The sequence below is a fragment of the Podarcis erhardii genome, assembly GCF_964252035.2.
Source record: "Podarcis erhardii genome assembly, chromosome: 16".
Lineage (NCBI taxonomy): Eukaryota > Metazoa > Chordata > Lepidosauria > Squamata > Lacertidae > Podarcis > Podarcis erhardii.
The window spans coordinates 25411236-25692143 of NC_138514.1; the positions used below are offsets into that span (position 1 = coordinate 25411236).

The 280908-nt window shown below is 45.9% G+C and overlaps 14 protein-coding genes and 1 long non-coding RNA gene across 22 annotated transcripts in view; 8 read left to right on the forward strand and 7 right to left on the reverse strand.

The window, feature by feature from the left end:
* The first annotated feature begins 26297 nt into the window (after positions 1 to 26297).
* Positions 26298 to 33153, forward strand: CHCHD2 (coiled-coil-helix-coiled-coil-helix domain containing 2). Its single transcript, XM_081843987.1, has 4 exons — positions 26298 to 26461; positions 29491 to 29731; positions 31240 to 31393; positions 32845 to 33153. Exons 1-4 carry the CDS (start codon positions 26412 to 26414, stop codon positions 32853 to 32855), a joined length of 456 nt encoding a protein of 151 aa, XP_081700113.1. The 5' UTR covers positions 26298 to 26411; the 3' UTR covers positions 32856 to 33153.
* Positions 33154 to 34982: 1829 nt separating this feature from the next.
* PHKG1 (phosphorylase kinase catalytic subunit gamma 1) lies at positions 34983 to 50622 on the forward strand. 2 transcript variants are annotated; one of them, XM_081843793.1, is made up of 10 exons: positions 34983 to 35282; positions 37920 to 38055; positions 38491 to 38666; positions 41895 to 41949; positions 42895 to 42960; positions 44312 to 44475; positions 45702 to 45792; positions 46180 to 46333; positions 47604 to 47729; positions 48965 to 50622. In XM_081843793.1, the coding sequence occupies exons 2-10, from the start codon at positions 37973 to 37975 to the stop codon at positions 49214 to 49216; spliced, it is 1167 nt and encodes a 388-aa protein (XP_081699919.1). In that variant the 5' UTR covers positions 34983 to 35282; positions 37920 to 37972; the 3' UTR covers positions 49217 to 50622. The 2 variants fall into 2 exon arrangements, with proteins under 2 accessions (XP_081699919.1, XP_081699920.1); XM_081843794.1 differs by having other exon boundaries at positions 34983 to 35276.
* On the reverse strand, positions 50502 to 59691 carry SUMF2 (sulfatase modifying factor 2). Of its 3 annotated transcripts, none has more exons than XM_081843799.1 (9): positions 59504 to 59691; positions 58593 to 58731; positions 57323 to 57437; positions 56914 to 56958; positions 55537 to 55687; positions 54662 to 54717; positions 53010 to 53094; positions 52337 to 52505; positions 50502 to 51660 (listed from the first exon to the last, which is right to left on the reverse strand). In XM_081843799.1, exons 1-9 carry the CDS (start codon positions 59601 to 59603, stop codon positions 51552 to 51554), a joined length of 969 nt encoding a protein of 322 aa, XP_081699925.1. In that variant the 5' UTR covers positions 59604 to 59691; the 3' UTR covers positions 50502 to 51551. The 3 variants fall into 3 exon arrangements, with proteins under 3 accessions (XP_081699925.1, XP_081699924.1, XP_081699926.1); XM_081843798.1 differs by having other exon boundaries at positions 58593 to 58734; XM_081843800.1 differs by lacking the exon at positions 59504 to 59691 and adding an exon at positions 59266 to 59305.
* LOC309331561 lies at positions 59595 to 67180 on the forward strand. The gene is made up of 2 exons (XR_014151896.1): positions 59595 to 59732; positions 66690 to 67180. It is a non-coding gene; the product is annotated as an uncharacterized lncRNA (long non-coding RNA).
* CCT6A (chaperonin containing TCP1 subunit 6A) lies at positions 62698 to 73566 on the reverse strand. Its single transcript, XM_081843791.1, has 14 exons — positions 73393 to 73566; positions 71298 to 71361; positions 70459 to 70593; positions 69345 to 69518; positions 68887 to 68990; positions 67884 to 67994; positions 67574 to 67733; positions 67359 to 67441; positions 66269 to 66365; positions 65781 to 65928; positions 65286 to 65419; positions 64874 to 64976; positions 63441 to 63513; positions 62698 to 63035 (listed from the first exon to the last, which is right to left on the reverse strand). Exons 1-14 carry the CDS (start codon positions 73524 to 73526, stop codon positions 62963 to 62965), a joined length of 1593 nt encoding a protein of 530 aa, XP_081699917.1. The 5' UTR covers positions 73527 to 73566; the 3' UTR covers positions 62698 to 62962.
* Positions 73567 to 89295: 15729 nt separating this feature from the next.
* PSPH (phosphoserine phosphatase) lies at positions 89296 to 95767 on the forward strand. The gene is made up of 5 exons (XM_081843808.1): positions 89296 to 89561; positions 91092 to 91226; positions 92011 to 92156; positions 93671 to 93819; positions 95570 to 95767. The coding sequence occupies exons 1-5, from the start codon at positions 89341 to 89343 to the stop codon at positions 95678 to 95680; spliced, it is 762 nt and encodes a 253-aa protein (XP_081699934.1). The 5' UTR covers positions 89296 to 89340; the 3' UTR covers positions 95681 to 95767.
* Positions 95768 to 102892: 7125 nt separating this feature from the next.
* On the reverse strand, positions 102893 to 115208 carry NIPSNAP2 (nipsnap homolog 2). The gene is made up of 10 exons (XM_081843801.1): positions 115054 to 115208; positions 111593 to 111732; positions 111460 to 111505; positions 110015 to 110109; positions 108269 to 108339; positions 107863 to 108003; positions 107212 to 107243; positions 105497 to 105591; positions 104923 to 105006; positions 102893 to 104049 (listed from the first exon to the last, which is right to left on the reverse strand). Exons 1-10 carry the CDS (start codon positions 115155 to 115157, stop codon positions 103985 to 103987), a joined length of 873 nt encoding a protein of 290 aa, XP_081699927.1. The 5' UTR covers positions 115158 to 115208; the 3' UTR covers positions 102893 to 103984.
* A 2482-nt stretch (positions 115209 to 117690) lies between these two features.
* On the reverse strand, positions 117691 to 119940 carry MRPS17 (mitochondrial ribosomal protein S17). Its single transcript, XM_081843810.1, has 3 exons — positions 119845 to 119940; positions 118294 to 118434; positions 117691 to 118132 (listed from the first exon to the last, which is right to left on the reverse strand). The coding sequence occupies exons 2-3, from the start codon at positions 118414 to 118416 to the stop codon at positions 117842 to 117844; spliced, it is 414 nt and encodes a 137-aa protein (XP_081699936.1). The 5' UTR covers positions 118417 to 118434; positions 119845 to 119940; the 3' UTR covers positions 117691 to 117841.
* Positions 119941 to 126410: 6470 nt separating this feature from the next.
* On the forward strand, positions 126411 to 155244 carry LOC309331535 (merlin-like). Of its 4 annotated transcripts, XM_081843781.1 has the most exons (19): positions 126411 to 126717; positions 130164 to 130314; positions 130948 to 131073; positions 132454 to 132576; positions 134852 to 134935; positions 137977 to 138045; positions 138848 to 138930; positions 139333 to 139408; positions 141546 to 141683; positions 144009 to 144083; positions 145736 to 145849; positions 146353 to 146475; positions 146796 to 147013; positions 147682 to 147787; positions 149082 to 149209; positions 150603 to 150762; positions 152054 to 152230; positions 152991 to 153204; positions 153510 to 155244. In XM_081843781.1, the coding sequence occupies exons 2-18, from the start codon at positions 130225 to 130227 to the stop codon at positions 153024 to 153026; spliced, it is 1926 nt and encodes a 641-aa protein (XP_081699907.1). In that variant the 5' UTR covers positions 126411 to 126717; positions 130164 to 130224; the 3' UTR covers positions 153027 to 153204; positions 153510 to 155244. The 4 variants fall into 4 exon arrangements, with proteins under 4 accessions (XP_081699907.1, XP_081699906.1, XP_081699905.1 ...); XM_081843780.1 differs by having other exon boundaries at positions 126412 to 126717; positions 138848 to 138903; positions 152054 to 153204; XM_081843779.1 differs by having other exon boundaries at positions 126413 to 126717; positions 152054 to 153204.
* SBDS (SBDS ribosome maturation factor) lies at positions 154329 to 160346 on the reverse strand. Its single transcript, XM_081843809.1, has 5 exons — positions 160132 to 160346; positions 159007 to 159136; positions 158270 to 158470; positions 156900 to 157064; positions 154329 to 156080 (listed from the first exon to the last, which is right to left on the reverse strand). Exons 1-5 carry the CDS (start codon positions 160257 to 160259, stop codon positions 155952 to 155954), a joined length of 753 nt encoding a protein of 250 aa, XP_081699935.1. The 5' UTR covers positions 160260 to 160346; the 3' UTR covers positions 154329 to 155951.
* A 1711-nt stretch (positions 160347 to 162057) lies between these two features.
* On the forward strand, positions 162058 to 183980 carry LOC309331641 (S-adenosyl-L-methionine-dependent tRNA 4-demethylwyosine synthase TYW1-like). The gene is made up of 16 exons (XM_081843983.1): positions 162058 to 162210; positions 163639 to 163778; positions 164450 to 164590; positions 165298 to 165399; positions 167378 to 167572; positions 168952 to 169212; positions 169955 to 170089; positions 171639 to 171753; positions 172916 to 172968; positions 173255 to 173373; positions 174799 to 174908; positions 175577 to 175754; positions 176929 to 177064; positions 178224 to 178334; positions 180349 to 180516; positions 181193 to 183980. Exons 1-16 carry the CDS (start codon positions 162207 to 162209, stop codon positions 181412 to 181414), a joined length of 2190 nt encoding a protein of 729 aa, XP_081700109.1. The 5' UTR covers positions 162058 to 162206; the 3' UTR covers positions 181415 to 183980.
* A 3045-nt stretch (positions 183981 to 187025) lies between these two features.
* Positions 187026 to 194979, forward strand: PIMREG (PICALM interacting mitotic regulator). Of its 2 annotated transcripts, XM_081843796.1 has the most exons (6): positions 187026 to 187320; positions 188889 to 189199; positions 190032 to 190348; positions 191756 to 191851; positions 192858 to 192912; positions 194526 to 194618. In XM_081843796.1, the coding sequence occupies exons 1-5, from the start codon at positions 187143 to 187145 to the stop codon at positions 192886 to 192888; spliced, it is 933 nt and encodes a 310-aa protein (XP_081699922.1). In that variant the 5' UTR covers positions 187026 to 187142; the 3' UTR covers positions 192889 to 192912; positions 194526 to 194618. The 2 variants fall into 2 exon arrangements, with proteins under 2 accessions (XP_081699922.1, XP_081699921.1); XM_081843795.1 differs by lacking the exon at positions 192858 to 192912 and having other exon boundaries at positions 187029 to 187320; positions 194526 to 194979.
* A 10289-nt stretch (positions 194980 to 205268) lies between these two features.
* Positions 205269 to 221028, forward strand: LOC309331538 (myeloperoxidase-like). Its single transcript, XM_081843785.1, has 13 exons — positions 205269 to 205382; positions 205785 to 205862; positions 206837 to 206933; positions 207670 to 207845; positions 208726 to 208849; positions 209616 to 209745; positions 211012 to 211215; positions 212327 to 212642; positions 213103 to 213263; positions 214606 to 214858; positions 215392 to 215562; positions 217482 to 217719; positions 219840 to 221028. The coding sequence occupies exons 2-13, from the start codon at positions 205787 to 205789 to the stop codon at positions 220036 to 220038; spliced, it is 2145 nt and encodes a 714-aa protein (XP_081699911.1). The 5' UTR covers positions 205269 to 205382; positions 205785 to 205786; the 3' UTR covers positions 220039 to 221028.
* Positions 221029 to 223273: 2245 nt separating this feature from the next.
* Positions 223274 to 242957, reverse strand: LOC309331536 (eosinophil peroxidase-like). Its single transcript, XM_081843783.1, has 14 exons — positions 242820 to 242957; positions 242456 to 242533; positions 239253 to 239346; positions 238130 to 238305; positions 235849 to 235975; positions 235313 to 235442; positions 234019 to 234225; positions 231903 to 232221; positions 229634 to 229794; positions 228356 to 228599; positions 226539 to 226712; positions 225558 to 225795; positions 224349 to 224554; positions 223274 to 223491 (listed from the first exon to the last, which is right to left on the reverse strand). The coding sequence occupies exons 1-14, from the start codon at positions 242824 to 242826 to the stop codon at positions 223472 to 223474; spliced, it is 2181 nt and encodes a 726-aa protein (XP_081699909.1). The 5' UTR covers positions 242827 to 242957; the 3' UTR covers positions 223274 to 223471.
* Positions 242958 to 254193: 11236 nt separating this feature from the next.
* TSPOAP1 (TSPO associated protein 1) overlaps positions 254194 to 280908 on the reverse strand; it is a gene marked incomplete at its 5' end in the record, with an annotated part of 32527 nt that continues 5812 nt past the window's right edge. The window contains 22 exons of the mRNA XM_081844349.1: positions 254194 to 254769; positions 255317 to 255390; positions 256817 to 256915; positions 257765 to 257836; positions 258186 to 258292; positions 258717 to 258755; positions 261259 to 261330; positions 261682 to 261850; positions 264206 to 264357; positions 265135 to 265255; positions 265959 to 267047; positions 269310 to 269498; positions 270247 to 270543; positions 271753 to 272289; positions 273168 to 273319; positions 274623 to 275211; positions 276055 to 276296; positions 276852 to 276961; positions 278270 to 278379; positions 278675 to 278904; positions 279563 to 279755; positions 280809 to 280829. Of these exons, the coding sequence (XP_081700475.1) occupies positions 255364 to 255390; positions 256817 to 256915; positions 257765 to 257836; positions 258186 to 258292; positions 258717 to 258755; positions 261259 to 261330; positions 261682 to 261850; positions 264206 to 264357; positions 265135 to 265255; positions 265959 to 267047; positions 269310 to 269498; positions 270247 to 270543; positions 271753 to 272289; positions 273168 to 273319; positions 274623 to 275211; positions 276055 to 276296; positions 276852 to 276961; positions 278270 to 278379; positions 278675 to 278904; positions 279563 to 279755; positions 280809 to 280829 (4617 nt within the window). The 3' untranslated portion in view covers positions 254194 to 254769; positions 255317 to 255363. The remainder of the gene's footprint in view (positions 254770 to 255316; positions 255391 to 256816; positions 256916 to 257764; positions 257837 to 258185; positions 258293 to 258716; positions 258756 to 261258; positions 261331 to 261681; positions 261851 to 264205; positions 264358 to 265134; positions 265256 to 265958; positions 267048 to 269309; positions 269499 to 270246; positions 270544 to 271752; positions 272290 to 273167; positions 273320 to 274622; positions 275212 to 276054; positions 276297 to 276851; positions 276962 to 278269; positions 278380 to 278674; positions 278905 to 279562; positions 279756 to 280808; positions 280830 to 280908) is intronic.

Consider the following 280908-nt stretch of genomic DNA (forward strand, 5'->3'; position numbering starts at 1 on the left):
AATAACTTGGTTTAACTGTATACAACTGCAACAATGGACAAAGAAGTGGTTAAGGGAAAACAAGAACTGCAAAGAATATACAAAATTTAAAACAATGATTTTAAAAGGGGGAGTTTAAGAAAATACAGTTATAAAAGGGCAATACCAGTGAAATTTATAAAATATTAGTAGAAATGGAGGATCAGGAAGATCAATTCAAAGAGGTGTGGGAATAGGAGACACCAGGGCAAATAGACAGTCAAAGCTGGGAGAAGGAAATATGGGAGAATTGTGCATTGAAAATGTTGTCTGTAAGAATAAAAGAAAATTATTATGAATTAGCTTGGAGATGGTATTTAACACCAGTAAGATGAAATCAAAAAAATAAGGAATATTCGGTGTTATGTTGAAGGGGATGCCAGGAAACCAATAACTATGTTCACATGTGGTGGGGGGTGTAAATATGTAGTTTTTCTGGCAACGTAACATAAACATAACATAAAACACTGGGTTAAAGCTAAGCCCAGAGGTAGTATTTGTGGGATGTAAAAACGTATTGCAGTCAAATACAACATTCCTACAATGCACATGCTGGGGAATGCTTTGTATCACGCAGGAGAAAACTTGCTAGTTCCTCCTGAGCTGGGACAGACTTCCTTTCCATGTGACTTAATGTGGGTGTGGCCTCCTTCTTGGACAGAGGAGCACATGGCCTCCATGTTCTGCTCTTCTTGTTCTCTATTTTGGTTTCCTAAGAGTTGGGAGACTTAACTGCTGAGTCGCAGTCACTTGAGACTATTTCCCTTATGGGGTAGTTCACATTAGTTATATGTTGTTCTGTAAATTAAGCCTGCCTTCAGGGATCTTATTGTGAACTGGATGATTATAAGTAAACTAGTTTTATGTTAACTTTAATCAGATGGTCGTGTCTGTTCTTTCAGGAATGATATAAAAAGGGAAACCAAGAATCCTAAATAGTGAGGATCAGACGAGCCTGCAACTAGCTAACCACTGGGTAATTTAAAGGGGGGGGGGGGTTAACAACTCTGCTAAGTTATAGAACTTGCTGGTGCAAGTTAGGAAGGATATCATAAAATAATATATCCTCTCCTGGAATAATGTACCGCTCCATATAAGGAAAAACATGCCTAAGGAAACTTCACCAGGCTTCTGGTCCAAAATGAGCTATTTAGATGAAGCGGAATTAGGCTATAACCAGGTAGAGTACCCCCAGGAGGAAGCCTTGCACAGCAAAGGCCCAATGTCTACCAATGTGAGCACTCTACATTTACCATCTGACACCATAGAACACCTGGACAGCTCTCCATGTAAGGATGATAGTCGGCTGCCACGTAGAATGGTAAATTCCAACAGTACCTTGGAAGATAATTGACAAGGAGTGGATCTTGGTAGAGCCAACCTTAGCTTTTTATCATGGAACATCGCAGGATGAAAAAAAAAAAAGGCAGCTGATCCATACTTTGCTAAATTTATCCAAGGCTACGACAAAGTATTTTTACAGGAGACATGGCTCACAGGGGACCTAGAAGTTAACGGCTTTTCCTCAATGTCCCTCACAGGATCTCCAAGCACTAAAGGGGGGCGAGTCAAGGGCGGCCTAGGCATTTTAATATCTACAAGGTTGAGGGCGTCCTTAGCAAAGTTAGAGACACTGAAACACCTGGCTATGGCCTTATTAGTGAAAAGTAGTTTCTTCACCCTGCTACTGATTAATGTATATCTCCCCCCCCCAAAAGAGGCAAGCAGCTGATTAAAAACACCTGGCATGGCTGGAAACATACATTGATGGTTTGATGACTCAAACCCCTGCAACTTCAGTGCTAGTGGCTGGCGATCTTAATGCCAGAATTGGCCAGTCTGACGAAGCACTATATGCACACTTCCACGACTCGCCACCCATCGCGGAAGAAAACCATCTTATACCCACCAGATTCTCAAAAGACAAGGGATGTAATTATGCAGGTCTGTGCCTATTGCGTCTTTCCAACAAGCTGGACCTGGTCATACTAAATGGGCGCAAGAATGGGGAGACTTGTGGGGAATTTACTTTTATATCAAATGCAGGAGCTTCTACTATCGACTATGTTATGGTATCATTTAATCTCCTAAATAGAGCCCTTGAGTGCAAAGTGGAGGAGAGGGTTGATAGTGATCACTTACCACTCTGCCTACTCCTGGATGTAAGAAAAGACTTATTTTCTAACGATAAACTTGAAGCCCCCAGGTCCCCCAACATGGAGATGAGATACTCACGTATTAGATGGACCGAAAAGCTATATCCTCTCCTGCCTCCCTAAACATCCCCACAATATGACCCCTCAAAAATTATCCAAAATGTATAAAAACATATCAAATAAATGTTGGAGATGTGGAGAAGCAGTGGGATCTATGCTGCATATGTGGTGGACATGCAAAAAGATTAAGAAATTATGGGATGAAATATATAGGGAACTTTAAAAAATGCTCAAGGTTCCATTCATAAAAAAACTCCAGATGGTTTCCTTCTTGGAATATTAGGTCCTGACTTACCAAAGAATGTAAGCAAATTTTAGTAAGCGACAGTGGCCACAGTAATGTTAATAGCATCAAACTGGAAAGGAGGAAAAATACTATCAAAATTGGAGTGGCAACAGAAATTCATGGAATACACAGACCCCGCTAAGCTAACAGGAAAGGTAGAACAAGCAGACCAAACATTTTTGATAAATGGGGTTTCTTTAAAAATTACACCCAAGATTCTAATAGCATGATCTCTGTGGCAGCCTTTGAATAGCTTCTGTAGTCCACTGAACAAGTTTAAGAAAATACAGTATTTCTGATAAGCAATTATGAGAAACAGATATGAATAGTGCGATAAATATACAGTATAATCAAAGTTATATGGAATTGACGGGAAGTCAATGGAACTAAAAGAAGACTGTGAAAGAGTAACAGATATTGATACTTTTGTTTTTGTTCTTTTTTTATGGATAACTAAATTGTGTTATGTTTTTCTAAGTTTAATAAAGCAATTTAAAAAAAGCTAGCAATGTCATTGGAGGGAGGAGGAGCTTCCGCTTTTAGGGGGGAATTGCCATAAGCTGTTGAGCTTTTGGGGGGAGAAGGCTGAACAAAGTTATTGAACCAATTTTTTTCCCCATCAATGCAATTGCACCCAGTGCAAAATAGTAAGAGAAATGAAAGTGGTAAACAGCAATAGAAAAACCCCAAATTCAATAACTGTGGAGACAATAAACACTTGTTTTCTTCTCCTGTAGGTAAGCACTAATTGTGCTAACATGCAGAAAGCCAAACATTCAAAGACGATGGAATCTGGAACCAAGCGTTATAGTAATATCACCGCATGGGTCTATCTGCTTCAGGTCAATAGTTTGCAGATTTGCTAGCTCCAACAATCAGTAGAATTTTCCTGCTATTTCCTTGCGGCTTACATTTTTTGTTATTTTGAAAAAGCTGATGGATTCCTTTCCAGTTGTGGCAACAGCATCCTGAAGACCATGGAGCATTTGCTTGGGGCTCTGGTTCCATTCTCCTTCTTCTTCATCCTAGTGGCCACTTGAGGAAGAGGAGGAAAGTCAACCAAGAGCTGTAGCTCTGGATTTTTCTGCAATGACGGAGAGGGCAGCAAAGATTACGGCATCGCTTCTGCAGCCGCTTGCTGACGTTAGAATGGTGCCGTGACCTATCCAGCCAAGCTAGTGCCTTCAGAACGGGCTTCCTGATAGCTACATGAGTGCTGTTCCGCATTGGGCACTTCTGGCCAGAACTCCATGGTCCATGTTAGGTAGATCGAGTAGGAAGCATTCTTGCACTCTCAGTCTCTCCCAGCTTCCCTTTCGCCTTCCTTTTCAGTTCAGTCTCACTTAGCTCCGGCAACGGCTCCTCAAATTCGGAGATTTCTTGTAAGGTGATAATGCTGTGACTGACTTCTCCAACTCCAGGCAAATCAACTCCCCTCGTTTCCCAAACGGTCAGAGTTCCTCAACGCTTTTTGAGCCTCTTCAATAAAGTATGTCGTCTTTTTATTGCAAACCCGAGTAGCTCCTAGTAACAGGCGCACTGAAGTCTGAAGACGCCCCGCCAAACCAGAACAGGAATTTGTTCCACGCAGATCTCCAGTTTGCAGGACCAGAGGCTGCGTAAGAGTGTAAAGTTGGAGCCATGGACCCGCAGTTTCTTATCTCCAACAAGGGGCCACTAGCCACAATCCAGCTGGCTGCACACTTAGAGAAGCGGCTGAGCAAACAGCAGGTGCTTGACTGCCAACTTTTGTGGAAACCACGCTCTCTCAGACTTCGCTCCATTTTTTAAAGCCCCAGTTTCAATGCCCTCCCGAGCTGGCCACGCCCCCTGCCTTTGCCCGCCTCCACGGCAGGTGGCGCTACAGGGAGGGAAAAGGAAGCGGGCTTTCTTCTTTCTTTCCTCCACCCCCCAATTTTCCTAGGCAGGCTAACTTTACTTTCGCTTTGTGCATTACATAATGTTCACTACTGCTGCAGCGCCAACAAAGGGACCGAGCACCGGGGGAGGAGTAAGGGGACATTACTTGCCCGCGATCAACCACGATCTACCAGGATAACCCACATGACTGTTGCCCAAGCCGCTGTATGTATTCAGACTGGCTGCAGTTCTCACTCTGGGCCACCTGTATGCAAATGAAGGATTGAGAGTTGCTTTCACCGATTGGGTAGTTAGTTGGAATTTGTTACTGTTACAAGTTATTGAGCATTATATAAGGCAGCCAGCTTCACTGTTGTTCAGAGAGACTTAGAGCAGTGCTGACTGCTGTAATAAAGAGCTGTTGCTTAAAAGAGCTGTGTCTGTCACCCATCTTTCCCACTATACAACACCTACCCCCCACCCAGAATCCTGGAATACCCATTACTCTCCTAGTTTTTTCCATTCTGCAGTCCCAAAAGCTGAAAAGCTCTTTCCCTGAAGTGACAGCCTGACATTTGCCCATTTCAGCAACTGTTCTGGGGTGAGGCATATCTCCAGTGTCCTGGGCACCTGCTATGAGGGCAAGGAAAGCCTTTCCTATTCAAAAGGTCTCGCTGCCCAGGAGATTCTGGCAAGCGAGAAGATTGGATAGAATTTGGGGAAAGAAAGAATTTAAGGAAAGGAAGTGACTTAAGAACAGATGTAAAAGTTAACTAGATAACCAAGAGATGTGTGGTGAATGCAGTGGAAGTCTTTTATAATATTTTAACTAGGATTTAAATATTGTAATGTTTGAAGTATGAATTTGGAATAATTGATTATGAAAAGTATTTTTTCTTTTCATTTTTTTTCTTGTTTCTTTTGTCTTCTTTTCTAGTTTGCATTCTGGAAAATTGTAGATAAAATGTTTTTATGTATGGTTATGTATTGTTTCTACTTCTTTTTTTCTATTCATTTTTTTTAAAGGCCTGTTGTGTCCTGATGTCCAAGGAGAACTAACTTTTAAATTCTGTTCCTTGGTTCTCTCTGAACATAATGGAAAGAAGACACATTTCAGAGAACCCACGATGATCTCGCAGAAGGCCTTGTGCCTTTGACATAAATAAGGACAACAGAGCTCTATGACACATCTTCACCAAGGGGATTTGCCACAAGCTGTGCTCTGCCTCCTTGGTCCAGACCAGCCCCGTGATTCTGATATGCCGCTTCCTCCCACAGAAGCCGAGATGTTACACTGCCACTGAAAACATGAGACACAGAAATCAGCTGACCAGCAGCATCCCTTTGCAGCTAGTCTATGCAATGAAGATTCCCAAACCTGAATATAATTAACGATTTGGCATGCCAATATTCCACTTTAGAGACTGTAGAGGCATGAAGATCCTTAAAATATTCAACAAGTATGGCTGCCATACTTAATTGTGGAGAGTGAGAAGCTACATGAGATATCCAGTTGTGAGGTGGGCAGAAGGTCTAGGGATATGATTTTGGGTGGAAGGAAAGCTTGCATGGGTATTTGACATGGAATTGCCAATTCCTGTTGCGATCCAACCCTGTGCCAACTGTTTGGGAGCATTCCTCCTGATGTCCACAGGTTGACTGTTCTCCTCTGTCCTCTGCTGTCTTTCATGTTATCCTTGAAAAGCTGGACTCTTATCGAGCCCACAAAGGTCCTTGACACCCAAGGCCTGTGACAGAAAAGTTTGTTTGCTGGGCAGTTTGGGTCACCAAGTGGTTTTTTTTCCTGCCAGCAAATGAATGACTGGCAATAGGGTCTGATTGGCCAGAGTTCCAGGGGAGGGATATGATTGGTTTGGAGAGATTAAGTCAGGTTTCTGGTTGGGAGAGTAGGTGAAGGGGTTCTGAGAGGGAAAGGAGATACACACTCAGGAGACTATCCATAGGAAGAGGACAGAGCCTCACAGCTGGGATAGGGAGACCAGACTGAGAGTCTGGGGAAGAGAGCCAGACAGGAGTGTGCTGGGAGGGCTGAGTCTGAACCAGGAGAGAGCCTGAGGGAATTCTGCCTCCCTGGGTTTCAGTCTAGCCAGGGAGAATTCTTCTAGGTACTGAAGACTCCCAACCCAGTAACAAGGGGAGAGGGGATCCCCTGGGTCTGTAATACCATTTATAATACCTCAGTTATGGGATTGTTAAGAGAGGGAGTAACTTAAGAAAAATGCCCCTTACTCATGAACCAAAGCATCAAGCTGCGATAGACACCGATTTGAACATTTTTTCTGGAAACCTGAATATTTATCTACCTGGTGTGCTAACCAATGTTTAGTAACTGAAGTTTAAGAAGAGTTGTACCTATAAATTCTACCTGAAAGAACTTGTTTCCTGACCCACTTTGTGTCATAAACTGCTGCTTACTCCATTGCCTTCTTTGGCGCTTTGCGCATTGGTGAGGTGGTTTGCGAGGGCCAGCCGGATTCTGCAGCCCGGGAATCCTGACCTTATCCTGCTCGATTTAGTTCTGCATGTCAGTCACTCAAAACCAATCAACAGGGGAAGGGGGCCCTTATCCGGCTTCAGGCAATGCATAATAAATAGGGGGCCATCCCCAGTAAAGGACACTAGGCGTCATCTCCTTAGCCTGAGATGCTCTCTTGGCTTCAAGAGGACAAAGGAACTATCTCCTTATGGGATAGATTCCAGGTGTATATATTTTGCAACTGAAGTCTGCCTTCTGGAATCCTTATGTGAACAGAATTTGAGTAAACTATTTTATATACTTTTATACAAGACTGTTGTGTCTATTCTTTTAAGAGGGAATAAAAGGAAATTACCAGGAAACTTATTTTAGAGGCTTATGCAAGCCTGGCAATGACATTATCTGCTGTGCAAATTTAAAAGGGGAATGCTACTCCGCTAAATCATAGAACTTGTTAACACAAGTTGGGAAGGATATAATTAAACAATATATCCTCTCCTGCCCCCCGAACATTCCAAGAGAAGAAGCCCTTCATATTCTAACTCATCCTAATTATCAGAAGATTGTAAATGATCCGCCATGCAAGCCTCTTGGTGGTGATGTCTTCCTGTATTCATTCAAAGGTTCTCCTCAGGAAAAAAACAACAACCAATTGGCACTGTGATCAATATTCTTGGATCAACTGTGGTGCCCGACTATGGCAAAGAAATGACCCAGAGTTGAGAAAATGTTACCATAAAATCAAAACTGGTTCAAGTACAGGCAACTTCATAAGGCACAGTTATTACACTGCTACAACCTTCTTGTGAAATGGTTGTTACACTATATTGGAAATGAGAAGGAATTCCATGCAGTTCCTCATGGTAACAGAAAGAGAAATTTGATAGGACCACATGTACGGACAATGCCTTCAGTAATAGGAAAGATTTCAGATACAAGTGCTAACCCTTCAAAAATTTGCGGACAGAATAATAATTTTTTTAAAAAAAAATGGAACGCTGGAAATCAGAGGCTAATAAAGGATGCATGAGATCGCGGCGTTAAGTTTTCCTGTGCCTGATTTTTGCTGTTCATCTTAGTTTAAACATTAAACATCTGGGTTTAAACATTTGGATCATTGGCCACAGCATCATTCACAGGGCCGTTTTGAGGGCCATGGAAGACGTGGGATGTGCTGGGATGCCTTCCTGCCATTGGTCAAGGCTAAGGAGGACAATGGCGGTGTGCTAGTGTCGTCCGCGACACAGAGCCGGCAGAGGCTTGGAGGGCAGCGCTAGAGCTCAGCGCACCCCCTAACCCCCCCCCACACACAGGAGAGTGGGGACCTGAGGGCTCCAGCGGAGCGGAAAATCTCACCCGCCCCCCCAGAACGTCTCCCGGCTGCTGCTGTGCGCACGGGAGGGAAGGGGAAGAGGCTCAAGTTCGCTCTCGGCACCAACGCAGCCTCCTGCCGAAGCTACGATCCGTCACCAGAAGCAGTAGATCTTCCAATTACAGGTAAGTCAAATAGAACATTTTGAACTTTGAATTAAGAGTCTAAAAATTTAATTTGGCGAAACGGAAGCAAAACAGTAAGTCAGCTTCCGATTTCTGTGGACGAGCTCTGCAAAGGGAATTTTTTTTGTGAATGGGACTCAGACATTGCCTACAGCAAAGGAGAGTTGCAACATTTAACTCTTGACTTGGTGGATGGTTGCATTCTAACGCATTTATACATTAACTGTATTCAGTTACCTATTGGAATACAAAGTTAAAAAGCTACTGACAGCTGGAGGAATCTGAACAGTTTTTTTAAAATTGGTGGAGCGGAAGAGGAAAAGGGTAAAGGAAGGAAGCTTGCAGGGGACTCTTCTGGGGGGTAACCCCAGAAAGTGAAAAGAGCCTGGAACAGTTTCTAAAGCATCTTTGATACCCCAAAGACTGAAAGAGCTCACCAAGAAAGATTTGTTAACTGAAACCCCAGCACTTCTGTGAACTGAACTAAAACATAAATGCCATGGGATTACAAATAAGAAATAAAATGGAAATATAACTTTTGGAACTACTGCAAGTCACCACTGAGACATTTATAAGGAAACAAGTACAATTCAATGAACAATTTCATTTTTCTTCCTTTAAAGACAAACTTGAAAATGACTTGGCCTAACATTTTTATCTTTTCTCTTCCCTCTGCTTTTTGGATTTTTAAATTACTTCATTACTTTCCTTTTTTATTTTTCATTCTTTAAATTGCACATTTCATACTTTCTGATTTATTGAATGGTTTTTTTCTGCCTTTTTTCTTCTTTTGCTATATAATTGTATTATGTATTGTGGTGGGGAGGAAAAAGGCAGACAAAAGAGAAAGGAAAATCTGGGAGGGGGGACAGCCAACAGACTCAGAACCTGCAGGTGTGACCTTGAACAACTCATACAACACTGGGAACCAACTGATAAGAGATGTCAGGCAAGGAGGGAGCAACAACTAGGAAAGCGGCAGTGGCCTATTTTTTTGTTAAATAATGATTACAAATTGTTTGCAAACATACTAGCTAACAGATTTAAAAGTATACTAAACGAATATGTACATCAAGATCAGGCAGGGTTCCTACCAGGTAGACAAATGAAGGAGAATATAAGGAATATTCTAAATATAATAGAATACCTGGAGTCCAAAAACAAAAAAAAAGCGCCAATGTTGTTTATAGATGCTGAAAAAGCCTTCGACAATGTGTCTTGGAAATTCATGACAAAGTTATTAGAACAAATTAAATGTGGTTCTAAATTTTTAAAAGGAATAGCAGCTATCTATTCAGAACAAAAGCAAAATTAATTATAAATCAGGTGATAACAGACAATCGTAAGATTCAAAGAGGAACTAGACAAGGATGTCCACCACCATTATTGTTCATCCTGGTACTGGATGGTACTGGAAGTACTGGTACTGGAAGTACTTGCCAGAAACGTACTTGCCAGAAGAGCAGATAAAGAGATCAGGTGTTAAAACTGGGGAAAGTGAGTTTAAATTAAAAGCATAAAAGAAATGTGGAGTAAAATGAAACTCTCATTGTTAGGAAAAATAGCGGCGATTAAGATGACTGTGTTACCAAAAATGTTATTCCTTTTGCAATCAATCCCAGTCTTTCTGAAAGATGTTTTAAAAAACGGCAGAGAGAGATTTCAAAATTATCGGGGGGGGGGGCAAAAGGCCAAGGATAAAATATAAAACACTTATAGATGTAAAAGAAAGAGGCAGGTTTGCCCTCCCAGACCTTAAATTGTATTATGAATCTGCTTGCCTGATATGGATCAGGGACTCGACGAGGTTGGAAAAAACAAGCTTTAGAATTAGAAGGATATGATAACAGATTTGGCTGGCATGCATATTTATGGTATGGGAAAGGGAAGGTTCGTAGAAGTTTCTACAACCATATAATTAGGAAGTCATTAATGAGAGTATGGGAGAGATACAAAGACTTGTTAGAACAACAAACTCCTTGGTGGCTCTCACCACATGAAGCGTTACTGCTCAAACCACTTGGAAAGAAAGGAAAATGGCTTACATATACGTATCTGTTAAAGGATCACGATGGAAAATGGAAATTAAGAGACTATGACGAGATAAAAGATCACTTTCAGAATTGGTTGCACTATCAACAATTATACGAAATATATAAATAAGACAGTACAGTATATTGGAATTTACAGAACTTCTTGAAGGCTTCATCCAATCTGTGTCCTACAGTGATTGTTGTTATGGGCCTACAGGCTATTTCATCTGAAATTGGGAAAGTAGTATCACAGAAGACAGATTTACCTATGCTTTTTTCATGAGACACTGTGGCTATGTGCTCAGGGAAGCCATTTTGAGAGTTAAAATGTTAAGCAAGGAAGCCATTGTGTTGATCAACGCCAAGCCCCCATATCCATGGGACATGGAAGGGTAGTGTCCTCATGCCTTATCTCTAGGCAGAACCTAATGTATCTATCTGGAACACAATCTCCAGGCAAAGCAGTTCTTGTCTCTAGGCAGAATCTATTGTATCTATCCGAGTATGTGCAATGCTGTAACTTTTGATTGGACAAAGACCTGATTAAAGAATGTATAAAGGGAAGCCTTCCCTGTTGGGAAGGGTCGGACTTTGGAACTTAGTCCTCTGTGCCATTGCTTGCTGCCGGCAAACAATTAAAAAGTTATTGCTTTATTTCTCTGATTGCTGTGTGGTCATTTGACTAGCCTAACCAATTGCTACAACACAACTTGGGAAACTTCTACCTATCTACTTTATTATTTCAAAATGTGGTTTTCACTGAATCACCACTGGTTCCTGTAATGTTCATGATACATGACAGCAGGCAAGAGAACAATCACAGGATATTTTTGGAAACCCTTTCAAATCACGTGTCCTTTGCTCAATTCAGATAAAGTTGTCTCAGGGTCTGACAGAGAAAAAGGAATTGAAAAGGCTTTGGATAATGTTTTGCTCAAGAGCCACAGAGTGGTAATGCTGGAATCACATCCGCAGAGAGATTGCGTTTTGGTTGAAAAAACATGGGGCCAGTTCAGAAGATACCAAGGTATACCTTGCTGACTTTTATCTTCTGAGGTCAAATTCTGAGCAAAGGCTACACATTCAAATTAAATAAACTCAGAAGGTGGAGCAAAGTGTTCTTGGACTACTTTAATGAAGACCTGCACCAAGCTGGGGCCTGAATTTCAAAGAGACTGAACATATATACTGTAATGAAATCTGAGTTTTCATGCAGCTCTAAAAAAGACTTTCACAATGGAAAGAAATGATGATTGAAGCAATGGTGTTATCCGTATATGCAATGCAAAAACTTTACTCGAGTAATTTTTCATGGACTATGTAACACAGGAAACCTTCATTTGCAGCCTCAATTTATCCGGCACTCAAGATCACAAGAACACACAGTCTTTCCTCATATAGCTTGTGATCAGTCACAAATCATGGATCTTGTACAAAGGGGAGAACTTCTGCAGCCTAAGAAAGATGAAAGCTATGACGTTTTTAGCAATGGAAAAAGGATTTAACAAAATTTATTTGACAATACGAAACACCATGAATTAAAGCTAAATTATTAAGAGATAGTAAAAGTAGGCTGATTGTCGTTACCCAATTTAAATTTATATTTTGATGAAGCTTGCTTCATGTGGTTGAGAGAATGGCTAACACTAAACAATGAAAGATTTATTGGACCTAGAAGGTTTCAATAATCGTTTTGGCTGGCACACACACCTAGGGTATGAAAAAGTGAAGGTAAACAGGGGTTTTCTTAACCATATTATAAGAAAATCATTATATAAACTATGGGGGAAATACAAAGAACTTTTAGAACTCACAAGTACCTTGGTGGCTGTCTCCCAAGAAGCAGTAACGATTAAAAAGAAAAATATGGAAACAAACTGGGCTACATAGTTTGCTAGAGTAAAGGGTTAATAAATTAAAATTAAAGGATTACAAAGAAATAAAGGATCACCTGGCAGGGTGGATTCAATACCACTAGTTATATGGTAAATTTAATGAAGACAAAAAAAAAAAAGATGTGACAGAACTCTCACTAGATAAAAAGTAATAACAAGTAATGTTAAGGTAATTTCCAAAATGTATGGATTATTATTAGAATGGGAAATTAAGGACGAACAAATCAAGGAAGTAATGATTAAATGGGCTATGGATCTGGGTAAAAACATTCAAGTAACACAGTGGGAGAAGCTTTGGAGGGAAAATTGGAAATTCACAGCATGCGAAGCAATAAAAGAAAATATGACATAGTAGCCCCATATTCAACACAAAGTGAGAAGCGTTTCGGCAAATCACTGATTTGTACATCAGTTCCCCCATGGCACAACTGTGCCTTCACCACACTCATGTCTACAAACCATGGGACTTGTGGGTTCAGTTGCCAACATCTCTGTATGATTATGACACAGACACACTGAGAGGATGAAACTGGATAAATGACCGAACAATAGATGCATTTCTTGCCTCCAGGGTAATCATGGCCAAAGAGTTAGGTCACAATGGAACAATTTTCCCACTTAGTTGCCACTTCATACAGACCCAGATGTGTTGAAGATTGTCAGTGCAAACCTTGAAGTACTGTTTGAGATTTGGAGTGCTAAAGAAATGTTGATTATTCCAGTAAATGAGAAAGTCCACTTGATACTGACAGTTATCATTTTTAAAAGGAAGATTGCACAAGCCAAGTGATGCAGGGAGTATTGAGAGCCCTTGTACCCTCCAGCCTGAGGGCTTACACAAAAGCATCGTCTTATTTCAAAAGGGTCAGAGCCAGGTTTTGCTCCAACCATGGGCATTACGCTAAGTAATTTAAATGTCTTGAAATACAGTATTTGGTTTATCTGAAACAAAAAGGCCTGGCCCTTAAGACCAGGAGCCTTCATAAGTCTGCACTCTTATTTCAGTAATTGTTTGTGGCAGCCCGACTCCTGTGACACTTTCCATGTTAGGAAGCTATTTGCTGGCTGGCGTTGCGCATACCCCGAAATCCGACTAGAATTATGATGGCTGATACAGAGTATTTTGCCCAGCATTTGCTGGTCCAGCTTTGAGGTAAAACTTTTCCAAGCTGTTTTCTCGTTGCACTCCCATTACCTGATCCCAATCGGCACAGGCAGACAAGGGTGCTTCACTGGTGGGGCAGGCAGTGGGGCAGTTAGGTACAACTTTGGCGGGTGTGGCCAAGAATCCACAGGCATTACCAAGTTTTTTAAAATGAATTTGATACAATGATGCAGTTTAGGCCAAGGCCTTGCAAGTCTGACCCTCAATCTACACCCGACTGTATTCCCGACACTGGAGCCAGTTGTTCTAGTATGTATTTGGCCAGTGATGACAGGGATGAGGTGCCTTCTACCTCTCAGGCCCTATTCAGCAACTCATACCTATTCAACTCTGCATCCCGGTCCCTCAATAAAAAGCTCACTGTGACATCGCGCTTGCACCACAGGGGTAGTAATGAGAATCCGCCACAAGTTGGGGTGACGCAGGCTCGGCGCACGAGCCGAAGGCTTACTAGAGGCGCAGAAAGGCCAGTTTCTCCCTCTCCTATCAACGCTACTGTTGGGCAGCATCTGGCGGTATTGATTCCATTTCCAGATGCTGCAATACCACTCAGGAAGCGCCATCATAAGACTCCAGCAAGAAGAGCAAAAAGTCCAGGAATTCAGATTCAGGTTTGATTCAGATAGTGATGAGTCTATGGATTGTTACTGGGGCCAGGGGGAAGGGGTTCCTAGTCTTCCTTTATGGGCTTGGAATAGGAGGGCTAATACCCATAGGACGAGGTTGTGAGGGACCTTGGAGTGTAAAGATGGGGAGGATGTTAAAATCTAATAGACTCAAGGACATGATCCTGGGTAACTTGTCTTCAAAAATTTCAAGCTGTTCCTGCTAGATGAGTCCCATGAAAAACCTGAAAGGAAGCATGGTTTTGGTAAACGCAAATCTAAGTCCCCCAGGGTTGAGAAAACTTGAAAATTGGTTAAACGGCTTCCAAGTTTTTTCCTGTGCAGTTGTGCTGCTTATCCGAAGAGTCATGCATTTAATTGTCTAACAATCTCTTCTGCAGAACACGCTGATCTCCCAACAGGCAAAGTGGTTACTCAGGACCTAATGCCTTACGTTCTCCATGGATCCCTCGCCCAGACAAGAGATCCCTGAGCCCCATCTGGGAAGTTCGTGAAGAATGGACAACCAGCGGACCGCCACCCCGGAATCTGAAGCCAGGAGCACAAGCCTCAAATCCTTGCCTTGCTCCTGGGCATCCCTGGACACTGTGTTCAACTTCTCCAGCCCAGACCCTGCATAGGAAATCCATCCAGAAGACAAACGCATCACTTTCCCCTCCCTCCTTGCTGTGGTTATCATCTGACACAATGACACCCCCCCAACCTTGCGGAAGTGACTTGCTGCGCTGATTATCTCCTGCAGGCTAGGGACAGAGGTGAAAGCTGTTTCCTCTCTTCAGCAGACCAGGATGGTGATGCTACACAGAAGAGGCTGCCCTTGCGGCAGATAATGGAAGATATCCAAGGACTCTTGCCAACTTTCTTCCTCAATTTCCAATAATGATTACCAGGGCTGAAGTGTTGCAGATGCCAGCCCAACCCAGTCTGCTGTGAAAAGCCTGCATCCACTTGGAGCTCAAAGAACTCTTAAAACCTCACTTGCAAGGAGAGCTACTGTTGGTGGAAGAGGACCTGATCCATACAGAGGCACTAAAACTGCAAAACACAATGATCTCCCAACAGGCAAAGTGGCCACCCAGGACCTAATGCCTTACGTTCTCCATGGCTCCCCTCGCCCATCACCTGCAGACCTCTCCCAGACAAGAGATCCCTGAGCCCCATCTGGGAAGCACGTGAAGAATGGACAACCAGCGGACCTCCACCCCGGAATCTGAAGCCAGGAGCACAAGCCTCAAATCCTTGCCTTGCAGGGCAGCAGCTGAAGGAGGAGCAAAAATGGTTTTCTTGTGTGTTTCTTGTGGCCGATTAGCTGCTCTCCCTGTGCAAAGGTCAGAAGGGGCAGGGTTTCTGTTGAGGTAGGTGATTAGCTGTGGGAAGAGCTTATCAGAGCTTGCAGGGCAGCGGATGCATCTTTTAGATTTAGGGGAGCTAGTCTCAAACGTTTGTTGGGGGAGACCTAGGTTTTTTGGGGGGGATTTCTTTGTCCTGTCTTCACGCTTTTTATGGAGGACCGCTGTAGTCACCCCCAACGACACGTTCTCAAGATGGAGGGTGAGGGAACAGCTGCAGTCGCCTGCGGTTCCTGCGCAATGTTTCCCATCTTGCCAAAGGTTGCAGGCAGCTTTACCTGCAGCAATTGCATGTTGATTGCCCTCTTAAAAGACAAAGTCCAGCAACTGGAGGAACATGTAGCTACGCTCCAAAGAATTAGAGAGCTGGAGCTCTTCTTGGAAGCAACAGAGCACACAGTCTCCACCAAGCAGGAGACAGGGGACTCCCCTGAGAAGGAGGCTAGTTCACCAACACAGGAGCCAGATATATGGAGAAACGTGATTCAAAGAAGTAGGAGGCCCAGGGTTCGCTCTGATTGTTTAGAAATACACAATCGCTTTGAGGTCCTCTCCCCTAGCATGGAAGACGAAGAGCAGACTCCATTTGAGGATCTCTCCCTCATTACAGTCGATCAGGTATATGAAGACGAGCAGCAAAGTCAGTCCTCAGGGAATGTGCAGGCGACCTTGGAACGGACAGCTCATGGAAGAACCCCAACGTGGGGGGGGGGGGATCGATCCAGATAACCCTGACAATCGGGTCATTGTGATATCAACAGTAGTAGTCTGTTTTCCACTGTCAGGAGAAAGGGATACACAAAGCCTTACACTGTCCAAAACTACAGAAAGGCAATCCCCCAAAATACAGATTCAACCAAAAGAAATAAATTTATTTCAAGAAGTGGAACCTGTCACAAGTCAGTAGGCAGAACCTGAGCAAACTCAATAGTCAGCCTGAGAGACCAGCCGAAGTGGAACTACATGCAGACTTGTGGCATTGAATGAGGTGGTAGTTGAATTAAGGGGTATTGGATCAGAGGTCACTCTAATCCAACCTCAGCTGCTAGACACCCCAGAATTTGCCAGGCCAGTCCTAGAAAATCAAGGGAATTTGTCAGAGTGGTGCATCCAAAATGCTATGCAAAGAATTAATGTAGTATAGAATTCATGCTGCCACCACAGTAGGCAGTTTTCAGTTAGGCATGCCTCAAAACCAGTCTGCAAATATTCGTCTCCGACATAAATTCATGAAAATATTCTTCAGTAACTTAAGTATTGCCTACCTCCCTTGTACATTCAAATTGGACAAGAGCAAGTAAAATTCCCATGTCGTTTTTAAAACTTGAGTGTTGCGTGCGTTTTTTCAAGAGGGAAAATAACTCTTAAAAAGGGTCAAACAACTTGGGGCAAATAGCACACAACTCTATAAAGTGCAATTACCACATTTCCTGCCTTCTTTCTTGGTGTTGTCTTTTAGTCTCTGCCTACTAGGCCACAGGACCCATTGAGATTCTCTAGTGCAAAGAATTGGGGCCAAGCAGATGGAACTCACACAGACCCATGATGGAGGAAAGTCTTCCCTGCCTTGGATCTGCATCAGTGTTCTTCAATACCCATTATTTGTGGGTGCTTCCAAAAGGCATCTGATCCAGTAGAGGCAGACTGGCCAGGATGTCAGTTTCCTGATGGCAATTGCTTTTTGGGGCTCACTTTTGTAAGTGTGTCACAAACAACTTCCAGACACGGGTACAAGAGCATGTGCAGAGCGAGATTACATCATTTTGCAAGTTAGCAGAATACAAAAAGAACAGTTTTCCCTCCTGCAGACATTACCCAAACAGATTCTAAATCTGTCTACTTCCTCATTTCTTCCCGAATATATTCAAGATGCAATCAGATTGCAGTAAAAATAAAAATTAAGGTATGGAAATAGTTTTCGAAAATATATTGTACAAAATCATTCTATTAGAAATCTCTGGATAAGTATAGACTGAACCCATTAAGTTGTTTTCCTCTCCCCCCCCCCCCCGATTTTAATAGATGAAGGACTATCGTAAGGATTAAAAATGAACACGTTAGAGGGTTTTTAGTAAGTTGGGTATCACGCATGAGGGTGAAGGAAGTCACACGGGCATTTGGGTATAAGGGGAGGTTGGTTGCAGGGTTCGATGTAGGGAATTTGCAGAATATATTCATGTTATGTACAATAATGAAGGTGTATGGCAATTAACATGTAATGTGAATTAGTTGAAAATAATAAAAATTAAAAAGTCAAGTCACATTTTACAAAGGGGTTGCAATTGAATCTAGTTGTTAAGAGAGCTGAACCAAATATAGGTCACACAAGCACTTAACAGAATATCTTGATTTTCCATACTGATCCAGACTGACCACACCACCTTTGGAACAATGGTAAAGAACCTAAAACAGGAGGCACCGATTTATCTGCAGATTTGGCATTGCCAGATACCAAATTCCTTATATTCTTTGTGCCTATGTGGGTCATTCCCCACCCAACCACGTATGAAGTTATTGAGAAGTTTCCACAGGCGTAACCAGGTTTTTTGCTAAGGGGGCAGGCAGGCTTGTTAGGGGAAACAGATTTAGGCGGGTGCGTGGCTATCACACAAAGCTTTTACGATATCTGTAATTTATTTGGGGGGGGGTTGCTACTGGAATGGTTTGGTTTAAGATTCAGCATTTTTGAAAAAAAAAACACATCAAGGTATTTAAAACGTTTAGTTTTTCTCATTGTTACTTTTTTAGCTTTATTTATTAAAGCTTAGTTTATATTTAGGCGAGCCTAGAAAGAAATTGCTACGAAAAAGTGTGGAATATCCTAAACTGCAAGAGTGAGGAGATTTTCCCAGTTTGCCAGGAGGACCGATTTTGTTTTGTTAATCATCCCTCCACCTCCACAACAGCATATTGATTCTGACTTCCAGGTTATTGCAGAACAGCATCGAATGGCAAGCCCAATTCTGTGAACGGCTTGCTCATTGTGAGGCAATTGGGGGAAGCCCAAGGGCGCCGTGCACCCCCAAGAAAGCACAAAGGTCTTTTGGGGTTCTGAAGGGTCCAGAAGTGCAAATCTCCATCTTTTGTGCCCCCGTGTAGCTCTGAAAATAACAGGGTGGGGCAAGTTCGAGCCGGAAGTGTCAGCATCCAACACAGCTCCACAACGAGAAGCCTCAAGCTCCATGCATCACAGTGGCAACTTTTCCAAAATGTAAAAATCTAAATTAATTTTTTAAAGAATGATTAACTGTATTTTAAAACGGGAATAAATTCAGTAAATGTTTGGGTAGTGGTAAAGAGCAGGTCAACCCCAGACATTTGGGGGGGGGGGATCTGCATGGGAACGTTAATAGAAGATCAAGGAGATACCCCTTAACAATAATTCCTGCCCCGGTCTGGGAATCCTTTTTAAGGAAATATTTTGCGTCACCAGAATCCAATACCAACGCTCTTGATGATGTATTTGATTATCTCCCCATCTGGTCTCCTACTGACCCCGATGAAATCTTGAATTTAATCTCTAAAAATCGGCAAAGCCCCTGGGCCAGATTTGGTTCCGGCGGAAGCCATAAAACTACATTCTGACTGGTGGGCAAAAATCCTGGCTGTTACTTTCGATGCTATTAATGCAACTGGAAGGGTGCCCAAAATATGGAAGGACGCTATTATAATTCCAATATATAAAAAAGGCTCCCCAGACGATCCGGAGAATTATAGGAATATTAAGTCTACTGTCAATAGTTGGAAAGATATACGCACTTTTTCTGCTGAATAGACTTACCCAATGGGCTGAAGAAAAGAAACTGATAGGCCCCAAGCAAGCAGGATTCAGACCGAACCAGTCAACTACGGACCATGTTTTAGTCTTGCACCATCTAGCCCGAAAATATTCCTCTTCAAACCAAGGCCAACTTTGTGTGGCTTTTATCGACCTTAAGGCTGCATTTGACAGCATCCCCAGGTTACTCTGGGAAAAGCTGGCCCGATGGGGAATTGATAGAAGACTTTTATGGTTAATAATCCAGCTGCATGAGGGCTCGGCTGCTAGGGTGAGAATAACCCCAGCCAGCGATCTCACAAACTCTGTGCCCATCAACAGAGGAGTCCGGCAAGGATGTATCCTAGCTCCTTTTCTTTTCAATTTATTCATTAGTGACATGAGGATACCATTGGCTGAATCTCAGGAAATCATCCATGCCCCCCGTCTCGCAAACTATCGTTGCCCATTATTACTCTATGCTGATGATGCTGTGATTTTATTCTTCTCAAGAATTGGCCTCAGGAGAGCATTAAAAAATTTTGTTTCATACTGTAAAACCAATTCCCTTACTATAAATCAATCTAAATCAAAAGTACCAATTTTCTCAAAAAGTCGGAAATCCTGTAAGTGGCAATTAGATGGAAAACCTATTGAACAGATCTATAAATTTCAATACCTGGGAGTTTTTCTTCAATATAATCTGGGTTGGAAGGCGCATATTGCACGTATTTTAAACAAGGCCAAGGCCCTATCCTTTGCGCTTTTGCGCCTTTTCTTTTTGGACGGGGCTCTTCATGTTCCATCTGCCCTGAAAGTAATCAAAGCTAAAGTAATTGCAACATTGGCATATGCTGTTCCTTTATGGGGGACCGCAGTAAACTTGATGCCCTTGGAGGTAATCCAAAATCAATTTCTAAGACGACTGCTAAAACTTCCTCAGTGCGTTAGTAACGCAGCTATTCGCTTAGAATTAAAAACTACATCTTTAGAAAATACTCTTTGGAGGCGCAGCCTTTGTCCTTAAGGCATAGGCTCCCGAATCTGTATCTGATCCAATGCCTTTGGAGAGATGATTTTCCCGTTCTATGGGCGAGATCCATTCTAAAGCAGTGACCTATGGATTGTCTCCATCAGAATTATTGGAACTGGACCTAGCCACAGCAAAAAAAAAACCCTCACTCAAAAACTTGAGATTGACCTACAACAAAACACCATTTTGGATAGTGGCACTTGCTCACCATTAAATCTTGGCATAGTGCCCTCTCAGCAGATACCATCTTATTTGACTTCTTTGTCTGTAGCGGCCCACAGATATGCCTTTATTAAGGCAAGATTTAACGCCTTTCTTTCCAATGTCTTGAATAATAATTTTCCAATGGTCAGATCTCAGCGGTGTGTATGTGATAATACATCTATAGAATCCTTACAACATATACTATTCTGTTGTTCACTACATTCAGTTTCTCAGATGAGATTTTTGTCCCCTTTATTATTGGAAATCTCGGGTGACTCCTTGGAAACACAGCTAATACATTTACTGCAAGATTCTGATGAGAGTAGGTCCCTTATTGTTGCCAGATTTCTGGTAACAGTATTAGCTTACTCTATGATTATTGATTTTGCCTAAATAATATTGATTTATACTGATAAATTGATATCTTAAGCGCTATATTGTTCTTATTTTAATGGAATTTAGAAACATGGTTTGAGATGTACTTGATTTAAACGTATTTTAATTTATTAATTTTATTTTGTTATACCTGTTTTGCTGTATGATGTATTGAATATGGGCCTATGGCCATAATAAACTATATCTATCTATCTGCATGGGAACTAGTAGATAAGTAACTAACGGGGCTATCCCTTTGGGAGGACTTCACCGGTGGATTCAGGAGAAACCACCTTGGCCACACTGATCATCTGTGGGCTACAGAAAGAGGTGAAAGCTGTTTCCTCTCTTCAGCAGACCAGGATGGTGACGCTACACAGAAGAGGCTGCCCTTGCGGCAGATAATGGAAGATATCCAAGGACTCTTGCCAACTTTCTTCCTCAATTTCCAATAATGACTACCAGGGCTGAAGTGTTGCAGATGCCAGCCCAACCCAGTCTGCTGTGAAAAGCCTGCATCCACTTGGAGCTCAAAGAACTCTTAAAACCTCACTTGCAAGGAGAGCTACTGTTGGTGGAAGAGGACCTGATCCATACAGAGGCACTAAAACTGCAAAACACAATGATCTCCCAACAGGCAAAGTGGCCACCCAGGACCTAATGCCTTACGTTCTCCATGGCTCCCCTCGCCCATCACCTGCAGACCTCTCCCAGACAAGAGATCCCTGAGCCCCATCTGGGAAGCACGTGAAGAATGGACAACCAGCGGACCTCCACCCCGGAATCTGAAGCCAGGAGCACAAGCCTCAAATCCTTGCCTTGCTCCTGGGCATCCCTGGACACGGTCTTCAAAACGTGGGGGGGGGGATCGATCCAGATAACCCTGACAATTGGGTCATTGTGATATCAACAGTAGGAGTCCGTTTTCCACTGTCAGGAGAAAGGGATACACAAAGCCTTACACTGTCCAAAACTACAGAAAGGCAATCCCCAAAAATACAGATTCAACCAAAAGAAATAAATTTATTTTAAGAAGTGGAACCTGTCACAAGTCAGTCCACAGAACCTGAGCAAACTGAATAGTCAGCCTGAGAGACCAGCCGAAGTGGAACTACATGCAGACTTGTGGCATTGAATGAGGTGGTAGTTGAATTAAGGGGTATTGGATCAGAGGTCACTCTAATCCAACCTCAGCTGCTAGAGACACCAGAATTTGCCAGGCCAGTCCTAGAAAATCAAGGGAATTTGTCAGAGTGGTGCATCCAAAATGCTATGCAAAGAGTTAATGTAGTAGAGTTACATCTAAGCCTGTCTGCAAATATTCGTCTCCAACATTAATTCATGAAAATATTCTTCAGTAACTTAAGTATTCCCTACCTCCCTTGTACATTCAAATTGGACAAGAGCAAGTAAAATTCCCATGTCGTTTTTAAAACGAGTTTTACAACTACAGAAAGAGGTGAAAGCTGTTTCCTCTCTTCAGCAGACCAGGATGGTGACGCTACACAGAAGAGGCTGCCCTTGCGGCAGATAATGGAAGATATCCAAGGACTCTTGCCAATTTTCTTCCTCAATTTCCAATAATGACTACCAGGGCTGAAGTGTTGCAGATGCCTCCTCAACCCAGTCTGCTGTGAAAAGCCTGCATCCACTTGGAGCTCAAAGAACTCTTAAAACCTCACTAGCAAAGAGCGCTACTGATGGTGGAAGAGGACCTGATCCATACAGAGGCACTAAACCTCCAAAACACAATGATCTCCCAACAGGCAAAGTGGCCACCCAGGACCTAACGCCTTACGTTCTCCATGGCTCCCCTCGCCCATCCCCTCCAGAACCTCTCCCAGACACGAGATCCCCGAGCCCCATCTAGGAAGCTCGTGAAGAATGGACAACCTCGTCACTTCACAAATTGTTAACGCTCCTGCTCCAGCTTGGCTGGCCCCTCAAGAATTTCAGACCCAACGCCCTTCATGGTTCCTTGTTCATATAACCCATCACACCCTCAAACCATCTGCCTGTCCTGTAATGTTATGGAGGTTCCTCTGGCAGGCCCTTTACACTTCTAGGGGCTGTTGTCTTCACACTCAACAGCCTGACCTGTTACTCGTGTTGCCCCCCATCTTAGCCCCCCCCCCAAGTCTGCTTACTGGGACCCTACCGCAACTGTCAACATCATGGAACTGGAGATCAAAGTAGGTTCAGAGCAGCCAGAGCCCTTTAAGGGTTGCATCATACTGGGGTGGCTGGCTACTTCACAATATTCTTTAGTCACAGCCATTGAAGAACCCAACGCTTCACCCAGCAAGAGCTGTTATCAATAGAAAATTACTAAATTGAAACTGACCCCTACTTTTATGTGCCTTTAAATTTTGAGATTTACAACTATATTTCCTAAGAACGTGAAGATTGGTGACAAAAGGAACCCTTGGCTTTAACCTGTTAAACGTTGTGTGGTTAAACTACCATATTTTAAATACTACAGACCAGACTGTTTCTATAGAACACTTGAGTAGCTATAATTTGAGAACCTCAAGTAACCCCAGTAAGTTGCCAAAGGCCTTGACGACATCATTGACTTGCTTTCTTTGGTGAATAGTGCTCACAAAACTATCACCTTAATTGGAGGCTTTCAACCACAATGCTTGCCAAGCTTTTACCTACTATTGCCAACCACTACCCTTTTCCCAAACACTGTATTCAAACTTATATTAGAACCTATAGCACATTTTAAAGGTCTCTTGTAAGTAAGAGACACCACTATTAAGCATTTACTGTCCAGGTCCAATTGGCCTTGTGCTGACCTAATTAGTAAAGCCCAGGTGCTGTTGGTTAGGTTCTTTGTGACAGGGTCTAGACAACACAACCCTATTAGTTCAGCATGCTTGGTTGTTATACTCCTGAATTTTTTAATCCAGTTGTGATATTTCTTTATAATAGAACACTCAACACCTTCCCTTCCCCAGTTCCTTTTGAGTTTCCCACCACTCCTGCATTCTTGCACATCCATTTAGTATATTATACTGTTGAATTTATTTTAATCCTGGTTAGCGTTTTCACTTGTTTAAAATTATTTTCCAAATACTTGACAGACTTTTTCCACTCCTTATATACTTCATTATAATCTTGTTCTTATTTTACTTGTTAGACCTAAGAACTCTGCATATTCAATAGTTTTCAATTCCCAAACCTTATTGGGGACCTCACACAGCAGCATCTTAGCACCATACATAATTTTTCTGACTCCTGGGTATTTCCACCATTTCACAAAAGGGATGCCTGTTGGGGGGGGGAGTGCTTTTTAAAATCTTCATCCCAATTATTGTTTATCATTATCATTTCCTCAAGTTTCAAAAACTTCTGCTCTCCCTTGCAACCCTGCTTCTATATGCATTAACAGTTAACTAGAAGTTTGTGATTGAAAAGCTTGGTTTATTCAAATATACTTTTTATACTGCTCTGGGGTGTCAATTCAAAGTTGCTCCATTCTCTTGTACTTTATTTGCCTTCTACTGCAAGTTAAATTTTCCTATTTCCTGGTCTGGAGAGGGCTTCTGTGTCCCTAATCCTTGACAACCACCTACTTTCTACTCTGGCAGTAGCCTTCCGGGATTTGAGGCGTGCCTTCTCCCACCCCCACTAAGGCGTGTCAGGGATTGGGCCTTGAACCTTCTGCATGCAGAGGATTTGCTCTACTACTGAGCTACAGCCCTTAACAGTTTGAGCTGGATTTTTGTTCACATACCCAATTAAGTTGATTTCCCCCGCTCCCGGACTGAAAACCCTTCCCTTTCAATTCTCTATTATGATAGAAAGCATTTCCCCCACCACATTCCTTTTATTGGAATTGATATCCATTACGTTTATTAACTGTTAGGTACAAGAAACTTAAAAATTCAAGTAAATGAAACCCAGAGTTGTATTAATGGGCATAAATAATTTCAGCTGGTCTACTCGAGAATTTGGGTACAACTCAATGTCTGTAATTTCACACAATTGGGATTTTTTGAGGAGCCGATAGTAATTTCTTTTTATACGCGCACTAGGACATGTCTTACTTTGAAAAGCTGTGGAACCACCTTAATGTAACTAATTGTACTATCTGAAATTAAATGCTAATATGGTAGCTGGAGCAGCTAGTAACAGTTCTTTAAACTGAGTGGTAGAGAACAATGTTGTTTTATTACACATTTCATTACACCCCCATGTTAATATTGACGGCATCTTGCTTCTCTTTCCTGGCCCAATGTGGCCAACAACAAAAAAAAGCTCAGTCAAATCTAAAACTTAGTTAACCAAATATTAAACACTGATTTTTGGCTTTTTTATATTTTACAAGAGAAAAAGGTGAGTCAAAGCTCAAGTCTTTTGAATCAATTTCCTTCATATTTATTGCCCAGGCTTTCCCATATGTTTTTCCTGCTTTAAAGTGCGCTTCCATGCCATTTTATTAGCTTTAGGTTGCGGCTTTTAAAAAAACTGTATGACTAGACTTCTGAAACGTGAAGCAGCTTTCTAAGCACTTTAAAATAATTCATGCTGATATATTAGCTCATATTTCTCTTGGACCAATTATTCCATTCCCTCATTTTCACCAAACTTGTCTTATTTCTACATTCACATTCTACTCATCTTAAATCCTCATTTCTGTTTATCAAGTTACCCAACAAATCACTTAACTTTTTTTTTTTTAAGTACTAGGCACCTTTATCTCCCTATTTATCCACAGTATTAAGTCCCATTATAATCTTGTTTCACCCATTTTATAAATCCTACTGCTTTTCTCCCGTTACTTTTTTAATCTTCTCAGTTTACAACCTGGCTGTTCATAACCCAAGTTTTTGTTTCTGGTTCGGACTCCCTGGTATTTAACTAGACTAAAGACAAAACAAAAAGGTTTCCCGAGAAAAAAATAATCACAAGGGGGGAAAAGACAAAAAACAGCGCTACCTCCTCCCCTCTGTCGATAACCGCCATACAGAAGAAAACTAAATATAGGTAAGCTTTTTCTATGAGAGGCAGGGAGAGACAAGAAGCACTTCTAAATCCGCTTGCCAAGCTGCCTATTTTGAGTTCACTATAAAGAAAATGTACAAGCAGCCCTGACCCACCCAGCCCCCAAATGGCGACCACGCTTCCCCGGCGCCTATTTCTAGCTCTAGAGCAGCAAAGCCCACCCCGCACCCATTCCAAAGCCTTAAGAATTAGCGTACCCTTACGCTAAGGTTCGCCTATTTATACAGCTCGCATATTTTTGGCTCCGCCCCCCCCTCGTTCATTGGTTTAGCCGCGGCCACACCTATTAAGCACAACCACCTTGCGCTTCCCTCTCCGACGTAACGGTCTGGCTCCGCCCTATTTAGATAAGGGGGCGGGGACAGCTGCAACAGCCGCGTTCTTGGCCATCGGCACCCCGTCATGAGTACGAATGATTTGCGCATGCGTAGTGGGGGAGACAGGCGACCTCTAGCGGTGACCTTGAAAGAGAACGCGAGAGAGAGCCGGAAGCGGAAGTAGAAAAAGGCCGGACTGCGGAGCCCTTGAGAGAGAGCAGCAGCAGCAGCAACAGCAACTCGAGAGCCGCTCTTATTATTGTCGCCACCATGCCGAGGGGAAGCAGGAGCAGAACGTCCCGGATGGCGCCCCCTGCCAGGTAAGGGGGCGGGACCAGGAGAGGCGATTTCTGAGGGTGATCTGGGAAGGGTCGGGAGGGGGAGGTGTGGTTGGAGATACTCATGGCAGGAGGGCTGGGAGGGAGCCACGTGACGCCTCCATGGCCTCCTAATTTCGCCCCCAGCACTGCCAACTCAGTGGAGATGAGGGGGAAAGAGATATTAGGGAAGTGCCATAAAAGTTGGGGTGATGAAGGAAGGGGGGAGAGATAAAAGTCCGGGATCAAAACAAAGACGATGTTGGAGATTGCAGGGGGCAGCAGTATTAAGGGGGGGCTATATTATCTCCCTGCCACATGTAGTAGTAATAAGGGGGGGTCTCTACCCTTTATTAATAAATAGTGGGAGACAGTTGTAATCTCATGTTAGGAGCAGATGCTGGAGGATAGGGATGGGATGGGGGAATCCAAAGTCTCCATGCGGATGTGGCAAGTTCGGTTGAGGATTACAGCAACACACTTGGAGGTGATGAAAGATGAAGAGAGGGATCGGTGGGTTGCCAAGTATAATAAGGCCTTGTATTTCACTTGTGGAATGGAAGTGGTGTTATGCATCTGTAAATCAGAGCTTATTTCTGGTGTTACGCTTGCATCCTGCTTTGTAAATAGGCTGAATGTGACTTAAGGGTCTAAATGAGAGTCCTGTTTATCAAATGCTTAACTTCAGTAACCTCACAGCGTACAGTGCTCCCAGCACAACTGAAGGATGCCAAATGATTTGGATGGACTGGACTGTGACCTTCTAGAATATTCCACAGGAGGAATCTTCTAGAAGACCATGTGCTGCAAAAGTCAGCGCTGCTTTGGTGCTTCTGGGATTAAGAGTTTCTATTCAGACAGCAAGTTGATGCTAAAGCTGGAAAAGTACTAATTGGCTTACCTTAGGCAAGGGCTGACCTCGCTGGGCCTGGTTCTTGCCTAGGGGTAAGGCAGAGATCTCTGAGGTGTGGCCAGAGAACGTGAGAGCTGAGGAGGGGCAGATCACAAGCAGAAATGGAAGAGGTGGGTAAGGGTGCAGGAGGAAAGGGCAGGTTAAGTTTGGGGAAGGAGTAACAGTTGAAGTTCGTGGAGTGAAATTGGTGGGTCAAGGAGCAGGCAGTTGAGCGAGTAAAAACCTTGGCGTTCTATTGAACAAAAGTTCTGACTAAGAGAGGGATCCACATTGCATTGGTAAAGCACTGCAAATCTGGGACTTCCACAACAGACACATAAAGCACTTTTAGACCGCTTTTAGCAGTCGTTGAGAATTCTGAGAACTGTAGCTTGTTCAGGGTGCTAAGAGTACCAGAGTGCTTAAAATGCATAGGGTGGCTGTGACCAGACTTTGGAACTGCAAAAGCAGTGACGGTTGGTTTTGCCTTTCTTATTATTATGTACATCAAGTCTGTAAATCTGAGTTTACAAGTTGGCCTTTACTTACCATCAAGAGAGGCTAGAATGTGGTTGCTGCTTCCTTCCAAGCAGCTTAGACAGAATTGTAAAGGTGGAAGGCACCACGAGGGTCATCTAGTCCAACCACAACGTGAATTTCAAACCCATGACCCTGAGATTAAGAGTCTTATGCCGTACTACCCCAGTCCATTATCCCAGCTTTACTGCTATGTTAGGTTTATTAAATGTATACATCGCTTACCACAGAAGTACAAAAAACCACATTGTTCCATCAGACAGGTCACTAGACTGGCAGGCAGTCGCCAAAGAGACTACGTTTCAGTTGCAAAATCCAAATGTTGCAAAAACCAGCATCCCATCCCACCTTCAGATTTGGGACATGTAGAGATGGATGCTGGATTCCCAACTCAGTCCTAGCCAGTGTGGTCAGGGATACAGAGAAATGTAGTCCAGCAACATCTGAAGGGCCGCAGGTCCCCCACTTCTGCTCCAGACTGGCTCTCTACCAGCTCTGACCAAAGATCAGCAGTACTGTATCATGTTTCACTCCCTCTGTGTACAAGGCAGGTTTGATAAGAGGCTGTGTCTTCTTCTGTGAATGTTTAGCCAGCTTAAGGACCAATTCAGTTTTGTAGCGCTTTGTGTTGACGCCCCGCTTCCAATTTAGCTCTTAGTACGTAATATGTTTAATGCTGCATTCTTTGGTGGAAAGTGAGGGCTATATTCTTTGGGGATAGAGGTGGGCAAGAAGGTTGTGCATGCAAAGATTTAGAAACTTTGGATTCTTGCATCAGGGGCATTTTAGCAACTCTTCTCTGAACAGGAGCACTATCGACCAGGAACTAGCCTGTTGCCGATACAAGTGTGTGGGCTGGAAAGCTAGTTGCCCATGAAAGCTTATGTATCAGGTGTGTGTGAACACACCCTCATCAGCCTTGAACCATTCCCCTCCTCCCCCAGATGTTGCTGAGCTACAACTTCTGTTATGGCCAGTCATTGTCCATACTTGCTGGGGCTGATGGGAGTTGTAGTTCAGCAACATCTGGGGGAGGAGGGGAAAGGTTCAAGGCTGATGTAGATGGTGTTCACATGAACATAGGTGGTGGGGAAGCATAGCCCCATGTGTTGGGGCTCACCTTTCTTCAAGGAGAGTATAGGAGGGTATTTTTCTTACCCTGGAAGCATTCACAGGATCAGCGTTCAGGAGAAAGGTACATATGTACTGCTTTCCAAGTCATTGTTCCTGAGCTTTTTCCACATAACAGCTCTGATTTCAGCAAAATGGCTGCATCGGGTGGCTTCAGACCATGCTGTAGGGAGATGTGTTAAAGTTAAACTGAGGCAGCAAATCCCTAGAATCAACCTCCCACACCCCCTCTGGAGGGGGGACCAGGTTGGAGGAAAGACTGGACTTTGCTTTGGAATTGCTATACTTGTTTATTTTTATTTGTATGATTGTATTTTTGTAATGTATCATGGGACCTTATGCTGAAGGACTGGTAAGAAGTCAAATAAATAAAAACAGTTAGAATTTTAAAAAAAATCCCACACTGGGCCGCTGTAACAAATGTTTGCATCCAGGATTGCTTTTCAATGTGTTTCTTCTCCTGCCTTTGCAGCCGTGCGCCTCCTATGAGGTCTGCTCCACCACCAGCTTCTCATGCCCCTGTTCCAGCCCCTGCCCCTGCCTCTGCAGTGGCTTCTCCTGCCCCCAGGCAGCCTGGCCTAATGGCCCAGATGGCCACCACTGCTGCTGGCGTGGCCGTGGGCTCTGCTGTGGGGCACACTCTCGGGCATGCCATGACCGGAGGGTTTGGAGGTGGAAGCTCTGAAGCAGCAAGGCCCGACATCACTTACCAGGTGAGAGAGAAAATGATATATTTTTGTTTAACTGAGCTTTTTATGTGCTCGGAGCAAGACCTTGAGCCATGGCTGATGAAACCCGTGTCAAATTTTCTGGGCTGATAAGTGACGAGGGCAGAGCTGTGCCTCCTCCCCTCAAGTCAAAGAAGTGGGCTCAGACATGGCTTATGAGTGAGCCTTGTTGGAAGGATGCAACTTAACAAAAGCTTTTCAAGAACAAAAGAATACAAGCAACGTGTGTTCCATTTGAGCACCTGCCAATCCAGGAGTAAAGCATATATTTGTATCTGGTATAGTTATGGATTTGCATCAGTTCTGAAAGTCAAGAGACTAGATAATGTGCAGTTGTGTATTGATGAATCACACCCATTTGATGATGTCAGTATGAGTGTACAAAGCCTTAAACCTCTTGGGACCCAAGTAATTGAAAGGGTGCCTTCACCAGTAAGAACATTGTTACCTGGGAAGAAGACGCTGCTTATGGTCTCCTACCAGTTGGAATTGCACAAAGAATGCAAAACGGCATTCTTGGTGGTAGCATCCTAACTACAGAACTGCCTCCCAGTGAAGATCGGGCAGGGCCCTGCATTCAAGAAGAAAAACGTAAAGGCTTTCTTATTTATCCAATATTTGGGACAATAGTTTTTATGAACCTTTTCACACTACTGGTTTTAACTGCTTTCAGCAGTATTTTATAGTGCTATTCTAATTTTTTGTGGGTCGTGTTAGTACTGTGAGACACCCTGGATTTCCTTTGGGGAGAAAGGATTGGTTATAAATTTGAAATAATATGTAAAATAACCTTGACACCTGACAGAACTGAATGCAGAAATCCAACTAACAAGCCAGCTGGGCATCATGAGAAGGTATCATTTTATAGCACTCCCCTCTCCCTTGGACCTCAGTTGTATTAGCAGCATATAAGTGCCAGTGTGGTGTTTCTGGACTACAACTCACACCATCCCTGATCACTGGCTATGCTATCCAGAAACATCTGAAGGGCCACAGGTTGTGCACCCCTGGATCAGAGTGTTGGGCTGTCACCTGTGAGACCACAGTTCAAATCCCCACTTGGCCATGGAACCTCGATGATCTTGGGCCAGGCCTACTTCACAGGGTTGTTTGTAAGGGTAAAATTGGGGGGATAACCATGTACAGCAGCTTGAGATTGTTGGACAAGGTGAAAATATAAATGTAATCAACAAACATTGAAAGCTAATTCTGAATGCATAAGGTATAAAAAGTGTTGGCGGTCCTTAGTAACTGGAGGATTTAGCCAACTGACTAGGAAGGAAAATTGTTGGCACGCCTGAAATTTGGAAATTTTGTCCTCCAGCAGTTTGGAATGAGGATGCTGCTGTGCCTGTTGATGCCTCCCCTTTCTGCTGGGGAGCCACCATACTCTGGCACCCTGAAAACATTTTTGAAGGTGGGTGGGGTTCTTAGCAAATAAAATCTTTTAAAAAACATTTCCGCATCTTAATTGTGCTGCTGTTCCTCCTCAGGAGCCTCAGACAGCCCAGCCTGCGATGCAGCAGTCGCAGTTCACGCCTTGCCAGTACGAGATGAAGCAGTTCCTGGAGTGCGCCCAGAACCAGGCCGACTTGAAGCTGTGCGAGGGGTTTAGCGAGGTGCTGAAGCAATGCCGGTTTGCAAATGGTGCGTAGCTCCTTTGGCCTCCCCGGAGGTCTGAGCAAACTTAGGGTGCTGCAATTGATCAGGGCTGAGGGGTCTCAAGCCAGGTCTCAAGAGCCAGTGTAACACTGTTGATGAGGTGCTTCTGGTTCTGCCAGACCCTGCCAGGTAAACCCTAAGCCGGTTGAGGGAGAGAGAACAAGGAGCTGCACCAGACAGTATAGAGCAAATGAGAGAGTAATACACAACTGACTTGCATAATTGTGTGCTATTTTAGTCCTTGTCCTTTGTACATGTTTTAGTTAGCTGCTAATATACTTTGCAGTAAAAGTATATACTGCAATTCCTGGCAGAATATATAGCCTCTAAATAGGCGCTGTGATTTCTTTGAACCAAAGTGGGATCCCAGACAGGCTTCATTCTCTCTGTTAATCACATTGAGGCTGTTTTGACATGGGGTTGTATTCAGTGCCCCTCCTCTCCTGTCCTAAGAGTCTGCTAGGGAGGGTTTGGGGGAGCCTCACACAGATTATGGGGGAGGGTTGTTGCTCCACAGTCTTGGATTAGGTCCTCTTTATTGGGTGCATTGTACCCAGGTGAAATATTGGTGCATAGACTCAACTTTATTTATACCGTGTATCAGCCACAAAGGCAAACAAGATGGTTCCTGCACACTTGCTTAATGGTCTAAAAATCACAGCACAAAAGGAAAAATGGATGAGGAGGAAAGAAGGAGGGGGAGTCCAGCTCAGCCACCGATTTTTGAAGTTAAAAGGCGGTGCTTATCATGAACTAGCTGTTGTCAAAGCGGTTCAGGGACAGGAAGAGTTCAGTGGAACCAGTTTTTCCAGCTGGGCTGATGGAATGAGACCTGCCTCCCACCTCTCCCGCTGTGGCAGTCTCTCATTAATGGCTGATGCCTGATCAGTTGAAGGAGCTGGTCTTCCAGTTTGTTTGCTTTCAGAGCGCCAGACTCTGAGGTGTGGGGAACAGACACTTCCTATAATCTGAAATGCGTGCCCTCCTGATATTTTAGGACCTAGCTTCCATTAGCAGTGCATCTGGAAGGTGCTGGGTTAGTGAAGGCTGATCTACAAATAAGGCCACACCAGTATATTTGCGTTAGATGGGTTCCATCCTGGGCCCCTTTTCTGATATGCAGGTTCTGTACTAAAATCCATGAATTCTCCTACCTACTTCACCACCACCACCACCCTGCCGCATAATAGAATAATACTTCTCTGAAGCTCAGTTTCAGCAAGGTGGATTGTGTTTAGGTTCTTGTGGAAAAATCAGAAATGTTATTAGGGGCTTGGGGTGGCTGGGGAGGGGGCAGAAGCAGTCTTTGGAGAACACATTGGGAAGCCAGGGGTCTGCTGGACACAGCAAGACCTCTTCTGAATATTTGGCTTTTATGTGTGTCTTGATAGTAATCAGTTTCCTTTCCTCTCTCTTTTTCTCTTTCAAATAAACAGGTTTAGCCTAACAAGCTCTGCGAGATGAATCTCATCCCCCTCGTTGAATGGCATGTCGCTAGTGAAACTCTTTCTTCTTTTAACATCTTAAAAGCTGCCTGGCATTCCTTCATGTGTGGCCACTTGTCCGTCTCCTGAGGAAAGAAACCTGGAGTGCTTTTTACAGCAGGAAGGATGCTTCTGGCAAGAGTGTGGGACATCTGTTGCGTGGGGAGAGATAAGACACACAGAATGCTAGGATTGTGATCGTCCCCTGCTTGCATTTATCAGTATGCGCCTCTGAATAAAAGTCAATTTCTCTCTAGAAAACATGTTTTGAAGTGCCTGTTCTGTAGGTCACATCATGGATCTCTGATGAGTACGGCTGAGCTGGGAAACAGAAGATGGTGGGATCGCTGACAGTCTCCATTTTCCCTCTTTATGATGAATGGCATCCTTTCCCCAGTGCTGTTCAGTGTCATGGTAGAATATAAGCATAGCATTGTAGAGTTGGAAGGGATCATCCAGCCCAGCCCTCTGCAATACAGGAAGCAGAGTATTCCTGGGTGGGAATCCAAATTCTGCAGCTCAAAACAAATTGATAAAAGAAAGTCATGCCAATCCACTGCAGCTGAGTGTCTTGATGCCAGCACTGTGCCAAGTGGTGGAGAACATGTCTCAGAGGAGTGGTGAAAAGGGGCTTGACCAAAAGCTGCTCTGCATGGAGTGTAAGAACTGCAACAGGGTGTCTTCTCCACTAGGGGGAGCTTCCTGCCTGGTTTATATACAGCCCAGATCTCTGTCATGCTTGGAGGAGGAGTTCTACTCCAGAATCTGTAGAGATGAGAGAGGAGTTAAACATTGGTGTGGGGGAGCCAAATATGTAGCCCCTTTCTGCACACTCGCCCTCTATGTGTGCAGAAGCCTTATTTGAAGATGGAAGCAAGTGCAAATTAAAGTGGGCATCCTTCCAAAAAGGAACAGCAGGCTGTGAAAATGAAATAAATCTCTGCCTGTGAGCCAAGGTAGGGCCTGTTCTCTGGGCTGCAGCCAGGGTTATGTAACTGCCATGAATGGCTGTTTGCAGGCTGCAATGGTTGGCTGAGCACAGTGCAGTTTTAAAGGGGTTGGAGAAGCAGGTGGGGCAACGGGCCATTCTGCCCAGCAGTGCCCAGGACTAGCCATGAGCTACCTTACAACGCGATACCAGCTGCCCGGGCACAACCCCTCTGTACATGCTTGTCATGCATGAGCCTCCTTAATAGGCAAATTCCACATGGCTATTTCTGCTCATTGTTTATGGGAGTGAGCACTACAGAAATCGATACAGCCATATTGTTCCTGCAAGGCTGCCTTGACGCCAGTGGCTACACTGTGTAGAATATGATGCAACTAAAAGACTTGTGGTTCCCAAACTTTCAAGCCACCGCCCCCTTGCGTTCCATAAACTCACCCCAAGTGTCCCCTACCCTATAAAAAGCATGATTTAGAATAGCTGTTTGCATAACCCGCCAAAGCAGATAACGATAAAATTCAAAACAGCATTGATTGCACCTTTATTCAAAATCCAATTAAAACTTAAGTTCTAAGTTGATAACATGGATGAACTGGATCCAGTGATGCTAACCTTTTGAAGTCTGATAGTCGCTTACACCTCTATTGCCGCCACACACACCCCTGCCCCACACTTGCCTCTTAGCACCCCCAGGTAATTCCACTGCCCCCTTTGGAAGCTACATAGCTAGGCACTCAATAATTGCTAGTAAAGACTGAAAGGAGACATTCTGCATCTCTCACTCAGAAGTGTGGAGGACCATGAAATAACAAAATGTAGCTCTGCGCCACCTTGGGTTATTTTACTGCTACATGTAGCTTGGAGTCTGGTCAGTGCCTGGATGATGACCTGGATGCCACCTGGCAGAAGAAAGGCAATATCTAAATGTGCAAAAAGAAAAACTAGACGAGTCAATAAGATGTGTGTATTGGTTGAATGTGATTTGGGTCCAGTTTTGTTTTCTTCAGAAGTCATTCTGAATGTGAGTCCCTATGGCCCCAGATTTGATCATTGGCTATCTCAGTGTGCATCGCCCAGCTTATTTTTGTGTGCCAACTGTACAGTATCCCTTTAGAGGTGAGGATTTGACCACCCTGTTCAGTGTCACTCCAGCAACTCAGAGAGAGCGTTGTTGCCTCTGCTGAGCTGCTCCTTCACCTCAAAGCAGGGTCACTCCTAAATAAACACTCCAGCAGTTCAGCATGCTCAAACCGTAGGGCTGGACCAGCTCCCAGGTTGCATGACCGTTTTTATTTTGGGCATTGGTGTTCCCGCAGCGGCGGAACAGTGCCCCCAGCAAATTAACAGAAGGCTGGTTTGTTGTAGCCTCAACATAATCAAGGCAATTTGTTTCTGGAGTTGCCTGCCGGATTAAGTGAACAGTTTGAGAGAAAGGAAGGTAATGGTGAGTACCAATTTACTTCGTCCAGAAATTGCTCCTATTCAGCAAAGAGATGGGGGGGGCAAGGCATTTCTTATACTCAGGACAGCCTCCCTGAAAATGATGAGCATGATATACACAGGCCCATTAATTCCAGTGGGCCTACTCTGAGTAGGGCTTAGTTGGAGACCATCCTACGTTTATGCAGGTGTAATGATTACTTTCTAAGACAATGTGTTTGTTGGGGTGGGGCTGAGTATGCCTGGAAACAGAGCTGAATTTGCACTTGGGTTCAGCTTGAACTAAAGCAGAGCACAGCTTGTCCAGAGTGTGGCTTTTTCCTCGCTGCTAGGAAATCACAGTTAGTCCCCAAGACATCTGGAACCGAGGTCACACTTTTAACCCTGAAGCTCTCAAAGCTGCTTGCTTTAAAACCCAAATGCATATGAGCTGCCTGTGTGTGTATCAGAGGAATGAGAGGCTTGTACTCTGCACATGCCTCCAAGGATTATGTCCTGAGGTGGACTGGGCTGTCAGAGCCAATGGCAGGCTATTTTGAAGCCTCATGCCACAATTGCGGGTGGGAGTGTGATTTTGTGTCACAGCACAAAATGAGGGGAAGGTTAGCCCTCCCCTTCTGTGCCGTTCGGTTGTGACCATAGGCTTTTTTAAAGCTTCAATTGTCACTAATGGCTTGTTTGTTTTTAAGCAAGCCTAATTGTATGGGATGCGGGTGGCACTGTGGGTTAAACCACAGAGCCTAGGACTTGCCGATTGGAAGGTCAGCAGTTCGAATCCCCATGACGGGGTGAGCTCCCATTGCTCGGTCCCTGCTCCCGCCAACCTAGCAGTTCGAAAGCACGTCAAAGTGCAAGTAGATAAATAGGTACCACTCCGGTGGGAAGGTAAACGGCTTTTTCGAGCGCTGCTCTGGTTCGCCAGAAGCGGCTTAGTCATGCTGGCCACATGACCCAGAAGCTGTACACCGGCTCCCTCGGCCAATAAAGCGAGATGAGCGCCGCAACTCCAGAGTCGGCCACGACTGGACCTAACGGTCAGGGGTCCCTTTACCTTTACCTAATTGTATGGGGGATCAGGGCATGAGAAGGGTGAGGAACCCTGGGTCCCGGAATGAAGATTCCCTCCTTCCCCATAGAAGGCTGAGCCCATTGAAACCAATGAGATTTCAGATGTATGTTTTTTGGTTATTGCAATTATATCCCATCTTTTTCTTTCAAGGAGCTCAAGGTGGTGTACATGGTCCTCTCTCACATCAATTAATCCCTACAACAACCCTGTGAGGAAGGTTAGGCTAAGGGGCAGCAACTGACCCCCCAAGGGTCACCCAGGGAGTTTCATGGCTAACTGGGGATTTGCACCCGATTTCTCCCAGGTCTTGGTCCAACACGACACTACTACTGCACTACTCTGGCTCTCACTAGACTTCACTGGCTTCATTCGTCCCATAGACTTCAAGGGGAACTACAAGCCAATTTGACACAATCCTATTACTGCAAGATAAGTTGCTATAAAACTCAAAGCAGTTTAAAAAAAAACCACAATAAAATTATCAGCTATTGAAGCTATTGAAAACATTTTAATAAACAAACAAATAATCCAATTAAAACATACACCAATATTCTGCATGTCTGGGTAGACTTGCCTAAACGAAAACATTTTAGCAAGTGCCAAAAAGGGTGCAGTGAAGTCACCTGCCTGGTGTCAATTGGCAGGGAGTTCCAAAGTGTGGGTCCCACCACACCAGAAGATTGATTTATTGCAAAAACGTAATGAATATAATCACCTAGCATGTGTAATAGTGCCAATTCCACAGGTGGAAGCAGTCTAGTGGGCTTGTATATAGGATAAGGCAATGTTGCATGCTGCAAAGGGCTTTGTATACTAATCGTAATACCTTTATCTTGGCTCGGGAACAAATCGGCAACCAGTGCAGATCTTAGAGCACAGGCGTTAAATGCTGACAAGACCCCACTCCTGTCAGCAATTGTGCTGTAGCATTTTGCACTAACTGCACTTCAGGATACTGTGGATTTGACTAACGTTGGGCAACACCCCATGTCAGGAATGGGGGGCCTTTTTTGGAAATTGTATCTAGCAACAAAATCAGACTATACACACAATGGAAAAAACAAGCAGTGACAACAAAATAATACAAGATCAACACAAGGAATTCTTCTTCTTCTTTGATAATAAAGTTGAAATAAAAACCTATTTTCAGTCCAAAGGCCACTTTCCCTTCTGAGCAACTTTTTGAGGGCCACGTCCCTGTGGCGCGCTCGGCCAGTGGCAAAAGTGGGCAGAGCAAGGAATGTGAATTTTAACTTTTTAAGCAGGCAATTTTTCACACATACCCTTCTCTGTTCATTGTCCAGGTAAGGCAAGTGCTGTGATCACAGTTCAAGGGCACATCCCAGTCGGGCATAAACACTTGAGGAGGATACAGAGTACTGCTGTTGAGGGGCATGGCCTGTGAAGGGTGTGTGTGGAATGGGAAGAGTCCTGAGGGCCAGTTAGAGAAGTGTAGAGGGCCGCAATTGACTCCCAGGCCTTCTGGATCCCCTCCCTGCAATAAGATTTGGTATATGTTGGAGAAGACAGCTAATTTCCTGTGGGTGTTTTTGCTTGTTTGTTTCTTTACAGCTTTTTGTCATCTTGAAGTAAACCTCTAGCAGGTTGCTGGAAATCAGGCCAAGATGACCAAGACTGAAGAAGTACCGGACAGCCATACATCTGGGGAATTTTATGAGAAATATGAGCCAAAGGAAATCCTGGGAAGGTAATGAAATGAAATGAAATATATGGGACTAATCTTGCTGGTTAATAGGCTGCATGTCCCTCAGAACCAGAATATGGATGTCAAATCAACCAGTTTAACAACTACACCACACTGGCCCTAGTACCTATATATTTGTAGATAGGGTGTAGATATATGGTTTAAAGGTAAAAGTAAAGGTACCCCTGCCCGTACGGGCCAGTCGTGACCGACTCTGGGGTTGCGCACCCATCTCGCTTAAGAGGCCAGGGGCCAGCGCTGTCCGGAGACACTTCCAGGTCACGTGGCTAGCGTGACAAAGCTGCTCTGGCGAGCCAGCACCAGCGCAGCACCGGCAAGTCCTAGGCGCTGAGGTTTTACCCACAGCGCCACCTGCGTCCCAGAGATATATGGTTTAATTCTTGCCTAAAACCTCTTTTCTCTGCTCTGCCCTACCAGGGGAGTGAGCAGCGTCGTCCGGCGCTGCATTCATAAAGTTACAAGAGAAGAATATGCAGTGAAAATCATAGATATCACGGCTGGGAATCTCTCTCCAGAAGAAGTCAAGGAGTTGAGGGACGCCACTCTGAAAGAAATTGACATACTCCAGAAGGTGTCTGGACACCCAAACGTTAGTAAGTCACGCTTTGGTTCCAGAAAGTTCTAACGGAACAACAGCTATGAATTGGGGGGTGGCGGCAAAAAATGGAGTCTGCTGGCTGTTATTTTCACTGAAGTGAAGGACCTAGACCTTGAGATCATGCCTGTGGATTTGCTTTGTCTTTATGATTCTGAACCCTGTGTCCCGCCATTTCTCAGGATAAATGTGCTGCTGTTTCAAATGCTCTGGGTAAGAACAGTGGCGTAGCGTGGGTTGTCAGCACCGGGGGCAAGGCAAGTAATTTGCTCCCCTAACCCGTGGATTTGCGCCCCCTAACCCATGGATTTGCGCCCCCTAACCCTAACCCCCAGATGTTGCGCCCAGTGCGGCCGGCCCTCCCTGCACCCCCACACTACGCCACTGGGTAAGAACATAAGGAGAGCCTGGCTGCTGGATCAGGCCAAGAGCGACCCATTTGGCCCAGCGTTCTGTTCTCACAGTGGCCAGCAAGATGCCCATTTTAAGAAGCCAAAAAGCTGGGTAGGCAACACAGCAGAGACCCCTGGGGAGATGATTTGAGGCATGGAAGAAAGAACCCTCACATAAATCCTTCTCCATCTCCTCAAACATAAATGCGACAAAAGCTCCAGGACCCCACCCATTTCCCTGAAATGTCATCTTCTTCCCTTTTTCCAATGTTACAAAGAACCCACACCTCATTGACATGCAAGAATAACAAATAAAATAAAAACAATGCAACTTAAGTAAAATCAAACATATGTGCAAAATGTTTCAATGAGAATAGAAATTGCATTTGGAAAATTATGAATTGATGGGTGTGAGGAATGATGGGGGGAAATCTGGTCTGGGATCTTGTTATAAACACCTGTGCGGCAGCGTCTCGATTCCTTGTGTGACATTTGCAGTGCAGAGAGAGTAAAATTTCCATGCCATAAAAAAAAAAAAAAAATCCTCGTTCTGCTTCCCTTGGTCATTCGCAACGGTGGACACGGTTTTCTTCCCTGTGATAGATGGTGTTCTCATTTGACACCCCCCTGCTTTAAATCCAGCCCCTGCGAGATCCCCACATGGCCCCAGCTATCATATTTTCGATGTGCTGATGAATCAGCATTACCGTAACACACAGACTATAACTTAAGGAGGACCAGGCACTCCCAGGAAAAGGCTTCCCTCTTCTTGCTATCTGCTCCTTGCCTCATGGCATTTGTACAGAGGTGCCTAATGTGCTTTTGGGACCCATTTGTAATTCCAGGGCTGATTACAGGGAGCTTCTGCCTTGGAAGATTTCCTAGACATGTGCACAGTGGATCAGCCAAGCAGAGGATCGGTTGGTTCCAGGGCCAGAACCACCTAGAGGCAGAGAGATCAAGTGTAGCTTTTCATTAGTATGAAATGGCAGCAATTTCTCAGTTACTGCATCTGCTTTGCATGCAGAAGGCTCCAGTTTCAATCCCTGGCGGCAATTCCAGGTAGGGATAAGAATGTCCCACACATTGTAGATATTGCAGAACTAGGTGGACCAATAGCCTGAGTGAATATAAGACTGTTTCTATCTTCTTATTCAAATCAGAACAATGAGGACTAGAATCATGCTTTATTCTTTGGGAAAGGGCCGTAGTTTAGTGGCAGAGCATCTGCTCTGCATGCAGAAGATCCTGGGTTCAGTCCTTGACAGCATCTCCAGGTAGGGCTTGAAAAGACTCAATTTATGAAACCCTGGAATGCCACAGACAGTCAGTGTTGACATTACTCACCTAGATCAATAGTCTGCAAGAGATATATGGCAGCTTCCTATATTCCTGTGCCCCCAAAATGGTGCATTGGGGGTGGGGGGTGGTACCACAGCATGAATCACATGAGGTCAAGGCAGCCAAAATGGCTGCTGGGTTTGTGTGATGGAAAACAGGAAGATGGCGTCTTGGATTTTGGCTTCAAAGTGTTGGAGGGTATGCTAACGTCCTTGAGCTATGGGGCCTACCATTAAGCAGCCAGCAAACCTTCTGTATGTCATACGACCTGTCCTTGCCCCTGGCCCCCAGTCTCCCTCTGCCATCACTAGCCTGTTGGCTTCAGGTGTGGCAGAGACATCCATCCCATTGCCAGTGTTAAAATAAGTTTTAACTGCCAGTCCAGTCAGCTTCTGTACATGAAACGACTTGCCTTTTGCCTCAGGCAGCCAAAATGTCCCAGACTGACTTTGCTGAGTCACCCTGCCTGAGTCACGCCATCCACAAAGGATTTTTAAACAAACATACATTTCAACATTTTACAGGCATCACAGTGGAATTTATCTATTGCTTTCCTGATATGATCACATCTCTCCCAATGTGCTATTTATGCACCATTTTAATTTAATTTAAATTATTTCATACCTGCTCTTCACCATAAGGCGTGTGACAATTATAATCTGCTCTACAGTGAAGGTGCTTAGATGCACATCTGTGGGGAGGGAGTTTCCCAATCTAGGGGCTATCACAGAGAAAGCCCTGTCCCAGCCTGTCATTCCCCATACCTCTTGGGGTCCCCTCTGCAGAGCTTAACATCTGAGAGGGTCTGTAGGGGAAAAGGGAGTCTTTTAGACATTAGGGGCCTCAATCCGTGGGGGACAATTATGCTTTGTGGTCTTCTGGATGATGTTGGACTCAAACTCCAATCAACCCCAGGAGGTCATATGACCGGTCTGGTGGCGTGGCTGGCCCCAGGTGACAGGTGAGGAAGAGCAGGCCTGGTGGAGCTGAATTACAATGCACCATTGCTCGGGGATCTCTAGTTAAATGGCCTTGGAAAGCAGGGGGCAGGAAGGATCCTTCCCAGTCTCATATCTGGGCCAGAGCCAGTAAAGTGATCTAGACCAGAGTTTCCCAAATCTTTTCAGGCCATCACAATAAAATTCAAAACAATGAATTGCACATTTATTCAAAATCCAATTAAAGCTATTTAGTTTAACTAACACAACAAAACGAATGGACCTGATCTAGTGTTGCCAGCTTTTAAAAGTTTAATTTACACTGGGTCAGAAATGATATAAACCAGCTTCCCCGGTTGATCTTGCACAGATATCCGCACTGATTTTTAACTGCAGTTCCTAGGATATCTTGAAGGAAAGACATCATCAACATTAGAGTGGTATAGAACAGTTTGTAAAAAGCCCAGTTCAGCTTTCAAGCCCAGATTTTGTGGAGGTGGTGAGTGCTTCAAAGGTGATCCCACATTGCTAAGAAAACCATCTTTTCTTTTGCAGTCCAGCTGAAGGACAGCTTTGAATCCAACACGTTCTTCTTCCTGGTGTTCGACCTGTAAGTACTGGTGTTTTTTTAACCAGCGCATCATACTGAGAGAGCGAGATTTTGCCATGGGCATCCGGGCTGGGGCTTACAAACAATATAATGTTTGGAAATGGTTTGGGGAGCATTTCAGCTAGTGAAAAATGCAGCTACTCACCTGCATACAGGCTCGAGTCACCATATTCGTGGGTCACCTGTTTTGAAATCCAAGAAGATCCCTGCTGGATCAGAGCAAAGGTTCATCAAGCCAAGCCTCCTGTTTCTCGCAATGGTCAACGATAAACGTTCCCATGGCATGAAGGGAGCAGCTGTTCATCCCTCCGCCTCTCTGTTGTGGGGCTGGCTCAGATTTCCCCGTAACCTTTGCTAAGGTCTCTGCTGCTGTCACAGATCCTTGGGGGTCTATTTTTAGCCGCCCCGCATTTGTGTAATAGCTGGTGTGGCGGCTGCTTTAACCGGAGTTTTTCCTGCACAAACATTCTCGATACATGTTTAATGCACTCTGAGTAAGCAAATTCTCCTAACATCCGTTTCAGACACACTTTTTCTTACTTCTCTTCACATATCTATTATCTGTCAAAGCATATACCATAATTCATTCATAATGATACAGTCATTAGAATTTATCCAAATGTATCTTCTGGCAGAAATTCTGATTCCCATGAGTGCTTTAAATATGTACCCTGACCTGGCTGAGATCTTACTAGGCCATATCCCCATTTCTGACCAAGCTTATCCTTTGAACCATGAGGACCAGAGGCTTAAAAAAAAACACCCCAAAACCCTGAGATTTGGAGGCCAGTTGAAGTAAACATTGGAAGTTTTAGGAGTGCTGTTCGATCTGTAAAAGGGGAAAGAGGAATTGTGAAGCCTTCAACCTTCCCCACATCAGCTAATGCCCTTTGCTTCTTATTTAGCTTATTTTTGATGTAATTTTGTTTCCCTCCCTCAACTTAGAATGAAGAGAGGGGAGCTCTTTGATTACCTCACAGAGAAGGTGACCTTAAGTGAGAAGGAAACCAGGTAAGGCATTTCAGCCCCCTCTGTTTCAACCGCCCTACAGAGACAAAATGGGGGTGATAATACCGGCCTACCACACAGGGCTGTTGTGAGGCTTGATTAGAGTTGTCAACCTATCCCCCTGCCTCTGCACCCCAGGTCTGGTTTTTTGCTCACACAAAATATTTGCCTGGCAAAATATTGGGAGTTGGGTTTTCTAGAGACACGAACCACTGTAATAAGAAGTCTGGGTCTGAGCCCGAGAGAGAGAACAGATTTGCTCTGAAGACAAGTGTCCTGTGAATTAATCTTTGGACAGGATTGATTAGAAAGGGTTGATTTAGGCATGACAAGTGGCTTTGTGTTACCTGGAATGTCAGGATCTATGTGTTATCACCAACAACTGTGGGTGGGGGCTGCTCCCCTGCTCACATTGCTTGCCAACTCCCACCCAACTCCCCCATCTCCTCAGAGCATCTCATGTCCCTCCATCCTTACTTTATTCAAATCTCTCCTGTTGTTGAAAGCCACCATTATAAAACCTGCCTTCTCTTTTTGCTCCCCACCTCGACTTCATGCAAATCTAGCACTACAAATCCTCCTACGGGGCTGTGTGGTGACAGCCTTATATTTCTATGTCTGTGTTATAATTATACAATTGTAAACAAAACAACTGATAAAAAGACAAGAGAAGTATACTACAATAGCAACTTTATCTGTTTCTCGTTATAAATTTAGGGTGCATTTAATTTCCCTCTAGCCTCACTTTTTGTAGCCTGTGTATATATATTTATTTAATTTATTTCATAAAATTTATACGCTACTTGGTTGTACAAAAAACAAACAAACCTCAGAGCGATTTGCAAAAATAGATAAAACAATAAAATTACCAATAAGAAGAATTAACAATAATTTAAGACTTTTGAAAAGGTAAAATAACAATGGACTAAAAACAGATTAAAACTCGTGCCAGCTTTCTGAACAAATTAGGGTTATCTAATCAATGTTTTAAGAAGGTGCATAAAAAGAGTACATTGAAGGCACCTGCCTGATGTTAAGAGGCAGGGAGTTCCAAATTGTTGGTGCTGCCACACTAAAATATTGAATTGTTTATGTTTCTCTTTCTCTCTGGGTTAGGCAATGTGGTGCCCTCCAGATGTTGCTGGACTTCATCAGGCCCAGCCAGTATGGCCAATGGTCAGGGATGATGGGAGATTCCAGCAACATCTGGAGGGTACCACACAGGCTCCCCTGATCTATCCATCCATGCATCTACATACCGGTACTTCAGCAAAGCAGTAGGGAACAGGGTCGCCCATCTTCTACTTTGGATGGTTTCCTTTTGCTAAGAAGCATCCGCTCTCTCTCCCTGCAGGAAGATCATGCGTGCTCTCCTGGAAGTCATCCAGTATCTCCACAGCATGAACATTGTCCACAGGGATCTCAAGCCGGAGAACATCCTTCTGGACGATGACATGAACATCAAACTGACCGACTTTGGCTTCTCCTGTCAGCTGCACAGAGATGAAAAGCTCAAAGGTGGCATGGCGGGCTTATGGCAAAGATTGGAAACTGTGGGGTGGTGAAGATGGAGGCTGCATTCTAACCCCTGCCCCTTAAAAAAAAAAGGAGGAAGCCGCTCCATATCAGGGGTGGGAACCTTTTTCAACCCAAGGGCACATTCCCTTACAGAAAAACCACCTGGGGGCCACTGGCTGGAGTGGGTGGGGCCAGAGGCAAAAAGTGGGTGGAGCAACTGGTGGGACTCTTACCCTGGTACAATATGGAAACTTAAACACACACACACACACACATTCACCATTGTACCCAAGCAAGCAAAGGGTTTTATATTATTATTTGATTTGTTAACAAAAAGAAAGTGCAAACGTGACAGACAGAAAGAAAACAAAGAATAGAAACTGTAAATCCTAAAGTGTCACAGCTTGGAAAGAGAAAAGTTCAAAGTTATGGCACAGCTCCTAAGGGAGGCCAGAGAACACTGAGGGAAATTGCTGCATGTTTGTTTTATTCATCTTGTGTCCAGAATGGGAACAAATCCAACAAACATTATTGGTGTTCCCTGTTGCTGTTTTCTGCCCCCAAACCATGTATTGTTGATGAATTTCCCGCTAATTTGCATTGTGTTCCTTTGCCCTGAAATGAATGGCGTGAAATTAGGTAAAATTTTGCCATTGCTAAGAGATGAATAATGTAGTTTTTGCCAGGTGAACTGCAGTAGAAGGGAAACAGTGTTGCATGCTGTGTAGACAGAGCGGAGCAGAAATAAATTCCTTCCTACAGCCTTAGTTTTAAGGGATGCATTCTGCTCCAGGGCCGGAAGTTCCCCATCCCTGCTCTATACTGAGTCCATCTAGTTTAGTATTGTGCACATTGGCCAGCCAGGGTTTCAGACAGGGGTCTTTTCCAAACACTTACCTAGAGGTGCTGTAGATTGAGCCTGGAAAACCTCACTGTGCAAACCATGAGTCAAAGCCCTTCCTCATTTTACAAGCCCAGGATCATACAGTCCTGCAGCATCTGTCTAGACAAAAAAATCCTGAAACTGGCATGTTTCCCACACTCATCTGGTTGGCCACTGTGAGAACAGGATGCTGGACTAGATAGGTCTTGGCCCGATCCAACAGGCTCTTCTTAGGTTCTTAACTTGCTTTGAGCCAATGGGTTTAGCAGGATTTTAATAATAATTAATACTAACTGATATTACTTTTAACAAGTGTTTAGCTTTTTATTCCTTTTCTTTGCAGAGATCTGTGGAACTCCTGGCTACTTGGCTCCTGAAATACTAGAATGTTCCATGGATCCAGACCATCCAGGTTATGGGAAGGAAGTTGACATGTAAGCAGAACCAATATATCATCATGGGGTGGGGGAGTAGACTTACCTAAAAGATCACAAACCCCTTGAGGAACCTACCTGGGTGCTCAGGTACTCAGGGAAGCACCTTCTCTTGATCCCATCAGCATCAGAAGCACAGCTGGTGGTGACACATGAGAGAGCCTTCCCCATGGCTGCTTCCAGATTGCAGCATTCCCTCCCCAAAGAGGCCAGACTGGCTCCCTCCTTGTTATCCACCCACCGGCACACTATTGGAATTACCCAACACTTCTATCTTCATCCACCCTTCGTTCTCCGTGACTCGTGATGCGCGTTGTGTCTGCTTTACATTATGCACAACTCAGGCGCAGATGCATTTAATTATGGGAGTGGGATTGCTTGTTTCAGGTGGAGCACCGGAGTCATCATGTACACCTTGCTGGCAGGATCCCCTCCATTCTGGCACCGGAAGCAGATGCTGATGCTGAGGATGATCATGAACGGGGACTACAAGTTCGGCTCCCCAGAGTGGGACGATCAGTCGGACACCGTCAAGGACCTGGTGGGTGGTCTTTCAAGAGGGAGGGCGGAAGGGCCATAGCTCCGTGGCAGAACATCTGCTTGGCATGCACAAGGCCCCGGCTTCAACCCACACTATCTCCAGGTAGAGCCCCTCTACCTGAAACCATGGAGAGCTGCAGCCATTCAGTGTAGACCAGGCTTCCTAAAACTCTGCCCTCCAGATGTTTTTGGCCTACAACTCCCATGATCCCTAGCTAGCAGGACCCAGTGGTCGGGGTGATGGGAATTGTAGTCTCAAAACATCTGGAGGGCCGAGGTTGAGGAAGCCTGGTGTAGACGATAGTGAGCAAGGTGGACCCAATGGCCTGGCTGCATATAAGGCAGCTTCCTAAGTTTCTGTGAACAACAGATTTAAAGTATAATATTTTGTTGTTTAAGCAGAAGGGGCTGTAGCTCAGTGGTGGAGCATATTTGTTGCATGCAGAAAGTTTCAGGTTCATCTCCATAGGGTAGGGAATGTCCCACTTCTGAAACCCAAAGAGTCAGTGCCAATCAGTGTAGACAATAATGTGCTAGATTCAGGGACAGACTTTGGTAATATGGTGTCCTGAGCAAGGAAAACATTTGGTGAGCCCCTTGCCCATATATTTCTTATTTTCACAATAATTTCTTTTTGTACTTGGGAGTAGGTACTTCTATTATTAGCCCCCTTGGCTTGGTGCCCCATGTGGGGGAACCACCCACACCACCCTACATCTGGCGTAGCTAGATGGCCTGACTCTGTATAAGCAGCTTCCTATTTAAATTGGCCCTTTGTTTAGAATCAAGAGGACTAGAATCTTCCTTTATTTTCAGTATAGGTAGCTTCCTATGTTCACTTACCAGGTCTCCTGACTCTCAGGAAGAAAAGGCAACTCAAAGGACAGAGGTCAGAACAATTACAAACAGGATACAGAAAGTGAACTGAGATTTTACCCCCTTCCACACTTATAATGCCAGACCTTTAACTATACCACCTGAATTTTCTGGGGTGCAATTGAATCCCCCTTGAAAACAGAGACAGTCTGAAAGGGTCCACTGTCTCTAAATCCCACGGGTGACCCCTCATTCAAGGCCTGAACAATTTATAATCAGGCAAGCAAAAGGAGAGAAGGGTTTGATTGCTAGGTATGTGCCAGGCTATGATCTGTGGCTGGTGAGCTCTGACTGGCGCAGGGCAGATGGCAAATTGTCTGGGCCCCAGTTCGTGCTTTAGCAGCCCCAGAAGCCTTCCTGCAGCCCAACCCGAGCTCTTCTTCCTCTGCCTATAGATCGCCCACTTCTTGGTGGTGAAGCCGCAACACCGCTACACCGTGGAAGATGCCCTCGCCCACCCCTTCTTCCAGCAGTACGTCGTGGAGGAGGTCCGACACTTCAGCCCCTTCCGGAAATTCAGGGTAAGGGAGTTAGCCAGGTCCTGCTGGGGGGCTCACCTGACCCAGTGTCTGACGCCCAGATGTTGCTTGTCACCATAGAATTGCAGTCCTTTCCCCCTTCTTTAGCTGCGATTATTGCATTGCTGGGGGTTGAATATGACCCTTGAGATCCTTTCCAACTCTAAAATTTTATGACATGGCCTGCTGTGCACTGGAAGCTCCTCCTTGCTCTTTTTATCACTTAACTCTCATTTCCTCAGGCATCATAAAGCTGTGCTGGCTGAGGCTGATAGGAGTTGAGAGTCCAAAACAGCTGGTGACTGCAGCTTGGGGAAGACTGGTCTAAACCTAGTAGTACAGATGTCCTCTGTAGAAGCTGACCTAAACAGGTTTTCCCCTCCCAAAAGTCAATTATTGACGCTGAAGATCATTTCAAAGCAGTTAAATTGATATAGATTCCTCAGTCAAAAGACAGGCAATGAGTCAATGAAATGCTCCCTAAACATAAGGGGCTGCTGGATGAAGCGAACAGCCCAGCTAGTCCAGCATCCTGATCTCACAGTGGCCAATCCAGATGCCTCTTCTGGGAAACCCGCAAGCAGGATCCAAGCACAAGAGCACACTACCCTCCTTCCAGAAACTGGTATTCAGAAGCATTGCAGCCTCCGACCGTGGAGGCAGAGCATAGCCATCGTGGCTAGTAGTCATCAATAGCTCTCTCCTCCGCCATGAATTTGTCTAATCCTCTTTTAGGTAAAGGTAAAGGGACCCCTGACCGTTAGGTCCAGTCGTGGCCGACTCTGGGGTTGCGGCACTCATCTCGCTTTATTGGCCGAGGGAGCTGGCGTACAACTTCTGGGTCATGTGGCCAGCATGACTAAGCCGCTTCTGGCAAACCAGAGCAGCGCACAGAAACGCCGTTTACCTTCTCGTCAGAGCAGTACCTATTTATCTACTTGCACTTTGACGTGCTTTCGAACTGCTAGGTTGGCAGGAGCAGGGACCGAGCAACAGGAGCTCACCCCATTGCGGGGATTTGAACCGCCGACCTTCTGATTGGCAAGTCCTAGACTCTGTGGTTTAACCCACAGCGTCACCCGCGTCCCGAATCCTCTTTTAAAGCCATCCAAATTTGGTGGCACTCACTGCCTCCTGCAGAAGTGAGTTCCGCAGTTTAACTATGTGCTGTCCTTTCATTTTATCAGCCTACAGCCCTCGTCACTGAGTTTCTAAACGTGTTCCATCTCCCTCTCCAGGTCATCTGCTTGACTGTCCTGGCATCAGTCCGCATCTACCTCAACTACCGCAACGTCAAGCCCATCACCAGGGACGTGCTGCAGCGGGACCCCTACAGCCTGAAGCCTGTCCGCAAACTGATCGACGCTTGCGCCTTCCGGATCTATGGGCACTGGGTGAAGAAGGGTGAAGCCCAGAACCGGGCTGCTCTCTTTGAAAACACTCCCAAGGCCGTTCTGTTCAGCTTGGCAGCCGAGGAAGAGTTGTTCTGAGTTCCAGCACGCTCGGTGGTCAGGCGAAGCCTCCCAGCATGTTAACAGCTAAAGCAAAACTTTATTATTTACTTTTAAAAAAACAACAACTCATATTGCCTTTTCTCCATGGAGCTCAGCAACACTTCCTGCTCACCATTTTTATCTTCCCTGCAACCCTGTGAGGTAGGCTAGGGTGAGCAATCTCCAGAGAACTTTATGGCTGAGCTGGGGTGGAGATTTGAACCCAAAGTCTTAGTCTGGCAATCTAACCACTATACCACATGCTCTCATTATATATACTTTCCTTAATTACACAGTCTGAGACACACCAAAATTATAACAGTATAGTAGTGCTCTAGAAACTTGCAGAATTTTGTCTGGTTTTTCTTCCTGGACTGGGGGGGGTAGGGTGGGACATTGTTTAAATCTTTAACCAGCCCCATCCTAAGAGTGGCGGACAAAAATATGCAAGGCGATATATGCTCAGAAATTAAATGCAGGCATCGAATATTCCTGCATTGCAGGGGCTTGAACTCGATAACCCTTGTGGCCCCTTCCAGCTCACAATTCTGATTCTGTTAACAATTTTGAAGCGGTAAACTCCAGCCACTGAAGGGTCATCTCCATGCAACGTAAAAAGGAGTGGATGGCAGGAAAAAATTCAACAGGGCCTCTGGAGAAACTCAACAGGTGAAGCAAGCTTCTTTTCACCCCCAGCGTATGGCTGCTTAAATGAGGCAGAGAAGCTGCTGTATGGAAAGGAGTCCCAAGGCCCTTAAACCTCTTAGAAATATTGAATTTGCTGCCCCAAGAAATCTTTTAAGACTAGACAAATGCATGGGGTTTTCCAGGAGCTGTGAGTGGCAAGAGATAAACATGGAACCTCCAGTGTCAGAGGCTGTATACCTCAGAATACCAGATCATAGGGCACAAACAATGGGATTGGGCAGGGGGAGTTGGGGTTGCCTCTTGCTTTCAAGTTCGGCTTCTCGTGTTCCTGAAGGCATCTGTGCAGCCAGCGTTGGAAACACGGGTGCTGGACCAGGAGGGAGGCCTGTGCCTCCTCTGGTTGGCCTGCCATGGACTCTGGAACACAACTGCTGCTTCATGTCTGTATTGTGATGCCCAGTGGCAAAGTGAGTGTCCAGCAAGCCTTAGAAAAGGTGCTGATGAACTACAACTCCCATCAGCCCTAGCAAGCACAACCAATGGTCAGGGCTGATGGGAGTTGCAGTTCAGCAACATCTGCAGGGCTAGGGATGTCCCCCACACTTCCTGCTATATATAGCATCAGCCCAATAGCTCAGGGGTGTGAAATTATTTATTATGACTATTTATTACAGCTGCACACACGGAAGGGAATGGATTGGTTTTGTAGGGGAGGGATTGATTTAAGAATGAATAAATGTGCTTTATTTATTGGATGTGGACTTTTGTTCATTGCACAGCGACATCTTGCTTCCTCGAATCACTTGCTTAGCGACATCTACAGGGTTCTTCATATAGCAGGGGGTTCAACTAGAGGACCATTTGGTCTCCTTCCAACTCTAGAATCCTATGATAAAACAGGCGCTTCCAAGTTATAATCTGTTTATTCTGCAGTGTTCTGCAGCTCAGCCTCCCACAATCTGGTACCCTCTGGACGTGGCTGGACTCAAACTCCCTTCAACCTCTCTGGAACATTTGCAGGGAAGGGTGACCCAGACGATGAAGGGTCTGGAAGCCAAGCCTTTTACAGGGAGCAGCTGAGGGTGTTGGGCATGTTGAGCCTGGAGAGGTGAAACAAGACCCCTCTTCCAATTTCTGAAGGGCTGCCACTTGGAAGATGGAGCAAGGTTATTTCCTGCTGCTCCAGAGGGTCAGACCTGAAACAATGGATTCAGGAAAGGAGATTCCAACTAAACATTACAAAGAAACTTCTGAGAGGAAGAACAGTTGGACAGAGGAACAGGCTCCCTCGGAAGGTGGTGGACTCTCCTTGGTGGGAGGTTTTTATAGAGAGGTTGGGTGGCCTTCTGTTGGTTACAGCAAGGTTGTAGGTTCAATCCCCATATGGGACAACTGCATATTCCTACATTGCAGGGGGTTGGACTAGATGATCCTCAGAGTCCTTTCCAACGCTATGATTCTGATATAGAGCTGTAATTCCTGCATTGCCGAGGGTTGACCCTTAGGGTCTGACCACATATGAAAGATACCAGGTTGGGGAAGGTGCCTTTGCCTCAAACTTGCAGCAGCATCAATTCAGCCCTTCCTAAACCTCCTTTTTCAAGAGGCTCCTCCCCAGAACCAAAGTGGGGATCCGGTCTCTCCACGGGAGAAAAGGTCTGTGTCCTTTTGGGAGGAAGCACCTTCAGAGCTCTGCTTTTTCGCTCCCAGTTGCTGGGGGCGGCTGCTCGGCAAGGCTGGCAGCACACCGGAAGCTCAGGTTGTCCGAGGCAGAGTCTGGAGTGTTCCCCATCCTAAGGAGCGAAAGGAGGAAAGGTTAGTTCCCAAGAAGCTGCTTCATACTGAGTCAGCCCACCTCAGTATTCTTGGCACTGACTGGCAGCAATGGCTATCCAGGGAGTCTTTTCTCAGCGCTACTTAAGAGAGGCCACTGGGACCTTCTGCATGCCAGGCAGCTGCCCTGAGCTCACAGCCCTCCCTTTGAAGGTCCCTCGGCCTCATGAACCTAAATCAAGGGCTCTACAAGAGGATCAGACAAATTCAGAGGAACGTAAGACGCTGCCATCGACAGAATCAAACCATCAGGTCCATCTAGTTCAGTACCATCTACACTGACTGGCAGCAGCGCTCCAGTGTTGCAACCCCGAAGTTCTTCATCCCTGTTAGAATCAGTGCTATTTTACTCAGAAGTAAGCCCCACTGACTACTGCAATATGGACTACTGTCAAGTGAATGTGGCTTAACACTTCAGGGAGAAATGTCGCCCGTGTGTGTTTTTAAAAACCATTCCCACAAAACCAAAATTTCAGAGATTTAAATTGTGAAACCTCAGTTACGACTGTCAGATTCAGAAAACGGGAGTCCATTTTGGACAGCTGAGGCGTTCAGTTTTCAAAATGAGTGCTAAATATTAGTGGGTGGAGCAGGTGGGTGGGGCGATGCTAATGAGGAGCCCAAGGGCCAACCTACCTTGTTGTCAGCTGAGCCTTGTGATTGGCTGATCCGTCCACCGTGTCAATCCAAGAGGCTCCCCGCAGAACACGCATCCCTTGAGCAGAGTGGCGGACCCCGGTAGGCCCCTCCGGACTATACTCTGAGTCTGTCCATTCCCAGGTATTTCCTAACAGGTCATATAACCCTGGGATACAGAGCAACAGCAGTTGGTTAGGCTACTTGCTGACCTCCTAGAAGCTCATTGGGGAGGAAAATGCACTCTGCACATGTTCAGGAACCAAAACTACTGTAGCTCATTGGCCAGGGCTTTTCAGGTGGGTGGGATGGCTAAAGGAAGATTCGAACAAAGTCCTGGTAACAGAGTATGGAATCACAAAAACATAGAGTTGGAAGGCCATTTCGTCCAACAGCCCCTGCAATGCAAGAATCTTTTGCCCAACGTGGGGCTGGAACCCACAACCCTGACCTTAAGAACCTCACGCTCCAGTGACTGAGTGATCCCAGGAAGTTTTGTGGAGTTTAGGAGGAGTTGCCAGTGTGGCATAGTGGTTAGAGTGTCAAGACTAGGACTTAGACCAGGGTTCAAATCCCCCCTTGCCCATCATGAAGATAACTGGGCTAGTCTCTGCCTCTCAGCCTTTGCAGGGTAGTTGTGGGGATATCAATGCAATAAATACACTTCCCTTACCGTAGTTGTTCTGAGGAGGAAATGCAGCCACTGGGGAGACCCCATGGTAGCCGTCTTCGGCTGTGTCGACAGCAGGAAAATCACCCTGTGGAGAAAGAGGGAAGGAGCATCCACTCAATATTTGTGTGTGTGTGTGTGTTGCACAGCTGGAGTCACCAGCCCCAAAGGACACCCCAGGGCATAAGCCGATTCAGTTGTAACTAAGAGCAGCAAAACGTGAGAACTGGCCTTGAAAAAACACTCAGGATCGCGTCCGTTAAGAAGCTGCAGAAATCTGGTAATCCTTTCAGGCTAATGTCTCTGATATGTTAGGATACCATATACCCTGGGAACCTAAAATATTTCTGCTTGGTTATCCTGTTATTGCAGGAAATGATCAAAAAATAGTGTGTCAGTGTTATAGCTGCTGCTGAGATTATAACAGCTAGTAATTGGTGGGTGGCAATGACTGATTTAAGCACATCCAATTCATGTGCGGCCACGCATGCATCACAGTGACTGGGAAGTGGCCAGAACAGGGGCTTATGCCTGCTCCGTCATTGTGCGAGATGACCTGGAACAGATTGGGGGTTGCCTGCATGTCCAAATGGATCGAGAAAAAAATATTTACAGTAACTATGATTAATTGACTTATTGCAAAATAATACATATAAACCAGGTTCGTTTGTACTTTTCGTAACGTTTGTAACAACAAGTTCAATGATAATGTCCAACCGTATGCTGCTTTCAACGTGCTGTAATGGTCTTTCTTTATGCTCCTTGTCTTTGGCTTATTTTGTTTATTGATAATAAAAACAGAAGGTTCAGAGGATTAGACTAAGCGGGAAATGCTCAGGTGGCTTTCTGAGATGCAGCTGCCAAAAGTGCACAGAAGATTCCAAGTGTGGTCACGCCACAGAGTTAAAGGCATGTGGGATACAAGCTTTTTATTTTATTTCATATAGAAAAAAACACCTCAAGGGGATTACAAAAATGATAAAACAGTAATGCTATTGATAAGCAAGAATAACAGCAATCATTTCAGGCTTTCGAAAAGCTGAAATAACAATAGAGTAAAAACAGAATTAAAATTTTCATTAGCTTTCTAAACATCTAGGCGAGCTTGTCGAAACAGAAATGTTTTTTAGCAGGCACCAGAAAGAGTCCAGTGAAGGCGCCTGCCTGATGTCAAGAGGCAGGGAGTTCCAAAGTTTGAGTGTTGCTTCGTTGTTTTCCTAAGACTCCCCAGAGGCTGGGGAGATACTGCAGTCACAGAGTCTCCTGCAGAAGGAGCCAGTCTGTGACGGCCAGCTGTGGCATAGTGGTTAGAGTGTCAGACTAGGGCCTCAGAGAGACCAGGGTTCAAATCTGCACCCTCCATGTTTAGCCATGAACCTTGCTGGGCAACCATTCTGCCTCTCAGCTTAATTTAACTCACAGGGCTGCTGTGAGGAACAAACGGGGAGAGAACCAGATATGCCACCTAGAGCTCCTTAAGAGGAAAGGCAGGATATAAATGTAATAAATAAATAGGAGTCATGACAAAACACAAACGGAAGACTAGTAGGCTGTATGCCAGGTGGTTCCGACTACAACTCTCATCAGCTGGGGGCACCAGGTTGGGGGAAGGCTGGAACCAAGGTTCCCAAAGCCCTGCTCTCCAGTTTTCCTACCTGCCAGAGGTTTGTACGGTTGGCGAGGAATTTGTTCCCCCAAGGATACAACCTGTCTGGCAAAAGATAGGGAGGGAAAAAGAAAAGGTCATTTTTAATTTTTTTTTTAAGTTCAACATGTTTACACACACAAACACCACCTTCTCTTATCAAACCAGGCAAGCAGGAAAGGGTGATTTTAATCCTACCCTAAAAATGTTAAATTAAAATGACTGATGATGATGCAGAAGGGGAACAGCAGCAGCTCAGCCGGAAATCTTACCCCCCCCCCCCTTATGCCTGAAGAGAGAGAGAGAGAGAGAGAGATGGATGGTCAGAACGGTTTTGCTGCCTTTGGGCTAAACTTAAATTGACTCCCCGATCCTGAATCCTGTTGTGCATGTAGCCTTAGAGTGTGTGTGGGGGGGAGTCCTCCTTATGCCACACTCCCCACTTTAACCAGAGAACCCCTCATAAATCTGCTGCCATTTGTACTGCCTATGTGGTCCTAGAAGGCCTAAATTTCACATGGATGGAATGGGCGGAAAGTGAGGGTAAAGGGGGTGGCACAGAGAGAGGGGAGAGAAAGAAAAGGAGGTAGCAGAGAGGGGGGGGGGAAGGGGAGAAAAAATAGCCCCTGCCCCACTTTATAGGAATCCAGGGCCCCAAAACAGCTGCCAGCAATAACGAAATACTTCTAAACCTCGTTTTTGTCTCCTCCCCGTGCCCTGACAATTTGTCTGAGGCCGTTCAGAGCCAGCTTTGTGCTCAGAGGCTGGTCTCTTTGGATGAGGGCCCCCCCCCCAAAAAAACCCCTAGCCTGCTCTCCCCTGGTCTGGATACGCTGACCAGATGAAGCTGCTGCCACCGTGACCCCAGGCCCTTCGCTTACGTACTCTCCAGGCCCCCCCTGGCAGCAAACTCCCACTCCTCCTCGGTCGGCAGCCTCTTCCCTCTCCACGCGCAGAAGGCCTGGGCATCGTTCCAGCTCACATGCAGCACCGGGAAGTCCAGCCTCTCCTTGATGCCAGATCCGGGACCTGCGGGCTGATTGGGGTTACTCTGAGTAGGCCTTGAACCAGACCACAATATCAGTAAACAACGATGACACAGAGCACCAGCGCAGACCCAGGATGGCAGCCACTGCTGACTATCAGAGAAGCTGGTATCCCTGGATCAAGTGCATCAATTTTGTTGAGTTAATTAAACTAAATAGTCTTAACAGGATTTTTTAGTAAATGTGCAATTAGTTGTAACTGTTCTGAATGTCACCGTGTTATGATCTTCTTTAACGGGCCATGCAAACCACTATTCTGCACAATACTTTTTATAGGGTAGGGGGCACTGGGGAGGAATTTATGGGACCAAGGGGCCCTGAAAAAGTCTGAACCATAGCCCTAAACTGGGTGGTAGAGGGGCGAGCCTGTTGCTCATTCTCCTCTCTGGGGCAAACACCAAACTAGCCTCCTAGAGTAGCCAAGGGAGGAGGAGGAAGTGGCTTGCATTGAAAGAGCTTACTCCAGCGCTTTGAAGACAAACTGATTCCTCTGGAGGGAAAGTTCTGTTTTGGGGAGCAATTTCCCCTCTGCAGAGACTTCAGAGGGGCTCCCTGTAACTGACAACCAGCGAATTGACACTGACAGATGGATGCAAGTTAAAGCAACCTCCCTTGAACTTTGACAAGTGTCAATCATCTGACATTGTCATGGCTCATCTAGTGCAGCATCCTGTTCTACGGGTGGCCTCTTCTAGGAAACATGCAAGCAGGAGCTGAGCACAAGAGCACTCGCCCCCACTGTGGCTTCAAGCAGCTGATATTCAGAAGCATCACTGCCTCCGACCGTGGAGGCAAAGTGTAGCCATCCTGGCTAGCAGCCATCAATAGCCCTCTCTTCCTCCATGAATTTGCCTAACCCTCTTTTAAAGCCATCCAAGTTGGTGGCCATCATTGCCTCCAGTGGGAGGGAGTTCCAAAGTTTAACTAGGCATTGCATGAAGCAGGACATTCTTTTACTTGTCGCAACAGGTGGATGGAAATAAGGATCTGGTGTGTCAGGTTGTGAACTGTGGCATTTTAATTTTTTTATTTCACAGAGTTCATACATCGCTTGAAAAGCCTCAAAGCGGTTTCCAAATATACGCTCTATGCTGATCTGTGGGCTCCAGCTAATGGCCACTTTTCACTCCCTTTTCTTGGATTTCAACATGGACCATTTCAGTGACATCACTCTTATAGAAGGATGAACATTTCCCTGCCCCTACATAAGACTCACCTGTCTCCAAAATGCTTTCTCGATAGGAAGCCACCACGGGGCAGACTAAAAGGAGGAACAAAAGCGTGTTCAAAGCAAAAATATCACCAGTGCTAATACAGCCCACCTCCCCCCTTACAGTAATTATGTCCCCGTTTTAGGAAAAAGGTATTACTAGTGACATCACAGAAGCTTGGCCAATGGCTTGAGAGCAGGGCAAACCATGGGCAGGTAGCATCAAGCTACCCTTTTATATAGCATGGCACAGAAACTTTAGGATTTGGCAAGTCTCAGTTTTTGGAGGGACAACATCCAGAATCTTCGGGAGGAGGAAACATATTGTTTGCAGGAACAGGCTTCTGATGGACATTTACCCCCATGACCTAAGGCCCCACCAGGAACACCCTTCATCTCTAGGGCTGTCCCCTACCTCCAGTTTCCGTGTCACTTTCTTCTTCAGCTCTTCGGGGACGAAATCCTCAAAGACAAAGCTCCACCCGTATTGCTCAGCTTCTGTTTTGTATTTCTGGTCTCTCACAAACTCCCTGTTGATTTTCAAACCAGGAACTTAGACACAAATCCCGAGATCAGCCTCCCCCAACCTGGTGCCCTCCAACTGCTTTGGACAACAACTCCCATCAGCCCCTGGCTTTGATTGACTGTCCAACTTTTCTCATCCAGCACATCTGAACACCTCTCTTGACCCATTTTCTTTTTCTACCTATTATTTTCCCAACCATAAACATCCTGGGAGGCTACTGGATGGGAGATCTGAGATAGCAGGATGATAAAAAGAACCGGCTGGACCAGGTCAATGGCCCATCTAGGCCAGCAACCTGGTCTCACACTGGCCAACCAGATGCCCTTAATGGGAAACCTGCAAGCAGGAGCTGAGCCCAGGAGCCCTCTCTCCTCCTGCGGCTTCTAGCAACTGGCATTCAGAAGCATTACTGCCTCCTACCACGGAGACAGACTATGGTCATCACAGCTAGTAGCCACTGATAGCCCTCTCTTCCTCCATGAATTCATCTAATCCTCTTTAAAAGCCATCCAAGTTGGTGGTCATCAATGCCTCCAGTGGGAGTGAGTTCCACAGTTTAACTATACACTGCATGAAGGACTTTCTTGTATGTGTCCTGAATCTTCTCACATTCACTTTCACTGCATGCCCATGAGTTCTATTGTTATGAGAAAGAGGGAGAAAAGCTTTTCTCTGTCCGCTTTCTCAACCTCATGCATAGTTTTATAAATGTAGAGGAAAGCACCATCATTTTTTTGCCATCAGTTACACTGGTCCTAATCTGAACACTTCCCACTGGACAGTTAAACTATATAGAGCATCATATATAGCCAATATTTGAATTTTCTCGACAGCTGCTTCAGGGAAGGGCCCTCGTAGCTCAGCAGCAGAGGGTGTGCAGATGGTCTCGTGTTCAAATCCCTGACGTTTTCAGCCAGAGCTGGAAATATCACCCTCTTGCTGCCAGCCAGTGTAGAACAGGCATGGGGAACGAGCTGGCAGCTTAGAAATACTCTTATAAATGAAATAAAAAATAAACTGTATGCAGAACATGTTGAACACTCTGAAGTCCTATTCATATGTCCTATTGAGACAGAAATCCTTGCAATTTTGCAATGCCACATCCCCACAGACCCAGGGGCACAGCCAGCCTCAAGCAAGCGTGGGATTTATGCCTTACCGGAAGTCTTTGTTGGTGACTGGATATTTGTCCATCAGGAACGGTTTGACTATCCTGAAGGCTCCGTCTTCTTTTTTACCGTCCATGAAACCTGCCCCGATTTGGAACACCCCACCAGACAGCCGCACCACACTGTCGTCTGCTGAGAGGAGGGTGTAAATCAACAGGGATAGAGAGTCAAAACACACAAAAATGGTGGTTACGATTCCTACATTTCTGCCTTTACAGCGGGTTGGACTAGATGACCCATTGGGTCCCTTCCAACGCTACGAATATATGAAATGATGTCTCTGCAGAAAAAAATATGCCTGAATTATATTAGCATCTACCAACAAGGGACACCATTAAATGTTAGGGAACCAGGAGGAATCGTTCCAGTGTACCCATTTGCAGTGGTTGAAAACAGGGAAGGGAAAGATGATGGGCAATCTAAGTCTGATGCATCGGTGATCTAAGTCTGATGCAATCTAAGTTTGATGCATCGGTGTCTGTGTGCTCACACCTGCGTTGCACAAGTACACCTGAAGATAGGGACACTAAATACTCCTAACCAGGCTCATTAACCTTAGCGATCCTAATGTCTGAGCAGCCCCCACTGCTGAAGGTTCAGTAAGAATAATTTCTATGCAAGGTTGAAATCTGTTTCATGCATCAGCAATAATAAAGGTAATGCCTTGCAAGGCTGAAATCCGTTTCATGCATCAGATGCACCATCGATAACAATATTAATACTAATAATACTAAGACTCATTCGCTGCAAGGCTGAAATGCGTTTCATGCAACTTCCCCCGGGGGGCAAGCAAGGCATCGGTCTACCGATGAGGAGGAAGACCAGCCTGGAGAAACTCTCCTGCCTGCGATCCGGAGGAGGAATTCGGGCGGGCGGGCGGTCAGGCGGGCGGGAGACTCACCGGGCTGCTGGGAGCTGCTCCCGGCCAGCGCCCAGGCGGAGATCAGGCCCGCCCAAAGCACCCCGACGCCGCGGCGCCCCGACGCCGGTCCGGACGCCATGGCAGCCAGAGTGGGAGAGACGCCCGCCGACTCCTTCCCGCGCCCAGAATTAAGTTGCAGCTGAAGGCAGCAAAGGTAACCGAGGGCAAGGCAAGGAATCGCTTCCGGGGTCAGCCGAGGAAAGAGCACGTGGGAAGCTTTCTTTTAGTTTTCTCCCCCCCCTCCCCCCCATAAAAAACAAAACTGCGCTGAATACATGATTCCGCTTCCCTGTTTTGGAAGGATTTAAAAAATAATTTATTAACTTTTTATTAACTTTCTGTTTTACAATTTCAAATAAACATCTTACAAACTGCAAGAACTTTCCATGGTTCATTTTACATATTTTCCCTGCATGTTTTACTATAACTATTCAAAAGAAGTGTGCATGCACACGAAAGCTCATACCAAGAACTGACTTAGTTGGTCTTTAAGGTGCTACTGGAAGGAATTTGTTTTGTTTTGACTATGGCAGACCAACACGGCTACCTATCTGTAACTATAACTATTCAAATCAGTTTTCCACTTTTACATGCGCCAAAAAATATTTAGCTACTCTGTTGCCAGCGTTTTCAGCTGTATATTTTCCATACATTCAATAAATGTTTTCCACTCTTCTTTAAATGTATGTTCTTCTTGCTCTCTTATTCTATGTTAAATCTGCAAGTTCTGCATATTCTGTCAACTCAAGTTGCCAATCCTCTTTGGTTGCGACCTCGCTTACTTTCCATTTTGGGGCTAACAAAACACGGACCAGTTGTTGCATACATAATAACCTGAATTATTAGTGACAATGATTTTTAACAGGTCTCTCTTCCAAATTAATAACAGGTGAATGGATGGGCTGTATCAAAAGGCAGCCATCAAGATATCAAAGCATTCATATAATTGGAGAACTGGACAGGGCCCCCTAGGGTTATCTATTCTATCTATTCTAACCCCCTCCCAATGCAGGAATCGCAGCTAACTTCTTATTAGAAAGCTGGAAATTGAAAATTTCTGTTGTAATATTCATAAAAAATACCATGTCTTTCTTTATCCTCTGCTTTCTTACTCCAAAGTAAAACACTGTAGCAAAGGCTGCATGTGACACCCACCCGCCCAGCGCTGCCATATGGAATGACACAAGAATTAAAGGTCTCTGCCCCAAGGATCAAGCTGGACATGTGATGGATACCAGTACAAAAACAAGGCCAAGGGGATGTGAGTAGAGAAGGTTTACTCTAAGGAGGGATCCTGGCATTCATTTAGGGCAGGACTGCCTCACCTGCAGCCCTTCAGATGTTCCTCCCAAGGATGGAAAATGGCCACAGAGGAGCCCCAAATCTTATCAACACGTGGAAGGCCACTCCTGCTTAAATTCACATTGTCGCTGGTTGAGGCCTCTTGAAAAGAAGATTGGGCAAACATGTGGAAGATGGAGAGGTCTATTGGGCCATGTTAGGGTTGCTGCATAAATGGAACCTCCAGCTGCAAATGCAGTCTAGAGCAATCAGTTGCTGAGGATAAAGAGAAGGGGTGTGGGTTGCTGCTTTCACATCTTCATTTGGGGGCTTCCAAACAGGTTCTGATTGCTGGAAAAGCAATCTTTAGACCAGTGTTTCCCAATCTTTTTCAGGTTCCTGTTACTTCAGTTTCATAAACTCATCCCTGGTGCCCCATAGCCTACCCTTTAAAACTGTGGTTTGGGGTAGGGGGGCAGCTCAGAGACCAGGGGCCACAGCAGCAGTTGCCTGGAGGGATTCGAAGGAGAAGGGAGAGGAGAAAATGCTGAGGGAACACTCCACAAGGGGGGGAGGCTGTTTGAAAAAGGGCGAGAGGCTGCCAGCTCTGCAGGCAAAGGGTGGCCTAACTGGGCTCCTGAGCCCCACAGGGGTGCCACAGAAAGAATGCAGGTGGTCAAGGGAGCTGTGGACCCTAAAAGGTTGAAAATATCACAATCCACTAAGGAAAATAATGCTATAAAATTCAACCATTTATTCAAAATGCAATTCAAACTAGTTAAACGAACTTGACCCAGTGACATCAGCTTTCCATCACCCTTTTAATTCTTAAGGTCCCCCCAGGTAATCCCACCACCAGCTTTGAGAACCACTGGTTTAAAAATCTGCTTTAGAGATTTGTTCCTTTTCTGTGGACCTGTCATGCCCTCTCCCCTTAAGCCTCCTCTCTCTGGTTTTGGGGTTCTGTTCATCTCGGGGGTTCTTACCACAGCCTGAAAAGAACATTCATCCACTGACATGAGGTAATGGGTTAACAGCCAAAATCTGACAGGATACTGTAAGGAAAGCTGTCTCCAGCGGGGGGGAAAGCAGGGGCTAAATTGTTGGGGGTCTCCTCTTTTTGACTGTTCAGAGCCAACAGCCCCATGCACCTACCCTGCCCATTTCATGGGACCCACCTGAGGTTTGTGGATCTGTGTGTATGCATGCACACACTTTCTCCTATGCCCCACATGGGGCTCTTCTTACTCCTCCAGTGTCAGACTAGAACCCTCAATGTTGTGGGTGCTAGCAGAGGCTGGTGACTCAATTAACTCACTGTTCAAGTAACCTGCCAGGGTGACTGGTGCCCACCTGTCAGATGGGAAAACTATGTCTAAGAACTGTAGAGTTGGAAGGGACCCGCCCCCCAGGTTCATCTAGTCCAACCTCCTACAATGCAGGAATCACAGCTAGCAAATCCCTGACAGTTGGCCACCCAACTGGTTTTAAAATCTCCAATGGAGAAGAGTTTGCCGCTTTCCAAGGTAGCCCGTTCCATGGCAAAGGTGGTGAGATACATTAAGAATAACCTTTCACCAGGCTCATTTCCCCATGGAGCAAGATGGACAAACATCAGGACAAGATTCACCTCTGTAATTGTCTTGGAAACCCCTCTTTCCCCACCAGCTAAAAATATGAACAAGACCTGAGAAAACACCCTCCTTGCTAATGGAGCCAGAAATCAACCTGGAAGGAGGGTGACGGGGGGGGGGGAGGGGGAGAGAGAGAACCTGCCGGAGAGTTTAACTCTTAATCTCCTGCCAACAACACAGAGAGGAAGCCAGGAACAGCTACTGAGAGCAAGAGACGAAAGAACAGACTGGCATAAATTGACATTGCTACAGTCAAAGCAGAGAGCAGAACTGTTTATTGGGTAGAAAGACAGTAACTTCAGATGTATTAAGTCAGTCAGTGCATGTAAAAAATAAATAGTAACAGAAGCTAACAATTTTCATCTGTGAGTGGCCAGAATTTCCCAAAGGCAGAGCTCCAATTCTTCGCGCTGGCCTGAAAATCCACCTAAATTGTGCAGGGAGGGATACAGGGGGACACCTTGAACTCGTTCCAGAGGCTGCTTGTAAGAGACACACTCTGCCCTCAAGCCAGCTTTTCAGCTCAGCCTTTGAGAGAAGACATCCCAGCACGCATAATTTCATCAACCAAGAGAATGTTGCTTGCAATGACAGTGCTAAAAGAGAAAACAGGGGGAAGGGGGAGAGAGGAGAGAGAGAGAAGAGAAATTTGAATGATTGTGGAATGCAACCAACATCCTGCCTCCTTCCTTCATATTACTTCCCATACAGCCTTCTGGATATGTATGCTTCATATTTGCACCTCACAGAACCCCCTGAAAGCTTCCAAGCCCAATCATTTGTTTGCCCCATCCTCTGCCAAGAAGGTTCCCCTCTAGCTGTTTTGGACTACAGGCAAAGTCTAGAGCAAAACCATCCCAGCCTGCTGAAAAGGAAGCATTACTAAATGCAACAGGACTTGACTGCCCAACGGATCTGTGAAGGACTGCAAGCCAAGCCCTTTAAAAGCAAATTGTTTCTTCTTTTAACTGCCAACTTCTGCTTGCTGTAAAAACGTTTACCTTGAATGAAGAAGCTGCTTTTTAACATTGTAATTATCCCAAACTCCAGCTGCCGCCGCCAACATTGGCTCACCTGGAAAACACAACAAAGAAAGGTTTAAAAAGCAACAGCAATGCTGTAGCTGACTGACATACTTCAAACAACAGTAATGGAGACTGAACAAATTTATTCACAAGCTCGTATGTGCTTTAGGCTGCGCAGCCTGGGTTGAATTCTGCCTTGAGCACACAAAACCTGAAGCAAAACCTAGAGAAGCTAAATGATGACCTTCATCTTATTCCAAGAGAGTTGGGGGGGGGGAGGCAACAGTGGGCTTCTATAGGCAACTACCTTATACCTTAAGGATGTGGGTGGCGCTGTGGTCTAAACCACAAGCCTAGGGCTTGCCGATCAGAAGGTCAGCGGTTCGAATCCCCGCGACGGGGTGAGCTCCCGTTGCCCGGTCCCAGCTCCTGCCAACTTAGCAGTTCAAAAGCACATCAAAGTGCAAGTAGATAAATAGGTACCACTTCGATGGGAAGGTAAACGGCATTTCCGTGCGCTGCCCTGGTTTGCCAGAAGCGGTTTAGTCATGCTGGCCACATGACCAGGAAGCTGTATGCTGGCTCCCTCAGCCAATAAAGCGAGATGGGCGCCACAACCCCAGAGTCGTCCACGACTGGACCTAATGGTCAGGGGTCCCTTTACCTTATACCACAGACCTTCTACCATTGGCCCACCTGAAGTAGCTGATCTATGGGCCCTTCAGCCATTCTTGGGACTCCTATGAGCCCACTGCTCCAGAGGTGTTGGGGAGCGCTAGTCCAAATCCATGGAGCTGGGGAGGAGTAAGCAACCTCTGCTCTACACAGGTTGGCAGCGGCTCTCCTTGGCTTCATATAGAGGCCTTTCCCAATCCTACCTGGAGATGGTGGGGACTGGATCTGGGATTGGACATTTGCCATAGCCCTCAATGCCCAGGTTTTCTATGGTTTAGAACTCACTGTGTTCTTTGGAGGTCAGACAGTGAAGAACATCTCACACAGACCAGTTTGAGGTTATTTTATTTTTATTTTTTAAAAATCCAACCCATTTCATGCCTGCATAAAGGAAGAGCTGACCCTCAACTGCAGCTACCAGTTCATACAACTAACTCCATCTCTGTGGTTTCCACAGAGGTAAACATGCCAAATGAACCGGTTTAGACCAAGCTGGAATTCTGAACAGCTCTCCAGACGCTGGGTTCTGGGTGAGTTTGTTTCTCCTTAAATAGTTACTCAGAGTCACACGAAGAATACTTTAAAGTCAAATAAGCTGTTTTGGGGGCTCCTCAGCCAACCTCTCTTCCACTTCCACCAAGTTTGAAATCCAGAAGGGCTTCCAACAACACATCAGGGTCCCAACCCTTCTTGAGATCAAGCCAACCTCTATTTTACTGCACGCTTTCCCTTACCAGAGTTGAGGTCCACACCAGTCAGCTGCCCGGACTCTGCGTACTCAGCCTGAACTTTCACAAGCGTTTCTTGTGGATCATAGCCAGAGTTCTGAGCAAGTACCTGAGAAAGAATCGCAACACAAAGAAAATTCAGGCTTCTCCCCACAACTGCCAACACTCATGAAACATGTCACTTCAGATTTCTATCTATCCTCTTCTTCCTTTTAACCTGCCCTTCCATCTGCATTCTCTTCCCTCTGCAACTGAAGCAACTTTGGAAAATTTTATTGATGGTTCTCCCCTTAACCCAGCCTTTGCCAGCCTGGTGCATTCCAGATGCAACTTCCATCAGCCCAGCTGCCTTAACCACCGGGTAGAAAACTAAGTGAATTTAACACCTTAAATTGATTTATTTTCCCATCAGGCAGACCTTTGGAATGATAAGCAGAGCATCAGCGAAAGCTTGGACTCCCAGCTGGGCTCTTCCTTTCACACTGGGCTTATGCTTCACGAGGGCATCAGCTATAGCCACCTCCACGGCTCCGGCACCTGGGACCACACACCCTGCAAAAAGGACAATGTGACACAGCATTTAAACACTGCATTGGCTTTGAATTCAAGGCAACATGTACATCCTTTTGACTATTATATGTTTGTTCTTTTCAACTGTTAACATTCTGCTGTTCATTGTTTTACAAGGGGTTGCACAGGACTGTTCAAATTACATATTTTGGACACTCTCTTATATTATTAACAATACAGAATTCGTATTCTTATTTCCACACCTATGGGGGGCTCTCCCCCTTTAGGAATTGAACCACCACCACCATTGCTAGAGAAGATGTAGCAAAATCAAAGTTTCCCCTTTTAACCCACCATGCCCTGCCCATCAAAGCCTTATGAAGCGCTTCTAATACCCACTCACCATCTTCAATGGCATTTTTGACAGCACGTAATCCATCCCGGACGGCATCCTTGATTTGTGTCAGCGTGTGCTTATTCGGCCCCTTGATCAACAGTGTCACAGAACGAGGGTTGTCGCACTTTTCAATGAATGTGAACTTCTCCTCACCCTGGGGCCAAGAAGATGAGAATTATTTGAGTGTTATAAATGCCACAACAATCTACCAGGCAAAGGCAGCCCACTGACTATACTCCCCAAGATGCTTTTATTATTTTTAATGCAGTGGTCCAAGTTGCATTTTCCAATTAACTGAGCAACAAAACAAAATTGTGCAGTACTACTTGGGGGGGGGGGATCTTACCACCATTTGGCAAAACTTAAGCAGGTACTGAAGCCTTCACTGATCCAGAAGGCATTAAGAGACTTTATTTGGGAGTTTCCCAATTTGCAACACTTGCCACAGAAACAAAACCATTGCCAGGAATGTGAAAGGGGAAGGTGACACATACCAGTGTGTATTCGTAGACGAGTCCTGCATGTCCCAGGCAGTCCACAGAGAGGTCGTCCACAGAATTCATAGCAACGCCTCCACAAGCAAGAGTCAACCTGGGAGGTGGGAAAAAGTCATGTTTCAGCATTTAAGGTCACGCGGTTGAACCTAACCAATAACAGTGGCTGATTGGCTTCTTGAAAGCTGCCTGCACTATCCCAGAGGTGGTGTTGGACTCCAACCCCCACCATTCCTGACCACTGGGCCATCCCTGACGCGAGCTGCAGTACAACATCATCTAGAGAGCACTAGGTACTCATTCCTACTAAAGAATAAATTCAGCTTGGCTAAACACAACTAACTGGAGTCAGCAGTGCTAAGTTATACTGGAAGCAAAGATTCACTGAAACCAGTGCTGATGGTCTTCCAATTGCACTTAGAATCATGGCACAAGAGAAGTCTACCCTCCTCCCAGAGCTGCTGTGCATCACTCCAGCACAAGGGGATCCCTTTTCGCAATTGTCTTATTGCCCATCAGGCCTTCTCTCCCCCTGACCAGAGACCAGCTCAGCAGCAGCCAGGACAACTGGCTCCATGTGGGAGAAGTGGGCCCTTTCCACCAACTCTGCCCAAGACCAGCTCTCTCAGGCTCTTCCTCAGGCTGTCCCTCAAACAGCCGATCACTGTAAGAACTACTATATGCTCAGATCTGCACTGCTTGCTGATTTGTAATTTGGAACCAATCTACTTGTAAGATTGCCTTTCTCATATATGCCCTCTTGCACTGCTACAGGTGCCCCAAAATATCCATTCCACATTTGTAACTCCCTGACTGTTGACATCCAGCAGGTGCCTGCACTGTCTTTTTAGCACCTGCTAAAAACATTTTTATTTACACAAGCCTTACCAAATATTTAGAATACTGATGTTTTTAGTTTACTGTTGATTTTTATTTTTTTATTGTTTCATTTTTACTAAAAAAAAAACTTATTGTTTTATTCTTTTTGTAAACTGTTTTGAGATCTTGCACAATCAAGTAGTAAATAAATCTTATGAACTTTATAAAACTGGTGCCCAAGATGTTTCCTCCCACCCTTCCAGCAACTGACCTCTCCATGTTCCTTCGTTTTGCTCTGCGCAAAGCGACGATTCCTTCTTTTGCAAGAGCATCTAGGGAAAAAGGGTCAATCCCCTGAAAAAATAGAAATTAATATTATTTTGAAATGTTACAGTTTGTAGTTTGAAAGGCAACTAATGCAATGAGAGGTCTATTCTTAGAAAACTGTCCCAATCAATTCTGAGCTCCTCACTCCAACTCTCTCACCTTTTGGTTGATTACTACAAAACCTTTATTTGTCTCTCCAACCACAGTTCTTTTCAGGTCTATTATTTTATTCACTCTATCTTCAATGAACTTCCGTTCCGCTTTAACTAGCTTCTCTCTTTCTTCTGCGCTTTTATAGAAAAATCCAGAATTCACCTCTCTGGGGACAGAAAAAACATGATTGGAAACTCACCACAGTAAGCACGTAGGTGGAAGCACATTCAGCTGATGCAAAAAATCTCCTCCCATGAATGTGAAGACCAGACCAGCCTACAGCCAATTAAGCCTGCCACCCTCATCGCATACATACGTTTTTTCATATTCTAGTGATACATTGCAAGTGAGAATGTAAGCATCTTCAGCTCTCTTCTTCATGTCTGGATGGCGAGCGCCGTGATCCAAGACAAGTCCCCTGATCAGCCTGTTAAGAAGAAGTTTTTATTTCACATATTACGGTATTTTATTGAGAATTTTGTCCTAGGTTAATTAATTTGATATTTAATTCTGCTTGTCTAAGGAAAAGTCATATTACAAAGGAAACTCCCCTCCCCTCCAATATCATCTTTCTTGCTCTTCACTGAATGTTTCCAATCCCAGAGCAGGGAAACACAGAATAAAAATAAACAGAGGAAAACAATACACACCAACTACAAAATAATTTAAATACGACCAATAAACAGCTAAACAATTCTATTGTAAACAAGCAAAACTACAGCAACAACAACTAGTATTTCCCATTTAACCAAATACCTAGGTAGGAACAAAGACTTTGGGTCCCTTCTAACTCTGTGTTTGAATCATCAAATCATAAACTGATTAAACAACTTTTGTGTCTTGTTTATTCTATGTGCAGCCACCTGCTTTCTACTACCACCCTGACTCCTAATATGTGGCAAACAATTTAGACCTGTATCCCTTCCAGACTTGGGCAGGCTACCAAATATGCAGCATACCGCTAGGAGTGTCCACAGCAGGAACTTTCATTTTGCATGGTGTCTGACTCCATTGGCCACTGTCAAAGCCAACACAGAATTCATCCATGCCCTCAAGCTTACGCCAGTTTGACTCTCACAGCTCAGAACCTCTAACTGAGACCATTTGGAGAACGGCATCCTTGGCACAAAGGGGAGGCTGCTAGCCATGGCATATATGCCTTCTGTCTCTTTGCCACATGGAAAGAGTTAAGCACGTTGCCATCTCCTCAGCAGCAGAAAATGCAACACAGTGGCAGCTGTGCGATTTCTAGTAGGAAGGCAGTGGAAGAAGAAATGTAAAGAACGATTTAAAGAATAGACCCCTTCCATTGTACCTACGCTGTGTCTGTTTCAGATTTGTGCTTCATCTCCATTATCTCTACCATGTACAGGTCTATTGGTTCTTCTGGTTTTCTGATGGCCAGAATGGCATCTACGACGGCCTTGAAAGAGAAAATGCAGCCCCCATCAAAGGCCACTCCAAGACCTAGCAAGCCTCTCCCCAAATATCTACCCTCTGCTAATGCAGAGGTAGTGGCGGCCATAAGACTGGGAGGAAGGCCAGAACACCAATGGTAGGTGGAGCCAGAGGCAATGAGAGGCAGAGCCACCTCCTGATTGGTTGCAGGTAAGAAGGCCGGCAGGTGTGGCCAGGCTGAGTAGAGGCTGGTGGGGCAACCCCTCCCCCCTCCCCCCAATGGACCAGCCTCCACTGCTGCTCTCCTTCCAATCAAAACATGAAAGCTCACCTTTTTTTCTCCTGAAGCGGAAAACTAAGAGGGCTCTTGAACGCTCACCTCTGTAAGGATATCGGCAAGCTCAGCATGGACCTTCGTGCGGAGGGAGGTCCGGGCCACGTCCAGGAGAGTCTCCCGGTCCATTTCCTTGACCACTTTGACTTGCTCCAAGACCTGGAGGGCTTTTTCCTTGGCAGCTTCAAACCCTTCCGTGACTATTCGAGGGTGCAAACCCTAAAACCAAAGCAAACAATTAAAACTTTTCCACCACCCTCTCAATATTTTCAGTCATGCGTTATTGGGCAAAGCGGGGGGGGGGGGGGGGGGACATCAGCCATACTGGAATCTCACAATGTAACAGATCCACAAGATCACTGAATGGAGTAGGGACAAGAATATACATCCTTTCCTAATTCCCCGGGTTATGGGTATATCCTTATAAGCCTTAATAAGGCAAAGAAGCCTTTCACAAGAGCATCATCCAGTTTCTGCCATAACTGACCCTGGAGATCAGAATCAAAACCTGCCTTTAAATCTGTGAAGGCAGTAAAAAGTTTCCTCTGCAAGAATCTTGTCAAATTTTCATCAAGGAATAAGTCTGCTCCTGAGGATCAACTGTCCTGTCCTTTTGAATACATTTGAAAGGAAGTATGTTCCTTGCAATGCAGAGGGTAAAGCACAGGTTACTCTAGCACAGAGTTATGCCAAGGGAACTACAGAGCTCACTTGGGTGTTCACCGTGCAATGGGATTTGAAGGCTCCATAAATTTTTACACAGACAACTGTTGATTACACCACAAAGAAGCAGATGTATGAAGAAAGCAGCCTCCCCCAAACTGCTGCCCTTCAGCTGTTTCGGACTACAACTCCCATCAGCCCCTGGTCTAAAGAAACATAGAAGTCCAGCTCCGCAGTAAAGATGCCAGACAGATGAGCTCTGCTCCTTCCAAAAATATACATTCTAGTGTCAGAGTCTACAACAGAAATTCCTCCTGTATCATCCATTTCATCTTCATCCAAAGGCTTGCGCCAGCATCACTAAAACAATGAAACCTCGTAAGTGAACTTATTTAATCTGAAACTAAAGAGCAGCCAAGCACCTAAAAAACAAACAAACAAAAAAACCGACAACCCAGCAAAGGGCAAATAAAAAAGTAAGAAAGTTGCTACACACCTCTGAAATGTAGAGATCTGCCTGCTTGAGCAATTCCCCAATGATGAGAACATTGGAAGTGGTCCCATCGCCAGTGATGTCATCCTGCGCTGTCGCTACTTTGGCAATCAAGGAGGCTGTCGGGTGCTGGATTTGCTGCGAGGTACAAGGGGAACAATAGCCAAAAGAGTTATTCCTCATCAGTGTGCTTTCCCATCAGCCCAACACTGAACCTTGCATAGGTATTTTTGGCATCTTATGCCACGATCCGAACCAGAGAAGGAACCAGGCTTTGATGGCGAACAGTCACTTCAGAACTGCATGTTAATTTTCATATGCTCTGAGGTAAATAAAGATATATCCCAATGCAACCATGTTAAACAGTTGAAAGAGGAAAATAAAAACTATGTTTCAAAGAAAAGAAAAAAGACACAAACTAAGAGTGATCCTTCAAGAAGATCTGCCCTTCCCTAATCTGGAGGAGCCTTCCAGTTATTGTTGGGATCCCCATCATCATCCCCAAATGTTGACGTGGTGGCTGATGGGAGCCAGAGCTCAACAGCAACTGAAAGGCTGGACTAGACATCTGGGGTTGTACCCAACTAAAGTCATTTGCAATTAAGTTACTGATATCAATGGATCTAAGTCAAGATTGTCCATTTAAATGGGTGCACTCTGAGGACTTAGTTGGATACACCTCATGGTTTTAAGGTTGCCTATAATCTTCCAAGTTATGAACCTCTGATGGGCAATTATGTTCAACCTGCTGCCAATTCTTCATGCCTACAGTTACCACCACAAACCTCCAGATTATGCCAATGTTACGTTCTTAGTGGACTCCAGGGGAGGGAAGAACTCACCATCTCGTGAAGCAAGACGTTGCCATCTTTGGTAAGTTTGATATCTCCAGCACCAGACACAAGCCTGTGTGGGGACAGAGCACAGCCATCAACCCTCTGGTCCCAGCCTCCTCTTGCTGAGGACAGGAGGTGATTATAGCAGAGTCATCCCTGCTGCTGGCAGCATATGCAAAATGACTCAATTTTTTAGGTAAAGGGATCATGCCACAACCAGATACTCGTCCTTCTTTGGGAAGGATGAGGAGCAATGTTGGAGCTGTTTCTAAGCACCTCTGCCTGCCCACTTGTGAAAGGCCAGCTGGGTCCTTGTAGCTGCATACAAGATGAACCCTGCTGATTCAGACCATTGGCCTATCTAGGACCAGCATTCTGATCAAACCATGGCCAACCAAATGCCTCTGGCAAGCCTAAAAGCAGGACATGCATACCAAGAGCCTCTCACACTCATGATGCCCTAGCAATTGGTATTCAGAGGCATAGTACACCAATACTGGAGGTAATGTGCAACCACTGACAGGCTTATCCTCTATTTTGGGAAAGGCTAGCCAAAAATTGCTGCCCTCCGCTCAGTACATAAGAAGCTGTCTTATACCAAGTCAGGACATTTCTCCATCTAGCTCAATTGTTGACGCTTCCTGACAGCACCTCTCCAGTTTCAGACCGGGATCTGCTCCCCCCTGCCCCACCCAAGATCCATCAACCAGACCCTGCTGCAAAAGACATACATTTAGAATTAAGTAACTAGAAGACTAAGATTTTATTTGGAAGCCAAAACTGAACTCAGACCTTTTATACAAAAACCCACTCCAGGACACCCCCATCCAGTATAATTTAGGCACAAGGGGGTGGGTAGTTTATTGCCTATTGTTAGAATTTTGAGTCAGAAATGTGTTTGTCTACTGCAAGCTGCCCAGGCAGCTAGCAGTAAGTATACTGCAAGTTGCTCAGAGATAAACTTTATGCCCACCCCGTTTTGTGTGTGTGTGTGTGTGTGTGTGTGTGTGTACACACACACACACACACACACACACACACAAAATGAAAACAAACAGGCCCAGGTTCCTTTCCTTTCCTGATTTTCTTTGCAGCTGCTTTGCCTCACCAAACAACAGATGACTCCAGTACTTTCAGTAGTTGTGCAAGAGAGGCAACTCTTGACACATTTGAATTACCATCACATATGGTCAAGTCATACTATGGATGCATCAAGCCCACTGCTGTCTCATCCAAATGGCAGCAGCTCACAAAGAATAGATTTGTAACTGTGAATGGAAGTCCAAGATGAGATAAGTCTGTGGTACCAAAACAAATTATTTGGCTGAGCACATGCTCAGATACACCCTGCTCCTTAACTCTAGGTGTACAGCTCAGCCTGCACCATCATTTTGTTCTGGCTCTATAGCTTGAGGATCTCAATGCTAGATAGTAAAAATCTTAAGCAAATCCATCAAGCCTGAAAGCCTATCCACCACTGCTGTGGGCAATACAGAGCCTGGTAGGCTAATGGCCTGACTCTGCTTCACCTCATACCCCCAGGGTAGTGGCAGATGCCATAGTATTACAGTTCAACATTTCGGGGGGGGGGGGGGAGAGATTAGGAATCAATCAATAACGATAGCATTAATGACGAGTTGGACAATGGGAACCCAGCCAGATGGGCGGGGCATAAATAATAAATTACTATATATTATTACTCATTTTCCTCCAGAGCAGACCCACTAAAATTAATGGCCTACACTAGTTGTGTCATTATTATTATTACTACTATTTTTATTTATTACTCGCTCTTCACCCGAAGGTTCCTCTGGGCGGGTTACAACATTAAAGCATAGTATTTAAATCATCTTAATTCCAATGGGTCTACTCTGAGCAGGACTAACCAAATCATTGTACACATGCACACGCTAGTCTAGAGCCCGTAGCCGGCTCGGGGTTCACTGGCGCGCTCTGCGCACGCGCCATTTCCGCCCTCGAGCGCCACGCGGGTGGGCTGAGATCGACGTGGCCACGCCCATCCCGGCATCCACGCTCCTTCCCCTCCCCCCCCGCGCGCCCCCGGCCTCCCCCATCCCCCCAATTCTTCCCCTCTCCTCACATCTTCATGGTTCCTTTAGGGCCGAGGTTGGTCCTGAGCACGTCCTGCAGGCCCCGCGCCGCGCTGATGTTGACGGCCAGAGCCGCCTGGGCCCTCGCCACCTCGGCCTTGGGGTTCAGCGCCTTCACCGCCATGTCGGCCGCCCGCCTCGAGGAAAAGGAAAGGGAGTGATAAGAGAAAGGGGCGTCCCCGCGCAGGCGCAGGCGCCGACAGGGCGGGGGTTGTGACGTCCTAGCCCCTTCTAGAATACTCCGCCGTTTCGGGGGCCCGCCTCTCAGCTCCCATTGGTCCGGCGTACCCGTCGCTCAGGAGGAAGCCGCCTCGGGCGCAAACGGTGGCGGCCTGGATGGCAGTTAGAGACTGTTGCTATGCAAAATCGTGGCAGGCCTCGGCCCCGGCGTTGGCAAACTAGGCCATGAATATGCATAAGCGCCTCATGCTATATTCATGATGTCTTACTCTGAGGCAAATTAAGTGTTTCCCTTTAAGGATCTAAATAATTTTATATAAATAATATAAATAATTCATAGCACTAGTATTTATTTTTAACCTATGTTTACGTTACCTAAACCTCACCTCCTCCTCACCTCCTTCAATATAGATACAGATAGATATAAAACGCAGTACTGGTAAACATTTTTAATGAAATACACAAAAATATGTATAGCATAATGATTTAATATATAGTATCTCATACATCATAGACAATACTCATGCTATGTCTATAATTAGTTGGGCATATTAGTACATAATATGTTATATAAAGTATTTAATGTATTGGTGTAGCACGTAACACTTTTTAAATGCTACATTGATTAAATACTAGAATTACAGGTTATATGTCTAATTTTATTTATTTGCAATTATTTGTGACCCACTCGTTCTCTGATAAGTAAAAACACAACAAAATACCAAATAATTGAGAGTGGTGAAACTCAGGAGCAGTCCAAACAACTTGTGTCACTTTAGATCAAGGGTAAGTATGTATATTTTAACTTTTCCATCTGGCTTTCTTTATCAGTTAAATTTGCATCCTGATTGTTGAGCAGGGTCTCCAAAGGGACTCACAACAGCATTTCTAATTTTATTGATTTACTTAAAATGTTTCTGCCCTGCAGTTCATTGTGAAGGCATATAAAATTAATTGCTAACTTTTTCATGCGGCAGCCGAGTTAACTATGGAAGTCCCCCCAACAGGAGGTGGTGACGGCCACCAGCTTGGATGGCTTTAAAAGAGGACTGGACAAATTCATGGAGGAGAGGGCTACCAATGGCTACTAGCCACAATGGCAGATCCTCCCACGTGTCTCTATTTTCCAGGAATGTCCCTGATTTAGATAAACTGTCCCAGTTTCTCATTTGATCCCAGAATGTCCCACTTTTCCTTAGGATGCCCCTATTTTCATTGGAGAAATGTTGGAAGGTATGGAGTTATCTGACCCCTGAGCTGTCTGAAGGCAATCCTGTATAGGGAAGGTTTTTTAAAGGTTTAATGTTTTATTATGTTTTTATATATGTTGGAAGTGGTTGGGGCAACCTGGTAAGATGTATGGGGTATAAATAGTAAAATTATCATTATGGAATGGGACATTCCTATTTTCATCGGAGAAATGTTGGAAGGTTTGCAATGGTTCTCTGCCTCCACTGTTGGAGGGATCAATGCTTCTGAATACCAGTTTCTGGAAACCACAGGATGGGAGACGGCTCTTGTGCTGAGGTCCTGCTTGCAGGTTTCCCACAGGCATCTGGTTGGCCACTGTGAGAACAGGATGTTGGACTAGATGGGCCCCCTGTGGCCTGATCCAGCTGCATGCTTTACGCCAAAGAATCCTGGGAACTAGTTTGTTAAGGGTGCTGGGAATAGTAGCTCTCCAATTGATACATTTCAGGATTCTTTGGGAGGAAGTTGATTGCTTTAAATGTAGGGTGTAGATGTGGCCTTAATACAGTGGTACCTCGGATTACATACGCTTCAGGTTACAGACTCCACTAACCCAGAAATAGTGCTTCAGGTTAAGAACTTTGCTTCAGGATGAGAACAGAAATCGTGCTCCGGCGGTGCGACAGCAGCGGGAGGCCCCATTAGCTAAAGTGGTGCTTCAGGTTAAGAACAGTTTTAGGTTAAGAACGAACCTCCGGAACAAATTAAGTACTTAACCCAAGGTACCACTGTAGTCCTATTTTGGCACCAGTCCTGTCAGCTCTCACCATCTGAGGTCACTAGCAGAGGGTGTGATGTTTTAGATATGTGTTTTCACAGCAGATATTAATATTTAATATCTCATAAAGTAATATTCAACTTTTCTATAGCAGGTGTCAGTGTACACATTTTTAGCAATTTCCCGTGTACTTTCAGCTTAGAATTCCATCCTGGTCCCTTCATGGTGTGATGTGCTTCAAGAAAAGAGGAAACAGGTACCAAAATTTCTCTTTCTAACTTTTCAGTAAGTTATATTGGTTACATTTTTATAGATAGTTATTTCTTCTGTTTTTTGCCTTTGTTTGTGTAAAGGCTCCAATAAATAAGCAACCCTGTAAAGTTGGCTACTGTTATTATGCCCATGGATCAGGAATAAGAATCCTATGGCTCTTCAGGAACTGTTGGACCATTTTTCTTAATCGTTGGTCATGTTGGCTAGAGGTGAGGGGAGTTGGTGTCCGCAGGATAGTCACACCTGTGATAAAAGCTTTGTAAAATTAACTTACATTCATTGCCATTCAGTTGGGCCTCATTCTGAGTCAACATGATTGCAGTTGGGATGTTTGACTAACTTAGAAGGAAGATTTTTTCCAGGATGTGGTTGATGTTTTCCTAAACCACTTGAAGGGAAGCTCATACATCATTTTCCTTGCCCTCCCAATCTGCAAACTGCCCCCACATATTTGTCTATGATGGGCACTGGGTTTATCTGCACTGTGTGTATAGCCAACCAGTAGAGGGCAATGCAGCCATACCCAGTCAGGAAGTTTGTGTTCATACTTGGTTTACTGTGCAGTTACTGCGCTTCCTGTGCTGGGTTTTTAATGTATGTTCACATGAGGTTGTCCAAAATGCAGGTTGTTATAAGTTACTACTGCTTGATGCTCTTTTTCTCAACCAGCTTCATGATTGCTGGAATGGCCCAGTCGGTAGATTGAGCATGAGACTATAATCTCAGGATCGTGGGTTCGAGCCCTACGTTGGGCAAAAGATTCCTGCATTGCAGGAGTTGGACTAGATGACCCTCACAATATTTTCAAACTCTACAATTTTATGATTCTGTGATTCATACCAGTTGTAGTCCTTAAGCCATTCATCTCTCTTTGCATAGGGAAAAACATCAGTGCCCTCTAGTGCCTTGCTAATGTGAACACTCCCTTGGTCAGAACATCATATCCCTCTCTTATAATACTAGATAGAACTCAGTGGGGCCACTCAATGAAGCTGAATGTTGGAAGATTTAGAACAGACCAAATGAAGTCTTTATGCATGCAGCACATAACTGAACTATGGAACGAACCCACTCTTGCAAGAGGCAGTGATGACCTCCAACTTGATGGCTTTAAAGCAGGATTGGACAAATTCATGGAGGAAAGGGTTATCTTCTTTAGTGATCACTCATAGCCGAGTAAGATTGTCTTCCATGAACATGGCCTTAACTGTGTGTCCATAGGTGACTGTAGAGGCCAATTCTGGATCCACACCTCCGTCCACAGTGGGGACATAGGTTTCCTGGTGGAAGTTGATCATGGAGAGAGGTTGCCAAACACGCCTTCCTCTTAGTTTGTTTCTCACTTTTGTCCTGAGTTCGAGAGTCTTCAAAATCCATGGGTATAGGCTGTTCTCCAACTAGAGCACTCACAAGCCAGTGTTTTCCAATTGTCAGTGTTTATACTACATTTGTTTAGATTTGCCTTGAGAGAGTCTTTAAACCTCTTTTATTGACCACCAACATGATGCTTTCCATTTTTAAGTTTGGAATAGAATAGTTGCTTTGGAAGATGATAATCAGGCATCTGAACAACATGAACAGTCCAACGAAGTTGATGTTGAAGAATCATTGCTTCCACATTGGTGATCTTTGCTTCTTCACATTGGTTTGCCTGTCTTCTCAAGATATGTAAAAAATTTTGGAGACACTGTTGATGGAATCTTTTGAGGAGTTGGAGATGGCATTTATAAGTGGTCCGCGTTTCACAAGCTTACAATAAAGTTAGTAGTACAGTAGTTTTGTAAACAAGCATTTTGGTTTCCCTGCAAATGTCCCAGTCCTCAAATACTCTGCACTTCAGTCGGGAGAAAGCTGCACTCATGGAGTTCAAGCAGTGCTGGATTTCTGTATCGATGTTGGCCCTTGTGGAAAGATAACTGCCCAGGTCGGAAAAGTGATCGACATTTTCCAAGGTTATACTGTTAAATTGGATTTGTGGCGCTGCAGAGGGGTTGTTTTGTGCTTGTCAGTGCAGCACTTTGGTTTTTTGGATGTTGAGCGATAGGCCAAGATTTTTGTAAGCTTCTGCAAAGATATTTAGGATGGTTTGGAGGTCATCCTCTGAGTGTGCACACACTAGGTTGTCATCAGCATATTGAAGCTCTATGACGGAAGTTATGGTAACCTTACTCTTCGCTTTCAGCCTACTTATGTTAAAGAGCTTTCCATCTGTTCGATATATGATATCTAGCCCGGTGGGGAGTTTCCCTTTGACAATGTTTAGGATCATAGCAATGAAAATAATAAATAGAGTTGGGGCAATAACACATCCCTGTTTAACACCTCATCCCACTGTGAATGGTTCACTTTGAGAGCCATTGTTATCTGTGATGGTTGCTGTCATAATACTGTGGAGCATTTCACAACGTATGTGCAAGGTAAGATGGGCCCAGCAGTTCCCTTTCTAGGCCTGATGGGGCGACAGTAGCAAAGAGAAGCTTCCAGAACCAAGTCCCCCCTCCTCCTCCATCTTCCTTATGTTTCTGAAAGCCTGTGGCAGCCATTGTGGCAGTTCCATTCTGTGACATTGGCAGTGGGAGGAGGATTGGGAAAGTGTGTGGTATCCCAAGGTGCTGTGGCAGGAGGAGCATGTGTTTGGTGCTAGGAGCTGTAGGGTGGTCCCACATGCAGCCTGTGAACTATCAACCTACAATATCCTCCTTGCAAAGGTATTTCCTTTCCTGACAGTAAGAGCTGTTCGACAGTGGAATTTGCTGCCAAGGAGTGTGGTGGAGTCTCCTTCTTTGGAGGTCTTTAAGCAGAGGCTTGGCAACCATATGTCAGGAGTGCTCTGATGGTGTTTCCTGCTTGGCAGGTGGTTGGACTTGATGGCCCTTGTGGTCTCTTCCAACTCTATGATTCTATGATTCTATGATTCTATGAAATTTATCTGGGCAGCCAATTTTCAGAAGGACATGCCACAGGGCATTATGATTTACAGTGGCTATAATTGGCTACTAGCCACATGCTGGAGACAGTATGCCTCTGAATAAAGTGGTACCTCGGGTTACATACACTTCAGGTTACATACACTTCAGGTTACAGACTCCGCTAACCCAGAAATAGTGCTTCAGGTTAAGAACTTTGCTTCAGGATGAGAACAGAAATTGTGTGGCGGCGGCACGGCAGCAGCAGGAGGCCCCATTAGCTAAAGTGCTGCTTCAGGTTAAGAACAGTTTCAGGTTAAGAACGGACCTCCGGAACGAATTAAGTACTTAACCCGAGGTACCACTGTATTACTTGCAGAGGAACACGAGTGTGCTGTTGCACTCTGGTTTTGCTTGTGGACTTCTGAGAGGCATTTTTATGTAAACTGCTTAGAGATTTTGATGATTAAGTGGTATATACAGTAAATCCTGTCTATATAAATTATCTGCTGGGCCAGTGTAGGAACAGGATGCTGAATTAGATTGACCTTTGGTCTGATCAAGAATCAGGGCTCTTCTTGTACAAGCATTTGATTCAAAAACTGAGTTTTCTGCCTTTCTCCCCTTCTCTGGCTAATAACAGCTTTTGGGGGGCATACTTGTTTGGGATACGGTGTAGGGAAATTAGTTGAAAAAGCCTCCCTCCTTGGAACTGCAGCATTTATTAAAATTCTCCCAATCTTATGGATGCTTTTAATCATTAATAAAAGAGTGGTACGGGGGATTGGGAGATCCAATCACAGAATTCTTACATTACATCTAGTTTTGTCCGAAGTCCAAAACAAAGCTGAACTCTGGAATCAGTTTCAGGGCCAAACCTAAGCTGTGGAAGAATTAGCAAGCAATAAAAGAGCTTTTCATACATGTGCAGAGTGCTCTTAGGTTCCAAGAGCTGCTTATGTAGATCAGTTATGTTGCAGTCTAAAAGACACAATGTGAAAGGAAAAGCAATTGGGAGGCAGAAAGGGGAGAAAGCAACCTCAGACACTAGCTCTTAGTTATAAAGTTCTCATAAGGAGCAGCTGCTGGAATGGAAATAATTCAAGGAGCCCAATGCTAACAGAGAGGCCTTGCTTCCTTGTCCTCCCTCTGCTGTGACCTGTTGAAGCGACTGCTTCTGGGGGACGGATGATGGAGTGAAGGTCCAATGCAGCTGGTCTTTTAGCAGAACTGATGGAGCAGGCCTGTTTTCCTCCTCTGCCACTGCTGCAGCCAGGCAACAGCTGAGAGAAGGTGAAGCCTGATGGAGTTGGCTTCTCAGCAGAGCCAATGGCCACCTAAAACTTACAAACAGGAACTCCTACTTACAAGTACTGTACTGATAATTGCTTTAATAACGATCTCTGTCTTATTTACGACAGAGATCTTCATTAAGGCAATTATCAGTACAGGCTCAGCAGCAGACACAGTGCTCAGGAGTCATGATCCAGAAACAGGTTGAAAAGTTCCAAACCGGAAAGAAGTAACAAAGATGTCCCAACGTTTCCCTGCCCCCCCCAAAAAAAACTTGTAAAGACAAGGTGTGGCATGCTCACTCCCTGTTCCCTGCAGCCTGCACCACTGTGCGGGGGGGACGGGGGACGAGACCTTGGCCCTCCAGTGGTCACTGAACTACAGCTTCCATCAGCCCCACCAAGCATGGCCATTGGCCAAGGATGATGGGAGTTGGAGCTCAGCAACATCTGAAGAGCCCAAAAATCCTCACACCCATATTTATACAATCATCTTAGCAATGCTAAGAAAGTTATCTGCAATCTTAACTGTAATAGTTGTGCCGGTTTAACACACATTTAAACTCTAATTATCACTGACAGCAATCTTTGCATCTCATTTCAACTCCCAACTTAAGATTTTCTCCATTATATACCTGCCAACTAAGATTTTGCTTCCTGCATATGGTGAAATGGGTGTGAGTCCACAACAGCTTCATACTGTAATAAATTGGTTAGTCTTTAAGGTGCTACAAGGCTCTTTGTTGCTTTCACACGCAAAAGTGGGCCCTTTAAGAGTGACAGTGACAACAAGAGGTCCATTGCCATGGCATTATTAAGGTGCAATACAGCTAAATTTCCAGTCCTGTTGATTTCAGTGAGGTATGTTTAACTCTATCATGGTGAAATCAACAACATTTAGAATTCCATTAACCATGCGCAGGATCATGTCCTACATCTGATTGGTGTGAGTTTTGCTCTGATACAGTGGTTCCCAAAGGGGGTGGTACTGCCCCCTGGGGAGCGTTGAGATCACTTGGGGGGCACTAAGAGGCAAAGGGGCTGCAGGGTGGCGCTGGGGGCATAAATGACTATCAGACTTTAAAAAGCTGGCATCACCGGATCCAGTTCATCAGTTTTGTTGAGTTAATTAAACTAAATGCTGTAGGTGTAATTGGATTTTGAATAAATGTGCAATTAATTGTTACAGTTTAGCATTTTACTGTGTTATTATTTTCCTTAGCGGGTCATGTAAACCACTATTCTGAATAATAATAATAATAATTTATACCCCCCCTCCTGCTGGGTTTCCCCAGCCACTCTGGGCGGCTCCCAATTGAATATTAAAAACACAATACAGCATTAAACATTAAAAACTTCCCTAAACAGGGCTGCCTTCAGACGTCGTTTAAAAGTAGGATAGTTGCTTATTTCCTTGAAATCTGATGGGATTGCATTCCACAATAATAATAATAATGCCTTTTATAGGGGAGGAGGCACTGGGAATGAGTTTATGGGATCAAAAATTTTGAGAACCACTGCTTTGATATATGTCTTGAAGAATGGACTGCAATAATAATTCATAATCCATCCAATGATTGGTGGATTTTCTCCTCAGATCCTCTTTCATTTTTTTTTAAAATGGAAGGAATGTAGATTTGCTGGCTCGAAGGAGTCACATAGAGCTAATTGTCCCACAGGAACTTTGTCCTATAGAGGAAAAAAAATTTGATCATGAAAAAAAAAAGATAAATTCCTGCCCCTATAATTCCTGTTTATTAGCCCTGATAACAGGAATTGAGCTTCCATGTCCAAACAGCCAGTATACCTCTGGATACCCAATGCTGCGACCCAGTACATGGGGTGGTCATTACCTCGGTGCCTTCTTGGTGATGTAATCTGCTTCCAGAGTGCCTGGGTGGCCTTTATGGGAATTCTGGCTTTTGTGAACCTTTCTTGCAGTGCTGTTTAGTCTGAAAGAAGCAAGTTGATGGTGAATGTGCTATGCTGATATCCTACCTCAAAACAGGGAGCTGAATTAAAAGCCCCTTGAAATACAATCTAAGAGGTCACTGCCTCGAACTGAAATTAAGTTTCAATAAGTTTTCAGGCTGTGTTCTGAGCACCTTGGAAGCTTTTGGGGGATTCATCAGTAGGAAGAGAGAGAGAGAGAGAGAAAAGCAGGAGCAGATAAGCTTTCCTTCCTTGGTCCTGAGTTGCAAGGGAGGGGGTCGAAGGTGTTTGTGGGTAGCCCAAGACACTTGGTCAGTTAATGTGACTGTGTTGCACAGAGCACATCCCAGGATTTTCTCCAGTTCATCTGCGCTCCTGCATCTCAGTTCATTGGAGTTAGAAAGAAAGTTTGGAAACTTCCAAGTGGAGGGGCAGATTCCCCAGCTGCTGATAAGCTAGCTTTGCTGCTACTTTAGACCAGAGCTTCCTAAACTATGTGTCACGCAACACATTAGTGTGCCGGCTGCGGTGAGTAGGGGTTGGAAAGGGGTTAGTTTAACCTCTGGTTTGCTAGTAAAACTGAATTACAGTGTCACGAAATGATGTGTCACCAACATGAGAAGTTTGGAAAGCTCTGCTTTAGACCTTCTAGCCTCCTCAGATAAAACATCCCTGAGTCCTTCCCTTGAAGGATCACCTTACCACACATGTATATGCCCACTCTCCTGCCTCGATCTATGGAACAGGCACTTTGACAAGGGCCATATCATATTCATTCCGCACTTGCAAAGAATCAGTCCTGCAATGTGGCAGCACTTCGAACTCCCTGTCTATTGACATCAGGCAAGCCTTCACTGTATTGTTTCAGTACCTGCTGAAAAAAACAGTTTAAGCAAGCCTATCTAAGCATGTGCTGTATGTATATTTGTTTAAAAGTTGCTGGCTTTATTTGTATTTTTAAAATATCACTTCAATATCAGCTTGTTTTGAATGCTTGACGAATGGTTTCTGTAAACTGCTTCAATGGCATTGTTGATTAAGTAGTATAGAAAATTTGTTAGATAACTAAATATGACCACATTCATCTTGCAGGGCTCAGCATAACTACTCTTGAACTCTGCAGCCAGTTGCCTTTTCGGCCCATCAGCCTTCCCCCGCAGCTCTCCTATTTGTAATATTCCATCCTGTGTCATCTGCAAAGGCCTTAAGTCTGATGGATTGGAATGTATCCAATATTCACCCTACTCAGAGTAGACACATTGAAACGAATAGCTGTGACTGAGCTTAGCTCAGTCCATTTCATATGGATATCACCTGACAATCTCTCTTGCAGAGTTTGCAAGTTCAAGGTGACTTATTCCAAGAAGAGATCTGGAGCCTATTATTTCTAATCTCCACCTCCTTGCCTTTCTCTCTCTGCCGGCTCCTCCTGAGCCAATCAGGGAGCTTGCAGGGCTGGGTTTGAGGGGCTCCTCCCTCCCAAAGTGCAAAATTACACCTCTCTTTCCTAAGCCTCGCTCTGTAAACAGCAGAGCCCTTTGCTTTCATGTGTGCAGCGATTAAAAAGGGGAAAAGGAAAAACAGAGGAGGATTGTCGCTTACTCAGCAAAAGCTGGTTTAGAAAATGTGGCCGGCTTCCAGATTGCTGGGTGCATTTGCATCGATGTGACTGAAGGGCTTCACTGAGCCTTCTCTCGCCTGCACAGCCAGGAGGTGCCCGGTATTGACATCTAAAATTGCAGCAGGCTCCACAGTCCTGTAAGTTGCCGGCTGTTTGAATTTGGGGGTGAGGGTGGTGGTTTCTTTTTTCCCCCTTCCCCAGATTTTCTTTCTGTTTTGCTTCCTCCAACTTCATGGTTCCAAGTTTGCTCTTTAGAACTGACAGTTGGCACAGGGATTCGCCTTCTGGACCCCTCTGCTGGTGGCTAATTTTTTTGCAGGAACAAAAAAAGTGCAGGGCCTCTCTGTGATGAAGGGATGAATGAATGATGCAATCCTGAACAGGCAAAGCATCAGCATCTGTCCTGATGCATGCAGGATGTTCAGGATGCCTCGCTCTGAGGTTCTGCTTTCCCTCTGAGGAAGGATGGGTCAGAGAGAAGCTAAATTCAAACTATCAACAGTACTGGTTAGAAACAAACAGAAATTTCAGCTTCCATATAAATTGTCTGAGGATGGCAGGTGGATCCTGCTTCTTAACACTTAAGAACAGCTGGATCAGACAAAAAGTCCATCTAGTCGAATAGTGTCTAGCCAGACAGTCTTTCCAGGAAGCCCTCAAGAAGCGATGGCAATTCCAGTGATTTGGCTGTCAGAGGTATGCACTCTCTGACCATGGAGGTTTTCTGAGTCAACTTTTGCCAACTTGGTGGCATCCAGCTGTTTTGAACTACAACTCCCATCAGCCCCAGCCAGCACTCTGGCTGGGGTTGATGGAAATGTAGTCCAAAACAGCTGGATGCCACCAAGTTGGCAAATACTACATTAAGCTATTGTCACTAAAAGTTCTGTTATCTTTTATTTTCCATTGATTTTTCCCTACCTTCTTTTAAAAGCTACACACAGTGCATTCCTAACCATCCTACTCAGAAGTAAGTCCCGACGAATCCTGTGGGGCTTACTCCCAACAGGTAAGTAGGGTTAGGACCGCAACCTTAAGCTACTTAGTTAATTGCACACTGAGTGAAGAAAGCAGTTCAGGTCTTTTACCCACAAGAGTGAGTGCATTAAAAGCCAATCTGAGTGAGGTCATCCGTGCCAGAGAGAAAACACAAGCTAATGTGGAGGGGAGGCTTTTTAAAAGGAAGACTATTCTTCTGGAAGAATAAATTATGTAAGAGCCCTCCCATTTCCCAAGGCTGCAATCCTGTACTCAGTTATGTATGCACACAGAAGGGCCCTCTTGTTCCAGCGGGAAGCATATGATGTAACTTGGTGTAGGATTGCAACATCTGTTTGTATATGCTCTCTTCTCACTGAACTGTTTGCCCTTCTCAGCCTTTCAGCACTAAGGACAATGCCCCAGACTGGTCAGCAGTTCAGTGAGGGCATAGAAAGTGTGGGGCAGGGGAGATATGGACACCCAGCAAACTGGGATTCATAAGTAGACCACGGAATCACCCTGATTACAGGAAGCCTCTCCCAGATCCTTCTAATTCCAAGCTTTCTGCATACGAGGACCTACTTGCATACAGGCTATTTTATGCCTCCACCAGGCCTAGAAACTTGAAAGTTTTATTTTTAAATCTAAAGTTCTCAGGAAGCTGGGTTTCTTTCAGGGGCAGATACCAAATGCCACACAGAAAGCTTGCAGCCTGGCTGGAATCAGATTTTATGACTAGCATGGTATGACTTGTTTTCTGAAGATAGAAAAGGGGGAAATGAACACTTCTCATGCATTCTGTCAAATGCAAATCATAAATTGAAGTGTGCTGTAATTTCTGGTTCACTTCAGAAGCTATTGTTGTTGCTTTTTACCCAAGATCTGGTCCCAAAGTGGTTTATTTATTAAAATTATTGTGTTCATGTCCTGCTTGTGGGCTTCCCTTGAGGAATCTGGCTGGTCCTTGTGGAAACAGGATGCTGAGCTCACCCTTCCCAAACACCCTATGTCAGAACAATCAAACAAACAAAGCAATCCAATTCATTCTCACTTCACCCATTCTGTTTTCTTCTTTCATCCACACCCCTAGCAGACCAGGAATGGGACCATCACCTTGCTGCAACTACGTATTACGTAGGTTTGGGTCTGGCCAGTGTCTTTGTGGGAGACGGCTTAGGAACCACATGTTGACCACCTTGGATTTATGACAGAGGAAAAGTGGGTTATAAATAAATAAACAGAAATAAACAAAAATAAAGAAAATATAGTGAAACCACATAGCAAGAGGTGGCGACGCCCACTAGCTGGAATGGATATAAAAGAAGGTTAGACAAAGGGTTTGTCCACACTTCTGCTTGTTCCATGCCTAGAAAGCAAGGGTCTACAAGGTTTTCTGTTTGCCCCACTGCTTGCCCCAGGAAAACCCACCCTTTACTGCTGGATCAGAGCAAACGTCAATCCACAGAGAACCTGACTGATGTTTGTTCCGATTCAGTGGTAAGGATCAGGTTTTCCCGGGGGGGGGGGGGTAGTGGTGAGATGAGCAGGCGTGGACGAGCCCCAAAACAGAGCAGGATAAGGCTAGCAATGGCTACTAGCCACAATGGCTATGTCCTACCTCTGCTGTCTGCCTCTGAATGCCAGCGAGACTGATGGGAGTTGCAGTCCAAAACACAGGGGGGGGCAGGTTTGTGAAGTTTGTCCTAAGGTCATTTCTACAAAGGCATAAATAATAATAGTGAAGCAAAACGCTGACCCTAAACCATATCTTTTTATTACTGTGTTAATAATAATGCTTCTTATTTCTACAAATCACAGTCTGTGACTATTTGTAACATCTCTGTGTGCCCCATGAAATCCTGATCCTGCCCAACTCAGGGAGACACCAAACTAAATGCAACCCGCAATCCATGGATCATGGCCATTGAAGTGGTTGGCAGTTTCCCTCTTATCGTAATCCCAGTCAGCCAGCAAAAATCGGGATGGGATTATCAAGGTCCTGGTTGGCCATTGGACATGGCTGTAGGAGCAGCATATAGTTCGGTGGGTTGCGTTGGCTCTTGCTATTGCCTGCAAGCTCCTACTTTTTCCATATACTGTTAGCTGAGTTGCTTCTCATGCCACAGAATACTCCTACACATCCAGGGTTCTCAAGGGAAAGACCTAAGCAGAAGGGTGTTGACAGTGCAGTTGCTGTGAAGGAAGTTTAGGGAAAGGACCATTTGGATAGGAGAGGAAAAAATCCAACAGGGCTTAGGGGTAGGAGGGGCTGGCTGCTGTTGATAAAAAGGAAGGTTTGGGGATGGGTGAGCAGGAAGTGAAGGAAAAGAAAGTCCAAAAGAATTGCAGGGGAACTAGAATTGGATTCATTTGCATATTGGTCATATGCAGCCATGTCTAGAGGTCAGTATGAAATACAGTTCATGAAACTGCATTATCTGTGTGCGCTTTGAAGCCAGGTGTGCATTTCTAAAATGAGAAGAGCCTTGCTTGTAGATTTCCTGAAGCCATAGCCTCCACTTTGCAAAATCTCAAAAGTGCTTTGTATACACCAGCTAGGGCTGATGGGAGTTGTAGTCTAACAGTATCTGGAGGACACCAGGTTGATGTTAACCCTCGATGTCCATGTTTGGAAAAATGAAAAATCCAGACTGATGGTTCTGACTGAGCAGCAGGACCTGTTAAGTCTCCATAAGCTTCTCAACTTTTGCAAGAAGGATTGGCTTGTTGAAGAAGATCCTCTTGCAGTATGTTTGGCGCCAACGTCACTTTCTGGCAACCTCATCCTTGCCTTGCATCATACGGTCCTGTTGCAACCCAGCCTTGGACAGTGGGCGTTACATCATGATTTGAGGACATTATGACGCAGATGCCTTGGCACTGCCCTCCAGGGTCGCTCTTTCAAAACTGGCAGCCCAGCACAGAGCTCTGGGTTCTGGTTGGATGTTCAGCCTTCCCTAGGGCCTGGAAAAAACCTCAGTTAGCTGGGCCTGTTCCAAAGATGTCAACACGTGCCTTGCTCACTCCATTGTGCAATGATGCGTCACTGTGCAAGGTGTCCCAGCCCTGCCCCAGAGTCAAAGCTCCCTCCTCCCGCCCCACTGCAGCTCTGCCTGGCTCAGAACCAACAGGCAAGTCAAGGCTGCAAAGCAGGCTATGAGGCCTACCAGGACAGCAAGACTGTTTCAGAGTCTGTCCGTATCAGCACCACAACAAATGTAAACCTCCTTTGTTCATAGCTGCACCCTACCCAGGAAACCCTGAGAACTGCAGTGCACATCTGGAGGGCAGAGTAGTGCCCTCCAGATGCTGCAGAATCACAACTCCCATCATCACCCCTGTCCGTCAGCTGTGCTGTCTGCCAGGGCTGATGGGAGTTGTGGTCCAACAGCCACCATGTTGCATGCCCCTGTATAGAATTCTCAAGACCAAATGATACTTCAAAATATTCTTTGGGCATAGCTGTGGCAATAAAAGTGGTGTGACAGCCAGTTCCTAGTCTGTTGTAGTGGTAACCGTTGTATCAGGGCATCATCAAGGGGCAATACAAGGGAACTGGAAGCCTCTAAGTCAGCCTTTCTCAAGCTTAGGGCCCCAGATGTTGTTGGACTACAACTCCATCCCTAGCTACGAGGATCAGGGGTCAGGGAGTTGTAGTCCAACAATATCTGGGAACCCCAATTTGAGAAAGGCTGCTCTAGGTACATGGGTAGTCGGTGTGGGGCTCTCCATAAGTTGTTGGGCTACAACTGACATCACCCCTGACCATTGGGAAATGGAATCCAACAATATTTGGAGGGAATCATATTGGCTACCCCTACTCTTAAGAATATTCCCCAGGCAAATGCCATCCCTGGGGGACTTAGTGTGGAGGGCTGTCCCGCCTTGATCCCTGGGGTGTTTATATAGAAGGGGGAGATACCTGATTTAGTTCACATTTAAAAGTGAACGTACCTAATTTGCACTTTCTGAAACAAAATGTGAACCGATGCACAGCCATGCTTTACAATTCACACTTTCCGAAATATTGCAATGCAGTTTTCCAGTCAAGTAATTCCCTCGGCCAGTAAAGCAAGATGAGCGCTGCAGCCCCAGAGTCAGCCACGACTGGACCTAATGGTCAGGGGTCTCTTTACCTTTACTTTAATGTGTACAAAAATGCATGTACTGGAGTAAAGTATACATATAAGTGCATATATTAGTGGAAATAACATTTTTACAATATTTTATAAGGGGAATTGTTCTGCAATAATGTGCTTTCTTTGGGCATCCTTTGTGGCACCAAGGTGTGTCTGGCACCTTCACTATACAGCTTTCATCCTATGCTGAAGACGCACCTCTTCACCCTGTTCTTAGACAACTGATATAAATTTAAGATCCACTCTATTTGTGACTGTAATTTATTTTTAAGCTGTTTTTACACTGTTGTGATTATTTGATGAAAGCATTTGCACTGTGATTGCAGGGGGTTTGGATGGCAGTGAAGACAGGAGAGGAGGCAGCCAACACTGGAGGGAATAGCATTCTCTTCCAAGAGGTTCACTAAATGCCAAAATCTCTTATTTGACTCTACGTCAGTGAAGGCAGCAGCTCCCGGAAGGGTTAACTCAGCCAGGGAGCCAACCTTGACTGATTGCCCACTGTTGCGCTGCCCCCATGGCCAGCAAATCAGCAGCCACTTCCGCCCCCCTCTACTGCCACCCACTCCCTCTCAAAAAGGAGTCACACGGCTCACTTCTCCCTCTCTACACCAAGCTACCAGCCCCACAGGACCCTCTTCCAAGATGGCTCAGCACAGGGTTCAGTGTGCCGATATCCAGAACGACCTCATCTTCCTCTCCCACAACAGGAAGCCCGTCAAAAGGATGTCCTCCCTTATGGAGCTGAAGGAAGTCTTCCAAAATGCTGATGCCGTCTGCTTTGATGTGGACAGCACGGTCATCAAAGAGGAAGGCATCGACGAGCTGGCGAAATTCTGCGGCGTCGGAGACGCAGTGGCCGAAATGTACGTAAGGCTGTCTCTCATTTGCTTCTGCAGAGATCTGTCCCCTCCCTTCCCAAGGGGCAAAGGCCTTGAGCTCCATCCCCGACCTGGATCCTGCCATACCTGATACCAGCTGGCTGTCGGGGAAGCCTTTTTAGTAAGCAGGCTAGTGAGAATTTGTAAAGGCTAGTCTTTGGGGTGGGGGACCTAAATGCAAGAATGAACATTTGGGGGGTGCTGCCGAGAAGTGGCTCAGAGACACCTCTGGGCCTGGCCTCTAGGGCATCCTTTCAGGACAGGAGCCTCTTGGGGGGGGGGCAAGCTCTGAGACTGAGCATGGGCCACTATTGGCAAACCTTGTTACCATGCATTAGGCAGATAAAGCAGCTAATCCTTGCATGTTTGTGTAAGGTGTAATGAAGTTGCTTTAAAAACTTTTCCCTTTTTTGCACTTAGATTCTGAATTCTGTGTGCTGTGAGGCTCTACAGTGGTCTCCCATCTACATTCTGGACCAGGTCCATACCTCCTTAGCTTTGCCACAAGGTTATGTGAGCAGAGAGCACTTACCAACTTCCTTTCCCTGTCATACTGAATGGGCAAGCAACCATCCTTCTTTCCCAACCAATCAGGAATCTTCTCTCCAACCTGAAAAACCTGTCTGCTTGTGGTTCAGTCAGAAACTCCTGGCAGGCCTGAGGTTGGTTTAGCTCAGCCCTCCAGATGTTTTGGGCTACACTTCCCACCAGTCCCAGCTAACATAGGAGGTGTCGTCCAAAACATCAGGATGGCATAAAGGTTTGGGATGGCAGGCTTAGTGGGGCCATTCTGTACGGTGACCCCAAACCATAGGAAACACAACTAGATCATGTGCTTCCACATCTGGTGTGGGAGAAGCCACCTTTTAGAGTTTCACAGAACTCATCAGGCAGAATGGAATGCAGCATTTCCTGATTCACTTGGGATCCAGCTGGCTAAATCTTCACCCCACACAGCAGCCCCTAGGAACCCACCTTGATTTATCCATCTGGGACTGATAGGAGTTGCCATCCAAATCATCTGAAGTGTTTAAGGCTGATTTGGGCATTATAGCCGCAGATTGATGCTGTCGCTCCCTCCTCTATCAATTTAATCCTCTTTTAAGGCCATCTAATGGTCAAAATTACCGTGCCATTAATGGGCTACATGTGTAGTTTGAAACATGTAAATAGCAGCAGCAGCAGCAGAGGATCATGACTGAGACTGCAGTAAACACAGATGGGTTTTTTAAAGGGGGCAGGGAGGAGCAGCTCCCCTCCAATACATAAAAATACATAGCTAACTGAGGTTCTGCCCCCCCCCCAAATACTGGCTATGCCCATGAAGGTGGACAGCCCTTGATCTGATCCAGCGGCCATCCTCTTAAATGAGGAACTGAAGCAGACTTCATTTTACCTTTACATAGCATAACTGCTTGTGTATGTAAAGCAAACACATACTCAGCTGGATGGCTTTCTTTTTGCCCTTAAAAAGCCTGGTCTGCATTTCTCCGATTTCTCTGAATCTCAATTTAGGACTCGAAGAGCGATGGGTGGCACTGTAACGTTCAAGGCTGCTTTGACTGCCCGGCTAGGCCTCATCCGCCCCTCCTATGAACAAGTGCAGAAATTGATATCGGAGCATCCGCCCCAGTTAACACCGGGAATAAGGTAAGAGGCATTCTGAACAGTTGGACCCCATGTCCATCCATGGAGACGTCTTCCACATTATCTCCTCCTCATGGGTTATGATTTCTGAAGAATTGGCTGTAGCGACATTTGAAGCGGGTAGGGAGGATCAAAGACCTACTGTACAATTACGAATTCCACCTTCTTAACCAGGCAGAAAGAGGCTGGAAGGCGTCCTTTTCAGTGGAGGAAACCTGTATCTGTCTTTCCCTTTCCCAACACTGCTTGGGACACGCTTGTGAGAGAAAGGAGCCACTGAACTGCATCAGGGATTCCTCACCTTGTGGTGAGATTCCTCTGCAAAAAGCAATTGTGAAAACTAACAAAAGGAAGAGCGTGTGGATCCATTCTCCTGGCATCTTTGTTTGCTCCAGTTACCTTTTAGCAGCAGATGCTCCTCAGTCAATTGCACCCCAGTCCTTATGGGTCCCAGAGAAAAGCCTGACAATGTAGAATTGGAAGGAACAAAATGGGGGGGGGGGAGTGTCATTCAGCTCCCTGCATGTAAGCAAGACTCTTTTCACTCACCAACATCCTATCTAAAATGGCTCAGCATAGAGGAAGACCTGTGAGGAAGTCTATGGCCACTTACTTTCCTGGGCCATTCATTTATTTGAAGCCTGTTACTGAGCCTGGAAGCCTTTCTTGCCCTGTGCTGCAGCTGTGTGTGAAGGGGGTGGAGGCAGGGCAGAAGGCAAAAGAGAAGCATCTTAATGAATCCTGCCCTGACACATGGGCCTTAGCCACCCTCTCCTGTTCCTCACAGGGAACTAGTTAACCGGCTCCACCAGCGAGGTGTCCAGGTCTTCTTAATCTCCGGGGGGTTTCAGAGCATCGTGGAACACGTGGCTTTGCAGCTCAACATCCCAACAGCAAACGTCTTTGCCAACAGGTTGAAGTTCTACTTCAATGGTAAGCTTTCCCAGGCAGGCTGAGTGCAGGGCTCTCTACCGGGCCCTTGGAACTCTTCCCCCTTGCTGCTTTGCACTCTTAAGTGTTTTCTACCTCGCTGGAATGTGTCCTTGAACTCTGTATGCACAGCAACATCAAAACATCTGAAAGCAATTCAATGATGCTTTTATGTTGATGCAGGTGCCCTGATGTTTTGCGAGAGGGCAGTATATAAATACTTTTATAAAAAAGATAAGATTAAATAATGCTTCCTGCTTGCCTGGACGGAGGATAGAAAGGGGTGCAGGAATGAGTATAGAAACTAGTTTACAGTACTGTATAAATTTAAATTCACTACCCTGCCCTGTTTTTTGCCTCTGACCTGTGGTTCCCAGAATATTGCCTGGAAGGGACTGTGCGTCTCATGGCCCAAAAAAGGTTCCCAGATTGAAAAGAAGCAAAGCGTCACCAGTGACCTGCTGCTTCTGATAAGCCCCCGTTTGCCCAGCTGCTTTGGAAAGAACTGTTCCTTCCCATGGTTAAGCTTTAACTCTCAGGTGCACTGGCACAGAGGAGGGTCAAGGAGTGCAGCTCTGAGAGTCAGCACATTGAGAGACGGGTCTCTTATCCACCAAGTGGGTTGTGCAGCTTGATAAAACAGCTCTTCAAGGTGAAAGATTTTGTCAGCTAACTGTAGCACAGCTGTGCAGCCAAACTCAACTTTCAGGGTTGCCAGGATAAATAGGGTCGCTCAAGGGACACGTCTGAAGCTAAGCTTTGGCAGACTTCCTCGGGATTGCCCACTGGAGGAAAAAGATGGGTGGATCTCTTACTATATGAACAGGTTTTAGGTTGCTGGCTTTGGTGAAAGCCCTCTATCAACAAGATCCAACTAAGTCAGTTCTTGGTATGAGCTTTCGTGTGCATGCACACTTCTTCAGATACACACCGTGTATCTGATCCGTGTATCTGAAGAAGTGTGCATGCACACGAAAGCTCATACCAAGAACTGACTTAGTTGGTCTTTAAGGTGCTACTGGAAGGAATTTGTTTTGTTTTGACTATGGCAGACCAACACGGCTACCTATCTGTAACAAGATCCAAATAAGGCTATTTGGACATGACATTGCCCCTTCCTTCACAGCATGTAGAAGGTCCACTCTGGAAGATTTATTTGAATGTAGAATATCATTTACCATGAATCTTGATGGGACTGAGAGTGTGGGAGCCAAAGGGTGGGTGTGTGGAAATAGTAGTTCCCCAAATTGCCCTTATGGAGCTATAGAGCCAAAATACCCTACACTGTCTCAGCAAGGAAGGTTTCCACATCAGAGGGTACATCTCCCAGATATTGGAAATTCTATGAATTGGCTATGGCTGTTGGCTATGGCTGTTGGGAGTTGGATTTCAGCATCATCTGGAGGGCACCAAGTTCCCCACCCTTGCCCTCCAGGGATGCCACCCCTCTTTTGCCTTCAAACATTGACTTTCCTTGTGATTCTCCATGACTGACTTTCTCTCTGATGTGCCTCTAGGAGAATACGCTGGTTTTGATGAGACGCAGCCAACTGCTGAGTCGGGTGGCAAAGGACAAGTCATTAGTTACCTGAAGGAGCAGTTTCAGTTTAAGAAGGTGGTGATGATTGGAGACGGAGCAACAGATATGGAAGCCTGCCCACCTGCAGTGAGTAGTGACTGTGGGGTGTTGGCATTTACCTTCTACCCCTTCCTCCTCTCAGCCCAGGGCTGCTTACTTGGGTTCTCCCAGCTATTCTGTGGGGTAGGTTAAGCAGAGAAAAAGGGACAGAGAGGCTGTCAAAAGAAAGACCACAGCTTAGTCATCGAGCACCAGCTTTGCATGCAGAAGGTGCTCCCAGGTTCAATCCCAAGGAATGTCTCCAGTCTGAAACCTTGGAGAGCTGCCACCAGTCTGCTCTCTAGTAGTCTGACTCAGTAAAAGGCAGCTAATGTTCCTGTGTTCAAAGGATACCCTGTGAATGATGCTGTTGGATATGGATTTGAAGCCAGGACTCCAAATTCAACAGCTTAGCCAATAGTGATTGGACCTTACTGGCTCATAGGAGTTAGCTCAGAGTTGACTTTTGTATGGTTGATTATTTCTGGCATCAGAATGCCCAGAATTTGTGCAGATCCACAAGATTACCTTTCTGCAACCACAAGAAAGCCACCAAACCTAGCCCCTGCTGGGAGGCAGAATCACCCACCCCACCATCCCTTTCTGCCCAAACCAATCTACTTTGCGATTCAAATTACAAGCAACGTAGACAAGTCACATAGCACATCATTGCAAGGCACCCACTCTACAGTTGCAGCCAGCCTGCCCTAAGGAGCAGGATCCTGAACTGGATGGGCCTTTGGTCTGATCTAAGCTACAGAGCTGTCCTGATGTCCTTGTGATAAGAGCTCATACAGCAACCAGTCAAACCCTAAGCCTAAGCAAAACCAATCTGTCACATGTTCCTAAAGAAAAAGGGCACCTCTCCACTCCCCCAGCATCTGGTTGCTGGATGTGGCAACCCCAAAAGAAGCAAGGGGAGAGCAGGTAAAAAATCAGGAGCGTTAAAACCCCCCACAAAAGTCTGCATGTCTTCCATAAGAACCAGACAAACAATTGCTCCAGGTTAATGATTTCAGCTGCCTGTTAATGATTGTTTTGGAATCTACCAGGGGAGGCGAATCAGATCCAAATTAATAGGTCAAGGCAGGCGGCCAATGCATCAAGAACTGGCATCAAGGAGCACGACCATGGCTGTTGCCCTGTGTTGCAAAGGCGTTTTACAGCAAAAACCTATTCATCACATCACATGATTGATTAAAAAAAAAGGGAGGGTGATACTGTTGGCAGCAGCTTCTGATTCAGATTATGCTGAGCCAGGGAAAGGTCACTTACCAAACCCAGCCAGGTTTCTGCAAGGATTTGCAGGGAATCTGCTTGGTTGTTAATAAGATGAATTAGCTGATTAGTTGGTTCTCTCTGAATAGTCCATCTGGGGCTGATGGGAGTTGTAGTCCAAAAGCTCTGGAAGGCCAAAGGTTGGGGAAGGTTGGGCTAGTCCACGCTCCCCCACACTCCCCATCTGCCCTTACCCATTGATGCCTAAGCAGCTGCCTGCAACTGTTCTGCTTCCCCCAGGGTCTGACTTCATCTCATTTACTGCCAGGGGATGGAGGATACCTTTCCACTCCATCTCACACCTGCTTTCATCCTTGATAAGAAATCCCAGAATAGCAGAGTTGGAAGGGACCCTGTGTGTCATCTATTCCAACGCCCTGCAATGCAGGAATCTCAACTGAAGCATCCATGACAGATGGCCATCTAACCTCTCCAATGGAGGAGAAATCCCGATAGTCCACTGCATTTTCTGAAATGGAGACATAACCAGCCCATCTCTTATTTTTTTATGTTTCCCCAGGACTGTTTCATTGGCTTTGGAGGCAATGTTGTGCGGAAACAGGTCAAGGAGAAAGCCAAGTGGTACATCACCCATTTTGACGAACTGCTGAAAGAACTAGAGGAACGATAAATTATGAACTAGGCTTATTTTATTAATACGTATTGTAGCTAGATGTATAACTATGCAATTAAACATATTCTTATTGTTGTTTGCAAACAGAGGCATTTGGGATTTTTAATTTCTGGCTACTCAGTGCACCTCTACTACATGTCGGGTTTTCCAATGGCAAATGGCTCTGTTCCATGCACCTTGATAAACTCATAGCAAAGGGAAAGGAAGGGAAGGGTGGTCCGGATGTGACCAGAGGTTATCTGTGGCCTTCCAGGTGTTGCTGGACTCCAGTTGCCATCATTCCTGATCATTGGCCATACTGGCTGCTGGAGCTGATGGGAGTTGGAGTCCAGTAATATCTGAGGGGGACTTTCACAAATGACAGCAATGGTTTCTTTCTAAGAACAAAATGTTTGGGACCCAAATGTCCCAAGAATAACTCCATCTTACTACTTTACTTCGTAAAACATATATACAACTTGATTGTCAGAAAAGACCTCAAAGCCTAGTCTCTTAATCCAAGAAGTTTGGTTCTGTAGCTACACAATGGGAGGGAATGGAAATAAATTGGATTTTGTTTACAATTAAATTCAGAAGTACCAAATTCGCACTTTCTGAAGCAATGCATGTACCAAAAAACAGCCATCCTTTGAAATTTTGGAATGCAGTTTGTCAGCAAAGTAATGTACAAAAATGCATATATTAGACTACACCAACACATTGAAAGCAACATAAATAAAATTTCTTACATCCCCAGAGTTAAAACACAAGTTTTCAAAATGGAGCAATTATCTAAAGCGCCTGTGTTTAGAACCCTCACAAATTCATTCCATAAGTGGTAACCTTGGATTGTTGTGCTGAGCTTCTCACCACAAAATTTAGGTATCCCCTAGCCTGCTCCATTAACTCCTGGGTGCTACTGCCCAAACATACCATCTCCCAGGATGGGGAGCCCTTCTTTCCCTCATCTAGCCCCCATGTTGCCCAACAACCCCTCGGTTGGGGGATGGGAGAAACACAGCGTACATTATAAGTTCCTTTCTAGGACCACTTCTGACTTGATAAAAGGCAGCTATATATGTTCATTCGCACACATCATATTGGACGAGCCCAATGCCCATTGGTAGAGCAGGGTGGAAGAGTGCAGAAATCTAAGTTTAGAGTGATGTGTACAGATTCCCCTGCAGTCTATTCCTCAGGAAATCTGATAATTTGCTGCTGAACTTTGAAAAATAAGAAGACCCAACTTTTCTAGTGGAGAACAGCAATTTTCCAATTAGGGTTTCAGGGGATGCACCCCTCAACACAAACGAAGTATTTGGCAACTATATCCTCAGAGATATCCAAATCAGTACACTTTGGAATGGTTCATTCTGCCATCTTGAATCAAAATGCCATCCAACAGTTTCCAAGCAGAGATGAAAACCAGCTCCTCCATATCAGGAGGTGATGTGCAAATTGGGCAGTGATATCTCAAGAGGCGTCCAAATGCACACAGAACTAGCAGAAAGACAAACAGCTTTCCAAAACAGATAGCAGAAGAGAAAACTATTGTAATCCAACAATGTACAATAGTGGGTTAAGCAAGTTCATAGCCCAGCCCATGAAGGGCTTGAGAGGTCACTGACTGCAAGGCACAAACTCTTGAAAAAAACTTTCTTGCATTTCTTGCATTGTTGCTCTTCACCAACAATATTTGAGCAACAATCACACACACACAACCAATACATCTGCAGCAGCCTAAATCCTTAGGGACCAACCACATCTTCAGGTCCCAGAAGAATTCCTAAAGAGAGTGGCTGCAGCAGTGACTTGGGTGGGGACAGAGGAAACTCTCCCAGGGAACCGTCTCTTGCTGAACTCAAGGGCTCAAGGCAGAAACAATAGCCGTATTGTGCCAGAGCCAGGGAGCTCAGGACGTGCCAGGATTTCTGTTCGAGGGAATGTGAAAAGAGGCTCTCGTTCACTCACTCTTGCTCTTTTGTTTCTACACAATCAAGTACCGCAGATGAGTTTTAGCTAACAATTTCAATCAAAGCTCAGCCACAGAACCTGTTCTAAATGTTGGGGCTCAGTCCCAGAAGAAATCAAGTAGAAAAGTTAATTAAGAAAGCTGCTACCAAGCTACCCTGCTTCACTGCCACCCTAAACATAGCCCCGTAGCTAATAATAATAACAACAACAATAACAATAATAATACTCCATCCAGCTGACTGGGTTGCCCCAGCAATTCCAGACAGCTGCCAGCAAATTATAAAACTTACTGTGCTTTTATTACATTTAAAAATTCACTATACAGGACTCCCTTCAGATGTCTTATAAAAGTTAGATTGTAGTTTATTTCCTTGACATGATGTGAGGGCGCCACTACTGAGAAGGCCCTCTGCCTGGTTCCCTGTAACCTCACTTCTCACAGTGGAACTTAATAAGTTGCCTGACCAAATCAGGTCATTGGATCATAGAGGTCTCCATTATCTCCATCACCAAGGAGAAGTGGCAGCCCTCTGGAGACAATGAAAGCACCTTCCTGAAGGGTGGTCAAGACTCAAAGGTCCTTAGTGGGGGGATCTCAGGCCTCTAAGCTGAATGTGTCTGGACAGGGTGATGGAGATGAAGCAAGCTTGTTTTCCAATGCTGCAAAAGGTAGGGCCCGAACCAATGGGTTCAAGTTGCAATAAAAAAAGATTCCAGCTAAACATCAGGAACTTTCTGACAGTAAGAGCTGTTCTACAGCAGAACAGATTCCCAAGGGTGGTGGACTCTCCCTCACTGGAGGCTTTTAAGCAGAGGTTGGATGACCATCTGTCATGGATGCTTTAGCTGAGATTCCTGCATTGCAGGGGGTTGAACTAGATGACCCTCAGGCAGTGGCGTAGAGTGGGTTGCCAATGCCTGGAGCAAGGCAAATATTGTGTCACCAATCCATGGTTCCTGTCAGGACCGGGTGGCAGCAGCGTTGGTTGTGGGGAAGGGTCTTCCCTGCAGGGAGAGGGAAGCTGGGGAGGGGATAGCAGTGGCAGCCATTTATTTTATTACGTGTTATTATTTATTTCATGAAATTGTACACCGCTTGTTAAAAACAAACAAACCTCCAGTTGATTTTTCTTCTGAAATTTTATACCCCATCCCAATTTTGCTCCTGGGGCAACAGCCCCTCTGCCCCCTCCATGCTATGCCACTGCCCTCGGGATCCCATAAAAGGTAAAGGTACCCCTGCCCGTACGGGCCAGTCATGTCCGACTCTAGGGTTGCGTGCTCATCTCGCTCAAGAGGCCGTGAGCCAGCGCCGTCCGAAGACACTTCCGGGTCACGTGGCCAGCGTGACGAAGCTGCAGCTGGCGAGCCAGCACCAGCGCAGCACACGGAAACGCCGTTTACCTTCCCGCTATAAAGCGGTACCTATTTATCTACTTGCACTTAAGGGTGCTTTTGAACTGCTAGGTGGGCAGGAGCTGGGACTGAACGACGGGAGCTCACCCCACCGCGGGGATTCGAACCGCTGACCATTCGATCAGCAAGTCCTAGGCGCTGAGGTTTTACCCACAGCGCCACCCGCGTCCACTCAGGATCCCATACAACTCTACAATTCTATGATTCAAATCATAAGAGATTCTAATCTCCTGGTTCAGGAAGGCAATTCATATCTTCCTCTTCTGCTTGACCCTCACATCCAATGAACATTGTGACCCCTTTGGAACCTCAAAACCAGAGGTAGCTTCAGGTCAGAGTGTGTGTTTGAGATCTAGTTAATCAGTTCCATCCAGCTTAAAACAGGGTGGTTGTTTTTTTAAGAAAGTCCATGCACATATTTGGCTGCTGCTGCTCTTGTGCCTCCTGCTGTTCTGAGAATTGTTTTGCCAAAACTCACAATGTAGCATTTGTGAACATATTCCTACCATGTAGGGAAAACAGCATCAGTGTTTACACAAACCTGGTGGCCACTTTTCTTTATAGCCTCTAGCAACACCTCTAGGATTGCATCAGCTTTTTGTAAGCAGTATCTTACAGCTTCATAGGCATGAACAGTGCAAGGGTTGGAGATTATACATGCATAGGTATATATTAAGACAACACTGAGCATTTATAGCACTTTCAAAGTGCTCAGTGCTTCATATGCACTTAGTATCTGAGTAATTGTTACAAGAGCCCTGCAAGATAGGCCAGTGTTGTTATCCCACCCACATGCTGGTCAGAGAGAAGTCCCAAACCATAGTTAGTATACCATCCACTTTGTGACTGCCCCCTGTGCCTCATGCCAGCCATTTTATGGTGGTACTTGCTAAAAATTCCAAATAGGCCCATGGGCCCCCTAAAATTGCTGACCTTGCTCTCCTATATGTACTCAGAAGGAACTCCTACTAAATTCAGTGGGGCTTTCTCCAAGGTAAATGGGGTGAGGATGCCAGCCATGGCTGCTCTTTTGCAGATAGAAACTTAATTTTGTGTGCATGCACAAACACACATCCTGGTGACACATTAAGGAAGCTTATTTGTTTTCTCGGTTCATCCTCCTCATGAAGTTGCTTACAGTCCAAAATGGACAACAGAGCAAGATGTGGGATGTGGATGAAACACTGGCAAGTACTGCTGAGATCATAGAATCATAGAATCATAGAATTGGACGAGACCACAAGGGCCATCGAGTCCAACCCCCTGCCAAGCAGGAAACACCATCAGAGCACTCCTGACATATGGTTGTCAAGCCTCTGCTTAAAGACCTCCAAAGAAGGAGACTCCACCACACTCCTTGGCAGCAAATTCCACTGTCGAACAGCTCTTACTGTCAGGAAGTTCTTCCTAATGTTTAGGTGGAATCTTTTTTCTTGTAGTTTGGAACCATTGCTCCGTGTCCGCTTCTCTGGAGCAGCAGAAAACAACCTTTCTCCCTCCTCTATGTGACATCCTTTTATATATTTGAACATGGCTATCATATCACCCCTTAACCTCCTCTTCTCCAGGCTAAACATGCCCAGCTCCCTTAGCCGTTCCTCATAAGGCATCGTTTCCAGGCCTTTGACCCTTTTGGTTGCCCTCCTCTGGACACGTTCCAGTTTGTCAGTGTCCTTCTTGAACTGTGGTGCCCAGAACTGGACACAGTACTCCAGGTGAGGTCTGACCAGAGCAGAATACAGTGGCACTATTACTTCCCTTGATCTAGATGCTACACTCCTATTGATGCAGCCCAGAATTGCATTGGCTTTTTTAGCTGCCACGTCACACTGTTGGCTCATGTCAAGTTTGTGGTCAACCAAGACTCCTAGATCCTTTTCACATGTACTGCTCTCAAGCCAGGTGTCACCCATCTTGTATTTGTGCCTCTCATTTTTTTTGCCCAAGTGCAATACTTTACATTTCTCCCTGTTAAAATTCATCTTGTTTGTTTTGGCCCAGTTCTCTAATCTGTCAAGGTCGTTTTGAAGTGTGATCCTGTCCTCTGGGGTGTTAGCCACCCCTCCCAGTTTGGTGTCATCTGCAAATTTGATCAGGATGCCCTTGAGTCCATCATCCAAGTCGTTGATAAAGATGTTGAATAAGACCCGGCCCAAGACCGAACCCTGTGGCACCCCACTAGTCACTCTTCTCCAGGATGAAGAGGAACTATTGATGCAGTGCCTGAAGTGACTACTGAGTTGCTGGCAAATGGAAGGTCACCCCAGCAAACATTACACATACACATGGTTAGGGTTGAGGATGAGAATCTAAGGTAAAACCAAGACACTCAGGCCTTTGAGGAGGGTTTTTCAAGATAGGAGATGGCACCAAGTGAATTTTCACTGCGTGAGAATGGACAGTCTTCATCTACACAGCCTGCAAGGCCTCCACTGAAATGCTGGGACCCTCTTGGGACACATATGACTCCATTTTCCCAGCAAATGTGAAAACAAGGCTGCAAAAGGTCTGTGAGAAATCTGTGAAGTTAGCTTATCTGAACCATCGTTATATATCTGATCTGATAATGAAGTTATCCCTCAGGAAGAGGGAGACTTGAAAGTTCATGGGGGTCACATGGGAAAATTCCACAATTGACAAATAGAACAAGCAAACACAGGACCATCAGGGTCAGTGCAAAATGTGCTTGGGACACATTTCAGAGGTGTTGCACATGAATGGGGGTTGCTTCCTCAGATGAGGCAACTCAAAGCCTTATTTGAAGGTGGAAAATTTCCAGGAAAAATGTATTTACAGACCTGGCTTTCAGCAAATACAAACTTCAAAGCAGTCTTTATTTTGTTGAGACAAACTGATCGGTCAGTTAGAAAAAAAATTACAGTGTAGATCCCATTTTTGAGAAGGGCAGGGAAGAGAATAGAAAAGTTTAGGAAAATTCCTTTCGTTTGCTATCTGACACTATGGAGCTGGCTGATTAGTCAATGCTGCCCCAGGCCCATCAAGACAGTCAAATTTGGATCTGAACAAACTGGATCCATAAAGGTAAATATGGACAGTAGCATGGAACTTCAACTTCCTGTGTCTGAGCAGCGAATGAGTCTTAATTTGCACTGGAAGATTCCCACTTAACTGGAAACTTTACTGTGCAATCCTATAAATGCCAACTCTGAAGAAGTAAGTTAAGAATGTAAAAAGAGCCTTGCTGGATGAGGGCAAAATTCCATGTAGTCTAGCACCCTACTCTCAGTGGCCAATGAGAAGGCTTATTTATTTTTTTCATAAAATTCATACACCACATAATTGTAAAAACAACAACCCTAAAAGTGGTTTATAAAGATAAAACAAGGAAATCAAGGAAAATTCAGATTCATACCTCCTTGTTCTCAATAGGCAGGGGAAGGGAAGCCTGCAAACACAATCTGAGTGAAATGGCAGCACTCCTCCTATTACATTGGAGATAGAACACAGCATAATGGCTAGTAACCATTGGTAGCCTTATCCCCCATGGATTTTTCAAGTTCTCTCTTAAAGTATTATTTTTGAGGTGAGGTAACCAGAACTGTACACAGTATTTAAACTGTGGTCTCATCACAGATTTGTATGACATCATGATACTGGCAGTCTTATTTTTCTATCTCTTGGCTAATGAATTCCTAGCAACAGAATTCACCTTTTTCATAATTGCTGCACGCTCATCTGCTTAAATGGGACTTTCTTCCAGGTAAAGGTAAACAGGACTGCAGCCTTAAAATCCCAGTAGACTTTGTGGCCATGCAGGCCATCTCAGCAGAAACTCAGAATTCATCATTATTGAAACAAGTCCAAAAACTCCCCAAAACATGTGAAAATCAATAGGATTTTATTGACACATTCTGCCAGAAAACTCACTGAAATGTATAAAGTGGATGTTTCTTAGGTAATCGGACATACAGTGTATTGCACTGATTTGTTAACTAACAGAATAATTGCTTCAACATACAGGATGTTCACAATGTTACAGACACACACACACATACAAATCCCTCTATTTTAAAGTTTAATCAAAAACAGAGAATTGGGCATGGGAAATGAAGTGATTTGTGCCGTCCTAAGTGATTTAATGTGCCTCATCCTGATGCATCTTTTCAGAATTACTTTCTGCAGTTATGTTAGTTAAACCACACAAATGGAGGAAATCATGAATGCTTATTAAATAACAATAATAAAATCCTCACATTCTGTTTCACTGCATAATCCTGGAGTGCTTAACAAACGTTCATGACACTAACTCTTCTTTAGAGCTCATCCCAACGCCATTTATAACCCTTCACCAACCAGATGCCCTCCCAGCTGTTCTGGCCTACAACTGCCATCAGCCTCAGACAGCATGTGTTTACTGGGGCTGATGGGATCTGTAGTCCAAAACAGCTGCAAGTTTGCAAATACTGGCTTAGCTGATTGCTAAGATAAGTTTGGCTAAGCCAAAACAAAGGGCTGCTTTCTCTAGCAACTGCTTGTGGCACCAAAGGAAGGCCTTGTAAGCTTGACATGCCATAATGATTATGAAAGAATGGATAGGAGTGCATGTGACAAATCTCCCCATAATTAAATACTGCATCGTTTAGGGGTTTAAAGCTTATGCAACTACCACTGAAGCTTGTGCGTTTCCAACAGGGCCTGCCAGCTCTCTGAATGCATGGCTGTGTTTGAAAAAGGCTGTTTCACAGAGAGCCAGACTAGATGGTTGAACAGTAAGACTTATGATGACTCCCAAGCCTCTCCCCAACACAATCCCAAGTGCTCCTGCAGGATCTGAAGAAATGAGGTCACATTCATAAAGCCCCAGCATACAGTACTTTTAGAAGTCAGAGTTTCCATTGTCATACACACATATCAAATTAACTAAAAGACAAATGCTTGTCAATGTAAATCTGCACCGATCAATCAGTGGCTTTACTGAAGGGGAGAAATCGGCAATGGTATCATAATTCTGGATTCCATTTCCTGAATAAGGGGCACTGGAAAGGAGAAAGAAATTGTGTTAGCACTTTAAAAAAAATAAAATGCTAATGCAAGATATTACAAATGATCTTTTTTGTAGCCAACAAAGCATTAGACTAGGAAGCAGGACCGGTTCTAGGATTTGGGGGACCCCAGAGAAAGGGAAGCTCAATGGGGCCATCTTAACCTAGGAGAGGAAAGACAAATCTCTCACATTAGCAGGTTTTTGGGTAACTGCCACTGCCACACAGGTACTAAACTGTTACAGCAAGGTGTTGATACTTTTTCAAGCAAAGGGTTCCATTTCCAACTTGGCAATTTTCTGGGGGCTATATGCTTATGGTGGGTGGGCCCAAAGCCAAAGTGGGCACAGCAACGAATATAAGTTTAATATTTGTATAGAAGGCAACTTTCTACATATACATATACAGTTGGAGAACAGCCTTTACCAAAGGTGTCATGGGCTTTGAAGACATTCGAAGTCAGGACACAAGGGAGAAATGTGCTAAGAGGAAGGCACGCTTGGTAAATCCACACCATGATCAACTCCCGCCCGGAAACCAATGTCCCCACTGTGGAAGGACCTGTGGTGGATCCAGAATTGGCCTCCACAGTCACTTACGGACTCATTTTTAAAACCATTTTTATGGAAGACAATCTTACTCAGCTACAAGTGATCGCCAAAGAAGAAGGCGGCAATTTTCTACATATACATGCCCCTCTTCACCCTCTATTCAGGCAATCAAGTGTCAAGACCACATTCCAGCCAGGCAAAAACACTCCAAGGTAGTAGGACTGGTGAGGTGTGTGACCAGGAAGGAGTGTGGCCTGGGGAGAGTTCTGAGGACTGTGTTTGGTCCTTAGGCCTGAGGATCACCACCCCATCTTACCTGTATAGTATACCAGCTCATCCCAACCAGGCTTGTGCCATGCGGCGTTCCTGATATCTTCTCTTGTCTGGAGATCTTTGTACGCTGGAAGTGTTGGGGGGGGGGGAATAATTTGGAACTATCAGTGTCTTGACGTCCATCAGCACCTTTCTCTCAACTACAGCAACATACCATAAGCAAAGCACCAGAGGGCAAGCCTCATTAAAACCCTAAACTGTTATTTACTGCCATGGCTCTATCCACCCTGCTCTAAGGAGCCTTGGAAACTGTACCGCTATGAGGAGGCAAGGGTCATATCAGTTTCACAAAATTGCTTGTCCTTTACTGTTGAAATGGAGATCAGATTAAAAGGGAGATAGGAAGCTATCTTAATCCAAGTTAGATCAGTGGTCCACCTATGCTTAATATTTTCAACACTGGGATATAATATTGGCCAGGGTTTTAGGCAGGGGGATTTCATGTTCCCTACCTGGAGTTGCCAGGGAATGAACCTGAGACCTTTAGCATACAAAACAGGTGCTCTGCCACAGAGCTACAGTCCTTCCCCAGATTTCTCAGGTCCAGGACGACCTACCCCAAAGGTGATGAACCATGTAAAGCTGCCCAATCTGTGAGAAAAAGCCACCAACAGCTTCTTTGTCATCCTGCCGGAAACCAATGGCACGAGCCCTGGAAGGTAGAATATATATGTATTACAAACAAGACATGAGTGCTGGGGCTGAGACAATTACAAAGGTAACTATCAGATGGAACAGTACTAGAAAGAATGCAGCAAGGATCTACTAGTTCCATCACTGCACAACATTATAACATAACCCCCTTGGTATTCAGAGCTAGATAAATATTTCAGAGGGCTAGAAGCCTGCATGAATTCTTAATATTACAGCATCTGATATAACTTCAAACCAAGGGTAAAGATAGCCCCCGTTGGCCCACAGGGAAAATGTGAAAAGGACATTCAAAGTTTAGGCCAATAATAGTATCACAAAAAATATTACAAGCTTTTGAGTTTCCCTAAAACTCTTTATCAGGCTAGATGGTAAACAAAGTAACAGAAAGAAATTATGATGGTAGTGCCATGTGTCTGCATCTGGTGATAATCTTAAAGACAAAATCTGAGACACAGGCAGGCATTTAAATGAGACCCTTTAGGTGCTGTGGAAGTATCAGGCATTACTTTCCACCTTTGCCAACATAAAAGACTGATTAGTTTCTCTTTATTACTGTTTTACACCTATCAACGGTCCTGTGCATTTCACCTAAAGATAGAGACAGATGTGGACAATGGCCACTTCTTCTGTTTCCAGAGATGGGGAGTCAGACATTGTTATGCTTTATGTTTCCAGCAGGCTTTGTTGCAACTTGCTCTCTCTCAGCAGATGCAGACTCAATTAATTATCATCAGTCAAAATTTCTGGTGAATTCTCCATTAGATGGTAAATAAAACTTGACTAATGGCCACCACTGTCTGAAAGGAACTTAGCAGAGATTATATTATCAGTCATGCTCATTGGGAGGCATATCCTCTGCCCACCCCACCATTTATTCCTGAACATGTGGAGTGCTGTTTGGTTTCTCCAGAGTGCAACTCTAAAATTTTATTTTCCCATGCATAGGGTGTTCTCTGCCTCCTGGGTGTTCACTGTCCGTATGTGTCAGCAAACACAGATAATCAAACAACAGGCAAGATCGCTGAACAGGAGGACATGACCCTAAACTGGAGTTCCAGTGCATCAACTTGCCCATCTACTATGAAAAAGTCCTTTGACTGGGTATGGTATTACAACAACAATCCCTACTGCCTGTTCCTCTCCAAGGTCGAGCTCCAGGAAAAATGAGCTTTGCAGGTTTTCAGAAGAAGTCAACTGCGCACCGTGCCAACTGGATGGCTGCTGTGACACCATGAGCCAACCTCACCCCTCATCCCCAGTGATTTGAAAAACTTAAAAAACCAACCAGATTCTGTGCCTAGCTAGTGTACCTTTTTATCTGGCCTGCAGCCTCACCTCTTCCACCCCACTCCACCCTGTCCTCTGCTCTGCCACAATTTCCTCTTCACAGATGACACCTTGAATTCAAGTTGGGCTGCAAAGGAAATATCTTCCTTTGCAGATGTGGCTTGAATCCAAACTGCTACTGCAAATGAAGAAATAAAAGAATCCAGAGCACACTTTCATCTGTAATCAACGCACATGGCAAGTCCAAGTGATTGACAAATGGGCAGCTCTGTCCATCTCTCAAAATGGTATTTGGAATTGAGGGGAGTCCAGCATAGCAAGGGACACTTACCAGTAGTTGCCCCATTCAATCATTGTTCCAGGCTGGGGGGAATAAAAGAAATACAGAGCAGGTGACTCTAAGAGAATGATACCCTCCATTCCCTCCCCCGTTGCAATTCAACAGGCTTTCTCTCCTGCCTCCAGAAGGGTTTTTGAATTCTAATCAATAACAAAAAAGACAACTCAGCCCAAAAGACATGGGGCAATTACACAATCACTTTAAGACCAGAATTCCTTCAAATACTTTTTTCAATGTCCCAATTTTCATTTCCATCACCTGTTGACAATGATAGGGAACATTTCTGTCAGAAATATGATATATACACTGAATATTTATAATACACAAAAAGCTTGCTTCTCAGTAAAAACATATAGGATTGCAACCTCTAGTAAATGCAACCTTTTCTGTTCAAAAGGCAGACCTTCCAAGAGAAAAAAGGAAAATCAATGAAAAAGAGTTGCAATGTGCTCTCTGTTATTCATTTCTGGCAGGAAGCAACCTGCCAACTTGTCTACCAGATGGATTCTCATAACAAATTTAAAGGCTAGCCTGACAAAGAGTGAATGCAGTCTCACTCTTAAAGGTCTCATGAACCCAAGAACACACACAGAGAGAGGGAGGAAGGGAATGACTATTCTATGAATACATAAAGACGCTCACACGGAGTTGATAAGACCTCAGTTCATAGATATTGGGCCCTGTCCTCGGAACAGGCTCATTCCAAAAACTGAACTCCAACAGCAGCTGATTCTTGCGGGAGAGAAGCATGTTTCCCCTCTCTTTGCGAAACTCCACAAACCCCTAAAAATAAAATGAAAAATCCTTACAATGACAAGGCAAGATCACATGCATTTATTTTTTAACTAGTTTAAGCTTCATCTGTCCAGATATTAAGAGCTTAATACTAGGAGGACACAAAACTTAAAGAGTGTATCTTGGTTTGATACACAAACTCTGGGAGTCCTTGACAATGGAGGTTTTTTTGCAATAAACTGTTAAGTTTGAGAGGCAAAGTGACTTTTAAGGGTCAGGCTGATGAAGTCCAATCTTTGATGCTAGGACTTACCTTATCATGTCGAAGCTTACTCATGACCTCTGTAAGAGCTGGATAGCCTCCCTCATACCGCCACAGATGAACTGAAATGAAAAGTGGCATATTTAAGAGTCCCCCTTCCCTACTGGAGATTCAAAACAGACTCCTCAAACGTCAGCTTCTTCCTGGCCAAATCTTGTATCCCATTGTCATTTCTAGAACCTAGCTCTTTCCTTCCAATCCTGGTGGCCACCAGCACCCTTTTCCCAGCACACCTTGAGAGTGGTTAGCCCTCTCACCTTCTCTCAGTGACTAGGAACATGCCTTATACTGAGTCAGATTATTCATCCATCTAGCTCAGTACTGTTTACACTGACTGGATGTGGCTCTCCAGGATTTATTCACTGGTCACTGTCCTTCCTTAAGCCTATACAGTGGTACCTCGGGTTATAGGCGCTTCAGGTTACAGACGCTTCAGGTTACAGGCTCTGCTAACCCAGAAATAGTACCTTGGGTTAAGAACTTTGCTTCAGGATGAGAACAGAAATTGCGGGGCCGCAGCGCAGCAGGCCCCATTAGCTAAAGTGGTGCTTCAGGTTAAGAATAGTTTCAGGTTAAGAATGGATTAAGTTCTTAATCCAAGGTACAGTGGTGCCTCGCAAGACGAAATTAATCCGTTCCGTGAGTCTCTGTCTTGCGGTTTTTTCGTCTTGCGAAGCACGGCTATTAGCAGCTTAGCGGTTTTAAGAAAAAGGAAACAAACTCGCAAGAACTCGCAAGACGAAACGTCTTGCGAAGCAAGCCCATAGGGAAATTCGTCTTGCGGAACGACTCAAAAAACGGAAAACTCTTTCATCTTGCACGTTTTCCGTCTTGCGAGGCATTCGTCTTGCGAGGTACCACTGTACCACTGTATATTTTTCTTTCTCCACCAGCAGAAGTCAGAGGCCAAACAAAAAAGATAAATGGGACAATGCCCTGAGGAAGATATCCTACACAAGCCCCACTGAAATGAATGTGTGTGTGTGTTTGGGTGGGGGGGGCAGCAAAGAGTGGCTGTAAACCACCTAGAGGCTTTCTGTTGAGTAAGTAGTATATAAAGTTTGTAAAAAGAAAAAAGAAAAGAAAGAACCATAGCTCTACCATGAGCCCACTTCCAAAGATTTTACCAGAAGACTGCAAACTGTCACCCAGTCACTCAGGCCTTTCTGATACAGAATTTGAGCCAGCATCATCTGCCAAGAAGGTTGCGTGGACCATGAAATTGGCCACTCCCCTGAAAGAACTGCAAGAAGACCCATCTGTGACGGGGAGTGTCTAGACTTGGGAGTGGCACGTCCAGACGTGGGAGTGGTAACTCTGAATGTGTCTGAACCAGCCTGCCAGCTATGCAAGGGTGCTTATTCTCAGGAGCTGTTGGAGAAGGAAGAAGATGCAATCTGAAACCATTTGATGGTTCTGCAGTGCCTGGGTCTGTGCCAGAGCAGCACCTTTACATTCCCTGCAACCTCGCCTGAAGGACATTCAGGCAAGGTTACACTGGGGACATAAGGATTCTGTTGAGGCTATGAGTTTTGATGGAGAAATGTCCATTTTCTCTGGGAATCTTCCTGGGCTTGTTAGAGGCTCTCTGCTCACTGCTGCTGGTGTTGGTTGTCCACTGTCCCCAGATCTTGCCCCACATCCTGCAGGTTCCCATCCTGGCTGGAAGAGGCCCCCTTATCACAAGCACACATCATTAGCGCAGTTGTGCATTCTGTTGTACGTCTTAGCTCCTACCAGCCTGATCTTGCTCTCCGTACCACGTGTTCCACGTCCCCACCAGTGTACATGGATATTCCTTCCCTTCGTGGATCTTTGGCAGCACCTCTTGACTTTAAAAAAAGCAGAAGCAAAAAGGAACATAATTACTGTAGCCATTCCATCAAGCTAAAGGAGAGAAGAGAGATGGAGGAGGAGTTTGGATTTGATATCCCGCCTTTCACTCCCCTTCAGGAGTCTCAAAGCGCTAACATTCTCCTTTCCCTTCCTCCCCCACAACAAACACTCTGTGAGGTGAGTGGGGCTGAGAGACTTCACAGAAGTGTGACTGGCCCAAGGTCACCCATCAGCTGCATGTGGAGGAGCGGAGACGCGAACCCGGTTCCCCAGATTAGGAGACTACCACTCTTAACCACTACACCACACTGGGATTGCAGGGCCTCTTGATCGGCTCCAATGGAATATCAACAACTTTTCCATCTACTTGAAATCTATCCATTCCAGTCTGAATTTGCTTTTTCCTCCTCCCAATTCCTTTTCTTTTTGTGTCATGTCTTTCACATTTAAGCCTGAGGGCAAGGACAGTCTTATCACTGACATTTGCAAGCTGCTCTGGGAACATTTTTTAGTTGATAAAAATGCTTTTATCAAATAAATAACATACCCATGTGTTTCCTATGTTATGAGTTACCCAAGTGCCATCTAGTCCAACCCTTTGAAACACAGCAATAACAGCTAAAGAATCCCTGACAGATTGCCAAGAGATGCACAAATGTTGGTTGGCTCACCAGCCAGCCCTTTTTTGTTGTGGATGCTAACTTAAGGTTATCAGATGTCCCCGTTTCCCGGGGACAGTCCCCGGATTTACAAATCAGTCCCCTGACATAATCAATGTATTTAATAGGAAGTTGAAAAGTGTCCCCAGATTCATTGAAAAAAATCTGGTAACCTTATGCTAACTCTTCAGTCGCCCTTGAATAGTCTAGCATATACCTGGTGAAGAAGCAGACTTTTCTCTCATTTGCATAAGGTATGGTATATAAAGGAAGTGAGGGACTGCCAGAGTCTTTACTGAGACTTGGAAGACCCCACCCACCACTGCTGTGTTCTCTCTTCTCCTAACCACAGCATCAGAAAAACTGCCAGGTTGGCAATGACCTGTGTGCTGCTGGGTAGTTGCCATCAATGAGCTTAAAGAGAGCTTTTAATTACTGCCATCAAGATGAAAGCTACCATAACAAGATGGGCTTAGCAGTAGGGCAAGGGATATGGTGCCAGATTCACCACTTCCCCAGCCCAGTTAGGATTCCTCTGCCCCTTCCTAATCCTATGCAAGTTTACTCAGAAGTAATTCTCACTGAATCCAGTGAACTGTATACTGAGGTAAGTTTGTATGAGTTTAGTAACTAACAAGGTTCCAGATTTTAACCCCCCAAATGTTCCAGCATAGCATTCAGACTTACCAAAGCTTGTTGTAGGATTCTAGGCATTCTGGTTTGACATTGTGAACTGAAACAGGAAAAGTCATCATTAAATGCTGAGAGAAAGAAAAAAAGAAAAACAGAAAAGGAAGAAATATAAAAAACAGCAGCTCACACTGTATTTTATAAAGACTGCTGGTCTCCCGTTTGGCTAAGAGGTTGGAGTGAGCATCTTTCCTGGGATCAACTTTGCGGACAAAAAGCGATTTTAACCAGCTGTCTTCTGCGGATCGGCTGTTTGACGACACAAGGCCCCTGCAAGTGAGCAAGACAAACATTGTTCTAGAACTTGTGTAAGCTTCATTCCTGTTTCATTTTTATCAGGACTGAGAAGTAGTGCAGCAAAGAGCAGATTCCTGATTAGCCTCACAGCTTCTGGAAGGTGTTTTTCACATTATCTCTGGAATACACAAGATTCACCTACCTTTAATTCAACCTGACTACATTAATCTTAATTTACTAATCATAGGAGTTTGAGCTGACTCATCGGTAGATCAACAGACCAATCTTATGAAAGTTTAATCAGAATGAAGTCCCATTATGTTCAGCAGAACTTACCCCAAAGTTAATATGCACTGGACTTCAGCCAAAATATTAAAAATGTATATATGATAAAGTAGTCAAAGAAAACGAAGACAGTATTTTTTTAATAGTTGTTGCTTGCCTCCACACTTCTCTCATAGACAACCAGGGAGGCCTCATCTTGCCAAGGTCATTTGCTTATACAAGAACTTGTATTATTAGCTACTTTTAAATTTGCCAACCAATTAATCTGGTGGCATCTTTTTAGTTAATCAAAATATTTTAATCAAATCATTCAACCAATTATTTGACTACTAAAAGGTAAATGTAAAGGACCCCTGGACAGTTAAGTCCAGTCAAAGGAGACTATGGGATTGCGGCACTCATCTCACTTTCAGGCCAAGGGAGCCAGTGCTTGTCCACAGACATGTGGCCAGCATGACTAAACCGCTTCTGGCGCAATGGAACACCATGACCGGAAACCAGAGCACATGGAAACGCTGTTTACTTTCCCGCCACAGTGGTACCTATTTGAGTACAAGGATTGCTTCTGCCCCATATATTGAACACCATTGTCCAGTTCCTCTGCCACCACACCCCGTACATGTCAGAATCATAAAATCGTAAAGTTGAAAGAGTTATCTAGTCCAACCCCCCTGCAATGTAGGAACATGCAGTTGTCCCATATGCGGATCAAACCTGCAACCTTGGCATTAGCAGCACCATGCTCTAACCAACTGAACTATCCAGGCTGATGTATGTAAGTGAGCTCTAGTTCATGAAAGCTTATACCATAATAAAAGTTTGTGAGAATTTAAGGTACTACAGATCTATTTTGTGTAGCAGGCTAACAGTTACTTCTCTGGAAAATGAAATTAGAGTTTTTCCATTGTGTGGAACTATGATATACCAGTATAAACTGGAAGTAAAAGTAATCTCAAAAGCTTCATTTTAATTAAGTCTGGGGCAGAAACCAGAGAGCAGTAACAGCTGTTGTTCAGGAGTTTTTGCTTGTCTACTGATTTACTGGGGAGAGGAGGATTAGTTAAAGCTTTCAAGGATGCTTATAATACCCAAATATTAAAAGTAACAAAATTGTACTGTGTGACACAACTGAAAATCAAAGATGAAACTGAAATCAAACCCACAAACCTCCAAACTACACTACTTGTTATCTTGAGGAAGACAGTGTATCTAATTTCCCACCATTTGTGTCCTGGTGTGCATGTATCCTTATCTTCTATGAAAGTCAGGGAGGATTATGTGATGATTACAGAGTTTGCTGAAAGTAAAAGTGTTAAGCAAAACCACATCCTTATTCACACACTAGCAGAACTCTTCCCAAGGGGTGGAAAAATCCTAGGCAACTGAAAAAGTTGATTTTGGAGAACAATTGATTTTTCAACCCTAAACAACATTTGCTTCTAGAAACCTAAAGCATTTTTCAATTTAGTTTAGTTTGCTGTCTTGACTATGTCATGATATAGCTTTACAGATCGGTTGGGACAGCATGCATCAGTTATAGACAACAAAATCAGTAAGGAATCATTATAACAATTTACCACATGAGTATTTAAATCTATCTGACTCAATTGCCAAGAGCTCATGAAGTGGCAGATATCTCTCCACCTCCAATTAAAAACACTATTTCTTTTGAATTAAGATAGGAAGGCAGCTGACACAGGAATATACAGTTCTTCCCTCCTGATAAATGGGACACTAGAATAAACAGCAGGGATCCTTATCAGCACAATTATTTATTTAATAACATACACACACACACACACAACTTGATTGTTAAAAACAACAACCTCAACATGGTTTACAAATATAGGGAGTGTTCCTGTTAACATTTGTCCAGAACACAGAAGACATTTTCTAGAATCTTTAATTGCATTTGTTTATTTTATCAATTATAGTGATTTTTACCACCACCCCTTGAAGCAAGTTCCCAGGCCACATAAGTAAATTTGGTTGGGGTCCTTAAAAAAAAATATTTTAAAAATCCATTCATATCTCACCCTTCCTCCTGAAAGAACCCAGGGTGGCTCATTATTATTATTATTTAGGACCCAAAGGAAAGCGAAAAAAACCCCATTGAATAAATAAAGCTACCATTGTTGTCGTGATTATAATTTCAATTGGCATTATTTCAGTCCCCAAAATAACTTCTTAAAACTAATAACCAACAATAACAATATATTTAGTCTCCAGGCAAAAACATTCTTTTCTCATCAAACCTTTGGCTTTTAATTAATTACCTGAGGCCTTTTTGCATGGGTGGGATGTTTTAATCCATCTTAAAAAAACAGAATTGTCTTTATTTTTATTTTTTTCCATATGCTTAAAATATTACAAATCCTTTTGTGCTGCCGTGGCAAAAAAGCAACTAATAAATTTAATAAATAACAACGATCATACAAGATGGCTTACAACAACAGTAATAATACAATGTGAGAAAGGAAAAGGGGTGGGGGGGGTCCTCTCCGTCCCCCATAATTTAGATGGGAGTGTGTAGAGGATTAGCCAAGAGATTAATGGAGTGACCCCCTACAATGGGGTGGGGACAAGTGTTAATAATAGGTGGGGGCTCCGAAGTAGAAAGAACACACCGTAACATATGTGGAGGCGGCTATCCATGAGGCGACCTCCCCATTATTAATAGTTGGGGGGCTTCTGCGTGAGGTGGGCTGAGCCAATGTACACACCCCCTCCTCCGTGTGGAGACGGAGGGTGTAAGTATATATATATATATATATATATACATATATATATGTGTGTGTGTGTGTAAAAGACGCTGTTTATTGAATAATATGAGCGGGGAAGACAAGAGACGATGAGACCCCCCCCCCCATTCCCACAATTGATTACTCTAAAGCGCTGTTGGGGGAGGAAGCAATAAACCACCTGACCAGCCCGTGACCTTGAGCCGCGAGGGGGGGGGGAGGAAAGAGCGCGCGCCTAAAAGAAACGGCTCTCCTCTCCCCCCCCCCACCCGTCGCTCGACCTTCCCGCCACTTTTCACCCCTCCCTCCCCCGCCGCTTCCCCCTCACCTGAGGAAAAAAAGGCGGGAACGGCCCCCTTGGGCTGGCAAGGCGCTGAGGCGGAGGCGGCCGCCGCTCCCCCGCCGCAGCAGCAGCAGCGCCCCGGCCGCCATCTTGACCACCTCAACCTGAGGGGACGGCGCGGGGGAAAAGGAAGGGGAAATGGGGGCGCAGTGCGCCCCAGTAGCCACTAGAGGGAGCGTTCCCACCCCTCACCGTGAGGGACGGAATTGAGGAGGGGGACACGGAAAGGTTTCTCTCCCCCCCCCCCCAACGCCGCACATTTCTCCGACGAAGGTCTCAAAGGCGCAGCGCCATTAAGCTGAGGCGACTCTGGCCAAGGTGCAACCCCAGAACCTTGCTGGGGGGGGGGGTTGAACAGTGTGAGGGATTGAAAAATAAACGGCTTAGTTCCCCTCGAGGGGGGCTGCCCTACGTGGATCCTAAAGTGCCATCTTGCTCCTCTTAGAACAATTTAAATGAATAGGCTCTAATAGATCTGAGGAAAAGCCCCTTTTGAACATGGGCAGAGTGCATTTTTTTTTTTCACAAGGGGCACCACAGATGCCTACAGAGGGCCTACAGAGGGCTCCTGTGGTTGTGTAGAGGGCGCTCACCCCCACCAAAAGAAAGCATTTTTTAATGTAATTATATTTCAAATCCAGTGCAAAACATGTAAACCATTGCAGATTAAGGAAGTGGCACTTGCATACCATTTGCACAAAGACCTCAGCTCGAGGAAGGGCTAAAGAAGACATTCTGGTCTGGAACAAAAGTTTGCATAAATTTGGAAAGACATAGGATACCCTTCTAATGTCAGATTTGTTTGTAGATGTAATAATAGATGCCCAGCCAGCTGTAAATGCATGTTTTGTGTTTTTCTCCAGCCATGCACAATGTTTGCATACTTTTTTCAATTAAGGCAATTATCATATTGATGCCAAACTTAGTGTGGACACCCGATCAGCATAGCCACAGCAGTCCACACTATTGAACTAGTACAGTACAGTAAGTCAAAATGGTCCCTATTTGGACCTTCCAAAATTTGCAGGTAGCTGCTGCAACAAAGAAGTATCATATTAAAATCTTGCTTTGTAAATCTGCACTCTCCACTGTAATAAACTTAGTAAAAAGTATTTTTAAGACATCTAATTTTTTTATAGATTTCCTCCCCACCTCCCAGAAGAACCCATTTGCTTTTTAATACATGGAACAGGAAAAAACCCCACCGGCTTTGCATCCAAGTTCTATACATGTGAATGAAACTCTGGCCAGAAAAATTATAGCCAGCTGGCAACTAATTCTGAAATTGGGACAATATTGGTTTGGGAAATCAAGTTTTCTTTTTGGGTGACCCCCTGATAATCCACATTTCTAAAAAATAAAAAACAACCAGTAAAAGCAATATTATTCCCATGAAATTAATTTTATTAGGAGTATACTGTATTATATTCAACAGGCTTACTTAGATGTAAATTCCACAGAGATCAATAGAATTGCCTGTCTTTACCAGGGAGTGAATTCCATTGAGCTCAGTAATACATTAAAGTAAGCATGTTTTAGGATCAGGCAGTTGTTTTTGTAATACTTTCAGCCCAATTGTTGTATAATTATAGTATAATTATTAGGATTATCCTATATAGTTTTATGATTATGTAGTGTGCTGGGTTGGGAACATTTAATAGAAGAGCAGAGCATAATATATCATTTTTACCAGCAGAAAGGGCCCAACATTGCTTGGGAATTATAAGAAGCCAAAAATAACAGTACAGTTTTGAAACCAGTACATAAAGAAATAGCCTGCTGAATCAGGCCCTTGGCACATTTAGTCCAGCATTCTATTCTCACAGTGGCCAAAGAGATGCCTATGCGAAACAAGCAAGCAGAACATGAACATAAGAGCCCTCTCCCTTCCATGAAGGGGCAAAGTCCTCTGGGATGTTTGCCTGTACAAGCAGCACTAACAGGAACTTGAGCTGTGCAAGAACATGGAAGAGTGTTTGCTAAGGTTACCAGATTTTTTTCAATGAATCCAGGGATACTTTTCAACTTCAATGGATTTTGTATGGGGACTGATTTGTAAATCTGGGGACTGTCACTGGGAAACGGGGACGTTTGGTAATCTTAGTGTTTGCACCATTTCCATTCTTGCGCATATCCCAGGGGACTATTCTCATGGATCAGATCAGTCTTTCACTGTTTTTAATGGTGCCCAGAAACTTACACCCAGAGGCAATTCTCACAGTAGTGCCTGATCCTAAATATTGTCTCATACCAGCTGAAGTGTTTGAAAAGGTGGTGGGCTCCATCTACCCTGTGCCATAGGAGCCAACTCCTAGGGGACAAGGTCCCTTCGCCCCCCATAAAATATTTGAGGGGGCTGGAGCCCCCAAAGTTAATGGGCATTGCCATTCAAATGGGGGGTGTGTGTGTGTGTGTGTGTGTGTGTGACGTGATCAATGATGTGGGGTGGGGCTTACCTGTCCGTCCGTCCCCCAATATTGGATTTCACTGCTTTGCTGCACTGTGAAGTATTAAACATTGTGTATTGTTTTTGGATACCATCAAGCAGAGAGGCCACTTATAAATATTGTAGCAGACCAACTTACATTCACTACTTGAAAGATTTTAAAAGTAAACTGAATGTTTCTGTTGTCCTGTGAGCAGGTTAATTCAAGTTTATTATGAATCATGACAATTTCAGAAAGAACACATAAACATTGTGTTACATACAAGCTCATCCACAGAAGCACATGGAAAGTCTCAGATTATGCTGCCTACCCTGTCCTCACCCCCATCATTTATCTGAAGAAGAAACAGTTAATTCTTGGAGCTTTTCACTAAGGTAACTGGTATCTCTATCGGTCAGGTTTTCTGAGTCCGTTACACTTTCCAGTAGCCTAGTGCCTGCACAAGGCTTCCCCGTCACTGGATCAATGATTTTCCCAACCTTGTACACAATCTCAGCCAGTTCGTGTTTCACGTGCTTGCTCCTCCGTTCGGGCAAAGCTTTTAAGAGAACGATGTCTCCCTCAATGCACTGCTGCTGGGGGTCATGAGCAAAGTATGTTTTCCGCTTGTTATAGAACTGTGGGAGAAGAGAGGAAAGAGCACATGGATTATTCAGTGGTAGGCAAATGATTCAGAGAAACCTGAGTGCCGGCAAGACTGAACCGGGATAGAATTTAGCTAACATTGACTGAAGTTCTCCATCATACTGGTGTAACTCAACCCCAAAGGAAAGTTTACCTTTAGCAAGTAAGGATCCAGCACCAGCCGCGTCACTCTCACTTTGGCTGTTTTACGCATCTTGGTCCCAATGACTTTCCCTATGATCCATTTTGCGTGGACAGCACCACGCAATGCAGACATGGCTCAGTTACAAACACCCTGAGAAGCAAGAACAAGGTATCATTTTAACAGCCAGTGGCAAAGTACAGCCAAGCCAACACACCTATTATTATTTATAATAACAAGCCTACCTAGATATTTAGAATGCTGATGTGTTTTTAGTTCATTACTGGTTTAAATTTTCTGAATGTTTTCATTGTTTTTACTAATAATTTTGTTGTTTTATTCTTTTTACAAACCTATCTGATGGAGTTTTTTTAAACAATCAAACAGTAAATAAATTTCATGAAATAAACAAATGAAACAAATAATAAATGTATCTGTTTGGCTTATTTCCTACCCTTCACCAGCAAGTCCCAGGGCAGATCACAGCAATTAAAAAACGTAATATTAAAAACACTTTAAACAACCTTCTTCAGAAACAGCATTTCCCCTTACATTCTAGCCATAAGAAAGGCAGAGGAACACCCCAGGTTTGCTAGTCTTGAAAACCCAGGCTCCCCAAAGTATTAATGCTAGATGCTAGTAAAAATGCTTTAAGACCAGTGCACATCAACACCACATACTAACTGAGAAAGCAGGACAAAATTGTTGCTGTGGAAAAGCTGGTACTGCCAGTGTGTGATGCCTAGATCTTAATCATGAGAAAGGTGTGTTGCAGTACTTTATCTTGATGGCTGTGCTCTGCTTCCACTGTCAGAGGCAGTGATCCTTTGAATACCAGTTGCTGGAAACCACAAGAGGGGAGAGTGCTGTTATGCTCGAATCCCGCTTGTGCGTTTCCCAGAGCCACTGTAAGAACAGAATGCTGGACTAGATTGCCCCCCCCCTCCGGTTGGTCTGATCCAGCAGGTTCTTCTTATGTTGTTAACAGATTTATTGTTAGATTTCAGACCTGGAGGGCCACGAACTCCCCGGCCCTTGATAAAGTATCTCACAAGCAGGGATGAGGAAATCCCTCTATGTCTGAGATCCTGGAAAACTGCTGGAGAATAGGTAATGCCACAAAATGATGAACAACCTGACACTACATCCATTGTTTTGTTTTTTAAAAGTTGCTAGTCAATAAACAAATAAGCATTGCAGCTGACAGTTTAGGGCTGCTGCCTTGGCACACAGCTGTCAAATATATCCCCATTAAGTGACCTTGCTCCTGAAAACTTGGGGTGCAATTTACGCTTCCACCATAGGATGAAAAAAGGTGAGAGGAAATTAGGGGGGTTGCAAGCGGACTGGATGAAGATAAGGAGCCCCCCTGCCTCCCAGAATTATAGGGGAGTTTAAATTTAGAGGAGCAGAGGCTGCCTTCCCCCTCCGCAGCCCTACATGAAGCTCCATTAGATCGTCCACCTCTGCCCTTTGTACTCCAACCAGGTCTCTGCCCCGCAGAGACAGTAAAGCTCCCCACCCCCGTGCCCTCCGCCCCATAAATCCGTTGGAAACTCTTACTGGGTCTCTGTCTCCAGGCTGGAAACGGGAGCCGGGGCCAAGAGAAGGAAAAGGCGGAGCCAGTAGCGGAAGTTCGGCGTAGCCCATCTAGGAAGGGAGAGTGGTGTGTGTTTGTAGCCTCCGAGGCCCTTCTGGGATTTCCCTGCGTGGATTAGCGGGTAAAGCACCGGCGTGGGGAGCAAGAGGATTTTGGGTTCGAGGACCAAGCAGGGGTGACGCTAATAGCTTCTTGTGTTCGGTCTCTATTAATCAGCCGCATATTTTATTCTTCTTAGAGTTGCATTAGTTCATTTGACAGTAGCATCAGAAATAAAATAAAATTAAAATGGTCATTCTTCACAATGGAAAGGGATAGGCTCTTTATGTTGGATTTCTGTCTGTTCTGTGCGGGTTGTTGTTTTTTTACAGCAAAGAAGTTGTGCCAGGGTGGAAGTGTTGGAAGAAATGACAAACGTTTATACAAATATCACATCTGTTTTAAGGCTGCCATGGCAGGATTTCCCTGCCTTTCAAAGTTCCACAACAGGCAGAAATACGAAAAATGCAGCATTGCCGGCGCTGAGTTTTCATATTTGGGGAAAAAGCACATGCCAGATTTCTGTCGGCTGGAGGTGCAGTGATAGGGAAAACAGTACAGTACATACCTGCAAAAAAAGGAAAGGAAATAGTTGCCTTCCTGTTCACTTTCCCACCATCTTAAAAACACAACATTAAACTCACTGGCTGCTTAAAAGGTTAGAAATTAAATGACTGCAAAGGCCTGTCTGCATTTTTTAAATGCAGATTTATCATACTGTACACCCCATTGGTGGTTTTGTGTTGCAAAGTGCTTTTAAAATCTGAAAATAAATAAATAAAATATCCTCCAGTGTATCAGAGGATATTTGGGGTGCCCTGATGTTCCATGGGGAGGGGTTCCATGGGGAGAACTCCTCCTGCCCCTGCACCCCCACTTGTCCATCAGGCATTGCTGGGTGTTCTACTAAATCATGAGGTGGCCTCAGTATTGAAGCCTCAGCTTCACGATCTGTCCTTCCAGTGAGCACTCAGGGCTGATTTCCTTAAGAATGGAGAGGTTTGATCTTCTTGCAGTCCATGGGACTCTCAAGAGTCTCCTCCAGCACCATAATTCAAAAGCATCAATTCTTCGGCAATCAGCCTTCTTTATGGTTCAGCTCTCACTTCTGAACATCACTACTGGAAAAACCATAGCTTTAACTATACGGACCTTTGTTGGCAAGGTGATGTCTCTGCTTTTTAAGATGCTGTCTAGGTTTGTCATTGCTTTTCTCCCAAGAAGCAGGCGTCTTTTAATTTCGTGACTGCTGTCACCATCTGCAGTGATCATGGAGCCCTAGCTAGAAAGTAAAATCTCTCACTCCCTCCATTTCTTCCTCTTCCATTTGCCAGGAGGAAAGAGGGGGAAAGCAATCCCAGGTTCCAATTCTTAAACAACTGTTCCTGTAATGACCACGGTGCATATTGGGTAGGAAATGCCTGCTGCAGCTGGTCTTTTTACAGAGCTGATTGTAGAGAGCCCTGCTTCCCATCTCTCCCCCTGGTGGAATTTTAACAATCTGCATCAATGTGTCAGTAAATAGTCTTGATGGTTGTTTTACACGTGTGCGGTTTTTTGTAATGAAATGTTTATGATCTATTGTAATTCTATTACATTTTTGTGCACCTTTATATAATTGGAGGTTTTGTAAACAATTTGTTTTTTGTAGTTCTTAGTTATTTTCTTTATGTGCATATTTATTTACTTACATAACATAAAATGTGGACTTCTGATTGTAATTATTAGTAGCCGTTGGTTTTGAATGTGGAAATTGTGCGGTGTTTCTTTTATTGAATTACCGTACTTTTTGTTGGGATTTGTAAATTGTTTTGAGATTTATTTTGAAATATGAAGTGGTACATAAATTGACTAGCTGAAAAATTAAATCTGTCAACAGGAGCCCAAAATGAGCCTCTCAGGGCACACTCCTCATGGTGCCCTAATTTATTGTTTTTTCATTAGCCATATTTTTATGGCAGCCCTGTATCACATGTTCAATGGGTGACTCACAATTTTTTTAATGCTATAAGATACAGGGCTACTTCTATTATTTATTTGATTTGTCATTTGCTTACTACAAAAAATCTCCAAGTGGTTTACAGAAAAAGGCACTGCCTTGGTGACTAGCAGTGCCTTATTTCAGCTCCAGCTGGTTTTGCCACCAGTGACGCCTTTTGGACAGAGATGACTTGGCCACTGTACTCCATGCTCTGCTAGCTTCCAGATTTGCTTATTGCAATGTGCTCTGTGTGCAGCTGCCCTTGAAGACAACTTGGAAACTTCAGTTGGTCCATGATGCAGGCACAGCAGACAGATTACTGTCTGGGGTTCCATTTAGATCCCATATACAACCCCTGTTTTAAAACAGCTGCATTGGTTGCCAGTTTGTTTCCAGGCCCAATTCAAGGTCTCACGTTGGTCTTTAAAGCCTTAAATGACTCAGGCCCCAAATATCTGAAATACCACCTTCTTCCCTAAAGACTCTCGTAGGTGCTGAGATCTGCAGAGGGGCCTTCTTGGTATTATAATAATAATAATAATAATAATAATAATAATAATAATAATATATTATTTATACCCCGCCCATCTGGCTGAGTTTCCCCAGCCACTCTGGGAGGCTCCCAATCAAGTGTTAAAAACAGTGCAGCATTAAATATTAAAAACTTCCTTGAACAGGGCTGCCTTCAGATGTCTTTTAAAGATAGTATAGCTGCTTATTTCCTTCACATCTGAAGGGAGGGTGTTCCACAGGGTGGGCGCCACTACCGAGAAGGCCCTCTGTCTGGTTCCCTGTAACCTCACTTCTCGCAATGAGGGAACCGCCAGAAGGCCCTCGGCACTGGATCTCAGTGTCCGGTCAGAACGATGGGGGTGGAGACGCTCCTTCAGGTATACAGGACTGAGGCCGTTTAGGGCTTTAAAGGTCAGCACCAACACTTTGAATTGTGCTCGGAAACATACTGTGAGCCAATGCAGATCTCTCAGGTCCGGTGTTATGTAGTCCCAACGGCCACTCCCAGTCACCAGTCTAGCTGCTGCATTCTGGATTAATTGCAGTTTCTAGGTCACCTTCAAAGGTAGCTCCACGTAGAGCGCATTGCAGTAGTCCAAGCGGGAGATACCGTATTTTTCGCTCTATAAGACGCACCAGACCACAAGACACACCTAGTTTTTGGAGGAGGAAAACAAGAAAAAAAAAATCTGAATCTCAAAAGCCAGAACAGCAAGCAGGATCGCTGCGCAGTGAAAGCAGCAATCCCTCTTGCTGTTCTGGCTTCTGTGATAGCCACACAGCCTGCATTTGCTCCATAAGACGCACACACATTTCCCCTTACTTTTTAGGAGGGGAAAAGTGAGTCTTATAGAGCAAAAAATACGGTAACTAGAGCATGCACCACTCTGGCAAGACAGTCCGCAGGCAGGGAGGGTCTTAGCCTGCGTACCAGGTGGAGCTGGTAGGCAGCCGCCCTGGACACAGAATTAACCTGTGCCTCCATGGACAGCTGTGAGTCCAAAATGACTCCCAGGCTGCGCACCTGGTCCTTCAGAGGCACAGTTACCCCATTCAGGACCAGCGAATCCCCCACACCCGCCCGCCCCCTGTCCCCCAAAAACAATACTTCTGTCTTGTCAGGATTCAACCTCAATCTGTTAGCCGCCATCCATCCTCCAACTGCCTCCAGGCACTCACACAGGACCTTCACCGCCTTCGCTGGTTCTGATTTAAAGGAGAGGTAGAGCTGGGTGTCATCACTCCACCCTCAGAAGCTCAAGGAGAGGGCCTTCTCTGTGGCAGCTCCTACATTGTGGAACTCCCCTCCCCAAAGAGTTCATTGTAGAGCTTCCAGTGAATTCTGAAGATGGCCCTCTCTATCCTGGCTTTTGACACTTGAGGTGTACGTTTTTAGGACCCACCTTATTTTTATGGTTGCAAGCTGTTGTAAATTGTTTTTAATACTGCAACCCATCCTGGGACTTGTGGGCACCGTTGGTCCCTTCTCGGGCAAATAATGTGTGCGAGTCCAACCTTTGCATGCACCCACCCACTCTCCTCTTCCCTCAGGGAATGTTTGATGAAGACAGAACATGCCACCTATAAGATAAGTGCGTCTTCCTCCCGAAATTTAATCACTGAGGAATCTGTGATAAGCCTCCAAGGCGCCTCGGGATGCATCTTCATTTGAAAATCCACTGCTTTAAAGAACTGGGGTGGGTGGGCTGAGTTTTTAATTAAGCACAAACATTGGAAACTCAGTTCCAGCAGCTCTCAGGTGGGCGCCATTGCCATGATATGAGAACAAGGGAGGTGTTCATGGTGAGTTCTGGCACCTTTTCTTCTAGAAAAATGGCACTGGATAAGAACATAAGAAGAGCCTGCTGGATCAGGCCAATGGCACATCTAGTCTAGCATCCTGTTCGCCAACCAGATGCCCTTAATGGGAAACCCCCAATCAGGATTCGAGCACAAGAACACCCTCCTGTTGTTTCCAGCATTGCTGCCTCCAGCTGTGGAGGCAGAGCAAAGCCATCCTGGCTGGTAGTCAGTGATAGCTTTGTTGCCCTCCATGAATTTGTCCAATCCCTATTTTAAAGCCATCTAGGTTGATAGCCGGGGACGCAGGTGGCGCTGTGGGTTAAACCACAGAGCCTAGGACTTGCCGATCAGAAGGTCGGCAGTTCGAATCCCCGTGATGGGCTAAGCTCCTGTTGCTTGGTCCCTGCTCCTGCCAACCTAGCAGTTCGAAAGCACATCAAAGTGCAAGTAGATAAATAGGTACCGCTCCGGTGGGAAGGTAAACGGCGTTTCTGTGCGCTGCTCTGGTTCGCCAGAAGCGGCTTAGTCATGCTGGCCACATGACCCGGAAGCTGTATGCCGGCTCCCTCGGCCAGTAAAGTGAGATGAGCGCCACAATCCCAGAGTCGGTCACGACTGGACCTAATGGTCAGGGGCCCCTTTACCTTTACCTAGGTTGATAGCCACCACTGCCTCCTGGGGGAGTGAGTTCCATAGTTTAACTGTGCTCTGAACTTTCTTTATATATTGATCACTGGCTCCCTCCAAGGGCTTTCTTCATCTCTCTTTCACACGACAACTCTGTGAGGTGGTGAATACAGCAAAGAGTCTTGAGGCACCTCAAAGCCTAACAAATGCATTACTGTACACAACATGAGCGTTCCTGAGCCAGGAAGATATCAGAAGAGGACAAACAGGACAAAAGAAGTTGCCTTACACTGAGTCAGACCATCTAGCTCAGTGCTGTGCACACTAACTGGAATCAGCCCTCCAAAATTTGAGGACATTCCCAGCCCTACTGAGAGATGGAACCCAGGACTTTCCGCTGCCTTCTGTACTGTTTCAGACCCTTCAGAATAATAGCATCCCCCCCCCCCCGCAAAGTGCCAAACAGCCAAAGAACACCAGATACAGTACTACTGTGCAAAGTGCAACAAGATTGCTTTTGTTGTTGTTGTTATTTCTGCACTATCAATGCACATGACGCTTCACACAGTAGAAGAGTAGAAGAGGACAGATCTCTGCCCCAAGGACCTTCCACATTTCCCATGAGAGGAATAGGATGGACAAAATGCAGTACATAATTATTTCAGTCATGCATATTTTCTGGTGTGTGGTCAGGTTAAGGAAGATAGCCAGTGTCCGAGCTGAATGTCTAGTGGCAGAGTGTTCCACAGGACTGGGCTAATGATATTAAGGCTCCACTCCTAGTTGTTGTCAAATGACCCTTGCCAACTCAGGGAATGACCCATGACACTCCTTCAGAATATCTTGGTGACCAGGCGGGGATGTAAGGGTTCAGGCGATCCTTGGAACTAATTTGTTAATGGCTTTGTAAATTAATACTGTACAGCAGTGTTTCCCAACCTTTGGTCTCCAGCTGTTTTTGGACTACAACTCCCACCATCCCTAGCTAGCAAGACCAGTGGTCAGGGATGATGGGAATTATAGTCCAAAAACAGCTGGAGACCAAAGGTTGGGAAACACTGCTGTACAGTACTAGGACCTTAAACCCAGCTCAGTAGCATTCTGCAGCAGCTTGGGCTTGCGAACCAGGCCCAAGGACCGCCCCACACACAACACTTTGCAGTTATCCAGCCTTGAGGCTAGCAACACATGGACCACAGTGGTACCAAAGAGAGCGTCAAAAAATAGCAAGCTTTTGAGATCTGCAGAGCTCTTCATCACGCAAGACCCTACACAGGGTGAGAAGAGAGTAGAGGGGGAAAAAATATTAATGTTCCCGTTTTCTACCTCTTGCTTTATGTAACCTGACGAAGAACTCTGCAGAACTTGAAAGCTTACGTATCGTCTTCTGATGTTTTGGTTAATATAGTATAATGGTGAAATTGATTTCTCCACCGCACAAATGCACTGGATCCCAGCGGGTTATGATGAGAGGTTTATGTTTTTCTCTCCCTGCAGTGTCTGCTGTTTAGAAATCCCCAGCGCGGGAGGAGGAGGAGTCTCGCACGCACCCAGGCAGGAAACTGCTCGACGTCTTTTGCCATCACCTGGGAAAGTAAATTCTTCGCTTTCTCCCCGGCAGCTGAGCTGACATGCTCCAGCGTGGAGGAGACAAAGGGAAGGGAAGCCCCTTGCTAGATCAGCCCTTGGCTATGATTTTTGCAATGTGGTGATGTGAACGTGCGCTGTGCAAAATGCAACCTTTAGAATAAACAAACAAACAAATGCTTCTTTTTAATTTTTTAAAAAAGCATTGATTCCGAGAAGAGATTCAGAATCCAATTTGACTCTCCTGCTGTGGAATTGCAGCCTCCAGGAATAAGAAGAGAGAGAGGTAAGCAAGCGGCTGTTTGGATCTGGGAAGTCATTCAAACCGCTAAATTGTTTGCAAATCCTTGTAACTGAATCAAAGCAAAGCAAAGCGGAAAGGAAAAGAAAAAGATTTAAGAAGCAACATAATACAAGGTATAGAGAGGGGTGTGTGTGTGTGTGTGTGTGTGTGTGTGTGAAATCATGTATTTTTCAGCGTGTGATTTATGCATTTTAAAAAAATGTGTTTGGTTCCAGTTTAATCCTGTCCACGTCTACTTTAAAGTAAGCCTCATAGATTTCTATGGGTCTAACTCCCCAGCTAAGCATGTCTAGGATGGCAGAGGACTGGATTTCTCTGGGTTGAATACAGGCAGTGACCAGCAATGCAGGAAGACAAGGAAATAAGTGAGGGAAGTCTAGCTGTGAAAGAGGCTGGCCACTGTATTAATACATTTAAAATATTTATTAACCGCTGTTCATTGAAGGATTTTGGGGTGGTGTACAGAACCTGGGGATAGAATCCACATGCCATAGAAATGCAACTGGTACTCCAGCAAGAAAACGTGGCAAAACCAAAATCTGCCTTACAAAATCACAATAAAACAATAAAATATATTTATTTTATTTATTATAAAATAAATAAAACTAAAAAGCACCTCCAGATGCTTTGAACTACAACTGCTGTTGGTCCTTGCAACATTTAGATCTTCAATATCTATTCTGCTAATGCAAAAAATAAAAATAAAAACCACACGTTCCATGTTTCCTCTTTGCATTAATACTCCCCCCTCCCCCGTGTTCTGGGTATTGGATGTGCTTGCACTGGTAGTGTTGCTGCTGCAGCATCTCTATTGCCAACCTGGTGTCATCCAGTTGCTTTGAACTACAACTCCCATCAGCCCTTGCAGCCAGAAAAGCCATGGAAACTGGCAGCCACTGCACCTGGAGGGCACCACATTGGCTATCCTTGTTCCATTGCAAGCTAAGGCTGGTCCATTAGAGTGAACGGGGCACTTCCTTACCAGTCTCAGTCTGCCCTCAGCCTACCTCCTGCCTGCCTTCCTGCTTGCACCCAGCCCAGGAGGTGGCAGGACTACTGTGAAGGACAAGCCGAGCCATTATGACTAGCAGCTGTCAATAGCCCTCCATGTCACCTTCCTCCAGTCTCAGCATTTTCCCTGTAGAATTCAGCAGGAAGGAGGATGGGGACAAAACTAGGTTTAGTTGGCTTTGTCTATCGTTGGTTTTGGCTCTACCTCCTGTTTGACTCCCTGCCTTAGGTCCCACCAACTCTCACTGGGTACCAGACATCACTGTCCACTGCTTCCAGAGTTGGAAGGGACCACGAGGGTCATCTGGTCCAACCCCCTGCGACACAGGAATCTTGGCCCAACATGGGGCAAAATGATTAAGAGCCTCACTCTGAACCAACTGAGCTGAGGAGTTTGTCCTTATCCTGAGATAGCTGTTCCAAATTACCCTTGGGAAGTCCAGTCCCCAGTGCCCTAGGGATGCTTGAAGGAGATAAATTGTTTACAGCTCTGCAATAATGTGTCATCTCCCCACCCCCAAATACAGTGGTACCTCAGGTTACAGACGCTTCAGGTTACAGACTCCGCTAACCCAGAAATAGTACCTCGGGTTAAGAACTTTGCTTCAGGATGAGAACAGAAATCGTGCTCTGGTGGTGCGGCGGCAGCGGGAGCCCCATTAGCTAAAGTGCTGCTTTAATTTAAGAACAGTTTCAGGTTAAGAACGGACCTCCAGAACAAATTAAGTACTTAAGCCAAGGTACCACTGTAATAGAAAACCTCCAGGGCAGCAATATTTTGGCTAGAGCACCTTTTTTCTCCCTCCTGTGGCTTCCAGCAACAGGAACATTACTTGCCTCCAGTAATGTGGAAGAAGAGCATAGCCAACATGGCCCAGATGAACATAGCAAAACGTTTTGATGCATTGTAATTCATGTTCATAGTTTGGTCGATATTATTTATGTTCTGATTTTCAAACTTGTTTTTAACCTTGGCTTTTGCTGGCAGTTGTAACAATGCATTTTCACAAGGACTCCCCCCAAAACAAACAATCAAACAAACAACCCTTAAAGTGATTTGGAAATGCGGAGAACTGTCTTAAGACTGGGACAATGAAAATGGGGGAAACTGACAGGTTTGCCCAACTTTAGTGGCAACAAGCAACTGATGATGGGGATAACAGCCATGTCCCCCCTCAGGCCTTGAACTCCTTTGGCAAAGGCTTTGACAAAAATATGCTCATAGAAGACTGCTCATAGAAAGGCAAAGCAAATGGCCCTTGGGGGCAGGGCATGGTGCAAGAAGAGGTAGAGAAACTAGATGACTTTCTGCTTCATTGAGCTATTCAGCTGTCCTAGCAGATTAGGGTTATCTTTTTCTTCATTTGAATAAAAAGGCAAACCTTATATCAATCAGTTGCCACCACCGACCACACCACGGGCTGGTCAGCTTGAGGGCACTGGGACAGATCCCTCCCATGAAGTCATTTTAAAATCTGCAATAATGTGTCATCTCCCCACCCTTGGCAGCCCTTCCAAATTTTAAATTGGGACACGATTCACCTTTTGCCTACACTTGAAAGGGAAGCAGCATTGCTCCTATGGCAAATTCTCTGTGAAGTGCATCTGCTGTTCATCTCTCATTACCTTGGCCCACGGGCCGAGACATTTTGATGCTGAGAGGCAGAACATTTAAATGTCACCCCCTGTGCGGACAAGAATAGGATAGTCAATTATTTCTTGCTTTATCTGCTGCCCTTTAGTGCTGCTCTGAAATTTGCTGCCTGAGGTACACGGATTTGCCGTGCCAATTTCATTCTCCCCCACCTTTCATCCACTGTCGCCTTCCAGAGAGGACATGACTGAAGTTTATAAAAGTATGCAGTGTGGAGAAAGGAGAGAGAAGTACCCCCCCCCAAAAAAAACCCCTATTTATTTCATTTCATTTCATTTCATTTCATTTCATTTCATTTCTACCCTCCCTTATCCTCCAAAAAGCTCAAGGTGGTGTATGTGGTATTTTCCCTATCTCATTTCATCCTCACCACAACCCTCTGCGTTAGGTTATGCTGAGAGGCAGTGACTGTTTGTAAGAGCTGTTTGACAATGGAACGGACTCCCTCAGATAGTGGTGGGCTCTCCTTCATTGGTGGTCTTTAAGCAGAAGTCAGACGGCCATCTTTTCAGGGAGTCTTTAGCTGTGAATCCTGCACTGCAGGGGGTTGGACTATGACCCTGAGGCCCCTTCCAACTCTGTGATTCTGTGACCAGCCCAAGGTCACCAAATGTGCTTCATGACCCAGTGGGGATTCAAACCCTGGTCTCTGCCAGGCCGTAGTCCAACACACTAACCACTACAGTGCACTCTTATTAGGGAGTCTAGAGCCAGGCTAGGGCTGCCCTGATGTTGATGCTGTTTATCTGTTCTTTTCATGCAGCTGCTTGTTTGCACTGGATTGCAGGCATCCTTTGTGTGGCTTTCCCTGCAGGCATAAAAATATGTCCATCACGGGGCTGAAGAGGAAGCAGCCAAAAACGTTTAAGGTGAAAGTAATAACGATGGAAATCGAAATGGAGTTTAGTTGCGAGGTAAGTGGCTTTTCTCTTTTTTTAAAAAGGCCAAAATTAAGGTGCAGAAATGCTTCCATCGGCACTTTAGGGTTTGCATATAAAATTGGGCATTGGAGTGGAGAAAGCGGATAGAGATTTTTTTTTCCCCCTCCACCTCTCCCATAATGCTAGAACTTGTGGAGAAGCTGAGTGCTGGAAGATTTAGGACAGGCAAAATAAAGGGCTTCTTCAGACAATGTAAACTATGGAACTCACTCCTGCAGGAGGCAGTGAAGGCTGCTAGGTTGGAGGGTATAATCTTATACACAACTATCAAGTCCTCCCTTTCCTTGTCTTTTTTCCTCATCCAAACAGCTCCAAATATTGTAATATTTTCTTCTAAGGGAGTTGCTGCAGCCCTTTGACCAGTATGGTTGCCCTTTCCGGGCTTCTGGCACTGGCCACACGCTTTCAACAATAAGGGCTAGGAACTTGATCTTTCCACAGAGCTGAATTCTGGACCCCACACTACAAGATATGCCTCTTCTTTGCTTGCACTGTTTGAGTTCTCTCAACTTAGGCCAGCAATGGAGTGGGTCATCCCTTTCTAAAAACCAGGCTGTTGAGTTTCTCTTGGCTTTTCCCACTGATGTTCTGTCTTTCTTCCTATAGATGAAATGGAAGGGGAAGGACCTTTTTGACCAGGCGTGTCGCGCACTGGGCCTGCGGGAATCCTGGTTCTTTGGCTTGCAGTACTCTATCAAAGGAATGAACACCTGGTTGAAGATGGATAAAAAGGTCTGGAGGCTAAACTTTAGCTTGCAAAAGAGCTTGCATGGCAATCAAGAAAGTCTTAGTAAACTTGATTCGTGCTGCTCCAGATGATAGGACCCGATTCAGTGGATTCAAATGGCAAGAAATGAAATTCCGTCTAAGTATTAGGAAGAATGATAAAAAACTGTTTGACAGACCCCAGAACATAGTGGACTGTCCTTCATTGGAGGGGGTTTTTAAGCAAAGGTTGGATGGCCATCTGTCAGGGATTATTGTGATTCCTGCATTGCAGGGGGTTGGACTAGATGACCCTAGGAGGTCCCTTCCAACTTTACAATTATATGATTCTATATTTGGGAATGCTGCCAGGAAGTGAACTTGGGACTTTCTGCGTAGAAGGCAAATGTTCTACCATTGAGTTACAATAGCCCTTTCCTGTTGCATCTCACTGTGTAGCCATAGAAAAGCCACCACACTTTCTGACCTTAGCTGCAAACTGGGCCAGTATATATTGCAGAATGGTGGGTGGGTTTCTCAAAGAGAGCAGGGCTTTGCCTAAAGCAACCAAATGTGTTCCTGGCAAAGTATTGCCGCTGCACAGTGGCTCAGCTGCTCATCTTTCTGTCTGTCTGTCTGTCCATCTTTCTCTCTCAAAAATGAGTTCTAATACTCTAAAATACTTTAAAACACAGAGAAGGAAAAGGAAGTTGAAAAGGCACATGTGTAACTAATTCTTCTCTCTTTCACCATGTAATGCTATATATATGTGCTATATATTAGGTTTGGGGCACCTTAATCCCTCCAGATGTAGCTGAACTACAGTTCCCATCACCTCCAGCAGGCAGGGCCAATGGGATGCTCAGGAACATATCTGATGATTCCCACACTATCTTTATCTCTACCTATAATCCCTAAAGTGGTAAATACATTAAATCTATTAATATAAAATGTTTAAGTTCATAAATATTCTAAATATTGGAATACAGTATTACCAACATTATCCTCTATAAATACAGTTGTACCTTGGTTTTCAAACAGCTTAGTTCTCAAAGGTTTTGGCTCCCGAACACCGCAAACCCAGAAGTGAGTGTTCTGATTTGCGAACTATTTTTGGAAGCCAAACGTCCGATAGGGCTTTTGTGGCTTCTGATTGGCTGCAGGAGCTTCCTGCAGCCAATCAGAAGCCACACTTTGGTTTCTGAATGTTTTGAAAGTCGAACGGACTTCCAGAACGGATTCCATTCTACTTCCGATGTACGACTGTATAATCAAACCCAATATTTAAAATACACATGTATACTAAAAGTCCATAAATTTACAAATATATAAACCTTATAAAGAACAATATAAGATTTAATTTATTTTAAATGTTCTTTAAAACTGATTCCCTTTGTTCTTCAACAGGTTCTGGATCAGGAAATTCCCAAGGAAGATCCCATCAGATTTTGTTTTTTAGCAAAATTTTACCCTGAGAAAGTTGAAGAGGAACTTCTGCAGGAGATCACCCAACACCTCTTTTTCCTGCAGGTCAGAAGGTATTTCTTTTATTTTAAAATTGACTTTTGAATTGCTGTAGTTACCTTCTGGGCATTTGGTGTGTCTGACCCCTAGGTTTTGGAATCACTGTCTGCTTATTCTTTCACGCTGTGCCTCCTGTCAGTGGCGAGAGCTTGTGAAGAGTTAATTTTCTGGCTTGAGCAGGTTTCCTTGTGAAAGGTTTTTCTTCTGTTGCTGTTATATATTTCTTTTCAAGATCATCTTGACAATTATTTGTGTTGAGCTGTTTTGCAAAGGCGAAGGCACTAAAGGCTGCCTCCCCCCCCCCCCCGTTCCTTTCATCTCTGAAAACCTGCACTTTCATTTTCTTCTCTTTCAAACCAGCCTCGGCTTGCCTTGACTTTGAGGAATGCAATTCACCTGCAATTATTTTTTTCCTGTTCCAAAAGAAATGCAAAATGGGGAGCAGGGTGAGGAAATCGACGCATTAGAACTTGCAGAGGTTCCTGACGGTTAAGAATCAGACATCGCACCTGCAGCAGAATAATTGGGGATGGGGAGCGGGGGCAGAGAGAGCGTGTATAGGCAGCTGGGTGCTTCAAGGCATTCAAATGAACAGATTAAATTAAAGCAGGGAGTGGGAAGTCTAGCCACACTTCCGCTGCCACCACACCCCTCAGTGGGTTTTCCATCCTCTTCAAGTGTTTTGGCTTGACGGTGTCCCTGAACTCTGATCATGCCTCTTGGATAGAGGAGAAAGACAGATGTGTGTTTAGAGAAACTAATATTTTAAAACCACAAGAAGAGCCTGCGGGATCAGGCTCAGGGCCCATCTAGTCCAGCATCTTCTTCTCACAGTGGCCAGCATAGCTGTCAACTTTTCCCTTTTCTTGTGAGGAATCCTATTCAGAATAAGGGAATTTCCCTTTAAAAAAGGGAAATGTTGACAGCTATGGTGGCCAGCCAGATGACTGTTGGAAACCTGGAAGTAGGACACAAACATAAGAGCCCTCTGCCCTCCTGAGGTTTCCAGAAACTGGTATTCAGAAGCGTGGCTACCTCTGGCCATAGAGACAGAACATAGCCATTATGGCCAATAGCCATTGATAGCCCTCTCCTCCTCCATGAATTTATCCAATCCTCTTTTAAAGCTGTCAGAATTGGTGGCCATCACTGCCTCTTGTGGGAGGGAGTTCCACAGTTTAACTCTGACCTGCCTTTCTTTGGTCTGTCCTGAATCTTACAGCTTTCAGCATCGTTTCATGTCCATGGGTTCTAATGTCCTGAGAGAGGAAGGAAAAGCTTTCTTGGTCCATTTTCTCACTGGCCACTCCACGTTGAGCTAGATGGACCCTTCTTGGTTCAACGCATGGGTAGGCAAACTAAGGGACGTGGGTGGCGCTGTGGGTTAAACCACAGAGCCTAGGACTTGCCAATCAGAAGGTCGGCGGTTCGAATCCCCGCGACGGGGTGAGCTCCCGTTGCCTGGTCCCTGCTCCTGCCAACCTAGCAGTTCGAAAGCATGTCAAAGTGCAAGTAGATAAATAGGTACCGCTCCAGCGGGAAGGTAAACGGCGTTTCCGTGCGCTGCTCTGGTTCGCCAGAAGCGGCTTAGTCATGCTGGCCACATGACCCGGAAGCTGTACACCGGCTCCCTCGGCTAATAAAGCGAGATGAGCACCGCAACTCCAAAGTCGGTCACGACTGGACCTAATGGTCCGGGGTCCCTTTACCTTTAGGCAAACTAAGGCCCGGGGGCTGGAGCCGACCCATTTGCCTTCTCAATCTGGGCCGCAGACGGTCTGGGAATCAACGTCTTTTTACATGAGTAGAATGTGTTCTTTTATTTAAAATGCATCTCTGGGTTATTTGTGGGGCATAGGAATTCGTTCATCCCCCCCCAAAAAAAATAGTCCGGCCCCCCACAAGGTCTGAGGGAAAGTGGACCAGTCCCCTGCTGAAAAAGTTTGCTGACCCTGGTTTAACGCTTCCCAGGAGTGCTTATTTTCTAACTGCCAGGAGCTTTGTATGTGGCGAGAGAGTAGCATTTGAACATTCCTTAGTTAGCAATGATGCTTTTAAAAAAGGGTAATTGACAGCCTGAAATGTTCTTGGGTACAGCTCACAAGTCTGCAGTTGCTGCCAGAGATTCTTTTCTTTCCCACTTATAACTCGGCTAACGGTTACTTTTCATGTGCCAAGACAAAGTCTGGGCATGTATTGCTTTGTTTTCAAGCTTGTCTAAGCCTTGGATTTCTCTCTCTCCTCTCCACCTCCCCCCATTTCTTCCGCCTCCACCCCCCAGGTTAAGAAACAAATACTGGATGAAGAAATCTACTGCTCTCCTGAGGCTACAATTTTGTTAGCGTCTTATGCTGTTCAAGCCAAGGTGAGGCTTTGAAATTGCTTGGTTGTCACCTTCTATTGCTTGCAGAACAACATTAAAAAAAAACCTTTTGCTTAATCACACAGTGCTAATTAATGCAGGAAAGCACCCATTTAAAGCAGTGCTGGAAAACAGGATTTTTGGCACCTTGTTTTCTTCTCATTTGGGTGTTGGCTGGTTTTTTAGCTTGTTTATGCAAGAAGGTATATGAACATATCCTAATTCAAAGAGCTTGCAGGAGGGCGAAAAACAGAGCAGTTCTTCTTTAAAATTTATTTTCATTAAACATTTTCTTGGTTTACAAAAGTACGTGCCTTGTCTCTTTTTTCAGGTTGTACAGTCTATCTTACAAATCAGCTACATTTGTTGTGAGACATTCGGGTTGAATACAGTATAAGGTTGGGGAAGAAGAGGGGGGAGAGCAGGGGTGGGGTGAGGAGGCTTATATTCTTTTGCATAGTGTACGTGTGGGGTTTTGTGTCAGCGTCAACTAGGTAGGTTCTTTTTCTCTTCGTTTATTACATTTCCTTGGTCGTGAGAGGTGTTGGGGCAGGGTGTGGTTGGTTGTCTGTGGCTGGCTGCAATGGAGTTTGTTTGCATTTGTGAGGGGAGGGAAGGCTTGTTGGGTCAGGTAACCCAGATTGATTCATATGCTGTCGGTGGATTCTTGTTGTGTTGGGCTGTGTATGTGATAAAGGGGGGCCATTATGGGGTGAAGGCGTCCTCTTCTGTTTGTCCCCGTGTCAGTTTCAGTTTATTGGTTAGCTTTTTTAGTAAGGTTGTTTCCCATACAGTTTGATACCATTGGTCCACAGGTCTCTCCAGTGTTTGGCTCTGAGGCTTCTGGCTGCTGAGAGCAGGTGGGTTATAAGCTCTGTATAATGTTGAGTGTTCATTCTGATCTGGGAAGATGTTCAGTAGGGCCAGTTCTGGGGTGAGCTCTAATACCTGTTTAGTTATTTTGCATATCTCTCGTAGGACTGCTATCCAGAAGGGTTGGATTTTAGGGCATCCCCACCACATGTGGAAGTATGTGCCTGTGGAGGTACAACCTCTCCAACATCTTGGTGAGGTACCTGGGCATATCAGTGCCAGTTTCTGTGGTGTTAAGTACCACCTATAAGTGAGTTTCAGAGTGAGTTCCCTTCTTTTGGCTGATATGGACTTAAAGGGAGGTTTAGACCACATTCTAATCCATTGGATGGGGTTTATTTCATAGCCTATGTCATGCTCCCATTGTTCTTTGATTGCATCAAGGGGGTTGTGGGGTTTTTGAATAGTATTTTGTATATTATGGATACCATCCCTTTGCCGTGTCCCTCTGCTGCCAGGAGAAGGTTTTCGAAGGTGGTCAAGGGCCTAGTGGCTAGTGATTTTACTGCTGGATTGTTTAAGAAGGCATGTAGTTGATTGTGTGTTAGCAAACTAGTCCCCTAGTTTGTCTTGTATTTCTTGTGTTGGTATGGGTTTGTTCTTTTTGTAGAAGAGTTTAAGGAGTTTTTTGGCTCCTGTTTGTAGTGTGGTGAGAGGGTCATAATGTCTTGTTATAATTTACCAATTTTTGATGTTGTTTTTTTAAGGGATGCCCTCTCCTTTATGCAGGCTCCTCTGGTGACCACTTTTATTGTGTCCTAGAGGAGGGGGGGTTGTTATGTTGCCCATGTCGTTTAAGTAGTTTTGGAGAGTTTTCAAGAGACTCTCTCTAGCTAGTTGGTTTGTGGCAGAGCAGTTCTTTTGCAGACACTTCTGGTTTTGCAAATAAGGATTTCTGCAGGCTCCAAAGACATGGAAGTCTGGCGCAGCCTCCTCTCTGACTGTGATTTCACTGGGCATTGTTCACCTCAGCTTCTCTGAGATTAAATTTACATATTTTCTACCTTGATGTAGTATTTTTTTTTAGTCATTGTTTTAGGCCTCTGCACTATTCATTTAAAGCAGCATAATACCACTTTAAGAAGCCGTGTACCACTTAAAAAAGTACCATATTGAACTGAATATAAGCCACACGTTTTTCCAAATTCTGACAGTGAAACGTGCGTGTGGCTTATATAAGTGTGGCAAACATAAGTGTGGCTTATATTTGTGACCTTCCCTTTCTTCTGACAGCTCTGGGGAGGCTTGAGAGCAGTGGGGGACTGTGTTGTATAACATTCTTTCTTTCTTTTAATTTTTTAAATACATTGTATGATTCTATCTCCTGCCAACCTAGCAGTTCGAAAGCATGTCAAAGTGTAAGTAGATAAAGAGATACCACTCTGGCAGGAAGGTAAACGGCATTTCTGTGTGCTGCTCTGGTTCGCCAGAAGCGGCTTAGTCATGCTGGCCACATGACCCGGAAGCTGTACGCCAACTCCTTCGGCCAATAAAGCGAGATGAGCACCGCAAGCCCAGAGTCGTCCACGACTGGACCTAATGGTCAGGGGTCCCTTTACCTTTACCTTTAAGATTCTATCAAAAAATGAATAAAACATAGTTTTAAATAAATCACTCCAACTGAACACTAGCAATGACCAGCTCATTTAAAATACATCCTGCTGATGATTCTTTCTTGCTTCCTGCAAAAGTTAGCATACAAATACAAGAAGAGCCTTGCTGGATCAGGCCAATGGCCCATCTAGTCCAGTATCCTTTTATCCTAGAGGCCAAATACCCCAAAGAACCTAGAAATCTAGATAGACTGCCTCTGGACCTGGAGGTTCCATAAGAAACCTGCTGGATCAGGCCAAAAGGGACCCATCTATTCCAGCATCTTTTTCCCATAGTGTCCAACCCCAAATGCCTGAGGGAAAGTTCATTGGAAGTGTGATGGCCTGCTGAAGCAGTTCATATCTGTTGGGTTTAATATGCTCGCTGGGGAATGTGTTGGGATTGAAGACGAATATCATTTCATTTGTTGCCCTGAACTGCCTTCATCCTCTCCCCCTGCTGAGGATTCTGTTACCCTTTTAGCAAGCTTTTTCCTCCTAGCTGGCTACTTCCTTCATGGCATGTTCTGTGAAAGGGTCACCGTCTCTCCTGATCTCTTTCTCTTCTTTGCGTTACAGTATGGTGACTACGACCCAAACCTGCACAAGCCGGGCTTCCTGGCTCCAGAGGAGCTTTTACCAAAGAGAGTAAGTTTCCTTTTTTTTAAACAAAAGACAATCACCACCACCACCAGCAGCAGCCAGTGTAGGCTGATGGAGTTGGGCAGGTACTGGGGCAGACTGGAATTTCAGGACCTGGGACAGTTCTGAAATAGCTACTTGCTGCAACGAGAACTTGATCTATTAGTGTGGTAGCACCTACATGCTGGAACGCTTTGCCTGTTGACACCAGGAAAGTGCCTTCACTGTACTCTTTCTAGCGCCTGCAAAATATTGATTTATGTTTTGATCCGCTGTTAGTTTATTGCCAGAATTATTTTTAAATAGTTGCTTTTATAATTTTATTGTTTTATACTCTTTGTACACTGCAGACAGGGTCTGTCCCTAGTCACAATGTGGCTTTAGAGCTCAGAGGTCAATAGCCGACAAGATTTTCTCACTGCGTCAGCTGCAGGAGAAATATCAAGAGCAGAGACTCCTCTTCTACATCACCTTCATAGTCCTGACGAAGACACTCATCTTTAACCAGGCCTTTGATTGATTGATTGATTGATTGATTGACATTCAGTGCCTTTTAAAATGTGTTCGGGTGGGATTATTGGGTTGTTCTTGTTTTTATTTTCTGTCTTTTGTGTTTTTATATTGTGATTTTATTCTGTGAACCGTCCTGAGACTTGCTGGTATGGGGCGGTATACAATTATTATTATTATTATTATTATTATTATTATTATTATTATTATAAAAAATGGGGATTTGGGGGCTCCTGAGAAGACCAGCTTTGGGATTTGGAGAAGGGAACAGCTGCACTCATTTCCTTTTCCTTTCCAGGTCCTCCGCCAATATCAGATGACACCTGACATGTGGGAAGAGAGGATTACAGCCTGGTACGCTGGGCACCGGGGCATAGCCAGGTACTGGGGCACCTGTGTCTGAGGCCATAGCATGGGGCAGGAGGAGGCAGCTGAGTGGCTGATGGGTCTTCACTGTCCTATCAAACGTTGCTGGAGCAACTGAGAAGTGAGGCTGCTTCTTAGGTGCTTCTTTTTCATACTAGAATGCAAGGGCAGGAAAAAACAACAAGAAGTGGGTGGAGCAATGAAGATAAATTTTACCTTTCTTACAGCAGGCTGGTTTCCACATGCCTTTTCATATTGTTTTGCTGCAGCTTGTAAGTTGTTTCAATTGGTGCCAATGGAAAAGCAGAATAGAAATCCTACAAAATAATTAAATGTTGCAGGGGGTTGGGCTGGATGACTCTTTGGGTCCATTTCGACTGTAAAATTCTATGTTTCTCTATTGTCCTCTTCTCTTAGGTATGAAGCTGAGATGAACTATCTTAAAATTGCACAAGACTTGGAGATGTATGGGGTCAATTATTTTCCTATAGCTGTAAGTGTCTATGTTGTTGTGGTTTTTAAATGCAGCTATATTTTTCTGGATGCATGAAGTTTGCTCCTTTAAAATTGGCAGCAGGGAGTGGGGGGCTGGGGGGGGAGGTGGCTCAGTCTCCTATAGAGAAAGTCAGGGCAGAGCAGCAGTGGATTTGAGTGGATTTGAGCTGGGAGAGGCTTAACCCCATCCCCTCTGTGTCACAGGGTCCAGCTAGGACCATCCTGTCCTGTCCCCTTTATAAAGATCTGAGGAATGAGAACATTACCCCACTCTTACTTACCATCCCAGGCCCCCCAATCTTTGGCCACATTGTGCTTTCTTTTATCAGATCAAAATGATCAGACAACAGCAAAGGTTGCTAGGTTTATCAAGGGTGCAATGAGATTAAGGGCCACTATCTGAACGATAATCTTGGCCATTTGATTGCCCTTTTTACCCATTGCTGTCTTTTTTATCTGTATAGATTTTATTTGTATGTATTGCTTGTTTTATGTTGCTATGGCCGTTGGCTAATGCGAATAAAGTTTATCTTATCTTATCTAGGACCATCAGACAGTTAGGAAGTGTATAGATGACATCTTTAGAGTAAATTGCCAGTATGAGCCCTCCAAATTGGATCAGGGGCCCTAGAGTGGGAGAAATAGGGGTCCTTTCACCCTTGGCCTTCTGCTGTGGTGCCAATCCAAATCAAGCTTCCTGTGACTGCTTTGTGCATTTTTTTGCATGGGGGCGGGGGAAGGCTCCCACTGGAAAAACAAATAGCAGGCCTACGTGCGTCCATCCAGACCTGGATTGCAGCAAGGGGGCAAAGCATTGGAGTGTCTCCTGCTGGAAACCAATGCCCCATGTGGCTAGCTGCACAACTGCAGCTTCTTAGGGGAGAAGACCTGCTGGGACAGGTCAATGGCTGACCTGGTCTAGCATCCTGTTCTGACAGGGACTATCCAGACGCCTTAATGGGAAACCAGCAAGCAGATTAAAAGCACAAGAGCACTCCCCTCCCCATGTTGTTTCCGGCAACTGGTATTCAGAAGCATTGCTTCCTCCAACTGTGGAGGCAGAGCAGAGCCATCGTGGCTAACAGTCATCGAGAGCCCTCTCCTCTTTGAATTTGCCCAGTCGTCTTTTCAAGTCATCCAAGTTGGCAGCCATCACTGCCTCCTGTGGGAGGGAGTTCCATAGTTTAACTTTGCACTGCATGAAGTAACCCTTCCTTTTATCTGCCCTGAATCTTCCAACATTCAGCTTTGATGAGAGCCAGTGTGGTGTAGTGGTTAAGAGTGGTGGACTCGTAATCTGGTGAACCGGGTTCGCTTCCCCGCTCCTCCACATGCAGCTGCTGGGTGACCTTGGGCTAGTCACACTTCTCTGAAGTCTCTCAGCCTCATTCACCTCACAGAGTGTTTGTTGTGGGGGAGGAAGGGAAAAGGAGATTGTTAGCTGCTTTGAGACTCCTTAGGGTAGTGATAAAGTGGAATATCAAATCCAAACTTCTTCTTCTTCTTCTTCTTTGCTGGATGTTCCCAAGTTCTAATGTTATGAGAGGGAGAAAATATTCTCTGTGTACACTCTCTCCATACCATGCATAGATATTTTGTCATGACACCTCTTATTTGCCTTTTCCCTAAACTTAAAAAGTCCCAAACACTTCCAGAATGACTCCACCTAGGCTGACCTTTGGCTCCCATTGGGTAGGAAGGAGCTTGTAAGGGATGGCTTTGCCACTGAGCCTTGCTTGAACCACCAGGTCTACCTGATCTCTGGTGTGACTTGTGTTTCATCATGCTCTTTTGTACTGAATCTTGGTTTCCCTGTGATCTGCTCTGATCTAGATGCTTCTTCAGTTCTGACTCCCAGTTCTAGGCTCCTGATTCACTCCCATGGCCCAGCCCTAATCTGGATGGAATCCCCAGCAATTTCTTTGAAGAAGCCACTTGTGTGATTGCTAATTTTGTGTGTGGTGCCTCACTTAGTTTGCTATATGGGTTCAGGCTCCAGCAGCCAACTTTCAGCCTCCTACCTGGCCCATTCTCAGGCTGTGTCTGAGAATTGATGCCTGAGAATCAGTCAAGCCTTGGCTAAAGAGATTTTTTTCTTCACTCTGGACATTTGCCACCAACATCTGTTCCTGCAGCAAAAGAAGAATTGTACAGACTTTCTGCTTGGCGTCGATGCCAAAGGGATCCATGTCTACAGCATCAACAACCGCTTCTCTCCAAACAAATCTTTTGAATGGAGCAGCATCAGGAACATTTCCTACAGCGAGAAAGAGGTAGGTAGGTAAAGGTAAAGGTAAAGGGACCCCTGACCATTAGGTCCAGTCGTGACCGACTCTGGGGTTGTGGCACTCATCTCGCTTTATTGGCCGAGGGAGCCGGCATACAGCTTCCGGGTCATGTGGTCAGCATGACTAAGCTGCTTCTGGCGAACCAGAGCAGCACACAGAAATGCCGTTTACCTTCCCATCGGAGCGGTACCTATTTATCTACTTGCACTTTGACATGCTTTCGAACTGCTAGGTTGGCAGGAGCAGGGACTGAGCAATGGGAGCTCACCCCATTGCGGGGATTCGAACCGCCGACCTTCAGATCAGCAAGTCCTAGGCTCTGTGGTTTAACCCACAGTGCCACCCGTGTCCCTTAGGTAGGTAGGTAGGTAGGTGTGTTTTATTAAGGGGTGGCAGAACTGGAGAAGGTTGGGTTTTGCCTTTATGCTCTGGCTCCACTTCTGTCTATGAAATTCATTTAATTTTCCACTTTTCCACAAGAACTTAACCGACAGCTGAGAAGGTATGGCAACTGATAGAAGGATCTCAGCTATGGGGATATGCACTTCAGGATAGTCTAGAGCAGTGTTTCCCAACTTTTTTTGGCCACTGTCCCCTTGGTTCCATAAACTCATCCTCAGAGTCCCCTACCCTATCCTATGGAAAAGCATCATTCCAAAAAGTGGTTTGCTGACCCACTAAGGAAGATAATATCACAATAAATTTCAGCAAATAATATATAACATGAAAAAATATTTTTACGCTTTCTGACTGATGTAAAAATTGTGTTATTCAATTGAATATTGGATATAGATAAAGATTTTGTTCTAACTCTCGCAATATTAATTGCATTTAACCTTTTAGGTAGAATGCATTAGGCTTGATTTCTGTGTGCATTTTGCGGCTCTCATATGCTGCATTCCACCTCTCCTTATTTGACCACAGAGAGGCACAAATGAAATGGTCACTCAGGAGGTTTGGCTATGCCTGTTTTGAGTTAGCACTGGGTTGTTGATCTCTCCTTGAAGCTCTTTGACATGTTTTGGGAACAGGGAAGTAAGACAGGAGATTGAAGTGTCAATAGCTCCTACTGAAGGCATGGCTGTCAAGGTAACAGAGGTTAAAGTGCGAAAGCTGAGAGCAGATGCTTTGGGGCACCATATATCAGTATGGAGCTATACGTGTTTTACATCCCATGATCTGCAACCTTTCCTGATGTAGGGAGAACAATGTTTTAAAGTTTATAACTCTTTGTGTGCTATGTATATAAGTTTTCTTCTAATGTGCCTCATGGCAGTTTTTCTATCTAGAAGTTCTGCTGAGCAGCTGTTTAGCAGGGCTGGCCTATAGTTTTAGGCAGTGCTTTTTTCTAAAAAAAAAATGTTTCGGGGTACTCTCGTTTTGACTCAAGAAAAATCACCATTTGGGGGAAATAAATACACTAAATGGACAAAAGTACAAAGATTAACAAAATGTTTAGGGGGATGCACTGGTTTTAGGGATATTTTTGCAATAGTTTTAATAAACCAGGTCCCTACAGCAGGCATAGGCAAACTCGGTCCTCCAGATGTTTTGGGACTACAACTCCCATCATCCCTAGCTAACAGGACCAGTGGTCAGGGATGATGGGAGTTGTAGCCCCAAAACATCTGGAGGGCTGAATTTCCCTATGCCTGCCCTACAGGATGCTGAGATTGTTGTTAGTATCTTGGTCTCATCTTTTATTTAAAAGGTGTTCCCTCACCTGTGTAATGAATTGGTGGTGTAGAAGTAAATTCTTATCACATGACTAACAAAGACGTAAGGGTGAAGGAATTTTATAGCATAACATATTTATATATACTGTAACTACTCACCAAACATGTGCAAACCTTCACCTACCACAGACGCATGGCAACAAAAAAATTAAGAAAATCAGTAGCTATTATTACCAATCTTGTGGCTTGTGAAAACTCAGCATCATCAGTATAAACGAATGTGACCAATGGAAATAGCTTGGAAAGCAGTAAGAAAAGTAAAACTTCAAATACGAAGCGAGGGAAGTGTTTCGTTCTGGTGAATCATAAATAAGCGATCAATGTGTTCAGAGGGGCTCCTCTTCAGCCCCCCCTTGTCTCTTAGTGCCCCCAGGTAACCCCACTGAGCCGCCAGGGGGCAGTACCACCCACTCTGGGAATCACTAGTCTAGCACTATGGTAAATGCTGTGTGGACCCTCTATTTTATTGCATCTAATTATGGGAAAGCAGTGCTTCAGCCACATAAAGGCTTTGCATGTGACTGAAGTGATGAAGATCACCTGTATATCCTTTTGCCCCCCCCCCTCTCTCTAGCTCACAATTAAGCCCATTGACAAGAAGGCCGAAGTCTTTAAGTTCTTCTCCTCACAGCCAAAAGTCAACAAACAGGTGAGGGTTTCCTTTTGGCTGTCTCCTTCAGGGTGGTTCCCTCTGTAGGAAGGAAGCAGTAGCTGGTCTCTTAGTGCCTATGGAAGGGTGGGAGGGACAGAGATAAATTCAGGCCCATCAGGGGGGTCATGAGCTTAGAACTGGTCTGTAAGCATGTGGTTACATATGCCTCTGTCTCGCTGTCTCATCAGGATCCTTTAGTCCAGTGGTTCGCAACCTTTTTTTGGCCATGCCCTAGCTAAGCATCTCTAAAATCCTGACACCCCCCCATTGACATATAATTCTTATTATTCAAAATGTGAACTCCTATTCATGTGGAGGAAGCCTAAAAGGCCATTTACTCTTAATAACTCATTCTCAAATTGCACCCCCCCTTAAAAATCAGATTGCTCCCCCTGTGTCCCCCATGTTGGGAACCACGGCTTTAGTCAGAGCTTAGGGCAATAAGAACTACATGCATGGTGAGGTCTAATGGGATTGCCATCACCTTTGAGCCCTGCCTGTGCACTTCCCTGGGGCATCAGGATGATGGCTGTTGGAAACCCAATAAATGCGGAATTAGATGGATCTCTAGTTAGGGTTGCCATATTTCAAAAAGTGAAAATATGGGCACAAAAGTTGTTGAGGTTTTCACCCAGACACTGTTTCCGATGACCGAATCCCAGCTATGCCCAGGAAATTACGAATGTATGGCAACCCTAGTTTAGCTCAACTGAGCTTCCAAGCACCTCTGAATGGCGGGGCTGTAGAACCACCAACAGGGTATTGTGTGCCATTAGGGTTGGGTCTCACAGGAGAAGCAAAAGCTGTCAAACCTGTTTCTTCTTCACGCAGTGCATAGTTAAACTATGGAACTCCCTCCCACAGGAGGCAATGATGGCCACCAGCCTAGACGGCTTTAAAAGATTAGACAAATTCAGGGAGGAGAGGTCTATTGATGGCTACTAGCCATGATAGCTGTGTCCTGGCTCTACAGTCAGAGGCAGCCATGCTTCTGAATACCAGTTGTTGGAAACCACAGGAGGGAAGAATGCTCTTGTGCTCAAATCCTGCTTCTAGGCTTCCCACAATGGGCATCTGGTTGGTCCCTGTGAGAACAGGATGCTGGAGTAGATGGGCCCTTGGCCTGATCCAGCAGACTCTTCCGATGCTCTTACGTTATATTCTTCTGGGCTTGCTGAGCTGGGTAAAGTCAGTACCACAGCCAGCTCCCAGTGGGCCTTGTGAGCCGAGTGCTTGGGAGACATTGTCTCAGCAGAGTGTTGAGGACACCTGGAGCAAGCTGGGAAAGCCTGTCCTGTACTTCCTTGGAAGAGCTGGCTATGCTGTCTTGAAGGGCCCTTGTCTGCAAGGAAGCCCTGGGTTTCATGATGTGGAAGGGATGGTGATGTTAGTGGAGACTCATCCTCTGACTGAGGAAGGCAGGTAGGCAACCTCTTCAGACCAGAATAGGAGGTGCTAAGGTTCGCTCACTGAATGGGGCAGCCTGTGGGGTGTGGTTCAGGGATCACAACATAGGGGGCGGGGAGTCAGTTGCATTTGCACCCTGCTTGTAAGCTTCCCAGGTGTATCTCCAGCTGGCCATTGTGAAAATCAGGATGCTGGCTGAGGTTGGATCCAGCGAGGGTTACACTTGCCTTCCTTTCCCGCAGATCATGCAGCTGTTCATCGGAAACCATGACTTGTTTATGAGGAGGAGGCGAGTGGATCCCATCGAGATCCAGCAAATGAAAGCGCAAGCTCGGGAGGAGAAAGCAAGGAAGAAGGTGAGCTTTTGGGGGAACATCTGCTTCAAATGTTGTCACAAAGCTTCAACCTGCTGCCTCTTTGTGGAGATCTCTCCTGGGCCGGAAAATTCATTGGTTGACTATGAGAAGGTCACACCCTCCACCCACCTCTTTCTCTTTCTCTCTCTCTCTCTCTCTCTCTGTTTTGCCTGCCTCACAGGGTGGTTGGGAGGGTAAAATGAGCAGGTGGGAACCATGCAGGTCATCTTGGTTGGAAGAATACTGGAACAGAAAAACTGAAAGAAGTCAAATATGGCAACCACCTTTTGTGGACTTATTTGCAAGGAGGCTTTCATGATATATTACAGTTCATAGCATGGGATCCATTCCAGCATACAGACGGTATATAAATGAATAAACAATGTAGTGTTTGGTAGGGGAGAGGCAAGATTAAGATGGGCATTGTAGCTGTTGGCTCAGGGGGCTGCACAGTGTTCCTGCGAAGCGTCTCTGCTCATGGTCAGCCTTGCCAATTCCCCCAGATGGAGCACCAGCGCCTGGCCAGGGAGAAGCAGCTGCGGGAGGAGGCTGAGCGGGCGAAGGAGGAGTTGGAGCGGCGCCTTTTTGAGGTGGAAGACAAAGCCCGGCAAGCCAATGAGGCTTTGGTGAGCCATGGCAGTGGGGCCTAGGGTTGCCATATTTCAAGAAGTAAAAATCTGGACAATTGGTGGCTCAGCGTAAGTTTGGGTGATCACCATGATCTATTGCCCTTTTGGTGGGGTGAGCAGGTGATCGTTGTCCACTGTCTGCCACCACTGATTCCCCCAATCGCTGTGCCGATTGCCCAACAGGCAGAGGAGCAGCTACGGGCGCTTAGCAGGCTCTGGCAGCTCCAGTCCCAGTGTGACTCCCAAATGCTGCCACTGCCCAGTCTCTCGTCATTATTGAGTGCATTTTATCTTTTCAATACAAAATCCCTCTTCAGCGCCGTTCGGAGGCAGCGGCAGAGCTGTTGGCTGAGAAGGCCCAGATCGCTGAGGAGGAGGCCAAGCTCCTGGCCCAGAATGCCGCCGAGGCTGAACAGGAGCGTCATCGCTTGGAGATGGCCGCCTTGAAAACCAAGGAAGAGAAGCTTCTGATGGAGCACAAAATGCGGGAGGCAGAACTGATTGCCATGAAGCTGGTGAAAGAATCGGACCGAAGGTGATGAGGCTTGGGGCAGGATGCTCAGTGGGCTTTGGGGCTTCTGGGGCTGGCTGGACGCTGCTTAGGATGGCCTCCAACACGTTTTTCTTTTCTTTGGAGGGCATTTCCTTGAGTCCTTCTTTCAGATTTGATCAGGTTTGTTTGTGATGGCCCCTTGAAAAGTACATAGAGAGGAAGGAGGAAGTTGGAAGAGTGGCACCCTTTCCCAATTCCTCTTTCAGCTCAATGTTTTTCTCAGGATTAATTCAGCTGACCCAGCCTGCTTTTTTAAAATGAATAGTGCTAGTTCTCACCTCCCAGACTAATACATGGATTGGAATGTCATTATCCTTTGGATTTTGCACTTCTCCGAATTTTGCAACTCTCTTTCTGGCTCCAAGAAATGTACCAAAATGCATTAAAAACACATGTTTTTCAATAAAATACATCTAGAAAGGGCATACATTCAGATAAAATATGTACTTAAATAACTTAGTGATAAAATCTGTATTTTGATATTATTATTATTTCATACAAATTATGCACCACTTAGGCAGCTGACAGAATCATGAATATTTATCAATAAAAGCACTGAAAATTAGGTAAGGCCCGTGGCAATTTCCAGTGCATCAGTTTAGCGTTATGGGGTTGCATGAGCACTGATGGTGGTGGTTCTTGGTTGGCAGGGCTAAGGAAGCTGAACATCTGAAACAGGACCTGCAGGAAGCCAGAAATGCAGAGGAAAAAGCCAGGCAGAAACTCCAGGATGTTGGCAAGCTCAATCCTCCTTCTGTAAGTCTTTCTCCTGGTAGGGAAGTGTGGGGTTTGCTAAGGGGCCTGCAATGGCTTTTATTGCCCCCCTGGGCAGGTTCCCAAGATTTTGCGTTCTTTTTTTTAAACATTTCCTTTATTACCATTATTAACAATGCAAAAGTTTGGGAGCAGGGTATTACTTCATACCATATACAAAGCAAACAAGCAATAAATAATAAGAGAAAGAAATGGCTGTGCACCATCTAAATTGAGACATCCATATTTCCTGAGCTGGTGAAGACATCTGAAGCCAGCCCTATATAGGGAAGTTTTTAATGTTTGATGTTTTATTGAGTTTTTATATTTTGCTGGAAGCCACTAGTAAATCATCATCATCATCATCATCATCATCATCATCATCATCATCATCTAAGTCCGAAGCAGAGGAAATACAATCCCACCAGATGACATAAAAGCATTCTGGATCCTCCATCCTCCCCCTGGAAACATGCAGTTTATGTGCAGTTCTTTCCACAATAGCCACAAGTTCTTATACTACACAGAAAAATGCAGATTTTTTTCAACGTCTTTCCTTGCTGGGCTATTGAAATGCTCGCTGCAGCTAGCATCCATGTCAAAATCTCAGTGTTCTCATTTTTAAAAAGTAATTCTGTAGCCATATTAGCAAAATATGCAGGTAGCCCTCTAAGCAATTTTTATGAAATGAGCCAACCTGGCTGCTCCCTCTTATCAGTGTTTATAGCCAATGTATGTGCAAGAAGTTAACTTGTTCGGACAGCAGGCAAAAGGCCAGTTCTGCAGATCAAAGTGGCTGAGGTGCCTTGTATGTTCCTAAGCCAGTCTCTGTCCATCCAGCAGGTCTTAAAGCCCCTTTGCAGGCCAGAACTGGAGCCTGTCCCTGGACTTGGCACCAGGTTCCAGGCACAAGTGCCACAGAGGGGGCATTATGAATCTGAATCAGAATTTCCATCACCCAAGACTGTCTTTCCTAGAAGATGTTCTGTGCCCACTCGGTGTATTTTTATTTATTGCATTTATATCTCAACTTTTTTGCAAAGGAGCTCAAGGCGGGGTCCATGGTTCTACCTCCTCCTCATTTAATCCCCACCACAACCCTGTGAGGTAGGTTAGGCTGAGAGACTGTGACTGGACCAAGGTCACCCAGTGAACTTCATCGCTGAGTGGGGATCTGAGCCTTGGTCTCCCAGGTCCTAGTCAAATGCCACTACAGTCCCCTTAAAGACTGTTCTGTCTAAAAGCCTTCCGGGTTTCAGATGATGTTTCAAACCCTTCCTCTCTGTTTTGTCACCAGAATGCTGCCAAGGGCACCCAGCCCTCCTCCGCTGATGCCAGGGATGCCTGCCCTGACAAAGTATCCATAAAACTGGATTTAAGGGACATTGACTTGAAGAGGCTTTCCTTGGAGATAGAGCGAGAGAGGTAGGAACTGAAAATAATTATAATAAATAATAATAAATTTTACTTATACCCTGCCCTCCCCGGCCAGAGCCAGGCTCAGGGTGGCTAACACGAATAGCATTTCAGTAAAAACATAATAAGAAAAAACAATTAAAATACAGGTTAAAATGCAATTTAAAATGCAGCCTCATTTTAAAAGTCAAAACCATAAGGGGAGGGAAACATAAGGGTCAGACTGAGTCCAAACCAAAGGCCAGGCGGAACAGCTCTGTCTTGCAGGCCCTGCGGAAAGATGTCAAGTCCCGCAGGGCCCTAGTCTCTTGTGGCAGAACATTCCACCAAGTTGGGGCCAGTACTGAAAAGGCCCTGGCCCTAGTTGAGACCAACCTAACCACCTTGTGGCTTGGGACCTTCAAAATGTTGTCATTAAGGTCCTCCGTGGGGCATACCAGGAGAGGTGGTCCCGTAGGTACGTGGGTCCTAGGCCGCATAGAGCTTTAAAGGTCAAAACCAGCACCAGTACTCCACCGGGAGCCAGTGCAGTTGGTAAAGCACTGGATGAATGTGATCCTGCAGCAAGGACCCCATAAGGAGCCTCGCTGTGGCATTCTGCACCTGCTGGAGTTTCTGGGTCAGCTTCAAGGGCAGCAGGCGAGGTTTTCTGAGCTCTCAATTCAAGATGCTGTCACCAGAAGCAGAAGCACTCTGCATCAGCTCAACCAGGCTAAAGGGGTCCCAAAGGAAAGCTTGAGAGCATCACCTGAATGCAACAGCAGCACTCTCCCCACTTGTGATTCCCAGCAACTGGTACTCGAAGGCATACTGCCTCCAACAGGGGCGGGAGAACACAGCCATTGTGTCTAGTTGCCTTGGATAGCAATATCCTATCCATGAACTTGTCTACCCACCTGTTTGAAGCTGTCAGAGTTGGTGGCTGTCACTACATCTTGCGGCAGAGAATCCCCTAGTTTCACAATGCTCTTTGTCAAGGAGTTCCATCTTTTGTTTGCCCTGAAGCTTCTGACATTCAGCTTCACTGACTGCCCTGTATTTTATTAGAATCCATTCCAGAAGTCCATTTGACTTCCGAAGTAAGCTCCTGCAGCCAATCAGAAGCTGCGGAAGCCCTGTTGAACGTTCGGCTTCCAAAACACTCAAGTCTGGTTTTCGATTGTTTGGGAGCCGGAATGTTAGACTCCCAAGGCGTTTGGGAGCCGAGATACAACAATTAGTATTAATTGCAGGGGTTGGACTAGATTACCATAAATCCAACTTTATGATTTTAAGAGTGGGAGTGCACTTTCTCCAGACTTTTGTCCTCCCCTTTTACTTACCAAATATTGTCAACCAAACAGACAGATGCAGGCAGTCCTAAACTTTTTGTGTTTGTCTATTCCCCTCCACCACCACTCAGATTAGATTACCTGGATAAGAGCAGGAAGTTTGAGGATCGGCTGAAAGAACTCAAGTCCGAAATCCACGCCCTGAAAGTCGAAGAGAGACACGCAGGCTTCCTCTCGCACTGGAGCGAAGTCCTTGGGTCGCTGGGCCGTTCCTCGGGGAAGATGTGCAAGGTTGGACTGCAGCCAAGCGTTTTATTCCCCAGATTTCTCTAATGTATACGGAAAGGCTTGTGCTGGAAGAGACAAGAGGTCTCTTGGGCCTGGTGCTTGGCAGTCGCCAGTGGTGATGGTGGTGAGCTGCCTGCAGCGAGCAGGATGTCAGGCAAAAACAGGGACAGCTCAGGCATCCTTAATTTCCAGAGGGGTAGCCTGTTGCAGCAAAATCTTGGCACATGAAGGGGTCCAGCCCACGAAGGTTAGCCCCGCTCCCCAAGCCATGCTCACCAGTCCACCAGCTGGAATCACTGGGAAGGTGGAAGAATCCAGCTCTGAGCTGGTAATGTAGCAGGGACAGTGAGCGCTATTATCTGCATTTTTCTTGAGCTGCTGCTAAGTGAGCCCCCAGGGACAGTTTGGTGGTAGCTTATGGGGCTTAATCCCAGAATTTGTTTGCACTGGGGCCCAAATCGCCTGCACTTCCCCTGCTCTTTTTAACCATTTTAGGGATGTGACAGGGATGCACTGCAGAGAGCAGCGCCTGAGACCTTGTTTCATACTGCCTTAAGATGCTCAGAGTCAATTTTGTGTCAGGTGACTTGACCTGAGCCTTTTAAGTATGTAGCAAAGTCAGCTGCATTTATACTGAGAACTAATATTGCAGCCTCTTCTTTATGGCACTTAGTGGCACTGATGTGCTTTTGAGAGTGGTATTCCAGGGAAAGACACCAACCTGGTCCCTAGCAGGACCTGTCTGAGACCTAACCATGGACTCCTTGAACATCGGGGAAGAAGTCATTTTAAAGGGACAGGTCCATAGCTCACTGGTAGAGCATCGGCTTTGCATGCAGAAGATCCCAGGTTTAATCCCCATTGTCTCTAGGTATAGTTGGGAATTCACTGAAGAGCCGTTGCCACATTGTGTAGACAATGCAGAGCTAGATGGGCCAAAGGTCTTATACTCAGTATAAGGCAACTTCCTGGGTTCCTATTTTTGCTTCCCTACTCTTTGAACACAGGAAGCTGCCATACAGAGTGAGATACTTGGTCCATCCAGCTCTGTAGCATCTACATTGACTGGTAGAAACTTTCCAGGATTTGAGCCTACTTGTGAAGGAGCTGAGCATCTCTTTTGTAGAAAATTGAGTGCTTGGTGCCTTCACGGAACTACCGTTCCTTGAAGTCTTTTTTTGAGCAGCGGGTCATGAGGATCAAACAGACTAAAATGGTTCAAAATGGATGCAGTATAGATGCACCCTGATTTTAGCAGGATGTTAATGGCCAATGTGTGTGTTGTTTTTCTAAGACTCCTTTGTGGATGAACCCCTTTGAAGTGGACTTGTTGGACAGCCTGCAGCAGCCTTTTGTGCCATGCCCGCTCAACGTGACCAACAGCTCTCTGCCCAGAACGCCAGCGGAAAAACCCTCTTTTGAGATAGACGCCCTGGCTGCCAGTAATGTGGGAATAAGGAAGCACATTAAGGTAACTGAGCTTGGCGATCTTCTACACTTCCTGGTTCAAATTGTGTCTTTTTTGCCAGCTGCTCTCTTGGGCTGCTTATGTGCTATTTTGACTGAGATATTCACACAAAACCTGGTGCGCAGAATCAGGGCGCAAATTCCCATGGAGTGTGACACTATTTCCAATGAAAGCTTTTGGGCAGGTGCTGCTGAGTGCTCAAGTGTCAGGCCTGAAGATCATGGCTCACCCTTTTGTGTGGTTCCAGCACATGGGCACTCAGGTATATTGCCTCTGAACATGAAGGTTCCACTTACTGTAGCTCTTCTGGTTAACAGCCATTGATAGGCCTGTCCTCTATGGATTTGGCTGGAGAACTTGTTGGTTTCATGAGATCAAATGTAGGGAACCTTTGGCACTCCAGATGTTGCTGAACCACAACTCCCATCATCCCTGGCAATTGGCCACACTTGTAGTTTGTAGATGTAGTCTGGCAACATTTGGAGGGCCAAAGGCTTCCCACACTTGCTGTAGATGTTGCTGGCCTTCAGCTCCCTTCATCCTTAAACACTGAAGAGTGATGGGAGTTTGAGTCCTACAACATCCAGAGGTCCCCAGGTTCTCCATCCCTCATCCATTCCTTCCTTAAAGCCATCTAGTGGCTATCTCTGTGTACATAACATTACCTGCGGCTTTCAAAAGTGTTTCTGTCTTTTCAGTTCCAAATCCTGTCCTACACCTGCTTTTTCAAGCTGAAATAACTTTATTTTCTATCTCCACTCAGGTACAACAACACAAAACAGACGTGATCTATATCTGAAGCACCTTCAGGCGACTGTCTGCAGCTTGGTCACCATTTGTTTTGAGGAAGTCTAAAGGCTACTCTCAGATCCTAGACTGTTGTAGAAACCTGCCACACCTGTGCCCTACTTTGGTTCCCAGGATGTGTTTCTTGCATTCAAAAGCAGATCTGGTGATACTGGATGCACCAGAGGTGGGTAGAATCATAGAATCATGGAGTTGGAAGAAACCACAAGGGCCATCGAGTCCAACCCCCTGCCAAGCAGGAAACACCATCAGAGCACGAACCATTGCTCCATGTCCGCTTCTCTGGAGCAGCAGAAAACAACCTTTCTCCCTCCTCTATGTGACATCCTTTTATATATTTGAACATGGCTATCATATCACCCCTTAACCTCCTCTTCTCCAGGCTAAACATGCCCAGCTCCCTTAGCCGTTCTTCATAAGGCATCGTTTCCAGGCCTCTGACCATTTTGGTTGCCCTCCTCTGGACCCGTTCCAGGGGTAGGGCTCCCCACCACACCTCAGGTATCAACCTGAAGGTATAATAAAACTTCATGTATTTAGTGGTGACTCAGCATTTCAATAGGTACACTTACGCACAGTTCTATAATAATTAAGGTATGGCCCCAATTTGGCTAAAGTTAGTTGCGACTAAATCAGCAATTAAGCTTACTTGGAAATAAGTCCCACTGAACATAGTGGGACTTACCTTCTAAGAACTGAAAGCTGTTTGTTGTGACCAGCTCCGTGTTCCACTGAAAAGAAATGGGGCTGTAATCAGAACTTAACTGAATCAGGTCCTGTGCATTTAGGAATCTGTGTCGATGGTTATGTTCACAAGTATTGTGATGAATGTAGAGAATTCTGCAGCTATTATTAATGCCTTTAAAAAAAAAATTAAAAGATGACAAAGGGCTTTGAATTAAGGGACAAAACTTGAAATGCAAAAATCTCCTAGTTAACTAAAAGCGGTTTAAAACGACTATGCCATATGTATTCCCAAGCTGATGTGGGCTTTAACGTATGTTTTAGAAATCTTGCTTGGAATGGGAGTTGAAGCCCCTATCATAGAGGGGAGCAGATTGTGAGAAGGCTGATCCTATGCGTGCCCACTTAGAAGTAACTCCCATTATTTTCCGTGGGGCTTACTTGGGAGTAAGCATCTAGGATTACAGAAACACACCAAGACCTGTCCTTGAGTAAACATGCACAGGGAACTGCTTAGTTAGAATCTGCGTATCAGCCATTCAGTCAAGGGTTAGGGTTTGTAAACAGTCACAAAGAAAGAGGCTTGAAACAAAAGACGGAGGAAGAGGAGTCAGCAGAAAGCTAATTTTAATGTCAGTATCCAATGTGAAGATTCTGCATTTTATATTTTGTAAAGGCCAAAATAACACAAGTCTCTCATCAGAAGCTCCCCTCTGCACTCACAAACAATGCAACGTGGAGGAATCAGTGCTCTTTCTAGCCAGCGTCTGCCCCCACCTCCAAAAGCTGGGGAGCTGTGTCTGTGTTCCTTAAGAGCAGGCAGGGATGGAGAAACTGCAGCCCTTCAGGGGTTGCTGGACAACTCTCTGCATCTTTGACCTTACTTGGCAATGATGGCTGAGGCTCACGGGGACCAACAAGCACAGCATCATCATATGGAGGCCCACAGGTGTTCCCTATTCAGCAGCACCAATAACAGGGATGGGGGACGGATGACATCAGGGTGACTCTTCCCTATTTCATGCATAAAACATAGTTTCATGGCATCTCATCAGTGCAACATTAGAAGGAAAAAACAATTGTCTTGCCTTATAAAGTTCTCTTTCTTAGTGTCTAGTATCTGAGGTTAAAGGTGCAGCAGCTCCCAAAGAGGTGCCTGCAAATAGTCTGCAGTTCGTTCTCTGCAGAGAGGTAGAGAACGACATGAACTCAGGCAGGAAATGCTTTTTTTTTTGGGTGGGGAGAATCTGACTGTAACCCCAAACTTATCTACAGGAAATTAAGGGCCTCCTGGCATTTTCTACTTGGCACCTGAATTGTCTTCACCTGTGTGGTCTATTCGCCAAACCATCAATTGGTACAATGAATGGAAAGAACTCAAGGGAAGGGTAGAGAGTCACTGGAGCCCAGGCTGGGCCTTTTGCATAGATCAAGAGGCTGATCTATGAAATAAATACTGATTTCTATATTTTAAGTTATTGTAAATATAATTTTCTTTTTTCCAAAATAAATTATCTGAAGAATTATTTCTGGAGCTTGGCTTTTCTGTGTCTGGTCAGTGCTTTGACGGGTCCCTCAACATGAACAATGACTCCGCAGCCACTAAAAGCATACGGTGGTGCTGCTGGAACTCAAAACCAGCTGCAGAAGGCTGGGCACACAGATCTTCCTCCTGGCCCAGCAACCCACAAGCTGGTTCCATGGCACACACAAAGAAGACTGCGTTCAACATTCTCATGTCACTGCCCTTCACAGCAAGCAACGAAAAGGCAACTGGGAAGGGGGGCTGCATACTAAGGCTGTGACAGGATCAGGCCTGCCAATGCTTGCTTTTCCATTTATTTATTTTTAGTGGCTATGGTCAGTTTCTTCTCTGACAAGTGGCGGTCCCAGCTCACAGCCTGCTGCAATTCTGCAGTCTTTAAGGAAAAACGTTTTGGCATTTTGTGGACCCTTGACCCCCTGCAGCTAAGCACTCAAAGAACGAGGAAATAGTCCCAGCAGAACCAACCCAACTAGGGAGGGCTTCCCACCTTTCGACTCAAATGAGAAGGTTCTTATTCTCCAAGTTGCCTTCAAATGCAACCACTCACCAAGGTTGGGGTGGGATTAACACCCAAAGAAAAGCTCAAACAAGAATTGGGAAAAATAGCAAAGGTCAACCCACAAACAGGCGATGTGAGGGAGCCTTTAATACAGTTCTTGCTGGGGTTGGGGTGGGATTGGTCGGCGGCTACTCCAGGCGCTCATCCCCTTCTTCCACATCTTTCAGGCTGAGCACTTCAAGGGTCCCTTTGCCTTTAGTCTCACACCGGATCAACTCGTCAATCTCCCGGAAGCAGCCTGGATCCACAAGGCACACCTGTAACATTGGCATTTGCATCAGACCGGACAGGTTGCATCTCATGGAGAAATGCTTGGCTGGGTCAGATCCAGGTGCCTTCACCTAGCCATCCACCCTGTGTCTGACAGCAGCCAGCCAGATGCCTCCAAGAATCCCACAAAAAGGGCAAGAGGCCTCTGAGCAGAAGCTTCCATTCAGCCACCTGCAGAATCCTCCTCAAATATGTTTCAAAGGGAATTAAAGTCATCTAAGCCACTAGCCATCCATCACCCACATTTAGCAGCTGTGAATTTCACACAGTATGATGGACTAGATGGGGCTGATGGGAACTGTAGTCCAACAACACCTGAAGGGCAGGCACCAGGTGAGGGAATACACCAATAGTGACTACGGCACCCAATGATGCCTCTGCTCTGCCACCACAGTTGAAGGCAGCAATGCTTCTGAACGCCAGTTGCTGGAAACCGCAGGAGACAAAAATGCTCTTGGGCTCAAATCCTGCTTGCTGGTATCTCACAGGCACCTGGCTGGCCACTGTGAGAATGGGATGCTGGACTAGATGCACCACAGGCTTGATCCAGCAGGCCTCTTCTAACATTTATTTGCTAAAAATCTGCACAACCGTTCATTGATTGGTATGGCCTATGGATGCAATCTTACACTGATTTGCCCAGCAGAAGGCACTACTGAATCCACTGGGCCCCCTCACAAGCCAAGATGCAAATGGCTAGGCTGTAAAGGTGACTCCCCATCTCTATGGCTCCTTGCATGTGATCAGGGATCCCAGAGGAATCACTTACCTCCCCTCCCCCTCCAGAAAATGTCTCTTTGACTTACAATTTCCAGCTGTTCGTCAAAATCCTCACTCTCGATTACTTTGATCAGGGGCTTCAGCTTCTCTTTCAGCCTCTTCCCCTCTTTCCGGGGGAGGACAAAGCGGAGACGCATGTGCGCCCGCTCAATCTGCATAGTCTCCTTCAGCTGCTTGATTACCTCCAAGGCCTGTGGGGAAAATCAAGAGGCTTACTTGTCCAACTGAGGGACAGTGGGCTCTGACACTTCAAAAGCAAGGCCTTCGCACTTTACAAGCAACACAGAATACAGTCATACCTTGTGTTGTGTTAGGTTCATGTTGTGTCTTTTCGGCCTGCGAACGCGGCGAACCCGGAAGTGTACACTTCCGGGTTTCGCCGCATGCGCAGAAGCGTTCTGTGCGCTTTGCACATGCGTAGAAGCGCTCTATTGCACTCCGCGTTTGCGCTGAAGTGCCGCTCTAGTTGCGGACTTTTTGGGGTGTGAACGGCTCCCCGGAACGGATCGTGTCCGCAACTAGAGGTACCAGTGTACAAAATATACAGCAAAGATCACACATACTATAGCAATCTGATCTGGCCAATAAACCATAATTAAAAACATGACTTTAAAATAAATAACTTATATCAAGTGAAGAAACATTCAGTAATCCCTTTAGAATGTAACCTTATACAATAAAATTCTTTCTCAAAATAGCAGCAAATAATAATTAAACAGAAATTCATTCTGAACAATTACAATGAATCGTTACTAGACTATAATCAATAAAAATAACAGCAAAGTTATGATATGTAAAATTCCACGATATATAAAATTACAAAATGGACTGGTTCCCTGCTCCACATCCAATATCTCTTCCTTATGCTGCCCTAACACCTGGCACCTGCAGCTCTCCTCCGCACTTTTCTCTTCCCAACAAATCTGATACCGAGAGATTGGCTGGTCTAGCAGGGAACTGAACCTGGATGTCCTGAGTCCTAGTTCAAAACTTTACTTAATCACTGTCTCTAGTTAAGCTCCGTTAACTGTGACTACTGTTTGGCCCCCCAGGAAGAGTAGAAGGTAAATCACTTCCAGCGGGCTTCCTTCCCCAGCTCAAAAACAGCAAGAGAGAGATCGCTGCACTGCTCCTAATTAACAAAGGAAGCTGCTTTATACAATTTCAACCTTTGATCTACAATGACTGGCAGTGGCTCTCCAGGGTTTCAGGCAGGAGAACTTCCCAACCCTACCTGGAGAAGTTGGAGCAGGAATATCCTATGGGAATTCCTATGGGCTTGGCCCCCCCCCCCCAAGGCTAAAATAAAATACTCTTAAATAAAAATAAAACTGATTCAGGAGCTTAGCATGGCACACCACTAGAGACAAGATGGTCTCCTGTGGAAGTCACTTACCTGCTGCTTGGTGCTTTTTCCAGGTTTGACTGAGTAGTGAATATCCTTCATAGCTCTTTCAATGAGGATGACTGTGTACGGCCTCTTTGTTTCTGGGTTCACGCATTTCTCTGCCACAATGGTTGCAATGTCGCGAAACATCTGCTCCAGCTGCGTGTGCCGCTCTTTATCCGACACTTGCAGCTCTCCCTTGGCCAGAATCTGAAAGCAAGAGAAGCTTTGTGTTTGGATGCTGCAAAAATCTGGTCCAGTCTTCTGAAATTTTCAGGTACAGCTAGACAGGTTACCCCAGGCAGCAAGCCCTGGGAGAATGACTAGCTTGAATGTTTTGGGGGGAAATTGCAAGTTTGTACTACGGTAGTGGGGGGGACGGGACTTCTAGCCTATGGGCCTAATTTGGCCCACCAGTTCTCCCCATTTAGTCCATGAGGCCATTTCAGCCCTATACCTGCCACATACGATGTCAGATGTGGAACAGGTACACGTACAGATGGGGCCTGGCTGGCTGAAAGGGGGGTTGCTGATGCCGCCAATTATGTGTTGTCAGGTCTTGCAAAACACAATGCCTTTTCCCACACAATTTGACTTCAAACCAAGTTGCTTGACATTACAACTATCAAACTTGGCCTGACCACTGTGCGTACTCATTGTGCCATTAAAGGATGACCCAAAGGCATTTTAACAAGAGAAAGAGAGGAGAGGCTGTCTGCCTGCCAACAGACACCTTGAGAGCCTACCATCTTGCAGATTTCTGTCTGGTCTTCCGTGCCAAAGGCTTTGGCCAGCTCTTCCTTCTTTGCCACTTGGCCCTTGGAGACATTCACAAAGACGGTGTGTGTCTGCAGGACTTCATCAAGGTCCTTTTCCCTAAGAAATTTTTTTTAATGAGTAAAGCACATTCTGGAATAATCGCACAAGGACTGGATGCAAATACTAAGAACATTATGGTCAGTCATTTGCTAGCACTTTAAGGTGGCAACTACTACAAAACTGCCTAAGAGGAACTCTGCTGGATGAGGGCAAAGGCATGAGATCAGCATCCTGATCTCATCAGATGCCCTAATGGAAAGCAGGACCCGAGTGCAACAGCAGTGCTCTCCCCACTTGTGATGCCCAGCAACTGGTTCTCAGAGGCATACTGTCTCCAACAATGGATGCAAAACATAGCCTTTGGGGCTAGTAGTCCCTGGCTATCTTATCCTCCGTGAGTTTGTCTAACCCTCGTTTAAAGCCATCCAAGTTGGTGATCATCACTACATCTTATTATTTATTTGTTACATTTATATCCCGCCTGTCTTTCCAAGGAGCTCATGTACATAGTTCTCCCCTTCTCCTTTTTATCCTCACAATAACCCTGTGAGGTGGGCTAGGCTGAGAGACCGTGACTGGCTCCCACACAGTGAGCTTCATGGCTGAATTGGGATTTGAACTCTGGTCTCCCAGGTCCTTGTCCAATGCTCCAACCACTACACTACACTACACTTGCGGATATGAATTCCAGTTTTAACCATACCAAGATTAAGCATTTGGATATTATGCTTGCTTCGACAGCACTGGCTGCTGTTACTTTAATTAATAAGCTGTATGTTGTTTTAAACTCTTTTTAATATTGAGCTTCAATGCTGTTAACCTGCCCTGGAACCTTAGGTGAAGGGTGGGTAATAAACGATCAATAAAACAATACATACCATCGAAAAACTATGTGAGTAAGCAGGCACAGGAATTTAGCCTTCCACTCTGTGCATGCTCATAAACCCTCTGTTTAAACCATTAGGTCAATAAAGTGTGGGAGGCTGTGTATCTGTCAATCTCAATCTCTTCGTTTCCGGCCCCCGCCCCGCCCCCGCTTCCGGTCAACTTACGTGCCGCTCCGCCAGCCCATGACCTTGTTCCGGTAGCAGGCGATCTCGAAGCGCTTCCCTGCCCTCTTGACGCGCACCACGGCCACATTAGTCAGGCGGATCTGGTTGGTGGGTGTGAAGATCGACATGATGGCGACGGAGATGTGCCCGCAGTTGCTGTCAGAAGCAATGGTCGCTCCGCGCCTGCGCACCAACCGCTCTCCCCTCCTGGCTCCGCCCACAGACGCCAATCAGGGCCAATGAACGAGCCTTTTCCTCCTCCGCCTTATTGTGGCGAAGGTAGCGTCGGAGCTCGCGAGAGACGAGAGCGCCTGTAGTGGGTGCTTTTCGATTTCTGTCCGGGTGGGAAATCAAACCTCGTGATGACTTGTTCCGGCGCACCCTTCCTAGATGGGTTTACCTGAGAGTTACCTGGCCCATTGAAACCAAAGGGGGCACTTCCCAGTTGATGTTATTTCCTGTCCCCCCCCCTTTAAAAAACCCAAAACATTGATCAACTTTACAAACCGGGACTCGAGGTGGCTTACACAAAATAAAACAACACTGATAAAATACCGAATGTTAACACATATAAAAGGTAATACTTTAAAAGTAATTAAAACAATTAAAAAGAAATCTATCCAAACCGTAATGTAACAGATTTAGGGTTGTTGTTGTTTTTGCTGAGACTCCCGGTCATAACATGCCCCAATGAAATCAATCATGTTGATTTAAAGTTTTCAAATAAACTGTGCTGATAGAATGATGTGCGAGAGACCAGGGTTCAAATCCCCACTTGGCCATAAAGCTCACTGGGTGACCTTGGGCCAGTCACTCACTGCCTTCCAGTCTATCCTCCCTCACAGGGTTGTTGTGGGAATTAACTGAGGAGGGGGAGAACCATGGCCGACACTGAGCACCTTGGAGAAAAAGACAGGATATAAATATAATACATAATAACAATAAAATACACTTAATACTGATACAGAAGAGGGAATTCATAAAGTGTGGATTTAAGATCCTAGTCTGTATCTATCAGCATTGGATTTAAAATTGTTTTCATGCATGAAAATGTCAGCAAGACGACCAGCTTTTCATTATCATACATACTTAGCAGGTTCGATGTGATTTTAATTTCCCAGTTTCATGATTTGGCAAGTTCACCCCCCCTCCCCCCCAATAGCCTTTTTACACGAGTGAAATAATCAGAAGTCTGACACAGGACCATAGATTCCGTCAGAAATCATAGACTTCTGGTTGTTTTGCTGTGATTGTTTTACATGTTTTACAATGAGTCGGAATTTCTCTGCTTCGTCTTTAGTTAAAACAAGACATCTTCTGGAAAATTGTACAGTATTGAGTGTTTTGCTTTCTCATTCAGAAAAATGAAAACAAATTCCTTGTCAGGGACACTATCAGGGGAGCTTATGCTTTTATTGTCGTTAAATCGCTTTGAGCTCTTTCCTGGGAAGCGATTCGTAAATAAAGTACAGTACAGTAAATAATAAATTGGAGTTACAGATAGGTAGCCGTGTTGGTCTGCCATATTCAAAGCAAAATAAAAAAATTCCTTCCAGTAGCACCTTAAAGACCAACTAAGTTAGTTCTTGGTATGAGCTTTCGTGTGCATGCACACTTCTTCAGATACACTACAGTGTATCTGAAGAAGTGTGCATGCACACGAAAGCTCATACCAAGAACTAACTTAGTTGGTCTTTAAGGTGCTACTGTAATAAAATTGGGTTGGGGAGGAAGAGGGGGGTATTGCAAAATTAGCCGCCCAAATCCTGGACACGATTTACTCCAAAGTAACCCCCTTCTGAGTTCAATGGGGCTTAAAGGTCGGGCGGGAGCGAGGAAAACTTTCCTGCCCGCAATCAAAATCTTTTAACAACCGTGGAGGGGAAAGGTAAGGGGCGAGACGTTTGCAGAAGCTGCCACCTCGAAGGGGTTAATAAAGCCTTCCCAGAATCCCGCGGGGTGGGCAAGATGGCCCCTTCCAGGAGCTCGTGGGGCTGCTCCTCGAGAGTAAACCTCTTTTCCGCCCGCTAAGCTGGAAGCCGCTGTGGTTGTTGCTGCCGCTCGATTGCCTAGAGATGGGTAAGGACTGCGTGCCTGCTCGGGAAACAGCCCTGAGATCGTTTTCAAGCCGAATTGGCATTGGGTTTTTTGGAAGGAACCGAACAGATTGTGTGTGTGCTTGTTGTAGTCGTGTCCGACTCTTCGTGACCCCCTGGACCAGAGCACGCCAGGCACCCCTGTCCTCCACTGCCTCCCGCAGCCTGGTCAAGCTCATGCTAGTAGCTTCGAGAACACTGTCCAACCATCTCGCCCTCTGTCGTCCCCTTCTCCTTGTGCCCTCCATCTTTCCCAACATCAGGGTCCTTTCCAGGGAGTCTTCTCTTCTCATGAGGTGGCCAAAGTATTGGAGCCTCAGCTTCACGATCTGTCCTTCCAGTGAGCACTCAGGGCTGAATCGATAGGCTTGTTCTTCTTGCAGTCCATGGGACTCTCAAGAGTCTCCTCCAGCACCATAATTCAAAAGCATCCATTCTTTGGCGATCAGCCTTCTTTATGGTCCAGCTCTCACTTCCATACATCACTACTGGGAAAACCATAGCTTTAACTATACGGACCTTTGTCGGCAAGGTGATGTCTCTGCTTTTTAAGATGCCGTCTAGGTTTGTCATTGCTTTTGTCCCAAGAAGCAGACGTCTTTTAATTGTGTGTGCTTACCCCAGTTGTTATTACTGTCCGTTTGATTTTTTACCCACCCTTTGCCCTCATGTCCTAGAATGGTCCGCAACAATTTCACATAATTCCTGCTCCGCAGTTGTGAGAAATTGATCTTTTCGTGTGGCAGCACCTGTCCTTCCCTGCCCTTTGACATCAGACAGGTGCCTTCCCTGTACCCTTTTCAGCACCTGCAGAAACCTTGTTTTTAGCCTACACGACGTGTAGAAAGTTTATGCGAGCTTTAATCTGTTTTTAGTTTTGGTAATTTTATTGTTTTATCTTTTTTGCAAACACCTTTGAGGGTTTTGGTGTGTTTTTTTACCATCAAGCTGTACTGTATAGAAATTTTATGAAATAAACAATAAGTAGAACACATTAAAATAGTTGGAAACAATAATCACATGAATATTGATGTAGAAAATAGGGGGGGGGATAAAGAACCGCCTTGGTTTCACTGCATCCTGCCTCCATCCATCCATCTCTGACCCATCGTGGACTCAGGGGATTCAGTCCCTTGGGGAGTTGGGCAGTAAGAGCCAACTCTGTATTTTCTGTATCAATATATTACTGCAAACTACTTAGACTGCAAACTGCAGTCTGTTTTGCAAACTGCAAACTGTTTTGTTTTTCACAATCAAGTAGCATATACATTTTGTTTAAGAGAGAAGAATAGTGTGGGTCCTAAAATTCTGTACACCTCAAGTGTTAAAGACTGGGGGAAGAGGTTTGTGTTCCGCCGTGATCCTAAACAGGCCTGTTTAACAGGCCCACTGCATTTTTGCTTTCTTCCAGATATGACCATGGAGACGTGGGACAGCCTCTATGCTCACCTGGCTTTCTTGTGGCTGAACAGATTCTACTTATACTCTGGAGCGGTGTTTGGGATCAGCCTTTGGCTCTGCATCCAGTTTGTCAGTAAGACCAAAAAGCAGGTACTTTCTCCCACTGTTCCAGCATCCTTTGTGTTCTAGGTGATCTTTCCTGAAGAAGCGGTCTAGTGCATGGTAGCTGCTAAAGAACATGTATTATTAGAACTATTAAGTATATATATTTATTTATTAGCAATTTTGTTTTACATCAAAGTTACCCTTTGATCCCCTTTGATCCTGATACAGTATGTAGCTACCAAATATTGCAGGAAATGACTTTGCTACCTTCCATAAATAAATTGGCACCTACATCCATTTAAAATGAAAAGTTATTAGTACAATTCGCACATACATATCTAGATTGGGGATATCAGATGAAGAACATACAATGATAATCAAAGAACAAGTAAGTAAAAAATAAATATGTCAGTTTAATGTAAACATTTATTAAATTCTCAGTATCTCATGCATTCCAAATTGTTGCATACTGTGGTTTGGGGGGGGGAGGTGTTATTTCATTATTTGTATTATACATATGTAACAAAATTAAGCCAAACTTTGACTTAATTAATTTCAACTTTGTTGAAAGACTATGTAAGCTGCAGATGTATAAATTAAAAGTGGAAATGTGGGTCCCATGTTGCAGCCTGGGAGTCAGTGATGTGTCTTGGGTCTGGACCGGTTGAAGACTGATGCTTTAGGATTCCTACAGATTTATATTTCTTATTTTGCAGAATAGAAATCGACTCAGAAAATCAAGCCTTCCCCAAATTGCTACAGAAGGGCTTGCAGGAGAGCAGAAAGGCCCCAGCACTGACAAAGTCCATGTCACCGGGGTGAAGATTTTTTTTGGTTCTCAAACTGGAACAGCAAAGGTCAGTGCTGTGATAAAACCATTTTGTGTTTTTTTGTATTTGTATTTGTTTTTTCTTATGTTTGTTGTTCTTCTAAAACTTAATAAAATATTTATAAAAAAAAATTAAAAAGTGAGTCTTCTCCTTTGGGTGGGCGTGGTGGTGGCTGTTATTGTTCAGGGGAAGGCACTCTGTTTGTGCTCAGAGGAACTTAATTCATTTCTTCATTTCTCCTTTGAAATAAAAATTTGAAATTCCTCTGATTTAGACCATGGAACCCCTTGCAACCATAGATCACAAGTTCAAATCCCCACTTGTCCATGAAGCTCAATAGGTGATGCTTTGGGACCAGTCACTGCCTCATGGCCTAACTTACCTCACAGGGTTGTTGTGGGGATTAACCATGAATGCCACCTTGCGCTCCTTGGAGAAAAAGGTGGAGAATAAGTGCAACAAATAAACAAATATAATAAAAAAGTATTTACTGAAGACACATATATGCACTGCTGTGGTACAAATATCAAAGCAGTTTACAGCAATACAAACAGAAACACACAGAAACACACAATCTATTTAGAAGCCACCTTCTTCTTGCACCTGTGACTCGTTTAAAACTGTTTTTAATTTTGTCTTTTCAATTGTTACAACCTACCCCAGGACCTTAGGGTAAAGTTCAGGTAAGAAATTGAATAAATATTGTTATAATTATTTTCTTTTTCTCCTTGCAGAGATTTGCGTCGATACTTGCTGAGGCTGTTGCCTCCCTTAACTTGCCTGCCGAAGTGATCAACATGAAGGACTATGACCCCGATGACTGTCTAGGAGACGAGGTTGGTCGTTCTTCTCCCCTGCTTCTCATTTTCTTTGGTGGGAGCCGGCTTGGAGGCACCTCAGGCATTGCCAGATCTCTCCCTTAACTAGGCTCTTGTGCTGGTAACAGCTGTGTGGCAGGGGAAAGTTCCAGAAGTGCAACTTTCCCTGCCAGGTAGCTGCAGTGTTGGATAAACACTTTTCCAGGACAAAGTGCATCTGTAGAAGTCGTTTTCAATGTCCCATCTGTAGGAAGCATGTATGGACTCCTCTCAGGAGAAAAGTTGGAAACCTTCAAAGCTGATTCAAACATGCATGGGCCTCAGGAAATGAAAAACCTGATGAAACTCGCTTTCACCGACTATCTTAATAGCATACCGTATTTTTCGCTCTATAAGACGTAAGGGGAAATGTGTGTGTATCTTATGGAGCGAATGCAGGCTGCGCAGCTATCGCTGAAGCCAGAACAGCAAGAGGGATTGCTGCACAGCAACCCTTCTTGCTGTTCTGGCTTCAGGGATAGCTGCACAAAGTCTCTTCAACAACATTTAATTCAGAATATTTTTTTCCTTGTTTTCCTCTAAAAACTAGGTGTGTCTTATGGTCGGGTGCGTCTTATAGAGCGAAAAATATGGTATATTGCAGGGGTGTGCAAAAGTGTATAAGTTTATAACATGAGGAACCTCTGGCCTGGAATGGGGCCTTGAACGGCTTTTCTGGATAGCATATTGATCATATATTGGAAGGGTTGCAGTGTAGCCTACGCTACAAAGCTAAGAAGCGCATTCTTAGGCAGCCCTGTTCAGGGAAGTTTTTAATGTGTGATATTTTAGTGTATTTTTGGTTTCTATGGAAGCCGCCCAGAGTGGCTGGGGAAACCCAGCCAGATGGGCGGGGTACAAATAATAAATTCTTCTTCTTCTTCTTCTTCTTCTTCTTCTTCTTCTTCTTCTTCTTCTTCTTCTTCTTCACTGCTCACTTTTGCTTCTGATCACACCCACTCTTTTTGTTGGTTCCTGCCCACCACTGAAGAGCTTGATGAATCAGGCCAATGAGGGCCCATCTAGTCTAGCATCCTCGATTCAAAGTGGCCAATCAGGCACCAGCGGGAAACACCACAAGAAGGATCTGAGTGCAAGAGCACTTCCTGCAACTGGTATTCAGAAAGCAGTGCTGCCTCCAACTAGGGAGGCATTGCATAGCTTTTGTTATGGATAGTAGCCCTTGATAGCCCTCTCCATGTCTATGTCTAATCCTGTTTTAAAGCCATCCAAGTTGGTGGCCATCAGAGCCTCCTGAGCAGGACTCTTGGGCTGAAAAGGATTCCCCTCTCCTGCTCTGGGCATTCAGAGATGCCACATGCTGGTGACTATGGATCAATGGCTAGGAATGTACAAATTGAGTGATGATAACTCTTTAAACTTGCGAAGATTTACTGTGTAATTGATTTAAAAATCATTTCGATTGACTTAAAAAGGTGCCCCTGATGAAATGGGTCAGCAGACATAAAAACTCGAATATATTTTAATGCAAGTACTTCTAAATCTGTAGCTAACAAGGGCTTTTGTCCTGTGTGCAAGAGAAGCAGAAGGGGTTCCTCTTTTGAGACAGCGCTTCCTGCAATGGATGTGAGCTTTGTTCAAAGACAGGCGATGCATTTCACTTTAGAAGTCTTCACTTATTTTCTGAGGTGCAAATTTATGCAGATCTAACGAATTAATCACTTGGGAGGTGCATTTTGCTTTAGAGGACTCACTTATTTTCCCACCTGCCATTTTATGCTGCTCTACTGTTTAATTGGTTAGCAAACTAAAACATAAATTGAGAAAACCTGTACTCCATGCAGTTAATATTTCTTAGCAGTGATTTCTACATTGCATGGAGTTGGACTCAATGGCCTTTGGGATCCCTTCCAACTCTACAATTCTATGAGGGAGAGGCGTAAAAATAATAACAGAGAAAAAACATTTTTTCCCCCTTTGGTGGGAATCTCTCCAGACAAGCAGCAAGAACATCTGCGTCTTCTTAGTTGCCACTTACACAGATGGGAAGCCGACAGAGAATGCTGTGTGGTTCTGCAAGTGGCTAGAAGAAGCATCCAGTGACTTTCGAGTTGGCAAAACGTACCTGAAGGGCTTGAGATACGCCGTCTTTGGCCTGGGGAATTCTCTCTATGCCGATCACTACAACACAGTGAGTCCCTTTTGTCATTCCTGCTAGAATTGATACTGATAGCTGGTGAGAAACTGAGATGCAGTGGGTGGGTGGGTCACAGGAGGACATCTAGTTTGACCCATTGCCCTCCAAGAGCAGATTCTGCCGCTATGTGAGGCTTCCCTTGCACTTGATCCGGAAGCTGCCATTAGTGCAGAATGCTGCAGCACAATTGCTTACAGGAGTGAGGCCACGTCAGCATATACCACCTGTGCTCAGAGATCTGCACTGCTTGCCACTTTGCTTCCAGGTCAAGTTCAAGCTGTTACTATTAGTATCTTAAAGCCCTTTACAACTTGGGACCAGTTTACCCAGGAGATCGTCTTACCCCATATAGGCCCCCTTGACCACTTCAATTGGTGAAACTGGTGTTGCCGCAGGTGCCACATAATACCCATTCCCCATTTGGAAGAAATCCATCTTTTTGTGCAGCAGCACCTGCACTTGGGAACTCCCTGCCTATTGATTTCAGGTAGGCGCCTTTGCTGTACTATTTTTGGCGCCTGCTAAAAACGTTCTTGTTTAGACAAGGCTACCCAGATGTTTAGAAAGTTGTTGCGAGTTTTAATCTGTTTTTAATTCATTGTTAATTTGACATTTCGAAAGTCTTAAATTATTGTTGATTTTTCTTAGTGAGAATTTGATCTTATTGGTAAACCACTTGGAGGGTTGTTGTTGTGGTTTTTTTTACAATCGAGTGGTGTATGAATTTTATGAAATAAGTAATTAAATAGTCAATGAGAAACTGAGAAGAGGGGGAGGGCTCAAGGGATCATCTGTTCTGACCTGTTACCCTCAGAGAGCAAATTCTGCCTCTAAAGAATCTCCAGGGGATTCCTGTCCAATCTTCCCTTAAGAACTTACAAGGAAGAGCATCCCATAATAGTCATCTTTGACTTGTTGCTGGACCGTCCTGGCTTTTCGGACAGACCTGGTCGTTTTTGAACTAATACCATCCCACCACTTGCATTTGCTTTTACAATATATTTTGTTCTTTCTTTTAAATTGGGTCTATAGCAGGATTCCACCAGCGGCCAGATCTTTAGCTCCCTACCCCCGGTTGGCTATTTTGACAAGGGAGGCAAGGTACATATTGATGACTTTAGGACTCAATCACCTAAAGGTCTGCCTTCGCCAGGGCTGTAGCTCAGTGATAGAGCCCCTGCCTTGCATGCAGAAGGTCCCATGTTCAACCCCCAGCAGCATCTCCTGGTAGGCCTGGGAATGTCCCCCTGTCTGAAACCTTGGAGAGCTGCTGCCAGTCAGTGCAGGCAAAACTGAGCTAGACGAATGCCACGGTCTCACTCAGGCAGCTTCCTACATTGCTTATGCACAGGTCTCTTGTGTTTCTGCCGCAGGTGGGCAGGAGCGTGGACAAATGGCTGTGGATGCTAGGGGCCCGGCGAGTCCTCTCCTGCGCCCTGGGGGACGCCAATGTGGTGAAGAGCAAGCATGGGAGCCTGGAGGCTGACTTTGAGGCCTGGGAGGCCAAGTTCCTGGCCAGGCTCCAGGCCCTCTGCAGAGGGGAGAAGGCGGCCTGCAGAGGGGAGTGTAAGAAGGGCAAGTGCCGCTCCAAGAGGAAGGCTGGGCAGGAGACGTCGTTGGAGCAGGAGCAGAGGGTGAGTAGGACTGGGAGTGGACAGTGAGCCAACAGTGTGATGCTGCAGCACAAGGAGCTAATGCGATTCTAGGCTGCATCAAGAGAAGTCCAGTGTCCAGATCAAGGGAGGTCATCACGGTCTCTCAACCTTACCTGCCTTGCAGGAGGCAGGTGGCGTTGTGGTCTAAACCACTGAGCCTCTTGGGCTTGCTGATCAGAAGGTTGGCGGTTTGAATCCCCACGACGGGGCGAGCTCCCGTTGCTCTTTCCCAGCTCTTACCAACCTAGCAGTTCGAAAGCACGCCAGTGCAAGTAGATAAATAGGTACCGCTTCGGCGGGAAGATAAATGGCATTTCCCTGCACTCTGGTTTCCGCCATGGTGTTCTGTTGCACCAGAAGCGGTTTAGTCATGCTGGCTACATGACCTGGAAAGCTGTCTGTGGGCAAACGCTGGCTCCCTCAGCCTGAAAGCAAGATGAGCGCTGCAACCCCATAATCGCCTTTGACTGGACTTAACCATCCAGGGGTCCTTTACCTTTTTTTTTTTTTACCTCACAGGATTGTTGCGGGGATTAAATGAGGAGGGAGAACTGTGTATGCCACCTTGAGCTCATGGGAGGAGCAAAAGGTGGGATATAAATGTAAAAATAAAGAAATAAATCCAGCCTAGTGGCCTTTTGTGGGGGTGGGTGGGTGGGTGGAGGAGAGCAGGGTGCTTTGGGGCTGTGTGGCATTTGCAAGCCCTCTTTTGTTTTCACAGGAGGAGGTGGCGGAGGAGGAGCTTTTTGAGACCACAAGCGAAGAGGATTCTGGCAATGAAGAGGGAGAGGGTGCGAACCAGATGGTGGATGTGGAAGACCTGGGCAGAGTCATGGGCCACATGAAGAAAGCCCAGGTAACGGTGAACTCTTATTTTCAGCCCTGTGGCCGTGTGTTCTTGCTGGTTTATTTATTCATTTATAAAAATACTTGTATACAGCTGTTCCTAAATTATTATTAGTATTTGTTAAATTTTAATACTGTACTACATCCAAAGATTACAGGTGGTTTACAACTTAAGAACACAAAATGCATAATATAACAAAGAATATCCCCCCCCCGGCACACTTAAAAGAACATAGATTGTTTAACAGTCAAAGGTCTGGTTGAAGAGGAATGTGTTCGCCTGGCAGCTATAGATATGTAATGAAGGCTCCAGGCAAGCTTCCTTGGGGAGAGCATTCTACAAATGGGGAGCCACCGCAGAAAAGGCCCATTCTTGTGTTGCCGCCCTCCAGAACTCCTGAGAAAGGGCCTCAGATGACAACCACAGGGATCTAAGTCGGGCTTGGAAATCTAATCCTAGACCAGTGGTACAACACAGTTTGGCAGACTCCAGTATTAGAAAAATAATCTGACAAGTTCAAAACGATGAGAGGGCAAAAGAAGTGCAGCAGTTTACATGCAATTTGATATGGTTTTATTGTTTACACTAATAACAAAGCATGTGGTAGAGAGGTTGTATTCAGTATATGGTATGGTTTGGCTCATATAAATTTGTTCTCCTTGGTACTAATGAAGATCCGATAAATAAATATCACACTTCCATTTTTTTGATGGAAAGAGTTAGTAATGCAGAAAGCAAGAAAGCAGGCCCCAACACTTTGACATATCCCTGGGCTTGCCAACCTTTTGAGGGTCACTTGGTAAATTTGGAATTCTGATAAAGGGCCCTGGGCACCAGTCACAAAATGGCTGCTGTGAGAGCGGGGTATATCACAAAATGGCTGCGTTTAAGAAGGGTGTTGACAAGCTGGAACGTGTGCCGAGGAGGGTAATCAAAGGTCTGGAAACTAAGGTTTATGAGGAACGGTTGAAGGAGTTGTGTATGCTTAGCCTGGAGAAGAGAAGACTGAGAGGAGATGTGATAGCCATCTTCAAATATCTAAAGGACTTTCTCAAGGAAGATGGAACAAGCTTGTTTTCTGCTGCTCCAGAGGGTAGGACCCAAACCAATGGATTCAAATTGCAGGAAAAGACATTCTGACTAAACACTGGGCAGAACTTTCTGAGGGTAAGAGCTGTCTGACAGTAGAACGGGCTCCCTTGGATGGCGGTGGACTCTCCTGCATTGGGAGGGCTTCAATCAGAGGTTGGGTGGCTTTTTGTCAGGGATTCTCTAGCTGTGATTCCTGCATTGCAGAGGGTTGGACTAGATGACCCTTGGCATTCTATTCCAATTCTACAGTTCCATAACACAAAAAAGCCTCTCCTGATCCAGCAGGGTTCTTGTGGAGAGCTGCAGACGTACCTTCATCCTTCTGCTCTAGGACCAACGCTAAAGAGAATGTTTGTGCCTTCCCTGAATTTGATGGGGCTGGCGATGTGTTTGTTCTGTTGCTCATTAAGCCCTGTTGCTTCTGCTAATGAAGAAAGTGAGGCCTGGTTTTGCCATCCCTCTGCAGAGAGAGCGTGAGCTGGACCGAGAGGTTGAGAAGATGGGGCGGCTCCAGCGGAGAGGAGAGGATGCCTTGAGAGAGATGATCACGCCAGCTTTGCGGGATGCCCTCACGAAACAAGGTGATGGGGACTGCAAGGAGGCCTAAGGGGCAGGAGACTCCAGGGTGCAAGGAGACCCGGGTGGGAGTGCATTTGTCCTAGGCTGAGAAGCTTGCCCCCTGTCCTTGGCCTGCCTGGGCTAGAAAAATGGACATGATTGGCAGGAAAAGGCTGGGTGTGATTGGCAGGAATTGTCTCCAGGTTCTCCAGTCTCAGTTTTCCTCTCCTGATCAGCAGCCCTTGAACCTAAGGGGAGCTCTGCTGCATCAAACCATCCAGTCCAGCATTCTGTTCTGGCCAAACTAGATGCCCTCAGGGCAGCCCACTAACCCAGCATAAATGCAGTTGTGGCATCTTGCCTCTGTTGGTAAAAGGTGCTTGGAAACGGATCCTTTCGAGGCACATGCCCTTTTCTGTTCTGGTTGCTGTATCTCTCTTTTCTCAAGCAACTGTGCCAACCTCAGGAAAGTGAGGCTGGATATTTGCAAATATATTGTGAGTTTGAGAGCTTCCATCCTAATAAATAATAATAATGTTTTTAATATTTGTACCCCGCCCATCTGATTGGGTTGCCTTGGCCAGTCTGGGCGGCTTCCAACAAATATAAAACATGATAAAACACTGCACATTAGAAAGCTTCCCTATACAGGGCTGCCTTCAGAAGGTTGCTCATCTCCTTGACATCTGATGGAATGGTGTTCCAAAGAGTGTGGGTGCCACTACCGAGAAGGCTCTCTGCCTGGTTCACTGTAGCTTCACTTCTCTCAGTGAGGGAACCACCAGAGGACCCTCAGAGGAGGACCTCAGTGTTTGGGCTGAACGATGGAGGTGGAGACGTTTCCTCAGGTATAATTTGACATTCCAGGGATCATTTGGCAGGGTTAGGGTTAGGTGCTGCTGTTGCTGCCGATTCTCACACCCTCTGACACTGGTTCACTTATGAGCAGCCTTCAGGGTGAAGCACATGCTGGTGAATTTTACCTTTGTACGGTAGGCTCGTTTCTTCACATTTTCCCAGCCTTCTCTGTTCTCCATCCAGGCAAGCAAATAGGCATTTCCAGAGTTCAAGGACCTGTTTCCAACCAGGCTAAAACAGGAGGAGGTTTGGTGCAGGCTGCTTTATCAATGTGTTTCTGCTAGATCCCTTTACGCTCAAGGAAACAAATCTCTCTTCTGATTTCAGGCTACAGGTTGATCGGGAGCCACTCTGGAGTGAAGCTCTGTCGGTGGACAAAGGTACTTAATTTCCTTCCCTGGGTAGATTCTTAAATCAGTGAAGAGGAATTTCTTCGGCCCTCCAGACCACTTTGGCACGGCCAAGTGGTCAGGAATGGCAGGAGCTGTGATCCATAGATGCTCCTCATCCCTTCCATTGTGCCCACCTTTTTAAGAGATGTCTTTCCTCTTCCGCAAAGGCCTCCTATAAATAATCTCTGCTAGTTGGATGTGTTTTGATTCCAGCGCATTTTTAGCTTTGGGGATTTTTTTCTAACCGTATTGCTTTCTATTTGCCTCCCACCAGTCGATGCTCCGTGGGAGAGGCGGCTGTTACAAGCACACCTTCTATGGCATTGAGAGCCACCGCTGCCTGGAGACCACGCCCAGCTTGGCTTGCGCCAACAAATGCGTCTTCTGTTGGAGGTAAGAAACTGGGTCTGGATTGGGGACACAAACCAAAGCCCGCCCCATCCCCCCACCCCCCAGCATCCTCTATTCCTGCAGTGACCAACAAGTTGCTTCTGGGAAATCTGCAAGCCAGGCATGACTGCATCACCCCTCCCCTGTGGTTCACCTTTTGAGTACCTTTTGAGCTGGAGATAGACTGCTCCTATACAGGGAGGTTTGCATTTAGCTGCCATTGCTGGTGGCCCTAGCTAGGCCACTCCTCTTATGATGATATCTTTTCCTTTTGGGGGAACAACCCAAAAATGGGTTTTTGTGGCAGCAGAGTTGTCGCCATTTGTAAAATTTCCTGTATTGGCAGCCAACTGGTTTTCAGTGGGTGGCCAAGTTTTATATGAGAGAGAGAGAGAGGATGTGATCGACTCCTCTTTGAAGAAAGACTGCAACATTTGGGACTTTTTAGTTTAGAGAAAAGGCAAGTAAGAAGCAACATGATAGAGGTGTATAAAATTATGCACGGCATGGAGAAAGGGGATAGAGGAAAGTTTTCCTTCCTCTCTCATAGCACTAGAACTTGTGGACATCCAGTGGAGCTGGATATTGGGAGATTCAGGGTAGATAAAAGAAATCCATTCTTCATGCAGCACAGAGTTAAACCGTGGAACTCACTGCCATAGGAGGTCACCAACCTAAATAGTTTGAAAGAGGATTGGACAAATTAATGCAGGAGGAGAAGGCTATCAATGACTCCTAGCCACAATGGCTTTGCTCTGCCTCCATATTAATGCTTCCGAATACCCGTTGCCAGAAACAACAGGAGAAGAGAGTGCTTTTGTGCTTGAATCCTGCTTGCAGGTTCCCCACAGGCATCTGGTTGGCCACTGTAAGAATAGGATGCTGGGCTAGATGGGCCGTTGGCCTGATCCAGCAGGTCTCTTATGAATCTGTGGCCACATCCACACTATAGCTAGAAAGCACTATGATACCACTTAAAACTGTCTTGGCTTCCCCCAAAAATCCCGATAGCAGTAGTTTGTTAAGGGTGCTGAGAGCTATTAGGAGGTCCAATATGCCCTGCACACAGCTACAGTTCCCAGAATTGTTTAACCATCCCTTTTCACAGGGAAGCCTGGAATTGTAGTTCCAGAAGGGGAATGGAGATCTCTCCCAACAACTCTCGGCATCCTTAATGAACTACAGCTCCCAGAATTCTTTGGGGGAAGCCATGACTGCTTAAAGTGGTATCATAGCGCTATGTGAATGTGGCCTAAAACTTGCTGTCCACTAATGAGGACAGAATGCTGAAAACCTGCTTTGATTAATTAAGGCTTTTCTTATGAATGGAAGGAGGGGTGCCTTATATGCGTGGGAGGTAGCTTTGTACAATCTATTCACAGTGACTATGGTGTAGTGTATATTTAATTTGTCTTAAATTATTTTCAGGCACCACACAAACCCTGTGGGCACGGAGTGGCGGTGGAAAATGGACCCTCCCGAAATGATCTTGCAGGAGGCCATTGAGAACCATCAGAGCCTGATCAAGCAATTCAAAGGTACTCCAGGGGCTGCCTGTGCTCTTGCTCAATACCTTGCAATCCCAAGGCTGCATCTCCAAGCAGGAGTGGGAGAAACTGCCTGAAACCACTGCCAGTAGGCCATGTTCGTGTTGACATCCAGAGGGTCGCAAGGCCAGCTGGCTAGCCCCAGTTGGGTCGCTCCCATCGAGCCATCCCGCTGCAAAGACCCATCGGCCTCTGTTCCGACATAAATCAGTGACACTATTAGCAGATCGAACTGCGCACACAAAGTAGGTGTGAGGCTTGTGAAAGCATACTACAACTACAGATTTATTAATCATAAATCAGGACAAAGAAACATGTTGTCTCTCTCTTCGTCTTCTCAGAGAGACAGAGAAAAAGCTATACACACAACGGAAGTTCCCAGCAAGCTGTGCTGGAATGTAAACAGACATGTGACACGCAACAGTTCCACACGTCTGCTCCTTAAGGTGGAATGGAAATCTCAGCAGTTTGAAATTCCCCAAGCGCCTGGCACGTTTTGCTACTGGCGCAGATCCACATGGAGATTTCTGGGTGCCAGGTTCTTACTCCTCCCTCCCACCCAGTTGTCAGCTTCTTTCTCCCAGTCCCTCAGTGGGTGGAGCTGTTTAGGCTACATCTGCGCAAGCCCACAAACACTCCTCTTCTCCTCCGTTTTGCAGGCGTCCCGGGCGTGAGGAACGACCGTTTTGAAGAAGGGATGGAACCCAAGCACTGTGCCCTGTCTCTTGTTGGGGAGCCAATCATGTACCCCGAAATCAACCGTTTCCTAAAGCTGCTCCATCGCAAGAACATTTCAAGCTTCCTCGTTACAAATGCACAGTTCCCAGAGGAAATCAGGTGAGGCCCGGAAGAGAAGCTGCTTTTCTCGTTATCCTTCCGTCTCTTTCCTGTGGTTTTTCCTCCCAAGAGCTCAAGATGGCATGCGGGGTTCTCTGCCTCCCCGTTTCACCCTCACAGCAGCCCTGTGAGGTAGCTTAGGCTGAGAGACCAGAATTATTGGGAAAAGGTTCAGAAAAGGGCAGCCAGAGGGATCAAGGGGATGCAGTGACCCTTATGAAGAAAGCTTGCAGTGTTTGGGACTTTTTAGTTTAGAGAAAAGGTGAGCAAAAGGTGACATGATACGAGTTTATAAAAGGCATGCATTGCATGGAGGAAGTGGACAGAGAAAGGATTTTCTCCCTCTCTCCTACCACTATGTTGGAAGATTCAGGACAGGAAAAAAGGACTTCGGGGGGAGGTTGATTTTGTGCTCAAATCCTGCTTGGGAAGTTTCCTATTGGGGCATCTGGTCAACCACTGTGAAAACAAGATGCTGGAAATAACAACAACAACAACAACAACAACAACAACAACAACAACAACAACAACAACAACAACAACAACAACAACAACATTTTATTTATACATACCCTCCCCATCTGGCTGGGTTTCCCCAACCACTCTGGGCAGCTCCCTACAGGATGATGATGATGATGATGATGATGATGATGAAAAAGCCATAAAACATCAAACATTAAAAACTTCCCCTAAACAGGGCTGCCTTCAGATGTCTTCTAAAAGTCAGATAGTTGTTTATTTTCTTGACATCTGATGGGAGGGCATTCCACAGGGCGAGCACCACCACCGAGAAGGCCCTCTGCTATTGGCCTGATCCTGCAGAGTTTTTCTTACGTCCTCATGCCTTGCTGAAATGTTTCCTTGACCTGTGACCATTTCTCTTCCTTTCCTGGATATGTCCAGGAACCTTAGACTTTTGCATGTGTGGAATGTAGCTTACTGTACGAAGCATCCATCACTCCACCTGCTTTTTGCTGCAGGCGTGTGGCCCCCAGCAAGTTAATCAGGAGGGCATGTGGCCCTTGGGTTAGAAAAGGGTTCCCTGTCCCTGCTTTAGACTAGCTCTTTTTCCTTTTCGAGGGAGGGGGAAATGTATCTTGATTTTTCTTTGGCTCTAGCGTTCTAAACTCTCTTGGGGCCTTTCCCCCCCTTCCCTTCCCCTCCTGCCGAAAAGGAGCCTCGAACCTGTGACTCAGCTCTACGTCAGCGTCGACGCAGGCACCAGAGACAGCTTGAAGAAGATCGACCGGCCTCTCTTCAAGGATTTCTGGCAGAGGTTTCTGGACAGCTTGCAAGCCCTGGCAGAAAAGGTACCCTGTTCAGTTGTTGTTATTCCCTTCCACCCTCCGTTGCTGCAATAAGGTAAGTGAAAGGTTGTGATCAAACTGAAGGCATTTGGATTCTCTAGGCTCAGGTTTTATTACTCTTATTATTATTATTATTAAATGATTATGCATTTTTATCCCACCTTTCTCCCGGGGTGGCTCAAACGAGTTAAAAGCAGCACAGATACAACAGAAAAAGCTAAAAACATATAAAAGGCAATCATTAAAATGTAATTAAACTCTAATAGGATTAAGACAATATAAAAAAATAAAATTTTAATACATAGTGAAAACAGCACAGCCTTATTAAAAGCCCTTTCCTTAAAAAAACAACCAGTCCACAAAGGCCTGTCGGAATAAAACAGTCTTCACTTGCCGGCAGCAGGACAAGAAGGGAGCCAGTCTAGCCTCTCTAGGAGGGAGTTGCAAAGTCTGGGAGCAGCCACTGAGAAGGCCCTGCCCCGCATCCCCACCAAGCGTCCCTGTGAGGGTGGCAGGATTGAGAGAAGGGTCTTCACCAAATACCTCAGAGCCTGGGCAGGTTCATATGGAAAAATATGGTCTTTCAGATAGCCCCTCCACCTCTCCGTGTCAGGCCTGGTACAATATTTCATATTTGCTAGCATTGCCTTTTTAGATCCCAGAGCAGGCATAGGCAAACTCCAGCACTCCAAATGTTTGGGACTACAATTCCCATCATCCCTGACCTCCCTCCACACATCTGGAGGGCTGGAGTTTGCCTATGTCTAGGCCAGGGTGACTAAGGATTCATCCCCCCTCCCAATTCTTATTTATGTTCAATTTTGTTTATTTAAATGTTTATCAGCTACACTCTCATATAAAACATCACAATTCTATTAAAGTATCCTTAACAAACGATCATTCCCATAATTATTTGGAGGAAGCCATGAGTGTCTAAGTGCATGGTGTTAGTGGACCTTAGTCTCCCTCTCTCACTTTGTGGCCTCTTCCACTGCGTGTGACCGAAAAGCTCACTATTTGCAGCTTTCGAAATGTGGTCAGATAACAGAATTCTGTAGTGCAAACAGTTTTGATCAGGGCTATGCAGTCCTGACTGTCACCTTCTTTTTGTTGTTGATGTGGCGCAATTTAATTTGAACCCGCTTCCTTTTTCCCCTATCAGCAACAGCGCACTGTCTATCGGCTCACGCTGGTGAAAGCCTGGAACGTGGAGGAACTGAAGGCCTACTCTGACTTGGTGTCTCTTGGCAAACCGGATTTTATCGAGGTTAAAGTGAGTTGTTGATCATCAGGGTGGCATCGTCTTTCTCATAACAGACTTCACCACCACCTTCACCCTCCTTGGGTACAAATTCAGCCTACCAAAACAATGAAAGTTTGCGCAGCTAACACTTTGCAGGGATGGTTTGCATGGGCCTGGATCCAAAAATCACACCAAAACAACCAAAGAGCAGGTTGGGTTTGGCTGCTCTTGTTTGCACTTCAGACCTGCCTTTGCAAAAATAGTTTGTGGGTTTGTGGAGGGGAGAGGGGGATCTGTCACTGCTGGCAGAGTGGAGTCTCCCTGTCCAACAGCAGTATGGCTGACTTGCTTGTTCCTGGGTTCAAGGGATGGGAGAGGGCTGTCACCTTTGTGTCCCTGCTTATGGCCTTCCCCGAGGCATGTGGTTGGCTGTTGTGCTGGGCTAAATGGGCCTTTGGTCAAGGCTTCCCCCAAAGAATTCTGGGAGCAGTAGTTTGCTACTGCAATGCGCTCTATGTGGGGCTACCTTTGAAGGTGACTCGGAAACTGCAATTAATCCAGAATGCAGCAGCTAGACTGGTGATTGGGAATGGCTGCCGAGATCATATAACACCAGTCTTGAAAGATCTTCATTGGCTCCCAGTACGTTTCCGAGCACAATTCAAAGTGTTGGTGCTAACCTTTAAAGCCTTAAACGGCCTCGGTCCTGTATACCTGAAGGAGCGTCTCCACCCTCATCATCCAGCCCAGACACTGAGGTCCAGCGCCAAGGGCCTTCTGGCGGTTCCCTTGCTGCAAGAAGTGAGGTTACAGGGAACCATGCAGAGGGCCTTCTCAGTAGTAGCGCCTGCACTGTGGAACACCCTCCCAGCAGATGTCAAGGCAATAAAAAACTATTTTACTTTTAAAAGACAAGGCTCTGTTCAGGGAAGTTTTTAATGTCTGATGCTGTATTGTTTTTAATATTTGGTTGGAAGCCGCCCAGAGTGGCAGGGTATAAATAAATTATTATTATTATTATTATTATTATTATTATTATTATTATTATTATCATTTAAGGGGGCTGAGAGGTGTTAGGAGACCCCATCCCAGAACAATAATTCCTAGAGTGGTTTAACTGTCAATCCTTGTCCCCAGTGAACTCATGGAATTGTAGCTCTCTGAAGGGCCTGCTAACTCTCAGCGCTCTTCACAAACTGCAGCTCCCAGAATTCTCTGCAGCAGGGGGTGGGGAGCCAGGGCTATTTAAAGTGGTATCGTAGTGCTTTAAATGTGTAGTGTGAATGTGTCCCCTGTTCTCCAGCCAGGCCCAAACAAGGAGGATGTGATGCTGGGCTGGTGAGAGGTGTGGCCTGGGAAGAGTGGGTGTAGTGGACCACTTGCGTCCCGGACTGGTTGGACACAGAGGAATGGTGGGAGGAACCAGCTGGGGAACCTCCAAGGGAAGAAGGCTCAGAGCCCGGGGAGAGGTGGTGGGACAATGATGCGTGGCCAGAGGGAGAAGGAAGTGTCAAAAGCTGAAGAGGCAACATGGTTTAATGAGCAGGGAGAAAGAATCTGTGGCAGAGCGAAGCCCAGACTCGGAGGCAGAAACTGAATCAGGGGAGGAGGGAGGCCAAGAGGCAGAGAGGAGTCTGGCTGGTGGAGACTCCTAGGTATCTCCTCCTTCTTCTGTGACAAGCTCCGCCCCCCTCCTGGTCTCCCAGAACCATAAGAGGCATGAAGAGTGCGGAGGATAGTTTGGCTTCACACGTGCAGTCTCTGATTGCTAGGAAAAAGCCCTGGAGAAGAGGGAACTTAGACGGCTGTTGGGAGATGGGGATTTTGAGTCTTGGCAACTGATCCATGAGACAAGGTCTACAGGGATGAGCTGCTGTGCTCCTTAGGCCTGGCACTCTACCAAGCCTGTGTAGATTATGTTCTTGCTAATAAAGAGAAGTCTAACTTGGAACGATGTGATTTAGTGCTGGCTCGCATGTGACCCCCAGACCAGTTTCTATCCCTTCCTCTTCAGACCTGAAACGCTTCCCTCTTTCCCTGACAGGGTGTGACCTACTGTGGAGAAAGCTCAGCCAGCAACCTCACTATGGCCAACATCCCGTGGCACGAGGAGGTGGGGCACTTTGTCCAGCAGCTGGTTGACCTTCTCCCGGACTACGAAATCGCCTGCGAGCACGAGCACTCCAACTGCCTCCTGATCGCCCACAAGAAGGTAGGCGGATCCTTATTTTGCCACCATTGATTTGAACTCTCGACCTCAAGTTTCTGATCCTTAAGCTTGCAAGGATGTCTTCAGCTTATAATTTTTTTTTGTTTGCTCGCTGCTTTTCAGTCGTAACACAGTTCAAAACGCTTCATGGCAGTGACAGTAAATCAATATTTACACACACAAAAACAAATATCTCACCAATTAAAACAATATTGTAAAAACTACAGCAGATGCAAAAGTCGTAAAAATGGTAATCAAACAATGGCACAAAAAGTGTTTAGAAAATGGTCAGGTGTAGTCACGGGGGAAAGGAACTGATAAGTCTTTATTTACCTCTCCAAGGAAGGGAGAGAACGTCTCACCCTGACCTTGATCAAAATCATCAAGGGGGAACTCTGGTGTACCCCAACCTGGGCAATATAATTTTGAATCGGACAATGGAATTCTATAGCACACACAGTTTTGATCAGGGCTTTGCAGTCCTGACTGTCACCATCTTTTTGTTGTTGATGCGGCAGAGTTTAATTTGAACCCTCAAGCTTGTGCCAACTGAGCTTGCTGTCTCTGATTTGATATTTTGTTCTCTGTCCTGTTTTTTAAAAAATTAAAATAAAACAATTTTTCTGGAGGGGGACGATCAATGGTTCATGGGTGTGTGTGTCTCTCTTTCCTTTTGCAGTTCAAGATCAGCGGGGAGTGGCACACCTGGATCAACTACGATCGCTTTCAGGACCTCTTCCGCCAGTACGAGCAGAGCGGGGGAGCCAAGGTGTTCACCTCGGCTGATTATGTTGCCCCAACTCCTCAGTGGGCTGTCTTTGGGGCGAAGGAAAGGGGCTTTGACCCAACGGACACCCGATTCCAACGGAAGAACAAAGCCAAGGACATCTCGGGGTGTTGACACTCTCAAAGCAACAACATCCAGAACTCCTTTTAGAGCCGCAGTCCATAGACAAGCCTTCACCTTCCAGTTGATTTGAACTACAATTCTCATCATGCTGGCTGGGGGATGATGGGAATTGTAGTCTCGAGAACGTCAGGTTGGTTTAAGATCTTTTCAGGGAGATTTTAGCATTTACATTAGCCTGGGAAACCTTTGCACGGAGGTCTTTGATAACTACCAGACAAATCTGAGGCGGGTTCTCATCTTCTACTCTACTCACTGATGAGCAGTGTGCTTTCGAAGAAGCAGGCAAGAGCAATTTGTCATTTTTGAGCAAAAGGTAACCCTGAAAACTTTGTGCTTCTCCCCAAGCGGGGCCAATAACTGAACCTCGTTCTGTTTGCAGTCCTGGAAACCCAGTGTTGCCTTTTTGCCTTCTCACTTGATCCCTTCAGTGTGGTCAGATTCCTGCCACGTAGTCAGTGGTTCCGTGGGTTTCTGTGTGCGAAATTCGCACCCCTGAACATTCCCCAGTTGCATTTCCACAGGTGATTTTTGCTCCAAGTTTTATACAGAACTGTGAGGTGGAGGGGAGGTAGGAAGATCACAGACTCCACCAAAATGCCCCCTGGCATGCTTCGTTCTTCCAGATTGTGGATGGTGGGGTTTGTCCCAAAGGGGCTTGGGCGTATCTCCAGACCTGGGCCCTGCAGGAACATGAGGGAACTGTGGTGTCACGCTTGAAGCAAGAAGCCAAGCCCTTGAATTCTACGCTATCTTTGGGGTCTCTGTTCTTTGGGTAACCTGGCTCAGCTCTCAGGAAACGGAAAACAAAGTTGCCTTAAATTTGGGTGCCGGCAGCTTATCAAAGGTCTGTCTCGCTTAACTGGATTCCGCCACACTTGATCTGGTTTAACCAAAACAGTGTGCTTACACTAAGGCAACGTTCACTCCTTACATTTAGAGCAGCCCTACATATAGAGCCATCTGATACCGCTTTAAACTAGCCATGGCTTCCCGCAAAGCATTCTGGGAGCTGTAGTTTGTGAAGCGTGCTTAGAGTCCTTAGGAGACTCTCATTTCCCCTTAGAGAGCTATAATTTGCAGAGTCCCCAAGGAAGGCAGAATTGACCATTAAAAAAGTTCTAGGATGGAAAGCCTTAACACCCTTAATGAACTACAGCTCCCAGGATTCTTTGGGGGAGGGAGAAGCCATGACTGTTTAAAATGCTTTAAAGATATGGTGTCAATGTCGTCTCAGTCCACTGCTCCACTTGGAATTCTGGACATTGTAGTTTTGGGTGATCCTCTGCAGAAGCTTTCCTCAGGACTCGTTTCTGGCTCCCATAGGGAGGGAGCTTGCTTCTGTCTGTGTTTAAGACAAGCACCGCCTGAGCAGGGATAAAAACGCTTTCCTGTGCTTCTGGTAGACAAGATGGATTTTGGAACATTTCTTTGTTAATGGAGGTCATTATATATTTCCTCATACAGAATTGTAATTGGCTGCATAGATTTCCCAATAAGTGGCCTTAGGCTGTGTGGCATTAATGTGAAATTCCCCTTTTGGCCGAAGAGATCAAATATCTGTGGCTACAACCATAGGACCCTCATGTGTGAGTCAGGGAACATTTTTGAAACATTTGCTTCAGTTGTTCAGGCACTGGAAGAGGCGAGCAAGGCAAAGCTCCTTGCTTGTTCTGCCCGGGGCTACCACAGGAAATGTTTGGACTCTGGGCCTGATTTGTCCCACCAGGCCTCTCCATTTACTCTATGAGGCCATTCTGGATGAGCCACACCCATAGGACGTTAGGAAATGATGTGGCTCCCTGCTGAAGGCGGGATTTGTAGGCACTGCCCATCAGCAGATCATCTGCAGCCGCCTGTTCCTTTGCTTGTGAGGTTTGATTTCAAACCACTCAGGCAAAGTAAAATGAGCCACCTGATGCCATTGAGGGGGTTGCTGAATCCAGTTCCTGGGGCTGCAGTAAAAACTATTAACCCACCTCTGGCTTGTGTTATTACTCTCCCAACTCTACACACATTTTTGTCTAGGAATTGCGCCGTGCGAAAAATGAATTTTCTGCAGCAATGCCATGTTTTGAGGTCCCCCTCTGGGCCTTGTCCTCTGTTATCTACCACTGTTTGATTTTATTACACTGGTCTTTTTAAAACAGATATTGCGTTACAATTTCCCAACCCTGTGAGGTAGGTTGGGCTGAGAGGCCGAGACTGGCCCCTCACGGTCACCCCCAATGAGCTTCATGGCCGAGTGGGAGCCCTGCTCTCCATCCATCAGGTGCTCAAAAACTCTCGTTTCACCTCCAGTTCAGAAATCCCAGTGTTCATTCATGCTGTCTGGAATATGACGGGCATAAACGGCAACCCGGATTTCTTCAATAAAAAGGCTGTTCCTTACCCAGCAGGAAGGAAATGGCACTCCCCAGGGCCCAATTAAGTTGTTAAAAATTACGCATTTGGCCTTTCCATTTTTTTATCTGCCTTTAGCTAAAGCTAACTTTTGATATTGCTGTTGTGGTAAAATGATAAAACCTGTACAAGCTGAGATAAAAGAGACCCAAATGCTGCTGCCTGTTCTGTGGTTCCTCTCGTTCCAAAGGCGTTCAGTTGGGAAGTATTCTTTACAGGGGTGGCACGCCTGGATTTTGGCAGCAAAAGGCGCAAAGTTTCAAGAAAGGGTCTTTTGTGCTAGGGTGCGGTTCATACTGAAGGCGCGTACGTACACTGACATTTTCAAAAAGAAAACGGACAGGAAACGGCCTTAGCGTTTCCTGACATATAAACGCACAAGACCTCTTTACATTCCTGAAATGCCTTACAGTTCACTGTTTTCAAGAGAGTGGGTCGATGGCAGTGGCGTAGCGTGGGGGGTGCAAGGGGGGCCGGCCGCACCGGGCGCAACATCTGGGGGGGCGCGCTCGCCGCCTCCAGAGTTGCCGAAGAGCCTCGGGCGCAGAGTTTAACTCTGAGCTGCCTGTGATGTGGGGGGCACGACTGTTCCGCAGGGGGCGTGGCGTGGATCTGTACCGTTTGCCGCTTTGATCTGGCGCCTTTTGCGGAGAGCACAAGACGGGCACGTCACTTTGCAGGAGCCGAGGAGAGGCACCTGGTTCAGTCCCGCGGGGCGCGCTTCTCTTGCGAGCCCCCCCCCAGCCGCCTCCCGCTGCCCACGCCGCACTTCTCCGCCCCCGCCCCTTCTCCTCGTTGTCAGCAGCCGTCTGTGTCTGATTTGAGAGGAGAACAGAGGCGAGGGGAGGCGGCTGCAGCCAGCGACCACCCTCCGCCTCCCACCCTGGGGCTACCAGAAGCCCCCCTCGGCTTTGGCTGGGGACAGAGAGTGTGCCTGCTCTTCCCTGCGCGCCGCTGCCCCATTGGAAGGGCGGCGGAGGAGCTGCAAGCCAGGGTGCGTGCCATGAGCCTCAGCCTTGGGGTTCAGGGGCCAGTGGTGGAAGTGCGGCACTTTCCCCGGGTTGCTGGGCGCGGGGAGCCCTCGGGGCGCGGGAAGAGGCAGCGCTCCTGGCTGCAGGTCCGAGGCCCAGCTGCTGCCCGCCTCTCGCGGCGGGAGGGAGTTGCGCTGCCGCCGCCGCCCACAAGGAGCCAGCCACTCGCTGCCCGCGAGGCTCCTCTCTGGCCGGCCTGCCAGCTGGGCTCATCCTCCTTGCCAGCGCAGGCAGTGGGCTCTGCTCCCGGGGGACCTCCCGGGGGAGCGCAGCAAAGGGCGCCCTTCTCAGCCTCCCCAGCAAAGGGCCACAAGCAAAGGGCACGTCCCGGCACCGTGGTCGTGCCCTTTGCTCCGCTGCGAGCCACGCTGCCGCTCGCCTTTGCCTTTCACAACAGCCCCGCAGGGTAGCCCAGGCTGCGAGGTCAACCCAGCGAGAACTCTCCGAGGCTTCTCTCGGGCCCCAGACCAGCCCTCCAGCGCCGCCACGGCCGGTCTCTTGAGTCCGTTGCCAGGCCACGGAGGGCCAGCAGCCAAGCCTGACAAGCACAGAATATAGAGGCTTGGTAGGGGGAGGGCGCCACGGCGTGGGGCGCAAATTACTTCCCTTGCCCCGGGTTAGGGGGCGCAAATTACTTGCCTTGCCCCGGGTGCTGACAACCCACGCTACGCCGCTGCTCGATGGGGAATCTGAGTCTGCTTCACAGCTGCAATTCCAAACATATTCAGAAATGAATAAGCTTATTTGGGGGGGGGGGCACCTGACAAAGGTGTATAAAATAATACATGGTGTATAAAATTCTGGGCCATCCAAGGAAGCTGAAGATTCAGATCTGACACAGGTAGTTACCCTTTTCACCAGGTACATGTGCAGAATTTTCTCCCATGAGATGCAGTGATGGTCACAACACTGGATGACTTTAGAACAGGGGTAGGCTGGATGTGGCCCAATCGCCTTCTCAATCTGGCCTGCGGATGGTCCGGGAATCAGCTTGTTTTTACATGAGTAGAATGTGCATTTTATTTAAAATCCATCACTGGGTTATTTGTGGGGCCTGCCTGGTGTTTTTAAAAGAGTAGAATGTGTGCTTTTATTTGAAATGCATCTCTGGGTGGGGCATAGGAATTTGTTGATTTTTTCCCCCAAAATATAGTCCGGCCCCCCACAAGGTCTGGGGGACAGTGGGCCTGCTTTGGAACATAAGAAGGGCCTGTTGGATCAGTCCATGTTCTTACAGCAGCCAAATAGATGCCTGTAGGAAACCATCAAGCAGAATCTGAACACAAGAGCGCTCTCCCCTCCTGTGGATTCCAGCAACTGGGATTCAGAAGCATCATTGTGCCTGACTCTGGAGGCAGAGCATGGTCAGTGCAGCTAACAGCCTTATATCCTCCACAATTTCATCTAATCCTTTTAAAAAGGCTATCTAGGTTAGTGGCCACCATCTCTGCCTCCAGTGGGAGGGAGTTCCACTGTTCATGCGCTGCGTGAAGCTTCCTATGTTCTTTAATTTCTTTGAGGGAAAAAGAGATACAATCTCGGAATATTTTAAAATGAGGGATGCTGATGGGGCCCATGTCTGGCTGGAAGTCACACCCTCAGATTCTAAACAAAATAAAAAAATTCCTTCCAGTAGCTAGAAACCCTGAGGTTGAGACTGGTCACTGCTGAGAGGGAAAAGCACTTTGTGCATGCTCAGAGAATGTTACTGCTAAACATGCACAGCAGAAGGTTTGAGAGGAGCTAAGCCCTGCAGGTTTTTACCTCCCATTTTGTGCAGCGTTACCGGAGGCTGCATGTTTACTCAGGAGTAAATTCCATCGGGGTTGCAATAGCAAGGCTGATTCAGTGCTTATACATGTATATAGCCCCGATTTACAAGCTCTAAAATTCCTAGGAAGCCACTGGCCTCTCGCTTGGAAAGCCTGCGGGGACAGGAGCCCTTCACACGTGCTCAGAGGCAGTGCTGCGTTTAGTTGCGACTCCTATCTAAGGGACTCTCCAGAAAAATGAATTTCGAGGTTAAGAGTCCCTCTGTGGAGTAGCAAAGCTGCTCTGAGCACGTGCAAACTTGCAAGTCAGCGAATTTCAGATCGGGGTGTATTTCAAACCAGAGCACGTTTACGTGATATGGCCACGAAGCTTGATGGTCTCCGAACATGTGCAGAACGCCACGCTTTTGCCGCTTAAAAATCAGCCTTAGCAGCGGTGAAATCAACAGACCTCACTGGTCAGGGTAACGTGTTTCAGATCAGAGACGCGGCCAGGAAGCTGGGGCGCCTCTGAGCATGCACAGAAAGCCTCCCTTTGGGCTCCTGGCTCAAAACTCTGTCCCCGCCCCTTCTGCTAAGGAGGCTGCCGAGTCCAGCCAATCTGAAGAGGGCGAGGAGGGGGCGGCGCCCGATTTGAAATCTTTTCAAGGACCCGCAAAAAGAGGACCAGATCTCCCAGCTGCGAGCGGCAGAGGTGAGTTTAAGGGGGGCTCTCTGGGGTCCGGCTGCAATTATTATTACCCAGATGCATGCATGCAAATATCGGGGCATCATAGAGGCTCCCCCTTTGCACCCCAAAGCAGGATGCGACGCGCCTTTCTTTGCAACGCGGAATAAACCGAGTCTTACATTCCTGCAGGGCGTGGGCGAGCAAAAGCATACAAACGAGTAAAATACAAAACGATCGGGAACAAGCTCGAGTACACAAAACAAAACGTAGACTGGGCGTTTCCCCGCATACTCTTAAGCGTTGCTAGGAAAGCAAAATATTTGGAAATCGTTTTGCACGGCCAGAGTAAAAATGGATAGCGCATTTATCCTCGCGTGCTGTTTCCATCTGAGTATCTCTAGTTTTCAAAACAAAATTTAAAAATTCCTTCCAGTAGCACCTTAGAGACCAACGTAAGTTTTCAAGCCAGCGACCAGTGATGTTTGGGAATGCTATCCAGCTACATAGAGTTTTGAACACAAGAAGATCCTGCTGGATCAGGCCAATGGCCCCCATAGTCCAGCATCTTGTTCTCACAGTGGCCAACTGGATGCCTCTGCTGGGAAACGCACAAGCAGGATTTGAACACAAGAGCCCTCTCCCCTTCTGGGACTTAGAGGAACTGGGATTCAGAAGTATTGCTGCCTCTGACCGTGAAGACAGAGCATAGTCACCCTGGCTAGTAGTCATCCATAGCCCTCTCCTCCTCTATGAATTTGTCCAATTCTTTTTTAAAGCCATCTAGGTCAGTGACCCTCACTGCCTCCTGTGGGAGTGAGTTCCACAGTTTACCTATGTGTCCAACATACATCTTCATTGAATAGACATGAGTTCTACTGTTATGAGAGAGGGAGAAAAAACTTCTCCATCCACTCTTTCCATGCCATGCTTTATTTTAAAAGCATTTATCACGTTGCCTCACGGCAACGTGATAGATACCTCAAGGGGAGGCTGCGCGCGGCTAAGCAAAAAGCCAGGACAGCCAGCGGGATCACAGCGATCCAGCCAGAACAGCCAACGGGATTGCTGCGATCCCGCTGGCTGTCTGGCTTCTTGCTTAGCCGCACGCAGCCCCACTGCTCCCTGAGCTGCTCTTTGGGGCTGGCGGGGGATAGCCATGTGCAGCCTCTTTCTGGGCAAGGGGAGGCTGCGCGCAGCTAAGCCAGAAGCCAGGACAGCCCCAAAGAACAGCTCTGGGGCTGGAGGGGGAAGCCCCGGCTGCTCTGCTGGCACCCGGGGTTTCTCCCGCCAGCCCCAAAGAGCAGCTCAGGAGCGTGCCACACGCCGGCAATTTAGCTCCAGGGACCACACATTCACTCCATAAGACATACAGACATTTCCCCTTAGTTTTTAAGAGGAAAAAAGTGTGTCTTATGGAGCAAAAAATATGGTAAATCTCCTGATGGGAATTTGATCGACCCCTCTTGAGTAATTCAGGTGGTTAGCAACTGACACTAAATGCCTGCCTTTGTTCTCCCCTTCCCTCCCTGTAACCCTTTTGTGATCTTATGGACTGGAAACCTGAGTGGGCTTATTTACAATACTTTACTTAGGGGAGCCCGGCACAAGGAAAGGGAAGATGGCATCTGTGTTCCAGAGTGTGGTGGGCTCTGCTGTCGGCTGGCGAAATCACGAGATCCTGCCTGACCTAGAGGAGAGTCCGCTTCCGGACAGGTTCAGGAAGAAGTCTTCTCGCAACATGACGTCCATGCGGATGTCTCTGCGGAAGCGGATGCCTTTAAAAGAAGTGGAGGTGAACATTGACGAGAATCCGACATGGGAGAGCCTGGAGGCCAAGGAGAAAAGACAGAACTTGCGGACACTTACTAGGACAGCTAAGAACGCCTTTGGGACAGTGTCGCAGGTATGGGTGGCTGCAATGGGCAGGTATTCAAAGGAAGTTTAGATCCAGCTACTGTAATGCTAATTCAGCTTCCCAGAAGCCGTTTACAAAAAAAGATAAAACAATGACATTATCACTAAAGCAATACTGGTGACAATAATGTAAGACTTTTGAAACGTTAAAATAGCAATAGAGTAAAAACGGATCAAAACTCGCGCTCACCTTTTAAAGCCTTGTCTAAACAAAAATGCGCTGTGTGTTAAACCACAGAGCCTAGGACTTGCCACTCAGAAGGTTGGCGGTTCGAATCCCTGTGACGGGGTGAGCTCCCGTTGCTCGGTCCCTGCTCCTGCCAGCCTAGCAGTTCAAAAGCACGTCAAAGTGCAAGTAGATAAATAGGTACCGCTCTGGCGGGAAGGTAAACGGCGTTTCTGTGCACTGCTCTGGTTCGCCAGAAGCGGCTTAGTCATGGTGGCCACATGACCCAGAAGCTGTATGCTGGTTCCCTCGGCCAGTAAAGCAAGATGAGTACTGCAACCCCAGAGTCGGCCACGACTGGACCTAATGGTCAGGGGTCCTTTTCCCTTTAAACAAAAATGATTTTAGCAGGTGCTGAAAAAAGTACAGGGATATCAACAGGCAGTGAGTACCAAATTGCCATGTTAGAATATAAAGTTCTTACAAATGTTCATGTGGCTTCTGTAAATGGGCCATTTCTGCAGATTGAAGCAGTCAAGCGGGCAAGGCGATCTTGTTGCAGTTCAACATCTGGAGAGTAGCATGTTTTCTACCCCATGCATCCCAGAGCCTAAATCCCAGACACTGCCTTAAATACATTTATTTTCCATTTCAGAAAATCCAGCAAAGCTGTCAAGGCCCCTCACGGTCGCTAGTCTCCTCCTGGAACAAAGCTTCTGTGGGTGGCAGCAGCAGGGACTCTGCCAAAACCCAAAGCAGGCCGCCCCGGACCCCTCGCCGCAAGAGCAACAGGCTTGCCGCTGTCTCGACCCCAACATCTGACACCAGGATTGTGTCCCCATCTGGCAAGAGATCCCCCTTTCAACCTGGCTCCTGCCGGCTTAACAAAGAGCTCCTCCCTCTCCGGAGATCCATGAGGGCTGCAGCCGTGAGAAGCCCATACGGTTCTCCTGCGTCTGTCCGACAAAGGAGGCAAGTGGAAGAGAAGTCTGCTGCTTGCTGAGCTAGTTTGCCAGCAAGGGCTTAGGAGGAAGGAATGGAGGGTTGGAGCCTTTCTTATTTTCAGGCTCAAAAGGTGTTTCCAGTGAGGCTGATGTTTTGATCGATCAGCTCCGTGGCTGGGCATCTCTCCTGCATGCCAAAGTTCCTGGTTACAGATCCTGACCCCTCCATGTAAATTGCAGGCTGGGGGAAACATCTTCTTTGCTTGGAAATATAAGGCCACTCCATATGTGAGATCTATGTCAGCCTTTCCAGCAAAGAGGGGTATACCTTTTTCTGCCCAGGGGCCACTTTTCTCTTTGGAGAAACCTTCCGGGGGCCACATAGCAATTGTGGGCAGGGCCAGAGGTAATTCATGGGATTGCAATGTTTCCTGAGGTCAAGGAGCAGGGTTTTCATCTATGTCTGGATAAAGGTGGACGCCATTTTGCTTCAAGATGGTGGACTGATCCTTTCAAAACTGCAGTGACTTTATGGTGTCTTTGAACTCCTGAGCAATGAGGCTGCTTGTATTGAATAAGAATAATAAATTAAGAACATAAGAGCCTTCTGGATCAGGCCAATGCCCCATCTAGTCCAGGGAGGAAGTTCCATAGTATGCATTAACTGTATTCATCAACTGGTTTAATGCTGAATTTTAAATTGTTGTAACCCACTCTGACACCTGCTGATGAAAGGTGGGGGATAAATTTAATTAACAACGACAACAACAACAACAATAGACAGAGCAAAAGATGTTACTCTTAACTTTGCAGAGTAGGCTACATTCCTGCCATGGAGAACTCAGACTTCTGTACATATACAGCCTCTCAGCCTCTCTCTCTCTCTCTCTCTCTCTCTCTCTCTCTCTCTCTCTCTCTCTCTCTCTCTCTCCTGGTTCACCCATTCAAAGGAATGTCTGTTATGTTCTGCAGAGGCTACTCCTGCTGATGGTCCTTGCCTGAATTCCCCCATAGCGCTAATCCTAGGGGCTCAACCTGGCTTAAGAGAGGTCAGTTTGAAGTGCTCTATAGATAAATCTATACATTTTGGAAAGTTGCTTTCCTGCCCGCTGTGCCTTTGCACACCTCTGATGATATCATCAATGCTTCTTGAGATCAAAGAGCAGGGCTTTCATCTGTATTTTGGATACAATTGGGTGCCCATCTTAATTCAAGATGGCAGACTGGAACCTTTCAAAACTACACTGACTTTATGGTTTCTTGGAATTCCCAAGCGATGAGGCCGCTAGAATTAAATAAATAATAATGGACTGGGCTAGGAAGAAGTCCCCAGTGTCTCGCTCAAGAACGTACCTGCTTGTTCCTGTGCTGAACTGCAGGCTTAGTCCATCTGTGCCCCGATTCATGACCCTCCTTCATTCTCTCTCCATTGCAGACAATTTGATTGCAACCTGGAGATGGTCTCCACCGGCATTCGCCAGTTGAAGCGTCTCTCTCGGGCCTTCAACGACATCATTGTCCAAGAAGAGAGGTGAGCCCGTTGTGTGGGGTGGTGCTTCTTCCTCCCATTGGCTAGGCTGCTTGCCTGCTATTTAGGGCGGGGCTGTAGTTGCCTTGACCCTGCTGGGGGCGGGGGGGTGCGTTTCTTGAAGGGTGCGTCAGGACCTGTGTTCAGATCCTCCTGGTCCAATGTGCTTTTGCAGATGGAGTCTATTTATTTCTTCAGTGCTGTATTGTTTTTAACACTCGATTGGAAGCCGCCCAGAGTGGCTGGGGAAACTCAGCCAGATGGGCGGGATATAAATAAATTATTATTATTATTATTATTATTATTAGGTTTTTTTTAAAAAAAGTCTCTAAGTGTTTTACATAAGAGTATGCCACAGTGATTAAAAAAACCCCCACACGATTGAAAACAGGCTTTAAAGACAGCAGACAATAACATTATCAATATAATGTTAATAATATTGTCAATATAATTGTCAATAACAATACCAAAGCAGTAGATTGTATTCTACTTGGAATAAACCCACTTAAATGAGTAGACCTAAGCTGTTCCTGCACTGCTGAGGATTGGACTAGAAGAGCCTCCGTATCCCTTCCAACTCTATGATTCTAGGCATGTCAGTTAATTTCAATGATTCTACTCTGAGTAGAACTGATACAGCCGACTGCAACAAAGGTGCCTGCCTAATGATAATCGGCAAGGAGTTGCCATAGATATTTCCTTCCTGCACTTGCAGGGAGCTGGAGGACTGGGTGACCTTTCTGGTCCTGTCCAAGCCCACAACTCTATGATTTTGTTCCTTGCCAATCCAGAGGAACGGAAAGAAGGTTGTGGCAATGGGGGTGGATGGCAGGTGGTGGAGCTCAGGAGCTTGGCCCTTAACTTTCTGTCCTGAGATATTCTAGAGGGCAGCCTGTTGCTGACCAAGGCTCTAGCGGCATCAAAATGGAACCACCTACGAGCCAGTTGAAAATCTCATACCTTTTCAGCTTGTAAACCCTTTGTTCCTAATATTCTCTCCATCTACTAGCGATATGAGAGATTCTCTCATTTCTAACTGAAGAGAGAGAAAAACAAACACCCAGGTAAAAATGTGCTCTTTTTGTTTTGCTTGGAATATTCTCTAACACACCCGTTTCCTGCATGAAGAACACCAGCTTTTAAAAGATATATGTGCATGCCCTCCTCAGAACCTTTACCCCCTGGTTTTCTATGACAGCTACCCCCCCCCCCCCGAATAATACCAGCCTTCCTTAAAGTGTGCCAAAATGAAATCTTCTATGTGTTTGCAGATGGTTTGGGTGGGTACATGGGTGTCAAGCAGCTTAGCCAGGAAAAGCCAGTGCATTTCTTCTGGGTTACATCTACAGAAGTCTAATGTCCAGTTCATGGGAAGTCATGGTACCCCTCTATTCTGCCTTAGTCAGACCCCCACCTGGAGCCTGGGTCCAGCTCTGGGCACCCCAGTTTAAGAAGGATATTGGAAAGCTGGAAGGTGTGCAGAGGAGGGCAACCAAGACAATTAAGGACTTGGAAACCATGCCATATGAGGAACGGTTGAGGGAGTTGGGGATGTTTAGACTGGATAAGAGGAAACTGAGAGGTCATATGATAGCTACCTTCAAATATCTGAAGGGCTGTCTGTCACATGGAAGATGGAGTGGGCTTATTTTCTGCTGCTCCTGAGGGTAGGGCTCACGTTACAAGAAAGGATATTCCAGCTGAACATCAGGAAGAACTTTCTGACAGCAAGAGCTGTTTGACAGGTGGTGGACTCTCCTTCCTAGGAGGTTTTTAAGCAGAGGTTGGATGGGCATCTGTCATGGGCAATTTATTGTAGTTGAGATTCCTGCATTGCAGAGGGTTGGGCTGGATGATGCTTGGGGTCCCTTCTGACTTCTATGATTCTATAAAATGACAAGGAAGGAGATTCCGACTAAACATTAAGAAGAACTTTCTGATAGTAAGAGCTGTTCGACAGTGGAACAGACTCCCTGGGAAGGTGATGGACTCTCCTCCCTTGGAGGTTTTTAAACAGATTTAAGGTGCCTGGCCAGCACTTTCTTGATCTCCTGGGGCAGAAGATAGAGAAGCATGATTAGTTGCACCAACAGGGTAAAGAACAGCTTCTATCCGTGGGCTGTTAGGCTGCTGAATGAAAAGATAACAACAGGGCAACTGACTTTCGGGTTTGGTGGGTGTCCGTCAGTAAACAAAGGGAATTAAGACTAAGAGAGCTGAGTGGGGGGTGCTTGGGTAATCTCACTGTATACAAGTTGTACAAGTGACAATAAAGTATTTCAATATCTGCCATGGATGAGATGCCTGCATCCCTTCCAACTCTATGATTCTGTGAAATGTGGTGCTGCATCACCAACCGTGGCCTGCCCTCAGTCAGCCCTCACTGGCTTGCCTTCTAACTTACAACCAACCAACCAACCAACCAACCCAGGGGGTTGACAGCCCTGGCTGTCAGCTTCCATCCACACCAAACATTTAATGTGCTACAATGCTCCTTTAATGTTTGATGTTTTAATTTGCTGGCAGCTGCCCAGGGTGGCTGTGGCAGCCCAGTCAGATGGGCGGCATCTATTCCTTGGGATGTGTCTGCCCTGTCTTCATCGATCTAACTTGGAAGTCCTTTGTGTCTCCAACTCGATGTGAGATGTTCTTAACACACTTTTCTCCTTCTCTGCAGAGATCAAGCCATTGTCAACTACTACCAGGTGATGGCGCAGAACCTGCGGGCTGCCCAGGTGCGGTCCCGAAACCTCTCCCAGTCTTCGCTCAGGAGGCGGGTGGCCAAACTGCGCTGGGAGCTCAGCAGCTGGGCTGAGAATAACTTTAAATAGTATTAATCTTCGAGATTAATGAAGGGTGTGTTTGTGTGTGTGTTTATCTTACTTTTTTAAAATAGTGTTTTTTGTATTCTACTCTGAATAAGCTTGTGTTTAAAAAAAAAATCCACACTAATTTTTGTAATGTCTCAGTGAAACTACATGGATTTTTCTTCCAATATATGTGAACGTCGGTGCTAAAACTGATCCTATTTATGGCATTAAGTCAAGCTGAACCAACCTGAATTTTATCTCTCTTTTATTTGAAGGCTGAGGTGTAAGTGTATCAATGAATAAAAGGAAATAAAGCTACAATGCTGGCCTGCTTAATCGCTGGAAAGCGGGGATGAAGGACGTTGTGGTTCCTTCCAGATGTTGCTGAACTACAACTCCCAGCAGCCACCACTGCCAGTGATGAGGAATGATGGGAGTTGGAGTCCAGTAACATCAGGAGGGCATCAGGTTGGCAAAGGCTCATCTAAGCCCTGCTTTAGCTTTTTATATTAGGAAGACTTTACCATCTCATTTTTAATTGTTCCCTGTTTGGGGCTATGTGTGTCATTCAGCACTCTATTAAAAGCACCAGCCAAAGTTAGCTGGGGGTGTCTGTGGGTGTCTGTATGACACCCTGCCCCCCGCAAGCCAACTTGAAGGAGGCCCAAAGAAGAAGCGGAAAATGTGACACTGAATGCAGCTTCCTGGTAATTTGGGGCTTTAATTTAAAAGAGAAACACCAAGCATCTAGTCCTTATGCATGAAAGGAGTTGGCTGAAAAGGTTTTGACAACATACAACAAAATATTGGGCCTTTGAAAACTTATTCAGCATCCCTCTAGTTTGAGGGAGGGGGGCTTCAGTCCACACACCCGCTGTCATTCCTAGTCAAAAGGTAATAAATTGCAAAAAAAAAAACCAGACTATTTGCATAATTTACGTGTGGAGAGGTGAGTTGGGTCCCTTTTTTATTTTTTTGCTTAGCAGAGATGTCACACAATGCCAGACCTATCAACTGCTACGTATTGCTGCTATCTACTCCCACTTGCTCCTCTCCTAATTTGGGGGATGCTGGGAATTAATCTAACTTTTGCTGACTCCTCTGCAACTTTCCCAGTCATTCCTGGTTGCTGGCTCAGGGTACAAAATGATGCAACCAGAACTGTCCACAGAGCCAGTGTGGTGTAGTGTTTAAGAGCGGTAGATTTGTAATCTGGGGAACCGGGTTCGCTTCCCCGCTCCTCCACATGCAGCTGCTGGGAAAGGAGATTGTTAGCCGCTTTGAGACTCCTGAAGGCGGGATATCAAATCCAAACTCCTCCTCCTCCTCCTCCTCTTCTTCTTCTTCTTCTTCTTCTTCTTCTTCTTCTTCTTCTTCTTCTTCTTCTTCCTCTCGATGGGCAAATTGCAAAGAAGACAGTCAGTTCCAGAACCAATGCTTAACTTCCTTATTGTGTGTGTTATTGATTTTTGTAGATAATGAGTGTAGATTATTTGAGGAAGTCACAATCACACAGGCTTTCACAGGGATATTTCCAGCCCTGGTCTTCCTCCCAATGCAAATTAACACCCTCAAGGGAGCAAAGTTTTGCCAGGCCTCACCAAGAGCCTATCTTGCTTCAATCTTCAATCTTGAAAACCATCCTTCTAGTGACTGTTTCATTTTTTTTTAAAAAATTGTTTTTTTACCACCTTTCTATCCAGGGGGGTGGCAGACAGAGTTTGACACGCCCCCCCCTTTTTTAAAAAATACTGTTTATTTTCCTGCTACAGAGGATAAATTTTGAGGAAAAAAATGTTACAGCAGTAAACAACAAGTAACTTGTCCTGATATAATTTTACAGACTTTTATCATGCCATGTTGGCCCCTCTTCATTTAACCCCCCCCCCCAACAACAACCTTGTGAGGTAGGTTAGGCTGAGAGGTTAGTGGCTGACCCAAAGTCACTCAGTGAGAGCTTCATGGCTGAGTGAATTATTTGAACCCTGGTTTTTCCCAGTTCCTAGTCCAACAATCTAACCGGTCTACAACACATGCCTTTTGAATGCAAACTCACATTGGGCTCTGCATCTTGATTTGGGACTCAAGCTCTGGAGACCAATTGCAGCTGGTAAAATGAGTTCTGGAAACCAGATGCACTGTGTCAGTGGGTTGTCCTAAGCAGGCTCCAGATTTTAAACAGTGTCCCATTTCCTGATTTCATTTTCTAACTTGTGTCTGATCAGAGCAAGCCATTATCTCTCCCTGCTGCACGGCTGAGTATTGGAAAAGAAGCAAAGTGTTTTGTTTTGTTTTGCTGAAGAAAAATTGAGCTGTTTAAACATCAATGGCCCCTGGCAACTGACTGAGGCTTCTCAGGGTTGGATAACTTCAGATGCCACAGGGGAAAGTTGCCCTTTAAAAAAACTGGTTGGGATCCAACATTCAAAACAAAGCTTTTCTCTTTAAAGTCTGTCTCCTTTTCATCTTCTGTGGGTCCTCCTTTGTCTAGAAGGAATTTAGCTTAAGCAATAGTTGAGATGTTGCTTCCAAAACTTGACTTTGCAGATGTTTGGTGAGTGAGGGTGGTTCTGAAGAAAGAGCAGATTTAAGCAGGAAACTTCCTTGTGCTGTATCCATGTTGCTCAGCATTCTCGACACGGACTGGCTGAAATTCTCCAGTGCTTCGTATTTCCCACGCTGCCAGGGAGTGAATCCGAGGCCTTCTGCGTGTGAGGCAGGTGCTATACCAATGAGCGGTGGTTGTTCTTCCCCATATTCCTTGGTTTCTGTGTAGGCCAACATGACAACAAAGTTTGGTTCTGTAAAGGCAGGAACTCCAGGGGCCCGTGCAGCAAACCTCTTTGCTCTCTGAAACTCCCCCACCACCAATTTTTAATTCTTTCCCCCATTTTTCCTTCTGGCTCTGTTATAGCTTGCCTATTCTTTCTCCTGGCTAACTTTCTGGTCAGAAGGACAAATGAAAAGGTTCCATTTCAATGCTGAAGGACTGCTTCAGAGGGATGGTCCCACTGGCATATCCCTAGTCCTTACATCTAAAAATGAAATCCCCGTGGCGGGGTGCGCTCCCGTCGCTCGGTCCCAGCGCCTGCCAACCTAGCAGTTCGAAAGCACCCCTAAATGCAAGTAGATAAATAGGGACCGCTTACTAGCGGGAAGGTAAACGGCGTTTCCGTGTGCTGTGCTGGTGCAGGCTCGCCAGAGCAGCTTCGTCACGCTGGCCACGTGACCCGGAAGTGTCTTCGGACAGCGCTGGCCCCCGGCCTCTTAAGTGAGATGGGTGCACAACCCCAGAGTCGGACACGACTGGCCCGTACGGGCAGGGGTACCTTTACCTTTACCTTTACCTTTACATCTAAACAAATGTAGTATAAACACCGACAACTGGGAAACACTGGCCTGCGAGTGCCCCAATTGGAGAACAGCCTTTACCAAAGGTGTCATGGGCTTTGAAGACACTAGAACCTGGGACAAAAGGGAGAAATGTGCTAAGAGGAAGGCACATTTGGCAAACCCTCACCGTGATCGACTCCTGCCCAGAAAACTATGTCCCCACTGTGGAAGGACGTGTGGATCCAGAATTGGCCTCCACAGTCACAGACTCACTGTTAAAACCGTGTTTATGGAAGACAATCTTACTCGGCTACGAGTGATCGCCAAAGAAGAAAGAAGAAGGGTTCTTAGTGGTATGAAAATAGAACCTTATGCCCGGAAGCGGCACCTGAAAATCCCCTTCAGATGAACTTTGTTCAAAGGGGATTTTAAGATGCAACTTCCAGGCATAAAGCTATTGTTTAATTACGCAATGAGCAAAGGGCATTCCTAAGGAGACCAGCCCTTTGTTGAAGTCCTTCAGCACACAAACAGATCCAGCTTCTATCTACCTCATAATGGCCCATTCAGCCAGCTGTAACAGCCAGTGCTGTTGTGGTCAATGAGTCAAGAAGCAGAACAAACCATTCTGTAGAATGGGTGTTGCTAGACTCCAACTCCTGTCACCCCTGACCATTGGTGATGCTATAATAGGTATCTAGTGTAAAACATGGTGCTCTGCTCAACAGACCCAGAATCTGACCACCAGGGATCTTTTCGAAAGGGGATTAAGCAAATTTGTCGTGGATATGTCTGTCAAGGTCTAATAGCACTGAGATCTCAGTGGAAACTTCATATCCAGAGGCATCTACCACTGGGTGCCAGAAACAATAGAACAGGGGTGGAGAATGTAGCACCCTCCAGAAGTTTCTGGAAGGATTATAGGGAGTGTGCGAATAACATGTTACAACAGCTCCACTGGCTATTGCTCTGTTTGTGGGCACAGTTCAAATATTGGTCATGAAAGCCTTATACAGCTTCGGCCTTGGCTATCTGAAGGACCCTATTCTCTCATAGAATCATAGAATCATAGAGTTGGAAGAGACCACAAGGGCCATCGAGTCCAACCCCCTGCCAAGCAGGAAACACCATCAGAGCAGTCCTGACATACGGTTGTCAAGCCTCTTCTTAAAGACCTCCAAAGAAGGAGACTCCACCACACTCCTTGGCAGCAAATTCCACTGTCGAACAGTTCTTACTGTCAGGAAGTTCTTCCTAATGTTTAGGTGGAATCTTCTTTCTTGTAGTTTGGATCCATTGCTCCGTGTCCGCTTCTCTGGAGCAGCAGAAAACAACCTTTCTCCCTCCTCTATGTGACATCCTTTTATATATTTGAACATGGCTATCATATCACCCCTTAACCTCCTCTTCTCCAGGCTAAACATGCCCAGCTCCCTTAGCAGTCCTCATAAGGCATCGTTTCCAGGCCTTTGACCATTTTGGTTGCCCTCCTCTGGACACGTTCCAGTTTGTCAGTGTCCTTCTTGAACTGTGGTGCCCAGAACTGGACACAGTACTCCAGGTGAGGTCTGACCAGAGCAGAATACAGTGGCACTATTACTTCCCTTGATCTAGATGCTATACTCCTATTGATGCAGCCCAGAATTGCATTGGCTTTTTTAGCTGCCGCGTCACACTGTTGGCTCATGTCAAGTTTGTGGTCAACCAAGACTCCTAGATCCTAGACTCTCCTATGAACCTGCCCAGGCTCTGAGGTCCTGGAGGGAGGCCCTTCTCTCTCTCTCTCTCTCTCTCTCTCTCTCTCTCTCTCTCTCTCTCTATTCTATTATGAGTTTAATTACTTTTTATCTATTAACTTTTATACGTTTTTAGCCTTCTGTATTTTATCATTGTTGTTTCCATTTTTGTAAGCTGCTTTGATTCCCGCACTGAGAAAAAGGCAGGATTTAATACTACTACTACTAATATAACCTTTGGTCCTGCTGGCTGCTGAGGCTGCTGAGGCTGCTGGGAGCTGGCATCCATCAACATCTCCACCAGAAGGCTACAGATGTCCCCCACGTCACCTGCCTAAGTTTGCCACAAGAGAATAATATTACGGGTAGCCTTGGTATTGTGCTGCTTGCCTTGGTTGAACACAGAGGTTTTCAACCTTTTTGTGTCTACGACTCCCTTGACCAACTACATTCCTTCTGTGGCACCCCATGTGGGGCTTAGGAGCCCAGTTATGTCACCCTTTGCCTGCAGAGCTGGCAGCCTCTCACCTTTTTCCAAACACTCTCCCTTAGTGTTCCCTCAGCCTCCTCTCCTCTCCCCTCTCCTTGGGAGTCTTCTGGGCAGCTGCTGCTGCTGCCCCTGGTCTCTGAGCTGCCCCCCTCACCCTAAAGAGAGGTGCCTCCTCATACTGCCTCACAGGGGCCTGGGAAGAGGATGCCCCCAGCCTTAGTGGCCCAACAGAGGCTGGCCAAAGGTGAACATGAGACCAACACTTTATCTTGGGAGGCAGCAGCAGGTGCTGCTGGGCCTGCATGGCGGAAAGGCTCCCCTTTAGCACTGGGCACTTGGCTCCCAGGTAGACCTTGCACACAACAAGGACAAGAAAGGCCAGCACAGTGCCTCCCACTTATCTGTCAATTCCCAACGGCAAGGACTGGCAGACTGGCTGGCTGGGCTCTCTCGCCTGCTTGCTTGCTTACTCCAAAGCTGCCTCAGCTCCTGGCAACCAGCACCGCCCAGCCAGCCCCAGAGGCACCATTTGCCTGTGGAACTTGTAGCCAGGGCTACTGCAACGGACAGCTGTGCAAGCTTTTGGGAGACAGAGACGTGAGAGGGCATCAGAGGAGGGAGAGAAGGAAAGAGGGCCAGAGGCCAGAGTTGCCCACAGCACTCCTGACCACCATTCAAGGCACCCCAGGGTGCCATGTGTGGTAAACAAAACCTGCCCTTTTCCCCTTACGGTGTATCCAAGAGCCTGTATAGAGTTCTTAAGTGGGTTCCCTATCGGTAGGAGAAAATAACAGAGGCCAACCAGAGAATATTGGGAAGCAAAGCAGCTATTAAGCCTGATCTTTATTAAAACTGTTGCAACAGCGTGCTCCCCTCACATGCAGGAGGACAGAGGAGGACTCAGAACAAAGGTCTGCCCACCCTTATATAGACTTTGAAATTGCCCACCCTCAAAATCCAGACCACCCTCAGAAACAACATACATACACCACAGAAGTGGTGTGGCCCAGGACCACCTCCCCCGATACATCATACATACATCACAGGGGGCTGATCTAAAACAGAATCCTGAGTGTGTTGTTTATCTCCTTCTGCCATTTACCTGATTGCATTATCTGGGTTTTGGCCACTCTTTTGTTATTATAACTACGGTACTTAATTCCTGGATCCAGGCATCCTCCTTTCAGAGAAACATTTGGTCAGTTTGGGAGAGTCAAAATGGTTTCAGGACTGTCTTCCTGTACTGTTTCAGACATGTGGTGTATATAGTAATGTATGCCTTGTACATTTAATTTATATATTTGAGACCTGAAATTCTTATGACACACTGCTTGAAAACCACTGGTTTAAAGAAACATTAACCTGTTCATTTTGTTTCCTCCTGATTTGATATCCCCTCCTTGTGTGCTTTGTCTTAGTCACACCAAACAAGGCAAGAGGTGAAAAACAAGAGTTTTTTTATAGCGTTTGACAAAGATGCTTCCTTATGGCTTGCTTACCAGCCCCAAAGAAAGCAGTCATGTTGGCACTCAAGACATCTGGCGAGCAAAACGGCGTAATAAATTCTCAGTCCTTCCTGCTGGCTAAGGCTGCAGATTTTAAGGACATAAGCAAAACGTACAGTATTATGGATCAGGCCCATGTCATCCTGCTCCCACAGTAGCCACCCAGATATCCACATGGGAAACCTGCAAGCAGGACTCAAGCACAAGAGCCCTCTCCCCTCCTGCAGCTTCCAGCAATGGGGATACAGAAGCATTGATACAGCCAGCCGTGGAGGCACAGGCTAGTAGCTGTTGATATCCTCCATGCATTTGTCCAATCCTGTTTTAAAGCCATCCAAGTTGATGGTCTTTGATGTTTCCTGCGAGAGGCAGTTCCACAGTTTAATTCTGCACTGAGAAGAGGTCTTTCCTTTCATCCGTCCTGCATCTTTCAACATTCTGGATCACAGAAGAACAGCTTCTAAACTGGATCGGGACTAACTGACCAAGCTGTCTCAGAGGGTGTGTGAAACAGCAGTATCTCCATTTATCAAAAACAAACATGTTCATAAGATAGAGGAGTACCAGGAAGAATGGAAAAAAATTAATGATTATTTAATTAAATATGTTAAGTTAGATTAGTTGGAAATAACTTGCAGATAACTAATAGGCTTAGGATTTTATATAAGTTAAGTGATGAATCAATTTGTATAATTTCAAAAGGTAAAGACTGAAAGATGTTAAAGCTAAAGGTAAATTTTATAAGAACTGTGATTTGGAAAACTGTTAACTGGATATGCATGGAAATTCAACCAAGGGGAAGCGAGGAAGTCACTTAACAATGTTAAGGAGTATAATTTCTAATAAGATTATGATTTGTGTTTGTTTGTTTGTCTTGTTCGTTTATAATTTTGTGAAAATTAATTTTAAAAATTGAAAAACACCACCAGCAACTGTAAAAAAAACAAACCGAGTAAAGAAAAGTGAGGAAACCGTCAAAAACAACAACATATTCCATGGGTGCCACTGACATGGCGTTTAAGCCAGCATAGAGCTCTGTGTACAGATCAGAGCTTTTCAGAAGATTCTAGGCTCTGGAACCGGGCCATCAAACATATTTGCCCAACAGACCTCTGCAAAAAAAAAAAGGGATTATTGTTTCCACCCCACCCAAAACTCCCAGCTTTGGTTTGTCTCGAAGCAAGGGAAAATCCAGCAAGCAAGAAGGCACACAGCCTTCCTGCTTCTTCAGTTCTGTGGGGAATTTAAATTTCCACTGTACAATGTAAGTCAACAGCTGAACAGGAGCAACTTTTCAGGGTCGTGAGTTCAAGCCTCACGTTGGGCAAAAGATTCCTGCATTGCAGGGGGTTGGACTAGATGACCCTCCTGTTGTTGTTGTTGTTTAGTCATTTAGTCGTGTCCAACTCTTCGTGACCCCATGGACCAGAGCACGCCAGGCACTCCTGTCTTCCACTGCCTCCCGCAGTTTGGTCAGGCTCATGTTTGTGGCTTTGAGAACACTATCCAACCATCTCGTCCTCTGTCGTCCCCTTCTCCTTGTGCCCTCCATCTTTCTCAACATCAGGGTCTTTTCCAGGGAGTCTTCTCTTCTCGTGAGGTGGCCAAAGTATTGGAGTCTCAACTTCACGATCTGTCCTTCCAGTGACCACTCAGGGCTGATTTCCTGAAGAATGGAGAGGTTTGATCTTCTTGCAGTCCATGGGACTCTCCTCCAGCACCATAATTCAAAAGCATCAGTTCTTTGGCGATCAGCCTTCTTTATGGTCCATCTCTCACTTCCATACATCACTACTGGGAAAACCATGGCTTTAACTATGCGGACCTTTGTTGGCAAGGTGATGTCGCTGCTTTTTAAAATGCTGAGATGACCCTCATGGTCCCTTCCAACTCTATGAGTCTGTGATTCTATGAAACCTAAAAAGTTTCATAGAATCACAGACTCATAGAGTTGGAAGGGACCATGAGGGTCATTTCAGCATCTTAAAAAGCAGAGACATCAGAGAACCACTTGAGAGGACCAGCCCTACCACTGGACACAAGGAGGCTGCTGCCTCAGGTGGCAGTAATTAGTTCTCACGGTGGCCAATCAAATGCCCCTTATGGGAAAACCCCCATTAGGGAGGACAAGAGCATTCTAACCTCCAGAAACTGGTATTCAGAAGCATAGCCTTCATGGCTAGTAGCCATGGATAGCCTTCTCCATGAATTAGTCTAATCCTCTTTTCAAACCATCCAAGTTGGTGGCCGTCACTGCCTCCTGTGGAAATGAGTTCCATAGGTTAACAATGTGCTGTGCGAAGAAGAACGTTCTTTTCTCTGTTTTGAACCTTCCAACACTCAGCTTCATTGGGTGTCTGTGACTTCCAGTGTCATGACATAGTGAATGGAGGAAAGTTTTTTTCCCCATCTCCCAAATGTCATGCATAATTGTATGGACTTTTGTCTTGTCTCCTCTTACTTCCCTTTTCTCTAAACTAAAAGTCCCAAATGCTGTAATCTCGAAAGGGTTGCCCTTTCACGGACCTTTTTCCAACTCTACAATAAGTGGCATAAATTTGCTTTAAACATTTGGTGTGGCTGTGACCCAAGTCTGACTAGATTTGTTGGGATCCACTTTTGAGAAAACACGCATCACATCAACCTCTGTTGCTGGTCAATATTTTCAAAGTCTTTTCTGAGCCCGTCAATGGCCTGATGACTGATTCACAGAGGCAGTTTTGGTCCTCAGGTATAGTGAGAAGCAAGGAACTCAAACTGCCTTGTTTAAAGGCAATTTTCCTTTGCGGGGTGAGGGGGAACAGGGGAGAGTTTTACTCTGAATATATCAGGACTAGGGATTGAGGAGAAATGCAATCCAGTTTGCATTCAAAGGCCAACCTACCTGATTTGCAGTTTTTGAAACAAAACATGCTGACAGGCAAAATCGTCCTTCGAAATCTGCTGTCCTCCAAATTTCGCACATGCAGTACTTTCCAACCCAGTAAGGTGTACAAAAAATGCATATATTAAGATGTGCCTAAAATTGCAGATATTACTGAAATACATAGAAAATGCATTGCATAAGGTAAATATTGCTTTTCTTTTCTTTTCTTTTCTTTTCTTTTCTTTTCTTTTCTTTCCTTTCTTTTCTTTCTTTTTTGGTAGAATAGTCAAAACTGCATTCAAAGACAGTGTGCATGAAAAGTCTGCTGAATTTTCTCAAGGACTTCTTTTTAAAATAAATAAATCAGCAAAGTGATGTGGTAAAGTGGGAAACCGAATTCAAGGGAGCCAGAATGCGAAAGTGAAATCAACAGATTTGCATATCCCTTGTCAGGAATGCAAGGCATGGTCTTTTCTGACATGCTTCATTGCATTTTTTGAAGTGGGTTGGATCCCTCTTCTTCCTTAAGAATAAATCACTGACTAATATTTATATAACTTTTCCTGCTCCAGTATCTCATAAATTTATCCCCCAGGAACAAGGAAGTGGGACTTCTCTGTTCGATCGAGGAAGAACCTAGCAAATATTTCCTCTTGGCCTAAACCAACCTGAGGTTGGTATGTGTGTTTTCCCTCATCCTGGTCTCATCCAGAACCTGCCCACACCTGATAACCAGAGACTATAAAAGTACTCAGCACCTAGCAATATCCACAGCCAGGAGCTGAGAACAGCAGGTGAGGCTTAGCACCATTTTCTTGCTGCTGAGGACATGGCAAAGCCCAGCTTCCCACACATAGGAAGTTAGCTATGTCCATTAATTTCAATGGGTCTACTCTGAGTAGGAGTAACACAGGCGACAAGCCTTGGTCCTATTTATTGCATTTATATTCCACCTTTTCCTCCAAGGAGCTCAAGGTGCTTTCCCCCCTCCTCAATTAACCCTCACAACAACCCTGTAAGGTAGGTTAGGCAGGGTGTGAATTTGAACCTCCCAAGTCCTAGTCCAGCAGTCAAGTCACTGCAACCACACTGGCTCTCTCCTTTGCCTCCATTGGAATGACTTTTGCAGGGTTTTAAAAGAACATTTTTATTATTTCCCCTACTCAAAACCCACCCGTTCCTCTTTTATTTTGCAGAGATGAAGCGAGCCCTCTCTCTCCTGAGCCTCTTAGTGGCCTTTGGATTCCTGCCAGCATCCGACTCTTCCTCAGAAGGTAACACAACAAATCCTGTGACTCATCCAAGGGTGGGAATATTTCTGGGGGGAAGATGGAAAAGGAATGTAATCAAATAATTATTTTTCTTTATTTTAATTTCACAATATCTATATACTCCATGATTGCTCACAGCAGCCCACAAAAAGAGTTTTTAAAAGTATGTGCATGGAACTCATTTCTAGGAAGTTGCCTTTGATTTTTCATATAATCACAGAATTGTAGCTTTGGAAAGGGCCCAATGGGTCACATCTTGTAGAGTTCGTGCATCGTTTTGGGGACAGGGTGGGGTGAATTTATGAAAATCTTCAAGGCGATCCATGATTGATTGGGTTGGGGAGGGTGCCTCTCTGAACCCCTTTTCTGTCAAAACCTGGTATGTGGATAGGAACCAACTTCCAAGAGGGCATCTCAGCTTAAGGCCTGCAAATAGCCACTCGCCTTTGGTGAGTTGAGAGTATTTTCAAGGTGACCAGGAAAGGAGATTTTTATTTTTTATGTTTGGTCCTGTGGAACAAGCTCTCAGAGTGTGGTGCAAATGATTTGACATACACATTTGTGGGAAGGCTGGGCTGGTGAAAAATGCCAGCTGGTGGGGTGGAGAATTTTTTGTAAACTGAATTGGCCAAGTTACAGATAGGTAGCCGTGTTGGTCTGCCATAGTCAAAACAAAAAAAATTCCTTCCAGTAGCACCTTAAAGACCAACTAAGTTAGTTCTTGGTATGAGCTTTCGTGTGCATGCACACTTCTTCAGATGAAGAAGTGTGCATGCACACGAAAGCTCATACCAAGAACTAACTTAGTTGGTCTTTAAGGTGCTACTGGAAGGCATTTTTTTTGTTTTGAATTGGCCAAGATTGTCCTGGACAGTCGCTGCATCATGCCATCTGTGTACCTTGCTGCTGAAATTTGATTGCCCTGGTTTGGATTTAGGCGCCCTTTGAGCTGATGTTTTTGGTTCTCTCTTTTAAAGCGTTGGCCTCCGAGAAATTGACTGGTCCTGACATTTTATTCAGCATCAACACAGCCAAACGGTTGGTAGATCAAGCATACAAGTTGTACCGGGAGAGGTGAGCTTCCTTCATGTTAATCTGCATTAAATCTTCCCTCCGTTGCTTTCAGTCATCATTAGTGGAGTATGCCCCTAGCGTATATAAGTACACAAGTACATACAATTAATCCAATAAACGTAAAATTATTAACAAGACATTATGATTTTCATGAATGGATCCCAAATATCCTTGTATTTATCCATGCACAATCTGCATCTAAAAGCAATCCGTTCATATATTGCCGGAGTTGGCACAGCATCATTAACAACAAATAATTTTAGAAAGAGCATGCAGTGGTAACTTGGTTTTCGAATGTCTCCATTGTCGAACATTTCGGTTTACGAACACGCCTCAGAAGTCGAACGTGCCACATGGTTTCCTCTGAGTGCAAGATCCTGAGGTCTAGCTGTTGGCTGTTGAGTTTTTGAACATTTCAGACGTCAAATGGTCTTCGGGAACGGATTACGTTCGTAAAACTGAGGTACCGTTGTAGTTTAAAAAATAAAACTGAAGGGAGCAAACTTGCCAGTTGCTGGAAACCACAAGAGAGGAGGGTGCTTTTGAGCTTGCATCCTGCTAGTGGGTTTCTGGGTGGGACAGGATGCTAGACTAGTTGGGCTATTGGCCTTGTCCAGCAAAGCTCTTTTAGGTTCTTAGGTTCACCATTAGGAAGGCTTGCTGTGACACTTCTGAGCACTTTCTATTAAGGTCCCCCGTCTCCTTGTTGCCATCCCCTCTGTGCTTCTCTTTCCAGAGCGAAGGAGAACTTGAGAAACCCCCATCTCACCCCCTCCGACTTCCTGAGACATTTAAAGGAACCGGTGGCGGGGACCAGGACTGCAATCCGGGCAGCGAGTTACATGGAAACGGCGTTGGATCTCCTGAGGCAGAAACTGCAGAAGGTCTGGCACCGTCACTTCAACATCACAGGTATCGTCAATCCCTGGGCGAAAGCTTTAGCACAGTGGTGGTGGTGGGAAACTTTCAGCCTGTGAGGCAGGTTTAGTTAAGCCACACCCACTTTACCTGAGGCAGGTAAAAGCTGGCCAAAAGGGGGGTTTAAAGGCAATGCTGCTCAGCTGATGGTCGGTGCCTGCAAACCGCTGACTCTTTGCTTGTGCAGCTTTATTTCAATCCAGAATGCGGCAGCTAGACTGGTGACTGGGGGCGGCCGCCGAGATCACATAACACTGGTCTTGAAAGACCTACATTGGCTCCCAGTACATTTCCGAGCACAATTCAAAGTGTTGGTGTTGACCTTTAGAGCCCTAAATAGCCTCAGCCCAGTATACCTGAAGGAGCGTCTCCACCCCCATTGTTCTGCCTGGATACTGAGGTCTAGTGCCGAGGGCCTTCTGGCAGTTCCCTCATTGCGAGAAGCAAAGCTACAGGGAACCAGGCAGAGGGCCTTCTCGGTAGTGGCGCCTGCCCTGTGGAACGCCCTCCCATCAGATGTCAAAGAGACAAACAACTACCTGACATTCAGAAGACATCTTAAGGCAGCCCTGTCCAGGGAAGTTTTTAATGTATGACATATTAGTGTATTTTTGGTCTTTGTGGAAGCCGCCCAGAGTGGCTGGGGAAACCCAGCCAGATGGGCAGGGTACAAATAATAAATTATTATTATTATTATTATTTCAAACCACACTGGTAAATGATGCCCTTGTGATGTCAGGTGATTGACAAGTGGGCAGCCTTACCTCTCATACTTGGTGGGGTGGGTTAGACCACTGAAGGTAGATTCTCACTGAAATTTTCTTCTAAGACAAAAGCCATTGCTTTTCTTCCCCTTATCGGATATCTTGTTTAGATGTGCTAAGCATCCAGCAGAAAGATATGATCACCAGAGCCACTGGCTGTGACTATCTGATCCGCCCAGTCCGGTGCCCACCAAACAGCCCTTATCGGACCATCACAGGAGAATGCAACAATCGGTAAGGAGAAGCTGGCTGGAGAAGGGTTTTATTTGGGGGGGGGGGTGCAGGCAGGTCAAAGGTTCTCCCTCATCTGAGGGGAAATACCACTCTTACCACTGGTAAGAGCTGGAGAGGTCATCCGGGAACCTGGGCCAAAGGAAGGCGTTGAAGGAAATTAGAAAATTAGAAAAAGGATGCCAAAATGATCAAGGGCATGGAGTGGCTTCCCTGTGAAAAAAGGTTGTGGTGTTTGGGATTTATTAGTTAAGAGAAAAGGCAAGCAAGAGATGACATGGTAGGAGTTCATAAAGTCATGCGTGGCATGGAGACAGCAGACAGAAGAAAGATTTTTCTCCCTCCCTCATAATACTAGAACTCACAGCCCTTCCATATGACCGTTGGAGGATTTTCTTTCATCTGCCCTGAATTTCCCAACATTCAGCTTCATTGGAAGTCCATGATTTCTAGGGTAACGAGAGATGGCAAAAAGCTTTTCTCTCCCCACTCTCCCCATGCAGATCCTCATCTCTCAGAGCAGGCATTTAAATATGTCTCTTGATATGTTCTTAACTGCCCAGAACTTTGCTGCTACGCCACATTTAGAGGCGGAGAGAAATCTGTTGCGTGACTAAGTTCTGGCCTGCATGTGATTTCGTGGAGTGCAGATCAGCTCACCTTGGACTGGGATTTGCAAAGGTTAATCCCTTAAAGCATGCCTGCCTCCAGAGGAGCCTTCACGCATGGGGCAGAGTTCCAAACTAATGCGCTTCTCCCCCCGCCCTAGGAAGCACCCTCATTTTGGTATGTCTAACCATGGCTATGCCCGCTGGCTTCCAGCAGAGTATGAGGATGGTGTGTCTCTTCCCAAGGGTCTCATCCAGGGCCAGCTTTATAATGGACACCCCCTCCCACTGGTAAGAGCTGGAGAAGTCATTCTGGGATTCTGGGACAAAGTATAGAGAAACAGCCATGTTGGGGGTGGATTCAGAGAGGTGGCTGAGGTGGTGGACCAATCGTTCGGGGTTTCTGGGGGGAGAGCATGGTGTCTGTCACCACATGGACAACCCCTATAAGAGGAGATTACTCTCATTTGATACAGCAGATCCCTGCACAGTCACCAAAATGAGATATTCTGCTTCTAGGCAATTTGAAGTTTGAGCCAATCACTTTTAAAAAATAAATAAATACAGCTTTCATCAATTTATCGTAAACATATCTACGAACATAACCATACAGATCATAACAAAAACCATACACAGGGCATATTCTGTATAAAAAACAAATGACTGAGATACAGCTTTTAAGATCAGTCTATATAGTCCAATCAGGACACGGGTGGCACTGTGCGTTAAACCACAGAGCCTAGGACTTGCCAATCAGAAGGTCGGCGGTTCAAATCCCCGCGACGGGGTGAGCTCCCGTTGCTCAGTCCCTGCTCCTGCCAACCTAGCAGTTCGAAAGCACATCAAAGTGCAAGTAGATAAATAGGTACTGCTCTGGCAGGAAGGTAAACGGCATTTCCGTGCACTGCTCTGATTCGCCAGAAGCGGCTTAGTCATGCTGGCCACATGACCCGGAAGCTGTACGCCGGCTCCCTTGGCCAATAAAGCGAGATGAGCGCCACAACCCCAGAGTCAGTCATGACGGGACCTAATGGGTCAGGGGTCCCTTTACCTTTTTATATAGTCCAACCACAAAGAGGAGTGAGTTGTGGGAGTTGTGTACAACTCTCCTTATCTATATAATAAGAAAATGGGGACCAGTCTGTGTCAAAACTGTCTGATTTGGCTTCGCCCCAGACAATGCATTGATGTCTGGTCAGGCATTCAGATAAAGCAATGGAATTGAATAGGAATTTTTGATGCTTCCCCGTGTCGGGCTATTACCAACATGGCTTCTAATAGTACCTAGTTTTTTTTAGAAATTGAATTCCATCCCCACAATACAATGGCCCCAAAGTCTTATTAACATGCCCTACAAACCCTCTAGTGCACTTTTTGGCAGTGGCATGAATGGCAGAGTGCTGCCACATGTGTGTGTGTGTGTTGTTGTTGCTTGCACATTGCTTACAGTTCCTCTTCTGGCTTCCCCTGTTGGAGCCAGAGCACTTAACATTGAGGCTATGCAGATTGAACACTCTGCATCATTTCCTCCGGTGGCCCTTGGGTGCTCCACCATAGGTGCGGCAGGTATCCAACGAGATCATTGGCACCCCCAACGAGAAGATCACGGACGACCAGGAGCGCTCGCTGGCGTTCATGCACTGGGGCCAGTGGGTCGACCATGACATGGACTTAGCCCCCATGACTGAAACCAGCATCCAGAACCAGGATGTCCACTGTGACACCAGCTGCAACTACGCGCCCCCCTGCTTCCCTATTAAGGTAATGGAAAATTCGGTGTTAAGAGACTCTTAGGTGAGACAGGTGTATGTGTTTTCCTGGGGTGGAGTGGAGTCAGGTCTTTTGCAGGCCCTCTGTCCTCTTTGAACTATTAGCTCCCAGCAGCCTTTGACAACATGGCACCTTCTAGGTGTGTAGGACTACAACTCCCATCAGCCGGCTCGACTGTGGTCCCATGAGCCCCAGCATTGTAACAGGCATTCTGGCTGATGGGAGCTGCAGTCTGAAATATACGGGTTATCACATAGCTCTTGACACAAAGCAAAGTGCACATCGCAAATGTTGGAAGGTTCAGGACAGATAGGAAAAAGTCCTTCTTCACACAGCATGGTGGTTAAACTGCAGACAGCGACGGCCATCAAATTGGATGGCTTTAAAAGATGATTTCACAAATTCAGGGAGGGAGAGGGCTATTGATGGCAACTAGCCATGATGGTGATACTCTGCCTACAAAGTTGGGGACATTAATGCTTCTGTATACCAGTTGCTAGAAACCACAGGAAGGGAGAGTGCTGCTCCTGTGCTCAAATCCTGCTTGCGGCCTTCCCTTGGGGGCATCTGGTTGGCCACTGTGAGAACAGGAAGCTGGATTAGATGGGCCATTGGCCTGATCCAGCAGCCTCTTCTTGTGCTCTTACACGTTCTTATCGGGTGTTTCCAAGAGTGACCCACAAACTTCATTTGCCCACTTATGTCAGGGGGCTGAGTAGGCTGAGTTTTTAAAATATCTAGCAGAGCCCATGGGGAGAGGAGAAATGTGCCGCTGTTTGCATGGGAGGAACAGTTCCCTGGTCATCATATTGGCCAATGCCTGTAACATCACCTACCACCCTCCCACAATACTTGGATCAGTGGTAACATTTTCTTTTTTTAAAACAACTTGTTGGGAGTGTGATTATTTTTCTTTCTTCCTTCTGGAAACTAAAAAACAAAACAAAACTTTGGCCAGTCACTGTCTCTGCACCTAACCTACCGCACAGGATTGTTGTGGGGATTAATGAAGAGAGAAGAATCATGTCTACTATCTTGAGCTTCTTGGAGGTATAGATGCAATAAATAAAAAACAAATGAATTGTGGGATTGTTTTCTGCAGATTCCACCTGGAGACCCGCGGATTACAAAGCCAGGCGTCTGCATGCCTTTCATCCGGACCACCCCTGTTTGCAACCCCACGACGTTCATCCGTGAGCAGCTCAATTCCATCACCTCCTTTCTGGATGCCAGCATGGTGTATGGGAGTGAGGAGCCTTTGGCGAGAAGCCTCCGGAACCAAAGCAACTCTCTGGGTTTAATGGCGCTCAACCAGAACTTCACAGACGCTGGTCTGGGCCTCCTTCCTTTCGAGAGCAATTCAAACAGCATCTGCCTCTACACAAACAGAACTGCCAACATCCCATGTTTCAATGCAGGTATGTCTTTCCACCAGGGCATGGTCAGCAGCTGCCAGTCAGTGTAAACAGTAGTACTCTAGGTGACCAATGATAAGGTAACTTCCTATGTTTGGATGGATCTGGGCATCAAGTGTTAGGCCAAATGCACACCATCTGTTTAAAGCACTATGATACCACTTTAAACAGTCATGGATTTCCTCCCCCAAAGGATCCTGGGAAGTGTAGTTTTTTAAGGGTGCTGAGACCCCTATTAGGAGACCCCTCTTCCCCTGTCAGAGCTGTAATTCCCAGGGTTTCCCGTGAAGAGGGATTGATTATTGACTCTGCCTGTCATTGGCTCTGGCGCCACCTGCTGTTGGGCTCCCTGCCTTCTGTCCTACCAGTCTCCCTGTGGCTTCACACAGCAATAAAAGAGTGTTAATTCATTTTCTAGCTTAATCCGCTTGAAATTAGAGGGATGGTTTCTTTAATTTTGCAGGGGATAAACGTGTCACTGAAAATCTGGGGCTGACAGCTCTCCACACCCTCTTTGTCCGGGAGCATAACCGATTGGCCAGGGAGCTGAAGGCGCTGAACCCCCATTGGGATGGGGAAAAGATCTATCAGGAAGTTCGGAAGATTATTGGGGCAGTGAATCAGGTATGGTGACAAATGAGCTCTTCCTTCGGCTTCATTCAAAATGGAGTTTCACTCTAGCTTCATTCATGCCTTCAGGGAAGGTGCAAGGGAGGAATTTAATTCAGCTCACATTTAGAGACAAACTCACAGAATTTATAATAATAATAATAATTTGCACTTTCTGCAAGAATGTTCAAACCAAATTCTTTGCATTTCTCCAAATTTCACAGTGCAGTTCTCCAGCCAAGTGATGGGTACAAAAATGCATATTTTGGGGGTAAAGTGTGCATTAAAAGGGAAATATTGGAGAAAATAACAAAAAAAAGTTAACTCATTGGGAAATCAAGAGTACCCTGAGAAGAAAACCCCATGATCTTGAAGAAGCTAACAGCTGTAGATAAAGGCACTGTCCCTTTAACTGCCAAGGAGGCAGGACCTCCAGGCACTTAGGGGGCAGGACCTCTAGCCAGCGACTATCCGGCTGGGCTATAAAACTCTCCCAGTTTCTCTGGGACCTCTGCTGAGACAACTTGGATGCCTGGGCTTAGCTGTGCTGTCCATGGTGCTGAACCCCCACCTCAGTCACTCTCCAAGGTCCTGAGCTGTTTGGAGGAAAGGGCTGGATTTACAGTACGGTTGCATCTTAACACAAAAGTTTGGTTTCAAGGCTTCTGCATATACACAAAAATCGCATATTCCCAAACACCCCTCATGGCTAGTGGGTGAGGGGGAGAGAGACAGAATCCCTTGTGCTTTCAGATCCTGTGTGCCAAGCGGGCCTTACCCAGCAAGTGAGTCAGAGAGCTTAAAAGCTCTTCAGGTAACACAAACAGACCCATTGCGAAAAGCTCTCTGCCTTGCTGGGATTGAACTTGGATGATTTCAACCAGCCTGCCTTCAACCACATTGGGTTGAAATAGCACAAGTTAAATGTGTGTAAGATGCGGTTGTACTGCATATGTAAAAATCATGCTGGAGATGTAACTCCAGTTGCTCATATGAGCCCCATATTAGCCTGACCTCGGTTGTCTTCCCTTGTGTAAGCTCCTGGAGGTCAGGGACTCTCTTTGTTTCCCTTTAAACTTTGTAAAGTGGCCACTAAACACCCATAGCCACACACTTGCACACACACACACATTGTGTTCATTTCTATACAATTTTAATAAATAAAAATAGTAATGCTTGTGAAAACTTAAAGCTGGACAGAAGCTATGTCTTTATTGCAGGACAATTTGCACTCTGGGAGGCTAGGGTGGTTTAATTAATTGTTGTTATTTTGTAACTGTTGTTTAAGTTTGAAATCAATAAAACATATTTTAAAAACCAAAAAATAACAGTGGAGTCTTTCCTGGTTTGGTTGCAGGTGATCACCTTCAGAGACTACCTGCCCCTTGTCTTGGGCAATGAGATGAACAAGCAGTTGCCTTTGTACAGAGGCTACAATGACTCTGAGGACCCCACTGTATCAAACGTGTTCTCCCTGGCCTTCCGGTTTGGACATGGTTCTGTTCCCCCATTTGTGCCCCGCCTGGACCAAAACTTCAAGCCCCTTGTCCCATATTCCAATGTCCTCCTTCATCTCACCTTCTCTGCTTCATGGAGAATCGTAATGGAAGGTAATGCTTTTGTTCCTAGTCCTGCAGGGTTCTTGGGCTGTCTGGGAAACAGAAGTCTCCTGGGAACAAAGTAAGGGCAAACAGGGGTCACAGCACAGCCTAAAAGACCAAGGGTGGGCTTTTATGAAGAACTTTCATCTAAGATGATGATGGGTCTGGAAACCAAGCCTTGTGTGGAACAAGTTGAGGGAGTTGGGTATATTTAGCCTGGAAAAGAGAAGATTGAGAGGAGATATGATAGCCATCTTCAAATATCTGAAGGGCTGTTGCATGGAAGATGGAGCAAGCTTGTTTTCTGCTGCTCCAGAGGGGACAAGTTTCTGATGGTAAGAGCTGTTTGGAAGATGGAAGATGGAGCAAGCTTGTTTTCTGCTGCTCCAGAGAGGACAAGTTTCTGATGGTAAGAGCTGTTTGATGATTTTGAAGATGGAAAAACCATCTCCTTTCCATTAAAAAACAAAAACAAAAGGACACCCTAAACCTTGGGTTGAGTGTTCCTCATCTTCAGGGCCACCACTACCTTTCTCTTCCAGGTGGCATTGACCCTCTTATCCGTGGCCTCCTGGCTGACCATGCCAAGCTGATGAAGCAGAACCAGATGATGGTGGAGGAGCTCCAGGAGCGACTCTTTGAGCAGCTTGAGCTCATCGGCCTTGATCTGGCATCCCTGAACCTCCAGCGGGGGAGAGACCATGGCCTGCCAGGTAGGTGAGCCTGTCCTGAAGTTTTTGACCCTGTCCTTGGTTTCTTGTGCTAAACAGTGAGTGAGGAGATCCAGGGTGGTTTTGTGAGGAGGAGAGTCAACAGGAGACTTAGGAATGCAATGTCTTTACAGAGATAGGAGTTGGGTGATTCCCAAGAAACCTGAGGCCTTTCTCTTAGGTATAATTGGACCGAAGGAATTGTTTAATTTGTTTATGTATGCTATGACGGGGGCAAGATTGTCCACGCACACAAATGGAAAGAAGAGGAAGCCCCAATGAAAGAAGAATGAAGATGATGGAATATTATGAGATGGCTAGACTAGCTGTGAGAATTAAAGAACAGAATGAAGAATGATTTTTTTATTATTGAAGAATGGAAGTATTTTGTAGCATATTTGAAAAAAATATCATGGTTATGTTAAAATGTATGCAGGATTTGAAGTACAGCAGCAGATAAGAAGTAGTAGTTTAATAATTTATAATCAACATACCATATTTTTCCATGTATAGGATGACCTTTTTTCTGAATTTTTTTAATGATAAATTGAGGGTCGTCTTAAACACAGGTTAATATGCTAAGCAAGCGAGGGCTGGTGCTGCGGCAGTAGCAGGGAAATGTCAGAGAGGAGGCTGTTTACCCACTCTTCCCGGCTAAGGAAGATTATTTGGTGAGTGTCAGTATGTGGTGTATTACTGTACCAGTTCCATCAGCCAGAATGGGGGATCGTCAAAAAGCTGCTCAACAGCTCAGCAAACTTACAAAAGAAGCTCAACAACTGTTGAGGGCTCCAAAAAATAGGGGTTGTCTTATACATGGGGTCATGTTATACATGGAAAAATATGGAATATAATGGGTAAAATATAAGCAATATACCAGCTTTATAAAGAAAGAAAAGAACATAATGAAAGGGTGGATGGGAAGTCAGCGGGTATGAGATAAATGTTCTGATGTTTGTTTAAAAGAATTTGTAAAATTTGAAAAGCTAATTTAAAAAAAAAAAGTTTTTTAAAAAGGAGTTGAGTAGGCTGCAAGTTGAGCAGTTTGGGGAAAAAATAATAGCCTAGGATGTCCAAATCCTTAAGCACATTTGAAGAAATAATGTCTTGAAGTGTTTAAAATCCCCCATTAATATGAAGCGCGTTTCCATTGCAAATGTATTATACAATCTGGGGAAATCCTCGATCTCCAAATACAATTCATTCGTATTAGCGATCTCAGCAATTTATACACTTTTGTTGAACGATTCTAAGACAGATGCTTGATAAATGCATTCTAGCTTCAGAACAATCACCATACCGTTTGGTGTAAAAAATCGGTTCCCTTCAGTGGGTTGCACTGTGCCACACTGTGGTCAGTCACAAATACTTCCTTGTAGCAATACTGTCAGTACTGCGGAAGAACGTTTGACCACCTTTCCATTACAACAGTGCACTGGTCCTCAACAGATGGCTCAGGACTGGAGGTCCAATCTCAGGATGGTTCTTGCAGAGATGCCACTGCCATTTTGTTTTGTGAAGAGAAGCAGCCTTCCTCCTGCTTGAAGCTGGAACAGACGCTGTTGGAAAGTTGTTCCTCCTTCAGTTATTTGTCCGGTGGCAGTGGTTGAGGAGGAGGGCAGGCAGGCTGGCAAAGGCCCTGCCTGAGGCAAGGAGGTGGCTAAGCAGCTGAGAGGAAATGGGTGTGTGGATTCGCTCCCTGTCCCCGTCCTCTCCCTGCTCAATAGTCAGTGCAGACCATAATGAGCTGGATGAAGCATGGGTATGATTTTTTGGAAGGCCCATGTTCCTAAGGAAGGCAATTCTTCTGAAATCCCCCCTTCTTTACCCCAGTCTCCTCTTACTCCCATGGCACTTGGCTGCTCTGCTTCCCATTAATCCATCCTCCAGCCAGACTAACAGCCCTTCCCTGCTTCCACCAGGGTACAATGCCTGGAGGCGGTTCTGTGGCCTATCAGAGCCCAGTGATGAGACTGAGCTCGCTGCCGTAATGGGCAATTCCCAGCTGGCAAAGAAGTTCATCGACCTTTACGGGACACCAGAGAACATTGACATCTGGATCGGGGCCCTGGCTGAGCCCTTCGTCCCCTATGGGAGGGTCGGGCCCCTCCTGGCGTGCCTCATCGGGACCCAGTTCCGGAAAACCCGGGACGGAGACAGGTGAGCTGCTTGCCCTCTGAGGATCTCATTTCTCTTTGTGACAGCTTTGTGACAGAGCTTGGGGCGTAATTAGAACCCAGGTTCCCTTTTTAGGGAAGGGGATCTGTGAGGAGCAAGGAGGATGGTGGCCATTTTCTTGCGGGGCTCAGTGTGCCATTCTAGGAGTGCTGCAATCGACACAAGATAGTATCACCATTGTAAACAAACAATAAATGTCCATTAAAATGGCAAAAGTAGTTTCTTTCCCAAATAGTTTTTTTCTTGAACAATAGCAAACACAGTAAATAAAGAGCTCACTTGTGATATACCAGTGGTTCAGTGCTCAGATGTCATTCCGGTAATCCGACATTTTGTCGCTAAAGAGCCTAGTCATCGAGCTTTGTAGTAAATAATATACAAGAGAAGACTTAGGCTGACTTAAAGCAGGGATATATCTGTCTCCATCTGCATGTTTCCATAGGAGGGGCATGGAAAGAGGACAATGTCCTTCAATTTGCTAAACCTGGTTTAGTCTTTATTCCTGCATTTGCAATTCCTCAAGATAAAAGTTATTTGGAAAGAGAGGAGAGGAGCACTGAACCACTGATATATTACAGGTGAGCTTTTTATTCACTGTATTTGTTTCAGGGCCAAACTGAGGGGGACAAGACTGAGAAGGAAATGATGGGGACCACCCCCCCTTCTCCCGAAGCTTCCAGAGAAGAGGAAGGCAGTATTGAATTACAGCAGTGGTTTGAGGAAGGTCACAGCTCAGAGACAGGCGAACAGAAGAGTTGGGAGGTGTTGGGAGAAGAGAAGGGGGAGTCAGAGCAGCCAGCTGACACGTTATCACTGGAGAGCATTTCTGGCCCCCCTTCTCCCAGAACATGCCATTCATTGCAAGAGCAAAGGTCTCAGAGACAATTAGCCCCTGGGGGGCACCGTAAGCGGAAGTGCTGTTGTTAGGAAGGGAGCAGGGAGGCGTTCAGTTGGAGCAACGCCATTAATGGGAGATAGACTGCATTCCTTTGTCTCTCACTGTGACGAGTAAACAAATTAGTAAGAACTCTTCTTTGTTTTTCTCTGCTTCTTGCTGCCACCATGGGAAGGATAGAATTCCCCGAAGCCTAACAGTTCACTATTGTTTAAGATAAAAAATATTTAGGGAAAGAAGCTGCTTTTGCCATTTTTATGGGCGTTTATTGTTTGTTTACAGATAGTTGCCTTGGTGATATTATCCTGTGTTGATTGCAGAAGTCATTGTATCATCACCCTGTTCATTGTTTCATTCTAGGAGTGCTGGCATTGTTGGTACTTGACAAGGGCCCTCTATTGATCCCCAGAAACCCCCCAATTCTGTTCCTCCTTAGGATTGATAAGAAGCTGCCTTATGGTGCAACCTATCTACTTCAGTGTTTGCTACTGGTAGCAATGCTCCCATCAGCCCCAGCATCGTACAGTCACCCTGGCTGGGGCTGATGGGAGCTGGAGTCCAGCAGCATCAGGAGGACACCAAGATGGCAAAGGATGCTCTAAGTATCTGGCTGGCTGCTGCAGGAAACTATGTGTGAGACAATGGGGCCTTTGGGCTCTTCTTGGGATTTCAGATAATGTTAGTGAAAACAGTTAAAAATACCAGAAGTCAAAAAACGTAGCAGGTGCATGGAAAGATTTCAAGGGGATCCGTTCGTATCTAGAAGCAAACGTAACTAGCAACGGCACGTGCTTTTTGCCGCTTTTGCGCATGCGCGTGATGTAATTTTGAGCGTCTGTGCATGCGCAAGGGGCAAAACCCGGAGGTAACACATTCTGTTACTTCTGGGTTGCCGCGGAGCGCAACTCAAACGCACTCAATCCGAAGTGCATTCAACCCGAGGTATGACTGTATTATGAATAACGATTTTTATAGGGTAGGGGGCGCTGGGGGGTGAGCTTGTGGAATAAAGCAGGAAGTAGCCCCCAAAAGTTTGGGAGCTGCTGGTTTAAAGGATAAAACCCAGAAGCGTTCGCTCAAATGAAACTGTCTTCTAGCATTGCTCACGTTAGAATACAGCCCTTGTTACCAATTAGACGGGGTTTGACGTCCCAGGACAAATGTCAACCAACCTCTTCCTCTGCCCTTTCCTCCTTGCTTGTTGCAGATTCTGGTGGGAGAATCCCGGGGTGTTCACCCCCTGGCAGCGGCGAGTTCTGAGCGGCGCCTCGCTCTCCCGCATCATTTGTGACAACACCCACATCCAGGAGGTGCCCCACGATGTTTTCAAGATGAACCACTACCCGAGCGATTTCATGAAATGCCGCGAAATTGGAGGACTGGATTTGTCTGCTTGGAAAGAATAGACTGGCAGCAACAAGGGGAAGTTTTGGGGTGGGTGGGTTGAGACATTGAAAACCTGCCAGAATGCCAGAAAGTTAATGTGAGCTGGGACTCAGCCCTGCGGGTATCACAACCACTCCAGAATGCATAGTGACCTTCTTCAGGTCACAGAGTGATGAAAACTGACCTGTCTCCTGAGCGAGACTCCCAGCTGGGTTGGAGTTCAGATCCTGTAGACAGTGAATCATAGCATTGTTCAGTTGACAGGGACTCCAAGGTTCATCCAGTCCACACCCTTGCAATGTTGGAATAACAGCTGAAGCACCCCTGGCAGATGACCATCCAACCTCTCTTTAAAAAGCTGTAGTGAAGGACCTTTGTAGTCCACCTTTGTAGGCCACAAACTCTCAAAAGGCCTCTTTGCCATCCTTGGGCTAAAATCTGGGATTCATTTCTCCCATTCATATTTCCTGACATTCTGGGAAGGTGGTTTGGGCTCTGGGATAAGGGAAGGTCAGTTTGAGGTGGCTATTTGGGGTAGATTGGGGCTAAATCCAGCAACGACCACCCAAGGATTTGTGACACTCACATCTGCCCTTGGGATGTGAAAACAGCACAACCAGCCAGATATTTTAATTAAGCAAAATGTCACAAAACAGCAAGGTGGTTTTTGTTTGTGTGTTCTTTAGAGTTCTTGACTAGGCAGAACTCAGAATCTGAACGCTTGCTTGCCCTTTTGCAACATTGTTCTTTGGCCTAGTGAAGTATTGCCCTGCTGTGGATTTTCTGATGGAATGAGCCATTCACCCGACTTTAAAATTTGCTCTTTTCTCTTTCCTTTCCATATTGTCGCATAGCTGGATTTTGAAATTGATGTACAACACATATTTGATCTCATTTCAGTGATTGTATAGGCAGTAACCGGGAGATGTATTTATTTTTTAATGCTGGAGTTGTGAGACTTACCTGATCAATACTAATAAAAAAAAAAAAACCCAGATAAATACATGAAACTAATCTGTGTCTCCAGGGAGACTGGTGCCCCTTGGGCGGAAGGCAGGGAGCCCAACAGTAGGTGGCGCCAGAGCCAATGGCAGGTGCAGCTGACTAATTCTAGGCTTATCTTCATCTTCCTACTCTCTGCTAAGTTCTATGAAGGCAACACTGAGACTAATCAGATGATAGTCAGTGGCACCTGCTGGGCTGGTTGTAAGAAGGCAGGCAGGTGGGGGTGTTGGCCAAGGGGAGACCGAGGTGGTGGGGCAGTGCCCCACTTGCCCTAATGGACAATCCTCTACTGCCGTGCTTTCTGAACAAAGAGACACGGGAAGCTGCTAATGGCTCCAGACCCATAAGAACATAATAAGATCCTGCTGGATCAGGCCAATGGCTCATCTAGTCCATCAGGTTTGTTCTCCTCAAGGAGGCTTGCCTGGCAAAATCATTGTGATGGCCTGGGATTCCGATTCAGAGGATGAACCAGAGGAATCCCAGCCTGCACAGGAGTCCCCGCCTCCAGGGCCGGCTGAACTGGGGCAAGGCCTAGATGCTGAAGAGCCTGCACCTGTGGCAGAGCACCAGGAGCTGGCCCCAGGTGAAACCCTTCAGGCCCCAGAGGGGCTTGAGGACTCAGTGGCTACAGGTGAGCCTCCTCCAGGGCCCAGTAACCCTTCGGCCTCTCCTGATCTGCAGAGGCTTAGGGCAGAGAGGCGAAGGGAACTGGTTGCTCCCAGGAGGAGTGCTCGCCTTAAGGCCAGAGGAGGCGGGGCTCCTGGGGGCCGGGACCGCCCCTGGCCTTAGAAGAGGATAAAAGCCCAGTCAGCCCGGTCCCAGGTTGCGGGAGCAACGTCGTTGTTGGCTTCAGACCTTCCTGTGTTCCTGATCCCTGCTCGGCCTCCTGTTCCTGACCATCCGGTGCTCCTGTTCCCTGCTCGGCCTCCTGTTCCTGACCATCCGGTGCTCCTGTTCCCTGCTCGGCCTCCTGTTCCAGCGTTCCTGTTCCCCGCCCGGCTCTCCGCCTCGGACCTCGCCCCTCTTCGTGTGGACCCTGCTTACACCCACGGTACCTTACCCCCGGGACCAGCACAATCATTATACATCTTTAGGTTGTTATCAGGCAATAGCTTTCCTCTATAAACAGGCCTTTGGCCTTTAACTCTCTGTGGCCTTTTAGAAGTGGGTTAGATATTTTCAACGTATTTCTTTTTTCCTTTTGGTTTTAATGTATCTACAGTATGTGGGTTTCTGTTTTCATTTTGTTCTGTCTGGTTGGTTGCTTGCAATTTGCTTTGGGTTGCCCTAGACAAGAGAAAGCGACTCACAAACTCAGTGAATAAAATAAATAGCCTAGGATCCTGTTCTCACAGTGGCCAACCAGATGTGCTCAGAAACCCCACAAGCAGGACCCTAGCACTAAAGCAATTCTCCCCTCCCGCAGTTTCCAGGAACTGCTATTCAGAAGCACTGCTGCCTCAAACTGTGGAGGCAGAGGAGAGCCATCATGCCCAGTAGCCATCAATAAGCCTCTCCTCCGCCATGAATTGGTCCCATCATCTTTGAAAGCCATCTAAGTCGGTGGCCATCCCTGCGCAGCAGACCTGCAACAATTGTCCTTTGAGCATAGTGTCAACCCATTTGGTAGTAACCTCCCCGCCCTCAAGTTTCAGCCACTGACCCTTTAGGGGTATCTGTAAGGTAAAGGTAAAGGTACCCCTGCCCGTACGGGCCAGTCTTGACAGACTCTGGGGTTGTGCGCCCATCTCACTTAAGAGGCCAGGGGCCAGCGCTGTCCGAAGACACTTCCGGGTCACGTGGCCAGCGTGACATCGCTGCTCTGGCGAGCCAGAGCTGCACACGGAAACGCCGTTTACCTTCCCGCTGGTAAGCGGTCCCTATTTATCTACTTGCACCCGGAGGTGCTTTCGAACTGCTAGGTTGGCAGGCGCTGTGACCGAGCAGCGGGAGCGCACCCCGCCGCAGGGATTCGAACCGCCGACCTTTCGATCGGCAAGTCCTAGGCGCTGAGGCTTTAACCCACAGCGCCACCTGCGTCCCACAGGGGTATCTGTATCTGCCCCCAATACATTTTTCGTTTTGAAAAAGTGTCTATACAGAGAGTTTTCTTTCTGAAGACAGAAAACAACCTCATGGCATCATAATCATAACCGTAAAACCAACTTATTTCGAGCCACCTCAACCACCCAGGTAGCTGTAATTTAGCAACATCGTGCATGTCTCCTTGAGGTGGAAACAAATGGATCTATCACATAGCAACTGCTTTATTCTGGATCTTTGTCGCGAAAAGCAAGGTCGGGTAGGACTCCCCCTGCCCCTGCGAATTTCCAAAACAGCAGGTGGGACGTGAGCAGGGGCAGGAATCCAACTGCAGCCAAGCGAAGGCCTTTCTACTTTCTTAGGGATGCGGGTCCCAGGTCTAGATCCACAGGAGCTCTGTCCTCAACAAGAGCCATCTGCAGCTAAGAGAAGAAGGGGAGAAAGAGGATTAAAGGAGCTCCCTCCCCAGAGAGATGCTGAAGATGCACTTCTTTGCCCTGGCTGTCAGGGGCTGGTCTGAATCAGATTCCAGAGACTGGCGTGACTCTGAAGATGAAGGAATGCAGGCACAGACAGAGCAGCCTCTGACAGGGGAGGAGGGGGAGGATCCCCCCCACCTTACACGTTCCCAGAAGCAGAGAGACCAGCAGATTCAAAGAATGCTCAGTTGGGGGAAGAGCTGGACAGTTTTGAGATAGTAGCTAGGCAACCAGGAGGGAGGGAGCCTTTGGGAGATTCTTAAATCGAGAATGGCGGGGAAGTCCCTCCCTCCTCTAGAACTTGGAGGACTGAAAGGGTCCAGGAACAACAGAAGCTCAGGGGAGGGACAGGTGGCCAGTGGTGCGTTTCTTGCTGCAGAAGGGGATAGGACTCAGAGTGAGCAACTGCCATCCATGGGGAGGGCGGCCTGATGTTCCTCTCAGTATGTTATTGTAAATACAACAGACTAACAAACTATAAACCTGACAAAGGCTCGTTACTTCTTAGCAGAAGCTACCGGAGGGGGAGGGGAAACTGACACTGGCTTTTGACCCTTTATTTTAGATATATAGATGACAGATAGATAGAGATACCGGTTCTGTGTACCATTGAGAACCACCAGAAAAAATCATGGTGATCATGATAGTAAGTTATGCCCTTGTAAACTCCAAGCATTTGGAAAATGAGGAAGTGGAAGGTGGAGGACCAAGGCTCCTGTGGTCAAATCCAGCAAGCATTTAGTTGCAGTGGGAGCCTATGGGACTCCCTGCCACATATCCCTCTCCATTGACAGACTCACAATCACAAGTGCACTTCCAGGCAAAGAGGCTGAGCCTTGGGACGGTGCTGCAGCGGACAAAATCCCCGGGGTAGCTGTTGGCCCGGAACACATTGCGTGGCACCTCACGAATGTTGGTGTTTTCACAGATTATGTGAGCCAGTGAGACTCGGTTGAGGGCCTGGAGCTGCAGTGGGGTGAAGACGCCGGGATTCTCATAATAGAATCTGAGGGGAAGAGAAAAGGGGTCAGTGCCCTAGCACCTGGCACCATGAAAGCAAAAGGAGAGCCTGCTGGATCAGGCCATAAAGGGCCCATCTAGAAGTGGGGATCAGATATCACTAGGCACTACCAATGCTGAGTCATACTGACCAATCTCCTTGTTAAATCTAGATTATAAAACCTCTCTGGTCATTCTGGTCCATAGATTTAAAGCGTTTATTGACATTTCTACACACCCAGTCCAATCTGGGTTTGTTCGAGGGTAAAGAATTACTGATTCAATAAGGATTTTTTTAAAAAAACATTCTTCCTTTCAGCAGGAAAACATCATCCACTTTAGCAAGCCTCACACTTGATATTTTTAAAGCATTTGATTGCATAGAACCAAATTATTTAATGGAAGTAGTTAAGAAATTTGGATCTGGCCCAAAATTTGTAAAAGCTTTGGAAGGTATTTATTATAGATTACTGTAATTACCTCATGATTAGGTACCGTAAAATAATATGTTTAGTATTTTACACACACACATCACTGACTGGACCCCATTTTCGATAGTCGTGCCATGTTTTATTATTAAGGGTGTACAATTTTGTAACAAGAAAATGAACAATATTTTCTAAAAAAACATTTTTGTTCAGACAGGCCTACACAGACATGTAGAATGTTGCAGTATATTTTAATCTATTTTTCACTTATTGCTGATTTTATCTTTCATATGCTTTAAATAATGGTTTTTAATTTTTTTCTCTTTTACGTAAACCACTTTGAGGGGTGTGTGTTTTTTTTGTTTTGTATAGATTTTATGAAAATAAATTAAAAGTAAAACAAAATAACCATCTCCTGCTGGGCTTCCCACTAGTTTATGGGCTGTAATTTACTTGCCTTTGTGATGAAATGGCTTCTGCTTAATTTAGAAGGAAAGTGACGAGTGTATGTAAGCTACTTAGGAAGACCAGTCGATTGAAACAGAAAATCACAGAGGTTCTGGGCTTCCTCTGCCTGCTCACCTGTCACCGGTCCGAGTCCTTCGGAACTGGTCTCCGATGATGCACGCGAAGGTAGGGCCGACTCTGCCATTCCGGACCAAAGGCTCTGCCACGCCCCCAACCCAGAGGTCAATGTTGTTGGGGGTCTTGTAAAGGCTCATAAACTTCTTGGCCACATCGCGGTTCTGGATGACGGCAGCGAGTTCGTTCTCATTCTGGGGTTGGGAAAGGCCGCAGAGTTGCCGCCAGGCATTGTAACCTGCAGGACGAGCACCGATAGCAAAAGCTGGGTTCATTTCAAGGCATCTGAAGTGCAAAAGAGGCAGTCTAGCAGAGGCAAAGAAGAGCGGAGTGGGGTTTTAGAGGGGCGTTGTTGTTGTAATGCAGCCAACCCAAGTGGGTGGGACCCCTTCCCTGGCATACAGTCCGCCAGGAGGTTTACTTTTGCTAGGGAATGGGAGTGCGACAGCAACAACCCTCCCCACCTGCGGTTTCCAGCAACTGATATTCAGAGGCATCCTGCTTCTGATGGTGGAGACAGAGTATAGCTATTATGGAAAGAGGGGAACAAATAGTTCCATAGAGCTTCCTCCCAAGGTGGGGTGTGTGACCTAGCTAAGCCTGACAGGACAGCTTACTCTATGGTCTTAACCCCTTCATGCATTAATTAGAGTTAAACATGTTGGTTATATCCCACAAGAAGGCTGTTGGGATGGGAAGAGAGGGCTGTTCTGCTCAGCTCCTGCTTGTGGGCTTCCCATCAGTCAACCAACCATCAGGGCAACAGGATGCTGGACCAGATGGGCCATTGCTCTGATCGTGCAGGCTCTTCCTAGGTTTTTTGGTTCGGAGACTCTCTGTCTTCACTGGCCTCCCGTACCCATCTCCTGAGAGTTTCTCAAGAGGCGACTGAGGCTGGCCAATGAGTCTTTCAGACATTTCTCTGCACCGGCTGGTCATTGAGCAAGTCTCCAACATCTGTGCAGGCTCTGCTTGCCTTACCTGGGAGGCCGTGATCTCGGCCTCGCTGCATGTTGAGGGAGGGCAAATCTAGTCCACTGCCATTCCTGATCTGTTCAAAGAGTTTGTCCCTGAGAGCATCCACCACCAGCTGGTCTGGCCTCACCAGTTTGGCTGGCTTACCCAAGAGGCCTCGGATAAGCGGGTCAATACCTCCTGGAAGAACAAAACATCTGGCTCACTGGCACATTTAGCTGCTGCCTGAGGGACCTCCATCTCCCCCCACCAGCTGGACCTGTAGTCTCTACTGGATTTCCAGACCACAACCTGCCTGCAGCTGTGCAAGCAGGGCACATTTTAGAGTTGGAAGGGACCACAAGGATCATCTAGCCCAGCCTTTCTCAACCTGTGGGTCCCCAGATGTTGTTGAACTATAACTCCCATCAGCCCTATCTAGCAAGGCCAGAGCTCAGGGATGATGGGAGTTGTAGTCCAACAACAACTGGGGATCCACAGCTTGAGAACTGCTGATCTAGCCCAACTCCCTGCAATGCAGGAATCTTTCACCCAACATGGGGCTTGAACCCACAACCTTGGGATTAAGTGTCTCATGCTCTACCAACTGAGCTATCCTGCAGGGTTTAACAACTGATTGATGCTACAGCAAGCCCCTTTGAAGCTGGCCTGAAGGAAGGGATTTGACTCCAGTTTGCTTCCTGCCAACAGAGGAAGCAAATGCCATCAACTGCTCAAGGGAGGTCCTGACAGCGAGCCCTGCTTACCAAGGAAGAATCAGGACCTCACTTTTGCCCACTTCTGATATCACACACAATCTGAGCTGTGGAGCAGGAGGGTATGTGCTTTGGGAAGATTCGCAATGTGCATCAAAACTAGGACCTTTGCCAGCCAAACACGGCCTGTGGCCTGGAGGTTCCTGCACTGCTAAGTGTACATATGGGGAGAAGTACCTGAGTCTCAATTGACGGGCTTTCTGCAATCTGAGATAGATGGAAAAATCATACAGAAAAGACTACAGGGCTCATGGGGGCAGGGAGGAGAGAGGAAGAAAAAGAAGCCTCTTTCACAGAGGAAGAAAACTCTGGAGGAATTAGAGGGTGGCTTTTGACACAGAACTCCCCAAGGCCACTTTGGGCTCCGGAAAAGGGCTGCTGAGAGTGGAATTTGAGAGAAATCTTTTGCCAACCCCCTTCCCCAGTACAGTCGTACCTTGGATCCCAAATGCCTTGCGAGTTGAACATTTTGGCCCCTGAACGCTGCAAACCTGGAAGTGAGTGTTCCGGTTTGCAAACGTTCTTTGGAACCCAAACATCCAACTCAGTTTCCGATTGGCTGCAAGAGCTTCCTGCAGCCAATCAGAAGCTGCACCTTGGTTTCCAAACATTTTGAAAGTCGAATGGACTACCAGAACGATTCTGTTCGGCTTCCGAGGTACGACTATATTAACATCCTAATGACTAATATCAATAATATAAGCACCCACTAGTTGCTGAGCTGGTGATACACTTTAAACGTTAACCTTGTACGTGTAGCACAACACAATGCATATTGCACAACAACTTTGTTGTAATCGCATGGTCTTCCCTTACAAAAACACACAGATGTGACGGCGGATAATAAGACAAGGCTGCACCGCCGTACAGTCAAAGCACAAGTCTGCAGTCTGCAAGTCGTCATTCAGAATGGCGTGTACATTGAGCATGAAATACATTATTTTGTTAAGAATGACATAAACCATATGCAAAATGGTTGGGCCCCAGGACCTCTTTCAGACCTCAGGGCCCCAGCAGTTTGCACTGCCTTCCCCCTCCCCTTCTTGGTCTTGCCCAAGAGGGACATACCTTGCTGAATGATTCTCCATGAAGCAAAGAATTCCTTCTCGAGCGGGGTCTCACTTTGAAGCTGGTAGCGGCTATCCAAGCGAAACACCACAGGCCGCACTGAGGCATGCCCAAAACGGAAAGCGTTGGTGAAGGAGCTGGCGATTCGCGGGTCCACGGAGTCATTGTAGCCTGTGCTGCGACCCACAAAACGAGGGAATGCGTCACCCAGAAGGGCTGGCAGGTATTCGCTATAGGTGATTTTCTGGAATGTAGAAGCAGAGGAGAGCGTGAAGAGAAACAGACACTGAAGTTCTCACTTAAAACATATTCAAAGAAACCAAAACAGCACAGGCCTAGTGATCCCAGTAGGTCTTCCCCCAATGAGGCAGTTGCAGGGACTGAAGGTCACCAGCTTCCCACAGCTGCCTAAGCCCCCTCCAAGGTTTCTCCCAAGTAATATGAGACTGTACCTGTGTGTTTGACTTTGCTTCATGCCTCTTCTGGTCCTGGGAGACCGGGGGGCGGGGGCAGAGAAGGGAGCTTATAGTAGCAGGAAAGAGAGACATCCATGCCTCCTCACCAGCCAGACTGCCTCCTCTCCTGCCTCTGCTTCTAATCCTGGGCTTTTTTCTGCCACAGACTCTTCTTGCTCACCAAGCCCTGCTATCTCTTCAGCTTCTGACAGCTCCTCCTCCCAGTCTCCTCCGTCTTCTCCCTCGGACTGCTCATTGCCATCCTACAGACAACCCCCAGGCTATGAGCCTTCTTCTCCTGGGGGTTCCCTTGGGGGTTCCCCAGCTGCTGCCTCCCACCCTTCCTCTGCATCTAGCCAGTCCATGTCACTGTATAGGCTCTTCAACTCCTCAGTTCATCTCCACAACAACCCTGTGAGGCAGATTAGGCTGGGAGGCAGCGACTGGCTCCAGGTCGAGTAGAGATTTAAACCCTGGCCTCCCAGGTCCAAGTAGCCTGACACTCTAACCATTACACCACACTGCCTTGCCTTTCTGTTAAGCTTAAACTCTGCTCACTCTGCATACCAAAAAGGATTTCAGTAGGTGATTGACCTAGTTATTCCAAGAGAATCCCATATGAACTGAGGTTGGCCTTGGCCTTGGAGTGGATAAAATTCTACTCCACCCGCCATACTTCTCCACAGCTAGCTCACCCCATCCCAAACTCATGAACATCAGTAATCTGGACTGAACACAGCGGGGGCCTTTCCAAACCGGCCTTGCATCTTGACAAGACCTTGCCTCATTCTTAGCGTCACAGGGCTGCCGTCTCAACCAGTACCTGAATTACTGCTCCATTGATTTTCCGGGCTATGTTGTAGATGGTGTCTGAATCCATGTGCGGATTCAGCATCTTCAGCTGAGAGGCCATGCGGTTGTGGAACCTCATGAAGAGCGTCTGCAAGGCAGTTAGACCTGGCATCTCGTTGACACGATTGTCCCCTTGAAGACCCCAGAGAAGAAGGAAGCGTTGTTAGATCCAACCAGCCATTTTGTGCTTGTAAGAAACAACTTGGAAAGCACAGGCTCTCTGAAGGCACAGCATTTTAGCAAGACTTCTTCTATCATCTATCTATCTATCTATCTATCTATCTATCATCTATCTATCATCTATCTATCTATCATCTATATCTATCATCTATATCTATCATCTATATCTATCTATCTATCTATCTATCTATCTATCATCTATCTACCTATCTATTATTATTATTATTATTATTATTATTATTATTATTATTATTATTAATTTCCCACCTATTCCCCAGACAGGGACTCAAGGTGGTTTATGCAAACTGAAACAATGCAGATAAAAGACAAGAAGCTAAAAATATATAAAAGATAAATCAATAAGAGGTAATTAAAGTCTTTTTTGTTTTGTTTTTGTTTTGTTTCTTTGCCGTTTTTGTTTTTGGTAAAAAAATAAGAAAGCAAAAACCAAACAAAAACAAGAGGTAATTAAACTCTAATAGAATTAAAACAATATAAAATTCATATCGAAATACAAATAATAAAAACAGTACAACACTATCAAAAGTCCTCCCTTAAAAAACAGCCAGTCCTCATAGTCCTGGCAGAATAAAACAATCTTCACCTGCCAGCAGAAGGACAACAAGGAAGGAGTCAGTCTAGCTTCTCTAGGGAGGGAATCCCAAAGTCTGGAAGCAGCCACTGAGAGCCTAAAGGCCCTTTTTCGGGTCCCCATTAAGCATGCCTGGCCCCATGGGTTATCTACCCCTTCAAAGCAGGAACCACAGCTAAGGAATCCCTGGCAGATGGTCGTCCAACCTCTGTTTAGAAACCTACAAGGAAGGAGATTCCACCAGTGTCCAAGGTAGACCTGTTGAAAATCTACTACCACCTGGAAGTTCTTCCTAATGTTTAGTGTCTCTTCTTGCCATTTTAATCCCTTGGTTGAGGTCCTACCCCCTGGAGCAGCAGAAAACAAGCATGCTCCACCTTCCATGTGATGACAGCCCTTCAGATATTTGAAGATGGCTTCCTAACATCTCTCAGCCTTCTCGTCTCCAGGCTAAACATACCCAGCTCCCTCAACTGTTCCTTACAGGTTTCCAGAGGAGCATAGCTGAGTGGGTCAGCACCTGCTCTTCATGCAGAAGGTCCTGGGTTCAAATCCCCAATGTCATCTCCAGGTAGGGTTGCCTGAAATCCAGGAGAGCCACTGCCAGCCAGTGTAGGGCAGGGGTCAGCAACCTAAGGCCCATGGACCACAAGTGGCCCATGGGGGTCCTTTAACTGGCCCACAAGCTGCTCCCGAACCAAGCTGCCTGCTCAGTGAGTCCATGCACACTGTGCTAAACCAGCACAATGCGGGGATTCACTTCTGCGTCGCTGAAAATTGCGTCTGCACAGGCACCGGAAATCACGGGCACATGCATGATCTGGCCCACGGAGGGATCTCCACTGGAGTGAACCTGCCCAGGCGAGGTAAACCTTGCCAACCCCTGGTGTAGGGCAATACAGTGGTACCTCAGGTTAAGTACTTAATTCGTTCCGGAGGTCCGTTCTTAGCCTGAAACTGTTCTTAACCTGAAGCACCACTTTAGCTAATGGGGCCTCCCGCTGCCGCTGCACAGTCGGAGAACGATTTCTTTTTTCATCCTGAAGCAAAGTTCTTAACCCGAGGTACTATTTCTGGGTTAGCGGAGTCTGTAATCTGAAGCGTCTGTAACCTGAGGTACCACTGTACTGAGCTAGATTGACTTGTGATTTGACTCAGTAGAAAATACATTCCTTTTCAAATCCAGAACAATGAGTACCGGAATCTTACTTGGTCTTTAGCCGAAGGACCAGAGCTCTGTGACAGAACATCTGCCTTACATGCAGAATCAGCCCTTCATTTGGAATCATGAGGACTAGCATGTTGGTTTATTTTAAAGGACATGGCCATACCTCTGTGCTAGGGAGAATGTTTTAGTTTCAATCCCAGGAAGGGTGGGAATATCCCCTCTTTTGAAACCCCGGAGTGCCCTTGCTGCCAGTCAGTGTGAAACAAGGGTCTCATTCAGTATAAAAATAAACAGACGTACCTGCAAAGAAACAGGGGATCTTTGCTGTCGTGTTGGTTTTATTGCAGAGCTCTGGGAAGCCTGGTGGGTTGCCGAAAGGGAGGTAGGCCAGCCCTTTGTCTGTGTAGTTCAGGTTGACAGCCAGCAGCCCTTGCTTGCTTGAGGTGTTCCTCAGTTGCCTCGCCCAGTCGACTTCGCTGGCGTAGACCATGCTGGCGTCAAGGAAGGCCGTCAGAGCGTTGATCTGGTTGCGGATGGCATAGCCCCCGTTGCAGGCGGGGGCCGCTCTCGTGAAGGCCATACAGCCTTTGGGGTCTTTCACCGGGTCATTAGGAGGGATCTGCAGCCCCACAAAATAATATTTTTTAAAAAATGAAATGGAGAGCCAGTGGTGGTCTAGTGGTTAGAGTGGCAGACCTGGGAGGCCTGGATTCGATTCCTCCCCACAATGGCCATGGGAGTGACGTTTGGCTTTCAGCCTAGGCTACCTCACAGAACCCTGTTGGGAGGATAAAATGGGGAGGAGAACTATGTACACCACCTTGAGATCCTTGGAGGAAAGGTGGGATAATAATAATAATAATAATAATAATAATAATAATAATAATGATGTATGTGACCTTCAATCTGGCTCCCAGTACGTTTCCAAGCACAATTCAAAGTGTTGGTGCTGACCTTTAAAGCCCTAAACAGCCTCGGTCCAGTATACCTGAAGGAGCGTCTCCACCACCATCGTTCTGCCCGGACACTGAGGTCCAGCTCCGAGGGCCTTCTGGCGGTTCCCTCACTGTGAGAAGCAAAGCTACAAGGAACCAGGCAGAGGGCCTTCTTGGTAGTGGCACCTGCCCTGTGGAACGCCCTCCCATCAGATGTCAAAGAGAACAACAGCTACCAGACTTTTAGAAGACATCTGAAGGCAGCCCTGTTTAGGGAAGCTTTTAATGTTGAATAAACTGCTGCATTTTAGTATTCTGTTGAAAGCCGCCCAGAGTGGCTGGGGAAACCCAGCCAGATGGGCAGGGTATAAATAATATATTATTATTATTATTATTATTATTATTATTATTATTATTATTATTATCTGTGATCACACAGGTCCATGCAGAGCTGGGGTGGGAGTCTTGTTAGAATAAAGTTATAAACTCAAACAAAATAGCAGCTGGTCCCTGGTGCCCCCCCCCAGCCAGCTTAGTCTTCTGAGTCCCTGGGCAAGTGTACTTGGCTGCCCACCCACACTGTACAGGCTTGGTGGGGCTTCCCTTCAGGTGTCCAAGCCTTGTCTAAGCTCAACACCAGCCCCTGCAACAACCGCCATGAAATTCCTGAGGTCATCAACCTTTATAGGCCGGTTACCGCATTTGGCATTGGGGTGGGCGGGGGAGGGGAGGAGCATCATGGGGGCCAGTCACAAAATGGCTGCCATTGGGGAGGGTGTGTGGCCTAACCCATCAAACAATAAAAATAAAAATAAAAATAAAAATAAAAATAAAAATAAATACCCTACATGGTCAGTTAAAGAAAAAATATTTTCTGGAACAGTTACCTATTGAGTTGTTTCTTGTTTTTTTATAATATTTTTTATATGTACGGATAAATTTGTTTCAGAAGCTGCTTTGATACGTTGTATGAAATTGTATATTTTTCTACAAACATAAAATAAAATTTAACACACAGTCAGAAAACAACCCGCTGCCACATCTAAAAGGGCCCCAAAAAGTGGCAGAGCCACAAAATGGTAGTTGGTGTGTGCCCCCCCCCAGCCACCAGAGAGAAGTTTTTTGCACCTCTCCTCTGTTCAGAGACCAAAAAGGGAGGGTAGGGATCCAATTCTGGCACCCAGTGAAATCGTGCTGTATTTCAGTTATGGATTATTATTATTTATCGTTTTTAAGGAGGTGCATGCCATGTAGGAGAAGCTGAGTCAGTGCAAGCAGGAGGTGAGGAGGAACAGCAAAGAGTTTCTTGCTCTTTGCGGATTTTGGAGGGGATATTTACAGAGACCTTTCGTGGGTGACACAGGGGAGGTGTTGGCAGGCCCACTGGATCCCGTTGGTGCCGTGTCGGGGATCCCTGGACTATTGTGTCGGACAGGTTGCATTTCTGGAAAGGGTAGAACGAACTCTGGACTTTCACGCACCTTGATGGGGAAGCATGGGGGTGCCTTTGCGCAAGTATTTTCACAGTCTGCTCCTTTGATGAAGGTGAGGGTTGCCGTGGTACTGGGCCCAAAATCCAAGTCGTGGTCAATAAACTGGCCGTATTGCATGAACATGACCGATCGGAATGGGTCATCAGTGAGTCTTTTGTCGTTGAAGGCGACAATCTGGTTGGATACTTCCCGGACCTGCAGCAGTTACCAAGACATAACAGAGGAACAGATCTTGGTTGCCGATTCCAAGCACCAAGGCTGATGGTTGTAAACTTGCGGACCCTGAGCCTGGACACCCCCAAAAGGCCTCAGCCTGATCCAGATTCACTGAAGGGGCCAAAAACACCCCGGCAGTCAAAGTTCAGAAGCTAAAGCGAGGGCAGAATGCGGCAGCACAGTTGCTGGCAGGAGTGAGACCTTGTCAGCATGTAACACCTGTGCTCAGAGCTCGGCACTGTCTGCTGATTTGTTACCAGGCTAAATTAATAGCTGTGATTCCTGCATTGCAGGGGGTTGGGCTAGATGACCCTTGGGGTCCCTACCTACTTTACAGTTCTATGATTCTATGATAGAAGAACACAGATTATAACATGCATTATGATAGGGGCCACTTTCCTATCTGCTTTGCCACCTTCCTCCTCTTTCCCTAAAATCCTTCCCTGCCTCCTGCTTGGGCTCCAAAAATGGCCCAGAGGACACCCAAGTAAAATGTTCAAAAAGAAAAAAGAAGAAAAATAAAAAAGGCTTCTGATCTTCTGTCTGTCACTTACATAAAAGGAATTATTCAAAACCTTCACTCCAGAATGATATCCAACTGATCTACTATCTGTTAGGCAATATTACTAATTAACCCAAATATCTCAAATTAATTCATTTTCCTTTTCACACAAAAAGTCCAAAAGGGCTTCTCTAATTTTTGTTATTAATAAATGCCTCAGCAATGGTTTTTCTTTAATCAAACATATCAACTTTATCTCCAATAACTTCAACAACTATTCCTCCATACTAAACAACAATAAGTCTTTCTGCCTTTGTCCACAAAAGAGTCTCTCCGCTGTGATCATATATTAAAATAATATTCCATCGTTATTTTCTTGTTATGGATTCATTAATTCACCCATTTTGTATCTTCTGTTCCCATTTCCTGTTGTCATGCTGTGGATTTCCATCCTGATTTTTTAAAAAATCATCCCTTCTCTTTTCCTAAAACCCTGACCCATTCTGAGCAACTGTTCAGAAATCTGCTTTGCAAAGCAGAGCACAGCTGGGGGTGACTCCTTACCAAGGGCAGGGGGAATCCATAATATGTCTTGTTTTCTGTCCAGCCACGCGGGAGGGATATGCCATCTTCGTACTCTTGCAGAAGCCGCCGGGCATAAGGGCGGTTGTTGGCCCCTAAGGTAGGAATCCTCCTGGAATGTTCCAGAAGGGCCACAGAGATTCATTTTTAAAAAGCAGCAAAGGGGGGGGGGAGAATCCTATTTTTACTTTATTTATTGCATTTAAATCCCACTCAAGGGGGAGTTCATGGTTTTTCTCCTCCATTGCTAATAGGAACTTAGGAAGCTGCCTTATATGGAGCCAGGCCATGGTTCCATCAACTCAATATTGCCTACACTGATTGGCAGCAGCTCTCCAGGCCTTTTCCCCACTCCTACTGGGAGATGCTGCCAGGGTTTGACCCTGGGACCTCCTGTCCGCAGGGCAGATGTGCTGCCTATACCACTGAACTATGGTCCTGTCTGTGAGCAGCTCACCAAATGAGTTCAGGGCTGGGCTGGGATTTTAACAGCCAACATGCTGGATATAGAAACTTACCTGTTGTTACATTCTCCCGTAATAGTCCGGAAAGGGCTATTGAAATCACACTGCAATGGGCTCTGTTCCTGCTTGGCACAGCCAGACGCCTTGTAGATAGTTTGCATCTGGCCTGGAGTGAGAACATCTGCAGGAGGAAGGAGATGGAGGAGGTCTCAGCTAGGGACACGCAAGGGTTTAATTCGGTCCATGTTTTTAAGTGAGCTGAACAGCTACACCTCTTGCGCTAATAAACCCAGATCGGAATTTTGTGATGCAGATATCAGAAGAGCCTGCTGGATCAGGCCAATGTTTTAGCATCCTGTTCTCACAAAAGCCAACTAGAAGCCTGTGGGAAATTTGCAAGCAAGACCTGAGTGCAACAGAAATTCTCCTTCCTGTGGTTTTCAGCAACTGGTATTCAGACAGAGTAATGATACATCAAACCCAGAGGTCTTGGGGTCACCCAAAAACCAACCTTGTCCGATTCCTTCAAAACCAGTGCCAAAGTTTTGTAGTTGTTTTGTGAGGAAAACCCCATGTTTTGTAATGCCCCACAAAAAGAGCGCTTCATACTTCAAACCCAGGGGTTTGCAGTTAACACCCAAATAACCAACACCGTCTGATTCACTCAAAACTGACGCTGAACTATGGCAAAGGCTTTGCAGAAAGCACACTGGGTTTGATATATGAAGTACTCCATTTGTGGGGCACTACAAAACGTGGGGTTTTTGCTACAAAACAACTAAAAAACTTTGGCTCTGGTTTTGAGGGGATCAGACAATGTTGGGTTTGGGGGTGTTAACTACGAACCCGGGTTTGACATATCAGTTACACTGTTTGTGGGGTGCTACAAAACATGGTGTTTTTTGCTACAAAACAGCTATAAAACTTTGGCACCAGTTTCGAGGCGATCCCAGATTTTGGAGTTCATAGTTAAAGAAGCTGGAGTTTATCCGCAGGTGTGTATATATGTGTGTATATATATATATATATGGATAAAATGCTTTTTGAAAAGCATACCTTGAGATTAACAATGTATTTCGTATACATTTGTTTCCACCAGTAGAGAAAATGGATTGAACGATCGCACATGTTTGGTCCTGTTTCCTCTTTCTAGAGCAGGCTCTTGTGCCTCATTGACTAAGCATCTTTCGCGTGACCTGTGGCCGAAACCCTTTCACAACCCCACTCTGAGAAAATGGAAGTGGCTTGTGCAGATCCCTTTCAAGTAGTTTCTAAGGCATGCCTGGGATGGGTGTGGGGGCTGTCCAACACTAGGGAGATAGTAAACATGCCAGCTTCAGTTTCTCTCAATTTCTGATTTTTCCAGCCGCAAGTTCAGTTCCCTACATTTCCACATCAGTTGGTGACTTATTTATTTTTTAAGTAAGCCGCATGAAAACCCACCGGCATTCTAGTTCTCGTTATTCATGACACACAGCTTTCTGTAAGCAATTTTGCTCCATAAAACACGCACCTTTGTGGAAAGCATATTTCTCTTATCATAACGCAAGTGCTTCTTTGACAAACTGGTGCAATAAAGAATGGCAATCACAGAATCATAGGGTTGTAAAGTTGGAAGGGACCCCAAGGGTCACCCCCCTGCAATAGGACTTGGGGGGGTTGACTAATTAAAACAAAATTGGCGCAAGGTTTGAAGTCTTAAAGGCTCTTTTTCAGCTGACTGAGACAGCAATATCACAGCTAAAAAGGAGAACAGAGGACTCCACTCACACTATCAAACTTGTTGATGAGCATAAACTGCAGACTGTAAATGGTCTCCCTCAGGGAGGGGGTGTTGGGGACTCCCCTTCGCTGGAGGTTTTAATCAGAGGTTGGGTGGCCATCTGTCATGGATGCTTTAGCTGAGATTCCTGCATTGCAGGGGGTTGGACTAGATGACCCTCAGGGTCCCTTCCAACTCTACAATTCCATGATTCTCTACAAATGGCTGTCTGGGATAGGAACTTGTGTTATTTGGTTGCTGTCTAGACTGCATCTCAGCCTAATGAACCTCACAGGGTTGATGGGAGGATAAAAGGGAGAAGGAAGAGGTCTATGTACATTATCTTGAGCTGCTTTGGAGGAAAAGGTGGGAAATAAATGTGATAATTAATATAAACAAAGTGTGCATAATTTTGCACACTTTGGCCTAGCGCATGCAATTGTGCACACACACCTTAGCTGGAGATTAGCTGCAGAACTGAAATCTGGATCTCGTGCATTGACGGACAGTGTGTGAAATAGGCTGGTTCATCTTGAAACAAGAAGTGCACCTGGTTCCTCCTCCATCACCTACCTGTGATGTTGAAATCCCCGGGGATTGCCGGCTGCAGCTTCTGTTTCAGGAGGGCCCAGGTGACGTGCATGGTGTCGGCCGCTTTCACTGCCTCCTTGGTTCTTCCCACAGGCTGCTTGAAGGAGACCAGGAGATCTGTGGGGTTGACCTTCTCTCTCTGCAGCTTCTCATTTAAGCTGGAGGGCCGGAAAACAGTGGAGTGAAGCTTTGTCACGCAACAGCACTTGAAAGCACATTTCGTTATATTGTTGTTGGTTGCTGGGGTCAGACTGGATGATGCCCTGAGCACCTCCTAATTCTTGGTCTCCTGTAATAAGTGAGGGTTAGACTCTAATAGAGGGTTCTATTGCTCAACTAGGCAGAAAAGTTTCTTTGTAAGACTTTAGCTCCAGTCATCATGGCTATTTCAAGCACAATACTATAATGACTTTCTGATTATCTCATAATAAGCCTCCAACCATGTCTAAAATTAAGTGGCACAGAAATTCTGTTAAATGATAGTTTAATGCAATTTTATTGATTGCATCACTTTGATCTTGCAGGGCTTCTGTGTCTTTTTGACAGGGGCACAGCAAGCAGATATACAGGAGGGGTAGCCTTGTGAAGGATTTCTTGAAGGATTTCTGCTCGAATTTCCACCTGAAACACAATGCAGCAACTCTCCAGCAAACTGGGGAAAGTCAGGAGAGAAAGCAGAAGAGAACCAGTAAGGATGTCAACTTACCTGCTCCTAAACATTTAACAGCAGCCTGAGTTGTCCACTTCTCCTTTTAACAATTACCTGATCTGTCAACACTAGCGGTTGAAACTTTATGCAGTATGGAGTAAAGGACAAGCACTTTGCCAGCGTTGCTGTTAAATGCACAGGAGCAGGGGCCAGGAAAAGAGCTGGCAACCTTAGGCACCCAGTTTGCTCATGGACAGCGGCGTTATGACCCTTGCCATCGTGGCCACACCCAGGTCCTTCTCATGTAAATCGGCACCATCCTGTGAAACGCAGAATCATAGAATTGTAGAGTTGGAAGGGACCAATAAGGGTCATCCAAACCAACCCCCTGCTATGCTGGAGTCACAGCTAAACCCACTGTGGCTGTGTGGAGAAGGGAGGAGACGCAGCCCTCACCGTTGCTGGGTGCGTTTGTAGGCATCTTCGACCAGCTGTTTTGCTTCTTCCACACTCCTCAGAAGGTCTGAGGTGTCTAGAATCTTCCCAATGGCTGCAACAAGAGAGAGAGACCATCCCTTAGTCTGGGTTTGTCCAAGAGGAGAATCTTGCATCAAATGCCTCCATTTAAAAACAAGGGGTGTCATTTGCACCTCCCACTTAGAACAAAAAGCTGCAGCATAATTGCTAACAGGAGTGAGATATTGTCAGCATGTAATACCTGGGCTCAGAGAGCTTGTCTGAGGCCTGGGGCTGGGAGTCCCGTTCTTGACATGACTGTGTAAGTCTGGCAGGCCCTGGGGAGGCCCCCTGAGCAACACAGCCCTCTGAGGCCCAGGGCAAGTGTACTCAGCTGCCCCCAGTTCTCCACGGTCCTGCTGTATTGGTTGCCAATTTGATACCAGGCAAAGCTCAAGGTGGTCCTATTAGTATACAGTGGTACCTTGGTTCTCGAACTTAATCCATTCCGGGAGTCCGTTCAACTCCTGAAACTGTTCAGAAACCAAGGCGTGGCTTCTGATTGGCTGCAGGAGCTTCCTGAAGTCAATTGGAAGCCGCGTCGGACATTCAGCTTCCGAAAAACGTTCGCAAACTGGAACGCTTACGTCCGGGTTTGCAATGTTTAGGAGCCAATTTGTTTGACAACTAAGCTGTTTGAGAACCAAGGTACCACTGTACATGTATAAAGCTTTTGGGACCAGCTTATCTGCAAAATTGCCATATCCCACATATGCTCACTCAAGCGCTTTGATCTCCGGAACTGACACAGTTACAGGTGACACATAATACCTGTAGTACTGCATTTGTAAGAATTCAGTCTTTTAGTATGTCAGCACCTCTACACTTTGGAACTCCCTGCCTATTGAAATCAGGCAGGCACCTTCACTGTACAAGTGCCACATAATTCCCATTCTGCCTTTGTAAGAATGTATTTCACATACTAATGGCAACACCTTGGACTTGACTTGGGAGCAGATCAGCGATCAGCGTAGCTCTCTGAGCAGAGCTGTTCTATGCTGACAGGGTTGCCAGCTGTCCAGGAAAAAATGTCTTGGTCTGCTCTAAGGAGTTTAACAGCAGCCTGATAGGCAGAAATCTGCAGGCGAGGCTTCTCCCTGCGCAAAGAGAAGTAACATCGCTTGCTAACCCATTCAAAGCACAGGAGCTGAGTCCAAAGTTGGCCATTTTAGACATGGCTTTCTCCCAGAGAATCTTGGGAACTGTGGTTCAGCAAGACAGTTCTCTTTTATACAGGTCCCCAGAACTCCATTACAGAAATGACAGTTCTCCAGAGGCTTGGATGCTGTAGAGGCAGCATGCAAAGCAAATTTCCAGTTAAGGACAGCAGCTAAGACACAGAAGCTTTGGAGAGGATCCGAAGGACTCATCCCTCTGGCAGACTGTAACATGCTGCTAGGCGGGTCCCGTAAGCAAAAACAGGATGCACAGCTTAGAACAATTTCAGAAGGTTGCAATTGTTTCCTTGGCAGGCGGGGAGGGAAACAGAACTCAAACTGCAGAGGAACAGCTGGTGCAAAGTGATCCAGTGAGAGAGCACATTGCAGAAGTGCATTACAAAACTCAGAGAAGTGGGAATTTCAAAAGATGTTTTTGTGTTTCATTTCATGGGTCGTTTCAACTAACAGCAGAATGTTCTCTAGTGACAAAAAAGAGTGGAGTCCCCTGAGAAAACGTGGCACAATTTCTAGATTTGGGGGGGAGGGGCAGGGGAGCAGGACTGATGCAGCAGGTATTTGCACACATTGTTCAGAAACAGGTCGAATTACAGGCCTTCTAGCAGCTACAGGTTGCAACACACAGGAAATCTGAAGGTTTCTTTGAAGCAACTGAACTTCTTTTGTTGACAGATTTATCCCTGGCCATTCTGCAGAACGTTTCGTGCTGCTTGGTAGCAGTGCTGGATTTATTGCACAAATTAGGAAAACTTCCAACTGAGGACCCAGATTACAAGAGGCCTGAAACACATTTTTTTTGTTTCGTTTGCTAAATTTCAAGCTTATGTAATTGCTATTTTTAAAAGGAAAACATACTCCAAATCAGACTTTACCATTCTGATATGACAATACACACACACCTAATGGCTGCAGAAACATTTGTTGTTGGATTTATAACTCTGCAGAAATGAGTTGTCTTATATGCTAAGTAACAAACAGATAACAACACAACAAATTTTATTGGTCAATCAAATACAGATTACAGTAAAAAAAAAAAAAACCGAGAAAAAGAAGAAAAGATGTAAACAAAGAATCTCAGAAACAAATTAAAACATTTGTGATAAAATCCTTGTAATGTGTAGAGCATGTATACATGGGTGACTCTTATCTCAGAGCACAAGAGTGGACTCAAGGACTTTCTTGAGTTGGGAGGTTTTTATTGCAAAATTTGCTGCATTGAGCATGACTGGTTTGCCCGAGAAAGACAGCAGACACTTGATTTTGTTGATGTTACTGAGGGTGACAAGAGGAGTCAAGGAATTTCTTTAAGTATTTAGCCCTTGGATTTTCATACAGCTTACAATATAGCATATCCTCAACTGACTGGCACCCGAAGATGTGGAATCGCTGTTCTCTAGGGATATTTTTGTATTGTCCATCCAGAAAGTTAATTTTGATGGTCTGGAACCTTAAATGCCGTGCGAAGCAAAGGGGAAGTAATCTCAGGCAAATATTTCTCTATTCCGAGCTAGTTTTTACAATGGGATAGATGGTAGAAAATCTAGATGCCCTTTTACAGCTTCCATATCCCTTCTAGCAAATAATTCCTGCAGATGCTCTTTATTGAATCCTTGACTACACTGCTACATGCTAAGCAAGAAACCTCTAAGTACTTTCATTTAAAAGCCTCTCAAATGCAAATGGACTTAATGCAAGACAAGATTAGTATTCCAGTGAGATTGTTGCTTGTATATGCAAATATCAATGCTCTATTTTTCATTGTGCTTTCTGTTCAAATAATGCACTTTAAAAGATACTGCTATGGGGGCCTCTTAACCTTGAAATAGTTTAGGGCATCAGAATGTCTTGATCTGGTCCTGTTAAGGCGGGGTGGGTGGGAGTATAGGTGGGTTAACAAAACCCAGAACACTCTCCAAATATAATTATTTTTAAAAGCAATAGCAAAAAGAGAAGCAAGGGCCTTACCACGGAGAGGAAGATCTGTTGCCTGGAGAGGTTTTGTGGCCACCAGGCATCCCAGGAGAACAAGGAGCAGCTGTGCACCTTGGAGAACGAGGGAAAGAAAGAGGACAATTTTATTTGGTGAAAATTTTTTTTTAAAAAAGTTTCAAGAGCAGTTTCTTTCGGTGCATGAGTGTTTCTTCATCAGCAGACCTGTGAAAGCCCCACCTGCTCCAACATTTCACTCTCAGCCCCCACCCGAAAGAGCAAAAGCAGGCAGAGATTTGTATAACATTTAGAAAGCATTATCATTGAAATAGGAGATTAGTTTTCTGACTCGCCTAGAATTTAGGACCAGAAAGCATTTGGAGGGGTAAGGACCACTCACCTGCCATCTTTGACGCTTCTGCTCATCGGTGGCTTGGACAGCAACACTTTTATACCCGGCCACACCCCTCAGATGGCAGGAGGAACTGTCCACAGGAGCTGGATTGGTGGAGGAAAGGCCACACCCCCTTCCATGCCCCACCCCCTTGAGATGCTCTGACTGCTGTATGAAGCCCCACCATGCATTGTTCCAGGAATGCAGATTTCAAGCTCTGCCCAGTCTGTGGCCAGAGGGTTGCTCCCAGGTCATTTGGAGCCACAGGAATTGGGGTGTTGCCTCATTGCTCCCCAAAACTAATTGCTGAGTGTGATTGATGATTGCAGCCGGGGTACATGATGCTCTGCAGGCTTCGCCACCAGAATTGAATAACTCTGTGTCCCGGAGTGTTTCCTCACCAAAGGCTTCCTGGGACTGAGCTGTGCCAATTTCGCAATGTGATCTAATTTTGTAAAGACTTGTTAAGGGATATTTTAAGGGAAACAGTGAATCTGTTTGAAAGGAAAGAAAGAGCTTGTTTTGAGAATATGAAAGCATCTGGATATGACAGTGGCTAACCCCCTACCTTTAACAACAACAATTTCTTCTTCTTCTTCTTCTTCTTCTTCTTCTTCTTCTTCTTCTTCTTCTTCTTCTTCTTCTTCTTATATTATTATTATTATTATTATTATTATTATTATTATTACTAATAGTACTACTTTTGGGGACGCGGGTGGTGCTGTGGGTTAAACTAGAGAACCTAGGACTTGCCAATCAGAAGGTCAGCGGTTCGAATCCCCACGATGGGGTGAGCTCCTGTTGCTCGGTCCCAGCTCCTGCCAACCTAGCAGTTCGAAAGCATGTCAAAGTGCAAGTAGATAAATAGGTACCGCTCCAGCGGGAAGGTAAACCGCATTTCCATGCACTGCTCTGGTTCGCTAGAAGCGGCTTAGTCATACTGGCCACATGACTCGGAAGCTGTATACTGGCTCCCTCGGCCAATAAAGCGAGATGAGCACCGCAACCCCAGAGTCGGCCATGACTGGACCCAATGGTCAGGGGTCCCTTTACCTTTACCTTACTACTACTGTTATTGTTATTACGACACTTTATTACCCTTCCCGCACCCCAAGGTCCTAGGGTAGGTTACAAGATTTAAAACACAATATTAAAAATGGTTTTAATAACTTTAAAGAAATAAGGTGGGTCTACTCGATCTAAATTACAAAAATCTTCCCCTTTTTGAAGATGGGGACATTTGCCAGCCACCAGGGACCTCATCTGTTCTTCAATAATTCTTAAATGTTAAAGAAATAATAATAATAATATGCATAAATAAATTATTATTTATACCCTGCCACTCTGGACAGCTTACAGCACATAAAAAACTGCAAAACAGTAGACATTAAAAATTTCCTGATACAAGGTTTCCCTCAGATGTCTTCTAAAAGTCAGATAGTTGTTTATTTCCTTGACATCTGGTGGGAAGGCGTTCCACAGGGCAGGCGTCACTACCGAGAAGGCCCTCTGTATTGTTCCCGGTAGCCTCGCAGTGAGGGAACCGCCGGAAGGTCCTCGGAGCTGGACCTCAGAGGCTCTAAGATTATACCCGCAAGCTCCTTTAGTATCCTTTGGTACGCTTGGGTGCAGCTCATCAGGCTCTAGAGTTCTGTATTCATTTAAAGTAGCTAGCTGTTCCCTTGCCCCCACTTTTCCTGTGTTGGGCTGCAGTTTCCTCCTTGTATCATTTATTCTGTAATCACCAGGTTGGACACTGCTTTCCTTTTGGGTGAAGACAGAGGCAAAGTACTGTAGGTTCTCAACTATAAGATGGGGGACACCTGAATTGCCAGTAGTACACGTGAAAAGGATCTAAGGGTCTAAGTCAGGGGTCAGCAGCCTTTTTCAGCCGTGGGCCGGTCCACCGTCCCTCAGACCATGTGGTGGGCCAGACTGTATTTTGGAAAAAAAATATGAACGAATTCCTATGCCCCATGGAGATGCATTTAAAATAAAAGCACACATTCTACTCATGTAAAAACACCAGGCAGGCCCCACAAATAACCCAGAGATGCATTTTAAATAAAAGGACACATTCTACTCATGTAAAAACATGCTGATTCCTGGACCGTCCACGGGCCAGATTGAGAAGGCGATTGGGCCGCATTCGGTCCCCGGGCCTTAGGTGCCTACCCCTGCAGGAGGGTCAAGGAATTTCTTTAAGTATTATACATAATAATGTGGCATGCATCAAAATGAAGAGAAATGTTTCGTACACCTGCATGTGCCCCTACCTTATGCAACCCATGTCAGTTTAAAATAATAGCAGAGTTCCCAAGTAACAACAACTCTTTCCAGCTAGGAGAAATTGAGGAAAATCATTTTGAACCTTCAGGGATACGTTAAAAAACATTGCTTCGGATTTGTGAAAATTCACCATCATGAAATGAAATAATTCAATTTTCAGATACTGAGGAAGTGGAGGTGGTGAAGGAAGAACTGATTGAGTTACAAAATGACATTGAGCTGAAGTCAAAGTTTAAGGAATTATAATTGTGTTATTGTCTTCCTTGGAGGGTCGTGCCAAGTGCTCTTCTGAACAATGCTTTTTGTTGGCATGGGGGATGAATTTAAGAAACCAAGGGGTGGTGGCTTGAAAACATTTGGGAACCGCTGTTCTAGATGTATTTTCCTGTTTACATATTCTATTAGCCATCAACTAAGAACCCTTCCCACCAAATCTGAAACACTATTTTATATGCAATAAATTAACCACAGTTGAAACCAACAGGAAAGCTCAGTCAGTAGAGCATGAGAATCTCAATCTCAGGGTTGTGGGTTTGAGCCCCACATTGGGCTAAAGATTCCTGCATTGCAGGGGGTTGGACTAGATGACCCTCATGGTCCCTTCCAAGTCTATAATTCTATGAATTCACCTCCAGGCCTTTTAATTCCCTCCTCTTACATTCCAGTTCCTTATACGTAGATTGTTGCGAGCCAGTAAGTAACCTTGTACATTTCTGTAAGATCAAAAATCGTCTATTTGAGTACCTGTTGCTGATCTTAGTTATGATTATTTTACAATATTGTTTCTTTAATACAAACTCTCCTGAAGATGGCCTTCATAGGGTTATACTTCCGGGTTAGCACCATCGACTAATGGCGGATTCCCTCCGAGCTCTGGAGGGAATCGGCTCCGCAGGATCGGGTCTTGTCCGCGGCGGCGACGCGGGGACCCTTAAAAATCACAGGCGCGGATGCCTGTGAACCTGGTGACTCGACGGGCACCATTTGCGCCCCCCAAACTGCGAAGGAGCCTTTTTAAAGGCTTCAGAACGGGGACGGGGTGCGGCGCGGTGCTGAGAGTACATTGCTCCTTCTGCGGAGCGAAGCCGCAAGCCATTGTCGGAGAGCGCTGACTTTTTCCTTGGAACAATTGGACTTTAAAGTAAAAACCCGTGAGTAAGATGGAATTCGGAATTTAAAGAAAAATCTTTGTTAAATTAGGAACGAGCAGGGAAGGGTTAAAAAGGAAGTCCGCCCCCCCTCTTTGTAGATAATTTAAAGCAAAGAACCTGCTATCTAAGGTCGAGAGGATCCTTTCTTTCCTTTTCTAAAAGACTTCAACCTTCATGGTTTGATACTATAAGAAATTTTACTGGAGGGTAAAAGATTAACTTTGGGAGCTGAAGTTTCACCCCCCCCCCGGACCCAGGAGTGTCCCACGAGAGAGCCTGATGATGAAGTACTGAGGAGTTTGACAGCTGTCAAATTGGCTGTCAGAGGGAAAAAGAGAACTTTGTTTCTGTCGCTTCTGCTGGTTATATTTGTTACAATTTGTTGAGAATAAGGAAGGACTGATACAAATTAAATTGACTATTGGATGTGAGCTGAAAAACATTAAGAAACTAAAATCCCCCTAGAGGGGGTTTAGGACATTACAAGAATGGCTGGAGGAGGCAAAATTCAGACTGAACTGGATAGAACATTTGTTCTCTTGGGAAAGTTACAAGGTGAAATTGATGTTTTGGCTATAAGCGTCATAACTCTGGTCTCAGCAGCAAACAATTTTGTTGAAGTTGATAAGGATTCGAAGCAGGAAGCTCATATAACTGGACAAATAGAGAAACTTGAGAGTTATGAGAATATGGAGAAGGAGACATATGCTGTCCCTGAAGAAAAGGAAGGAGGAGCTGTAATTTTGCAGATGTCAAATGAGAGTTGCAATTTGTGGCCTGACATGAAAGCAACAAAGGAGAATAACAATTTGATGTGGAAAGCCTGGCCTGAATTGGTGAGCCTAAAACTGAGAGATCCCTTCATGTGGAGATCTGAAGACCGAAGGATTATAAACTTGATCAAGGTGGAAGTTGGAGCTTTGGGGACATTTGGACTTGAAAGGAGTATGTTGGAGTACCCCATAGGCTCTATTTTTAAGCATGGAGGGCTGGCTGGAAAAAATATGGATCCTGTTGGGCCGAAGCCTCTCCAAAATTTGGGGTTCAACATTAAGGACTATCAAAAAGGCTGGCAGAGAGGAACTGAAAGAGATTTAAAAGCCTCGGATGTGAGATCTCTAGGCTAAACAAGATATTGAGCTGATGAACACTTGTTGGGGACTGAAACCGGGAAAGGGGTGGGTGGAGTCTGGGAATCCAAAGGGTATATAATTATAACTTGCTTTGTTTTTATTTTGTTTTGCTATTTGTTTGGAACTGGGGAAAGCCGTGGAAGGGAAATTTTGGTCGACTTTAGGAAAAATGTTTAAGAATGAGCAACGATGTTTAAGTATTGATGTTTTTAATTTGGATAATAAGGATTTGCTGAATTAATAATTTAAATTGGAATACAAGAAGGGGAGGTGTGAGGAGGTCTGAGAAATAAGTTAAATGAAAATAAGTAATTGGAATTATGTGTGTTTTTAACTGTTTTTTTTTTCCTTTTAAATTTTGGATTTTTGTATTTTTGTTATTTTTTGTTTAATTGTTGTTTTTGTGTGTGTGTGTTTTTGAAAATGCTAATAAATATTCATTAAAAAAAAATACAAAGGGTTGTCCTGGCGATTCGCCGTTTCCGTGCATGCGCATAACATCATTTTGAGTATGTCCGCATGCGAGAACGGCGAAATCTGGAAGTAACACATTCCGCAGAGTGCAACCCGAAAATGCTCAACCTGAAGCTACTTCAACCCGAAGTATGACTGTAATAATACATTTTGGGAGGATTAAAGCTCTATCCAGGAATGGAGCTTGGAGTCTAAGCAGCCATTTCCCCCAGGCCATATCCCGACTTTTGCAGCATATTCTATTGCACAGGTGTTCGTTGAATACAGGGAATTGTCACAAGCCTCAATTGGCACCTTTCCATTGCTGTTTCATAGCGCTAGAGTTGCCACATGAATTTCTGCTGCAAGATTACATCCAAAACAATGTATTGCTTTAATTAATTTAAAGCAATGACATATTGCTTTAATTAATTAAAATTTAAAATTATTTAATTAATTGCAATAATCAAGTCATTTGGGCTGGATCCAGTTATAGCACATGCAGTTCTGGTTAGTCACCAGAGCACACTCCCAGCATAATGAAGTTTATGATTGTTAAATTTTGGATTATATTCGAACTACTAATAATAATACATTTACCGTATTGCGGCTGTATTTGAGCAGATTATTCTGTATTGCAACACAGGGGTTTTGTTTTTGCTACACATTGAAAGCACAAGAGCAGGTTAAATTGTGTTTTCTATTCAGATGGCAACACTGTCTTTTAGCTCCTTCTCCTTCTCTCACCATGTCTCATTCCATCATCAGTCTGAGTTCTTTCTTTTAAAAAGGCAAGCAAAACAACATAATATATTATCATGTACTGAGATTTATAACTAGATAATGCCGTTTCTTACTTTGTACGGCTGTGCATGCAGTGCCAGTACCAGGCAATTTTGCATCCTAGGCAACAGTCACACTCCTCCAAAATAACTGCTGACTTCAGTTTTCTAAAACAAATGTCATAGAAAAATTGAAAAAGCATTCAAGTTGAAGTTGCTGAATTTATTTTAAATTGCAAGAATAAGTAATGCAACAATCTTTGATTATCTTTCTCAAATACAAAATAACATGTTTCAGCACGTAAATCACGTTGAATAATTTGTGAATTGTGATGTAAAAAATTTAAGTCCCTTGAAAGATTCGGTTTCATTCTGTGTGCCCATTCCTTTGCAAATTTCGTCACCAATTCCTTCAGGTCAGGTGGTGATGTTTGGACATGTTCAGTGGATATAGTTGCCAAGCCAACTAGTCTCTTTAGCAGCATTGCTGAGCGTACGTAAGGTTTTACACTTTGGGCTCTGAGAAATGGCTTTCACCACTGGCACTGGAAGTGTGAGAAGGATCCTTAGAGCAATAGAAACATTAGGCAGATTATCCAGGAGTTCATGTTGTAATATAAAGATATGTAATACATAATAATAATAATAATAATAATAATAATAATAATAAGTAGTAATATGAAGTGTTCCTTGTAGTGGCATGGTCTTTGGAAGACTTTCAGCTATTGCTGTACGTTCACAGCACAGATCTTCAGCCTCAACATCTTTGTTTCCATTGCGCACCAATGGAACACATTCTTTGCTCTTCCAAATCATGGCACCATTTTAGCCGTCAGCCCCCTTGACTACTGGTTCTGGTGGCAATGACACTAACCTAAGAGTCTAATATTGGAGTGGATACCTGGATGAGTTGATGGCCAAGTGGGTCAGGTGGATGAGGCCAAGCAGCCAATCACCAGGCATCACAATGATGGCAGGTGGCCCACGAAGTTTGGATAGCCAGTGTGGCACAGTGGTTGGAGCGTTGCACTAGGACCTGGGAGACCAGGGTTCAAGTCCCCACTCAGCTATGAAGATTACTGCATAACCCTTGGTCAAGCCACTGTGTCTCAGCCTGGCCTACCTCACAGGGTTGTTGTGGGGATTAAATGAGGAGAGGTGAGAAACATGCATGCCACTTTGAACTTGTTGGAGAAGATGGTGCAATATAGATCTGATCTAATCAATCAATCAATCAATCAATCAATCAATCAGTGAAACCATGTGGGCAAAGGGACTGTGCTTTGCCAACCCCACCAATTAGATGATTGTTGGGGATTGCCACCCTACCTCCTTTGGGCCTAGCCAAAGCTTCACACGTTCCACACCTGACATCATATTCACATGGCTTGACCAAAACAGTCAGGTGAGTAGTTTCAGAGATGGAGTGTTGACCTTCAAATGCAAGAGCATCCCATTCCAAGGGCATTTCCTTTGCAAGTGGAAAGCCCCTGGTCCAGCCCATGCTACAAAGCTGGAAGTGATCTCTTCCCAAAACCCTTGTGAGATGTTGGTGGTGTTCAGAGAAGACCATAACAGTCCCGTTGGATCAAGAGCCTGACAGAGCAAATGCACTTGATTCATAGCAATTGCAACATTTAATTTTCAGTTCCCTGCAAAGCAACGGTTGATTGGGCCACATGAGAAATTTCAGCTACAGTTAGAAGTTATGCAAGGCAACTTCCCCTCAGTCTCCATCTCCGGAGTTCGAAACATGATAAATGTGTCTGACCTCACAGTGGTGTTGATCAGCTTTGCCTCCGCACACACCTTAGCCATATTAAGAGTGCCATCAGCCTAATGAATGGGGAAGTGTTTTGAACAGCAATAAATTATTTTTAAATCATAGACAGGCTTTTCTGAACTCGCTGAATTTCTGCCTGGGTGGGTGGAATCAGCATCTATAGGGGAATTTCTAGCTTTTCTGTTGCCAACTCACAGACAGTTTTGTGGGCCTCCTCTCTCTTGACACAGCCTTCCCCACCAGTCTTGCAAATGAGTAGGAAGTGAGCTGGGGGTGGGGCAGATGTTCTGGAAGAAAAAGGTGTGGAGAGGGAGGCAAACCCCAAAAATATCTCATGAGAACAGCCTACTCAATCAGGCCAAGTCCAGCATCCTGGTCCCACAGTGGCCAACCAGATGCTTGTGGGGAACCTGCAAAGAGAATTCGAGCACAAGAACCCTCTAAGCTCCTGTGGTTTCCAGCAACTGGTATTCGGAAGCATTGCTGCCTCTAGCTGTGAAGGCAGAGCAGAGCCATCATGGCTAGTAGCCAAGGATAGTCCTCTCCTCCATGAATTTGTTGAATCCTTTCTGAAAGCCATCCAAGTGGGAGGCCATCATTGCCTCCTGTGGGAAGGAGTTCCACAGTTTATACAGTCATAGGTAAAGGTAAAGGGACCCCTGACCATTAGGTCCAGTCATGGCCGACTCTGGGGTTGCGGCGCTCATCTCGCTTTATTGGCCAAGGGAGCCAGCGTACAGCTTCCGGGTCATGTGGCCAGCATGACTAAGCCGCTTCTGGCGAAATCAGAGCAGCACACGGAAACGCCGTTTACCTTCCTGCCGGAGCAGTACCTATTTATCTACTTGCACTTTGACATGCTTTTGAACTGCTAGGTTGGCAGGAGCAGGGACTGAGCAACGGGAGCTCACCCCATCACGGGGATTCAAACTGCCCACCTGATCGGCAAGTCCTAGGCTCTGTGGCACAGCACCACCTGCGTCCCTTTATACAGTCATACCTCAGGATAAATACGCTTTAGGTTGAGTGCTTTTGGGTTGCGCTCCGCGGCGACCCAGAAGTAACGGAGCACGTTACTTCTGGGTCTCGCCGCTCGCGCATGTGCAGACGCTCAAAATTATGTCACACGCATGTGCGGAAGCGACGAAACGCGACCCGCACACGTGCAGATGTGCTGTCGCGTCTTACTTTCTGTTCAGGATGTGAACGGGGCTCTGGAACAGATCCCGTTTGCATCCTGAGGTACCACTGTACTGCATGAAAAAGTCCTTCCTGTTATCTGCCCTGAATCTTCCAACATTCAACTTCATTTGATGTTTATGAGTTCTGGTGTTTTGAGAAAAGGAAGGAAAACTTTTCTTTACCCACTTTCTCCATGCCACGCATCATTTTATAAGCTTCTGTCGTGTCACCTCTCTCTTGCCTTTTCTTTAAATGCCCCAGACACTCTAAAAGTCCCAGACGCTGCAACCATTCCTCATAGGGGAGTCATCCTATTCCCTTGATCATTTTGGTTGCTCCTTTTTGAGGCTTTTCCAACTCTGCAATATTCTTTTTGAGTCGAGGCGACCAGAAGTGTACACAGTACAGTGGTACCTCGGGTTACATATGCTTCCGGTTACAGACGCTTCCAGTTACAGACTTCGCTAACCCAGAAATAGTACCTCGGGTTAAGAACTTTGCTTCAGGATGAGAACAGATATCGTGCTCCGGTGGCGCGGCGGCAGCAGGAGGCCCCATTAAGAACAGTTTCAGGTTAAAAACAGACCTCCGGAATGAATTAAGTACTTACCGTAACCCGAGGTACCACGGTATTCCAAGTGAGGTATCACCATAATGTTTCCCCTTCAGTTCCTTTCCTAATGATCCCTAGCATGGAATTTGCCTTTTCCACGGCTTCACACTAGGTCACTGCAAACCCCTCCATAGAAAGAAGTAAACGTCTAATGGCAACAGTCTCCTTTTTTTGTGAAAATAGACTTTAATGTAATAAATTAGTTTTCTTTTAAATAAAAACATAGTTTATCCAAACCCCGACACCCTCCACTCAATGGCCCAGAGCGAACAGGATGAGCATGATTTCCCCCTCCCAAAAAACATGCAGAGGAACATCAGTGGCAAGAATGAGAGTCACACTATTAGTCTATAGTTTTAAAACACCCCTTGGCCTGGAATACAGGCTTCTCCTCAACCCAAGAGACACACTCCTCAGGCAGGGTGTACCCGCTGGCACTGTGCCCCCTCCCCAGCCAGAAGTGCTTGACAGCTCACATAAGGCAGACCTGAGGAGAGGGTCACATGACCCTTTGGGGCTGCCATATTTGTTTGGCACAGTGGGATGTAGGGATGAGGGCCAAACTGCCTCTCTCCACCACCACAAGAACTCACACGCCCGTGTATTTATCAAAGCTCTTTCTTGCTTCCTTTTTTTGTTTTTCAGAAATTTCTCCAGAGTTTCTACAGAAGAAGAAATTTCATTTAAGGAGAATTTTGGGGCCTATTTTATAGTCCCACGCTTGACCAACCCGCTTGGGGGATTTCTTCACCCCGGATATGTGGGAATGTGTGAAAGACACTGGATTTTATCAAAACACTTGGTTCTGAAAATACTTTGAAGGTTTTTCCCCTGCTCTGCTTGTGAGCTTCCTGGAAGCATATGGGAAACAGGATAGAGCCCATGGAGGCAGGCCTTTGGTTTCACCCGGCAAGGCTGTCCTTATCACGCAGCCAGAAATCTATGGAATGGGTCCTGCCAAATGTCACCTGCATGTTCTGATAGGTTTGGTGAGGTAGGAAATGAAGCTATTAAGAAAAGAGAGCTGTGAAGTTGTTGCTGAATTTTGCAGAATGTAAAATCCTGATATTTGGGTGTTGAATTGAGGGAAACACTTGAGGAATTTAAAGGACTGTAAAAAGATATGAAGTGAGAATCCTCCAGAGCAGGGGGGAGGACCTTATTCAGCCAGCTGTCTTAAAACATCCTGCCCAGTGGCAAAGAGAACTATAATGGTCATCAGGATCTGATCCAGTGCAAGAATGTGAAAAGATTCTGAGGAGACGAGGGCTCCCAGACTGCTAAGTCACTGTGACCAAAATTACCCAGAGGTTCTGGGTTGTTCAAATGTTGATGGAGTCATAAGAACATATGATGAGCCTGATGGATGAAACCAAAGGCCCGTCTAGTCCGGTGGCCAACGAGGTGCCTGTGGGATGGGAAACCTGCAAGCAGAACCCAAGCGCAAGAGCAACTCTTTCCTCCTGTGGTTTCCAGCAACTGTTGGTGGCCATTGCTGCCTCATTCAGAGGGAGTTCAGAAGTGCCCTGAAGGCATCTACTCCAGCATCGTGTTCTCCCAGTGGCCAGCAAGATGCCTCTTCTGGGAAGACCGCAAGCAGGACCTGAGCACCCTCCCTTTCTGCGATTTCCAGAAAACTGGTTTTCAGAAGCATTACTGCCTCTGACTAAGGAGGCAGAGCACAACCAGCATGGCAAGTCACCGTCTCCTCCATCACCCCAGATCATTGGCCATGGTGGCTGCTGGGGGACCACATCTGGATGACCATAGGTGTCTCCCCATCCGCTTAGGCCTATCTGGGCATTAAATCCTCAAATGGTGATCCTAGTGTGAGAGGGAAAACTCTGCCACAATCACTAGCAATTTAGAATCTTCCATGATCTGGATTATAAATTGCACGAGGCCTGTAGTGTGAATCTGCATGAATAGCCAATGGGCGGGAATCCCAAGTAAAATCTATTCCAGCTTTCAGAAAACGTGACACACATACACCCTGGTGGGATCACTGTCCGTCTTTTTCTCAGATGCCCCTGCTGTAAAAATCTATCCCCAACAGACCAGTGGGAGGCCTCAAGGAAAATCCTGGTGGAATGGAGGAGAGTCCCCACCCCATGCAGGCCTAGGGAAAGGAGCTTCGGTTCCTAACCAAGGGGAACATTTTCTCAGATAATGGAGATGGGAAACATCCATCGGACAACATCACGGCCAAAACCACACACTGGAGAAAAGGTAAACTAAAATGGCAAATGTTCCTGTTGGAGTCCCTTTCTAGAGTGGTTCACAGAGTGACCAGCACATCCTCAGTTCCTGGAAGTAAAATGCCAGCAAGGCTTAAGTTTCTGGTAAGCAGAATTCATCTTGCACTGCAGCGTCTCAGCTCTGCGTCATCGCCAGCCTCGCTCAGACTCACAGAAGCTTATCTTCTCCTTCTTCCAAGCTGATACGTCCAAAGCACGAGAGGCCCATGGGTCAAAGGCTCTCATCTGACTGAGATGGCGTGATGCAGTGGAGCTATCTAGCTGCTACTCCAAGACAGAAGGCTGTGCCTCATAATCTGGTGAATGCCACTGCTGAAGGAAAAGGAAGGGAAGATGGCAGCAAAGAAAAAGAAAAGGCAGATGATGTTATCTGTAGGGATACACAAATAGGCCCTCATTGCTTTGGTCCTTTTTCAGGGTTCCAGACAGCTGCCCCCCTTTAATTTATTCCATCCCATCTCCCTATTCCATCCCTTCTCCCAGTTTTCTTGTTTTCTTTTCCAACTGACACTCAACATTCCATGCTCACTGAGCATGCTCAGTCCTCACTGGGATTCAGCTGCCTGGCAGTTCTTTTGTTTCGCTTCCACCAACACACATGTACTTCTGTAAACCTTGGAATTCCCTCAAGAGCATGTTGATTCCTGCCCTCTTGTTTCCCAATAGACCCATTTCCCCTCTATTTCTGTCTGCACCCACTGCCCAAGTTTGGCATTAAGAGGAAGTGATTTTGACTTTCCGTTTTGCTAGCTGAAGGTATTTGCTGAACGGCCCATGATGGCTGGTGGCTGCCAGCTGTTGCATGTGACACCTAAGCACGAAATGCTGCTCTTGTGAATTTTCTGAAAAGGCTGCTTACATGGTTTCTCTCCGTCGTTCTGTCTCCCTCTGCCTGCCTGGCGTGTGTCACTGGACTCTCCGCTTTCTCATTCTCTAAGGGACGCAACCAACCGTTGGACGTGCAAAGCCAGGCAAATAAAGAATTAGTTTACAACAAATGGGAAAGTGGGGTCAAAATAAAACCATGTCAGGCATTCTTTAGCTGTGACTCCTGCATTGCAGGGGGTTGGACTAGATGACTCTGGGGGGCGTCCTTTCAATTCTACAATTCTACAATTCCGTGATTCTATGATTCTGTGAAGGTGACAATATGCTGTCCAACATTATAGAGATAAAAATAAAGACCTGCTCACTGCCCATTCTCCACTGATTGAAAAAGCAGTTCATTTCGCTACAGATTCACTAGAAAAATATATTTGTCCTATAGTTGGTTGCCAGTGGTTCAGGGTGTGAACTGCAATGTTGTCTTAACAGCTATGTGGGTGTGCATTTGTATCAAGTGTGGAACACTAGATCCAGCCTTTGGCTTGGATCCTTACCTCTATCTGGCCAAAGGGACAATTTTGGTAAGTGGGCAGGGTTGGCCATCTGCCAGTCTTTTGACATCATGACGGCTTCAAAGGGACTTTCTCCCAGCACCAATCAGCTGATTGACACTTAGACTGAGCCATGTCGGCTGCCCTTGGGAGTTCCCCATTGGGAATATTCAAAGCCAGGCAAAATTCCCATTGGGAACTCCCACAGGCAGCTGATCCTAGTGGGTCAGCTGGTGTCCTGCTTTTTACTTTTGGAAGCAAGACAACCCTAGTAAAACTGAATTACTGTGTCGTGAAATGACGCATGTCTACAAATTGTCACTAACATGAAAAGTTTGGAAAGCTCTGCTCTAGGCAGTCTCTAGGGAAGGAGGTTGAGTCAGTAGGCAGCAGAGACTTGCAACCCCCATGGGGCCAAACTCTGAACTCCCCAAATGGGGACCGAGATCATTTTGGACTGTCTCTGGTTAAACTGGGGCAGTTGGGAGCATGCCACAAATTGCCTGCTGAAATCCAGGTTGTGGGGTGCTTGGGTAGGGAGCGCATGCCCATTTCCTGATGTTCTAGACGAGAGCAGTGGGTGGTACCAGCGGGATTACCTAGGGGGCGCTAAGAGCCATGGGGGGCAGCAGGGGGGCGCCGGGGGTGTCAACGACCATCAAGCAGGTTTGAAAACTGGTATCACTGGGCCAAGTTCATCCATTGAAGAGTTTTAATTGGATTTTGAACAAATGCACAATTAATTGTTGCTCTTTTGAACGTTGCTGTGTTATTATCTTACTTAGTGGGTTGTGCAAACTGCAATTCTGAATAATGCTTTTAGGGTAGGGGCAGTGGGGATGAATTTATGAATCTAAGGTGGTGGTGGTTCCCAAGCATTTGGGGGCCACCACCACCTTAGATTCATAAATTCACTATTCTAAAGCCTTGATCAAAGCCTGCATTTGCAGCTAGGCCCCGATCCAGCAAGGCACCCCCCTTACCTGCCTTCCAAGGCTGGGCTCTGCAGGTAGCTCTCCATCCAAGGACATTGCTTCCAGGAAGTTAGATGGTGCAAGGCCTTTCTGCCCATTCACCTCCCCCTGCAGAGAAAGAAGAGAAATGCCTCTATAGCCCACAAGGTAAATGAAACTGGTGGACACCTAAAAGTCATTCAGAGTGAGGGGCACAGAGTGAGAGCCAGTGTGGTGTAGTGGTTAAGAGCGGTGGACTTGTAATCTGGTGAACTGGGTTCGCTTCCCCGCTCCTCCACATGCAGCTGTTGGGTGACCTTGGGCCAGTCACACTTCTCTGAAGTCTCTCAGCCCCACTCACCTCACAGAGTGTTTGTTGTGGGGGAGGAAGGGAAAGGAGAATGTTAGCCGCTTTGAGACTCCTTAAGGGGAGTGAAAGGTGGGATATCAAGTCCAAACTCTTCTTCCTCTTCTTCTTCTTGTTCACTAAACCTCAGAGTACCAGATGCTGGAGATAGACTGCCCCTGTACATGGAGGTTCTACATATAGCTGTCATCATTGATAGGCCTTGCTAAGTCAGTCCTCTCTGACCCAAACTCGTGACCACTGTCCTGCTTTGTGGCAGTGTGTGCCTCATGTCCATTACGTCTTGTGCAAATGTCGTGTATTAGCGGCCAGCCAGTTTTCATCCATCTCTGATCGAACCAATCAGGTTCCCCAAAGCTTATTTTAATTAAGTGGTGGACCAGCTCAGCTGCCTTGAAAAAAATGACGGGTCTGCAGCTCTTAATTGCCAACAACTCTTTATAAGGAAACCCGGTGAAGGTCAACGATGGCAGAGCTTTCAAAGTGGTGGACTAAGACTAAGTGGAAGAGTTGGCAAAACCCATATCGATGCAGCAGCTCCTCTGATTTTATTCAGATACATCATTTAGCGCCTGAACAGTTTGGATAAAAAGGAAGGATTCTGTACTTACATAATAGAACCCATCGTCGTCCATGGAACTGAGCACAGTGACAATATCCCCAGCGCAAAACCTCAGCTCTGCCTAGAAGGAAAACAGCGAAGACAATGAGAAAGTTGGGGGCTGGGTGGGAGAGTGACCTTGGAAATGTGTGTGAAGACAGGGCTGATCTGCAGAAGTATCTGAGGAAGGCTGGCCTGACCTAGTTTGAAGGGTGAAGATAGTATCAAGGAAAACACGATGTTAAGAGAAGCCCTCTTGCCCCCTCACGACTGTATGCAGAGTGAGTGGGGAGGCTCAGAGGCTTACCAGGGTGAGACAGAATTGCCCCCAATGCTATTAAAACTGATTAGCCTTTGCTTATCACCACCAAAGAACCTTCAAGTGCTTTCCTAGCCCAGGAAATACTAGGTGACCAGCCGCTCTTGCTCACCTCTGTATCCAGGTTGGGAGAATTCTCTTTGGGGTTGTAGTCAAAGATGGCCACCATAGTCCTTGGGGCATCATCCTCAGAGCTCAGATCCTGACCTTCATGTGCATCTAGCAGAGAAAAGGAAGCATGCGGCCACAGCTCCTTATTTCAGCCTGCCGCCCAGAGCAGAAGAACATAAGAAGAGTCTGCAGGATCAGGCCAGTGGCCCATCTAGTCCAACATCCTGTCCTCACAGTGGCCAGCCAGATGCTTGTGAGAAACCCGCAAGCAGGATTTGAGTACAAGAGCTCTCTCTGCCCCTCTGGTTTTCAGAAGTGTTGCTGTCTCCGACTGTGGAGGCAGAACCCAGCCATCACAGCTAGTAGCCATCCATAGCCCTCTCCTACTCCATGAATTTGCCTAATCGTCTTTTAAAGCCACCTAGGTTGGTGGCCACCACTGTCTCCTGTGGGAGGGAGTTCCATCGTTTTAACTATGCGCCACACATAGTTTGGGAATCACTGAACTAATTGAAGATGAAGCAATGCTCACCAAAGCAAGGATTCTTCTCTTCTTGCTTCTCCTGCTCCACTGTGGGGATGAAAAACAGAAGAGCCAGCTTAAATAGAAACGCAGTGTGTCCGTCCGTCCCATTACTGAAGAACAAAGACTTAGCCAAGAGTTATTTCCAAATTGCTGGTTTGAGGCCCAACAGCCAGAGCAAATGGTTAACCTTAAATGCAGCTATAAGAAAAGCAGGTGCTCTAATTGGCAGAGCTTTGGGTTCTGATCTGTTGCCGAGCCGAGGGGGGTTCAAAACAATAAGAAATAAAAAAAGTAATTACTGTGAAAATAAGAAATATTTGGGCGGTAGGGGATGTCAAGTTTTGTCCTTGCTCAGGACACCATATTACCACAGGCCACCATATTACCACCATATTACCACCATATTACCACCATATTACCATATTACCACCATATTACCACAGGCCCCCCCTGCTGATGCTGTCACACCCCTTTGCTATCCTACATGGAGGAATGGGGCAGGATCATCTAAAGCGGGGGTCAGCAAACTTTTTCAGCAGGGGGCCAGTCCACTGCTCCTCAGACCTTGTGGGGGGCCAGATTATATATGAATGAATTCCTACACCCCACAAATAACCCAGAGATGCATTTTAAATAAGTACACATTCTACCCATATAAAAACACACTGATTCCTGGACCGTCCGCGGGCTGCATTTAGAAGGCGATTGGGCTGGGTCTGGGCCCCGGGCCTCAGTTTGCCTACCCCTGGTCTAAAGGTTGCATATGTTCCTGCGATATCTTGCTGTGATTAGTAGGTGGAACCCTCTGTTGGTCACCTCACCTCAAAAACAATGTTGTAGAGTCCTCAGCCATCCTCATAAGAACATAAGCACCTGCAGGATCAGGCCAGTGGCCCATCTTGTCTAGCATCCTCTTCTCACAGTGGCCAAGCAGATGCCCGTGAGAAGCCCACAAGCAGGATTTGAGCACAAGAGTCCTCTCCTCTCCTGTGGTTTCCAGGAACTGATATTCACAAGCATTGCTGCCCCTGACTGTGGAGGCCAAGCCAAGCCATTGAGGGCTACTAGCCTCCTCCTGGGGACACAGGTGGCGCTGTGGGTTAAAGCCTCAGCGCCTAGGACTTGCTGATCAAAAGGTCGGCGATTCGAATCCCCGCGGCGGGGTGCGCTCCCGCTGCTCGGTCCCAGCGCCTGCCAACCTAGCAGTTCGAAAGCACCTCCGGGTGCAAGTAGATAAATAGGGACCGCTTACCAGCGGGAAGGTAAACAGCGTTTCCGTGTGCAGCTCTGGCTCACCAGAGCAGCGATGTCACGCTGGCCACGTGACCCGGAAGTGTCTTCGGACAGCGCTGGCCCCTGGCCTCTTGAGTGAGATGGGCGCACAACCCCAGAGTCTGTCAAGACTGGCCCGTACGGGCAGGGGTACCTTTACCTTTACCTTTAGCCTCCTCCTCCATGAATTCATCTAATCCTCATTTAAAGCCACCTAGGTTGGTGGCCATCACTGCCTCCTGTGGGAGGGAGTTCCGTAGTTTAACTATACACCGTATCAAGAAGTGCCTCCATATGCATCACCCTGGCCAGCCCATGAGACACAGGAAGCTGTCTCTTACAAAGTTAGATCCTTGGCCCACTTAGTTCAAAATGGTCCATACACCAGGGGTGAGGAATGCCTTTTAGCCTGTGGGTAACCTCCAGAGTTTTGGATCTTTTCTGTTCCCCCAGCTGGAAATGCTACAGATTGAACCTGGGACCTTCTACCTGCCAAGCAGGTGTCGTGGCCCTGAGCTACAACCCTCTGAATGGACTGTGTTTGTTTGCTAGCTCTAAGAAACCCAGATTCCCACAGCACACACAAAGTCATTGTGGAAAAGCATCCTCCTCCATCTATAGAAGCAAGAAACATTTTTAGAGTTCAAGGGCACCTCCTAACGAGGTAAAATTACTCCAGCAGGGTGCAAAGCAAGGCTGGTGAAGGGTGTGGTCCTGGGGTCAAATCCAGCCATCCAGGCCTCTCTGTCTGACAGCCAGAAGGGTGTGTTTCCTAGAGACAGTCCCGAGGACCAGACAGAGAAACCTGGAGGGCTAGATTTGGCCCCTGGAATTGAGGTTCTCCACTGCTGGTCTACACTGGCTTTCCCCCACTGAATCTGGGACCTTCTGCAGGCAATGCATGTGGCCAGCCACTGAGCAGTGGGTCTTCCTTTAAAAATCAAGCAAGATTCTAGTCCTCATTGTTCTGAATAAAGGGGCTGATTTAAGTAGGAACATAGGCTCCTTTTCTTGAATTGCCTAGTTCAGGAGGACCATTTTCACTGATTGGCAGTGGCTTTCCAAGATTTCAGGTATTTTCCCATGCCCTGGAAATGCTGGGGTTCAAACATGGGAGCTTTCACTGGCAAAACAGGTGCTCCAACAATGAGCTAAGCCCTTCCCCACATCTTGTGTATGGACTGTGTTTTTTTGTTTCTCAGCTTTGTGACAATCTCTTCAAATGGGACTTGAGAGGGCTGTAAGAGGCAATCAACACCCCGGACACGATACAGACCTTTTTTGGACCGCCGAGGTTTTGGTGGGCGAACTGTGAGGCGACGAGGAGGCGGGGAAAACACACCGTTATCTGCATTAAAAAAACCAAAACAAAACCCAAGCGAATTAGCAATCTGCAAGATAATGAAATGTAAGAAACCTTTTTGCAATATTAATTTCAGTTGGTGGATTCAGCTCTCAATCACTGTGGTATAGAGTCCGGATTTGGAGACACGCAACTCTCGGCATCCTGGCTTGCAAGGGGCATGACCACAATTCAACGATCCCTTCCAGGCAGGCAAAAGCATTTGAGGGGAGGGTGAGCTGGGGATTGAATGGTCTGGGGAGAGTGCTGTGGACCAGTGTTTTCTGGTGGGTCACATCTGGGCCTGGACCTGAGATTCCCCATCCCACCCTGAGGTCACGGGTCAGAGTAGAGCACCTAGACTTTCCACCAGCATGTCTGTAGGGATCCGTCCTTCCTCTAGGAGCTGCTTCCTGGTGGCCTCGCTGTCCACCTGGACCTCAGAGACCATGTTGCAGGGGATATAGCCCGTTCTCCCCCCGCATTTTCCTCTGTAGAATCCATCGGCATCCTTCTGGCCATAAATCTGGAGGAGGAGGAAACAATGAGAAAGATGGACAATAATTTGAAAGAGAGTTTTTTGGGGGGAGCAGTCAGAGAGATATGAAGAACGTAAAAAGAGCCTTGCTGGATCTTCAAACCATATTTGCAAAGAGGCATTTTAAGTACGTATTTAGATTCCCTAGGGAGCACACCGTTGAAATGCATATTTGTATCTAGAAATCTATTACCGACAAAAGAAGAATGGCAGATGAAATTAATGGACTATGCAGAATTAGATAAGATAACAGGAAGGATTCAAAACCTGTCGGATCAGAGATTCTCAGAGGACTGGATTAAATATGTGAATTATTTGAAAAGCAATTGTAATCAACAGATTACGCTAGTAGGATTGCAAGAAGTTTTGTAAGGAGGACTATGCAAAATATTGCAGAAAAAAGTATGAAGAGAATTATTAGTGAAAGACTATTAAAAGTAATACTGAAACTAATGATTAAGTGATAAAGACTGAAAAATCTTCAGATGTGGCTGATGAAAGTCCAAAACATTGTATAAGATAAGAAAATATGTTGTATGATTTTTGGAAATTTTATGTAAAAATCAATAAAATATATATATTTTAAAAAGGAAATCTAGCAAACAGTTCTCTCTCCCTCTCTTAAAAATTGTGCACAAGGGTGCTGAAAAAGGTTCACGGTAGAGGATGGTGACAAGGGTTTGGGAAGTGGCCGAGTTTTTCGCCTCTTCCCATAAGCAGATTTAGAAAAGCAAAGTGGTCAAAATTTCGTAAGGAGTCTTGATACAGAAGAGAAACCACTACGGGCCCCCAAACTGTTGCTTAATTTAGGAACCTTGCAGAATCGAACTTCCTCTTGTTATCAGCACCACCAAAGCAGAGTTTCTCAGAGGGGGAGGGGGAGAGAGTGAAAAAGCTCCTCCCGAGGTGACCAAAAGGACTCAAGCTCTCTGGATGACCTTTGACCAGAATGGCACCTTCAGCTGATGGAAAGATAAAAAGTGTGATATCAGTGTGATAAAACCAGCAAACAAACGTGAGAACAGAAGAAGAGTTCTGCTGGGTCAGGCCAAATAGGGACCATCTACCCAGCATCCTGTTCTCACAGGGGCCAACCAGATTCGAACTCAAGAGCATCCCTCCTGTGGCTCCTGGCAACTGCTATTCAGCAGCATTGCTGCCTCTAACTATGGAAGCAGAGCAGAGCCATCATGGCTAATAGTCATCATTAGAGCTCTCCTCCTCTGTGAATTTGTCTAATCCTCTTTTAAAGCTGTCCAAATTGGTGGCCATAACTGCTTCCTTGTGGGAGGGAGTTCCACAGTTCAACTGTGCTCTGCGTGAAGAAGGACTGTCATTAGATGCCCACAGGTCATGAGAGAAGAGGAAAACATTTTTCTACCCACTCTCTCCAAGCCATACATACCGTATTTTTCGCTCCATAAGACACACTTTTTTTCCTCCTAAAAAGTAAGGGGAAATGTGTGTGCATCTTATGGAGCGAATGCACTGGGCAACAGAGCAACAGAGGGATCCCTCGGCTACTACTGCAGTCGCAAGCTGAGGGATGCCTCCGCAGCTGGAGCCATGGCTCCTGTCCATCGCTCGCTATGAAGTCAGCTTTAAAGCAAGAGCCGCAGAGAGCGTGTCAGCGGCTCTTGCTCTGCTGGCTTTACAACGAGGCTGGAGGAGGGATGGAAGGAGCTCCGTATAAGGGCTCCCTTCTGTCCCTCCTCCTGCTTCGCTCTGAAGCCAGCAGAGCAAGAGCCGCTGCACATATATTGCTCTTGCTCTGCTGGCTTCAGCGAGAGCTGTGCAGCACCTCTTGCTCTGCTGGCTTTGCAGCGAAGCGGGAGGAGGGACGGATGGGAGCAAGCAAAGCAAGAGCCGCTTACATGGCTTCTGTCCCGCTTTGCGCATCTCTCACTTTGCTCTTTTTCTCCATTTTGTCTTTCTGTCGGCAGTCACTTGGGACTAACTCCCGTATGGGATAGTTCCACATGTATATATACTTTTGTAACCTAAGTCTGCCTTCAGGGATCCAACTGTGAACTAAATGAATGTGAGTAAATTACTTTTATATTGACTTTAATAAGATTGTCGTGTCTATTCTTTTCAAGAGGGACGAGAAGGGATCTTACCAGGAATCTTATATAGAGAGGCTCAGATGAGCCTGCAACAAGCAAACTGCTGTGTGTTTAAAGGGGAATGTTTAAACTCTGCTAAGATATAGAACTTGCTAACGCAAGTTAGGAAGGATATCATTAAACAATATATCCTCTCCTGCCTCCCTGAACATTCCCACATAAATTGATAACCTGGGGGAAACAGAACTGTCCACCTTCTCCTTAGCTCTTCTCTTACCTTCAGGATTTGTCCCTCCTGAAAGGGGAGTTCTTCCTCAGCTGCGTCGGGGTTTGGAGACATTGAGGGAGGGTCATAGTCAAAGAGGGCCACAAAGAGTCGGGCTGAGCCCCCGGAGTCCATTGGTTCAGGGGAAGGGCTTCTCCAAGAGTCTGCCCGAGACACACAAAAAAGGGTGCAATTAGACATGGGTCTCCCAAGCTTGGGTCTCCAGCTGTTTTTGGACTACAACACCCATCAGAGAGCCAGTGTGGTGTAGTGGTTAAGAGTGGTAGTCTCGTAACTTGGGGAACCGGGTTCGCGTCTCTGCTCCTCCACATGCAGCTGCTGGGTGACCTTGAGCTAGTCACACTTCTTTGAAGTCTCTCAGCCCCACTCACCTCACAGAGTGTTTGTTGTGGGGGAGGAAAGGAAAGGAGAATGTTAGCCTCTTTGAGACTCTTTAAAGGGAGGGAAAGGCGGGATATCAAATCCAAACTCTTCTTCTTCTCTTCTTCATCCCTAGCTAGCAGGACCAGTCGTCAGGGGTGATGGGAGTTGTAGTCCAAAAACAGCTGAAGACCCAAGTTTGGGAAACTCTGAATTAGACCAAGGCCAGTTCTAAGTCTGTTTGCCAGCCCAGAGCACTTGGGCCAGGTCCTGGACCCAGCAAAACACTGGGTTGATCCCCAGGCCCTGATTATTCCCTCCTCCCCAGGAATGCCTAAGACTGGTACTGGATCCCTCCTTGTAGCTTTCCCCGCTCACAAAAAAACCCTTCTAGGATAATTCAGTTGGTTAGAGAGTGGTGCTGATAATGCCAAGGTTGCAGGATCTATCCCTGTATGGGACAGCTGCATATTCCTGCATTGCATAGGATTGGACTAGATGATCCTCAGAGTTCCTTCCAACTCTACAATTCTATATTTCTATATTTCTAAGCAGCTTACCGGAATTTGTGTCGGGAGGTTCTGCTACATCTTGACGCCTTCTTCGGGGACGCCTGCCTCTCCTGGTAGGGACCTGCCAAGAGGTTGAGTTCAGCAGCTCAAGGTTGCCATTGCCCGACACCTGGAAGAGAACCCTTGGCAGAATTAGTCCCTGATCCATCCTCACAAGATCTGAAAATTTATGGCCAGGGTGGAATCACACAAACACACGCACATACGCAAAGCTACAAGATGCAATATTCCTCTTCTGGAAACTTGTGGAATCTGGACCCAAGAAGATTTTGGGAAAGTCCATTATGTTTGGTGTTGTGGTACAAGTTACCTCTGACGTGTCCCCAAACCCACGATGCAGTGGGAGGGAAGATCAGGTCCGTGGGCCAAATGTGGCCCACCCCCCAGGCCTATGGCCTTGCGGGCTCTCCACAAGCCACACCCCCTTCCTCAGCCACACTCCTCGCCTTAGGCCACACCCCTCGCCAACCCAGCTTTGACCCTTCGCTGAGAGGGCTGGAATGTGTCCTTGAATTCTGAAAACGTTTAATTCTTCAGCAGGGTTTCCCTTTGGGAAGAGGAATACTGCATGGGAAGCCTCCAGCTAGCCAAGTTGATTTTGGAGTGAAACATAAGAAAAGCCACACAAAGGAGCACCACAAATGCACCACAAGCTCCAGCTGTCAGGACAATAGGAGGCGCCTCTGTTTCCAGCAAAGCACTCAGCACAAGAATCAGAAAGCAAGCAAGCTTGGGAGCTGGGGAGAGAAAGCACGGTCAGGGTTGCGGCAAGCTGCAGCAATAGCGGTAGGGGAAGGGGGCAGCTCACAGACCCGTGGGTGTGACGATGGAAGGACATCCTTCCAAGGCCGCTCCAGCCCGCCTCTCCAGAGAGAGGGGTTCCTCTCCAGACTCCGGCTCCTCTCCTCGGAGGCGCCCGTGGAGGCCCTCCTCCTCCAGCAGAGCCTCCCGGGTGAACGGCTGGGGGACGTGCTCCAATCCCCACTCTCCTCTTCCAAGCTGCTGCACCTCTTCAGCTCCCTCGGCCCGCTGGACTGGACTGACCCCGAGCGGCTGGAGGAGTCGCTCCACCCCTCTTCGCAGTCCGTGGGGGATCCGTCGGCCCTCCCGTCCAAACTGAGCTGGCTGGCCGGGGTGGACGTGATCGTCATGTCCTCGTCGGAGTCGTACTCGACGTTGATCTCCAAGCTCTCCGGGCTGAGGCAGCGGGAGAGGCTTCCGGGGCCATCTTCCTCCCCCGCCGCCTCGAGGGGCACCGTCCTCCTTTGGCGGGGTCTCCGCCTCGCCCAGCTGCACAGATCCGACTCGTCCTCCACCCCGAGGCTGGTGATCACGTCCAAGTTTTCCTTCAGGCTCCGGGCCCTGTAGAGGCCTCCTCCGCCTTGGTGGGAATTGCTCAGCATGGAACGGGCGGGTCGTTCTTGTATATCCACCTTCCTCTTCCTGTTTCCCTGGGATGGAGCGAGTCCTTTCTCTCTGCAACGGCTGGGCCTTCCCCACTGGGAAGACTTCCTCTCCACAGCAATCTCAGGGCAATCCCACTCCCAGTTCTCAGGGTAAGTTGGCATCTCACTCACACCCTCTCTCCTGAACTTCCCGGGGACATCCAGCAAGACTTCCTCCTCTGATGGAACCTGGTTCCTCTTCAGTGGAACATCCACAGAAAGAGGAGGAGCTTCTGTTCTTTTGTAGGGAGACCTATCCCGGAAGTCATCAGAAGACTTCCTTGCCAGAGGGGGTGAAACTGGTCTGTTCAGGCCGCGGTCCCAATCTTCTTCCTCCTCCTCTTCTTCCGTTACTTCTGGGATGCTGAAAAGTGCTTTGCTGCAGTTTTTTTGCAATGGCATCTCCAGGATCCGTTCCAGGATCTCTTCGTCGCTATCGGTGTCGCCAAGGTCCAGCTGTGTTCCAGCCCCGGAGAACAGGCCAGCAAGGGAGAAGGAGAGAGAAAGAGGAAATAGGTGTTAAAAGGGATGGGGGAACAGCGCTTACCTACCATCAATCCTTCGGATGGCAATAAAAGAGGGCTAGGCAAGTTCGTGGAGGAGGCTGGCTACATCTATCAGTGGCTATATTAACTGTGGTCGCTAAATGGAGCCTCCACAGCCAGAGGCAATCTACGTCAGAACACCAGTTACTGGGGAGGGTTGAGGGAGAGCAGGACAGGGTAGCTGCCTTTGTTGCCTTGCCCATGGACTCCCCAGAGGCATCTGATTGGCCACTGTAGCAAATGGAATGCTGAACTAGATGAATCTTTGGTCTGATCCTGTGGCTGCAGGGCTCTTCTTGTGCCAAAATCCATTGCGAAGACCAACATTATGAAGTTAGAGGAGTCCAGATGCATAGAAAGAAGTTAGGGATATGGAGGGGTGTGTGTATGTGAACATCCAGGCGGAAGAATTGGCCAGTATCCCAGCTCTGATCTGGGCCCAGGGCACTGGCTCAGCGATGCATCAAACACCAGCATTTTCATCCTGTGTAAACGTCTCGCAACCTTAGCAGGTCAGAAAGGATTTTTCTTTTTTCCTGCTTGGCTCTTCAAGTCTTCTTCCATAGGCCTGTCTACCTGATCTACCCTCTCTCAATGATCTGTGCAGTCCGGCTGAAAAAATGTTGCAGGTATCTAGTGGAACACAAGGCTTGTCTTCCTCCAAACAACTCTTAATGGGGTATCTTTCTATATATATATATAAATGTGAGGCTGTCATCACGTAGGAGGGTTTGCAGTGCTATATGACAATCCTGGATTTGCATAAAGTCAGAACACAGACCCTATTGGAGGATTTGTAGCAAGAGGGTGGGGGGAAGGGGGGAAGCTGTGTGCAATGTGAGCAGGGATGGCAGCCCCTAGTAATCCATATCTGTCTGTCTGTCCATTTGTCCATCCATTTTTATGGTTTCCCATGTCTCAACATTTGTAAGCACTTCCTTAGAATTAATTTGCTGTAGAATCTTGCTTCGAATTAACCATTGTATCATAAAGACAAGCAGCTCCAGTGACACAGAGTGGCTCCTGACAGTCCTGCTTCTGTGCGTCACCTTCCTCCAGGGGTTCGTCTCCTGCAATGGGTGATCTTCCTCCTCTGTAGAGGTATCTCACCTGTGTTGCTGTTCCAATACAGTCCATTCTGCTCTATGGAGAAATTCTGGATGTTGCCTAGTAGCTCAGTAGTATGGATAGGCAGGCCTCAAATTGCTGTACCTTCTTCTCCAGCAAGGCAACCAGTTTGCACTGCTACAGATGTAGCTCTGCACATTTTCAGACAGGAAAAGAAACTTGGCACAGGTACTGCAGCTCAATGCAGCATCTGCTTCACTGTCCATGTCTCTTGGTCCTGCACATACCATGAGGCAGCACTCAAAACACCCTCACAAATGCTCCTGTTTACAAGTCCTGATCATGAGCTTCCAGAAGCTGCAATCAACTAAACAGAACTGCTGCTGGGTGCTAACTTCTCCCCCAACTCACCCATTTGCCATTCCTTAATGAGATGGCTTGCCGTAGCTAAAGGATGTGTTTCAGGTGGCTGAAGATCTCTGGGGAAAAGGGATTTGACAAGTTGATCCTGTGAGGTCAGAAGTGAAAGCCCCTGAGTTCAATGGAGCATATTCCCAGGAAGAAACTATGCATAAGATTGTCATTATGCTGTACTTAATAAAACTGATATTTTGCTATTTGCTTTGTGGTGGGATGAACATGGTCCCAGATCAACAGAGCTGCTTCCGTTTTTGGGCTCTCCCTGGGGGACATGGCGAAGGACTCTCCCAAACAAGGGGAACCTCCTGAAGCAAGTGATCAATGCACCCCATTTCGTTCCTGGTTTTGGGTGAACCAGTCTGCTGAAGCTAATCAGATCTAGGCATGGTCAGCATCTAGATGGGGACAGGTTGCTGCCTTGAACCCCATCATTTGGAGAAGGAGATAATGATATACTTGGTTATTAACAAATGCTCCTCTGGGTGAACCCAACTGACTGACCACACCTCTAGCTTCTCCAAGGAGGTGTGGGGCACCTGTGGGGCACCAGATGTTGCTGGACTACAAATCCCATCATCCCTGACCATTGGCCAAGATTGCTAGGGGTTAATGTGAGTTATAGATCAGCAACACCTGGAGAGTCAAAGGTTCCCTACTCATGTGATTAAGGGAACCAACAGATTACCTTCTCTCCATTTTCTCTGCCAGGGCATTCACTTGGAGCCCATTTTGATTCTCCTGCCTTGCCAGACTGCTGACTTGCTTCCTCTTCTTCCTCCTCCTCTTCTTCCATGATATCAGACAGGTCTGACCCGCGGCTGTGGTCAGTCAGAAGAGTCACCGGACGATTTCCCACATCAGACCTTTTCTCTCCCTGCGAAAATTTGAAAATTTAGAAATTTTAAAAGATATTGCTGTCAGTGAAGAATTAAGCCCCACAAAATTAACCCAGGGGCCAAACTCAGTATCGGAACACTGCCCAGTTTCCAAATCCACATTCACGTTTTGAACGTGAATGTTCAGGTTCTAATCTACATTGATCTTAACCTTGCAAACTGGGATGCTTTAGGCTTGAGTTTAGCAAGCAACAGTTGTGAAATCTCATAAAATGTTAGTTGTCCCATTCTAAATACCATTTGTGTGTCATCTATCAAAAGGTAACCACTGTTGAATGTCAGCTGTCCGGCACAAAAGCAAAATGGCATTGCATGCCAATTCCCAACTGAAATATAATACTAATACAATTGCAGGTGAGCAACCTGATAGAATCAAGTGCGAGCTACCACTGAATGTCAACTGTCAAGCATAGTCAAATGCTGTCTACCATTGCATGTCAATTATCAAAGGCTATTCATCGAACATTGGCATGCATCTGCACTGTGAAGATCTATCATTTGGTCCCATAGTTAATACACAAAATCTGTGTGTGCATGTTGACACCTGATAATAACATCAAAACACACACCCCTAACATTTTGTGTATGAACTTTTGTAACCGAAAGACGGATTTTCACCGCACAGATTCATTTCAGCTCAACTGTGTCCCAAAACACTTTGTGGGAATTGACTGGCCCTGGAGTTAACCAAATCCAATCAAAACCCTTTGTACAAAGGATACGGACCTCTCTTCTGACCCTGGGCGCCAGCAAGGAGTCATCCCTGGGAATCTCCTTCAGCATCTTCAACCTCCCGGAAGATCCAGCCACAGATTCTGGGGCTCGCCTCTCGCTTTGCCCCGAGTCGCCGGATCTGTCCTCGCCTTGCAGGGAAGACCTGCTGGGTGGCAACAGCTTCGTTCCCAGGCAACTTGGATCACTTTCTGCCCCCCTTTCGGGTGGGGGCTCTTTTGCCCCCAGATCGGCAGAGCAGGCTTCCCCTCGGCTCGCTGCCTCCTGCGCTCTGGACACCAGCAGGGGCTGCTGGGAAGGAAATGGTTGCAGCAAGAAAGATCAGACACCAAGAAAAGCAACATTCACAATGGTGGGCTTGGCTTTCCTTTGACATGGATAGCTATCACTTATGATCTAATCAGGGCCCTAACCCTAAACCCAACAGCTGTCAGCAGGGCTTAATAGAGAGGGGCCAGCAGGTCAGGCAGGTAGACTGAGGCATCTATGTATTTTCACCAGGGAACATGTCCGATGGGTGGGTGCAAATGGCTGAACTTACGAAAACAGAATTAAAATGAGCTTGCACTGCATTTTGGCTGGGCCGTTTTTTAAAAAAGAGTCAGGAATATAGAAGTAGATAAGAAGCAGCTGCTGGATCAGGCCAGTGGCCCAGCTGGAACAGCATCCTACTCTCCCATTGGCCAACCAGATGGTTCAGTGGGAAGCCAGCAAGCAGCATCTGAGCACCAGAGCTTCCAGCAACTGTTATTCAGAAGCATTGCTGCCTCTGCCTGTGAGGCAGGGCAGAGCCATTGTGGCTTCCTGTGGGAGGGAGTTCCACAGTTCAACTTTGTGTTGCGTGAAGTGCTTCCTTTTTACGCGTCATGTGTCATGCTACACCCCACTTCTGCCATGAAGCTCAAGGTCCCACATAATCTTCACAGCAACCCTGCAAGGTACTTATAGAGTAAGAAAGAGTGACTGTCATGGATGCTTTAGTTGAGATTCCTGCATGGTGGGGGGTGGACTAGATCAGTGTTTCCCAACCTTGTGCCTCCAGCTGTTTTTGAACTACAACTCCCATCATCCCTGACTAGCAAGACCAGTGGCAAGGGATGATGGGAATTGTAGTCCAAAAACAGCTGGAGGCACAAGGTTGGGAAACACTGGACTAGATGACCCTCAGGTTCCCCTCTGACTCTACAATTCTGTGATTCTATGACTGGCCCAAGGCTACCCCATTTCCTTCATGGGTGAAGGAAAATCCAAATCCAGTTTGCCCCCCTGTCCAAACTCCAACCTTCTCCCCACAGAAAATACTAAGGTGAGAGTTACATTCACTGCCCTGCACAGTTTTGTCTTTGAGTCCTGCCCACCACTGGTATGCGGCCCCAAAAGTTTCCCTGACAAAAGGAGCCTGCCCTTACACTGCCCCCACACTGTTGCCCTAGATACAGTCCCTTCCGCAGCCTTGCTTTCTTTCCCCGGCCTCCCCAAAAAGAAAGGCCCCACACTGACCTGGTCGCCCTCTTCAGATTCCTTCCTGAGCTTGGCTGCATTGCCCTCAGTCACTGGCACAAAAGCATTCCCTTCGCCTCTAGGCAGAGGACCCATTTCTGGAGGTGAACCCGGCGGCACATGTGTCAAGGCAGCCCCGGTGGGAGAGGTGGACCCATTGGGGGAGGTCTCCGCCAGCAAGGCGCTCCCAGATTTCTTTCTGCTGACGCTAGGCTGGGAGGTGGATTTGGCAAAGGAATCGGCTGCGGCGGCTGCAGGGGTGTCCTCCGTCCCGCATGCCTGGGAGGTCTGGGTGGCGAGGACGTCCCGGCCCTCCCGGCCCGGAAGCTGAGCGGCAGGACCGCCAAACTCCAGCGGAGAGGAACAGCTGGTGGCGTCTCCCAACAGAGCCAAGGGGATCTGAGCAGGCACCGAATCCACTGACTCGCCGTAAAGGGACACAGTTCTTACGGAGACTTCCTGGCAGACCTGCAGGATCTGGAGCTGAGAGATCTCAGCCAGGACACTGCCAGCTGTCGGAGAGGTCACTTCCATCACCTGCAGAAAGGGGTCACCAGGGGGACAGGGAAAAGGAGCAAATCCAACACCAAATTTGTTACTGGTGACCCATGATTTAAGGTGGTTTAAAATCATTGTTATGATTATTATTACTTATATTAGATACTTATTTCGTCATGGCAACCCAGAGTAACTTACAATGTTTTAAGCCAATGATAAACACATACATGCAATAAAAACAGCATTTATTTATTTATTTTTAGTTTATTTTTAATGAATTTCCCCCAGAAAAATTCATCAGAAACACACAACGAAGAACACATCATACAAAACAAAAGTTGACAATGAACTCAGTCCTGGAATTACACAAAAACAGGTAAGCTGTAGAAATAGCAATCTGGAAAACCGAAGAAAGTAATTTATAATTTTTTAGGCTAAAGGTCACATTTTTTTAGGCATAATGCCAGCCCATAATGAATGTTGAAGATCTGGGGGAAGGCCTGCTCCTTGCTGTCACAAAACAAATTCAACAAATGGAGACCAAGTAACTTTATAGGTTGAGACCAGGACTTAATAAAAACGAATTGTATATAAAGTTAGATCATTACTTGTTGAATAGAAATCCCACCCTTCCTCGGGAGCTAACAAGGGGTGACAGTTTGTGGATTTTGACAGGTCTACTTTGAGTATGACTAAAGTTGGTTACCCAAGCTTAACAATGACAATATCAACAAAACAATGCTTCTGTTTTAATGTGTTTTTAATCTCCTGTTGGAAGCCGCCCAGAGTGGCTGGGGAAACCCAGCCAGATGGATGGGGTATAAGATAATAATAATAATAATAATAATAATAATAATAATAATAATAATAATATTCTGCCCAGTGCATTTCATCTGCGTCCAACGCAAAGCGGGTACCTTTTGCCCATCTGCGTACACGGCGTAGCCGGTGACTCGCACCCCATTGGATGATCCTTCTGCGTCAATGGTGACAGGCAGCCAGCTGATCACCAGAATCCCAGGGCTGGGACCAGCCTCCACTCGGACATCCAGGGGAGCATCTGGAGACCCTGTAAGGGATGAGTTTCAAATGAATTGCACTCTGCTTACTCTCTGGAGCTTGCCCTGTGCACGCTGCTGGAGAAGCGGCAAAATTCACTGCACTGGTGGTACCGCGATCTTCAGAAGGCAAAGAGGACACGTTCAGAGCAGCAGCCCCAAGCCATTTGTAATGTCTAGTTTTCTGCTCTTGGTTTTTGTTGTTGTTGTTTTTTTGGGTTTGTTTTTTTTGTGGCTTTATGTCATAAAAACAAGGTGAATAGCTGCTGGCAAGTTATACATGATTGTAGCAGCTCAAACAGTCAGAATATTATCCTGGACAATTGGTACCACCCACTCTAGAATATAGCTATAACGGAGAAAATGCATCATAATTTGAGATTTCAACAAGGACGCAAACTTCTAGACACTTTTTATATGATTTGGCATTCCTTTGTTACATAGACAATGGAGCCACCACTTACAAGACAACCCTCGTCATGAAGCTTTGCATTTCCCCCCTTTTGTTTTTCATTAAATTTATATCCCGCTTGATTGTTAAAACCCTCAAAGCGATTTACAAAAAAGGTAAAACAATAAAATTATCCGTAAAAACCATTAACAACTATTTAAAACTTTCAAAAATTTAAAACCTCAATTATATATTTTTAAAAGGGATTGCGATGTTATATTCTAGTGAGTCACAACTTTTTGTTTAAAATGTCCCAGAGGACTTTGTGGATAGGCAGTATAAAAAATGTTGTTAAATAATTTAAAATCAACAGTAAGCTAAAAACAGATTTAAAAACAAATCAACGTTCAAGATATCTCGACAGGCTTGCCTAAACAAAAATGTTTTTAGCAAGCAAGTGCCAAAAAAAAAAAAAAGTACAGTGGTACCTTGGGTTAAGTACGTACTTAATTCGTTCCGGAGGTCCGTTCTTAACCTGAAACTGTTCTTAACTTGAGGTACCACTTTAGCTAATGGGGCCTCCCGCTGCCGCCGCGCCACGATTTCTGTTCTCATCCTGAAGCAAAGTTCTTATCCCAAGGTACTATTTCTGGGATAGCGGAGTCTGTAACCTGAAGCGTCTGTAACCCGAGGTACCACTGTACAGGAAAGGCACCTGCCTGATAATTAATCGGCAGGGGATTCCAAAGTATAGGCATCATAGCTAGCAGCCTTTGGCAGCCTTCTTCTTCTCCATGAATTTCTCTAACCCTTTTTGAAAGGCATCCAAGTTGGCGGCCATTGCTGCCTCCTGCAGCAGGGAGTTCCATTGTTTATGTATGTGCTGCGCCGAGTGAAGATGCTTTTTCTCAACTGAGACTCACCTGCTGATGCCGTTGTGAACTGGATCTCTGCGGAAAGCGGCTGGTCCTGCTTCTCCGGGGCCGGTTCGCCGAGCGCCTGCTGCTGAGGCTGGACTTCCACCGTGGCCACGTAGGAAGTGCTCGGGTTCAAGTTCCGGAAGGTGTACCAGTAGACTCCCGCTTTGGCGGCCTCGTGCTCCTCCCCGTTAAGGTACACGGTGTGTGGGAAGTTGCTGTTGCTGGGCACCCAAGAGATCTGCGCTGAGGTGGCCGCTACGCTCCGCACCCTGAGCTGGGTGGGGGCCACGGCAAACCCACCCCCAGCAAGGAAAGTGCACCGCAGCCGGTCAGAGCTCCCGGCCTCCGAGACGCTTTGCACGGAGAGGCGGTAGGTTCTCGTTTTCAAGTCCAGCCTCTCGATGACAGCCTTCGTCTGCGATCCGGCCTTCACGGTTTGCCGCAGCTCGGAATCCACGTAGAGGTTGTAGCTCTGGATCTCCGAGGAGCCGGGGGTGGGCAGGGGGGGCTCCCATCCCACCAAGAGGCTGCTGCCAAACTGCTTGATGAGGGTCACCTTCCTGGGGTAAGGCACTACTAGCGAGGCTCGTTCCTGCACATGTGGTGGGAATGCAAGGTGGTTAAACCCATTTTGGCCCTGGGTATTTTCTTTGATCTCAAATGTGACTCGACAAAACTTGCTTCCCGAACCCCTCTTGGGCGATCTTCTCTTTTGACCCCTCCACCACATATAAATATCACACAGATATCATTTTAATTCTATTCCTGATTAATTACGTTTTAATGATTGCCTCTTCTATTTTTTTGCTCTGTTTTATCTGTGTTTTGGAAGAAGGTACATGCTTATTAAGACTAGGACTAGCCGTCTGAGAAACAGTTTCTATCCAAATGCGATTTTGGTTTTAAACACAGTGTAAGGTAGTCTCTATGGGAGTATATTGTATTTAATTATGGGGTATCAGAGTTTTTAGGGGGCTAACCAGGTTGGGATAGCCGGGATAGCAGGCTTGTTGGTTTTGAATGTCTGATGTAGACTTTTTCAATTTCGTTGTTCTGTATGGGACAATGACAATAAAGATTATTGTATCATAAGCCGCCTGAGTCCCCGACTGGGGAGAATGACAGGATATAAATAAATATTATAATCGGGGCTTTTTTTCGGAGCTCAGCTCCAGCACCATTCTAAGAGAACAAGGGAGAAGTTCATGATGAGCTCCGGCACCTATTTTTTCTAGAAAAACAGCACTGATTATAATAATAATTTAAATACCACCCCAGTGAAGCATGATTGGTTTACTGGTTTGCTGTTCTTATTTCATTTCCCTGTATTGCTTTTATTTTTATTTTCCCCTCTTGCTTGCCTGCTTCATTGGTGCCGACACCTTTCTGTATGCAACAAAAAAAATCAATTTAATGTTTAGGGGGAGGGCACTACCGTGGGTATGGCTCCCTCGTCCTCTTCCAGCCTGGAGGGTGCTGTGCTGGCGCTGAGCTCCTCGGTGGAGCAGTCGCTCCTTTCCGCGCTGCTGAGGCTGGTGCTGAGGGAGCTCCTTTCCAGAGGGGAGCTCTGGGAGAGATCGTGGAGCTCCTGAGGCAGGAACGTCACAAGGTCCTCGTCTGAAACTCGCTCTACAAAGTTGGAGGGGACCAGGCCTCTCCGCCCATCCATCAGCTCCCCTGGAAGTGAAGGTCAAGAGGTGATGAAGGGACAGGACACCGGTAGAAATGATGCTTAATTTTGTTTTGTGTTCTTTGATGCGTTTTTATATATATGACTGCCGTCGTTATATTTTTGACACTCTGTAAATCTCTTGGTGCTGTGTCTCCAGGACTGTGTCCACATCCACCATATAATAGTTATTGGAGTTTTAAAACATTTACAGAAGGGGAAATGAGAAAGAAAGAAGAGAGGGAGAGAAGATACCAGAAAAAAGGACAGGAAAATGTATTGTGCAGCAGCAGCACAGACATGGAACGTGAGCACAGCAAAATATTGTTGAGGTTTAACAAATACTTCTGCATATTTGAAAAAAGAAAACACCGCAGTAATTAGCAATATGCCGAACAGCATGGTTTTAACTATGGAAATGAGGATGCTGCTGGTGGTAATGATGCGATAATCTTCTGTTCTTTGGGTTGGCACTGCTTGCTCCCCAGAATTCTTGGACTCCCCACCAATAATCAATAAGCAAGAATGTTACAAATAATCTTCATAAGATGATGATGTCGTACCTTCAAAGAAGCCATCTTCGTCCATTTCTCCGTAGACGTAAATGTACTCACCGGCCGTCAGCGGGAGTTCTGCTTCAGGGTTCTCGTTGGGGCCGGCAAATGGATTGTAGCTGAAATTTGAACAACAGGAATTGTTTTTACATGAAAAAGTCAAGAGTGATGCTAGGCAGCTGACAGTGCTGTCTTGGAAGTCAGAAAGACACTGGATGTATAGGCAGCCAGCTCAAGCTCTGAAGTCTCATTGCTGTACACTGGTGATAATCTATCCCTATCAACAGTCTAGCCACAGCATTTTGCATGCAGCTGGAGCTTCCAGACCAGGCCCCAAAGGCAGCCCCACACAGACTGCATTTTGCAGGAATCAAGTCTTGAGGTTACCAATAACCAGTGTGGTGTAGTGGTTAAGAGCGGTAGTCTCGTAATCTGGTGAACCGGGTTTGCGTCTCCGCTCCTCCACATGCAGCTGCTGGGTGACCTTGGGCTAGTCACACTTCTTTGAAGTCTCTCAGCCCCACTCACCTCACAGAGTGTTTGTTGTGGGGGAGGAAGGGAAAGGAGAATGTTAGCCGCTTTGAGCTGTGGCGTAGTGTGGGGGGTGCAGGGGGGGGCCGGCCGCACCGGGCGCAACATCTGGGGGTTAGGGTTAGGGGGTGCAAATCCACAGGTTAGGGGGCGCAAATTACTTGCCTTGCCCCGGGTGCTGACAACCCACGCTACGCCACTGGCTTTGAGACTCCTTAAAGGGATTGAAAGGCGGGATATCAAATCCAAACTCTTCTTCTTCTTCTTCTAGCTATGAACCACATATATTATGACTCTGAGTGTAGTTACTGGGAGCCACAAGTGGGAAGTGTTGTTGTCGTGCTCGTACCACTGTGGGAGCATGATGGGACATTGGCTTCATCCAGCAGGCTCTTCTTAAATTAAATGCATCTGGTTGGCCATTGTGAGGGCTTTTCTTATGTCATACACCACAAGTGTCCCAGACATCCCGTTTTTTCTCACGAGAGGACAGCGGCCATTTTGGGCACTGTGATCTCATGCAATTTCACACTATGATTCCCCCCCCCAAAAAAAACCACTTCTCCCTGAGCCATGATCTCGTGTGGCACCCCAAAGCACATGTTTTTGGGCTCCATGCCCCAACAAAGTGCTTATGGGGGGGGATCACAGTGTGAAACTGCATGAGACCACAGCGACCAAAATGGTCACTGTCCTCTTGCAAGAAGATGGCTTCATAGTTTTTGCCTTTGTTGTGTCGGAAGGTATGTTGTTTTCTTATGAGGCAAAAGCCACACAGCTGTTTGGAATAACTCCGCCCTGCCTTAAGTTGTGGCAGACCTCAGTGACCTTAAGAATGTGAGAGAAGCGAATTCAGATCGCAAGCCTCCTCATTCCCACCAACATGGTGACCCTACCTGTAACGAGCTAAGAAGACTCGGAGTTTCACTGGACCCTGGTTCTCTGGTTCTGGGATTAGTGAGATTGTGTCGATATCCAGCTCTTCCATTTCACTGGCTGTGTCCACCTAATGAAAATGACAGAAGACAGTGAAATAAGGACACCTCTGCTGTGGGAAGGACAGAGCAAAGGAGCTAGTCCATCTGAACCCAGTCACCAATTTTGGTCTCCATTTGAAGCCCTGTTATAGGTGCCACATAATACCTGTTTCCACATTTGAATGAACTCAAACTTCTAGTGTGGCAGGACCTACACTTTGGAACTCCCTGCCTATTGACACCAGGCAGGCGCCTTCACTGTACTCTTTTGAATGCCTGCTTAAAAGAAAAGAAGAAGAAGAAGAAGCCTAGCCCAGGACTAACCTCAGGAGTAGGGCAGGATTTGGGGCTGTTCTGCATGGACTCGGATTTTGAGGAGCTAGACTGGGACTCCAGTTTCCTGACCATTTTCTTCGAGGCAAGCGGAGGGGTATTTGCACCTGGGCTTCTGACCACAGCGGGCACCACAGGCTCAGCAAGGCGGGAGATTCCTTCCAGCCCTCCATCTTGAGCTTTCTGGCTGCACCGGGGAGAGATGGTGGCAATTTCTGGATCTGAAACCGAACAGTATATACATTATGCCAGGCAGAGACGCCAAGCCAAGTGGTGGGTGCAGGGACAATGGAACACTCTGGAACTGGGGAGCTTGAATGACAGCTAAGAGAGCCACACGGCTGCACTTCAAGGCCCACCTCAGGCAACAGGTTTGACCCAGATTTACCCCCAGTCCCCTGTTTTAATTACTGTGTTGTTCTAATTGGATTGTTATATTGCATGTTTGGTACTGCATTCTCTGCCACCACCAAAGAAGAAGAAGAAGAGGAGGAGGAGGAGGAGGAGGAGGAGGAGGAGGAGTTTGGATTTGATATCCCACTTTATCACTACCCGAAGGAGTCTCAAAGCGGCTAACATTCTCCTTTCCCTTCCTCCCCCACAACAAACACTCTGTGAGGTAAGTGGGGCTGAGAGACTCCAGAGAAGTGTGACTGGCCCAAGGTCACCCAGCAGCTGCATGTGGAGGAGCGGGGAAGCGAACCCAGTTCACCAGATTACGGGTCCACTGCTCTTAACCATTACACCACACTGGCTCTCATACTCTAAAGAAGCAAATCATACTCTACAGTTACTGAATCTGGGAACACCATGGCTTCTGGATTATTCTAATGGCACAAAAGAAAGCAAAGAGAGGGCTTCCTCCTTCTCCATAGTCACCTTTCTCCTTGAGTCCCTCCAGGAGCTGCAGAGAAGTCTGGCAAGTGGTGAGGGTGACCTCGGACGTCACCTGGGAGGAAGGCGGAAGACCGATTTTCTCAGTTTGGAGGCGAAACTGCTTGAGTTCTTGAGAGAGAAAGTTAAACTGCTCCATGTGGCTATGGCACTGTTCCTCCAGCTCTCTCACACGGGCCTGGGGTGGGGGAAAGTTAAGGAAGAGGGATAACTTGGCTTTGATTCCTGCATTGGACAAATGACCTAATGGGCACCTTCCAACTCTACAATTCTAGGATCCTTTGATTCCAGAAGAATGTCAGAAGGAACTTGATGGATCAGTCCAAGGTGACTCCTACGGAATCTGGTAGACTGCTTCTCAAGCTGGATGCCCCACTGAGACATCGCTTCCCATCCCCACAGCAAAACAAGGCTGTTGAGTGAGAGCAGCCATTTAGGCATGATGTCTGCCCTCCAGCACCTGTCCGCCCCCCAAGCTCAGCATCTCCAGCCTGTGGCAGCTGCTTCGACCTGCCTAAGGGTAAGGATGGCTCTGTTAGGACTAGTGCAGCTACAACCAAACAAGCCACCAGAGGGGAAAGCAGACTGGTGTCATCACGTGCCCAGATACTCGCACACATAACAACATCCACAGCACACTTCTAACTATTTGCCAGCACAGCAAATGCATGACACTGCTATCCCTTTGTGCCACAAAGATCAAGAGCAAGCAAGACATTCTCAGTAAGAGGTGCCTGGCTAAGGGAAGACTGCATCAGCGAGCAATGTAGGGCACTTAAGTAAGTGAGCCAATTTGCATGTCATCATAACTGCAGGGGGGGAGCTCCAAAACCACCGACCAGTTTCCCTAGAAGGCAAAATTCCTTCTCTCTCCGCAACACCCACATTTATTGCTGTGTCACCAAGGGCTTGTGTGTATATTTAGCAGTGGTTCTTGCATTGCAGGGAGTTGGACTAGATGACTCTCTACAATTCTATAACTATATAACCTCTGGCTGTTTAACTTGGGGCCTGAAAGCTTGCTCTTGTTTTGTAGGATGAGCACAGCTGCTCATTTGGAATGGAGAGACCAATAAACCCTGAATTCCCTTCTGTTCTTCTCTGGCTGTCTCCCCACCCCAGTCCAAAATTGGTTGATATCTGGTATTTCTCCATTCCAAACTCCTTCTGGGAAGCAGTCCAGGTTTGGTTGGGAAGGACATTTTCCTAAACACGGTGAGATCAGCAGTACCTGCATGCAATCCAAGGAATTCTGTCAGGAAAGAAGAAGGAAATGAGCAGAGGAAAAGTGATTAACTGCACCCAGGCATCTTCCTGAAACAATAATCCTG

Excerpts from the sequence above, each read along its gene's own strand:
- LOC309331641 (XM_081843983.1), top strand. Across the intron at positions 171,754-172,915 it reads GGATGCCCTCACGAAACAAG|GCTACAGGTTGATCGGGAGC; the intron begins GTGATGGGGACT and ends TTCTGATTTCAG. Across the intron at positions 175,755-176,928 it reads CAGTTCCCAGAGGAAATCAG|GAGCCTCGAACCTGTGACTC; the intron begins GTGAGGCCCGGA and ends CCTGCCGAAAAG.
- PIMREG (XM_081843795.1), top strand. The coding sequence starts at position 187,143 with ATGCACAGAAAGCCTCCCTTTGGGCTCCTGGCTCAAAACTCTGTCCCC. Across the intron at positions 190,349-191,755 it reads GCGTCTGTCCGACAAAGGAG|ACAATTTGATTGCAACCTGG; the intron begins GCAAGTGGAAGA and ends TCTCCATTGCAG. Across the intron at positions 191,852-194,525 it reads ATCATTGTCCAAGAAGAGAG|AGATCAAGCCATTGTCAACT; the intron begins GTGAGCCCGTTG and ends CCTTCTCTGCAG.
- CCT6A (XM_081843791.1), bottom strand. The coding sequence starts at position 73,526 with ATGGCGGTGAAGGCGCTGAACCCCAAGGCCGAGGTGGCGAGGGCCCAG. Across the intron at positions 67,442-67,573 it reads TTGTAGTAATCAACCAAAAG|GGGATTGACCCTTTTTCCCT; the intron begins GTGAGAGAGTTG and ends CTATTTTTTCAG. Across the intron at positions 63,036-63,440 it reads AAGCAGCTTCTTCATTCAAG|CACTGTCATTGCAAGCAACA; the intron begins GTAAACGTTTTT and ends TTTCTCTTTTAG.
- NIPSNAP2 (XM_081843801.1), bottom strand. The coding sequence starts at position 115,157 with ATGGCGGCCGGGGCGCTGCTGCTGCTGCGGCGGGGGAGCGGCGGCCGC. Across the intron at positions 111,733-115,053 it reads TCCCGCCTTTTTTTCCTCAG|GGGCCTTGTGTCGTCAAACA; the intron begins GTGAGGGGGAAG and ends GCTCACTTGCAG. Across the intron at positions 107,244-107,862 it reads TGAGGTCTTATCAACTCCGT|CCTGGAACAATGATTGAATG; the intron begins GTGAGCGTCTTT and ends TATTCCCCCCAG.
- SBDS (XM_081843809.1), bottom strand. The coding sequence starts at position 160,259 with ATGTCGATCTTCACACCCACCAACCAGATCCGCCTGACTAATGTGGCC. Across the intron at positions 159,137-160,131 it reads ATGGGCTGGCGGAGCGGCAC|GGAAAAGGACCTTGATGAAG; the intron begins GTAAGTTGACCG and ends AAAATTTCTTAG. Across the intron at positions 157,065-158,269 it reads GAAAAAGCACCAAGCAGCAG|GCCTTGGAGGTAATCAAGCA; the intron begins GTAAGTGACTTC and ends TTTTCCCCACAG.
- LOC309331538 (XM_081843785.1), top strand. The coding sequence starts at position 205,787 with ATGAAGCGAGCCCTCTCTCTCCTGAGCCTCTTAGTGGCCTTTGGATTC. Across the intron at positions 208,850-209,615 it reads ACAGGAGAATGCAACAATCG|GAAGCACCCTCATTTTGGTA; the intron begins GTAAGGAGAAGC and ends CCCCCGCCCTAG. Across the intron at positions 217,720-219,839 it reads AAAACCCGGGACGGAGACAG|ATTCTGGTGGGAGAATCCCG; the intron begins GTGAGCTGCTTG and ends TGCTTGTTGCAG.
- LOC309331536 (XM_081843783.1), bottom strand. Across the intron at positions 235,443-235,848 it reads ACGGGAGAATGTAACAACAG|GAGGATTCCTACCTTAGGGG; the intron begins GTAAGTTTCTAT and ends GGAACATTCCAG. Across the intron at positions 225,796-226,538 it reads CCGAGATCACGGCCTCCCAG|GTTACAATGCCTGGCGGCAA; the intron begins GTAAGGCAAGCA and ends CTCGTCCTGCAG.
- LOC309331535 (XM_081843779.1), top strand. The coding sequence starts at position 130,225 with ATGTCCATCACGGGGCTGAAGAGGAAGCAGCCAAAAACGTTTAAGGTG. Across the intron at positions 131,074-132,453 it reads GGTTGAAGATGGATAAAAAG|GTTCTGGATCAGGAAATTCC; the intron begins GTCTGGAGGCTA and ends GTTCTTCAACAG. Across the intron at positions 132,577-134,851 it reads AACACCTCTTTTTCCTGCAG|GTTAAGAAACAAATACTGGA; the intron begins GTCAGAAGGTAT and ends TCCACCCCCCAG.
- CHCHD2 (XM_081843987.1), top strand. The coding sequence starts at position 26,412 with ATGCCGAGGGGAAGCAGGAGCAGAACGTCCCGGATGGCGCCCCCTGCC. Across the intron at positions 26,462-29,490 it reads CGGATGGCGCCCCCTGCCAG|CCGTGCGCCTCCTATGAGGT; the intron begins GTAAGGGGGCGG and ends CTGCCTTTGCAG. Across the intron at positions 29,732-31,239 it reads GGCCCGACATCACTTACCAG|GAGCCTCAGACAGCCCAGCC; the intron begins GTGAGAGAGAAA and ends GTTCCTCCTCAG.
- SUMF2 (XM_081843798.1), bottom strand. The coding sequence starts at position 59,603 with ATGGCGTCCGGACCGGCGTCGGGGCGCCGCGGCGTCGGGGTGCTTTGG. Across the intron at positions 57,438-58,592 it reads GTCACCAACAAAGACTTCCG|GGAGTTTGTGAGAGACCAGA; the intron begins GTAAGGCATAAA and ends GAAAATCAACAG. Across the intron at positions 51,661-52,336 it reads AAGGCTCAGCTGACAACAAG|GATGGGGAACACTCCAGACT; the intron begins GTAGGTTGGCCC and ends TTCGCTCCTTAG.
- PSPH (XM_081843808.1), top strand. The coding sequence starts at position 89,341 with ATGGCTCAGCACAGGGTTCAGTGTGCCGATATCCAGAACGACCTCATC. Across the intron at positions 89,562-91,091 it reads GGAGACGCAGTGGCCGAAAT|GACTCGAAGAGCGATGGGTG; the intron begins GTACGTAAGGCT and ends ATCTCAATTTAG. Across the intron at positions 92,157-93,670 it reads GTTGAAGTTCTACTTCAATG|GAGAATACGCTGGTTTTGAT; the intron begins GTAAGCTTTCCC and ends ATGTGCCTCTAG.
- PHKG1 (XM_081843793.1), top strand. The coding sequence starts at position 37,973 with ATGACCAAGACTGAAGAAGTACCGGACAGCCATACATCTGGGGAATTT. Across the intron at positions 41,950-42,894 it reads TTCTTCCTGGTGTTCGACCT|AATGAAGAGAGGGGAGCTCT; the intron begins GTAAGTACTGGT and ends CCCTCAACTTAG. Across the intron at positions 46,334-47,603 it reads CGGACACCGTCAAGGACCTG|ATCGCCCACTTCTTGGTGGT; the intron begins GTGGGTGGTCTT and ends CTCTGCCTATAG.
- MRPS17 (XM_081843810.1), bottom strand. The coding sequence starts at position 118,416 with ATGTCTGCATTGCGTGGTGCTGTCCACGCAAAATGGATCATAGGGAAA. Across the intron at positions 118,133-118,293 it reads TGGATCCTTACTTGCTAAAG|TTCTATAACAAGCGGAAAAC; the intron begins GTAAACTTTCCT and ends CTTCTCCCACAG.